Source organism: Peromyscus californicus, unplaced genomic scaffold (genome assembly GCF_007827085.1).
Source record: "Peromyscus californicus insignis strain IS unplaced genomic scaffold, ASM782708v3 Scaffold_18__1_contigs__length_77618521, whole genome shotgun sequence".
Lineage (NCBI taxonomy): Eukaryota > Metazoa > Chordata > Mammalia > Rodentia > Cricetidae > Peromyscus > Peromyscus californicus.
The window spans coordinates 50361823-50650180 of NW_026294480.1; the positions used below are offsets into that span (position 1 = coordinate 50361823).

General features: G+C 42.0%; 1 long non-coding RNA gene across 1 annotated transcript; it reads left to right on the plus strand.

The window, feature by feature from the left end:
- The first annotated feature begins 8040 nt into the window (after nt 1-8040).
- Nucleotides 8041-215195, plus strand: LOC128113258 (uncharacterized). The gene is made up of 3 exons (XR_008219399.1): nt 8041-8123; nt 8650-8736; nt 213634-215195. It is a non-coding gene; the product is annotated as an uncharacterized LOC128113258 (long non-coding RNA).
- Nucleotides 215196-288358: the final 73163 nt, after the last annotated feature.

Consider the following 288358-nt stretch of genomic DNA (forward strand, 5'->3'; position numbering starts at 1 on the left):
GGAAAACTCCCATAAAAATGGTGCCTCTATCCTTGAATGATGTTATAATTTTAGAGATAGGACAATAGGAAAACTAAGAGTGATACAATAGTGTGTTTTATTTAATTATTGCATCAATTTCTTAGGCAATTCTGTATTTTTTCATTTCACATTTATTTTAGTATTTTTAAACATAGTTGGTGATAATTGGTAGATATGGTAGATAATTGGTAGAAATTATTCTCAAGATGACACCTAGCAAAATGGTTTAAGGTATAGGAAAAAATATATTTTATGCATATAAAAATTTTAAGATAGAATGAATTTTATGTCATTTCCTACTTTTCTAGAAAGTTCGTTTTTTTTCTTGTTCTTTTGTAGACTTCTAATTAAGAGTGAAATCAAAAAACAAACACAAATGAAGAACAATAAGATTCAAAAGCTCAGATGACGTCCTTTACTCTCTGGTGTTAGACCTGCCATGTGGTAGGCCCCATGGGGAGAAGTTCATGAACGTAGTCAACATGAGCTGATGGATCACGGTAGTTTCCATGTGCCATGCTGACAGGCCTGGAGACTGACAGCAGTGATGATTGGACAAGGTGAATATACTAGATGCTGTGACAACTGTGCTCTTAAAAATGACTTAAACATTTTGTTACGTATATTTCCCATCATGAGAAATCCAGCCATATTTATTGAGTGCCTATTTTCTGTCAAATACATGATTATCCCAGTCTATCAATCACCCCCTGATATAAATATAAATGCTCTTTCCTTAAGTGTGTAGGAAAGGCTGGTAGAGACCAAGTTGCCTCAAATCATAGCAAACAAGGACTGAGACTTCAGCTGGAAAGCCCAGAGCCTGCTCATCAGGCTGCCCTTGCTACTGTGCTAATGGCATGGGGCAGGGCAGATCAGGGAAATAAATACTCCAACCATTTTTGCCAAGCCCTCTCTTTCCCCTGCCTCCCTCCCTCTTTCCCTTCCCTCCCTCCCTCTGTCCTTTCTCCTCTTTCTTTCTCTCTTTCTACTTACTTATTTTAATTTTTTATTAAAATATTTTTATCTAATGTATTTTGATCACACTTCCCCAGCTCCTTCTAGCACCTCCCCACCTTCCTACCAGCCAACTTCATAGTCTCTCTCTCGAAACATCAAGAAAGATAACAGCAACAAAATGGAAACCAAACCAAACCAACAAATTCAAAAGAAAATATGACACAAAAATACCAAAGCACAAAAAACCAGATCCATAAAAAGACCACGACATCCTTTTATGTTGGCCAACTACTGAGCACGGGGCCTGCCTGGGAGTGTGGTTGACATATGTGGTGACACTCATCCTAACAGGTCTGCCCTAAAAGGGATGTTTGTCTGTTGGTTTTTAAATCAGATCTCTACCCTCAAGGCTCGAGGTGGAAAGATTCTTTTGAAAGCTGATGACTCCGAGGAAATCGCCTCTTGCAGACACAGCAGGACTGATACAAATATGAACTCACACAGACAGTGGCGGCACGCACAAGACTTGCACATATCCTTCTCCTTTCTAAACTTTCATTCTGGACTGGGGTCCCTTAGCTCTTCTTACAATCTCTCCTGGTTTCCTTGAAGACGCCTTAAAAAGCAGTCGTTACAAATAATAGCACATGTATCGATTGCCAAAGCAGTTACTGGCACCCTCCAAAGGGAAGATGAATGTTGCCTGTGTCCCATTGGTCAGAGATAAAGTTTCCCACAGCCAGCCTGCCGGTTTGTCAAGAGCTTTGCCTGGACCTGTGGGGGCTCTTCTTGTAGACCTTGCTGATGAATGGCTAGGACAATTTCCACCACTCCTTATTACCACTCATTTACCATGTAGTAGTAATTCTCATAAATTGTACCCGCTCAGTAGATGTCAAGCCCAGTTTGATTTGATTATGCTTTGAGGAAAGTCGTATGTGATTAACTAGGTGTTAGTGGAATTGTTCTCTGCAAGTTGGGTGATGGAAAGAGAATTTTAATCATCACACTACCCAGATACTTTTATAAATGAAATGCACACGTAAGCATTAACATTCTTCTCTAATTAAAATTACATCGTTGTGAGTAAACAGAGCATGAGTAGGCTGCAGAATAATGCCCATCATTTGTGGGGAAGGTAAATAGTATTACTCACAACTCAAAGATAAATATTTTTAGGGGAGGGATGGAATTAGGGTGAAGAGCAGGGAGTGTCTCGGAGGGCCAGCTGAGGGCAGTTGCTCTGGGAGAGCTATTGTCTGTTGAGATTCTAGTGAATGGTCTTCTTGAGTAATTAGGAGGAAGGCTATTTGTAGCACTCAGGACCCAGTTAGGGGGAGGTTGACAGAAAGTATTCAGATTGCTTACTTATTGTTTCTCAGAGTGGCCCTGGGCTACCTGAATTATCTGTTAGAAATGAAGGTTCTGGTGCTCCACTCCACTCTCAGTCCACTGAGTCTGGAATGCCTCAGGTGATTCTCCTTCATTATAAAGTCTGAAAACTACCAGTTTGGGCTTCCATTCAAGAGGAAGGGAAGATTAAATTCCAGGATTTATGGGGTGGGTATAATGTCACGTAGGCTCTGCCATAGGATCCAGGAAACAGGAATGAAGAAAGATCAGTCAAATGAAGAGGTCCAGTTGGAAATACAGAATGGTAGTAGACTTGAGGTAGATGGAAGCATCTTTGTTAGGCAAGAGGTAAGAAAGGCTGTGGGTGGTCATCCTCCCCATCATGAAGGCCCAGAAGCACCATGTGTGCTGAGAGCTGCTGGGGCCTAAGTTCTGTTCCGTGATATCCATAGGCCTTCCTTCACCTGGCCGTGGGAAGAAGATTAAACTCACAATTTCAGTTTTCCTTCACACCTTTCTAAATCACAACATGTTCTGTTGTCAACCCAACAACCAAGTTTCAAGGCACATGAGCAGTGTCCAGAGTGCTGTCAACAAACTTGCTTTGATGGAATTGGTCTAGATGTAACCTCTCAAGTAGACTTCTTAGTTCATGGTGATAAGAGTATTTCAAGTAATGGGGTGAGTGTGAACAAATGGCACATATTGAGAGAAAAATCAGGCAGCTAGGACTCAAAAGTTCATGCACATGTGTGTTGGAATGCCATGTGGGACTTCAGAGGGCAGTCTACTGAGCATTTTGTGAGCTTTGAATTTATCCACAGAGTAGTAGGGTGCCATGGATGTGTCTTAAACTGCAAGATCAATAGGATCTGATTTGTCTGGGGCCTGAGAAGTTCTATGGCTGGCGTGGTTATTGGGTCACATTAACAAGAGAAACGGAATTGAGCCAAGTTATTTGCTCAATTGTTTTTTGAGACAAGAAGTACACAGTTGGTGGAATTTGATGTTGGGTAAGCCCCTGTGTCACATGCCAGACCTGGTCTCCATCATTCTTCCTTGTCCGCACTGCTGACTTTTCTGATGTTAGGAAAACAGACATGATTCTTCCAGCTCCAAGTAGGAGATCAGAAATAAAGTTCTGGGAGTGCACTCATCTTATGGAATTTTTCTCCTATGTTCTTCGAAAATCCAAACTCAGCGATCACAGAAGAGGTGCAAACATTAATGTTTAAGAATTTGCCAGGGAATTTGCTCCTTCCTTTTTCTTCAAAAAGAAACCCAGGACAAAGGAGCCAGAAACCAGTACAACTGATCAGCGACAGGAGCCAGTGGGAGTCAAGGCCAAGGGGAAGAGAGAGTGTGACTTTTCTACGTATAACCTTTTATTTAGTTTTCAGTTTTACATATTGATAATGGTTTATACCACTAAAATACAAAAACAAAAACACCAAACAAAAAAACAAAAAACAAACAACCCAACAAAGTTTAAATTGGCAAGGCTAGAAACAAAACGAAGACGGAACCCAAACAAAACAGAAAACAAAAGAACTATGACATATTAAAAGAAAACCTACACATTATTTTGAAAGGTTACAACGTAGTATAGACTCAAGTGCTAATGTTCAAAAAGAAAAATTCAACTGTAAAGAACTCGTGACTCTAATTTAGTTGGTCGTTGGTAGTGTGTATTCTAGGACTAAACAGATGAGATACAGCCACAGGGGTGGTTCACACCTAGATTCCCACTATGGGAGAAGAGGGATGCCAATATGCACTGGGTGGTGACCATTCTTTTTTATTTAAAATTTTAAATGATTCGTGTTAGCGTGTGAAGTAGTGGATTTCATTAAGGCAATTTCATACATATATATCATTATACCTTTTCTAATTCATCCCCTCCTTCATTGCCCTCCCCACAGCCCCCCACCTCCTAATTGGTTCCTTTCTTCTCCCCTGCCCCATACACCATGACTTCTGCTTTCATGTCACACATATTCACTCTCACCCCTCAGACCAGGCAGTTCTTAGTTATCACTATGGGGTTATAGAACACAACAGTGCTTTTCTATGTCTAATTCCCCCCTCCACTTATTAGTTGATGTTATTCAGTAGAGATGACTTTTCCATTTTCCTTCCCACTTTTATTTTTTAAAATATCAGATTGTATCCCCCCCACCACCATTTTAAAAACAATCCTTTCTTTCACTTGTCACTTGGGTGCTCAAATTATTTCAGTTTTACAGTGCAAATCCTTCCAGTGGGTTCGATGCCCCCCCCCCTTGGTATTTCACTACCATCCTAAGAAATGAAGTTTTGAGTTAGCAATAGCACAGAACAAAAAGTAAATGAAAACATTCAAAGTAAAGTGACATGTCAGTTAAATGTAACAGGTGATCTTTGATTGGATCCCAAAGATGCATGCGAATGTATATATGGAAACACACACACACACACACACACACACACACACACACACACACACACACAAACAGAGAAACACGTACAAATACACAGATAACACTCATTCTTCATGAAATGATAGAAACAATAACTGGAACACTGGGAAAAGGACCCTGTTAAAGAACAGTATTTTTATGAATGTTAAATTTCTTGAGTATGACCATTGTGTCCTGGGAAGGAGGATGATGCTTTTTTGTTGTTGTTGTTCTTTTTGGAGTCCTTAGAATGTAGGAGTAAGATGCCATAAAGACAGGCAAATAATTCTCAGATGACTAAATAAAAGTCATGCTTGTGTGTGTGCATAGACAAACTCTACACCAGACAACATAAAAAGCAAGCGTATACAGTTAAGTGGATTTGGGTACTATTGTGCTGTTCCTTCAACTTTTCTCTAAGTTAGACACTTTTCAAAATAAGGTGGAAACATTCTGAGCCAAATGAGAAAGGCAGAGCTGGAGAATATCTGCAAACTTTACCACCTGCAGAATGTCCGAGAGGGTTCCAGGGCATGTGCTAATATGATGTGGCTAGAGGCAAATGCCAGAAATCAGGTCATCTGGGGCACAGCTCAGTCACACTGCTTTGGGTTGTAACGACACAGCCACGTGTTGTGGAATATGATTAGGAAAAGATGTGTTACATTTGTTTATGCTGCATTTGTTTAATTATGCAAAGATGTGTTGCTGTTTCACCTTGCCTGCCTAAGGCATCTGATTGGTCTGATAAAAAGCCCAACGGTCAACAGATAGGCAGCAGAGGGATAGGTGTGACTGGCGGGCAGAGAGAATAAGGAGGAGAAGGAATCTAGGCTTGAAAACAAGAGGGAAGGAATGAGGGAGAAAGAAAGGGAGACACCAGGGCCTAGCCAGCCAGGCAGCCGCTACTCAGCCAGACACAAAGTAGGACATACAGAATGAAATAAAGGTAAAAAGCCCTGAGGCAAAACGTAGATGAAGAGAAACAGGTTAAATTAAGTAATAAGAGCTAGTGGGACCAGCATAAGATAAGGCTGAACATTCAGAACTAATGTGTCAGGATTTGGGAGCTGGTTGATAGACAAAATAAAGCCTGCTATAACCATGTGTTTGAAATACAACATCATTCCATTTCACATACATGTTTCACAAACAAAAAAATCAAGGTCATGTCCCAGCTCCATCCCAAACCATCACTCAACCAAGAGGCATGCTTATTGGCTCATTGGGCAAGATGGGTTTCTGTCCAGAGCTCTCCTAGAGTCATTCAATTCTTCCCCGTTAGTCTTGCTGTGGAATCACAGTGCCATGATTGTGGAGGAGGATACCTGAGATATCCAGGGATCAGCAATGCGGCTTCTTTTCTGTCAAGTCTGACTTTGTGGTTTTTATCTGGTGCTAACTTGCCACACGGCTTCACATAGAAACAGGTTTGCCAGCTGACGGCCCCCTTTCCCAGCTACAGATGCGGATTCGGATTCCTGAAGCTCTTATTTGATGAGCGTCAGAAGGCTCCAGTTATCATTTTGGTCCCCAGGAGTAAGGCAACAACTGCTTTAAACTGATAAGGATGTGATTCTGCTGCCCTATAGACAGTCATTTTAAACTCTGTGATATGTGGCCATTGCCTTGAAATTCAAGCAATGGAAATGACATCATTATCAGCCGAGTCTTTATGATGAAAAATGACCCACATTAGGAAACAATCTGAACCCAAGGAAACTTCGGTGATCAATCATCACAATTATAATGTGCTGGTCTTTTATGTAAATCCAACCCACAGTGAAGCCTGGCTGAATGGGGGAGTTGGCAGCGAGAAATCTAGTGGAAAGAGAACATTAGTACAATGTAATTAAGCAAAAGCGAAAGCTTCAGATAATATATGCTTCCCAGGGGATCGCTGCATGCCTTGGGGACCCTGACAGATCTAAGCTGAAAGGGTTGCATCATCATCATTAACGACACTCGTTAAATGCCTGGAGATACATAGGAATGGGCTGGGCTTTGTGCCACAATGAATTCATTGCAACAGGGCAGGACCCTCCCTCGGGTACTTGAGCCCTCAATAGGCTTGCCTGGCTGATGGGTGGTGGGCAAGGGCGTCTGATCACTTTGGGGAAGCCGTCCCAATCACAGAAGACACTAGTACAGCTTTGGAGAGTTTGCTTCCTCTTAGTCTTAAATCTCTTCTGGTTCTGTGTCCTTAGTAAGGGTGTGTTGCCAGGCACAAGGTGGTCCGGGTAGAAGATTGAAAAAAACCCATCTACGTACAAGATTGTTTTCAGAGAGAAAATGATGTGGACACTTGGCAATGAGTCTGGTTCTTATCCTGGAAGACACATGTCAATGTATCTGGCCAGTGTCACTCTCTACATTAGTGGTTCTCAACCTTCCTAATGTTGTGACCCTGACCTTTTAATACAGTTCCTCATGTTGTGATGAGCCCCAACCATAAAGTTATTTTTGTTGCTACTTCATAACTGTAATTTTGCTACTGTTATGAATTTTGATGTAAATATCTGTGCTTTCTAATGGTCTTAGGCAACCCCTTTGACTCCCAAAGAGGTCGAGACCCACAGGTTGAGAACCATTGCTCTGTATGCAGTCTACAGTTTGTTCTATGCATTCTTCTCTCAGACCTGGAGATAGGGAGAGTGTGTATGGCTGAGTACAAGCAGATGCATGGGAGCTGAGGAAGAACAAAAAGGTTACTGGTGTGGCTGTATTGATCCCCAAAAACTGCAGAGAGCAGCCTTATTAGGGTATCTCCGGATGGCCTATACTCTTGGCCACATGAAAAGGACACAGAAGGGAGAGATCTTAGGTTGGCCCAGTTATCCTTTGCCAGAGATTCCAGAGGCTAGAGATCTAGGCACAATAATATTGCTTTGGGCTACTGAGTACTGGTTTCCATTTGATAATACTAGGTCCTCTTCAGCACTACACACAACCCCAGGAAAATACCTTCTCAACTCTGCCTATAAAATATCTCATACGTGTACTGGTTTTTGTTTTTTGTTTTTTATTTTTGAGACAGGATTTCTCTGTGTAGTTTTGGTGCCTGTCCTGGAGCTCGCTCTGTAGACCAGGCTGGCCTTGAACTCACGGAGATCTGCCTGGCTCTGCCTCCCTAGTGTTGGGATTAAAGGTGTACACCACCGTCGCCTGGCCTATATGTATACTTTTTAATCTTAAAATTGAGTCATGTTATGAGTGCCTCCCCCATCCTTCTACCTCTTTTTCAATGCACTATTTCTCTTCTGATTGCAGATAAATCGTTTTACTTGGGGATTCCTGGGAGGCATGCTAACCTTCTATTGAAGACACATGACTGTAGTAAAATATTTTAAGGTGTGTTACTTTTGTTTATGTTGTATTTGTTTAACTCTGTGAAGCTGTGTTACTGTGCCTGTCTAAAACACCTGATGGTCTAATAAAGAACTGGCCCAATAGCAAGGCAGGAGAAAGGATAGGTGGGGCTGGCAGGCAGAGAGAATATATAGGAGAACTCTGGGAAGAGGGATCTAAGAGCTAGGAGCCAGAGAAGGAGGAGGATTCCAGGGGCCAGCCATTCAGTTACACAGCATGCCACAGAGTAAGAATAAGATTTACAGAAGTTAGAGAACAGAAAAATCCCAGAGGCAAAAGGTAGTTGGAGTAAGTTAAGGAAAGCTGGCAAGAAACTAAGCCAAGCTAAGGCCGGGCATTGATAATTAACAATAAGCCTCCGTGTATGATTTATTTGGGAGCTGGGTGGCGCCCCCTCCCAAAAGAGTAAAAAACAAAACAAAACAAAACAAAAAAACAATGCATGGCCCTGAAAGGCAGCATGTGAAGCCTATATGGATTGTGACTGGGGATTTTATTCACATAACAGGACAGCTGAAATGGGTTTCAGAAGAGTAAAGGGAAGAGAAGCCTGGAGACAAGAAAAGGATGGCGGCCACAGAGTCCACATGTGCAGGTAGGAGAGACACAGGCTCCGAAAGGAGACTTTATATCTCAACTTAATGTGCTCAGCCTTCATACCAAGCATACCAGCCGACCATGGAAACAACCTGTTGGGCTGTGAGCCTGTGGACTGGGGAGGTTAAGGGCCTTGCTTCTTATCCCCTGGTTGGTGGGAAGAGGTGGGATTCAGCCTTGTTACTCTGACTTCGAACCCCTGTGCTTCACCAAGCTCCTCCAGAGAAGAGGAACACTGTGGGAGGTGGTTTGTCAAACTTCCAGGGAGGGAGGTTCCTCCTGTAGTCTCCTCAGCCCTGCCTCAAGTTCAAGGTACTGTAGCCATCTCTAGTGTGTTCGAGAGATGCCATAGCGGTGGCAGGAGGCCATTGACTCTAGAGCACTTCAGGGATTTTACCCTTGGCCTCAGCAGAGTACTCAGTGGGTCACCTTTAGACTTAGAGTGCCAGTGGCTTCCTAGTCCATCCAGCTAAGCGTTTTAAACACTGCTGGAAAATGCTGGGCTGATTCTTCACAGAGGCTAATGGGATCTTATCTTGGGATCTACAGACATCATTGGGTGTGCTCGGGTTAACTTCAAGTGTAGTCCAGTGGCTGATTCCAGGGAGCTCCGCCTTTTTAGTCTATTCAGTGACTATGCTGTGTTGATAAGGGGTTATAAGAAGGCTTTGTTTTCCTTGAAGGGAGCACCCTGCTTTATTTGGGGGCTGAACCGAAGACAGACAACCATTTTGAACATGTTCTCAAATGCAGTCTCTACTGTGACTCCATATAGCTGATAGCCCATCTGGTTGCTGTCTGTATGCTGCAAAGTCAAGGAGCTGGGCTCTCTTGGAGGCTTTGGCTGGTGGCTGTGGCTCCTTCTGAATGTCCCCTTCTGGCTCCACTGCTTCAGGCCTAGGGGAGGGAAATGAGAGACATTTTGAAATAATCCTTTCAGCACTATGCTTACATCATGCCTTCTCTGGTGAATGATCCATACCTGGTTACAAGGGTTCGTTGATCACTGTTCTTCACTTACTAGTTGGAGAGGAGGATGAAATCAACGTCACTGGTTTTGTTTTTTCTGTCTTCATGGGCATTGATAATTTGAGAAGCTCAGGACTTTCCACTAAGCAAAAAGAGGGGCATTGGGGCCCTCCTAAAAACTTGTGTTGGGCAGCGTGGTGGTGACACATGCCTTTCATCCCAGTACTTAGGAGGCAGAGGCAGGCAGATTTCTGTGAGGTTGAGGCCAGCCTGTTCTACAAAGTGAGTTCCAGGACAGCCAGGGTTGTTACACAGAGAAACCCTATCTTGAAAAAAAAAAAAAAAAAAAACAACAAAAAACCAACAATAACAACAAAGACAAATATAATTCGGTATGGATGGGAACAAAGAGTTTGGGAAAAGAATCAATCTGCCTCCAGTTGTAAATTCCTCCTTGTTTTATAACTTTCTGAGATATCATTTTGTGTCTGAGATCTAAGGGGATGTATTAATAATGTTACCATGGTCTTGACATTCATGAGATCACAAGGTAAATTGCCCTTTTGTGCCAAGTTTCCTTCTAAAAGCTGGAAGAGTGAAAATCTCCCAGAAGTTCTTGAACTTGTTTCCTTTCCGCTGGGTTCTTCTGTGCATGGTACATAGTCAACTAGATTTTAAAACTAGATACTTCTTATGTCTCACTTAACTTTCAGCCTTCTTCAGGCCCCACAAACTGGTCATATTTCTAACAAGAGACACACTGGGTGGGTGAGTATTGGATGGTGGGTGATAAGGGTTGAGGGGGCCAATAGTCAGCTGGTGGATAAAGGTGAACAGTATGTAACAACCATGGGAGTAGAAGGTCCAAGATCAAGAAACAAGATTCATCTAAAAACTTCCTGGACATTGGCTTTTTGTCAGTACAACAGAGATAATAATACTCACCTTGAGAGGTTTAGAGAAGGTTTGAGTAATATAAAGTGTGCGGCTGAAGTGCCCTGGGAACTGTAAAGCCTTTTACACATGTAAATTGTGGTGCCTGGCCTAATGTTGGATCAAATAGTTCTTGAAACAAGACAGTCTAAGTCTGGTGCTTTGTGAAACAGATATTGCCTATTGATTTTTTTTTCTAATGGGATTTAATCTGTGCACTGTTGTGTCTACGTGTTCAAGATATGGGCTTGTCGAAAAGACCTGTGCTCTGAAGTTGAATAGGCCCCCCCCCTCCCCGACAATGTAGAAACTGCTCAAAGCTGGAGCTTTCATCTTTGTAACCCAGGAAACAACTGTGTGTCCTGGGAAGGAAGTAACTCTCTACCTGATGGGTTGCCGTGTGTCTCCTCTGCCCTCCAATATTTTTCACCTCTCCCAGGGCTCTGAATCACCTTCAGGTGTAGACAAGGTCTGCAGAGGACTGGGACTGTAGTCCTGACAGTGCTGAGTCTTCAGGCCTCTCAGAAAGAGAAGTGGTTTGGCCTATAGGGAACTTTTATAATTTCTACCACTTCTGTTTACTGTGTGTGTGTGTGTGTGTGTGTCTGTCTGTCTAAGCATTGGATTGTGTAACTGCCTTAATACAGCAGAGTTTTCAGTAGGAATTGTTAGCACCCCTAGTTTAGAGATAAGAGAATTGAACACATGGAGTTTGAGGTCAATTGTCCTGGGTTGGGAAGGACTACAGTGGAAGTCAGGGATCCCTGTGTGGGTTTGACTGGCTCCAAAGGCTTCTCTCAGATACTGCTCTATGTCTGGCTGGGCTAAAGATATCAAGCAACCTAAGGTGATGAGTCAGGTTAAACTTGACCCTGTATGGGTCCTCCTTTTGCTGGAGAGAAAAGAGGCACAGAACACATAGCATCCATCTTGAGGCACTGATAGGCTGAATCCAATATCATCCTCCTAAATTGTCTGTAGATAGTCCATGTGTGCTTCTGGTGCCTCTGCTCTACTCTGCCTTTTAAGGTGAGACTGGGCATTTCAAATATTTCTTGTAAAGCCACAGCCTCTGTGTGTGTGTTAGAGCAGGGGTTGGGTAAGCCGCAGATCATTAGATCTTGGAACTTCTCGAGTCTTACTTCTTACTGTGCATTCAGAACTTACAGATATTGCCTTCAAAATGGAAAAGAGAAAGGAAGAAAGAAAGAGAAAGAAAGGAAGGAGGAAAGAGAAGGAAGGGAGGGAGGAAGGAAGGAAGGAAGGAAGGAAGGAAGGAAGGAAGAGAGGAAGGAACGTTAGCTTAAGTAAGCAGAGAAGGAGGAAAGGAACAGGGTCAGCTAAATGGTATTCAGGGTGGAGTCAAGCAGCATGAAACCGAGGCCTTGGGTGTCTCCTCCATCCACCCCATGGCATCTCATAAATCTTTACATTTCATTTCACTAAATGTGTCAGAAATGCAACTGTGCTTGCAAATAATTGCTGCCATTGAAGGAATCCACCCTGGCATATCCATTTGAGCTAAAAAATAACCCATGTAACCTAAGAGCAAATCAGGGAGTGGACACTCGGTGCCAAGCATAATCTCAAGCAACATTTAACTAGGTTCAATATTTATTTCCCTGCCTTGAGTCACTTTGAAATGATCTGGACTCAGTTCAGACAGGACCAGCCCTAATTTTATGGTTCTCTTGGAATGCTTCCAGCAGCACGAGGGCTCAGATGTCAGGGAGTTCCAGAAAAGTGAGATCCTCACAGATTTCACAATATAAGGCACCCTCCTCCTAACCTTTGCAACACGAAGGCCTTTTTATTGACAACAGGACTTTTTGCAAGAGGACTGAGAACCCTTAAAGGATATCTCTCCTGCACACTCCAACTCCCAACTCATTCCTAGGGGTGCAGTGGATAAAATTAACCTGGTTAAGAGTGTGCATAAGTAAAATCTCAGAAAAATATCTGAGGAATAGGAATAGAAGGCCTTTGACTAGCATTCAAAGAGATGACCCTCACCCATTATGGAAGACAGGCTTGGAAGCTTGAAGATACATCAAAATTGCAAGTTTGATGGATATGGGGACATATCAAATAAAAAGCAGCTGATTCTCAAGCTTTTGTATCTCAAATAATCAATAGAAAAGCCAACCAATTTTAGTGTAAACCAGAGATAAATCTTAGGATGGCAGGGCTGACTTATAGCTCCCTGTTAAAGGGGGGTATTAAGCTGACATTGAGTGACCTCATACTCAACCATGACATTTATTATAACAGTATGACTTGGTTAAGTGAGGTGATTGATGCCCTCCTTTAAAATGAAGCCTTTCAGACTTTTGAGTTTGGAAAAAAAAAAAACCTCCAGGCCCTTACTTTATAAAATAATATATTTTCATTTTCCCATCAGATGAGTGAGTCTTTATCCAGGTTAACAGCAGGAACTTGAGCATCTAGACAGCCTATACTCACATCCTAAGAGCATCTTTTATTGACTATCAAGCAAATTTGTAGGCTTTTCTAAGATACAGAATTGGGATACTTGAGGGAGTTAATGCATTTAAAGCAGGTAGTAAAATATCCAGATATTTTACACAAGAAATACTGGGCATACTGTTAAAATAATAATAATTATCATTAAAGTTATTTTGATTCTTGACTTCATAATTTCATAAAACAACATGTTATTAACAGTTGTAAAAACAACAACACCTATTATAGATGTTTTTTGTTGCTACCCACCAGCTTCCAGACTGACCATATGCTTAATACTTTATTCTCTCTTTGGATTCTCACACCCACCTTCAAAGTATGTGAGTTTTAGAAAGGAGGAAACTGAGGCTGAGGGAAAGGAAGGAAATCATTAAGGTCCAATCTTATACTTTGTCATGCTGGCCTCCCTATTCCATGTCACACAGATGGTTGTTTTTTTTTGGGGGGGGATGTTTTTTGTTTGTTTGTTTGTTTTGGTTTGTTACATCCTTGGAAAAACAGAAAACTGATAATCTTGGAGGGGGGTTACTTCATCCCTTTGGACCTTGGGGTTTTCATGTGTCAAGTGAGAAAGTGGAGTAGCTTACATGAGATATTTTTGGTTTCCAGGATTCTGACAAAATCAGTTGTTGAGAGATACAAGCTTGGAAAATGTATAAACAGGGTTTATCTGTTTGGCATGGAGCTTGTGTACATGGGTAGCTTGCCGTGCTATGTCACTTCTTCCAATCAGGCTTAATGATGCTGCATTTCCCATGATGCCTCAGCTCTCTGTTTCTAAGCTGTCCTACAGAGGAAGCCATCCACTCCCCTAGACACACCTGCTATCTACATGATTGGTTTCACATAAGTAATGAAATCTTAAATTCTGGTAAATCTTCATGTCCTGCTTCCAAACTTGGTTCTTCAGAGATGCTTAACAATGGCTCCTTCTTTCCAATTCCTAAAATAATTTTTTCCATTCTAGGAATAGTGTTATGATTAAAAAGATAATTTATATTTGGTCCTCACACTTCAGGGTAGATAGGAAAAAAGCTTGACTCCTTTTGTTGTAGAGTTAATATATGTAAAGTATTTCAATTCTGGCCACAAGTTAAACAGTTTCCAGATATAATATGTTTGGGGGCTTGGCCTCTAGGGGTGATGGGCAAGGCTAGGGTACAGTGCCTGTAAGATGGAAGGGTCTGGAGGTGCCAGAAGGGACTCTGAACTTCCCAGTTTTGGTGGCACCAAGCCCAGGGACTTTCTGATGACCTGCTTCTATGGTCCGGTATCCCAACAGACCCAGTGTCCTGGACTTGTGCCCATTCCTTCTCTTGAACCCACATTCTGTTGGGCCTGGCCACCTCCTGACTCATTGTCTTGTGAATGTGACGGGCATGTGGAAATGCCCATGCTGGTTTGGTTTTTTCAAAGCAACTAGGATATTGACATATTTTTGGCCTTCTACTTTTTGGGAGGAGGGAGGATAGGGATGTTCAGGCTACAGAAAAGCCTGAGAGGAAAAGAAAAATCCATCTGCCTTCAATTCTTAGGACTAGCTCCTTTATGCTGTGAGTAGACATTATCTGTCAGAACTACCCAGGTCCATCCTGATCATTTCAGTACACCATAGATATTTGGAGGGAAGATCCGAATTAGTTAAACAACAAATTTACTTTTAGGTATACTCATGAGTTATATGGCAGGTTTTTTTTTTATTCAATTAGTCTACATTTGTAGAAACAGATCAAGTTGGCACCCATCAGGTCATGAAGGCTGCCACCCATACCTACTGGGAATTGAAGGAATAGTAACAGAAACTCTCAAATGGATGAGGCCTTTCCAGGCAGTGAGGGAGTACATAGAAGCTGGGAGTGTGTTTCATGATGTTTCAACAGCACTTATCCAAACTGAGAAAATTTGAAGCTGTGATCTGGTAGCCTTGGCTTTGATGGTTTGTACCTAACAGTAAAAGTCGGGACGGTCCCTCATGGCTGGCTTTTTCCAAGGGAGGATCATTAAACAAGATTTGCTGTCCTTTAAATATTATTTACCAAATATGACCTGGCTTTTCAGGGAAAATGTACAAAGGAAATAAGAATGTCTATTTTTTTTCCTAAGAGCTCCTTAAGCTTGCTGTTGAAACTGTGTCAGGGATTTTAGCAAAGCTCTTTTGCAGGGGTTTGAGATATGCTCATAAAAATTAACTGCAGGTTTCTTATGCAAGTTAAAAACAGAATTCATGTGGTTCTTTTAAAACCTTATAGGTCTTTAAAAGAAGGCAGAATGAAAATACAGCCTCCTCCATGCTTTCCCTGTGGCTACACAGCCCGTTTGTTTAAGGACCCATTAAGGCTTAGCGGCTCATCATACCCTGCCCCAGTCCCAGGAGCACAAAGTACTTCCGGTTTTATTCTGTCAAGGGAACATGGCAACTGTTCCCTTTTTTCCTTCTTTCTTTCTTTCTTTCTTTCTTTCTTTCTTTCTTTCTTTCTTTCTTTCTTTCTTTCTTTCTTTCTTTCTTTCTTTCTTTCTTTCTTTCTATATATCCCTGTTGAAATTGAATCAGAGTTCAAGAAAGGTATAAGACAGCTTCATGGTGCAGAACCTCAATTCCAGCACAGACCTCTATGGAGCAGATGTGTGCTTAAGACCAACTCCCATGGTTCTCTGGGGCCACAGCATGGAGCACCAGCCAATCCTGTCAGGCTTCAGTGGCCAGACCTGCTATACTGTCCTCTTTATTTCTCTTGGTTCCAGTCACAGAAGAAGATGGATCTCTAAGGTCATTGGTGATATGTCTGGGCACTGCCTGCTCCCTGGGAAGCTGAGACTATCCCCACAAGGCTGTGGGCTGCTTCACTCATCCCTAAGATGGGGGAAGCCATTGTGGGTCCCTGCTGAGGGCCGCCTTTGTCAGTTCTGTTAGAGCCCTTGAGCCTTTCTTTTGTCTTTGAGTGTGGTTGCAATGCTCTGGTTGGTAGGCGGGGGGAAATGATATCATGGAAGACATAAAGATCTACATTTACTCATTTGTTCAAGCATAAAGTAAACATGTGCACACGGCACTGCTCTGGGGTCCTAATAATGAACCAAAGAGGGAAGCTTCACCCTCACAGAAGTGGAGTCTGCAAGCACAAGAGAGCTCTCCTTTATCTTTCATGTGTGAATGTCAGTCCTCTGAGGGCGTTGTGGGGCAGAAGAGAGGCATCCATCCCAGGGTGGAGAGCAGTTCGTGAAGAGTTTTCTGAAGAGAGACTCATGGGCAAGAGTGAGGAACAAATACTCCAGGGCCCTAAAATAATGGTGACCGTGAATAATTGGTTTGTGAGATAAATGTTTTGGTGACTGTAATTTAATGCCAGAGGATGTAGAGGACATAGCCTTTCAGGACTCAGATACCCTTAGAGCCTTCTGTCCTTGCTGTTTCTGTGAGGAATGTGCTATTTTGTCCCCTAACACTCAGTGTGCTCTCTACAGCTTTTGTCTCACTTTATGATCAAAGTCTAAAAGATCAGACTACAGCTTTGTCAAGCTCAGATCCTCACCCCACCTCTTGTTATTTCTATATATAGGAGTGACCTGGCCACTGCTGTGTGGCTGGGTCACAGATGTCTAACACCATGAAGGTTCTCACTGGAGATGCCTCTCAGGAAAGTGACCCCTTTTTGACCTGTTCCTGGCACGTTGGTTTCGCTATGGTCACCGTTACAGTCTCTGTGGACTAAGAATTAGCCAGTGTATGATAGCAGAGAGGCCTTTCTCAAAGTCAGAGCAGAAACCCAAGTGATGTTGCCTTTGAACCCAAGCAAAGATTCTATAGTCGGAGACTCTGATAGCCTCCTGATATGGTTTAACTGAAAACATGGTCGTTGGCAGGTACCACAAGCTTATCAGTTTCCTCAGTGGGACTCTTGGATTACTTCTAGTCCCAGGACTTTATTTTTGATTTCAACATGTGTGAGCATCTTGTTTCCTGGCTCTCAGAATGTTAGTTAAAACAAGCAAAGAAGACAGTAGAGTTGGCGTCTAGAAGTGGCCGTAAGAGACAGTAGGTTGTAGCATTAGCGAAAGAAGCAGAGAATTAACATGTGGGACAGGAATAGAGACAGAGATCTGAAAAAGTAGAAGGGCTCTGGCCAGGTGGGCTGGAGTGGAGCGTCTGTGATATTCTTGTGTTTCTTCTCTGCTGTCAGTAGTTTATTCTGCTCCTTAGCATGCTGTCCAATTAAATGTGTTAAGACGTTTCCTAATTTTGAACTGACATGAAAATTATGGTAATTTGTGATAAGAAGTTCCTTAAGTCACTTGATAAGTTATTACAAAATTGTGGCTGAAGACAAAGGCCTTAGGTTCTCCCTTATAGGGAGTCCTAGCCTATAATGTATATGCACACGTATGTAAACAGGTGTTGAGTGTGAGTAAAGTCTAAAAACCTAGAAAGGAGATGGAAGAGGGTGATATTAAGTGATGAAGGATAAGGGTTGGGTAGGCAGGAGGATATATGGAGATGAAGGAGGAAAAGGGGTTGTCCAGGGATAGGAGGGAGTTGGGGAGGTAGGGGGAAGGGAACCACAAAAACACACTCTCCAAAAAGGCCATAGCAGTATCTCACACATTATATGCTGCTTTAAAAATAAAAAAAATATATACAAGAGTGTGGTTGTCATTGATGAGAAAACTGGCAGGGCCTTGTATCCTCTCACAGAAGAGTTACATGGCCCAGCAAGGGAGCACACAGTAGGGCATCTACAATCTGTGGCTTTGCTGCTTCTGGCTTTTCCTCAGACCCTGACAAGAATTCATGTCTCCATTCTTCTTTCTGTAAATAAGACTGGGGGCATGACAGGAATGCCTGAGTGCTACACTTGTGTAATAAGAGATTCTAAAATAAATCAAAGCTGAGAGTGTGGCCCATCTTAGCATTCGGTAGGCTGAAGAGTGAGGAGTGCAGGTTCAAAGCTAGCCTCAGCTACATGGTGAGTATGAGATCCAGTCTTAAAGACCACAATACCAAACAGCCACAAAAAAAGAGCAATAACAATAAAAATAAGCTCTCAGGAGCTCTAAAATCCATATGGTATATGTTTATAAGAGGCTTGGGAAAGCATGCTCAGGCCACCAAATCAATCCCACATACTATCTTGGAGGCGATTTCAGAATCAAGGTGTTTTCAGGCTTCATTATAGGGCTAGGAGACTGAGACGTGGCAAGGAAAGTCAAGTCAACCTGGGTTACCTTGAAGATCCTTATCAGAGCAATGCTGGAGGCAGCTGAAGCCCTTTGGATCCTGAGATGGTATTGTTTTTTCCCCCCCCATTAGATTGTGACATTACCATTAAATTCACATGCCATTTAAAGTAGTTGACCCACCCCGTAATTTTTATGCATCTTCTGAATTTTATTTATTGCGTGTTGGAATCCTTCTCCTGACACTGCATTCGGAATTATTTTATGGCTAAGGAAAGCTTTGAAGGTTTATAATGCAGTAGCCTCTAATAGCTGGTCCATCAGAAGCCTTTCATTTGGCACCGGTTTCCAATGATGTAACTGAGCTATTTAAAGCTCGGCGAAGGAGCCCAGGAAACTGCTGAAGTGCCTGCCATCCTAGAGCTGCTCGGCAGATGGAATTTTGAATCCTTAGAGAACAATAGTTGCCACAGTTAAATCACTTGCCTGAGTTTTGTTTCTTATGGCTGTGACAAAAATCCTTTGACAAAAGCAGCTTAGAGGGGAAACGGTTTGTTTTCAGACACAATCTGAGGTTACGGTCCATCGCGGGGGAGGTCATGGCAATGGGAGGTTGAAGCAGCTTGCCACATCTACAGTCAAGAGCAGAGAGGGGGATGAGTGCATGCATGCCCACTCCTCTGCTTGCTTTTTTTTCACTCTTACACTATCCAGAGCCACAAGCCCAGGGAACTGTGCTACCCACAGTAGGCAGGTCCTACTTATTAATTAACAAACATAATAATTTCCTCATAGTCTTGTCTCCAGGCCAATGAGATCTGGACCATCTCTCACTGAGACTGTCTTCCCAGGTGATTCTAGATTGTGTCAAGATGACAATTAAAACACTACCTTTTTGGCTAGGATACTACCTCTAGGCATTCTGAGTGTGTGTGTGTGTGTGTGTGTGTGTGTGTGTGTGTGTGTGTGTGTGTGTGCGCGCGTGCGCGCGCGCACACATGTCAGGCTTCCCATGGCCTTGCTTATCACTAAGGGATTTAGAGAATCTTAGCAAACCTGAGCAAGATCATCTCCCCTGAGCATTTTTTTACTCGTCTCTCTTCTCATGCATCACAGTTCAGAGGCATTATTCTTAGGAAGTCTTCGGAGAGATTTGAAGGAAGATACATGTTTATTCATTCTATGTCCATCTGAAAGTATTGAATACCTATGAAGTTCTCTTTCTCACGTTAGGTAAAATAGGCAGTAGATACAGATAGAATAAGTGGTCCCCTCTTATGGAATTCAACTGCGTAATGAGGAGAAAACAGAATGAAATATGGAATGGTATAAAAATGATATTCAGCCAAGATATTGTGAGCAAGCCCAAAGAATGGAGCATGAAAGATGGGGGAGATCACAGCATTTGCTGTCGACAGATCTGTTTTCATGCCCAGCTATTACTAACTATGTCATCACAGTTAAACAGACTTGGGTAATTGTGGAGATTAAGTAAGGTCCTATATGATTGTTTTAGAATAAAACTTGGCATACAAGGAGTTCTTGATAAAAACATTACTTTGTTGCTGTTATGACAGGCTTTATAAATGCTATAAGAATTCAGAAAGGGGGAGCACAGTGGGTTTGGAATGAGAACCCCATCCACTGTGAAGAGGTGATTCTTCCAAAGGATGTGATGTGAGAAGGGAAATGCAAACCAATCAGCTGGTTTCCCAGATAGAACTTTATGGGTGGATGAGGGGACACTCTTACATTGCCAGTCTCTGGAAGTTTCTGTTTTTTCCTCAGTGTTTCACATTCATGAGTGGTGGCAGTAGGTAGGCAGAAACAGCAGCAGTGACATCTTGTAGCATTTCAGTCTTTGAACAGGCCTCAAAGAGCAGGACCCTTATTGTAACCCTCTGAGTGTTAGCTTCTTGTTCAGGGAGACACAAAGACATCAGGATCGTGAGCTCTTGGTGGTGTCCAGCATTGTGGCTCCTAGCCTGGCATCTGGGGTCCTTGACTTTGTTACTCATGACTCTGAAGATGTTACAGATCCCTGGAACTCATTGGGTGACTAGGGCCTGCAGTTTCTCTTCTCTGGACCCTTATAGTCATTTTCACTTCTTAGTTATGGATTGCTCCTCTCTCTTGTCTCTCTCACTCTCCTACTGTTCTTTCTGTGGTTTTTCCCAAATTGGCTATCACAGGGATGATCCAGTGTGTCCCCACCCCTAATAGGAATACTTAAGACAACTTCTGGGGCCATGTGGGAGGCTGAGATGCCTGGAAACTGGGCATATGCTGCTCACCTCCCTGGGTCCACTACCCATTTGTGGTGGTTTAAGTGAGAAATATCCCCAATAGGCTCATATATTTGAATACTCGGGCTTCTGTTGATGACTCTATTTGGGGAGGTTATGGAATCTTTAGGAATTGGAGCCTTGCTAGAGGAAGTATGTCACTAAGGATGGGCTTTGAGGGTTCACAGCCTGCTGTCACTTCCTATTCTCCCTTTCTGCCTCTTGTATGTTTTAAAAAATAACCACCTCTCTGCTCCTGGCACCATGCCATGCCTTCCTTGCCATGAGGCCTCTGTCCCTCTGAAACCATAAGCTAAAATAAACCCTTTTTAAGCTGCTTTCATCTATGGTGTCTTTATCACCGGGAAGTGACATATACCCTTCTTCGTGCATCCAGCTGCCTCTCTCTTGTCGCAGCTCTGCCTGCCAATTGCTCATCTCTCTCTGCCACTGCTGTTCTGCCCCTCCACCTTTCTGGTTTCTTTGCCATCATCATGGCTCTCTGGTAGTGCTCCCTTCATGTTACCAGCTCCTCCTGCGCTGCTGAAAGTAGCCAAGAAAAGACCACTCAGGAGAGCATTAGGCCCAATAAAAAGTCACTTGGTGAATTGGCTGGGAGACCTCAGGGAAGCAGGATGGGATGGGGTCCCCCTCCCCCTTGTGTAGCCTGCTTATATGTCCTGAGAAGGGGGTGTGAGGACCAACCAACCACTGCTGTTGGTTTGGTTCAATTACAGACGACCGTTTGGCCAATTGTAGTCATGCTTCTGGGCACTGATCACAGCAATCCTTTTGCTAGGTCATCAGAAGAAGGGCTCTCCAATTGGCCAAAGAAGAAATAACTACAGCATTGTCTAGTTGTCGAGTTCATCCAAGCTTGAGATTTCAAAGTCTAGTACAGTTTTAAACAGCCCCGAATGGGCTGCACAGTTGGCATCAGGCAGTTGGCTGTGGTCTTTGAGTACCTGCCTCTAGTATCTATAGGATGTTTCAGATGGATGTCTGCACAGCTGCCTCTAATGTCTATAGGATGCTTAAGATGTCTGAATAGCTGTCTCTAGTATCTACAGAATGCTTGAGATGGCTGCATCACTGCCTCTAGCATCTACAGAACACTGAAGATTTTCAGTGCTGGGTTAAGGGTAGTCAGGGTGCCTATCAGAATGACCATCCTTTTGACCTAGGCAGAGAGGTGAATCCAACAGCTCCTAAACCAGGAAGTCAAGTCTCCATCTTTCAACATGTCTGCTCATTTGTAGGACAGTGATCTTCAGAAGGAGTGCTTGCAATACAAACTTAGTATTATATTTTATTAGTAACCAGTTATTAATGAACTCAGTGTTACTATCGATCTTAATAGATTCTAATAGTGTTTAACACCTGCACTGTCCCCCGGGAAAGTTTGGTTCCCCTTATATATTTCAAGTGGGGATAGAGAAGGGGCCCCCAGGGCAGTTTTAGATAAACAAGTAAAAAGGAATTGGAAGTAGAAAGGGGAAAACATTTTTAGAATAGTGTTAGGGAAGAGGTCTTTGGGGGTTTATGAGGCATGGTGGTGGGGCACTGGATTTGGCTAGCGGCAAATCCATCACTCATTTCTTCTCTCAGCTGGCCCTCCCCGGCGCTGCTCTGCTTTCTTTTATCCACTAAGCAGCAGGATAGCTGTGAAATGGGTTTCAAAGCCTTCACGTAATCACTTCTTCCTCATGCGAGCAAATGAGGGTCAAGAGAGGACCTCCTGTCCACAGCAGGTGACCTTGTCACTAATACTCAGTGTCTCTGTGCTACTGTCACTACTGTTGCTATCAAGGGAGAAGTACCAGGAATATCCACAGAGAAGCAGCCAGACAGCAGAAGAGAGATTTTATTGTCATGTAGCATCTGGAACTTTACTGGAGATTTATCCTCTCCATACAGAGGTCCTGATAAAGTCCTGCTCATTTACCCCCACGCCAGTGGTAGGATATTTTTGACAAAAGAAATCACTCCCTTTCCATATCTTTCAAGGTCTTCAGTGAGCATCACCGACTGCTAGTGTGTTTTCAGTTTAGCACCTATAGCAATTGTCTTTTTCTGCTACTTCTTACTAATTACAGATGATGGTAAGTTTCCTCCACCCACAGAAAAACCAGAACGCATTAGCTGTCTCCATTACCATTCATAGGCCTGCGGAGCTGAATGGGAAAACGGCGGCTAGAGCCAAATTGCTATTTTGAAAGAATGATTATGTATCCCTCAGGGATTTTTAAAGTGTGTTTCTTGATAGCCTTACTGAGAAGAGAAGGGATAGTACATTTCCCATCTAAATAGGTATGAAAAGCTCCTTGCAAATGTATCTCTGAGGTTCGGAGCTAGGAGGAGTTGCTACCTGGGCTTTGAAACTAGCTAGCGTTTGACTGAAGATTGTAGGAGTAGTTCCATTCCTAACATCCAGTCTCAGCAGCCCTTTGCATTTGTTTTTATAAAGGACTGAAGGCGGTCTTTGATATTTCTATTGCGGATTTGTAAGTCATAGAGAAGTAGACTACAAATTCACCCATGATAAACTTATCACATAATAGTTACCAGAGAGAACGAGTATAACTACTTGGTTATATTTGTTATAAAACAAGTATAACAAGAACAACTATTTGGTGTAACAGCGTTGTTTTATTGCCTCCGCTTTTCTTTGATTCATGCTATGCAAACAGAAAACTGAATGACACTTACCTTCTGACCTCTTTAGGGTGAGGTAGAGCTGTGCAGAAACTCTGTAGGGATTGTCCTGATTCTAAATTGGTTTGCAAATTGTTTGGTTTATCTGTTCTATTTTAAAAACCAATTGTTTCTTTCACAGCATTACCTTCAGGCGAGAGAAGGAAAGAACATTTTATACCAAATAAGATGTGTAATAGTAACAATGATTCAACCTACCATTTAGAATGAGGACATGGTGTTCTTGGCTCTTCTCATGGGTAGAAGGTAATGAGATGAATGGCCCCCCACTTCACATTTATTTGAGAAGTGCAAAGGATTCTTCATTATTACTAAGTGTTAGTATCTTCATCCAAGATATTTTTTTAGGGCTCTAACCAGCCAGAAACAGTAAGCAGAGCTGTGACTGGGAGAGAGGTGGCTCCTTTGCACACAGGTAGGAGTGTGTTAGCATGTTAGTCTTGTGGAGGGGTGGAGGCAGATGAGTGCTGGGACTCTGCTTGTAGCAAAAATAATAGAGAAACTTTCAAGCAGAGGCTGTAAAAGGAAGGATGGTGTGGATCTACTTCACCGCTATTTCCCAAAATAGGAAAGAAGGTTCCCTTTCTGATACGTGACATCAAACTTACTTCATTTTTGCTTGAAAGGAACCTGTTTGCAAAATGGTGGATGGTAAAAGAAATCCTAATTTAGGACCACTAGAGGTAAAAGAAAAAAAAAAAACACAAAACCACAGAAAATCTATAATTCAGCTCTTAAAACAAAAACAAAAACAAAAACAAAAACAAAACAAAAACAAAAAACAAACAAGCCAAAAACAAGTTAAGCTTTGATTCTGTCTTTTCCCCCTTTTCCTTCTTGCTCTTCTAATCTTTGGTCCCTGAGAAACAGGCAATTGCTAGTGCTTCAGACTTCTCTGTAGACAGTACACTTCTAGGTTCATGCCTTATTCACTGCTAGTTAATCCATTTTCAAAAGCAAATCTTGTGTCAAGAAGATTCTTGAAGGAAAGTCTTTTTAAAGACAGGTCCCCTAATTTTTAGATCCTGTTATTGATTATCTACAGGTTTCCCCCCCCCCTTTTCTTACCCTGGTATTAATTATCTACAGTCTCTCAAAGCATTTCCTTGTTACCTCTTCTGTTTATATATTCATTGCTTTCCCCTCTTTCTAACAAGGTTTTCATTGGTGTTTATTTACTACTCTGCATTGTGTGAGTCTTGAAGTATTTCTGCCATTATTTCTCCAGGTTCTGACAGTCATTTTTATATTCAACCCCAAAGAGCAATACCTAAGATTAGGTCCTACATTCTAGGTTAATATATATATAGAAATACATCCTACCCAGGCAGTGGGACCGGGACCTGTCCTTAGTGCATGAGCTGGCTGTTTGGAACCTGGGACCGGGACACTTAGCTCAGTCTGGGAGGAGGGGACTGGACCTGCCTGGACTGAATCTACCAGGTTGAGCTGCATCCCTGGAGGAGATGGGAATGGGGGGTGGGCTGGGGGGAAGATGGGGGGGAGGGGGGAGGACAGGGGAATCTATGGCTGATATGTAAAATTAAATTAAATTATAAAATAAAAAAAGAAATACATCCTAGGTTAATGTATATATAGCAAATAAAAACCTCTTGTCATAATTACAGAAGATAACTGTGTATCATAATTGGAGAAATATAATCAGTCCCCTACAAAATGCAGGGATTGAATGTCCGACATCTATGAATTGGGGCAATGTTTTGGGAGAAAAAACCAATATCTACTAATGCTGGAAAATACGTTTTGACTCTGTTATTTATCTTAGTGACATAAATCTGCAAAGACACAGTGAACTTCTAATTTTAATGTAAACTCAACAATTTTATTGTTGGAAATTTACCTTGATGCACAACTGTAATTCCTATGCAGATGCACATACTTTACTGTACTTGGTAAAGGATTGTATGATTAGAACTTTAAAAAGCAACTTACATATCCTATAAAATAATACTGGTAAGTAAAGTATGAAATATCCATATATTGTAGTGTTATATGCAAGTTAAAAATAAATAGATCTACTTAGGCTAATACATAAACATGTAGATGACTTGAAATAGAAAGTGTCAGAGTGAAAGTGGAAATGCAATGTACCCATATTTGTGGGATGCAGCAAAAGCAGTGCTAAGGGGGAAATTCATAGCACTGGATATGTTCATTAGAAAAGAATGGTCTGAACCCACTCCCTGAGCCCCTACTTTAGGAAAGAAGAGAAGAGCAAACTAACCTAAAAACCAACAGAAGAAAGGAATAATAGAGATCAAGAAAATGGAAAGTAGCAAATCATTAGGAGAAAAACATTAAGAACATAATCTGATTTATTGACAAGACCATAAGCACCCATGAGCTTTTAGTCTATGAAGAAAACAGAGAAAATGAAAAAAAATTTAGTATCAGAACTGGAAGAAGGCACATTATAGATTCCATGGTCAGTCAGAGGATAATATGAAAATACTGGGAATTATTCTTTGCCTGTGTGTCTTTAAAAACTCAGATGAAATGGATTGACCTTATAAAGAACATATGCTAAAATTCTCACAAGAGGAAATGTTTACAAGTGGGCACACATCTTGTAAAGATAATTGAATTAATAATTTACAACTTTTCAACATTTACATCATCAGGCCTAAATGAGTTCACTGCTGAATTCTGCCAAACATTTAAGGAAGAAATTAAACACATTTCCTACAAACTCTTTCAGAGATTTCAAAACCTAGAAACAAAAAAGATATAGCCTGATTTAGGAATTATCCTAATACCAATGTGAAGGAAATTACAAGAGAACAAAGTACAAGCTAATATTTCTCATGAATATATATCTGAAACATCAACAATTTGAGAAGTACATATATTTGCCATATGATTCCAACAATAGATTGTAAAAAGAATTCTAAATTACCATCAAGAAGGATTATCCCAGCTTATGTGAGCCTGGTTCAACATTTGAAAACCAATTAATGCAGCCTATCACATTAACATGCTAAAGTAGAAGACTTCGTGGTCAAACTAAAGACAAAGTATCTGACAAGATCTAACACCTATGCATAATAATTTCAGTAAGCTAGGAACAGAGGAGAAATTTCCTTACTTCATAAAGAGTACCCATAAAACCACTTATGGGGGATGGCATATTTTTTAGTGAGAAGCTTGATGCTTTCTCACTAAGCTCATGACCAAACAAAATCCCTCTTCCATCACTGCTTTACAACATGCTGAAAACCCTGGCTCAACCCAGTAAGACGAAAAAAAGAAAGTGGAAGTTATGTAGATTGGGAAGGAAGAAATAAAACATCTTTTTTTTCCCTCTAATGATGTGATTGACAAGGACCCCTAAGACTATTAAGTGTTTATAGCAGGGATACAGGGTACTGGACAAACATACAAAAGTCAATCACTGTTCTATGTATAGCAGTGAATAAGTGGAATTTTGTAATTAAAACTACAGCATCAGTTAGATTAGTACCATCTAAAATAAAATACTTGATATAAATATGACAAAATATGTATAACATCTATATAATTAAAAACTACAGAACTCTGGTTAAAGAAATAGATGAAGTATTGCCTATGTTCATCAGTAGGAAGATTCAAAGTTTTCAAAATGTTTATTCTTCCTGATTAGAGCTACAGACTCCATATAATCCTTGTCAAGCTATTTTGTGTCTAACATTTATATAGAACTAACTCTAATATTTATATAGAGAGGCAAAATATCCAGAATAGGATGTGCATTAGTTAAAGAGGACAGGGTTGGAGAGAAGTCACTTCCTGACTTCAATCTCTAAATCTACAGTAACTAAGAATAGAAAGATAGAGATCAGAACAGAAGAGAGATTTCAGAAGTAGAGTGACATAACATCCAATTAGTCTTTGACAAAGGAGAAGAAAACAATATGTAGAAAATATAGTCCTTTCCTCTTTCCGTGTGTGTGTGTGTGTGTGTGTGTGTGTGTGTATTACACATGTTCTATGTTTGTGGGTACATGTGTGTCTGAGTACAGTTTAAGACCCAGGGTTGATGTTGGGATCATCCTCATTTGTTCTTCCATCTTATTCATTGAGGCAGGGTCTCTCACTCAAACCCAGAGCTTAACTCATATGTCAGGGTTTCCTGGCCAGCTTGCTTTGGGGATCCCTTGTCTCTGCCTTCCAATCTTGGAATTAGTTAGAGGAGGCCATCACATGCCCATCCAATAGTAACACAGGTCCTGAGGAAACTTACTCTGACCTGCACACTTGCATGGCGAGTGCCTTAACCACTTAGTCCCCAGAGCCTAAGCAAATGAAAGATCCTCCTCCCCCAACAAATGGTACAGAAATGACTGGATAGTAACATAGAAAAAAATGAATTTAGACACAGACCTTTTACCTTTCACAAAAGTCAACTTAAAATGAGTGACAGACTTAAATGAAAACCATGTAAACCAAAGAGTACATAGAAGAAAACCGAAACAGCCTTGGGTATGGCAGTAACTTTTTAGGGCAACATTGAAGGCACACAATGATAAAAAAAATCAATAAACTGAAGTTAATTAAAAAATACTTCATGAAAGATACTGTTCAATGACTGAGAAGAAAAGCCAGAGAGAGAGAGAAAACATTTGCAAAAGACAGAATCTGATAAAAGAACTACTAACCAAACACTGAAGAACTCTTAAAATCCATATATAAGAAAGAAAGTGATTATTAAAAAGGTGTACCAGAGACCATTAGAAACCCTATCAAAGAAGATATACAGATGAAAAAATAAGTATAAGAAAAATGTTCCACAAATGTCAAGAAAATATAAAATGACAGTGAGATTCCACCACACCCTATTGGATGACAAAATACAGAACACTGACAGCATCTTGCTGAACAGAGCACGGGCCAACAGGCATTCTCATTCCTTGTGGATAGGACTGAAAAATGATGTAGTCCTTTTGGAATATATTCCAATAATTCATTCCCAAACTAAACACACTCTTCTCATATGGCCCACTAATTGCGGCCCTGGTATTTGCCCAATGGGATTGAAAACTTAAATCTGTGCAGAAATATGCATACAAATGTTTATAGAAATTTTATTCACGGTTACTAAATTTGAAAGCAACCAAAATATCCTTCAGCAGATTAATGGATACATAAATTGTGTTGATTCCAGACAATTGCATGTTACATAGTGTTAAATGAGCTGTCAAGTCATGAAAAGACATGAAGACCTGTAAATGTTTATTGCTGGGAGAAAGCATGGTGAAGAGGCGATACATTGTCTTATTCCAACTGAAAGCTGAGACTATAAGAAGGCTAAAGGTTGCAGGGACTAAAGTGGGTAGATGGATGAATATTTGGAGCACAGAATGTTTTTCAGGTGGTTAAAAGAATTCTGTATTGTACAATAGTGGTGGCTGCATGCTATTTATTTGCTTAAACCTTCAGAATGTATAATATCAAGAATGAACCCTAAAGCAAACTGGGTAACCTGATGTTAATGTATGTTAATTGTTCTTTGTTGCACAATTGTGCTCTGGCAGGGGATGCTGATAATGGCAGAGCTATATATGTATGGTGATACACATATGTGGAAACCTCTGTGTCCTTGGCTCTGTAGCCTTGTTTCCTTGTGAATCAAAAGCTTCCCTAAGAAGTAAACTCTATTTTAAAACCATCTGTGCAAAGAAAGTAATTCTGTGTATCTTAAAAGGGAATAGCATTACATCATAATCTGAAGTACAAAGTAACTATGTAAGTGCATAATGATAGAACCAATGGTTGAATGAACAATTGATTTAAAAATAAATATTTCCCCCTTCAGAAGAATTCAATGACTCTATGTAGATGTTGGATTCTCTAAGACTCTGAGCTCAATTTCTTTCACCTTGAGTGTTGAACTTAGTTCCCTGCTTCTAAAGAGCGGAGTGGAAAAATACTAACTCCAAAGTGCAGAAACCTGATAAACATCCCCTTAGCTGACAAAAATTTACATCACCAGTGAACAGCCATGTTGATAACATGCATTTTCTGATGTGATGAGAATACTAGTCTCATGTATTCCTTGAAACTCATAACTCCAGTGAAATATGAACTAGATATTAGACAAATCTAATCTGAGGGACGGCATACCAAATGTGTGACCAATATTCTTCAAAATCGTGTAGATAATAAAAAGAGTAGTATCAAAAACCAGCAGGTACAACTAATGAGATATGACAGCTACATTCACTGAATTTTGGAACAACAGAGAGGACATTACTGAATAGAATTAATGACTTGATATATGTGGTTCTGTGAACAGTAATGTACCAGTATTAATTTCAGAATGTTGACAAATGTGCCATGACTATGTAAAATGGTAGCAGTCTGGAGGAAGGATTTGTGTTTCCTGTAAGTTGTTTCATAAATTCAAAGTTATTAATGTTTTATCCTAGTAAGACAAAAGGAAGAATAGGCCATATATATGCATATATATAGAAATTTTTGGACTGTTAGATGAGAAGTTGCTGATGCTTTTTTCCTCTGAGAAGTATGATTGGATGGTGGAATGGAAAAATGATGGAAGGGTATTGTACCTGGAGTTTTCTCCAGTCCTGCCTGGGCCCACAGACGCTCAGATCCAAATAAACACACAGAGGCTTATATTAATTAAAACTGAATGGCCTAATGGTTCAGGCTTCTTGCTAGCTAGATCTTACATCTTAAATTAACCCATTTCTATAAATCTATAACTTGCCATGTGGCTCGTGACTTATTGGTATCGTTTCCCAGTTTTGCCTTCACATCTTGCTTCCTCTGTGTCTGGCTGGCGACTCCTGACTCAGCCTTCCTGTTCCCAGAATTCTCCTCTCTCTTTGTCCTGCCTATACTTCCTGCCTTGCTACTGACCAATCAGCACATTTTTTTTTTAATTAATCAGAGCAGCACATTCACAGCATACCGAGCGATATCCACAGCAGGGTATTGACATTGGGAGTTTTTCATTTTGTACCTTTCTCACTCATTTGATTTTTTTAAAGCATGTTCATCAATTAAAACACTTGCTTTATTTGTGTATGTTTGTGTATGTTTGACTTTTATGAGTCTCCTGTGGTTGTCAAACCACTCTCTCATCTTACAATAATCTCAACCCATTTTCCCAAAGGACAAAATACCTTATTTAGTCATTGTGCCTTGAAGTGACTGAGGATATGTAACCACACAACATCAGGTGAATTCAATATTATCCCCTGCCAAACAAGACACCTTTAACTCTATATCTTGCTCTACTGCTGTGTCACCTCTGATACATATGGCATATTCTTAGTTTTTTAGGGTATCCACAAATCTTACATCTACTAAAATTTAGTCATGTTCTTTGCTAGAGATGTGTCCTAATCAAAACACTTACGCTCTGTTCCTAGTCTCCTTTTTGGAAAAAAAAAAAACCATTTTGTATTGAGGTTGGCTCACTCAGATTAGTGTAGTCATGAAAGAAATGGTTTTGTTCACATCAGCATCCTTGGATATAACATTGGTTTGGAGGAGGGTGACTCCTCTGTGAGAACCACTTCCAATTAGTTGCGTACATGAAGAAGAAAATGGTGTTGATCAGAGGATGTTAAACTACAGGCTACCTAGAAAAACCTAAAACTAAAATGAAAACTGAAGTCACGTGATACAATTTTTGTCAGAAATAGAGGTAGCTATTCTGTCTACCTCTGTCTCTTAATGTTCAAATATTTTATGCTAGAGTCAAAGATTTTTGAGTATGTTTACATTATAAACAGTACACATACCTTATCCAATGCCTCTGCTTAGAGCAAGGATGGGACCATGCTGGATCAGCAGGAGTTGTCATGGAATGAAGGGACCAGAGCCATGTTCTCAGTAGCTAGCTTTTTATAGGTTAATGGACATGAAGTCAGAAAATTACGTTGATGTATGGCTAAAGTCACTGAACTGTCTATTTGGTTCTGAAGCATTGGTCTCAATTCTCAGAGGTTATTCTTTTAACAACTTTATTATTATAATCATCATCAGCAGCATCTCGTGTGTGTGTGTGTGTGTGTGTGTGTGCGCGCGCGTGCGTGCATGTGCCATGGAACACATGTGGTAGTCAGAGGACAACTTGCAGGAGTCAGTTCTCTTTCTACCATGGCCTTCCGGGATCACGTGTTTTTTACCCTGTACCATCTGCCTCATCCAAAGGCTGTTTTCTTTTATTTTTATTAGTAACTTTTAAACTTTTAATTAAAATATAATTATGCTGTTTCTCCCCTTCCTTTTCCTGCCTCCAACCCGTCCCATGTCCCATCTCCCTGGCCCCTTCCATGTCTCCTCCCCTTTAATCCCGCTTAAAGTCATGGCTTCCTTTTCTTTGATTATTATTGTTGGACACACACACACAATAACATGCAAATACATAAACATATAAATAAACCAGCTGATTTTGTTTAATGTTGCTTGTATATGATTTGGGAGCGGACCACTTGGTGTTGTATAACTAATTAGGAGGCTCATCCCTGGGGAAGACTATTCTTCTCTCTCAGCAGTCTTTTGGATTCCTAGAAATGACGCAGAAGCTGTACCCGTGGGATTGCAGCAATATGGCTGCCTAACAAGACCTGAACAATGAAACAGTAATAGACATGCTGACATGGAAGGGCAGATCTCAACCAGAGCTCCACCTTTCCATTTTGCTTCTGTTTTAGGGTGCAGGTTGATTTTCTTTGACAATCGGTTTCCTTGAAGGGTTTAAAGAGTGTCTCTTGTATTAGAGTTTTTGTTTTTCCAGTCCATTCTGAGAATTTCCATTCCACCCATAAATGATTAATGAAATTATAAATGTGGTTGGATTGGGTCTCTGATTTCATTATTATGCTATTTCTTTGTTTTTTTCTACTTTTTCCTCTCTTTTTCCCCCCTCTTTTGGGCATCCAAATGATAAATGTCAATTGTGTTTCACATAGACTCTGCATTTAATTTTAGGGATTGTAACATATTCTTAACTTTTCAGTCTACAGCTTAGAATTAATGTTGTGCTGCTTCATGTAAATTCTACAAAGTGAATACTGTATGTTTGAATTTGTCTTTCCATCCTTTATAATTCAGTTATCACATGTATTAACAGACATTATAAGTCCTATGAGATGACATTAAACCATTTTGTGAACCTGTAAATTTTTAAAAGGGAGGAAGAGGCTTTTATATTTACTTCAATATTTCATATTTCAAATTTATTTTTATTCATGTGTTCATGTATATGTCTGTGTGAGTATATGGCACCCATGTGTGAGTAGCAAAGGAGCCCAGAGGAGGGCGTTAGATCTCCTGCAACTGGCATTATACGTGGTTGAGAGTTACTCACCATGGGAGTTGGTCCTCTGCTACCCACTGTGGAAGAAGAGTAAATGTTCTCAACTGCTGAGCCATCACTCCAGCTCCCATATTTGCTATTTTTGATGTTTTCAAACTTCCTGCAAACTCATTCCATTCGGTGCTCTTTTTTTTTTTTAGCTACAGAATTCCTTTAGCTCTTATTACAATTCAGATTGGTGGAAATTGTCTTATTTTACATCACAACGTCTTTATCTTCCTCCTCCTTGAAAGGAAGTTTCACGGGATCCTGAATACAATGTTTGTATTTTCAGTTTGTTTTGTGTCTCAGTTCTTCAAAAGATATTCTCCTCTCTCTGGCTTCTAAAAGTTTGAATGTGAAATCAATATGTATGAATCATTGTTCTCTCATGTATAAGTTGCTGGATTCCTTTTCTAATTTGTCTGTCTCTTTCTCTCTCTTAGCAGTTTAACTATGTGACGACTTTGCATAGTTTCCCTGTTGCAATTCATTAATCCTTTGTGAAAGTTTAAGTCCTTGGCCAAATGGAAAGCTTTTAGCCACTCTACCTTTAAACATTGCTCATGTTCACTCTCCCTTCCCTATCTGAGGCTTCAACACAGAGGTCGTTTGATTCGTGAAAATCTTTCCTGTTTTCCCTGGCCCTAACCTTCTCTCCCCACCCAACATCTTTCAGATTGAGACATTCCTGTTTAGCGACCTTTCTCTATTTCTGATCCTATAGAGGGAATTTTTAATTTTAGGTAATGTATTAGTCAGCTAAAAAATTCTATTCATTGCTTTTTTTTTAATGTAGTTTCTATTTATCAGTAGAAAATTGTTGTCTCAATTAATGTTAAGAAAATTCGCCGAGTCTGTTTTCTTTAAGGGTGTGACCCTAGTAGACACACCACATTCCAGAGGTGGCCACACAGCCGAGAGTATATGGGCAGCGCAAGCTGGACTTGATGGCCTTAAAAGAAATGATACAAGGTTGAATAGGGAAGGGGGATGGTTCTGGGAGGAGTTGGGGGACAGAGTAAATATAATCCAAATATATTGTATGCAAATTCTCAAATAATAATAAGAAAATTCTCCCTCATTTCATTAAGGAGAGTGTTTTCATACAAAAAATTTCAAATTAAGTTCTAGACATCAGAACGTTATAGCCTGTTTTTTTTTTATTTTTATGTATAGGTGTATAGTGTATGCAACATACATCTTCAGAGGCCTGTGTCTGTGCATACGTGAGGCAAGAGGAGGACTTCAGTTGTCCTGATCTCTCACTCTCTGCCTTTTCCCCTGGAGATGGAATCTCTCATTGAACCTGGGTTTAGACTGGCAGCTAGCATGCAAGCCCCAGTGGTCCTCCTAGCTCCCATCCCTCCTTGCACATAGCGCTGGGGTTGTAGACATACAGGACCACACCTGGCTTTTTTTTCCTAAGTAGACTATAGGGATTTGAACTCAGGTCTTCATGCCTCTTCAGCCAGAGCTCTTACTTGCTCAATCCTCTCCTCAGCCTGCCCCCGGTCATTTCATGGATTGGTTATAGATACTCAAATTGCAGTCTACTCTTTTGCAGAGTGTGGATGCTTTCTTTCAGCAGGAAATTCCATCAATGGTGCAAGCTGCAAACCTGTTCTCGAGGGGGGTTTAATTCTCAATTTAATTTAATCGTGTTGCCCTTTGTTTGTGTCTTGACTGACTGTCTTTGCATCTACCAAGCACATTTGTGACTTGAGAGTCGTCTGGATTCCTGGGTTAAGTACTTGTACAAAGTTTTAGGCTCTTTTCTCTGGCTTCCTCCTTGTGATGGATCTTTCTGATGATCACTTTCTTGTAACTCTGGCTTTCTCAAATTCTGTTCTTTGGTCATCAAAGCCTTGGCTTTTCTAGTCATTACCTACATGTCACTGACGTTGACCTGCCCACAGGCAGAGGCATAGAAAAATGTTAAGTGGCCCTGAAGCAATCCCATCACATTTTAGCAGCTTCCCAGGATTTTACTGCTTCAGTTCATTCTCCAGTACCTTCAGCTATTGGATTTTTATTTGTAAAAAATAATCACTGTACTAAGCAGTTGGGTTTTGTCTCTATAAAGCATTGCCCATACTTTGTAGTTGGCCTGTTGAAGGCTAGAGTATGGAATGATCGTTTTTGGTTGTTTTGTAAGTGGAAAAGCAGTTTAAAATAAGAGCAGATGCCAACTCGGCTACAAACTCTTCAATCTATAATAATGACCTGCCTGCAGGTTGTGTGAGTGTGATAGTAACACCAAGCTTGTGGGAGTCACCAACCAATATCTGATTGGATTTAAGGCCCACTTCAAGGATGAAACCCATCTCAAACACTGCTTAGGTGACCAAGAACCTGAGACCAGATAGGCCAGGGACCTAGGGGAAAACCAAACACTACTGTTCTGCTAAAGGAACATAGCAATAAATGACTCCTATTGACATTCTGCTATAGTCATAGATCAGTGCCTTGCTCAGCCATCATCAGAGAAGCTTCCTCCTGTAACAGATGGGAACAAATATAGAGACCCACAACTAGACAATGTGCAGAGAGTGAGAGACCTTGGAACACTCAGCCCTAAATGGGATGTCACCATCCAATTCTTTTTGTCAGGGCCCAGGGAGCCCTGTGGAAGAGGAGGCAGAGAGGGTGGAGACGACCAAGGCCTTTGAAACACAGCAGGACCAAGGCACACTTAAACTAAGGCTGGAAGCACACACAGGGCCTGCACAGAACTACATCAGATAGGGTCCCAGCACTGAGAGGGGAAAGTGGTCACATGCCCCCATCCCTAACATGGAAGCTATCTCCAATTTACAACCTCTTGCAAAGGGAAAATTAGTTTTCTCCAATGGACTTTCATTGGGGTTACAAACCACTCTTAAGGGCAGGCCCCAGGCTCAGCATAAGGTGGTCAACACAAAAGAAGCTCAGCAGTATCTTTGGGTGTTCTTTTTCTCATAACGTTTTGTCAGAGCAATTTTTTTCTCTTTCAAGTCCCTTTGCATATACATTACGGCTTCCGGTTTTGTGATTTTATGGGATTCCTGTGTGCACGAATATGTACATCTCTGTGTCTGAGTGTATTTCTTGGGCTTGGTCTATGGCTTTTTTTCCTTCTGTTTGTTTTGTCCTGTTCCAGTTTGTTTTTGTTTTACCTTGTTTTATTTTATTATTCTCTAGATGCCTTTTTGTTTCCTCAGGATAGAACAGAAAGGATGTGGATTCTGATACGACAGATTGTGGGGAGGATCTCAGAGGAGTTGGGGGAAGGGAGAACATAATCAGAATATATGAAAAAAAATCCATTTTCAATAAACTAAAAATAGATGCAAGAATAAAATTGGAAAAGTGTGAACTGACGTTCTTTGTGAGAGTTTAGTAATTTAGGGCTTAGAGTGTATTTGGACAAAAGGAGTAAGTTAAGCTCTGTGGGGTTTCTTTGTAAAAATCACCACAAGGCCATATAAACAGGTGTATAAGCATAAAGTATTGCTGGGCAGTGGTGGCATACACCTTTAATCCTAGCATTTGGGAGGCAGAGCTGGGTGGATCTCTGTGAGTTCGAGTCCAGCCTGGTCTACAGAGTGAGTTCCAGGAAAGGCACCAAAACAACACAGAGAAACCCTGCCTTGAAAAACCAACCAACCAACCAACCAACCAACCAACCAACCAAACAAACAAACAAACAAACAAACAAAAAAGTATCACAAGTTCCATTAGCAATGTTTTGTAAGCTGGAGCTCAGGGCAGAGCATGGATTTTTCTGAGGGTTCTTGAAGAAGGTGCTAATCTGAGACGTGTTCCCTTAGGTTTTCAATGGGTCTTCCAGGAATTCTCAACTTCCAAAGTTCATTTTGGATAAAGACTCCTATTCTGAGCTGTGAAGCTTAGAGAAAGCAACATGAAAGACATGAATCTGGTGATGGTACTGGAAATAGTAATCAATGGAGGTGTGCCGTATGTCAGAAGAAGTATTTATGAAACAGATACAAGAAGCACCGGCATATACGAAGAGATACTGCAAAAGAAAAATAATTATACCCAAGGTTCTACATTCCCACTTACTCAGATATTGAAGAAGAGATGTACTTAAGAGAACTAGGACCTGGATTTCTTTTCTGGGACAAGGAAGCTTCCAACTCCACTTTTTGTCTGTCTTTAGGGATGATTGCCTCATGATAGGCCAGGAATCTGCGAGGCTAAAAATGGAAACTCTAGACATGCTGGTCAGTTCTAGATCCTGGTCCACAACTTAAGCACAGTTTGTTAATCAAATACCAAATATAGTTACTGGTGATGTGTGAAACTAAATTTTTGCAGCTTGAATGTTCTTGTAGCCAATGAGCTAGGAGAAGGAAAATTGTTCTGAGTGCATTCTTTAACTGGACCAGGCGGTGTACCGTGTTTGGCATCTCTGAGGGTAGGGATATGGCAACCTGTGCAAAGGTTGGAAAGTCTTTGGAAGGCTCCAAGAGGGCTGTGTTGTGCTCTTTCAGGCTCTCCAGTCAAGCCAACTTGGAGGGTCTGTAGTTTTATTGGGAACCAGGGAGGGGCAAAGGAGCTTTTGTGAGTGCTCAGAATGGAGTCTCTCCTTGACAGGCCTCCATATTTTTATGCAGTCTGATGTTTTACTTGGCCTGGAGTCACTTTGGCTCGAGTTTCTGCCTTTTCTTTAGGTTGTTGTCTGGGGAACAAAGTCAGTCTTTCAGCTCCCTTTATAGAAGTTCCACCAGCCCCTGGCTGTCCCGAGCCCCAGAATTCTCTTTGTAGGAGGTGATGGTCAGAACGGCACAGAATGTGTTGTACTTTCTATTTGTGTGAGGTTGTATGTCTGACGCAGTTGGGGAGGTTCAGCTTACTTTAAAAGGAATTAGGAGAAATCCCTTAGGAAGATAGTTCCTAAATGACCTGCCTCCCATCTTTTAAATAAATTTTTTTTTGGCTAATAGGAAAAGAAATGGGTTTCATTGTGACATCTTCATGTATTTATTTAATTATACTTTGTTCTTATTCCCCCCCCTCCCCTGACACATATATTAAATCCAGGTTCTGCATTTGAGAGAAAACAATATACTTGTCTAAGTCTGAGTTGTTTTGGTTAACATAATGATCTCTTGTTTCATTGATTTTCCTAGGAATATCCTAATTCTGTTGTTAACAGCAGATTAAGCTTCCACTGTGTGGGTATCTCATTTCCTCCATCCATTCATCTGTTGATGGGCATCTATCTTGCTTCCATTTCTTGACTATTGTGAATGGTGCAGCAACATCCACATGTACAGCAGTGTCCCGAGGGATGCTAACTTAAGATCCTCTAGGGTATATACACAGGAACGTTGTAGCGGGATTGCATGATTGTCGTGTTTTTAGTGAGGGCACTCTACACTGATTTCCATAGTTGCTGCACTAGCTTGCATTTCCATCAGCAGTGAGTGAGGGCTGCTTTTTCCTTACATCCCCACCAGTATTTGTTTTCTTGGCAATGGTCATTCTGACTGGGATGAGATGGAATCACAAAGCAGTTCTGATTTCCATTCCTGATGGCTCAGGATGTTAAGTGGGGTTTCATGTGCTTATTGGATGTTGTATTCTTTTGAGATGGTCTATTAAATTCATTATTATCCCATTTATTGATGGGAGGCTTTTTAACTCTTGCAGTTCTGTGTATATTCCAAATGATAACTCTTATGTTTGATATGTAGTTCACGAAGATTTTTTTCCCTCATTCTTTGGGCTTTAATTCTATTTCCTTAGGTGTACAGAGTCTTAATTTCAAATACTCCTGTTTGTCAATTCCAGGGGTTATTTCCCACACCACTGGAGTCCTTGCAGAAAGCTTTCGCTTGTGCTTATATCTTATTTTTCCATCACATGTTCAGCATTTCAAGTCTTACATTAAGCATGTTCTTTTGTTACCATGTCTCCACAGTATACTTTGAAATAAGGTATTGTGAGTCCTACAGAATTGTTTCTGTTTAGGGTTGGTTTGGCTATTTGGGGTCTTTCATATGCAATTTAGGGGGATTTTTTCTAGTTTTTTTTTGTTGGAATCTTGATGGGTGTTGCATTGAATCTACAGATTGCTATTAATAGTGTGATCAGTTTTGTATTAGCTCTGTCTAACCAAGAGCAGGGACATCTTTCTATATTTTAGTGTCTTCAATTTCTTTCTGTGGGGTTTTAAAGTTTTCATTGCAGAGGTCTTTCGCTTTGGTTAGGTTTATTCCTAGGTATTCCCAGGAAGCTATTATAAATAAGATTGTTTTTCTGCTTTATTTTCCTGTCAAGTTCATTGTTGGCATTTAGAAAACCCACTAGCATTTGTGTATTGCTTATATATATCTTGCTACTTTGCTGAAAGTAGAGTCATCTGCAAATAAGGGTATTTTGACTTCTGCCTTTTTCATTTGTATCCATCTCTGGAGTAAAACCGGATTAATCATGATGTACAGTCTTTACATGTCCTTGAATTCAGTTTTCAAGCATCTTATTGAGAAATTTTGGATCTGTGTCCAACAGGGAAATTGGTTTGTGTTTTTATTCCTCTTTTGATGTAGATGCTATGTCCTTATCTGTGTTGGTGTCAGAGTGAATTGGACAGTATTCTTCCTCTTTCTATTTTATTGAGTAGTTTGAAGAACATTGCTGTTAGATGGTTGAGGATTTGGTAGAATTCAGAATGAATCTAATTTTTAATTGTGAGACTCTATTACTGTTTTAGTCTCCTCACTTGTTATGGACATGTTTACATTGTCCATATCCTGTTAGTTTAATTTTGGTAGGTCCTATGTATGTAGGACTTTGTTCATTTCTTCTAGAGATTCCAGATTTTTCAAAGTATTCCCTAATGACCTTCTGGATTTCAGTGGACTCTGTTGTAATATCTTCTTTTCATTGATAATTTATTAATTTGGCTCTTCTTTGATTTGGTCAGACTGGCCAGAAGGATATGAGAACTAGGTTTACTTTTCCAAAGAACAACTTTTTGATTCTGTACACTGTTGTCCTAGTCTCCATATCCTTACTTTCTGTCCTGACATGTATTATTTCTTGCCATCTGCTACTTTGGGATTTGGTTTGTTCTTGTTTTTGTAAGGTGTATCATTAAGTTATTGATTTGAGACCTTAAGGTGTACTATTAAGTTGTTTGAGACCTCCCTGATTTTTAATGTAAATTCTTGTAATTATGAACTTTTGTCTCAGAACTACCTTATCTGTATCTCAGATTTTCTAGTATTTGATTTTAAGAATTAGAATTTTTTCCTAGTTTCTTCAATGATCCACTGTACATTCATTAGTCACTAAGTATTTGTGTCATTTTTTTTGTGGCTTTTTTTTGCTATTGAATTGTAGTTTTATGATCTGATAAGATATAAGAAGTGTTTTAGATTCTTTTGTATTTTAATATTTTTTTGACATAGAATGTGATTAGTTTAAGGACAATTCTCTGGGCTGCTAAGAAGAATGTGTGTTTTCTATTTACTGGATTGGACAATTCTGTACACATCTGTCATGTCCACTTGACATATAATGTAGTTTATGCACTGTTAGCTGACTTTTAGTTTGGATGGCCTATCTGAAAATGAGAATGGTTTATTGATGTCACCCACTGTTATTATCTTCCTTTTATGCACATTAGTGTTTTTTTTTATGAAATGAGGGACACTGTTGTTCAGTTATTATATGTAATTTTCATGTCTTCTTGGTGAAATTTTCCTTTTGTTAGTATGTAATGGCTCTTTATCTCTTCTAATTTTGAAGGTTGGAATCTCCTTTCTTAGAAATTGGAATACCTATGTTAGTTGATAATATTTTCAGCTTGTGCTTGATTGATAAATTGATTTCTATCCTTTAACTACCAATTTGTGGGTGTCTTTGACAGGGAGGCTTGCACTTGGAGAGAATACATAGTTGGATCTAGTTTTTAGCCAAGTTAGATAATCTGTTTCTCTTCATTGGTGACTTGAGACCATTTATATTTATTACTGCAAGAGACTTGCTACTTGCTGTAATGCTGGTTGGATTACTACTTGATCTTGACTTTTTCCCTCCTTTTTTTGTGGTAGGGCTTTGCTGGTTTACAGTGTTAAATACAATGTTTTCTTTCCAGTACTCCTTCCAATGTGAGCCATTCCTCTCCTGAAATTTATTCTTTCCTGGGTTCTTGTGACTGAGACGGTCTTTTTTTCCTCTCGTGTGTCAAGTATTGCTTTGAGTATTTTCTGCACTCTGTCTTGGTGGTTATGAACTGCCTTAGTGTGTGGTTTTCTTGAGTTGTCCTTATTTGTCCATTAACACTATAAGGTGGTTTTGCTGGACCTAACAATTGTGCTAGCAGTTATTTACCTTCAGGGATTGAAATGAATATGAATATCCTACGCTTTGAATGAATATCAGCACTGAGGGTTGATGATGACTGATCCAGTGTTATTCTGATGCTTCTGACTTTGTGGATGCGTTGGGATTTTTATCCCATGAGTTGGGATTTTTACCCCATAGCCTTTACTATTGTTCCTTTGCTTTGCAATTTTTACGTAATATGTTGTAGAGAGGATCTGCTTTGGTCCTGTCTATTTGGAGTTCTAAATGCCCAAGTGTTCTAAATGTCAGTCTTTCTCTCACTTGGAAAATTGTCTGCTGTTATTTCATTGAATAGACTAGATGTCAGTGGTTCTCAACATGTGGGTTGCGACCCCTCTGGGGGTCAAACGATCCTTTCACAGGAGTTGCATATCAGATATTTACATTCCGACTTATAACAGTAACAAAATTACAGTTAGGAAATAGGACTGAAAATAGTTTTATGGTTGGGGGTCACCACAATGTGAGGAGCTGTATTAAAGGGTTGCAGCATTAGGAAAGGTGAGACCCTGCTCTATGTGCTTAGTTTTGGACTCTGTTTCTTCTATTCCATGGATTGTTAGGTTGGGCCTTTTGCTCATATTCTTAGAGTTCTTGTATGCTATGGTCATGCTTGTTCATTTCCTTTTTTTATTTTATTGACATTTGAATGTTGTATGTCCTTGCTCTTAATCTCCCCTCGGTATTCTTTTTTTCTGCTCAGTCTAGTCTATTGTCGATGCTTTTCCATTGTATATTTTATATTTGATTTGTTGTTTTTATTTCCAACATTTTTGCTTGCTTTTCTACTAAAATCTAAAAAATTCAGCATCCTTCATAAACTCTTGCATCATGTTGACCTTTCATCCATATTGCCGATCTTCTAATCCATTTTGCTCACTGTTTCCTCCAGCTGCTGACTTTCCTCTCCAGGTCCTGGATAGATTTCATGACTTCATTCATCTGCTCATTTGTATCCTTTTGAGGTCACCGATTGTTTTTGCTAGTACATTTTTGAGATAGTCACCTAAGTTTTCACCATTTCTATTTTTTAATTTAGTAGTTGAGGAGTTGAGATCTTTTGAAGGAGTCATGTTGCCTTGCTTTTCCCCATTTTTTGTTTCTCTGTCCATTGATTTCCACACCTGTTGGTTTGAATATTTTTCTTCTGGTGTTATTCAAAAATCTTCTTAGTGAGCAGTTCACACCTGTGAGCTCAAACTCCCATACTTTGGGATGAGGCTTCTGTTTCCTCCTCGCCTCCCAGGGATATGCAGAGCTAGAGTTGTGTTCAATTTAAATTTCTTCTTTTTGGCCTGTTACATTTTTTGTTTCTTGGTGCTTTTTGTAGTCACATCACATTTTTTTTTGGGGGGGGGGGGTTGTGGATTTTCAAATCTTTTTCTTTTTTTTTCCCTGTCTTTGAAGAGTGTCCGTTTTCTCTTCTCACATTTTTCTTTTCTGGGTCACACAGAGGCTGCCTCTAGCTCACCATCTCTCCCAGAGGTCCCTTGTTTTATAATTTCTGGTCCTTCAGACTTTAATCCATTATGTCGTCATAGTTTGGGAATAACTGGATGTTGTATCTCTACAGTGGATGCTCATTGGGATGCATGGGCTACTTTGACCAAGACTGAGACCTTATTGGCCACAGCAAACAACATCCAATATTCAAAAGCTCTCTTTCCTTGACCCTCATGCTCTTGAGTTTCACCCTGTTTTTGTCTGGGTGATGATGCATCTGAAACTGATGCTGGGATGAAGGGCAGGTCTTTTTTAGAAATCTTCCATTTGTCCCCTCTAACCTTGAAACTGTAACTTAACCCAAGACCTTCATTTCTCAGTGTTTCTTTTCACTGCTGTGTTTACTGTGCCTCAGCACTCCTCTCCTCAGCCCCCTCTCACTTCAGAGCTCAGCCCTAGTTTTCTTCTGTGCAGACAGACGGCTTCAATAGAAGGTCTTTTCTCTTAATACCAACAAGTTTTGATGAGCAAAATTATTCATAGCTACTTTGGAAGGTTATTCTCCTAAATGGCAAAAAAGTAAAAATTGCAATTTGTTCTAGATTATTTGTGCTATATGAAAAGTATACCTGCATGGAGAGTGGAGCACAAACATCAGGGAAGCGGTGTCATGGGATACAGAAGTCTTCTCATAGGAAATAGGGAAAATATTTGAGAGATCTTGAAATTTGCCAAGCTTTGAATCCTTCTAGAATGCTATCTAAAATAGATTTAGAAGTATTAAACACTTATGATGATTTCATTGTAATTAAAACAACCCAGCTGCTCCAAATGGCCATTGATAAGTATTATGTTGAACCACATGAGGTCACTTAGAGTTGATGAATGTTGAACTACATAACATTTTTCCATGCTTCAACCAAGTAAGTTAGAAAATTGACATGATTACTTCTATGTAGGTATAAAGCCATATTTTAAAGATTAATATACTATATAGAGAGGACAGTATATAAAAAATAACCATACAACATCAAATTTCAATTTAATTTTGTGAAAATAAATGTTGGTGTATGTATATACATACATGATCAAAAGCAACTTCATGGAAACATTCACATTAACATTATTTCCCCAAATGGCTGGATTACTAACCTTTATTTTCAGTTTGTCTTTATACTTTCCTGACTTTTCCAAAACTGTTTGGTTTTAATGTGTTCTGTGTTTTCTGCTGAAGTCACCGAATGAAAGCCTCCTCCATGTTGCTGCATAGTCTACAAAATCATTTTAATAGAGTCACGGTGACCTATTCAGCAGAATTACGTGAGTTCCTTAAATATAGCTACACAGTGGGAGGCTTAAGACTGAATCTCCTTTCTTTCCCTTCTTTCTTCTCTGTTTTCTCCCCCCCATCTCTCTCTCTGAAAATGAATAATACAAGATTATCTGATGGCTTTTAATATTTCCATAAAATGCATCCTCAGTAGCAAAGCTGTGCTGGCCAAGGAGGGGACCAGGGAGAGGACCAGGGAGAGAATGGATAGGGAGCTGAAGGTTGTGCTCGGGCCTCTTATCCCTAGACCTTGTTCCCATGGAAGGGCGTGTGTGTGTGTGTGTGTGTGTGTGTGTGTGTGTGTGTGTGTGTGTGTGTGCGTGCGCGCACACACACACGCACATGCATGTGTGCTGCAGTGTGCAGGTGTCTGTAGAGGCTAGAAATGGGCACTGGATCCCTGGAGCTGGAACCAAGGCAATTGTCAGCTTCCTGGCATGGGTAGTGGGCTCCAAACTCTGATCCTCTGTAAGAACAAATGCTCTCGACCATGAGTCATTTCTCCAGCTCCTTAAAAGTTTTATATAATTGTGTGTGTGTGTGTGTGTGTGTGTGTGTGTGTGTGTGTGTGTACTACACACAGCACATATGTGATGTGTGGATGTGAGAGGACAGCCTGGGGTGGGGGAGGGGGTGCCGGTCTTTCCTTTCCTTCTACTATGTGGATTCTGAGGATTAGACTCAGGTCCTCAGGTTTGGCAGCAAGTGCCTTTACCCCCTGAGCCACTTCACCAGCTCTAAATTATTATTTTTAATCAACAATAATAGATTTTTAATCTTGTTTTAATTTTTCCTATTATACACAATTTGGCAGCGAATATCTTCCTATATAGGTTTCAACTATATGTCCCCATTCCAAACAGGATTACTGCTTCAAATGATATGAAGGAACCCTGCACATTTCACTTGCTAGACAAGTACTTACCACTGGGATACACTTCCAGTACTTGATTTTTTTTGAGACAGGATCTTGTTTTATAGTCCAGGCTCGCCTTAACTTCATGAACTTCATGAAGCCTTAGCTTTCTGACTGCTGGTGTCCCCACATTTGGCTCTGTTTTAATTTTTAAGTGATAACTTGCTATTTATAATTATGAAATGTGCATGCTTATCACTTAAATATCAAGCCCTGAAACACATCATGGTTCTGTGTTCCACTTGGTGTTGCTTGCTCTCAGTGTGTTTTCTGAATTAGCAGTCCTCCTTGGGCGAAGTTTTCACCCTGTCCTTTCTTTGACGGTTGTGTCCCCATGCAGCCCATTCCTTATGAAAATATAGTTTTGAGTAACTACTAAACAGGGAATAGAAATATAATTTATATAATTGCCAGGCAATTTTGGTGTTCTCAAGCATGACCAAAGGACCTGAAAAGTTAATAAGTGAGGGATTGTTTAATTACTTAACTAATAATGATTTTTCCAGGAATGGAATCATTTGATTTTGGACCTGAACATTTTCTATCAAGTTGATTAGAAATAACCTGTGAAAGCAGGAGAGCTGCTCCAAAGGTCATTGTGTTCGGGTCACCATTATGGATTCCACTGTGGGATTTTATAAAAACGCTGATTGGGATATTGATCAGTTAGATATTTTAATGCAGCCTCTCTTTTAGTATGAATGGGGAACATATTGGGTGATGGAAATCAGTCAGTCAATTTGTTGTTTTCAAATACGGCTCTCCAAACTGGACCCCTTGTCTGTGTAGTGCTTATATTTTATTTCAGTTAAAAGTTTCTAGAAAATATTTTCCTAAAGCTTGGTAGTGTATTAAATCTGAGTTTTTTAAATGTTCTGATGCATAAAGATTGTTCTTATTTGGGCATTTTCCTCTCCTTCTTTCTTACCTTACTTTTCCTCCCTCCTTTCTTCCCTCCCTCTCTCCATCTTTCTCTTTTCCTCTTCCTTCTCCCATTTCCTTCTCTTTCTTTCTCCCTCCATGCCTCTCTCTTTCTCTCTCACCCCCCCCCCCGACTCTCCCTTCTTCTCCTCTTTCTTCTTCCTCTCCCTCCCTCCTCCTCCCTCCCTTCATCCCCTCACAGGGAATAGGGGATTGATAATTCAGTGGGAACTGGAAAGATGTATCTGCCCAAGAGGAAAGAGAAAGGTCCTCATCCTTTGAACAGGGACCCTTGGCCTTAACACAATCACCCGAGGACCCCGTTAAATGGGTTACCAGGTCCATCCTCAGAGGTTCTGATATAATGACTTTAGACACCTTAAGAATTTGCATTTCTCATGGGTTCCTATGTGCTGGTGGTGCTGGTGGTTTAAAACATGAGCATGGAGCAACACTTCATTTCTTCAGCTGGTCCTACACTTTGCTTCTCTGTAACCCTGTCGTCAGCCTACACACTGAACCCTGAAGGTGGAAGGAATCTTATAAAGGTTTTCCACATTCATCCCACACCTGAGTCTTCAAAGGGCACTGTGTCTCTGCTCTTCCCCCTGCCCCATGCCCCTAGGAATGCTTTAAATCTACTTACCACCCTGAAGCTGACATGATCCCTTAGCAGTAGCAACAGTCCACTCTTGTCTTTCTTTCCCTGCAAAATACAATTCTTAGTCACCTTTTACCACTCACTTCAGAAATGGTCTCCTCAGGGGAGCCTACCCTGGACCCCTTGCTGGGCTAAGTTCTCTTCTGGCTTATGTATACTTTTAACTGAGTTTATTTTCCATTTATCAAAGTTGTGTGCAGGGGTTTCTTCCATTAAAATATAGGTTCCTTCAGGCAGGAATTGTAATGCATGCATCTTCCTACCACAACCACCTGAGAAAGGAATGTGATATCTGCTGATTAGAGGGTGGACTGCACTAAGCCATGATCTAGATACACAGTGGGACATGTGCACAAGGCCATTCATTTTGCATAATTATTAAGCACCTATGGGTTGAATCATATGCCCTTTACCTGTCCAATTTATATTTTGAAGTTTTAACTTTCAGTACTTCAGAATGTGACTATAGTTGGAAATAGGGCCATTAAAAGGGTAGGTAGTTAAAAGGACCATTAGTGTGAGCGTGCTTCTAATGTCATGGGTGTCTTATACCATCACAAGAAGTCAAGGATATCTGCAAGCTAAGGAGAGAGATCTCAGAAGAAACCAACCCTGCTGATGCTTCTATCTCAGACTTCCAGCTTCCAAAACTGTGAAGGTAAATTTCTGTTATTTAAGCCTCCCAGTCTGTGGCATTTTGTCATGGTAACTCACATGTATCACTTACACATTAAGTATTATTCTAAGTCCTGTGGGCATTTATTTACTTGGATGTCCTGGTCAAGCCCTATCCTTAAGGAGCTTGCAGTCTTCTGAGTGTCTATGTGATGTGAATGGTGATTCAGGTCTGCACAAGCAAGGGACTCTGTCTGGATAGCTGTTGGTAAGCCAGTCAATACCAGGGTAGATGCTACTTAACATGCACAGTGACATAAAGAGACGAGATGATTCAAAACCAGTCGAATCAAGAATGGGCATGTCCTTGGGAATGCTAAAATGGGGAAGGAGCATTTGGGACAAGGTCTGTGGAGATATTGTTGGGAAGGATTCTGAGAAGGTGCAACTTTAGATAGGCAGGGCTCAGACTAAGAGGAGCAGATCCTTCCTAGCCAGTCTCTATCCCCAGAGAAAGCTTAGAAGAAGCTGATGTCTTACTTACTTTTTGCTGTGATAAGACACTATGACCAAGGCAACTTATAGAAGAAAGAGTTTACTGGGGGATTACAGTTTCAGAGGGTTAGTCCATGACTGTCTTTGGGGGAGCATGGAAGCAGATAGGCAGGCATGGTGCTGGAGCAGTAGCTGAGAGCTCACATCTTGAGACATGAGCACAAGGCAGAGATAGCTAACTGGGTTGGGTGTGGGCTTTTGAAACCTCAAAGCCTGTCTCAAATGACACACCTCCTCCAGCAAGGCCACACCTCCTAATCCTTCCCAAACAGTTCTACCAACTGAGGACCAAACATTTGAACAAAAGGGCCTGGAGGGGCCATTCTTGTTCAAACCACCATAACTAACATTTCAAAGGAGACACATGCAGGGGAAAGGGGAGTGTTAACAAAGAGATGGAGGAGGTGATATCTGTGCTCTCAGCAGGGGAAGCTGTGGCAGTCTCATTTGTTGGAATATAATGAAGGCAATGGACAGTAATTATATTATGTCTCTGTGTCCAATGTAGCAAGCACTGTGCTTTAATGCTTTAGAAACAATTGCCTCATTTAATCTTTCAGGCAGGTCTTGGTTTGTAGCTCAGTGTAGAGTGCTCTTAGCACAGGTTTAGTCTCCAGTACCCTAAAAACTGTATTTAAAGTAAAACTACAAGTAGATTGTGTGTGTGTGTGTGTGTGTGTGTGTGTGTGTGTGTGTGTGTGTGTGTGTGTGTTTAGAAAGAGAGTGGGAGGGTAAGAAGGAGAGAGAAAGGGAGGGAGAGAGAGATTAATTGATTGATTGTCTTATGTAGCCCAAATGGGCTGTGAACTTCCTATATAGCTGAGGATGACTATGAACTTCAGATCCTCCTGCCTTTACCCTCTAGGCACTGGAATTAAAAGCATCTTTTACCATACCCAGTTTAAGTGATGCTGGAGATCAAATTCAGGCTTTTTATGCTAGGTAAGCCATCTAATTACTGATCTATATCCCTGGCCCTGAGGTGGCATTATTTCTAATGTATAGGTTGTAGCCCAATTTTTCAAAGTAGTAGTAATTTTTAGCTATGATGGCTCCCTTCTTAAAATCATAAATGGAAACAGAGGAAAGAATAGATGGCACCTACCCAATAATTAATAATGAGCAATGCAAATCTTTTAGTAACAGTAAAATCACAACTGAAAGCTTGAGCTGGTGGCCATTTGAAGTGTAATGTATATTAGCAGTCCCCAAACTGGACTGCCCATGAGAAGCCCCTGGAGAATAGGAAAAATTGCCCAGGCTATACCCTGGCTCCTGAGAACTTTTCTAGAAATCTCTGGCCCCCAGATCCTCCTCCCTCTCACCTTCTCAACACAGATCCCCTATAACCTTAGTTTGTTCCATCTCTTATTTCCACTGCAGCTCATTTTAGATTCTTTTGTGGGTTTTTCCGTATCAGACTCGTAACCATGTGGCATCTAGTATGAATTTCCCTCTGGTAGCAAATGTACAGCACACAGCTCATCTCTTCATTAGTGTTATTGGATTTAGAAGCAGGTCATAGACTCCTTTGAACAATCTCCCGGTTCCTGAGCATAGGTGGAACATCTTCTTTCTTGTTCAATTGTTCTCTCCCCTTACTTCCCTTCTCTTCTCTAGCCGTCTATCTGCTCATCCAACTGTGGCACCCACAGGGTTCCATAGCTCTGGTGTGTATTGTAAATATTTAATCCTCCCTTCTTAATTTACTAATGTCTCTGCCTTCTTGTTCCAGCTCAAATCTATCGCAGACTTCTAGTTATCCACTTGCTTTTATCCACCGAATTTCTTTCCCAGGGCCATGGAACCAAACTTACTTTATTTTTTCTTGGATTATACCTAGTAGAAGGCAGCCTCATGCAAAGTAGAAGATGCACTTCTTTCCCCTAAAGAAAAGATAATAATTCTTCTAAAAGAAAAGCTAAGGGCTTGCATAGCCCATCAGACAGAGCCTATTAGCTCTGGCTTCAGTGTGCATTATAAATTAAGATAGAAAGCACAGATGGCAGGTTAAAGCTGCATGCTTCCTCTGCCCACGGAGGCTGGGTACCACCAGATGCTCTGCAGTGGTGGGAGGGGCCGGGGCCATAGTGGGGGGGGGGGACAGGGGCAGTACATGGGTAGGATCTGAGAGCCCTTGGCTCAGGTGTGTGACACAGAGCACCTGCCTACACAACTCACCTCACTCCATTTCTACTTTCCTACAGGCAACGCAGTCAGTCCCCTTAATAGTGGTTCTCAGCTACATTATCCAGGATTACACAAAGGCTGAACAGATAAGTAGAGTCAAGGAAAATATAGATACATTTAGACAAGGCAGATATGTTATCGATGTTTTGGAAGGGAAGTTTGGGATGAATTATCTCTACCTCTGAAACTGCCACTTCAAGCAGCCCTCTCTTAGCAAATGTTGACTTGGCCCCATTCTCAGACATGGCCAGCTGAATTTCTTGTGTGTCTCAAGGTCATAGGGTAAGCATTGAGGTTATTGACTTCATATGCACCTGGGACAGTTTGAGCCTGAGTCATTTGCAGGTCAGTAAATGACTGTTGTATGTGTGGATACTGAATCCTTCACAAGAAATGGGGTTTCAGAGGGGCCTGAAGTTGTTTCATGACTTGATGGTCCTTAAATTACTGGCTAAATATATTATGAAGCAAATTTCAGATCAGAGTTGTTCAAATGCCTAATAAGCTGCCAAACAATGACCCTGTGGCTGATTTTATTAATAGCACCCAGAAAGCCATGCAAGAGAAACTGAGGGCATGTTCTGAGGAATACACTTAAGTTTTGTGGCTAAGGCCATTGTCCAAAAGGATTCTGTCTTCAAGAAGAGTGCAGACACTCTTTGCCATCAAATCACCTCAGTGCTGTCTTTCTGGTAAAGGAGAGAAGACAACTTATAATTTCCCTTAAAGTGTATTGATTTTGGCCTTGTTATTTTACTCTTTAGAAGTGTTTCAGACACTGCAAATAACTTCTGCAGAGTGAAGAATGGCAGGCCAATTAGCTGCCAACTCAAGGATGAGAAGACCGAGGGACATGTGTACTGGAAAATTCCACTTACCTGAACAGCCAGGGTCCAAGGGACGTTGACATTTAGAAAGGGATAAATATAATGTTTTCTTTCTGCCTTTTGTAACATAGCAACGGAAAGATCAAGCCCAAAGAAATCCAGCTCCAAATAGACAATAGCAACTTCCTGTTGCTTTAAAAAATAATAATAAGCCAGCTAACCAAGGGATGAAGGCCTAGAGTCACAATAAACAAAAGAGAGGAACTAGGCATTACAGACTCAGGGCTCCAAATCGTAATAGTCACTTGCCAAGGATTATTGTGTGACCGTTTGCCACAGATGATTTCCTGGGCCATCCATGAGCAGCAGACCATGAAGACACTGAGGCTTCTTCCTGAGCGACAGGTGGGATTGCAACACTTCACACTCCTGAGCCTCTGCCCCGACCCTAAGCTGAGAAGTAGTTAAATAACCTCCGACCCCAGAATTGCCAAATGGGTGAATGAGAGCTTAGGCTGCCTCGTGGGAGGAAGCATTCAGATGATGGATTTAGTTACATGGAAAGCATTTCTTAATATTCCCTGAAATTAGAAAAAAAAAAAAAAACAAAAACAAAAACGGAATGCTAATTCTTTAAGGAAATCAACTCCAAGCCAGGAATGGCAAATATCATTAGGATGATCAATTTAACTTATTGCTTGTGAATGCCAACGTAATTGAACGGATGCAGCTAGGCTACAGGATTAGACATTTTCCTCTGTATGTCTGTAGCCTGGATCCTTGCTTTATTGGAGTGACTCAGGGCACTGTATGGGCTGTGCGCATCCGAAGCCTGAGGGAACAGGGGTGTGCCCACTTGCAGGCACAGCACACTGCAGCATTAAAATGCATTCCTAGCTGCTCTAGCTGCCACATATGTCACCCTTTTCCCCCTCCAGATGTAGGATAAGCCATGATAAGACCGATCAGTCTGAGGTTTTTGTTGGAAGTAAAAAGCAAAAACAACTTAAGGCCGGGAAGCACAGCATCTTCGGAGTGGACACAAACACATTTTGAAAAAGACCCTACGGCTTAATGGAAAGGCAGGGTGGGGGACAGGAGTTGATACTGTTCCTGGTAATTACAGTCTGTGGAGAGAACTAATAAACAGCTGAGAATATGCTCTCTAGGAGGGTTAGGGATGATAGTCGCTCTTTGGGATAATGTTTTCAGGCCTTTTCTAGAGTTTGTAGCCTCAGACTCTGCTCCCGCGTGCAGGCTTGGGAAAGGGTTCTGCAGCACAGGCTCCCGATGGCAGACACACATGGTACATTAAGACAGTGCTTGAAGCTAACTTAAATGGCACAAATTCACATGAATTTTCCTAAACCATTTTTATTTTTTAACAGCTTTATCGAGATCGACATACAATGACTGCACATGTTTAAAAGTGCACAGTTTTGATAGATTTTGACATATTCATACACCAATGAAATTGTCACCATAACCAAGATAGTGAATATAGCCATAGTCTAAAATTTGAGAATTTTTTTTTTACAGTCCATCTCTTCTCTTTGCTGTATTCTCCATCTCAGATACAGCTGTCAATATAAATTAGGGTTTTTTTTCCCTAAAATTTTATATGCAATGGAATCATGTGCATCTCCTTTTATTTGCCTAGTTCATTTTCCTCGGCATAATTAATTTGAAAGTCATTCATTTTTCTGGGATATTAATAGTCTTTTCCTTTCCATTGCAGTGATATTAAATTATACAAATATAGAAAAATTTGTTTTTTATTTTAAGTAATGCTTTCTGATATGAATATACCAAAATCTATTTATTCATCTGCTTATAGACTTGAGTTGTTTCTAGTTTGGTTCAGGAACAGAAATGAAGAGCCTGAAGATGTTCATATACAAGGCATTGTGCAGCCAGTTTTTTTTTTTTTTTTTTTTTTTTTTTTAGTTCATGGTTAAATACCTGAGTGGGAGAGCCTTGTACATAATATATGCATATTTAGTCTTTATTTTTTGATGTTTTACTTTTATATTTTATGCTATAAGCATTCTGCCTGTGTATATGTGTGTCACATGCATGCCCAGTGTTTGCCATTGTCAGAGGACACTGTCAGATCCCCTGGAACTGGAGTACAGCTGGTTGTGAGCAACCATGTGAGTGCTGGGAACTGAACCAGGGTTCTGTGCAGGAACAACTAGTGTTCTTAACCCCTGAGCCATCTGTCTAGAGGCTAGAGTCTAGCCTCTGTATTTTTAAGATTTTATTTCTATTGCTTTTTAGTTATGTGTCTATGTGTGGGTGTGTGCATGCTAGTGTAGGTGTCCCTGGAGTCCAGAGGAGGGTGTCAAATCCCCCGGAGCTATTGGTGAAATTATTATGGCCACTCCACGTAGTTAAAAGGGAGGTTTATTTTGTGGGGTAACTTACAAGTGAAGGGATAGTTTACAGGGTCTGGGAAAGGTGTAGCGCAGTCCAGCGGTGTTCTCTGGAGAACTCTGCTTGGTCTACCTCGAGCGTCCAGGGTCCAGGAACCAAGAGAGCCCTCGCATCCGGATCTCGGGTCTTCAGCATCCTCTCTCAGCCCCGCCTTGTAGGTGTGACAGTTACTGAAGCCTCAATGGGGGTTGGAACTTCCAGGTCAAAGCTGGAATGGCTACCCACTACAAGGTCATGCTAATTGATGGTTTTCTTCTGTACTTTCTCAGTGTCTGCCTAATCACTCTATCAGTCACCAAGAAAAGAACATTGAAAATCTCAAGTAGACTAGTGGATTTGCGTGTTTGCCCTCTAGGTGTTTGTAGATGTGCTGCTAAGTGGATACAGATTAGGATGACTCTATAGAGATTTGAGCTCTTTGTCACTATGCATTCTGTCCTTTATCTAACATTCCTCATCCTTGACTCTGCTTTTCCTGACACCAAAACATCTCCAGCTTTTTTCCGATTAAAATTTTCAGGCCACATCCATTTCCAATCTTTTGTTTGAACATATTAATTTATATTTAACATTGGTTAATCACAGACAACATACAGTTAGGCCTTGCTTCGATCTTTATCTAATCTAATAATCTATGTTTAAGTGTGTTTACATATTTTACATTTACTATAGCTATCAAATGGTTGATTTTAAATCTATCTTATTTAGTGTTTTCTATCTGTATAATTTATTTATATTTACTTTTTTCTGTCCTTGTGAAACATGGTCTCACAATGAAGCTCAGGCTGGTCTTCAACCTTTGACCCTCCTACGTGAGCTTTCCATATGCTGGAATTACAGGTACCACCAGATGGTATTTTTCTTTCTCTCTCATTCTCCTTTTTGGTTGACTGTGTTTATTCATTTTTGCCCCTTGTCACATCTTGACTACTGGTTTGTTTTGTCACACTCAATAATCCCTCTTTGTTTAGAATTACGAGGCACATTTTCACTTAGTTTCAATAATGTAACATTTTATCAGAATGTCAAGGTCTTAATAAAGGTATTTTCCCAGTTCCTCCCACCTTTCTCAGCATCATTATTATTATTGATCATACCTTTATACGTATTTTACACATACAAACTAGGGCCTCTGTTTTTCTTTCTGTAGCAATTACAAAGGAGAAGAGAACCATTCTGTTTGCATCACGTGTCCTGTCTGCTTTCCTTCTTGGTGTGGCTCCAGAATTCTCAGGGCTGTTCTGAGTCTGTCCACCTGTAAAGCTCCCTTTAACATTTCCTCGGTGAAGAGTCTGCTGGCTTTTGTTTGGGCTCCAGAGCCTTTATTTCCTCCTTCCTCTTTTCTCTTGTTGTGGGGCTTTAGAACCTTGAGTGACTGTTTGCTCTGTCTTTCGGTTTGTGTGGTTTGCGATGGAAAGCCGACTGTAATTTTCATCTTGGTTTCTCTATTCTTAACATAACTTTTGTTTTCTCTAGCTCATCTTCTCTTTGTCCATTGCTTCTCAGAAGTTTAATATTCTGCTGGGCATATCCTAAGCTTCTTGGATTTGTGATTGGAAGTCTGTCACCAATTTTATTGGATTCATAATGTTCTAGATCTCTCAGATGCCTGACCCCCTTTGCTATTTTTGTTAGAGTGATGTCTGTTGACTTTTAAAGAGATTTTAATTTTTGAGAATAAAATAACATCATTTCCTCCTTTCCTTACCTCTCTCCAAACCCTGCTATTTACCTTCCTTGCTTTTTTTCATTGATTATTGTTACATACATATATCTTGTATCATTGTTCTTCTTGACTATACAATCTGATTAGCGTGTCAGAGGACATTCCTGAACATTCCTTTAGCATTCCTTTAGCTGTTCTATATCTCACACATGATCTCCCTTCTAGTTGTAAAAGGCTGTTGTTGAAATGTGGAATTCTGTGTTGAAAATCACCTTGAAGATGCTGTTTGACCCTCTTCTTGCCACTCTGCTTCTGGTGAGATGTTTGACCTGTTTCCTCCTTTCCTTGAGCAAATCCTGATGGGTTTGGGGTTTGGGGTTCCATTCCCTTGTTCCTGCAGCTGAGTCTCTTGTGTCATTGGGTTTGTAGTTCTCATCAAATTCTTGAAGCATATCAAAGATTTGCTATTGTTTCTTCTATTGTTTCTGTCTCTACTGAAGATTTTGATGATGTAAACCACAGAGACTTGAACTTGCTCGTGTTCCATGGTGGTATTCTGTTTCTCGATTTTATTATTTTAAATTATTTTCCCCCTCTGTGGATTTGTATTTTGACTCATTTTTGTTACTGTTCCTCCCAATTCCCTAATGTTTTCTTCTACAGTGTCTAATATAATAACAGTTATACCCAGCATGCTTTTTACTTCTGAAGGAACATTGTCTTTTAAAACTATTGTTTATGTTTCTATTTAACACAATCTGTTTTCCCATGTTTTGAGACACAGAGAAAGGATTTTTCCCAGGTGATTAATGTTACCAGACAGTTCACTTTAAGATGAGAGATTAATCTTGTTGGATGACCTATATGAGCTTTCAAAATGTAAATTTTTTTTTTCTGGATGACTGAAGAATACTAGGTCAGATTGTTCAGGTGCAGGAGAATTTGATACATTACATAAAGGTCATGTAGAGAGGGTCTGAGAATGCAATGCAGGAGCCAAGGGCTGTCTCTGGTCAACTAATAGCAAAAACTGAGGACCCCAGTCTTATAGTCATGAGTTATGAAAGTCTATCAATAAACAAGAAACTTGGTCTTATGATCTCAGATCATGAACTGTGCTTCAGTGTCTCTAGAGCACTGGTTCTCAACCTTTAGGTCATAACCCTTTGGGGAGTCAAATGACTCTTTCATAGGGGTTATATATCAGTTATTCTGCATATCAGATATTTACATTACACTTCATAAGAAAAAGCAAAATTACAGTTATGAAGTAGCATCAAAAATAATTTTATGACTGAGGGTCACCACAACATGAGGAACTTTATTAAAGGGTCTCAGGTTTAGGAAGGTTGAGAACCACTGCTCTAGAGTATCTCCATGAACATTCTATAGTCTTTATCAATGTCCTTCATTCACAGGTTTCCATAGCCATGTGCCCTAGGGGCTGCAGAGGACAGCAGTAAGAAGTACCACATAGTCATAAAAGCCTCCTGATGGCTGGCACATGTGGGCTGCTCTTGGGGCTTTATTGTATGTCACCATGGAGATCAGCTCTTTCTCTGTACCAGGGAAAACCTGTAGGTCTTTGCTGACCCAAGCTGCTGCCTTCATGGCTCACCCACAGAGCTGTCATCTAAAGTTGAGTCTGTGTGTGCTTGGAGCAGGGAAGTTTTGCCTGTTTGCTCTTAAAGTGCTTTGAAGGAAATAAAAGTCTGTATTAGCAAGCCTTAAATGTTTCCCTTGAGTAACACTGCACTTGTCACTTAAAAACGAGGGCTTATAAAAGGAAAAGCTTTTGTGGAACTGGCCAAATTGTAGTCCTCTAGACTTGGAATGAACTCAGAGTCTGAGGCCAAAGTATTCCAGTATAGGATATAGTGAAAAGTTTGCTCAGTTTAATCATGTGCTTTTTGAACTTTGATGTGCATAAGTCATGGGGGAAATTTACCAAGAGGCAAGTTTGAATTCAGTAATCTAGGGTATGGCCCTAAGTTTCTGCATTTACCAGAGGAGCCCAAGGGATGCCTGTCCCATTGGTTAGGTGACCACACTCTGAGTAGTAATGTCCTAAATGAATATTTTTAAGAGTATACGAACAAAGAATATATGTAGGGGTATATGGGAAAAGGAAATACAATTGCAGCAATGAGCTGCTCAACCCCTGAAGGTCTGATGTGCGTAATGTACCATACTCCCTGGTGTGAGACAAGCAGGGAATGAGAGTAAAGCCTGGTCTTGTAGAATTCACAAATTATAAGGAGCTAAAAATACATAAAGCTTCAGACTATGTGTTGCATAGTGTTGTTCTAGGGGTTAAAGATTCCTAGGCTCAAGTTTTAGTTTAGCTGGTGAAAAATTAACCAAAATAATTTAACCACTAGATTCTTTGATTTCCTCGTCTGAAATGCAACAAACAACAAGAAAAACAAGAACAATGCATATGTAAAATCAGAGATCATTTCCTGGCACATGTGATTAAAAAGTTGCTCTCAATATAAACTGAAAGTAAAAAACGTCATAAAGGAATCCTATGTAGTATCATCAAGTCCAATTCCAGTTGATTGCCACTGACCATTTCTTTTGAATCATAGGTTTATGAATGAAGAGGGGTTCTGTTTATTGTTTTCCCACCAAAGACAGACTGACATAAAGGGCTGTTCCTGCTATATGAATGAAGGGAGTTAAACAAGGAAGCTGAGAAAAAAAGCTTTGGAAAATTTGTCACCGATATTTCTTAACATCCTTGCTTTTCCTTCAATCTGTCCCTAGATCCAGGAGGGACAGGCTTGAAGTTTGAGTCTGCCATTGGCAGTTGGAAGTAGTCTTCAATCTCTTAATGTACCTCTGCAGCCAGGGCTTTCACATTAGAGCAGTGGCAATGATGTGTAGAGGTGCAGGTGGGAGAATGCAGAGCAAAACCGTGGGAGGCTGTGTAACGGTTTCCCAGAAGATATCCAGGTCTTAATCCTTGGCAACCATGAATGCTGCCTTACGGCAAAAGACACTTTGCCCTGGTGATTAAGGCTCTCAAGATAGTGAGATTATCCTGGATTATACGCATAGACACAAAGCAATCACAGGTGTTCTTGTAAAAGGCAAGAAGAGGGGAATTTAACATAAGCAGTGGTAATATGACCACTGGAGAAAGAGCTCATCTGCCTGCCCCCGGAGATGGAAAAGGTCTGAGCAACACAAAGTTGAAAACATCAGGGAATGAAATTCCCTCTAGAATTTGGGAGGAAGGTGACGTTCTCCTGAGCCTTTGTTGTTGACCCAGGAATACTGATTTCACATTTCTGCTCTCTAGAGCAGCAAGAGTGAATGCTGTCAAACCACTGATTTTGTGATAGTTTGCTACAGCGAGCAGAGAGGAAAATCACAAGAATCAGCTGTGGAGTCCATCAAACTGCCATTGCTCCTTCCTTCCCCACTAGAGAGCCACCCCCAGCATGATACATTGCTAAGACCAGGTCACTGTACCAATGTTTCCCAAGAAGAAGCCCGAGCTATGAAGTGTTCTTCCCCAGACTATACAGCTGGGATATAAAGGGAGAGGTCTGTGTGGTTCTCCAGAAGAATAGGAAGAAACTTGGGGGCTGTGCTGCTCTGCGAAACCATGGGACTGACGAGGTGACCAGATGTTCCAAATGAAAGCACTTCTGGTTTTCACACTGTTCTCGAATTATTTGTCCATGGATTGAAAGGCTTGAGGTTTTATAAATGCTGCAATAAGTATCAGTATGCAAGGACCAGATTAATGCAACTGAAATTTCTTTAGAAATGAACTCCATACAGGAGAGACAAGGAATGGACAATGATTTGTGAAGTGATTGCAGCATATTATGCTTGGAAATTCTTTCAGATTTCAGTCTGACGTGTGAATTACATGCTGTCTTATCAGTCCCTCCAGGTTGATACTGATAAGATCTCAGACATTAGGAAGGAGAAAGGATATGTGAAAGTTAATTTTTAATATCCTTAACATAAACTGGCCGCTAGTTTAGCACCACAATATTAAAGTGTGGGACTTTAAATTACTAAACAAGTTTGGTAATTAACCCATTAATTATAAAATGATTTCCCTTTCTTCCTCCTTGCACATCTGCTTTGCAATGTCTCTCCCTTAGCCACAGAAGCCTGTCTAAGAGGCTGTTACTTAACTGGACCAAACAGGCAAGTTAGTGGTCAAGACCCATCCTGTGTCTTCTTACACCACCTCCTCTTTACCCTCCACATGCTGCTACTGGATTTTCTTAAAGAGAGAATTTAAGTTCCTTCTGCAAAGAATTGTGGTTATTCATTCATTTGCTTTTTTTTTTTTTTGAGACCCTATCATGTTCCCCTGTTAACTTTAAGTAACACTCAATTAAACACAGCAGTTTAGCCAAGAGTTAATTGAGTTCAAAGTCTCCATAAAAATGTGGCATATGATAGTCATTTTACTTAGCCAAGCATGTAGTCTGGGAACCCTATGAAAACTCTGGCCTTTGATTTGAGGGCTCAGAATTCTTACTTAGATGAGGCATTTGTGGCAGTATTTGGGAAACTACAAAATCCTTTGTAATTGTTGGTTAATCATCATAAAAATTGCATCAGCTACAAGCCATCAGGGATCACTTGGAGAATGAAGAAGTGTGTGAGCAAGGCTTTTCATGGACAGTGAAGCCTCCTTCCTCAATTTGATTCTTATTCTGTGAAAGCGTTTGGTCCTGGTCCCTGGAGTCTGTGTAGATGACACTCTGGAGGCTCAGTGTAGAACCAAGCTCCCCACCTCCCTAAAGTGTCCTCCTTACCTGCAGGCAGCCAGGTCCTGACTTCCACATTCAGTGTCCCATCTGCTATGTGTCCCCTTTTCATTTTTACATGTTTCCTTCTTGTGCTTTCTCCTTCCCGTTCCTTTTTTCCTACTTCTCTGACCTCCTCACCCTTAGTTCTCATTTTTGAATATCACAGCTGTATCTCTCTTAACTTGCTGTGGAATATGAGGAGAAAACAAGCTGTTCTGAGCATTCTCAGAATGTGTTATGAAGTTCATGAACAAAGGCCAGGGCAAGAACCTTGAACCTAATTGTTGGAGGGTTTTGTGCTGAAGGAGGGTATGGCAATTTTATCTCGAAATTAGGGTTCCTGTTCTGGAGGGACTTTGAACAGAATGTGATATGATTAGTTTGCATTTGTGGTAGATTGGGATGACAGTACCACTGAGGACAAATTAATTCTTAGGTGGGAAGTGGGTCTGTTGGGTGGAATTGTCAGTTTGGTGAGAGTAGGTATGACAGTTAATCCTTCTGGTCAGCTTGGCTTGATTTGGAATTACCTAGGAGACACACCTTGATAAGCCAGTGTGTCTTCGGAGGCTTTTCCATAGGGGTTAAACTGAGGAAGGAGGATGCTCCTTGAATGTAGCCGGTCCCATCCAATAGGCTAGAGTTCCATCTTAAATAAAAAGGGAGAAAGGAGAAAGGAAGTTGAGCACCAGTCTGTCTCTTCTGTTCTCTGAGTGCAGCTGCAATGTAGCTGATTGTCTCATGCTCCTGCGCCATGCCTTCCCTCCACGATGGCGCATGTTCCCTCAAACCACGCCCCCAAATAGATCTCCCCTTCTTTCCATGTGTTGTCTTGATCACATTATCTAATGGCAGCCGCGTGGAAAGTGACTAATGCAGCATCAGGCTGGGGGCTAGGTGGATTCGTGAGGCAGGCGCTGCAGTGCCCCAAGCACACAGTAAGAAAGTCCTGAGCTGGAACAGTTCAAAGGAGAGCAAGGGAGAGCAATGGCTGGACTCTGAAGTCTTCTTCGTTTTAAATACCCACAGAAGTTCTGTTTTCCTGACTTGTCTGCCATATCGAAAAAGTGGAAGAACCTTGCAAGTTGAGATCACGTGGTCCAGAGCAAGCACCCTACTGACCTTATGCTGTTCGCCCAATATCACACAGCCCTTTAGTTAGGAACACAAGAGAAGGGGTCATAGATATAAATACATAGATTTCCATATATAGATACAACTACATAAATACTAATAGTTCTGCTCTAAGTAATTTAAAGATAAACCTCCATTAAGTTGATGCTGGCATTTGATATGTAACATCCAGTTACCAAAAACTTGATCTTGTTGTCCTAAAATACCAGCACACAGCTGAAGTTTTACTAGGGGTAGAGTGGTGTTTCATCACTCGAGGGAACAAAAGATTACTAAACTTTAAACTTCATGTATAGTCATGTTCAGATGGGTTACTGAAAGACGGATTAATTTTCCCCCCCAGTAACTCATGGGCTGATGGGAAGATATTCAAATAGACTTGCATTTGAGTGCCAAAAATTTCAATGCAAAATTCCTTTGGGATTTTTCCCCCTTCTTCTTCAGATAAGTAAAGCCAAGTTCTTGATGCTGGAGGAAAAAAAAAATCTAAACATTATGACCTTACTTTTCATCAATATGCATATTGTCTTTTGCTTTTAAAAAATCCTTCTGGCCAATGTAGGTATTAAAAGCCCCTTGTCAACTGTCCAACTGCGTTGACATCTTTTCTCCTCGATGAGTGTTTCCTAGTCAGTTGCTGCCTGGTGTCAATTTTCTAGGCTAGACAGCACAGTTGCAAACAGAGTCTGCTGGCTCCTGTTCAGTCCTTAATATCAGGGTGGGGGAAGGGATCGCTCACCTTTTCCCAGGTCAATTGGATTGCTGCCTTTTATGTCCTGGGCATCTAAGTTACTCAGTAACTTCTGGGCATGTCAACTGTATTCTCAGAGCACGTAGGCAATTTGGGTGTTCAAGAAACATGTTTGATACTGAATCAGACCTTGATAAGCCAGATTTCAGTTTTTCCAAACTCTAGGGATGGGTAAGCTTGGCTTTCTGCTCACTTCACTGAATAGCTCAAAATTGTTTTTCAAATGTCCCTGAGATTGGCCAAAACCAAATCTACTTTGCCAAACATTTTACTTAATTTAATAACAAAAAAATCCCATCTGTATTTTAATGAAAATTTAATCCATATGCTTGATTCACTTTTTGCATTTAATCCATCAAAATATTTTGTAAGACTTATCTGGAATCCAAGAGGCTTTCTATGTCATTTTTATAAAAATGTATTGGCATAGGAATCTCTTCTCCCAACATTTTTCTCCTCCTAACAGGGAAATTCTATTTTCCCACCCCCATCTGACTTATAACTTGGGAGTTCTTTCTGTGATTCCCTTTTACATCAGCTACACTCTGGTGGAATCTCTAATCAACATGGCTCATAAAGATAGTCTCCATTTTGTTTTTCTGTGGTATATAAAAAAGGAAAGGAGTAAAAAATTAGGATGAGAAGGCATTTAAGCTTTTTTCTAGGGAGAAGCCTAGTGACCTTGACTTTAGCCAGAACTTTAGTCTTCCGGGTCCATGGAATGGTTGAGTGGAGAGCCATATTTATATATTTAGACAGATGCATTTCTTGTTGAAGGGAATAGAGAGGTGGTTAAAAGTTTCCCATAAATCTGATTCACAAAGGTAGAGCCATTAGGAATAAATAAAGAAATAAAGGATGACCAACCACTTGAAAACAGCTGGCTAATTTCAACTTACGTAACATTTCAGATGGATTTTAAAATACAAGGGCTCTTCCCTGGCTCATTGGAAAAGCAACCGCAAGTGCTGTGCATTGATCCTTTACTTTTCAGACTAGCGTTGCTTTTCTGGGTAGCTGGCAATCCAGCAGTGGCTGAAGAGAGGAGGGCAGGAGGACGGGAGAAAGGCCAGAAATGGAGGCTGGTGGCCTTGGCTGTGCTCGTCAGTGAGGTCATTGCTCTTCGTGCTGCCCTGCTGGGCCTGTCCTGCTGCCAGGACCTAAAGAGCTTCAGATACAATTGATCTCATTATAGATCAGGACAGACTTGGCTGGAATGGATGGCCCTCTCTCTCCCAGTTATTAGGACATAGCATACTTTTCTTCCCACCCCCAGTCCTATCTCAGTCTGCCGGCTGAAGGTTCTTTTGTCTTTGGATTAATCTAGGGTTAATCTAAGTTTATTTGCTTGCTGCAAGTCTGAGCTGGCAAGGTGGACATCATCTTCAAATCACTCTGAAAAGCCTGCTTCCCACCATCAATGTCTGCGCTAATTTGTTTAACCTCTGTCTACATTGGACCCAGACCAACTCTGAGAAACTGGGCACAAGGCTTTAGGAGGATTAAATCGAAGATTAATTCTGCATCTGAGCTAAGATGCAATTCTTATTTTCATGCTGACTTGCTAGGAGGCTTCTCAGTGCTTTGTTTCTCTGAGGCAGAGGAGAATGGAAAAGTCTGGAAACATAAAAGGAACTTCAGAAGGCTGTTGAGGTAATGTAGCTACAATAATGGCTGCACTGGAACTGTTTCTCAAGGAGAACTTTTCTCTCAGATACTCGTGGAGGGAGACCACCAATTCCTTGGTAATGCATTCGATAGCTCCATAATGTAAGGTGATTCCCTCACAAGGGTGATTATGACATTTAGGGAGTGGTGTTGGACAGATAGGGAGAGGCCTTTGCTTCCTTCCCAAACTTAAAGTAAAAAGCAGAGACTGAAGATAGTCTCTGCTTAGATTCTTACTGAGGCCCAGAAATAAACTCCGGTTTGACTCTAAATTCTTGTCATCCCCTGTTTTCACCTTAATGTCTCCATCAGCATGAGGAAGATGATCCACGGGTTCCTGACATCTCATATTATTCTAGCTTGTGACTTAATTCCTTCAAAAAAAATAAGTGGTAAGGAAAATGCTATGTAGGCACACTGGTTATTTCACATCTAAATCTTCCTCATCCAACCAGCAATCTATTCAAGCCAGGATGAAGATATTCTGTTCTTTTGCTCATACCAAAGTCTCTATTCTCGTAGCTAGTAACATGGTCTCCTAAACTTACTAGTACTAAAGACGAACCCTGGGAACTGGAAAAGCACAGATGGATCCTGAAGATCTGTGCCTCCTCAGATGGGGCAGTTGCTACACTAGGCAGGCACCCCCTTCCATTTCCCTCATAATGGACCTTCATCATCAAGGGGACTGAGCACTCTGCTCTTTCTCACTTTACCTACTTCTTTTATCTACTTTTTGTTATTTCTCTATAGATAATAAACTTCAAATAGACTCTACCTTCCAAGGGAAATATATATAATAACCAGAAAAGACATGTTTATTAAGAAAATTCCCAATGTTTCAAAATTATTGATCTTAATGTTCTAGTGATATTACCATTACTTGGCAGCACTTCTCAGGGAAAGGCAGGGCTCCCACTTGGGCCTGAGAAATGCTGAGCAAGTCACTTACAAGGCAATTTTAAAGTTATGGAAAGAAAGTATAGGTACTATATAATTTGAAGGAGGAGCCTTGGTAAGACAGCATTCTGTTAAGAATTTTGAAGGCTGGCACCTGGAAATTGCTTAAGGAATAGAGCATTCATGTCAAATAAATAAATCATCATTGGAGTTTAAAAAGAAAATATTTTAAATTTAGTAAAACAAAGAATAGCTTTATATCAACATCACATTGCTTAAGGTTATGCCAGATTATGCATCCAGGTGACTTATCTTTAATTTTTTCTTTATTAAAAACTGTACTACACAATTATATAGCAGCAAGATGACTCTTTGTATTTAGATTGAAAAATTATGGAATAATTTCTCACTGAAGATTACTTCACGTTTTCCATCATATGTGTGTCAATAAATCCATTGCACGAAAGTAGGGCAATTGAATGCTGAATGACTCAATTTGGGAGGTGCCAGTAAATGGAGTCGGAGTTTCCTCTTTGATATTATCAGTTATCATAAAGCATTTCCCCATATTCTGCAGTAAAATTTAGATAATTTTTTTTGAAAAAAATATTCTCACAGATTTTTGTCTTTGTTGGATAAAGAAAAACATCATATGCTAGAGAAAGATTGAGCCATTTGAATCAGAAATTCTGAGACTTCATGTAGAGCATTAAAAACTGAAAATCTAGCACAACAATTAGGATGTTTGGCCATCCCATCACCAGAGTAGGTCAGTTCGGGCTGTCTCTCGACCATTGCCGGCAGTCTGTTGTGTGGGTATCTTTGTGGATTTCTGTGGGCCTCTCTAGCACTTTGCTTCTTCCTATTCTCATGTGGTCTTCATTTACCATGGTCTCCTATTCCTTGTTCTCCCTCTCTGTTGTTGATTCAGCTGGGATCTCCCGCTCCCCCAAGCTCTCTTTCCCTCAACCCTCGCCTTTCATTACCCCCACTCATGACCAGGCTGTTCATGTAGATCTCATTCCATTTCTCTGTCATTGGGCGATCCCTGTGTCTTTCTTGAGATCTGGATGCAGAGATCCATGACTAGGCCCTGCATGGAGCTCGGGGAGTCCAATTAGCGAGAATGAGGAGGGTCTATATGAGCGAGAATTGTTGAGACCAAGGTTGGATAAAGCACAGGGACAAATAGGCAAATGAATGGAAACACATGAACTATGAACCAATGGCTGAGGGGTCCCCACTGGATCAGGCCCTCCGAATGGGTGAGACAGTTGATTGGCTTGATCTGTTTGGGAGGCATCCAGGCAGTGGGACCAGATCTTGTGCTCATTGCATGAGTTGGCTGTTTGAAACCTGGGGCCTATGCAGGATTGTTTGGCTCGGCCTGGGAGGAGGGGACTAAACCTACCTGGACTGAGTCTACCAGGTTGACCTCAGTCTGTGGGGAAGGCTTTGCCCTGGAGGAGATGGGAATGGGGGGGGGGGGGTTGGGGGGAAGGTGAGGGGGACGGGAGAGGGGAGAACAAGGGAATCCGTGGCTGATATGTAGAACTGAATTGTATTGCAAAATAAATTAAAATAAATTAAAAAAAAAAGAAAGTAGACTAATCAAGCCAGTAATAACAAAAAAAAAAACAAAAAAAAAAACAAAAAAAAACCCTGAAAATCTAATCATAGAGTAATGGGTTCAACCTACTAAGGTGTTGCATACTTCAATGTGGATACCCTAACTCAAAATCAGTGTCATGCAGAAATACTTTCATCTTTCAGCTAAAAAGTTGCTATGATCCCTCTGCCTTTAATAGAGTAGAACATTTCAGGCAGAAAAACAGAAAAATGGAACAGTGAGATTTGTGGCCCTCTCATACTTCAGGAACAGGTTGGGTGTGTGAACAGTCTTCACAAATTCCATCAACACCGCAACCAAAATCTGAGGCCCATTGCTGAGCACAATCTGCTCTTCATAGAGAAGCCAGTGTGTGCACTTTGTCTAGGTGAGACATCTCTACTCACAGACCAGATCCAGCCCTTGCTGCCCATCAGTTGGTGTGTAGAGACTGTTAGCCAAGTTCCTTTTGTCAACAACTCCCTTCAAATGATTGACAATGAGAAAAAAAAAATAAGCAAATGGAGATTTTCTTCTTCAGCATGGATTTTTAAGTGGTAAAGTTTTCAAATATTCATTTGAACTCTTAAAAACTATTCATAACCTATTCAAGAGTAACTATATCACAGCAGGAAAAGTTCCCTGTATGGTAACTAAGACACACACACACACACACACACACACACACACACACACACACACACACACAGTCTTCATTCCCTGTATTTCTGCCATCCATTTCCACAATGAGATCTTTAATGTGTAGCTTTATATCTAGATCCTAGAGCTGTGTATGTAGGTTGAAACTTTAGTTCAGTCATTTAATGAACTCCTGATGGTTCTTGAGTTCTGAAAGTAAGAATATAGTTCAGTGATGTTACTTTGAGGCTTGTATTTGATATTCATGAATAACCTGGCTCTCAAGCTAGCACACAGATTTAACCAGTGAGTATTGCAGGTTCTGGTCACTCCCTCTGTTACACCTCTAGCTATCCCCAGGAAAACACTCAAACACCACCCTCCTAGGTAGCTTCCCTAACTCCCCGAAGTCAGAATTTTCTCTTTTCTCAAGTCATTTCCTATATTGTCTTATGAAAATAGCCTGCATTCACTGGGGAAAAAATAGTTAAGCAATTCACAGTATTTAGAGTGACTAGTTCACAGTAAACATTTTGACACATATCCTTATGGCTATTTATGCCCCACACATATAGGATTAATTGTATATTTCAATGCCCGTCTACATTACTGTAAGTTTTATATATATATATATATTTTTTAAGTTCTTTCATTTTTGCATCCATTTTTTTTCTGTGTAGTTAAAATTTCCTCAATTTAACAAGGCTCTTTTCCTTTTTATTTCAAAATCTTCTTGGAGAAGACCGCTCAATAATAGTTATTAAGTGAATGGATAAGTGTCGCACCATTGCAAACAGAAAATTGAATTTATACCTCATCAAACTCCACTTTCCCCATGCTAGCCTCCCAAACCATGTTTCAATTGAATTTCAATCTTTTCTGTCTTGTGACATAGGAAGCAGCTTGATGAGCTGAACTGTGTTTCCAAGGCCAAAGCCCGGCACAGCAGACACTCCATAAACACGTCTCCAAGTGGGTAGAATGGAAGAGCTGGAACTTGAACTGGGAGCAGCCAGCTGAAGAGCAGCAAGAAGAAACCCAACCCATGTTTGGTGTCACCTTCACAATTTAGGCTCCTCATTTGGAGAGTGTAATGGCACTGGCATGCATAACACAGACATGAACCTTCTAAGAAAATCCCCCCTGTGCTTCTTAGAAGCGTAGAGAGAGACAAACAACACATGGGGGAGATAAAATTAGAGTCGGGAAGCATGCGCGCACAGGTGCTTGTTTGCAGTACTTCGGTATGCGCATGGCAGCTCTGTGTTTGTCAACTCCCCTGGGAGTGAACCAGGCATGATTTTGAAAACACTTGAGTGACATCAAAACCACACAGTTCCATGAAGCTTTCATTGCAGGGATCAAGTTTTTTCTTCTTTCAACATAGTCACGTTAGAAAGATCGTGCTGCTTTTCTTAACTATGTTGTTCTTAGTTATCGTATTTGAGACTATTATCCAAAACATTTCCAGCTGATGGACTCCAAAACACTGGCTGTGTCTTGCTTTCTAATCTCTTGTTTGAAGCATTGCTGTAAGTAGGTCGTTCTTCTAACTGAATTATTTTTAATTCTTTTCTCATTATTTTCATAATCTTTTGACAGTATGGAAACGTTACACACCCTCCAAGAACCATGACAATTCTAATTAAACTACAAACACCTAACTTTAATACCTAACTTTACTGGATGCCTGCCAGGTGCCAAGCCTTGTGCTAACACTATCTGTAAATTTTCAATTTAACTCCTATAAAACCCTAGCAGTGTAGATAAATAAGTCAGAGCTAAATGGCTTGTCTGTCTTAGTTAGGGTTGCTATTGCTGTGATGAGGCACCATGACCAAAAGCAACTAGGAGGGGGTTGGTGTTTATTTCACTCACAGTGCCATATAACAGTTCATTATCAAAATAGTGAGAGCGTGGTGGTGGTGGTGGTGCATGCCTTTAATCCCAGCACTCGGGATTGGATCTCTCTGAGTTCGAGGCTAGCCTGGTCTACAGAGCAAGAACCAGGACAGGCACCTACACAGAGAAACCCTGTCTCAAAGAAAAACAAAACAAAACAAAACAAAAAGCAGTGAGAGCAGAAACCCGGAGGTGGGAGCTGATGCAGAGGCCTTGGAGGAATACTACTTACTAGCTTGCTTCCCATGTCTTGCTAAACTCGCTTTCTTATAGAACCCAGGACTATGGGCCCAGGAGTGGCCCCACCAATGGGCTGGGCCCTCCCACATTAATAAGAAAATGCCCTTACAGGCTTGCCTCCAGCCCGATTTCATGAGGAATTTTCTCAAATGCTCCCATGACTCTAGCTTGTGTTTAGTCAACATAAAACTAGCCTGCATGTTGTCTAAAATGATTTGCCACCTTTCAGCTCTTTTAGGATGTTCAAAAAGTGCTGTCTTCCACTCTAAAAGGCATCAAAAAGCATCTTGGTCATCTTTGGAAACCAGCATTGTTATGGGACTATTAAAACTATTCGGGAATCTTGTACAGTTACTTTGTTGTGTTAGTATTGGAACTTTTGTTGAAAATCAGGCTCATTCTATGCTGCCATCTGGGCCCGAGCTGCTGCTCCTGGCCAGGTCTGGGTCTGTGGTCCTGCTTGAACTGGGGTCTGTGTTGATGTCTGTTGCTGGTGCTTCCACAGGGGCCCATGCGAACCATGTGTTGAGTCATGTGTTGAAGTATGAGGAATGTGCAGAGCTGACTCCACCCCTCATCATGGGTGTGGGAGAGCTGGCTCCCCCTTCACCTGAGGGAGGGGGCTAGTCCCAGAGGTGCTGTGGGATGGTCTGTATGCCAAGTGTGTTGCTGATTGGTCAATAAATAAATCACTGATTGGCCCGTGGCCAGGCAGGAAGTATAGGCGGGACAAGGAGGAGAATAGAGCTGGGAAGTGGAAGGCTGAGAGAGAGAGACACTGCGAGCCGCCATGATGAGAAACAGCATGTAAAGATGCCGGTAAGCCACGAGCCATGTGGCAAGGTATAGATTAATAGAAATGGATTAATTTAAGCTGTAAGAACAGTTAGCAAGAAGCCTGCCACGGCCATACAGTTTGCAACCAATATAAGTCTCTGTGTTTACTTGATCGGGTTTGAGCGGCTTGGGACTGGCAGGTGAGAGAGATTTGTCCTGACTGTGGGCCAGGCAGGAAAACTCCAGCTACACAGAGGCCTGGACTGACCAGCTTGGCTAGTACCCAGCACACATTTAGGGCTTTGAGTTGGCACTCCCCAACATCTACCCCATCTGTGACCTGCTGGGGCATGTGAAGGGACCAGTCCTGTGGAACCATAGCCACAGGATCTCCATAACTCAGGGAAACAGCAAGATATCTGAGAGGAGATTCAGTGAGGGTCCAGTGTTGATGGTGTACCAGAAGCCAAAGGCTTTGAACCTGACCAACAAGATGATACACAATGAACATTTGCAAGTAAAACTATTTGAACAAAAGCATCTACTGCATGATACACAGCAGCTCCCAATGCCACCAAGACAAATGAAGAGGTGATGGAAAGGTAGAGAAGTGAAATGAGTTTTTGTTGTTTTGTTTTTATTTTTTTTAATACTTGCTTGTTTTTGATTAATATGCTTATTTGTATTTTTTATTTTCATCTTTTTTTAGTTTTTAAGTTTTCCTTTGGGGGGCACTGGAAGGGTAAAGGGTGAATATGGAGGGACTGGCAAATGAGTAGGATTGAGTGCATGATGTGAAATTCCCAAAGAATCAATTAAAAAAAATTATGTTTAAAAGAAAATCAGGCTCATGAATTTGTAGTCTTTTTTTCAAAGATTTATTTATTTTTATGTGTATGCATGTTGTGGTTGCATGTTAAGTATGCTGAGGCCATGCAGTGTCCACAGAGATCAGAAGAGGGGGTTGGACTCCCTGGAGCTTTATGAGCTGTCATGTGAATTCTGGGAACTGAACTCAAGTCCTCTGTGAGAGCAGCCAGTGCTCTTACCTACTAATCTGTCTCTCCGGCTTGACTTTATAGTCTTTTCCTTTCATTTCTTTTTTCAAACTTTTCTATGAGGCCTGGTGAGTTTTGTTTTGAAACAGAGTCTTCCAGGGGAGCCTTGAACTTACAATCAGCAGCACCCTCCACATCTCTAGTGATGGGATTATAGGCATGTGCCGCCATGCCTGCCTTAGCGTGTTACACCATGCATGTTCCTCTGATAGTATTCGAGTGACATCTTCAACTGTTGACTTTTAATGATTATTATGGCAGAGTGTTATGTCTTCCCTTCCTCCCCACCCCCTTGTGTGCTACTCAGGATTAAACTTGGCCTCATACATGTTAAGTAAGGGCTCTACCACTTACACATATCCCCCACCTTTTTGGTTACTTTGTATTTTGAGATAGGGTCTCATTAAGCTGCCCAGGCAGGCCTTGAAGTTGTAATCCCTTGCCTCAGCCTCCTAAAATTGTAGGCCTGTGCCACTAGGGCCAGGCTGCTGCTTTCTTTTGAATGTCAATTTATTATTATTGAATAAATCTTGGAGAAAATGTCTCTTGCTTCAGTAAGACAATTCTTGATACATGGGGAAGGAAAAGACCAGAATATTACTGACCACTTAGGCCTTCACTCTATGGGATCAAGACTTGAGAACAATCACATTGACAACTATGTTCTAGAATATATACTTGGTACCCCTGCTATGTCTTCCTTCAAGCCCACACACAACCCTCAACTATTAGCCTCCAGCCTCTGGAGGACCTGCCAGCTCAAACATCCCATAGCTGCATTTTTAAATGGAAACATGCTAATCTGTATTGTTTAATTTTTGTGCTTTATTTAATAGAGAATCTTCACTGTTATTTCACCTAAGAGTTCTCACTCAATTATTCTGAACCTGAGAATAAATACTCAAACAACAACAACAACAACAATAACAATAACAACACAACAACAAAAACCAAAACCTACCAAACTGGATAGTACTCTATGATATTTCAAGCAGAAGGGAAATCTCAGACTTATTAAACCTGAATAGAATAATTATTATTTTTACCTAGAGGCCAAATATATTTTCATTAACAAGTGTTAATGAACAAAAGTGATTGAATTAGTCAATTATTACTCAATGATTTCAATTTTCTTGACACATTGAAGACATGGTACTTCAAGACAATAAAACTGGTGTGTGGGAGATAAACCATGGTCTTCCGTTTATTAGCGACACTATAAAATATCACCCAGTGAAGAAACAAAGCAAGTTCTGCAACCTTAAAAATTGTCCGCTGTACATGTCTCTGTGTTCATGTGGGAATAGAAATGCATGTATGTCATGGAGTGTGATGTGGAGGTCAGAAGACAACCTCGGGTGTTAGTCAGTCTTCATCTCCCACATTGTTTGGAGGGTCTCTCTTCTTTGTTGCTGTGTATGCCGGGCTAGCTGGTTGACAAGCTTCTGAAAATTCCCACCTCTGCTTCTATCTCCTGGTAGGGGCACACTGGGCTTACGGACATCTACCCTGTATCAGGCTTTTTATTTGGATTTGTGAGCGGGTGGGGGCAGGGTGGGGGAGGGGTCTGAACTTAGCTTGGTCAGGCTTGTGAGTTAAGTGTCTCCCCAGCTACCTGCCATCCACTCACACGCACACGTGCACACACATACACAGAGTTTATTTTTTGAAATAGTGTCTCATACCTAGACTGGCCTTGAACTTGCTATGTAGCTGACGCTGGTCTTGAAGTACTGATCCTCCTGGCTTTACCTCTGAAGTGCTTGTACCATAGATGAGCAGTACCATGCTTGGCTTTAAATTCTGCTTTTAAATCAGTATCTATGATGTTTCAAAATGTAATAGTTTTTTTTTCCTTCAAACAAAATATTAGTTTGAATGCAGTTGGTTTAACAGACGGAAGGGGATTGGTTCTCATTAAAACTGGGGTGTGTGGGTTTCTGGGACCCTGCTGTCTGTACCTGGGCCATGCAGATACTTCTCAGCTTCACGTGTGGCATCTCATGAGTGAAATGTAGTTTTCAAACTGTCAACCAACTTCACCAGCCTAGACCTTTCCTCTTCACCTGATCCCTGTATCAGCTGTTTGCTTGAACAAAATCATTTTATTATTTAGATGGACAATGATAACAGAAAGAAGAAACAATATTCTTTTAGTTTACTACAATTTCCTTGACAGCGATCTAGAAACCCAGCAGTGTGGAGTCATGGGGGTTGGTCCCTTCTTGTGCTATGCCTTTGCCTGGCTTCTGGTGGCTTCCTAGCATTCTCTCATGTTCCCTGTCTTATAGAAGGTTCACTTTAATATTTGTTCAGCTTCACATGACCACCCACCTTATATGTCCATCTTCTATGTCTGTCTTTGGATCTCCCCTTCTGTAAGGACAGCAGTCATATTGGCTTACTCTAATGACTTCATTTGAATTTGATTAGACCTTTAAGTGTCCAGCCTTGAAATAAGGTCATGTTCTGATTGACTTGGAATTTGGCTTCATGATACAAATTTGGAGGGAGAACACTGATCAGTCTATTACAGATAGATACCTTTTATGATGAAGGAAACAATAAATCATGGTTTTCTTTACTAGCCAGTCATAAGGACTTTGAGAAATTTAATGAAGAGAGATAAGGTCAAATTAGGTAATAGGAGGTAAGACCAACAGAAGCATTCATAAAAAAGTGCTTAAGTTTTATACTTAACTGTGGTCAGGTGTGGTGGCTCGCGTCTATAATCCTAGCACTTGGGACCTTGAGGGAGGAGAATCACAGTCTAAGACTGTTTCCAAACACCGAAGACTGGGGATGTGGTTCAGTGGTAGAGGGCTTGTGTAAGGCAAGCCTTTGCATTTAATCTACCGCATCATGAAAGCAAGCAACCAAAAACCAAATGCATAAAACAATAACATGGGCACGTGGGCCCAACTGTTGATCCTGTTTCTGACCCCATACTTCACTAGTCAAGTGACCTCAAATGAGTTAGGCCTTCTTTGTCCTGTAAGAGCACACACCTTGTGAGACTGTTGAGAAAATTCAATGAGTTAATCAGTGCTATACTTGGGATCAGGCTCAAGGCAAGTACTTCATTAATTAGGCTTAGAATCACTTATTCTAGCTCATTTTCAAGATGATCCCTTATCAGCAGAGTGCCACCATAGGCTGCCACTCAAGGGTGAGCGCTCACCTAGGCACCCTACCTTGGTCTTCACACAGCGCTGTGGCTGACTGGCAACATGGATGGCTTGTCATAGTCACATTCTTAAAACACGTGGTGACCTAGGAGAGACATGTGCTGCCTCCCCTTTGTAGCAGTGTGTTGGGGGCACTCATCCTTGTGTGGAGGGACCCTGTAGTGCCTTTCCTATCTGAGGTGACTGTTTCTGCCTCCTTGACAAGGCCAAACAAATATCTGAGTTCAACAGAGAGCAGAGCAGCCAAGGCCAACTTGCTTCATGAGAGTCTGTTCTCAGAGGGAGAAAGTGGCTTTTACAGCTCTGGAGAGGAGAGCTTCAGCTTCAGTTGATGGGGTAAGTCCTGCTTTAGAACAACCTAAGGGTGACATGGTATCACATGACTGAAGTTTTTATCCATGTCCACTCTAAATAATGAACTGATCATTTGGGCATTTACAAGGTAACAGTTACGGCTCAAGCAATTTTCTCAGAAATCTTGGGGAGATTTAAAACATCTTTATCATCTATGTGGCAACTATTGGTAGGTACACTTTAGTGTATGTACCATTTTTAATATTCCTTACAGCAGGAACATTTTTTCTGCTTAGTTTCTTTCCAACTATAATTTTAATGATCACATAAAAATCTCTCAAATGATGCGTGGTAGTTACTTAACCGTACCCTCGTTGGACTTCTAGATAGGTTTTTAAAAAGTATTAAGTTATAAGTCTGTGATGAACAGCTTGCTAAATAGTTTTTCCCTTCCATATTTTAGATTACTTATTTAGAAGAGTACCCACAGTGAAATTACTGGATCAAAAAGTCACTACATTTTCCTGATACTTAATTTACACTGCCAAACTGCTTTCCTAAGGAGCCATGCCAATCACAGTCATGGCAAATGAAGCCGATGCACATTACTCTGCCCTCCCACCCCGGGTATTACATAGTTTTTGTTTTGATCATTTTTTCCCAATAAAATGGTATCTTTATTTTAATATATGTTTTATTACTGATATTAACCTTATTTCTAGATGTTAAAAATGTTTTCTTAGGGAGGTGGCAACAAAATATATTTTCTTACCATTATTTTTCTTGGTTTGCTGAGAAAATTTAGTAACTCTTTTAAAAGTTTTTTTTTACTTCACGTAAAAATTTATCTTTTGTTCATTGTATTATGTCATATGTTTGTATATCATATATATAATATACTCTATGCAAGTATATTACATATAAGCATACTACAGCCATGCTTTTAGTCAGTGGCTTCTTTTATCTAGGTCTTTTTCTGTGTGCATCTCTGGGTGGTGTGTGCATGCATGTGTGTATGTATGTCCTTTGTGTGTCTGGTCACATGTATCTGGATGCACATGTATCTGTGATGTGGAGACTGATGTCAGCCTCCTCTAGCTTATTCTTTTGAAGAAGAGTTCCTCAGTCCAACACAGGGATTGCTAATATGCCCTTGTCTAGCCAGTTTGCTCCTGTCTTCTCTTATCTCCACTTTCTAATCACTACAACAGGTGGGCCACCACAGTCACATATGGTCTGTGTGTGCAGGGGATTCTCATAGCCATGCCGGAAATGTTCCCCACTCCTGTGGCTTCTTTTAATAAATTAATTTTTTATTCATTTGTTGGCATTTGGGATTTAGTAATAAATCTGTTGGCTTTTTCTCTTTTAAGGTATTTTCTAATACTGTAAGTTTACAAAATATCCTGTACAGATGTTTAATAGTCATCCAGGTCCATTTTTACATGATTTTATTTTTTAGGCAGTTTCAGACAAATTTTAATTTAGCTGGAACTTATTCTTGTGTGTGTTACACAAAACCACTTTCAAATGATTCTTCTTAGTTTAGAATTTTCTTGTGGAAAAAAGTAACTTGGGATGAAGAACTAATCAAGTACCTAGTTGAGAGTACATGGGCTGATGTAGCTGGGAGAAGCAGAGCTGGGGAGGAAGGGTGTTTGGGAGGAGGCTGAGAAACTACAGGATCCAACTTGGTTAAAGACAGGAGTATAAGTGGTTACTTTCAGCCAGATTGATTCTCAGGGTGGTAATATACGTAAAATGTTTATTGAAGGTGGTCCTTAGAAGACCTAAGCATCACCAGAATTATCAGTCTTTGCTGACTTATTTCCTTGTGAATTATCAGTGTATTCTAAAATAAACACGAGATTTAAGAAACTGTTAATTCTTCCATTAATTTAATAAATATCTTCTAGACAACTACATGTGCTAAGGTCCACACAATGTTAAGGATCCAACAGAGCACAGTCAGGACTCATAACCTGTGAGTGGAAGTTCTCCTACTCAACAGTCGAGGCCTTGGCCCTGAATTCTCCAGCCTTGTGTTGTTGCTTGATTCTGTTGAGAGAGAGAGAGCGCGAGAGAAGTCCAGTAGTGGTAGTGGCTCCTTAGTTCAGCAGACTTGGCTGGAGTTGCCTTTGCTCAAGCAGAGGACTAGCAGCAAAGTAATGCACCTGTAACTAGTGGGTACTGCTGCTAATTGAAGAAGTATCCTGGCTTTTGACCTTATCTGGAGTCCCCGAGGATGAACCAAACCCTTTGCATATGATGGAGTTGAAGTTGCTGAACTGAGGTCTGTAGGCAGCTAGCATTGAGGAGACCTTCAAGATTTTGGGGATAGTGTCCGTAATCTTAGAGGGCAGAGGAATATGAAATGAAATGAACCACAGAGAATAGGCTGAGCTAGTCAGTGAATGAGTTTCAGTCTAGTCTACAAGATGACCTCAAGGAGGCCCTGAGTCCTGTGGTGTGCAGCTAATGCTTAGGGAAGTGTAGGAGATTTGAGGTAGATCAGGATCCTAAGAGTTCTACACAGTGTGCTGGTGTAATACGCTACCTCCTGCTGAGAAGGGAGACTTGGGCAGATCCAAGCATGGCAGGCCTCAAGATCAGCACTGATGGATGGGAAGATTATGATGTCACAGAGTGGGCTGGATTCCAGCATGTGGGCATCTCCTGGATACCCACAGGGTTCCATATCACATCTCAGTTGGCTCTTGGGTACCAGGTACCAGTTGGCAGAGGGCCACCCCAGGGTCCCCTCCTGCTGACTTGCAGGGTTTCTTGACCTGAATCTTCCAAGCCAGATGTCCAGTGGGAACTTCTTTGCAGCTACTCATTGCGGCCTCAGGGCCACTGTGACTCTCAAGCCCAACAGGACAGCACTCTGGGGAGAAGCCAGATGGAAGCAGTGGAAGAAAGTGAGGTGGCCCTTTAACTGTCAACACCCTTCTCTTCCTCAAATCAATGCCAGGAGTCAAGATTGTGGACAGCATAGGAGGAAGTTTGATTTTCATATTTTCAAAAGGGAAAATTTAAAATTGTACACTCAGTACTACTCATAGGAAGCCCCTGTACTCTCCCTCATCCTCAGTACCCAGGAATAATACCCAAGAATCAGGAGGTGGCCACTGCACAGCCTCTGGGAGGGTCTTGACCTAGTCTAGTCAATACGTTCCTGAGGCATGGGAACTGGGTTTTCCCTGGCATCTGTATGTCTTTGTCTTATCATTTGCACTCAGAGCAGATGGCATCTTAATTCATGATGGGGCTCTCTCTTCTTTACCCCAACACACTGGCTAAAGGTGAATAAGAAAGCACAGGGTCCTGCGTTTGGAAATACAGAATTCAGAGTGGAAACTGGATTTTTTTCTCTGCTTTTCACCTTAGGGGTGAATCACCTAACTTCGGGGTTGTTATTGCCTCTCTATTGGAAGTGCTCCCTCTCTTTAGATACCTCCAAGTAGGAGGCTCTGAATGCGGATCCTTCTTAAAACTTCTAATTCAAACAGGGCGTTTTTCCCTCCTTGCAGAATCATGTTCTACTTGATTTAGCTTCACAGGATTTAACTGACTGAATGTCTTTCCTTCCTCTCTTTTCTCCGTACTAAAATATGAACTCTCAAGAGTTTTGATGAGAGCCTCTTTCATTTTCCCTTTCCTTATAGCTCCAGCATGGTACAGACTAACGCGTTTTGGCCACTGGGACATGAAGTGCTGAGTTCTCAGAGAGTACCTGTTCCTGGTGCTAAGATTCCAGCAGTCTAGTCTAGGAAATCCCAATATCCATTAGTGCACAGGCGACTGCCAGCATAAGTTAAATAAGTAACAACAGAATAAATGTTTTGTGCGTTGGGCATGATATTTTAGAATGGTTGCTGAAGTCCATTCTGGAACTGGGTATGGTCAGTATTTTCAGTAAAGAACCAACCAGTAGGTATTCTTAGTGGTAGCAGCCATAGTGTACATAGGCAGACAAGTGTGGCTGAGTTCCCTTAGGCCTATTTATAAAAACAGCAGGAGGACTTCATCTGTGGATGTGGTTTGTCAATACTTTGCCCATCATATCCTGACCACAGGTCTCCAAAGTACTGCAGTAAAAGCTCATTAAAATGACATTTATTTATTTGCTTGTTATGAGACCTAAATTATACCCCTCATTAGAATTATGAACAAAACAAGGAAATCCACTATCATTTATGTAATTTACTGTTCACTGTGCTAGAGGTACAAATTGATTCAATTGAATAAAAGAAGAAATGCGAAGAATTCAACTGGAAAATTATCAAAAGCAACAGAAATTCCGCATGATCATTATGTATAAAATTAGCACAAAAGTCATCTTTCTAAATGTGAATAATAATCTTTTAGGAGATATATCAGAAAAGTACCATTTGGAACATAGCTAATAATAATATTTAGTCATAAATAAGAATATTTATGATCAATAGAATAAATATTAGAGACTCTAGAGATATAAAAGTAAGCTTAAGTAGAAAAAGCATATTGTTTGTACATAGGGAGGCTTATTATGAGAAAGATAAGAAATAATCCATGAATTCTATTCGGACACTCAAGAATAGGAGACATTTACATTTAATCATTTTAGATATAAATATATTTATTTAGTTTCAAATTAAACAGTATTCTAGATAAAGAACTATAGGCAATTAAGAATGCCAAATGCATGTTCTTATGGAGGCTCAAAGTTGATGGAAGGTGTCTTTTCTCCATGGCTCTCCACCAAATCTTTTCTCCAGCTTAATTCTCTGTTTTTGAGTAACCTCCATACCAATCTGTGCATTATCGCTACTTATTTACATTTCTACCAACAGTGATTAAGGACTCCCTTTCTCCCGGGATTCTTGCTAGTAATTTCTGTTGTTTTCTTGCCAGTATCACTGGAATGAAATGGATGTCATTGTAGTCTTGCTTACATTTCCCTACCGACTAAAGATGTTGATCATTTTTATGTATTTATTACCAACTTGTACTTCTTTGAGCTAACTGTTCAATTCATTTGCCAATGATTCAATTCGATTGGTTTTATTTATATATAATATTTTGAGTTCTTTATATATTCTGGATATGAATCCTCTACTAGATGAATAGTTGACCCCCCCCAAAAAAAACCCTCCCATTTTGTAGATTTTTCTCTTCACTCTGATAATTATTTTGTTTGCTATACAGGAACTTTACAATTTTATGTATCTATCAATTCTTGTGAGTATTTTCATTATAACTGGAGTCCTTTTCAGAAAGTCCTTGTTTACATCTATGTCTTGATACCTTTCCTCCTGTTTTTGCTTTTCTCTGGTAGTTTTAGATTTTCAAGCTTTGCATTAAAGTCTTTGATCCATTTTACGTTGGTTTTTTTCGGGCTGGTGAAATAGCTCAGCAGGTAAAGACACTTGCTTTCTTGCTTGACAACTTGAATTCAGTCCTCAGGATTAGGAGGTGTGGCCTTGTTGGAGTAGGTTGTGTCCTTGTTGGAGGAAGTGTGTCACTGGGGGTGGGCTTTGGGGTTTCAAATGTCCAAGCCAGGTCCAGTGTCTCTCTCTTCCTGATGCCTGTGGATCTGGATGTAGAACTCCCAGCTACCTCTCCAGCATCATGTCTGCCTGTATGCCACTGTATTTCCCACCATGATGATAATAGACTAAACCTCTGAACTGTAAGCATGCCCCAATTAAATGTTTTCTTTTATAAGATTTGTCATGGTCATGGTATCTCTTTGCAGCAATAGAATACTAATACTAAGACAACACCTTTGTCAAAAATCAGGTGGCTATAGTAGTGTGGGATTACTTCTAGATTCGCTGTTCCATTCATAGCTAATGTCATGCTAAAATTAAAAATTGAAATCAGACATCATGATGCCTCTAGCATTGCTCTTTGTGTTCAGCCTTAGCTATTTGTGATCTTTGGCACCTTCATGTGAATATTAAGACTGTTTTTTACTAGTTATGTGAACAATGCCATTGGAATCTTGATGAAAGATGCATTGAATCTGCAGGTCACTTTTGGTAATACAGGCATTTTCACTATGTTGTAGTATGGAGAGGTTTATATTTAAAAAGTAGGATCTAGTGGAAGGAACTTAGAGCTTGAGAGCACTGCCAATGGGAAGAGATTCTCATAGGAGTATGTCCTCATACTCATAGGAAGTATCACAGAATGCTTGTTAGGCAGTGAGGCATCACTTGGTCCCTTCTGAATATGGCCATTTCCCTTTCTGCTTCTCTGCTATGTTGTGATGCAGTAGGAAGGATGCTCAGGTGATGGACAGATGGTGTCATCTGACCCTAGACATCTGCCCTCCAAACCTGTAAGCTGAAGGAACGTCTTTCCTTCTAAAGTACTTGGTATCAGATACTCTGTTATTAAACAGAAAATGAAATAATACCAAGGGAGACAAGAAGTTGTTTATGGAAGATTATAAGCAAGGAAATGAAACCTAGATAACATTATTGACCTAAATTTTATGTGCATGTGTATGTGCCTGTGTTTGTGTATATGAGACAACATTCATTTATTTGTTCTTAATTATAGTTATTTAGGGGGTTAAGACAGTCTTGTGTAACACAGGCTGCCCTCCAGCTCCCTCTGTAGCTGAGGGTGACCTTGGTTTTCCTGTTTCACTTCCTCTGCCTTCTGAGTACTGAGATTACAGGTGTGCACCCCCATGCCTGGTTTTAAAATGCTCTTTTTAGATGCAGCTAGTGGTGCTGGCTGTAATCCAGCTGTTCTGAAGACAGCGGTAGGAACATTAAAAGTTCAAGGCTCGCCTTGGCACGTTATGGAGAGTGTGTCAAAATAAAAAGTGAAAAGAAGCCTGGGGATCTAGGTCAGTGGTGGAGTGCTTGCTTAGCATGGGAAAGGTCTTGTGTTCAATTGCAGGAAACAAGTTAAAAAAAAATAAAACAAAGCAAAAACAAAACAAACAAACAAACCCCACACCCCTCTATCACAGAAATTGGAGATGGACTTACCCTTTTGTATCCATGGAGCATCTCTAAGAGCTGACAAAATACATTGCAAAAAGTAGAAATAATTCTAACAAATGCATTCCTATGGCAGCAGAAATTAGATGCATAAAACAAAATTTAACAAAATAGCACATGAAAAGAAATTTAAAGCCTCTTTAAAAGAAATGTTAAGCTGAAGAGGGCATTGGAACTGCTACCTAGAAAATAACAGTGGCAATAAAAACAAAACATCAGATATTTCTAAGGAAAAATTCAGATAATGAATAAAATATAAAACTGGCTGTTTAAAATGATCTTATTTACAAAGTTAAAAAGGTAAAAGTAAAACCAAACCAAGAAAGCCAAACTCAAAAGTATAAACAAATATTAATAAATAACAAGTATTGAATCCAACAGCTGCCTTCTGTGGGTAAACACTGAGAGAGAACTTAGCTGACCTGACTAAGAACAAAGGGAAGAAATTAAAACGTAAAACAAGGAATTACAATATAATAAATAGCTGCATTTACAGAAATAAAAGATTTACAAGGCATTTGGTGTTCACATTTATAGAAATACATTGAAAAAAGCTAGATGTAATGCTAAATTTGATAGAAAGATATGCTACCTTCCTATTTACCATACAAAAATTAATGGAAGAAAAATCTAAGATGTATACCCTCTCAAAATACAATAGGCTCAACTAGTTGACCTGGAATTACCAGAGCCATAAGGATAGAGAAGAGTGATACAGAGTAACTCCTTTTGACCACGCAGAAACAACCAAGCTTATAACAGTTTATATTACAAATAATATATAGAGCACTGATTTCAAAATCTAACAGAAACTGAACAAAACCCTCTGGCTGTCTTTTTCACTTTTGGATGCTGACGTCTTAACCCAAGGAAATAACAATCAGAATCCAGTAACAAATTGAAAAAGTAATGCAGAATGGCAGAGTTTATCCTAGAAATGTGAAATTATTTATTATTACAAAATTGTGTTATGAAAATTTGCTTCATTCATAGGTAAAATAAAAGTATTATCACCTCTAGGAGGCTTTTAATAACATTTGATTTTCATCCTAGAGTTTTGAAGTCTCGCAATGGATATTAGGCAAATTGCTACGCACAAAGTCAGTATGATTCTTAACAGGAAATGGAAACTTTTCTATTAAAATAAACAGGGAGCCGACTTCCTCTGCCATGCTCTTTTATTAGCAAATTCTGAGTCTAGCCGGTGTAATTGGATTAAGACGACAGGAGAGGAAATATGCAAGATTTATATGAAAAAATATAAATGTCAGTAAAAGATTTGGAGACCAGTACACTTTCTCAAATAAAAGGCATTCTGTAATTGACTTTGGATAGGGACAATCAAAATCAGAAATGTTGGTTTCCTGTAGTCAATACATTTTTATATTATCTCAATAATAACATGAAAAGGACATACCCACTGTGGAACCACTCAAGGTGTTTCCAGAATTCAAATGAATGGTGGTCAAGTACTTTATCAAGAAACAAAGAGCTAGGAAAAATTTCAATAGAGAAAACAGCCTCTCAGCCTATTAACACTTGAGATAAAGCTGTAATAATTAAAACAACCTGGTGTTCTTCTTAAATGGGCAAGTTCAGTAAAACAAATAGAAACTCTGGAAATAGATCTAAATCAACATGGGAATGGATCTAGGGATATATGTGATTCAGATAACACTTCAGATCTGTAGAGAAAGGTAGGTTATTTAGTAAATAGTGCTGGAATAATTAGACATCAGGGAGCAAATGGGTAATTTTGCATGGTATACCAAAATATATTCTTGGTTGATCAAGGACTTAAGTGTAGAAAGTAAGATCATAAAAAATATCTTAGAAAACCTTGGAATCTTTTGTTTATTTTGTTTTTTGTTTTGTTTTTGAGACAGGATTTCTCAGTGTGGTCCTGGCTTGGATATATATATTTTTTTAATTATCACAAGATGGAAAGTTGTAAACCTAACAACGAACTTAAAAGCCACAAAAGAAAAGTATGGTGAGGGCTGGGGAGGTGGCTCAGCAGTTACAAACACTGGCTGCTTTTCCAGAGGACCTGAGTTTGATTCCCAGCACCCACACTGCTGCCTCACAACTGTCTGGAGCTCCAGTTCCAGGGGATCAGATACATTCTTCCAGCAAAACATTCATACACATAAAAAAATAAAATGAAAGTGAAAAAAGAAAAGTATGATAAATTAGAAAATGATTCAGTTCAACTTGTAATCAGAATCAAAAGGCAAATGACAAAATAGGGCCAGGGAGATGGATTGATGGGTCAGGTACTTGCTGGGTAAGCTTGAGAATTGGAGATCAGAACCCCAGGACTCATGGAAAGGCAGCTAGTGTTATCTCAGCGCCCAGGAGACAGAGACGGGGGATCCCTGGAGAAGGCTGGCCACCTAGATTAGCGGAGCAAGCTCTGGGTTCAAGGAGAGACCTTGCCTCAATGTATAAAGTGGGGTGTAGCAGGAATCTTAAAAGTTCTTATTAATAAAATCAAACCCGGAGCCAAGTATTGGGGTGAAATGGAAGATCAGAGAGACAGAACAAGCCACAGCTAACCTCACCTGGCCAACTTCTCAGCTGGTCTTGTTTCCTCAGACTGGAAGCCTCTGTGTCCTCATATCCGAATGGCTCTCAGCTGAACTGTGCTGCTCAATACCTAAAAGCTTAACCAGTCAAATGCTTAACCAGCCAAATGCTTAACCAGCTAAATGTTTAACCAGCCAAATGCTTCTAGTTTCTGGTCCTCACACCTTATATACCTTTCTGCTTTCTACCACCACTCCCTGGGATTAAAGGCTTGCTTTCTGGGATTAAAGGCCTGTGTCACCATGCCTGGCTGTTTCCAATGTGGCCTTGAACTCACAGAGATCCAGAGGGATTTCTACCTCTGGAGCGCTAGGATTAAAGGTGTGAGTGCCACCATTTTCTAGCCTTTGTATCTAGTGGCTGTTCTGTCTCTGACCCCAGATAAATTTATTAGAGTGCACAATATTTTGGGGAACACAATATTACCACAGTGGGGAGTGATTAACGAAGACACCCAACATCTATCTGCAGCCTCCACGTGCACGAGCACAGTTGTACAATTGCACACACATGTGCAGCCACACATGCGTACCACACAAACACACACGCAAAAGTACAAATGACAAACATATTGAAGAAGTATTTGTAATTCATTACTTAAGTAAAAATAATTTGCTTAAATAGAAAAAGCTACACATATGTATTTTAGAATGTAATAGAAAAATCAGTCAAGTTTTAAACACGGGCTACAGAAATGAAAATAAAAATTATCTTGGGAACTATGACAGATTCTCGCTCTTACAATTAGAGAAACATAGATTCAAATAAATAAAACCTTATATTCCATCCAATATATTGCCAAAAACAAAAAAGAATCGCTTATGGTAGCACCAATCTGTAGCATTCACATGAGAGGAAATTTGCTGTACTCATCAAAATTACAGTTCATCTTTTGGAAAAATAGTCTCTGGGTAGATACAGAGTTGCATGAGTACATGGCTGTTCATGGTGGGGCAAGGACCATGAGTCTGAATTAACAGGACACAGATAGAGAAGATAACAGTATATATCAGCCAGTTATGAGGAGTTCTTCATAGACTGACAGATGATGGTCTTCAGAATATACTGAATGATGAAAACACCAAGATGTATAGGAGCGTGTGTTCCATGCTGACAATTTTTTAAGGGAAACACACTCCATATGAGAATATATTTACATATTTACATATGCATAAAGTGTATGTAGATGAATATACAATGTTTGATAATGTAGGGATGAGTAGGAAATGGGTGCTAGAGGCAGGGGGATACTTTTGGTTTACACGTTTTTTTGAAATCATTCTTATTGATTACATATAAGTTCACTGATGAATTTTACCTCTTGCATTTCCCCATGAAATTATCACCAGAGTCAAGATGAGAAAATGCTGCTTACCGCCAAAAACATTCTCTGGCTCCTTTGCAGGATATTTCTCCCTTCTTCAGGGTTCCAATCACAGATCCATTTTTCTTATTAAAGGATTGGTAGAATTTTGATTGAAATCACAACCGAGTCTATAAATTAATCTGGGCAGAACTGATATTTTAACAATGTTATATCTTCCAAATTTGGAACATGATAGATATTTTCATTTATAAGTCTATAACAATTTAGTTAATAATACTCTAATTTTCATTAAAATTTTGTTATTTTGATCTCTATTGCAGGCTGTTTCATTGCTATTACAGAGAGGCCTTTTAAAAATAACTTTTTATACTTATTTTTTGTTAGCATGTAGAAATATAACTTATTGCTGTGAAAACTGTTACCTCACAAGTAAGGTGACTTATGATGCCTCTCATGGTCTCTATGGATTGAATCCAGGAGTAACTACCAAGGTGGTTCTGCTGTTAGGTTTCTGTCAAGGACTTAAGTGGGGCTCCCATCATCTGATGGTTCTCAAGATGCAGGAGAGTCTGCTTCCACAATGGCACATCTGTCCTGGCCTGCCAGTTGGTGCTCTGTGTATGACACATAGCTGGGTTCCCACAGAGCAAGAAAAAGTATTGCCTTTGACTTTACTGTAGAGACCCACAGAGAACTTACTCGGAGTCAGAGAATCTGAGCTTGCTTTACCCAGCAGGGCTGCATAGGGGAATGATTGGACCACAGGGTGGTTATGGGTGTGTGGAAGGGTCGACACTTGGCTGTGTGGTGTGCTTGATCTAGCAAGGGGGAGGTCTTTTGTCCCGCCCCTTGGCATTGTTATAAAAAGCCCCTTTGAAGAGGCAGAAGGGGCAGATGGATTTTGGTCCAGGTCCTCCCAAAGCTATCCTGTGTTTCTGTCTTTCTCATCTTTGCTATCTTTCTATCTAAAAATTTCTTATCCCTTTCTCCTCCTCATAGGAACCCTTTTAAAAGGTGGGAGCTGGCCTCCTACAGCTTGAATTCAAAAGTCATTGTTATTATCTCTACTATATCAAGGAGTCAGCATTTTTTAAAGGAGGGCAGTAAACACACAATAGCATGAAAGCTGCAGGTGACGGTCATTTGGAACCATTTGGAGGATGGCTACTGTATTAATGTGCTCTAGCTTTAGTTTATACAGCTTTGCTTTTCATGCTTTCTAAAAATGTACTAGTTTTATTTTATTTTTTTAAAGTAGACTTTGGGATACCCCCAATCTTCTTTAAATGCCTCCTGCACCCCACATCTTCCTTTCTTAGGTCTCAATCTGGGGCTCCAGTTACATATATGTTAAAATGCTTGTCTGACATGTTTTTGTAGTCCTGTTCTTTTTGTGTCAGTCAGTCTCACCTGTGTTTAATTTAGGATAAAATGTCTTCTTGTTTACTGATCTTTCATTCTACAATGTCTAATCTGTTGTTAAGTCTATTAAATATCTTTTGACTTCAGATATGTAATTTTGGTTTTCAGGATGTCTACACGCCTTTAGAATATATTTTAACTTCATTATGCCTTCTTTCGTGTAGATTATTGAGCATAGATATTAGTCTTTGAAATTCCACATCTGAGCCACTTCTGTGCCTCTGTGGACATTTTGATTGACTGGATTTTCTCATGATTAGGGGCAAGGCGGTACCCCTTGGTGTGTGTAGCTTTTTTTTTTTAATTAGCTGTTAGATGTTGGGTATGTTGTATGTTGAATGTTTGGATCTTGGCGTTTTTCCTTACCACTCTGATGTTTCTTTGGGCAGGCAGGTATGCACTTCACTTGTCCACACAGGTTTGATCTTTGTTGGGGCAGCTGGACAGCAGGCTTATCATAGGGCTATTTGACTTATACCATAAATGTTGGGCTTTTCTGGCATCTCTGTTGCATGCCTACTGAAATGAGGTCCTCCTCTGAGTAACCACATGAGTGAGTCTTGGGGTTTGAGTTTGGCAGGCCTGAGAAGGGAGAGCCCCTAAAGCTGTTCCTTGCCTGGATTTGTGGAGTTCACCTAAACATCTGTAATGTGGGTTTCATCTGGAGATTCCTGTGTAGATTGCCGAATTCTTCCACTCTCTGGAACACTGCCTTGCAATTTACTGCTGCTTCAGCCTTTCTGGGCCCCTATGTCTCCTCAATTTGGGGAGACTGCCAAGCTCTTCATGGGTGCCCCTTCCTGCCCTAAGGTTAGGAAATTGCTTCCAGAGATCAGAGCAGTAGCTCATTGTCCAGTGCTAGGAAACAGGCGTTTTATACACTTTGCCTGGTTTTTGGTGAGTTACAGGAGTAGGTGTGCAGATGTCTGTCAATCACTGCTCCTTCATGGGAGGAAGCAGAGATTGCTTTACTTATGGTTTTAAATGAAGTCAATGAGAACCATTAAATGGAAAAGAAAACAACTTGAAATAAAAATAGCAGTGGCCCTGAGTTTACTGGGAGTGTATGGAAGTAGGGCATATTTAAAAACTACTGGTTGGGGTTTAAAATTAGAACACTCTTTCAGAAGGTTGTTTTGGCAAAAAAAAAAAAAATTAAATGCTTAAATACTTTCAGTTTAAACTATTCTACTGAAAACTCAGACATTTATATAGAGGAAATAATCAGACATATGTAAAATGTTCATTAAAGAATTAATTATAATATGAAAACATTAACCTGAAATAGATTTAACCTAAATATCCAACAATATAGAATTAATGAAATGAATTTGTTTATATATCCACATAATGACTTATTACATAACTACAAAAATAACCTTGTGTAGATATAATTTAATGGCATGGGAAAATATTTTAACAGCCCTATTACATTGAAAAACTCAGATTATTAAAAAAAGTTCATCTTAATCAGTTTAATGTGGAGAATATGATGGAAGTTTGATGTAGAGAATATAAAAAGTCTCTTTTTTGTGCTTTCCTGAATTTTCCAAAACTTCTAGAGTAATTACAAAATTGTTTTTTAATCTAAAATATTATTTATTCAAAAATTCATCGGCAGGTTTACCCACAGTTCTATTATCATTAGAAATGAGATAATTGGTGCTAAGGGAGCCGATGGAATGCAGCAGATAAACGTCTGGGGTGATAATTTGGATTTCAGTTCTGTTTCACATTCTTTTAGGGGAATTGCCTTCCTAAGTTGTTTAAACTCTCTGGAACTTCTACTGTCTTACATACAAGACAGCTATGAAAAGTTGCTACATGTGGTTCCTATAAGGATTAAATTCACACAAGCCCCTGGCATGGTAAAATTCTAGGAATATGAGTTAATGCTTGTGTTAGTGCTGCTACTACTAAGGAAGAAAGGAGTGAAAAGTTAGCTGATTTCTCGTCTACACATGGGAAGTCAGCACTTTTTTAAAAAACAAAGAAAAACTATGGAACAATGCAATAAATTAGGAAATAAAGCACTGCTTTCAAGAGTATTAGGAAATGCCAGCTGGGTGGTGGTGGTGCACACCTTTAATCCCAGCACTCGGGAGGCAGAGGCGGGCAGATCTCTGTGAGTTCGAGGCCAGCCTGGGCTACAGAGTGAGTTCCAGGAAAGGCTCCAAAGCTACACAGAGAAACCCTGTCTCGAAAAAGAAATGGCACTTATCTTGGAAGACACTCGAGAGAGACAGAAATCCCACCCCTTCAGCTCACAGAGTTCTCTTGACTACATTGTGAATAAAAAGATGTAGTGGACATGGAGGTCAAAATTAGCAAGATGCTAGATGACTGCTATGTATTGGATATTTGTATTCCTTCCAAGCTCATATGTTGAAATTCTCATCCTACTTATTGTTAGGAGCTGATGGCTCTAATTAGCTAATGGGAGTGGCATCTTCATGAGCAGGATTCCTGTTCTTGTAAAGAATGCTCTGAGTCCCTTTCCCACTCTCATGTGAGACATTTTTCTGAAAGAAAAATCATGGCTATTCAGGACACAGACCCTCATCAGACACTCTAGCAGGTTGATACAGTAAAGTTCCTGATGCTTATAAACATTTCAGATGCAGTAGACATGGACTATATATAGTATTTCATATATAGTATTTCATTAGAGCAGTCTTACTGGACTAATGATCTTATGGTACTGTTTTTTTTACCTGCCGCATATTTCAAAAACGTAAGGAAGTTTTAATGTGTATACCCAATAGGTACCTTGAAAGTATACAAAAACCCAAGCAGTACTCTCTAATTTTCGTAGCTGTCCCTATAGGTCAAGTTACCACAGGTCAAGTTTTGCTTTTCTTTGCTTCTAAATTTGTCCTTAAACTGTTACATTGTATACTCTCCCATGATTGATACTTACAAACTACAAATCAAGGTAACCATCCATGGAAAGGTCATCCCAGGCCAAGAGAGCCACGTGTGTCAGCAAAGGGGGATACAGAGAGCTTCAGGGAGGGGTTAGAAAACTTTGACACTGCTAAAACTTCGTGGAACAGAGGAAGAGGGAGAAGCAGCAGAAGTGAGGAGCACACCTTGAAATTTCTCACGTGGCCATTGGATAGACATGTACCTTTTAGGTGATTAAAAATGGACTAATTTAAGCAGAGGGATGGTTATATTTTAGGAAGACAGGGGAGAGAGGAGAGAGAAATGAGGCATGAATTAGCAGGTTCAGGAACGTACTGTCCAAGGCGGCACACGCACTTTTGATACTAACACGCTTAGGTTGAACAAAATATACCTGAACACATCATCTTCAGTATTTAACCTTCTAACAGCAAAGAAATTTTGTATAAATAAAGACCTTGGTTGTGGGGGGGACACACCTCAGTACAAGAACATTTTAAGCTTTGAAGTTTAGAAACACATGTTTTTGATTCAGTGGATCCCCTGGAACCTGTCTCATCCTTTTGTGGCTTATTGAGAGGTCTTTTGTGATACCCCACAAAAGGTAGACAACTTGTGCTAGAATCACTAGGCTGGGAACCATATTATTATGTGGACAAAGAGGGCAAAAGATAGATATGAAATTATGTAAGAGATTGGATTAATTGATGCGGGATTCAAAGAGGAGAAATGAAGGCTAACACCCGGGCTCCTGGTTTGATCATCCCTACCCTACAAAGAGAGGACCCTAGGAGAAAACAGTATTCGGAGAGGTAGAAATGGGTGGGTTCTGCCTCAGACATAAATTACAATTTATATTTTTCTAATATCCAACTGAAGATGTCTAGCTGAAAACATCTGTTGCTTTGGGGCGATGAAACAAGGCATCCAGAGGGAAAATTCACACTAAGGGGTGTGTTCCTGGCAATAAAAGTGGGGTTTGATGAGCCAAAAAGATTGTTATAACCTGGAACCTGGTAAAGTTTTTTGCTTTGCTTTAAAAAAAAAAAAAAAAAAAAACCAAACAAAAAAAAACTCCCACACTTTTCTTAAAACAAGGTCTCGCCGGGCGGTGGTGGCGCACGCCTTTAATCCCAGCACTCGGGAGGCAGAGCCAGGCGGATCTCTGTGAGTTCGAGGCCAGCCTGGGCTACCACGTGAGTACCAGGAAAGGCGCAAAGCTACACAGAGAAACCCTGTCTCGAAAAACCAAAAAAAAAAACAAAACAAGGTCTCACTATGTGTCCCAGGCTGTCCTCAAATATGGACCTCCTGCCTCAGCCTCTGGAGTGCTAAGAGAAGATTACTGGTGTGTACTACTTTGTCCTGTTTAGCCAGTGACATTGAACCTTGTCTGGGAATGCTTTTAGCTCTGGAATCCAGACTGAAAGGCATGATTTTCTGTTTCTTAAATTCTAACTTTCTGTCCTAGACAACTTGAACAATCACCAAACTGAACTCCCTTGCCTAAGTGGAAGAACAGCTTAAAAGGGAGAGGGGTCCAAGCTAGGCAGGGAACAAATGATACACGGGGGTGGGCGGCGTGAGTATGGTGGGTGTGGTTCCCAGAAGGTGGGGCTCCCTGAGTGCCAGGGCTTGGGGAGGCATGGAATGTTGATAGCAAGAGTCTCAAGTTGTTTTTGGCAGCCTCGTGTGTCAGAAGGTCCCATAACAAGCCTGAGTTAAGGAGACAGGGAATTATCTAGAAGGCAATCCTCTCTGGTACAAGATAGAATATTTAGCAGGCTTTGGCGGCTGAGTGTGTGGGGAGTAGGGAGGTGTGGTTCCAGCGAGGACTCGGGGAGAATCTAGCACATAGGTCAAATATCATTCAGCTCGAGAGGGGAAGCTCTCTTGGAGAAATATTTACTGTCACCAAGCTGTCCTTGCGGAAGGCGAAACGGCTTGAGTGGCAGAGTTCTGGGGCCCATGGAATGCACACTGCCAGCATGCATGGTATGTGACCAACAGGCGTGTTGGGACTGTGGTATGCTATGAAGCCACACTGTGCCCTTGCTAGTTCGTAGTATGCCATGGGTTGTGAGCAGGTGGACAAGAGACACTGGCCCGCATCCCTTGCTCGAAGCTTGCTACATACTATATTCTTTGGGACACTTTTTGAATGTGCAGAAACTTTTTGTCTTTTTTTTTTTTTTTCATCACAGAATTTGTCAATTGTCAGGGGATGTTGGTTACAGACTGAGCACTGTCACTCAACTGAAGAACTTTACTATCAGACCAGACAGCTGCTGTTGTGACAGAATCCCCCACCTCCTTACTGGCATGGATATTATGTTGGCATGAACTAATAGGATGAGAGTCCAAGGTCTAGGTCTCTTAAGGTTTATACAGACTTGGTCTATACAATACTACTTATGTGAAAGGAGTCATGAAGCTATGGAGAAGAAAGTAGAAATGCCCTTGTCATAGTGGCTGTAGGACTTTAAAAACTATGTGCCTGGAAAATGTACTTCTGCCAGACATGGTGGTACATACTTGTAATCCAAGCATTTGGGAGGCAGAGGCACATGAATTTATGTGAATTCAAGGCCAGCCAGGGCTACATAGTGAAATTGTCTCAAAATCAATCAATCAATCAATCAATCAATCAATCAATCAATCAATCAATCAATCAGCCAGTCAGTCAGTCAATCAGCTAATCAATCAATCACACCAATCAATCAAGGGCTGGCAAGATGACTTAGCAGATAAAGTTATGTTCCACCCAGCCTGATGACCTGAGTTCAATCCCTGGAACCCACATGGTGAAAGGAGAGAGCCAAATCCTCTAAATAAACAAACAAACAAAAAATGACTAAATGTAATAATTTAAAAAAAATCTCCATGCCTCACATAGTGAAACTGTAAAAACTTTTTTAAAATCTGGGTGACCCACATGGTAGAAGAAGAGAACCAAATCCACAAAATATACAGATAAATGAATAAGTAAGTACAATGTTTTAAAAATCACATTGAATACTCAGCAACTGGTAACTAGCATGATATCATGATGTTCTAGAACTAGCGTAAGTGGTTAGCTATGTCCAGATACCGAGACTGAACCCACTCACTGGAGGACAGCAAGGCTCCTCTCAGCATGTTCTCCTCCTGGTCCTATCCAGCTGGGGCCTGCACTCTCTGTTCTGCCCACAGAATTCTGGTGCTTTCCTAGCAACACAGGAATGGAGACAAGAGTTGTACTTGGGGTGAGGGGCTGTAAAGAGGGAGGGGCCAGTGCTGGCGTGGAGCCTGGTGGCTGCTGGCTTGGCTCTTCCTGCAAGGCGCTGGCTGAGTCATGAGAAGTGGTGGCGGGGCACAGCACCCTGGGGCTTGCTGTGCATGGCATCTGGGGGGATTAGCCGATGATAATCAGAACAAGATACAAAGGGATTGCCGCTGATATTGATAAGTAACTTGGAAGGCCCTCAGAGGAGGGAAGACATGAAAGGAGACTGCAGAATCAAAGTGAGTGTGGGCGGGGAGTGTCTGGAGGAGGCAGAAGCCCAGGTCTTGCAACTTAGGGAGGGCAAGGGTTTCTTCTGCTGTTGTTGCTCTGGGTCTTAGGGGGAAACTGCCGAAAGGAATTGGAGTTTGGCATTTGGTCAGATGAAAGCGTTTTCTATATGAAGCAAGGGATCTCTCAAACATTGCTGATGGAAATGTAAAATTATACCAATCTGGAAAGAACCTGGTAGTTAGTTCCTCACAAAACTACATCGTAGTTGTCACATGACCCGGAAAACTGAACCCATTGATCTTAATCCCAAAGAAGTGAAAACTTAGATTCATATAAAAGCATTTACAGTTGTATTCATAGCTTTATTAGTGATGGTCCCAAATTCCTTGGAACAACAGGTGAACAGTTAAACTATAGTATATCCAGATCTTGTAATACTAAGCAGTATAAGTAGATAGGTGCCATGCCTAACAACGTAAATAAGAATTTTTCTGAGAGGAAAAAAGCTAATCTCAAAAGATTTTGTAGACCAAGATTGACACTCCATGACCACACATATTCTTTTTTTAAGATTTTATTATTATTATTTTTATTAAGATTTTATTATTTTATGTGTATATGTGAGTGCCTTCATATTTGCCCATGTACCATGTGTGTGCAGGTGCCCATGGGAGGTCAGAAGAAGGTGTCTCCCCTGGAGATGGAGTTACAGGTAGTTGTGAGCTGCTTAATTTGAGTGCCAGGAACCAAACCCAGGTCCTCTGGAAGAGCAGCTAGTGTCCATAACTGCTGAGTCAGCATGCCAGCCCCAATACTTAGAGAAATTTTTGTTTGAGACGGTCTCACTCTATAGTCTTGGCTGGCCTGGAGCTCACTACGTAGACCACTATCTCTCAGGCACTGGGATTAGAGGTGTGTGCCAGCATACCTGACTCACATATACTTGAGATAAATTATGGAGATGGAGAACACATCAATGCCTGTCTCAGTGAGGCTGATGGTGGAGAATGAAGTGCCTGTAGGTGGAAATGGGTGGTACAAGAACCTTTGTGCTTGACGTGTGAATAGGCATGGTGATGATCTCACAGGATCTTCATGAAACTGCATAGGATGAAACATGGATATGTGCCTGCACACTTGGATGACCAGGGAAGGCTAAGTAAGGTCTTCAGTCCTTCATAGAGAAAGGGACACTCAGGCCATGGGTGCGAGACAGAGGCAGCATGGTCTAGCATGGCCTAGGAGCAGAGCAAAATGGGGAAGCACGAGAGAAGGGTGGGGTGGCCCCACTGAGGCCAAAGCCTCCAATGCTGCTCTGCCTTGTCACTCTCCTGGCTTAGGAGAGGTACTTGGCAGGGTGTGTTAACTGAGTGTCCAAGTGGATGGAATCCTACATTTCAGAAATTAAAAGATTAACCACCATTGGTGGAAAAGTCACATGGCTGAGCTTTCCATTCACGCTGCCCTAGGGAATGGGACTTCCCTTTTTTTCTAGTCCCTCTGGCTTCCATTTCCATGAGCACCATGCCTCTCTGTAAGTATTCTGTCAACCTGGGATCACTGGTTAGGGACTATCCAGTTGGACACTCTTCCTCCAGATCACCTCTCCCACCTTGTGTTTAAGCCCACCTCTCCATTTTTCCAGCCTCCTGATAATTAAAAGCACCAGGTCACATGATGTCAAGGTTGAATTAAGGTATGCATGGCAGATGATATCAGGCTTGAGGTTTGCCTTTGTGATGTCATACTCACAGATGCCTTCTGCATCTCAGCATGGAGATACCTTGTGGTAGAGTTTCCAGAGGCCAGGAGGGGAATGATATGTAGACATATTTGGCAGAGGTTTTTTTCAGAGCTCCTCCAATCACATCCCCTCTGACAAAATTAGTGCTTGCCCTGGACAGAACACAGGCATTCTAGGGGTTGGAAAGCCAGAGCCAAGCAGCATGGAGCAGAGCCCAGTGTCCCTTTAGCCTGAACAGAGGAGAGAGATGGAGAAGAGGTTACCCACAACCTTGCTCGTATTTGCCAACAGCCCTGGGGAGCTAATCTAGGCCTTGGCTCTCTTGGCTTGGGACCTCTAGATACTGTTTACTGGCAATGTGTACTATAATGAGAGACAAGGCTAGACCCACATTAAGCAAGGGAAGGGCCATCATTCAATACCCCAATTTGTTCTCCCAAGCTTATATTTGCCAGAAATCATTCTTTCTTCATAACAGTTATCATATATTTGTAGATGTAACCAACTGTCTTATTAAATAAGAAACATAGAACCAATGCAAAGAAGAAAGCCAAGAGGTCAGAGCTAAGAGCAAAAACCTTATCTTTCCTCCTGCGGTGGTCCTACCTCTCCGAAAGAGAGCTACTTCCTGTGTTAAAGTTTTTATATAGACTTTCTGTTCTGCCTTCTCATTGGTTGTAAACCCAACCACATGACCCTCTCGTCACTGCCTGTCTGTACAGACCTCCAGGTCTTCTATGGTTGGTATTGAGATTAAAGGCATGTGTATCCAATGCTGGCTGTATCCCTGAACACACAGAGACTTACCCAGCTCTGCTTACCAAGTGCCGGGATTACAAGCGTGCGCCACCACCGCCCGGCTTTCCTATGGCTTGCTAATAGCTCTGACCCCTGGGCAACTTTATTTATTAACATACAAATAACATTTTAATGCAAATAAAATATCACCATACATATTCATTGTCTGTCTAGCCTCTCCTATTTGGGGACCAACAGAGATCTCTTTGCTCTTTGAAAGGAAGGGTCAGGACCCACAACCCATCTAGAGAAGCAGTAGCACTCACACAGGCCAGATGTGGAGATGTAGTCAGCAGACAGGCTGTGGTCGGCATGTGGAATGGATCCAGAGTACCAGAATTCAGGGAACTTTGCCTTCTCTGTACCACTGGAAGAAAGAGTTCTCATATTTCTTACTGACTCAAGATGGATTTGATATGGTTGCTTGGCCCCAAAGCCCATCTGCTCAAGTGCAGAAGATCCAGGGATACACAGCCATCCATCAAATCTGACAACAGTGCCTCCTACAGCAGCTGCATTGTTTACCAAATGAGTCACTTGCAGAATGAGTCCAAGAGCAAACTTGAGCTGGGTTTGACAGTTACATCCCACTTCATTCTGCTCAATCTTCCTTTGCAGGCTTGCCGAGTTTCTAAACAGCAGCTAAACTCTGCTGAAGTGAATTTAAAAAAAAAACAAAAAACCCCACAAATTCAAGCTTTTATCCTTGGACAAAAATCATCGCATTTGATTTCATAGATTAAGGGTGTTCACAACCATGTGTCTGTCTTCTCTCTTTGAGTGGAAAGTGGTGAGGGGCCTGTGAGTGGGTAAGCGTAGTAACTGCCACAGTTGCACCCTGGGAAAGGGTGGAGTCTTTAATTATGGAAGTGGTCACTGAGGATGAGATTTTGTTGATTATCTGACCAGATGAAGGAGCAAAAAGCAAAGATTAATTTAGGGAGCTATCCAGGTTTGGGGTAAGAAAGTCCCTCCTTCTAGTTCAGCCTTGGAAGCAAAGGCCTAGAGAGAGAATTCTAGAGACACTAGAAGATTCTATTCTCAGTTGCTTTTGGATGATGAAAATGTGTTTCAAGTATGGATATACTTAGTGCCATATGCCTAACTAGTGGACCTGCGTTATCAGAAGTTCACTCAGAATAACTTAGTTTGTGGGGCTCCTTGCTGTGAGGAAACATCTGAGGGCACAACTTAAGAGAGGATGGAAGGACTTAAGTCACAGTTGTAGAGAGCCCATGGTCTGCTGGTTCTTTTGCTTCTTGCCCATGGTGAGGCTGAACATCATGATTATAGGTCACAGCAGAGCAAAGTTTCTTACCTCATGATGGCCAGCAGCTTGGGAGGGACAAGATACACTATGCAAAGAAATACCCGCTAGTGACCTACTTCTTTTAACCAGTCCCCATCTCCTAATGGAATATTCGGTATGGATGACTCTGTGGATGAAGTTACAACCTTAGTGATCAGTGACACAATCATCTTGTCATGTAGTAGTTTTCCCTGCATTGAAAGGTTTGCTCCAGGAAGGGGATGGAGAGGTTCCTGAAACTCAGGAGGTAAACTTCACATGTCTTAGAAAGGTGGCAAAGCAAAAATTCGGCAGGTTCAAGATGGCCCCTCCCTAGCTGTACAGGAGCAGCGAAAGACTATTGGAGGAGGAGACTGACCAGGTAAACTGCTTGGAAGTCCCTTGGACCTATCCAGCTGCCTACAGCTGATGTGGAGAGCTCCAGGGAAGTAGAATTGAGAGTCAGCACTCATGCTGGGGTGGGCTCTTCAATGATGGAGCTGTTCTGAGGTCCACCCCCTGCTCCTGTAATTAATCCCTTGTTCACACTCCTATTAAATAAATATTCAGTGGTTCACCAAGTTAGATTTTAGTACAGTTGTTAACTTTGATTTGCCATGGGCTCCCTTTCTAGGGAGAGTAGATGTGTGTATGTCACATTGCCCCAGGAAAATTCTCTCATACAACATGTAAGAGTGCCACAAAGTCTTCAACACATGAGCCTCTGTGTGTATGTGTGTGTGTGTGTGTGTGTGTGTGTGTGTGTGTGTGTGTGTGTGTACTTCACATTGAAACCATAATGTGGGATATTGATACTTACAGACTAAGAAGTAATTAAGGGAGAGGGGATACTATTCAAGAGACTATTTATTGAATACCTGTTGCTTGCCAATCATTCACCTAGATTCCTGAGCTACAAATTGTGACTAGACCCCAGTCTTTTCCTTAGTGGAAGCCAGTCTGACTGGAGACAACTCATACAAGCCTATAAAATATGGTAAGTGCTGATGGAAGTAGCACTTGACACTGTGAAGTGTATCTCATTCGGGGATTGCAAAGCTATCCCCGTGGAAACAAAACTTGTCACTCGAGGCGCCTGGGCTAGTTACCTGAACAACTCCTGATGCAGGAGACAAGCAGGAGGAGATGCCCCTGGAGGATGTGAGGGACCAGGGAGAAGCCCATAAGACAAGAAAAAGGTAAAAAAAGCAAATGCCTTGGTATTTGGCTGCACATAGATGCAAGGTTCTAGTGTTTTTTGTTTTTTTGTTTTTGTTTTTTTTTTTTTTTTTTTTTTTTTTTTTTTAAGTGAAACAGAAAATTAGAAATTTGGAGGGAAAAAAGCCAGGCCATATTATCAGTTGCACATCAATTGGTTATCCAATACCAGATGGTCAGAGTAGAAAACATACAAGTAACATTATAGACTGAGCAGGTTATATTTAGGGATACATGTAGGGAGGGAAATGATGTAATTATAATCTCAAACATAAAGAACAATAATTTTTAAAAGTCACCTTTCACATATAAAGAGGACTTATGAGTGAGAAAATATGGATGCCTTATGAATGTACAGGGGATATTTATTCAGCATGACTATTACGGTTTGAATGTGAAATGTTCCCTAACAGGCTTATGTGTTTAAATACTTAATCCTTAGCTGGTGCCACTGTCTCGAGAAGTTGTGGGATCTTGGGGATTTGGACCCTAGCTGTCAAGCCTGAGTTCCTAGAAAGCATACACCTTGAAGGTTATGCGTGCTTCTGGTTCCATTAGGCTTTCTGCTTCTTTATCAGTCTGCCATGTGAGGAACTGTGCCAACCACACCCTCTGAAGCCAGGACCCCAAGTCGAGTGTGTCCTGCATTTTGCTGCAACAGGAGCAGCTAATGCGATCACTATTACGCAAGTGCAAACCGAGCTGGTAGGCAGCAGGAACAGATGCTCAGAGAGCTGCCTGGTTTGAGCTTTGCTTCAGGGAATGGGGACTGGAGGAAGACATACCCAGTCAGAAAGCGGAGGCATAGTTCCACCCCGAGTGACCTCCACTGATTACTCACCAGGCTTATGGCTGGAAGGCCAATTTCACAGTCATTCTGGGAATAATAGTGAAAGTTGAGAGCAAGAAATTAAAACTCCCGTAACTTCCTAGGAAAACTGGTTCACTTGGCTTCTTGTCATGGTCCCAGGAGTGGTTAGTGGGGACAGGAGTACAACTCTGACTATGTTCAGGGGGTGTTCTGTAAATAGTAGTAAATTTGATGCTTTTTTATTCTAACACAATGATGTGTGTGTGTGTGTGTGTGTGTGTGTGTGTGTGTGTGTGTGTGTGTGTGTGTGTGTAGTTCTTCAGCAATTTAATGCTCCCAATCTGAACAAAATTAGATGCCTAGTGTATGATACCCTGCCTGGCTTTCCAAGCCCCACAGAAGTTGGCATTTGTGATGGTGGTGGCTTCTAGCCTTTCAAGTGGCCAGCTGGTTGTAGTGACTTCAACTCTCCCCTTGTGGAATGAATATTATCCTCCCAAATTCATATACTGAAGTCCTAACTCCTAAGTACCTTACAATTTGACCCTGGAGATAGAATGCCTGAGGAGCTAATCAAGTCCAAATGAAGTCCTTAGAATAGACTCTAATCCAACATGATTGGTGTCCTTATCAAAAGGGAAAAATTTAGAGAGAACCATATAGGGAGAATATCACGTGAACAGGAGGACGGCCATTTACAAGCTAAGGAGAGAGGTCTGTTGACACCTGGATTTGGCCTTCCGTAACCAGAACTGAGACCGTTAGATTCTGTCTTCTTTAAGTCATTGTGACAGTGGTTGTTCAAAGCCACTCAGTTTGTAGTGAATGAATCCAGTTCTCATGTTTAGTCATTTCTTTCCACATCTCTCTTACCTTGATGGTTTTGGATATAGAAAGCAAGGGGGTGAGACTGAGGAAGGAGAAGGAACCCTTGGACATTAAAGCATGCCTATATTTTGGCATCATGGCATGAGCAAGAGATCCAATGGAGATTAGGCATGACCGCTTCTTTCATGGTGCCCATATCAGGTAGGAAGAACAAACCTGAACAGTTGGAAGAGAGTATGTGTTCTGTGGCAAGGGTGTATATACACTGTTCTTTGGGAGTCTCTGCAATGAACCCTGGTTCTTGGGTTCCAGAAACATTTCCCTGATTGCAAGTGACATTTGAGCTGAAAGTTGACTCTGAGCGAGCTGATGAAAGGACCAAGACTAATGAAAGACAGTGAGGGCAATGTTCCCAGGCAGAGGCAACAGCCAGGCCCCATGTTTCACAAGTGGAGAGGGAAGAAAGCTTGTCATTAATCTTGGAGTTAATGATACGACCCTAGAATCCTAAATCAAAGCACGTAGAGCTATCTGATGGGGAAAAATCTCAGCCATGCTCCCAGTTTGAGCAGTGGAAAGGTTTGGAGATGACCTTGTTGGTCATTGCAGGAGAAGCATCTGGCTGGCTTCTGTAGCTCCTCCGGCAGTCTCCCCAAGCCTCCTGACCCATTTGCCCGGTGTTCTCTCAGCACACGTTCACAGCTTGATATGGGAGCTTCTCAAAGTATTTTTTTAACAGAGCCAGACTTTGTGAGGGGGCCAACTTACAAAGCAAATCTCACTGAGCTGATGGAAGAATTGTTTCAGCTTGTCCCCTGATGGGAAAGGCCACTCCCTCTTCTTCCAGTCCCTTCCAAGAACCTGAAAACTGAAAGGGCCTTTTATGTTTCTGATAAATGGTTTGGCAAACATTTTGTATTTGGAATCGAAGCCTACCTTACTTGCTTTCCACTAATCCCCTCTCCCCCATGGAAACATGTTGTGTCTCCTGGCAACAGGGCCTGAGGAATGAATGGTGTCTCGGAAAGGTGAATGTTCTAGAGGTCACTTCTGGGTCCTTGTCCTGGCCTTGCCCTTAACTAATCTTGTTACTAGTTGAAAAAACCGTCTTTCATCCTTGAGCCTCAGTTTGTGAGAGTGCAGATCATCGTTGGGAGTGGGATGGGCTGAGTGGATAAGCAAGGAAAGACTGGACCACTCCATCCCTCTATCAACATTAGGATCCCATTTCCCTTTCTATCTCCAAAGGGCTTTACTTCATTCCCTCTTCACACTGACCATGGCCTTGATACTCTCGGAGGTCAGGTGAAGTGGCCTTCGGCAGTCTGGGGCAAGCATACGGCTGCCATGCTCCCGTGAATATGTGTAGGGAAGAGTGGTAAACACGAATCAGCAGAAACCAATTTCCCCCCATACTCTCTACCTTCCACCATGTCAACTTCCCCCTTCCACCTATCTCCCACCCGCTTCCACACATAAATCCATCCAAAAAGTTCTGCCTAGAGGGGAACTCGAGACTTATTTCTTTAATGGTCAGAATTGTGCTGGGTCAAGACTTTCAACTGTGTATTTAATTAGTCATCTGTACGCATGCAACTTAAAGGCGTTCAGCTGTGCCTTTTTATAGGATTAATAAAGCCGGTTGTAAATCACCTCTGCAGCCCATAAAAGTATTTATAGCAGCTTTTCTCTCCCTCTGCCATTACAGAAGCTCTGTTTGAACTAGCTGAGGTTTGCACAGGGGATAGTTCTACCCAGTTCTAGAAGGAAAGCGTTAAAAGTCCTTTCCTGGCAAACCACAACTTCATCATTAGGCAATGTCGAATGTGCTGGAATGTTAAGCTCCAGCAAGGACATTCCAGGGTGTGATTGCCAACAGCAAGCCTTCTGTGTTAATGAAAAATCAAAACACAAAAAAGCCAGTCAACTACAAGTACAAAAACCTGAAGCAGAGCTTGAGAAATGGGACCAGAGTTGGAAGTCTTAGGCTTCTTGACTTCCATAAACCTTAACGGGATTTGGCAAGCTCTTCTCCAAGCTCATGCATTCGCACATGCTGAACACCTTTGCAACCGCCACAGCCAAGTCCATGCTATCACTCAGTCCGTAAAGAAACAAGCCACCTTTGTCTGGTAGGCATTCAGAGCCTCTGCACGTAAAATGAACATCACCATAACCCGTTTCTCGTGTCAGCAGAAGGCTTATTTCTCACACCTCCTTTTTGTGCCTAGAGAGAAAAGATCTCCGTTCTTAAGAGACGACTAGACTCATGTCATTTTCCCCCATTTTTTCCCTCTGCAAGGCCTACCTGACTCGAACCCTCCTGCTGAATGCCCCAGGCAGTGATTAGAAGAAACTGACTATGGAGAAACTTCACTCGTCATTTGGGGCCTAACCCCAGCAGAAGCAGCCATTAGTTTTAGGTTTGAAGATATGTGTTCTGAAATCTTAGTTTGCCTATTTTCTTAAAAGAAGATGAAGTCTCGGATGATTGGGGGGAAAGAAACAGGATATGCTAGCCACCATAGATAATCTTCACCAGGTAGTTCAGGCACTGCAGGCAGAGACAGGCTGCCCTTGGCTAAGGATTGGGACTTTCTCACACAGGTGGAGGTTTCCATGTGTCCCTGGCTATCTGAGGCCAGCCACTGGGTCACTGCAGTGGCTCTTAGCATTTACCAACCTCAGGGACAGCTGGGATGTCACTTGGAGTCCTGGGGGATCATCTGTATTTATTGAGGTGTAGAATACTGGAACAGATGTGCTAATGGAGATGAGGCCCAGGGGCCCTTCTTTGTGCTATTGGCCTCAGGGTGGATGTGATGGGGATCTGGTTCATTGATTTTTGAGACTTCAATTTTAGAGGCTGGCTTGAGGGTCTTCAGATTCAATAGGCTTTGGCTCTCCTATGGCTTTTGCTTTTCTTTTCCTGCTCCCCTCCCTCCCTCCCTCCCTCCCTCCCTCCCTCCCTCCCTCCCTCCCTCCTTCCTTCTTCTTGGTTTAAAAAAGATCTTTTTGGGAAAATACCGGAGATGACTTTTCCAACATCTGACTTCAAAATATCTTTCCCAGGACCAATTCTTTTTGAGATGGGATGCATTATTATTAGTTTTAAGATGGGATATCCTCTATGAAGGAAATGTAGAAAAGAAATGCAGCTGTTCCTCTGGGTATAGAGTTGGGCTGTTTTAAACTTCTTTTCAGTTAATAGAGCATTTGATGCTTCCAGAAAAGACATTAGTGATGGAACCATTTTCTCTCAGAGTTAGCCAAGAATAGAAAACCTTTTGAAGTTGAAACCAAAAACTTAGTTTTATAATAATCTATCATTGAGTTTCCTTTGGTAATTAATAACTTTTAACAAGTCTAATGAGCTATAATTTATCTAATGAAAGTCACCCATTTTAACAATCCAGTGGTTTTTGTAGATAGACCGAGTTAAGGAATATGACAACCATCCGATTTTAAAACATTCATCACTCCAGTGAGATCTCCTAAATCCACTTGCAGTTAAGCTTAGATCCTACCTCTAGCCCCAGGGAGCCAACTGATTCATTTTCTGGTTTATAGCGTTACCTTCTTGGAGATAGTTCATGTAAATGACTCCAATATATACTTTTTGTATATGTGCTGCTTCTACTTTAAATAATGTCCTTGTAGTTCACTGTTTTATTGTGTCTAAGGGGTCTACTCCTGAAGTGTAGAGAATGCCCTATTCCTGTGTATGCTTCTCTTCCCATCTCTCCCTGAACACATGGGGTGTGTGCTCTTTCAGGCTAATGATGTTGCTATATACATTTCTGTATAAATCTTGGTGTGGATATGTCCTGTCCCTGTCTGAGTTGAACATGGAGAACTGGAGTTGCAGGGACATATGAAAAGTTTGTATTTAATATTAAAAAAAAATCAAATTTTTCAAAAAGTACCATACCATATTTCCATTTTCATTAGTAGCGGGTGATGATTCCTATTTCTCGACATTGTGAACCACATTTCCTGTATCCCGCTTTTAGATGGTATCCTGTTTACTTGTCATGGTGTAATATCTATCAGTGTTTCTCATTTGCATCCCCTAGACCAGGGGATTCTCAACCTTCCTAATGATATAATCCTTTAATACAGTTCCTCAGGTTGTGGTGACACCGATCATCCAATTATTTTCATTGCTACTTCATAACTGTAATTTTGCTACTGTAATGAATTGCAATGTAAATACTTTGGAGATAGAGGTTTACCAAGGGGATCTTGACCCAAAGGTTGAGAAATGCTGCCCTAGGGGATAATGATGTGGACCATCTTTTGGTTGTGCTTAGCCCATCTTTGTTAAAGTGTTTTGCATCTTTTAAATGGAGTTGTGCTATTGAGTTGTGAGAACTTTTTATATACTCAGGATCCAAGACCTTTAATTGCTATACATGTGTATCTTTAAGGCATTTTCTCTCAGTCTGTGACTTGTCTTTTAACACTCTAGTGATACCTTATGAAACATTAAAAATTTGTTTTGATGAAGTCCAAATCAGCATATTTTTCTTTGTATAGATCATGCTTTTAATGTTGTTTTCTTTCTTCCTTTCTCTCTCTCTCCCTCCCTCCCTCTCTCCTTCATCCTTTCCATTGTTTCTCTTGTTTACATGTGGTATGTGCTTGTGTGTGTGTGTGCTTGTGTGTGTGTGTGCTTGTGTGTGTGTGTGTGTGTGTGTGTGTGTGTGTAGGCCAGAGGTTGGCTTTGGATGTTTTCCACTCTACCGTATTTGGAGACAGTCCCTGGACTCACTGAGCCATGGAATCACCCATCTCTGCCTGTTAGTGCAGGGTCTATAGGTACTGACTACAGTAGGTGATTTTCACGGAGATGTTTAGGGATGCGGACTGAACTAAATTCTTCATGTTTGTGTGGCAAGTACTCTACCCTCTGGGCCACCACCTGTCCCTTGTCCTGCTTTCATCTCAAAGGCTCACATGTATCTTTTACATTTAGGTCTCTTATTTATTCAAAGTCACTTTTGTGTGTATGATGTTATGTCTCAATTCTTTGCATGTGTGATTTTCTTAGCATAGTAGTTAAAAGGACAATTTTCCGTCTTACATCCTCCTTGACGTAATTATCTAAACTCAAATCATTATACTTTCATGGATTTGCTTCTCTCAATCTGCCTTTATGCCTATGACAGTGGGACCTAATAAGTTTAATTAATACGGAATTTGGGTTATCCGAAGAGAATCGGTACAAATGTGAATAATGTGTTGACTTGCTTTAAAGACAAAAAACCTCCCTGCAAAGAGAAATGGGAAGCATGGGTAATGTAGAAATTATTTGCATGAAAGGAGCATGCAGAACCCAGAACCAGGACTCCTCAGAAGGCCCTCGTGACTTTCGTGCCGAGGAGTTTCACCACACCAAATGCAAACTTTAGTGGAGACCTTAGATCAAATGACAGATGTCCCAGGAGCACACAGAGGAGACAGGAGAACTGGGACAGGCAGGCAGTTCTGGAAAATCTCTTTGCTGCCCAAACTCATCAAAGCATACCAAATTGGAATTCACTTAGGAAGAACCTGTGCTTGAATTTTAGTGGAGAAGTCTCTAGAAGGTTTTAACTGACAGGACAAAACCACTCCCAGCCTCCCCCAGGGGGGAAAAAAAAAGACAGAAGCTAAGCCATCTTAACACAGGAGTTTTGAACATCTGTCTTTCCTTTCTTCCCATGCTTCCATTCTTTCTCAAAATCATGTCATGTGAGGAAGCTCCCACCCTCCACTCTCACATAACCAGTCTCTGTGGTCATTTTTAAGTGGATACAGCATTAACAACACAGTGACTTGAAAAAGACAGCACGGTAAGTATGGCTTAGGATTTACAGTTTTGAAGACTGCGCAAAGGAAAAGGAGGGTGTGTGGACATTACCTAAGCCCACTGGTGTGAGCTATCCCCTAAGTCCTCTCACTAACCCATGGAGTGGACACTGTGAGTAGTGAGATTGCTTGAAGGAAACTCTGCTTTCAAAGCATCCTACCAACCATCATGATGTGGAGATTATTCAAGCACCAGAAGCTATCCTTATAGGATAAATGCTCCCCTCGAGTCCCATTCAGAAGAGCCTCCTGGACATTTTCCAGAGCTGTCTGGGATCCCTGAGACTTCATAGAGGAACAGGATGGGGTAATTAATATTTGGATCCTTATCAGTAGGTGGAATTAGAAGTTCTCCATCACTGAACACTGTGGTGCAAGCCCTTTCTTCAACTTCCGAGTCAAGCGAAAATACAACCTCTAAAATCAGAAACATCTTATGACAAGCCTGTGAACACACTGCACCTATGCATGGTCAATAACTTTGGCTTTTTTTTTTTATCATGTCAACTGCTCTTCATGTTCAGCTGCTTAAAAGAGGAGGCTTCCAGTAGAGTTAGGTATCAGACAGGTAATGTTTGCATAATGATGAAGGACACCCAAGCAAAATGTCCTATCTAAACTTGTAAAAATGGAGCCACCCTTCAGAACGTTAACCTTGTGTGAATTTTTGGTGGTGGCTCATGCCTTTAATTCCAGCACTCAGGAGGCAGAGGCAGATAGATCTCTGAGTTTGAGACCAGCCTGGTTTACAGAATGAGTTCAAGGACAGCAAAGGCTACACAAAGAAGCCCTGTCTTGACAAAAACAAAAACAAAACCCCCACAAACAAAACAAAAAAAAAACTTTTATGAATTTTATATTAAGTAATCCTTCCCAACAACCAAGCTTATACTAATTGCCACTCTAAGAACAGAGCAGTAAATTGGTGGATGTTAGCAGAGTGATGCTAGCCTGGTCCTGGTCCATATGCTGCTGAAAGAGAACCCTGCCCTCTCGCACCCATTATCAAGACAAGCACTGAAGATAGGCAGAAACCTCATAGTCAGGGCTGGCATGGAACACCAATGAAGACTCTGTCCGACTCTGCTTCCTGCTATAGGGCCTTCCTCTTTCTGCCTTCCTGCAGCCTATAGCCCAGAGCCCTGCAGCTGCTCCTGGAAGACATCAAGACACACCTGCATCATTGAACCCCTTTCTCACAATGCATCTACTTCCCATTTTGTTTCTAATTCACATGAACAACCATGGACTAACTGGGTTAAAGCTTAGAGATCAGATGGCCACTGTTGTTTGAAAAGACACTTAAAAGCTGAAATCACAACCATTTGTAGGGTAGAATCTGCTCTACCAATTTTCCATATCATCTGTGTTAGCAGAAATCCAGAGAAGTCAGGCTGGCCCTGGCCATGTGCAGGGGGAGCAGTGGTGATGTCTTTTTAGCCTTGTCTGTACAGTTAACTTTTGTTACGGTCACGAGACTATTGCTTGGTTGTGAAAACTTTATCCCAGACTGCCCTCGGATGCTCTGATGAATTTGCTTTTGATCTCTGTGACAGTTGTTAGGCCTGGACCCGGTGACAACCACCACCACAGGCAGCCCTGTGCACCATGTCCCAGACACTTCGTTCTGCCCATGCTGTGTTCTTGGCTTGGCTAACTTTCCATAGAACTGTGATGGATCCCATTGTCTTGGTAGCTGGCTGTGGCTCAGGAGAGACATGTAGGGACAAGAGCCCTCTGGGAGGATGGGCTTTAGGGAGGAGGATCTGGGCTGCTGTCAGCTGCCAGGCCTGATAGGGCCTTTGTTCTAGGAACTTGGATCCCATAAAGAGGCTCCAAGACATAGCTGTTCATGTACAAAGTGTCCACTCTGGGGAAACATTGGGTCTGGTGGAGTGGATGGGTAGGACATACTAAGAAGAAAGATACCTAAGAGACCTGATTTTGGCCTGTGGGCCAAGCTCATTACTAGCAACTGTAGGTAAAACATGTAGTAACTGAAAAGGGTTCACATCATTGTGTTACTTAATACATTTCCTCTAATCATAAAAACATCCATGTACACTACGGAGTTTAGAACATAGAAAACAACACTCTTCAGTAGAAAAACAAATACTGTCTGAATAGTTATGGCTACTAATACTATGTTAGCAATTGAGTAATTTCTTAGATGTATTTATTATATGTATACTATCTGTATGTGCATATGTAATTTTAGCTAAATGAATTGTATTATATCTTGCCTTTTCCACTCTGCATTATATATTCTTAAGTTAAATTATTTTAATAGATGAATATCATTTCATCTTTTTTTGCATCCTATAATTTCCTCAATCAGACCCCTATTGTTGGACATTTAGGTTGCATTTATTTTTTTCCTAATTATATATTTTGCATGTAAGTCTTTGCTCACCTTTATAATTATATCCTTAGAATACATCCCTGGACTGGGCTATTCACATTGCATTTTAAATACACGCTTCCCTATTTCCCTCTATTACAGAGATCATTCTGAATTATATTTCTGACAGTAGTGTGTGCAATGAGCCGTTCTGCATGAACCCTAACACAGCATAGACTTCCTATGTAGTAATCTCTGCTGAGATGAGACTCACAAAGTTCTACCTCTTTTAATTTTAACAGTTTTGTCTAATAATGTGATTTAGTTGTTTTCTATTTTGATTAAACATATTGCTGAATATCATCTGTAGACCGGGTCTTGTTTTTAACTACTCCATCAGAATGTTTTCTAAACTGAGATCTCTTCTCTGTCCTTATCTGGTACCAACATTCTAGTATGTCAGCCCCTGTACTTTTGATTTATAACTTTTACTGTCCTATAATCAGTATATTAAGCTTTTTCCTGTGGGGGAATGTCTATGCTTGATGTTATTAAGATTATTTCTATTACAGGATATGATGTCTATCTTTCTCCCCTGATATTTAGAAGTAGTATTTTGACTATCAATAAATCCCTTCATCCATCTGTATTTTGGTGATAACATGAGGTAGAGTAGGGAATGTAACTTCTTCCCCCTCCTGCAGAAGCTGACCTATTTCCCCAGTATAATTTATTAAATGATAAATCATCCTTCATTGACTCACAATGCGACATTGTTGATACATAGCATCTTTACACAGGAACCCTGTTTCTAGGTAGTCTCTGATTCCATTGGTATGTCTGCACATTTCTGAAGCAATACCACATGGCTTTAGTGGTGATAAATCGGTGCTGCCCTCACAGTTATTTATATACTTTATCTCTTTCCTTCCGGTTTTGGTTCATTGGTTTTTGCTTCTTTTGTAATGAATATCTTTCTCCTTCATTTTTTTGGCCTTCTTTACATCTTCAGCAAATTGTTAGTATACTGTTTCCTACTTTATTAAAATGTGTTTAATGTTAGAATTATAATGCTGGGGGTTGGAGAGATGGCTCAGCAGTTAAAAGCACTTGCTGCTCTTGCAGAGGACCTGGGTTCAGTGCCCAGCACCCACCCAAATTGAGCCGCTTACACTGCATCTAACTCCAGTTCCAGGGAATCCAACACTCTCTTCTGGACTCTGTGATTACCTACACACAAGTAGTGTACATATATGCACTCAGGTACAAATACATACCCATAGAATAAATAAAGTAATTCTTTTTTTAAGAAATGTACTTTTAAGTATAATGTTGCTTCCACAATATTCTCATGATTAATTCTTAAGACTTTTATTTTAAATTTTTTGTTTGTTAGGTTTTTTGAAATAGGGTCTCTGCAAGTAGGATCCACAAGGGGTGTGTTTGTGTGTGTGTCCTTATCAATTATAGTTATCAAATTCTTCTCTTTATTTTCCTATTTCCCTTACAATGTGTCACACACAGATTTATTTGAGTTTTCCCATATTATTGTCCTTTGTATACTCCTCTATACGTTTTCTCCATTTGCTTTGTGCATTTTGGTGTGATTCTGTTAATGAGATGTTCCTATGCCTAAGAACAATATCATCAATGTAAAACAAGTTGATGAACCATATAGGATGAGATAAAGGACATCCAATTGATGACATTTCTACTAATATGAATAATCTGATCTAACCATGAGGAGATGGCAAATGAATCTAAATTGAAGAATATTCTATAAAAATAACTGACTGCAATCATAAGGCTGAAGGCGTTCAAGTCATGGAGATCAAGAAGAAACTGGGAATTGGGGCAGGCTGATGGAAATGCAAATATGTCAGACCATTCTAACACAGGACCCTTTATTGTTTCTGTTTGCCTTTAAAAAGCACCACTGGGACCATTGGCCAAACTTGACAAGCAGTCTGCATTAGATGTTAGTGTGAATCAACGTGAAGTTTGTTGAATCTCCATGTTTATCACATGAGCAACTTTCTCTTTATAAATTTAGGAAAGGCCTTTGTACTCTTGAATCCATTCCTATTGTATGCTGATCAAAACACTGTTTTCTGGACATGACAAGGCTATTGCATGCATGAACTCACCATGGCTGTGATTGCATGAACAAAACATGCATAAGATCAAGTCAACTAAAATCCCAGCATGTGCTGGGGAGGGCTCAGGAAGCTCCACCCTGCTGAGAAGCTGTTAGCCATTGATGCCTGCCAGGGAAGTGATAGTAAGTTTTCTTCAAGGTTACAGATGCTGAATGGATACTCATGCCCCAGCAGATGGTCCTGTATCCAATGGACACTCATGCCCCAGTAGATGGTCCTGTATCCAATAGATACTCAGGCTCCAGTACATGGTCCTATATCCATGCATATATAGGCAGCACTAATTGGACTCTGGCTTGGGAGGGAAGAAAGGAGTAGGGAGAAACACATTAAGTTGGGAGGGAAAAGTGGTGGTGGGGGATAGGGCAGGAATTAAAGAAGAAGGAATAGAGATGGATTTGATCAAAAAACACTATATGTATATATGAAATTCTCAATAAAAGTTTGAAATTATTTAAATTTGAATATATTGATAGGACAGAAATATATTCTGAGTCATTTGCACTTCTTTCTTATAGCCAAGACCTTCCATGGAGCTTGGCTTTATTGTCATGTGTCATGTTGTTACCAGTAAGTGTTCCTACAAAGAGACAATGGTTGACTCTGAATATGGATGTATTTGTCTTTGTCTAAAGAGGCTCTTCTAACCATCTGAGTAATGGGGTATATGTGTGTGTGTGTGTACGTGTCCTGGGGATTGAACCCAGGGGCTTACCCATTCTAAGGAGGTGTTCTACCACAGAGCTGGACCCCCACCTCCTAGCAACCTCAGTAGAATAGTGAAGAATCAAGAAGTTGGGAACTGAGGACAACTCACACTCTAAGCCTCCTCTTGAGAAACTGAAAGGGAAAGATTGAGTATCTTGAGAATTACTGGCAGATCTCTTATGGCATTGGGGTGGAATAAATTCTGATGAATGCTATGGCCCCATTGTCTCAACTCTTTCTGCAGCGAGACTAAATCGCCATTAGATGATGCCATTTGGTGATTTACAGGCCTCCCTGATTCCAGAAATCATTTATTGGGGAAGCGATAAGGGAAGACATTTCCTGGAGACTTGAATTTTTGTCCCTTCTCCAAGCTAACTTGTGACATAGGGAAAAAACAGTTCAATACACAGGACTGGATTTGCTCCTCTGTAGATGAAGATGTGGGCCCTTCCGAGTATGAACATATAACTTTGAACATTTTAAGATTGAAGAGGAAGGGAGGATCCATTTGGGCTGAGCCTACAGAAAGCTGGGCAGTGTGCTGGGTCTTGAATACAGGACAGGATGTCTATCCTTAGAGAAGGGAAGTGAGTACCAGGGGAAGCAGGGACCTTGGGTAGAGCTTGTGAGATAGGCTCCACTCATGTGGCTTCTGGCCTAGGAAGATTCTGAAACACAACATTTGCTTTTAAGGATGTTCTGTGGATAAAACTCCTGAGAGTTCTCAGTACCGTTAGGAATGATGTATTTTTCAGTAGATCAAACTGTCCTTCCTACAGAAGAATTACTAATGCTTTGAATGGATACTTTGTCATTGGAATCTCTCTTTATAACTGACCAGTAGGTAGATTTAGGAGAGCAAAGGCAACTAGAAAAAAAAAGCCATAAAAATTAATTTGGCATTGCCTTGTGAAATTTAATATGCCATGGTTGGAGACTGTGGGTGCCTCATTTTTCCCTCTAAGTAAATTTCTGGGTAGAGTCCATGTAGAGTAACAGAAGGCAAAAGATATGTTGCCTCCAAACTCTAGATTGACCCACATGACCTCAGTAGACATACTTCTCATTTCAGTGGCCCACCACCACCATCAGCCACACCGAGGATCTCTCTCTAGAGAAGAAATCATTTGCAGTGGTAGCTGGGAACGTTGGATGGGTACCGGCCTGGCTGAGATGGTTAGTATATATGTTGGGACAGTGGCCCTGCTGTGGGACACTCTGGCGATGGTAACAAAGAAGCAGAGGAGCCTCTTGGCTCTCAGCCTTGGGAGTGGTCAAGCAGGGAGAGATCTGTCCCATGGGGTATATGTCAGGCCTGGTCGGGCCCCGTGGCTAGGAAACTCTTCATTTATCTGAAGGAAATAAAAGTGCAACAGCCTGGCTGTTTGTGAAAAGCAGACAATTGCAGCCCCAGGAAGGAAGAGCCTGTTCCCAATAGCTAAGTGGAGCGTGGAGCCCTGGCAGGGAAAAGCCAGAGAAGCAGGCCTGGGCTGAGGGCCACGGTGGTGGCTGGACCATGGGAGCATCATTGTTCCACTCTCTCCTCCTCTGCTTGGTTGGGAACACCAAGAGGAAGAGAGTGGGGTAGGAGGGCTTGGCCTTTTTCCCTACAGAGGTCGGTCCACTGGCCTCAAAAGATGATTGCATTTAATGAATTGCAGCTTGTAAAAGGCTTTGAAGCTAGAAGGCAAAGCCCGAGCATGGAGGATTCTTTTTCTTCTGTCGTTTTATTCTAGGATTTGAAAAACAAAATGCTTCTTGAGCAGAGAGTGGGCAGTCAAGGCTGCCAACCTCCACTTGTACGAACTTGTTTTTTTGTTTTTTTAATGTGAACCACAAAATGTGGATGAACCAAAGCATAAGAAGACAATGACTTTGACATTTAGGCAGGAGATGGGGATATACTTCAGGGGCTTTCACCAAGCACTAACAATTAGCTCCATTAGCTTGTGCATCACCCATCAATGTAAAGGAGCATATAAACAATTAGGGCAAATCACTGTGGTGCCCCTGGGAGCATCTCTCCATGCTTGAACCTTCTCACCACATAGACGTAAAAAGATCATATGGTGCATTTTTGTCAGTGACAATTAACCTCAATTACTACCCAATAGTCTCCCAAACAGTTACATGGAACTAGGTCTGTGAGGGACCTGGCCCTGGCTCTGGGCTCCCCACAAAAGTTACCTAGTAGACAGACATTGGTTTTGAGCATTTTCAGGCATGATACAAATCCTACTTAACATTATTTGCTGCCAACAATAAAAGGAGTAGCAGGTGTGCCCTCCAGCTCACCCTTTATTGCCTGGGCACTGTGACAGCATCTTCCTGGCTCTATGTATAATGAACCAGCGAAAAGCAGGAGAGGGAGGCAAACGATCCTCCAGGCTGTTTGCAGTGACCTGGAAGCATAAAGTAGAGTCCAGCTTTTCAATTCACACAGTTCCTTTCTCAGAAGCAGTTCTGGCTGATAGCACTTTAACCCATCTCTGTAGTTTACTTAGGATGTTTCCAAGGCATTTTGTGTTTGCAGCATCCCTTATTAGCATAAAATCAATGTTGCCACAGACATCAGAATAATTACATGCCTGTTCTATGGAGGCATTAAAAGTCTCTCCCCTTCATCTCTGCCCTCCCCTTCCCTTTCCTCCTTCCTCAGTCTCTTCCCTCCTCTTGTTCTTCTCCATCTGGCTCCCCTCTCCTTTCCTCCGCCTGCCCCTCCCCCAACTTTGGCAGTTTAAGTTTGCTGTTCCATACATTTCTAAGATTCATACTGTTTAATTGTCCTTCCCTTCCTGGTTCCTCCTTAGCAGGACCGAATTCATACCTTCTTCTGTTTGTGCTTACCCACACCCCTATTGTCCATAGTGTTGGCCGTGTGTCCCCAGCATCTGTGGATGCTGGGCTGATGTGGGCGAGTTTAGTGCTCATTGTCCTTGGTTAAAGCTGCCTTCACGTTGTGCTCTGATCCACCTTGAAATTTTGCTAGTGTGTCTCATCACTTCTCAAATTTGTCTCCATTGATTTTTCTCTTGGTTGTTAATATTCCAAAGTGTCCTAATTGTATAATCCATGCCTAGGACTCTGACATGGTCTATGCGACACCCTTGATTTTCCTCCCCTGGTTGTCTGTCTTTGCTGCCTTTATTCACTACAGCACTTTCTAAGAGGTCATTGTAATGGAGAAGAAAGGCTAGTTTGACTTTCAACCTTAGCACACCGTGATCCTAGGAAATTATACAACTTCTTAACCTATACCTCCTTGACCATGAAATGAGTACATGAAAGCCAAGCTCTCAGAGCCATTACAATCACTCACTTGAAGAACATAGCTAAAATCCCTAACTCAGTGTCTGGTATATTGTAGGTGTCTGCAAATGCTCATTTTTCTTTGCCATTTAAGGCAATTACATTCATTTAAAAAATTCTTAGGAAAAAATTTGCCATAAGTCTTTCAATACAGGTGGAGAAGCAGAGGCAGGTAGATTTCTGTCAGTTCAGCCCCAACCTGGTCTACAGAGTGAGTTACAGGACAGCCAGGGCTACATAGAGAAATCTTGTCTCCAAAACACCCCTCCTCCCCCGCAAAAAAAAAAAAAAAACAAAAAAAAACAAAAAAACAAAAAAACAAAAACAAAAAACAACCTTATGCAAGACAGGTAGAAACACCCTTTGTCCATTGTCCATAGTAGGCCACACTAATTATCCTCTGTGAGGAACATGGCTCCTTACAGCATCTCCATAAGATGTATGGAAGCATGGGGGCCTTAGCTAAGGGGGCTCAGGGAATCTAGAGAACTTTGCCCCATTGTTGAGTGGAATTGTAGCCCATTGTGAATGGCCTCACAATCCCCAGTGAGTGGGAGAGAGAATAATATTGGCTGTCTGTGGCCCAGGTTGTGGGTGCTATTGGGAGAAGGAGAATGGGACCGGAAAGTCATGTTAGACCCTTACCCAGTGCAAAGACCCTGCTCAGCTATGCCTATTTGATTGCACCGTATCAGTTCACTCTAATCAGTGAAGGGTTAAGTAATCTATAAGAAAACTGTGAACAGTGAGTCCAGAGGAAGGAGAAAAAGAGAGAAACACACACACACACACACACACACACACACACGTACACACGTACACACGTACGTGTGCATGAGAGTTGGAAGTAAGACCCTCATGGAGGGAATAAAAACAGTAGTCAGGTAGAGCTGTGTTGATGAAGCAATGGCTATATACATTGTGGGATCAAAAGGACGGGGCCAGACACAGAAATGCAGAGTAGTCTTGATTACACCCACAAGCTCTACAAGCATGATGCTACAGGGAAGAGAGCCATTAGGACCAACTCCTGCCTGCTTGAAAGAGGCCTTTCCTTCCAAAGAGACAGCCACGATCCCTAATGAGGGATGTCACGGATCATGGATGTCCTGGGCCACCACAAAGAGCTCTATTTGAACTGAGAAAGTGTTCCCCATCACCCTACCTTCTATTTCTTTTCCAGGGCATGCCAGCCATTGTTCACAGATTCTCTTTTCAGCATCTCTCAAGACGCAGAAAAGGGAACAGAAACCATAAAATAGCAGTCTGTACTTGAAAGCCTTCCCTGAATAGCCTTTTCAGAGTAGGATTGTGGGCGACTGCAGTGAAGTGCTGGACAGCAGTTCTCAGAGTGGGGACCTTTGACCCACTGAAGTGGGAATTCTGGGGTGGGCTCAGCAGTTTGTTTGACAAGCCCTGCAGGAGATGCTGGAACATGCTGAAGTTTAAGAACAACTGACTGAGGGCATCCAGTTGAAGCCTCACGTTTCCCAGATTCTAACCTCAGCGCTGCTGTTTTCTGTGACGTCATAGAGCTAGTGTATGCATTAAAGAGAAATGCTGCGTGGAGGCTGCTGATAGAGGAGTCTAGACTGGCGTTCTGTGGATGATACCTTGGGAGTTATCACCCATTGCCAGTCTGTTGACCGGGAGGCTTCCTGGGGGAATTTTTCCTTTTCATGTTTTCTGCCTCTCTGCTTTCTTGGATGGTCTGAGTTCTGAAGGACATTGTTTGCCTTGTCTCCTACTACTAAGAAGTGTGGAAAATGCTGCCTTATGGGTACCCTGCTGGCAAGTGTAAGCACTCCACTCAGAGCTGTGGAAACACAGGCCAGCGAGACCATTGCTTTGTTTCATGGGAGGTGGGTGGAGGGAGCAGGCTTTCCCCAGCTTTTCCCCTGTGGTGACACTGTCCCAGATTTTCCCCTTTGGTGACACTGCTCTTCCTGAACCCTGAAAAGGAATGAAGAGAAAAAAATTAACATTTCTTTGGTCGAGTTGACATTAAAATGGGAAAAAGCACATCACCGGAATTAGAATGTCCCATGCATTAGTCACTTTTTCTTCCCAAATTAAAATGTCCCTGCAAGCAGGAAAAAGAGCGAGCGCTCAATGACTTCATAACTCATTATTTCTAAGGAATATAGCTAATTCCCAGTACAGAGGAAGCTGGAATTGATTTTCCATTCCTATAAGCCACTGGATGGCAGTCAGCCTCACATACCCTTATGAAGGAGAATGTATACTTTCTGAGGAGTTGGCTGGTACTGACTAGGAAAGGTGGCTGCTGTTGTTGGTAATTTTGTGGGTTACTGCTAGAGACCTGTTTTCCATTGCGGGTCATCTTGGGCTTCTAGAAACTGAACTGAGTTAGGCTTTTTCCTTACAATGTTTTCCCAAGCCTGCCCAAAGCCATTTTGATACTCATGGTATGCTATCTAGGCCATCAGAAAAGAATGTGTCAGACACCAACTATTGGTTTGGGAAGAATGAAGAGACTAGAATCTTTACTGACACTAAGGATGGCTACAAAGAGGCTCAGATCTGATGTTTTCAGGAATGGCCTTGGGTCTCCCTGTTGCACAAGCCTCTCTGAGCTTGAGGTTAATCAGAGCTCCAGCTATGGACCCTCAAAGGCTTCTCCAATGCTAGGACTGTGCTCAGTCCATCAGTGAGCAGAACAACTCAGTGCTCATCCCCGGTGTTAGATCAGGGAGACATGTCTGAGCATGGTTCAAGTATCTCATGCTGTGAAAAGGGAGGACAACATGGCTCCCGTGAGAATGATAATCTAGCCATTACGTAACCCCCAAAGTTAACAGACTGAGAGTATAGATCATCACAGAAGTTAGCAGTGGTGTCTTCACCCTGGACTTTGGGGAAATGTTGATTTGCAAACAAGGTCTCTGTGGTGAATTTAGAGTTTCCAGCTGTGTAAATATAAGAGAGAGGATAAAGGCATTGATAAAACCCACCTCAGAAAATGTGCACTAAATCTAACATTTTATAACTCATAAATATGCTCACATTTATTCTTTGCAGCAGTAATTACATATAAATTAAGTTCCAGAACAATAAAATAGAAGCAACCAAATTATTTTAGGGTTGACTATATGATCAAGTCTCTAGTTCTTTGGCTGCATTAACAATCTACGTACTGTTTAAATAGTGGCTTGACATTGAGTGTTCTAATTTGAGCCACCATTGAGAAGCACTCATCTCTAAAGGACAGCTTAAGTTTTTGGGGCTTGACCAGGAGAATATTCCCCTCTAGTTCCCATGATTAGGTTGAATAAGAGCCCCACCTCCAAATCTTAGATCCCAATCTTTGAAAGGTGTGACTGCCACTGTATATGGCCAACATCTTCACACATGTGAAAAGTAGGGATTTTAAGGTGGGGGGGTGATACTGGATCACAGGGGTTGCCCTAAATGTCATCATACCTGGGAAGTACAAGAAAGATGAAAAAGGAGACTTGCCAGACACAGAGGAACTGTAGGAAGCCATATAAGAAAGAAGAGGCTGGCCTCGAAGATTATGTTGATATAACCATAGAGCAAGGAATGCAGAAGCCATCAGAATTCAGAAGAGATAAGACATACTGTTTCCTCAAACCTGCCCTGGTTTCTACTCTGTAATGCTGGTTAGGCACATCTTGCCTTTGGAGCTACAAGGAAGTATTCTATTTTGATCTGCCACCTTTGTGGTAATTTGTTGCAGTACCCACAGGAAACTCATACAGTACACACTCCCTAAGGGAAGTTAAGAACAGAGGTATAGTGACAACTCCATTCCAGTAGCTGTCTCTGAGTATCACTGAGTTCAGCTCCTGACTCTTCCATAAGATACTTAACACTTCTATAGACAAACCAACTCATATCAGCTCTCTAGCAATGCCCAGGAAGCATAGGTCTCAGATTCTAATTCTGTTCAAGAAATGGAAAATGTAAACTACCAACACACACACACACACACACACACACACACACACACACACACACACACACACACAGGCTGGGGAAAATAGCCCAGTTGGTAAAGTACTTGCTTTACTACCATGAGCACCTGAGTTTGCTCCCTAGGACTTACAAAAAAATAACAGGTTTAGTGGTATATACTTGTTAACAAAAAGCTAGGTAGACGGAGATGGAAGGAACCTATAACCTCATTGACAGGCCATCTAGCTTCCTTAGTGAACTCTAGACCAATGAGAGGCCTTGTCTCCCAGAGGGTGGATGGTATTTATGATGATGTCTCCCAAGGCTGTTCCTCTGAACTCCACATGCATGTGGAAACTTTACCATCCATAAGCCTTGCCTAAATCTAATGTCATTATAGATTGTCCCTGAACATAATGGCTCTGGGATAATTGGTTTATTCTTCCACCCTCTGAAATAGCTAAGCCATTTTGAGACACATGTCACTATCTGGGGTTTGTACTTCTAAAATGTCAGTTGCATACCCAGATCCTCAGATGGTAGTATCACACTAACTTATGTTATCTGATGGCTGACAGTGTCAAGACTGGGAGCACAAAGATGACTGAATTTTGTTAATTCAGGAGATGCACAGTCCGTTCATCATGAGTCTGCCGAGTGTTACCAATGCAGGTAGCATTCAGAGAGTTTCCCATTGCTAAAATCACAACAACATGTAGTGTGTGCTCACCTTCACACCTGTGCTTTGTTCTGTGTGCCTGTTGAAGAATCTGAGTATCTCCAGATCTTGACAATTGTCCATGAGGTCCCTGGGACAGTGCCTATTAAGCCAAACTCTGCAGGTAAATTGTGTGACTTTAAGTCTCATTTCTAATGCCAATAAGCCATGTAACCTTGAGCATAATCTCTTTAAATTTCAGTATCTTCACATGAAAGTAAGAATTATAGTAGTTCTTATCTCGCAGGATTTTGTAAGGATTAAGAAATGCATGTAAAACATATAGTGTGATATCTCCCACTAAGATAGGAAACAAGACAGATAGCCTCTTTATTCCATTTCAATACCATACTGGAACTCTTAACTAATACAGGGAGCTATGGAGAGTAAATAAAATATATATGGATTGAGAAGGAAGATGCATAGCTATCTCCATAAGTGATATGGTTATAGAAAAATCTAAGGAGCTAGTGGTAGCAAGATATTTATTGCATTATGTGAGAGCTTTGGAAGAGGGGAAAAATAGAAACAGATAGATGCTAGCTAGCTAGAAGATAGATGATAGATAGATAGAAACAGAGACAAAGACAAAGAAGATTTTGAGAAGCCAAATTGTAGACCTTATGTAAGCAAATTTATCAGTAAATGAGAAAATAAATGATGAAAATATATTTTTTCTTTTTACTAGGTTTTTAATTGAAATAGAATTATATTACTCCCCCTTCCTCCCTCCAGCCTCTCCCAGTTACCTTCCCTCAAGCCCCTCCCATGTTCCCCCAAATATAAAATTTTGACAAGTATTATTACTTTTTTTTTTTTAATTTATTTTAATTTATTTTGCAATACAATTCAGTTCTACATATCGGTCACGGATTCCCTTGTTCTCCCCCCTCCTGTCCCCCTCACCTTCCCCCCAACGCCCCCCCCCCCCCATTCCCATCTCCTCCAGGGCAAAGCCTTGGTACATATACACAATGGAATACTACTCAGCAGAAAAAAACAATGGCATCATGAGGTTTGCAGACAAATGGATGGATCTAGAAAAAATCATCCTGAGTGAGGTAACCAAGACTCAGAAAGACAAACATGGTATGTACTCACTCATAGCAGGATACTAGACATGAAACAAGGATGAATTGTCTGCTACTCACATCACCAGGGAGGCTACCCGGAAAACAGGACCCCAAGAAAGACACAGGGATCGCCCAATGACAGAGAAATGGAATGAGATCTACATGAACAGCCTGGACATGAGTGGGGGTAATGAAAGGCGAGGGTCGAGGGAAAGAGAGCTTGGGGGAGCGTATTATTACTTTTTTATACCCCATATTTTGACCATAATCATCCCCATGGTCCCCTCCTCAGCCCTGTCTGGTCCCTTCTCCTTCCCCATACTGCTTCTTTACTTTGTCCTCATTTACAAGGGAAAGGTATTATTAAATTTATATAACTGTATATATAGAGAGATTAACTGCCCTATACTTTACTTAAGAGCCTTAGACTTTTGTAATGATCAGGATAGGTGAGCCTGTGAAGACACAGTGGGGAACACACAGGCAATGAAGACCTCAATTATAATAAACAAGGTGGACATGTATTAGTCTATTATGTACAAATGGGATCTGGGCAGTTCTTAGAGATATGGGCTCTTCGGGTTACTGCTATGCTATCTTTAGAATGAATCAATTATCTCGGTTCAAGGCAGTATTCAGAGCTCAATTTATCAGTTCCCAGTAACATAAGGGAAGAAGGTATGCAAAAGGATCTGACAAAGGGTATCCTTGTTTTCCTAAAGTAAAGTTATTAATTCAGTATTGTAGTTGGAAATTTTCCTGTGTCCTACCTGGTCCCGCAGCTGCTGGGACCCAAGTCCAGAGGCTTATATTACTTACAAACTGTATGGCCTAATGGCTAAGGCTTCTTGCTAACTAGCTCTTACAACTTAACTCAGCCCATTTCTGTCAATCTGTGCATTGCCATGTGGCTTTTTGACTTACCCATACTTTCACATCTTGCTTCTCTTGGCAGTGGCTGGCAGTGTCTCCCCCACTTCTGCCTGTCCTCTTCCTGTCTGTCCAGTTCGAATGCACCACCTAATCTTATTCTGTCTCACCATTGGCCAAACAGCTTTATTTATGAACCAATCAGAGCAACACATATTCACAACATACAGAAAGACATCTCACAGCACTGTATGACTGCTTCATCTATTTCCCATTGGTCAGAAATTAGTAACTTATTCAGCTGCAAGTGAAGCTAAGAAACATGACCATAGGTCCAGCTAAAATTGAGGGGTCTATTACTGTGTGAGAAGAGAAAAATTTCACTGTTATTTCCTATATTCCAGATGCCAAAAGTCAACATGTCATAATGCATAACTGGTCTAACATTCCTTAGTATTAGAGTAAGACTACTGTTAGACTCAATGTAAAAAGACGTGGTTGTTTTCAATTTCAAGCTGGTAGTAAAAGCCAGCCCACTTCTTTGACTCTGGATGGCATGTCTTAAGGAACCTAATATTGATGATGTTTCTGCTACAAAGTGGAATAAAAATTGGGTATTACTGGATCAGAACTCCAACTCTTCCTTTGAGTAGTTATGTTAGTTACATCTTTCAAGCTCCAGTTTTATCTCTCTGCCAATGGATATGATACCTACATCCAAGGATGCTGTGGACATTAGAGGCCACAAAGTGCTCTCCCTAGCAGTTTCAGAGTTCTAGGACTTTCTTTAAGGTACTTGATTCAGTTTGAATTGATTTCTTGACAGCACAAGAGAGAGACAGGGATCTAGCTTCTTCTGATTTTCTCAGACCATTTGTTGAACAGACTGTTTTGTTTTTTGTTTGTTTGTTTCCTTCTCTAGTCTAAATTATACATAGAACTTAAGACAACACCAAAACCCCCACCTAACCCAACCTACGCACAGGCTAATGAAATGAGCGGACGGTTTTCAAAAGATGAAATGCATATAAACGTAGGAAAGATGTTTGACATCATTACATATCAGGGAAATGCAAATTAAAACCACAGTAGGATTTCAGCTCACCCCAGTTTCTATGGCTATTGTTAAGGAAGCAAACAACAAATGTTGGTGAAGATGTGGGAAAAGGGGATGGAAATCAGTTGAGCCACTATGAAAATCAGTGTGTAGATTCCTTAAAACACACACATACACACACACACACACACACACACACACACACACACACACACACACACACACACACACACACACGGGGAGGGGAAGGAGGGAGGGAGGGAGGGAGAGAGAGAGAGAGAGAGAGAGAGAGAGAGAGAGAGAGAGAGAGAGAGAACACTACTCTGTGGTTCAGCTATAACTTCTGAGTATATACCTAAAGAATTCTAAGGCAGCATTCTACAAATATATCAGCACATCTATGTTTATTGCTGCACTGACCCTAAGAGCCAAGTTATGGAATCAGCCTGGTGTCTACTGACAGGTTAATGGGTAAAGAAATACGCTGTATATACATGCATAATAGAGTTTTAGTCAGCCATAAAAATGAAATTAAATTATTTGTTGGGAAATGGATGCAACTGGAGACCACCATGTAAGGTGAAATAAACCAGGGACAGAAGGACAGGTAAGCATCATGTGTCTTTTTCTCATCTGATAGTCACAGAATTCTTTTTTGATACATTTAAGCATTTGCATATGAAATGAAAACTAAAGGGAGGAGACTAGTCGAGGGTGAGAGGTAAGGAGACTAAAGGGAGGCTACGGGGTTAATTATCAAAGTACATGGTATATTTTAAATAAATTATCCAAATGAAACCTAACACTTCGTATAATGAAAATATACCAATAAAAATTAGATATCAGTACATAGGTGAAATGCCTGGCTTATAGATATAGTTGATGAATAAGTAAGATCACTTTTCTTTTAATATGTATCACTGGAAGCAGGCCTCTTATTTTCTGTAGCACATAGTGTCTCCTTAGGCCTTTTTCCTTCCTAATCTGGATTCTTTTTCCAATGAGTTGACATATACCAGTAGCATAAGGGTGCTCCTGACACAGTACCAGCTATAGCAGTGGTTGGACTTGTGGAAATCTAGGAAATCCACCAGAGCCTGAACTAGTACTTAGCCAGAAATATACGGAGCACACCATCTATGCCTAAGACTTCAACTGTTGTAAATGTCTGTAATTTTAGAGCTGTCTATCCTTACATTTGTTGGAGGAGCTGGGACAAATATGATCTCTTAAGTAGTTTCGTGAGCCAAACTAAGGTAGTCTAGATTGACAAAGGACCACATCTGAGTATCCAGGTACCATTAAACCTGGATAGCTTACTTCTCCCATGCTCATCCTTTCTGACAGTGCTCTGTTCATCTCCTAGTCATGAGATTCACTAGGAGTGACTTAATGTGGGTGCAGCCATTGTTAGTGTTGGCATAACACAGTTTCACAAATGGCATGTCTTAAATTATAAAAAAAAAATGGATTCTCAGACCTGCAGGTTCAAAGTTAGGCATTAAGGTGTTGGTGGCCAGGTATGCTCCCTAGGGGATTCTGTGGGACTTCTCTGGGACTGCAAACCTTCTTACGGTGGCTAGAAGTCCTGGGTCTTCCTTGGCTTGTGGATGCATTTCCTTCATCTTTGCCTCTGTTCTCCCTGTGAGACTCTGTGTCTCTTCTATTAGAATGATGTCAGTCACATGCAGTCAGGCCCTACTTGTATGATGTGATTTCAAGATGCTTATAGCCATGACGACATTCACCAGTAGTAGAAATTAGGATGTTTAACATACCTTTGTCAAGGATACAATTAAATCTTTGACATTTATATTATAAAATTGTGTGAAATCAAGAAATAAATAATAACAAATCAAAATAAATTAAGAAATAAGTCATTTAAAAAGTCACCTTACATGCGTTTCAGTCCGTTGTAATTGCAGTCTGAGATCCTGGAGTAGCAGATGAGACTGGGTAGAGTAGTGTGCAGCTGGTATTGCAAACACTCAGGACCCTGGGTGAGCTTAGGTAGTGTCTTGAAAGTGGACAGCAGTGCCCTGTCAATCTCCCCAGAGGAAAAAAATCCCCATATCTGGCCGGGCTGTGGTGGTACGCGCTTTTAATCCCAGCACTTGGGAGGCAGCAGCAGGTGGATCTCTGAGTTCGAGGCCAGCCTGGTCTACAGAGTGAGTTCCACGACAGCCAGGGTTGCACAGAGAAACCCTGTCTCAAAAAACCAGAAGAACAAAAAACAAAACAAAAGATTCCCCCCCCCCCCCCCCCCCCCCCCCCCCGGTTATGAGCAAAGCTGGGGTGTTCAGGGAAGGATGAGCCAATTAAACAGCTGCAGAGTGTGTGGATGCTTGGGAGTGCCTGCCTGCCTGTGAGTAACGACCAGTGTGCACGTGAGGGATCACATGACTGTGGGTTTGTGTTCATGTGAGTGAATGAACGTGTCCATGTGCTGAAAAACTGCTGTGTGTTTCTGCGAGAGTCAAGTGAGGGGAATGTCAAGGTGTTAACAGCAGTTAGGAGATGGGTGGGGAGAATGGACCATCACAGGAACAGCCATCTAACTGTACAAGGCTTGGGTGTGACTTTCTGGTGAGAGGGAACACAGAAGATTGTACAAAATTAGAAACCCCAAAGCCTGTGCCAAGTCTATATTGGGTTGCCGTATGCTTCTCTTCCTCCAGTGTTTAGGATGGATGGCTACAGGCCAGGGCCAATTGTAGCTTTTGTCCCTGACTTCATTTTAATGAGAAACAAACACTAGTATTTTTTTTTTATGTTGTCATATGTAGAAGACTCTATCTCCCCCCACCCTCGTTCCTGGTTCTGCTCTAATATAAGAACAACCAAACAGATTGAGAGCAATCTTGCCAGGAAAGTTGTGCTGTGGGGATGAAAACGCACAGAGGGGAGTTTTAGTCTGAAGATGTAAGGCATTTCCCAAAAGTAGACATCAAAATCATAGTGCAAGGACACGTTTTGTGGTGATCATTTTCTTTGCTCTTAGCAATGAATCTCAAGGTGCAGAGAGAGAAACTAAAAAAACTGTTTGGGGATTTTCTATCAGTGGATGATCCTTATCTTCACCAATTCCTCTTAATTCTCATAGACTTTTTTTTTTTTTTTTTAAAGACAGGGTTTCTCTGTGTAGCTTTGGAGCTTGTTCTGGAACTCACTCTGTAGCACAGGCTGGCCTCGAACTCACAGAGATCCACCTGCCTCTGCCTCCCGAGTGCTGGGATTAAAGGCGTGCACCAGCACTGCCCGGCTTCATAGACTTTTAACACGCCGTGCAAGGCACTGGACTGTAACTGAGTTATCCAAAAGGGCAAAATAGACTGGAAAGTAAAACTAGCTTGGAAGCTATTTTTCTTGGGACAAAAAAGTAACACAAGAATTCCCAAGAATATCATACCCCAAGTGGACATGAATAGCCTATAGTTTTGTTTCCCTGTGGAAGACACCAACTGAGAACTTGTTCCTGGCAGGTGGTAGTTGGAAGCCTGCCGGAAGCACCTTGGACCTAAAAGAGCACTGCTGGATTCTGTGGTCTGTAGGTATTCATAGCTACATGGCTTCTGTTATGTGACTGGGTCTGTGCTTCTGCCTTTTCATCCTCAGCAGAATCTTGCAACTCCCTTGAAGTGTGGCAGTAGTGTGCTGTGCTGCCTCTTAAGCTGGTCATGGAAGGCAATGTGGCTGTGAGTTTGGCTCCCTTTCTTTATCTGTGGTACTACCTATTCTTTCTCCCTCCTTCCCCTCTCCTCTTCCCTTTCTTCCCACTCACTAATTAGCTCCCTCTCTCAGTCTCTTCTCCCCCACCCCCATCCACTGCTCTCTTCTCTGTCTCTTTTTCTTTCTTCCTCTTTCCCCTGGCCCATTACTGATTATACTTGGAACCCAGGCACACATTCTGAGGAAGAGCAAGCCATGGGGAGATGCCATTGTTGGTGTTCGAGCTGACAAGGCTCACAGACCTGCAAATGGCAATCAGCAGCAGGGGCTTGGATATGATTTAAAGCCTTTGGGTGATTCAAGCCCTCAGTCTACAAGGTTTCCACCTGAGCCTTCAGAGGCAATGCCCTGTCTGAAATGATTCGTTTTGCGCATGTTTGTATACATGTATGTGTAGACAGATGTGCACACGTGTGTGAGTTCCTGTTCACAAGTGGTGGGCCTGTGTGGGAGGTGGATGTTGTCTTCAAGAACACTGGCCAACACCTTTGAGACAGGGTTTCTCACTGGTCTGGAGCTCACTCATTAAAGTAAACTGGTTGTCTGGTGAGTCCCAGGACTCCTCCTGTCTCTGCCATCCCAGAGCTGGGGTTACCAGCATGCCAGCACACATGGCACTTTTACTTAGGTTCTGGGGATCAAACCCACATCCTTGTGCTTGCAATACCAGTGCTGTACCAACTGAACTGGCTGAGCTTCCCCCAAGCCCCTACCCGGTCTGAATTCTCTCTCCTCAGGAACTTACTATCATTCTTTAAGTTATTAACTTCAGGGGGCTATTTATCAACTTTTTATTTAAGAAAGGGTCTCATGTAGCCCAGATTTGCCTCAAACTTTCTGTGTACCTGAGAGTGGCCTTGAACTCATAATTCTCTTTCCGTTTCCCAAGTGCTGGCATTATAGTTGTGAACCACCATGGTTGGCTTGGGAGGTCATTTGCTCTGCAGCAGTAGCTTACTTTTTGGCAGGATTCTAGGATGCCATCAGGTCCCCTTTCTAGGAAGGTAGGAAATTCTGAGTCATGGAGAGTTCTGTAGTCTAGTATTCTTGTCCTTTCCAGGAAGGCATAGTTTGCTTGTTTTAATTTTTCCCAGCCATGTATGTACCAGCACTTTTTAAGCCTTTGTGTATATGCAAATCATCTGATGATGTGGTTAAAATGTAAGGTCTGCTGTAATTGTTCTGGGGCAGAGTCAGAGATCTATTTTTTTCCCATGTTTTTTCTTTCTCTTTTTTGATGGGTATGTGTGCTGGTGCATGTGTGTACAGGTGTGCATGCTCACGTGTGTGGAGACCAGAGAGTATCTTCAGGATTACAGGCATATTCCACCATGCCTTTTCCTCTCATCCTCCTGCCCCTCCCTTCTTCTCCTTCTCTTTCTTTTTTTGAAACAGGGTTTCTCTGTGTAGCTTTGGAGCCTGTTCTGGAACTCACTCTGTAGACCAGGCTGGCCTCGAACTCACAGAGATCAACCTGCCTCTGCCTCCCAAGTGCTGAGATGCCCAGTCACGTTTTCTTTCTGTGGGTTCTAGGAATTGAATTAGGTCATCATGCTCGCAAGGCAAGCCTTTTACTGACTGAACTGTCTTCCCAGCCCAGATGTTGCCTTCCTAACAAACTCCCAGGTAACACTGAAGCTGCTGGTCTGTGAACCACACTTGGAATATTGAGTCATTGTATGTGCAAATTGGGAAGAAAGCCAGAGGTAATATGTGCTGTCATCGAGTAAAACCAATTTGATAGGTTTCCCAGATGTTTCATATACATCAACCCAGAGATCCTCCACATACCCTGCAAGGAGCTAACAAGTGCTAAGAGAGCCAGTGGGCCAGTAAAGTTCAGAGTAGCATCTCCTCAAAACAAACAAATAAGCAAACAAACAAACAACCATTATCAGTGTGTGTGTGTGTGTGTGTGTGTGTGTGTGTGTGTGTGTGTGTGTGTGTGTGTATGTACATGTGTGTATCATAGCATAAGTACTGAGAGGTTGGAGGATGAGTTGTTGAGTCAGGAATCATTCCTCTCCTTCCATTATGTGGGTTCCAGGGATGAAACTTGGGTTGCCTGGCTTGCTTGGCAACTGTCTCTATCCACTGAGCCATCTCACCAAGCCCCAGAATCTCAGTCCCATATAGAAGAGTCGTCTTCTTCCTTCTAGAGATGCTCTCCAGTCCTGTGTTTCATGAGATCATCTGGAGTTGACCTTTGCCCACCTTCTTGGCCCTTCCACTGTGTCATGGGGCTGCTTTTGTTCACACTTAGGTTCCTGATTCTGACTGAATTTGGAGAACATTCTCAGGGGGATTGGCTGTGTCCTCACAGACTCATCCTCTGTGTAGAATCAACGGCCTAGGGACAAGTCAAATTTTCTGTCTTCCTCCCCTTCCATACACACGTGTAGTGATGCTATGGCAAATATTCAGCACCATCAGTTTGTGCATCTGGGCTAGGATCACTGTGGCTCTGAAATAACCCCCATCGGGCATAATGGATGTCTCCATGCCTGCTTTATTCTCCTTGCTCCAAAGCCCTGTTTGTGGAATTGCCTTTTCCTTCATTATTTACATCACATCCCATGTTCCTGAAAGATTTACTGAGTTCATCAGAGGAGGCATGTCTCTGTCCCCTCTGCCACTCAACACTTGTCTCTGCCTGTCATATCTCTCTACTTGACAGGCCCCTACACCACCACTCTCCTAAATGTTCTTCCTCTTCATTTACTCACATACTTCTTGTAACCCAACCACCAATTGACTTAGAAAGGTCTAGAGCCCTTACGATAATATGGGTCAGAATTTCCAACTCTATTCTACTCCCTCGAGTCTGATGTGGTATTAAAACTAACGAAAGATACAATCCCAAGCTCATGTCCTGAACATTGAATTAAAGCCTGGGCAGAAGCATGTATGTATGTATGCGTGTGTGTGTGTGTGTGTGTGTGTGTGTGTGTGTGTGTGTGTGTGTGTGTGTGAGAGAGAGAGAGAGAGAGAGAGAGAGAGAGAGAGAGAGAGAGAGAGAGAGAGAATATGTATTGTGAGTGATTCTGCTGAACTGTGGTTGGGAACACTGGTCTGCTGCCTCTCAGGTTTTCATGTAGTTACCTGATTCCAGATGTGTGTGTGGACATGGTGAAGTAATAACTCTTGCAGTGGTGGTTGGGCTGCAAATGAAAGCCAGCATAGTGCTCTTGGCGGTTGGGGTACAGATTCACTTGCAAGCCAGGCAATGTGACTAACTATTTAGTGGCCTCAGCAATAAGATGCTGTGAGCATTTTTGTTTGTTTATTTGAAGAGTAGGCATTAGGGACTTGAGTTAATGATAGTACCTAACATTGTGTGGTAAGTAGAATAATTAAGGAAGCATTAACCTAATTATTATCACCATCAACAAATACCCACAGAGTGTCTGTCTTGTTTAGGATGCAGGAGTTTGCCATTAGAGACTCCAAAAATAAACACCTTTCACCTGGCACAGGACAGCTGAGAAGGAACATGGACTACAGATGTGCTGACATAGCTATTTTCCAAGGAAGACTTTCCAGTCTTGTTTCAGGCATATTTTTCTCTGAACTCATTCACCACAGGTGTTAAGGGGCTGTGATATACCAGACACTGTGTTGATCTAAGGAGAGGGGATCATGAGAAGGACAGAGACCCCATTGCAAGAGAGCAAACATCTACCAAATAACAGGATGTGGGCTAACTGAAGACTATACTGATCCCTATGTTAGTACAGAGAAGAGTGCTCTTTCCCCATGAGTCCAGGAAAACTTGTCCCATCACCTAGAAAAGAACTCCATGGCAGGGACTGCACTAGTCACATTATTCTATCTTGTTGAGTATAATTCAATTCCTCACCATCAGGGCACCAGCAGGTATATACTTTTATCCTGGTACTACATGTTACATGAATTCCCCTTTCTGATAAGTGATGCTTCCTGAAAAGGTGATAACCACTCCCAACTTTGCAGACCAAAGCATCCTTTTTCAGGGATCATTCTGATTTTCATGGGAGGCCCACAGTTCTTGGGTATGAGTATTAAGAGTGAATGACTCCTCAGAAGAAGCCAAAAAGAGGGAGGGTCAACACCAAGTTGACCCAGTTAAAAGTCTGGCCATGGTTTTAGGGCTTGAAAAGCACAAGGGGTAGGTGTATCCCATTAGGTTTTTCTGTGGAGACAAATGTCTGCTTAACCCAGAGAGCTCACCAATGACAGCCCAAAGAAATTATTCTACCCAAGTCTACCTTGGTGAATAATGAGTTTAGCTGGACTTAGTTATAGGAGCATGGGTGAGGGGTTATCTCTCAGACCATGGGCACCTTCCAGGCAGCTACACCACCAAGAAAAGCCATCCAGCAATCTACTGCTTGTAGATATCCTGAGAGAGGAGCTGGGCCTCCTGTCACTACTTTGCTGTCTCCTGAGCCAAGAGCCTCTTGTATGTTCTCCTAAGCCTGTCCTTACATTTGTAAGAGGATCTTTAGGGGCTACATCTTGTGAGAGCCCTCCTGCAGATAATCACAGCTGTTACTATATAATGCCTGGAAGACAGAGTTCTACAAGGCTTACTCTGCCTTTAAAATCCACTGAACTTGATGTGGCAGAACACAGGGACAGTTCCAGATATTCAGGAGGCTGAGACAGGATGACCATGAGTTTAAAGCCAGCCTGGCCAATGTAGAAAGGACCTTCCTGAGGAAGACAAACAAATAAACAGCAACAACAATAAAATGACCATTATAATCTGGAGAAGAAAAAGAGTTGTAAAACTTTGGGTTCAGTAGGGACTGTTTGGGGAAAACTGATTGACCAAAATGTATGAGAGCTTTCCCAAAAGAGAACCCTTAAAGAGGAGGAATAATATGAGCTCTTTGGGCTGCATGTGAGAAGAAAACTGAAAATTAGTGCCCAATGTTGTAGAACCAGCAAGCAACAGAGACTGTACGCAGACCCAGACTTCACTTACTATAGATCTATTCTTGCAAGATGCGTTTGAGAAGAGGATTTTTATTAGGGAAGCGGGGATAAAGACAGGCCATTCTGGAGACAGGTGTGACTAAGGCTGGAAGGATGGTTGGGGATACAAGCCTTTGGAAGGCAGTACCATGTGATTTGTATAGATTGTTTTAGGGAAGTTACAACAGGTGAATGAGCCTGGAAAGGCCATATAGAGGGAACCTCATGTGCTTGACAAAGGCAGAACTTCCAGGCCTCCCTTAACCTAACCTTCCTGCCTTTGGATAAACACAAGAATCTACTTTCTTTGCTTATTTCTTGAAATATCAAATATTTAAGTATTTTGTCTAAAAAAAAAGTCACAGCAATGGAAATTTCTAGAATATAAGTTTTTCAAAGCCCATTCTTTGTTTGTTTGTTCTTGAGATAGGGTTTCTCTGTATAGCTTTGGAGCCTGCCCTAGAACTTGCTTTGCAGACAAGGCTGGCCTAAAACTCTCAGAGATCCCCCTGCCTCTGCCTCCCGAGTGCTGGGATTAAAGGCCTGCACCACCACCGCCCGGCCAGAACCCATTCTTGAGTCTGTTGGATATTTTCTGTCTTCATGAGCCTTAGCCAGGGAGGTGAGGGAGAGGCCAACACTCCTCTGTGGGAAAAACGAGGAAGCAGATGGGACAGATACAAGAGCCACTTCAGAGGAGGAACAGATAATAGTCTTTCACAGTAGCCGTGAAACTACTCGATGTCCAAGCTGCCTCGACTAATAGAAGACTGTGCTATAAATGGGGACACTGCCCTATTCCAACCCTATATACAAAGTTACAGTCTAAGTACAAGGAAACCAAAGAGGGTGGATTTTAGGCCTGATGGATCCTCTTGCTATTTCCATCAGTAGCTGCTTCATGTCAGAATGAGGGAATGTACGATTTTCATCATTATTCCCTCAAAGAGATGAGGCTCTCTCCCAGATGCACATTGATTGTTATGACAACTGCTATTGATTGCTGGGCTCACGCTGCTGGCCGAGCACAGAATGGTGTACTTTGGGTGTGCTTCGCCAATCCTTACAACAACTCTAGGAGTTAGTGCTTTTATAGCTTCCTGGGCAGGTGGGGAGACAGAGGGATACAAAGAGGTGACCTGTCTGAGGTCCCAGAGCTGGTAAGTTATAAAGTTAGAATTTGTCTGTCTAGTATCAGTCACCCAGAATGGAAAAAGAACTATTAAAAAGAGCCAAGGGCTCATAGACCTGAGCTGAGCGGTACATTCTCTAGTAGAGGCAGGACTTCTAGGCATCATCAGCATCCTCATCTAGACCCCACAGTTCTACTGCCTCCCAGTACTTCACTTAAATTTTGAATCCATCAGTGGATGAACTCACAGACTCAGATGCCCTCATGATCCAGTCACTTCTCTAAAGTCCCACCCCAGAACATTGTACTGGGGGACAAGCTTTCAATCCATAAGCCCACTGACTGGCAGGGACACTTCATGTCAAAACTGTAACATTGTGTGTGTGTGGGGGAAGGCCATGTTCTTTGCTTTCATAATTCAGATATAAGAACTGATCATTTTTAAACATTAATTTTCAAAGTTTAACAAGTTAGGTTGCAAGTGTGAATGAAACCAGTTATAAATAGTATTTAAATACAAACTAAGGTCTTTACTATCTGTTGATATGGGCTTTAGTCTTGATAGCTACAAGAAATAGGTTTACCTTACCTCCCATAGAAGCCTTTATTTATGCTAGATTATTAGGGGGGGTCTATATAATGTAGTATGCCTTAAACTTAATAAATGCAATCATTTAAAACTTAATAAAAATTCTTTTGAAAACTGCTCATAGAGTATTTCTAATAGGCCTATGACCTAAATTACCACAATTAAATTTGTCCAAAACTCTTACGACGCACTTGGCTACTGTCAAGCCATAGTCTTGGTGGGATTGGTGCCTAAATGTAGACACATCAGTCATGTCCTCATTGTAATCTGATACTGATCAACCTCAGACTTATGTTATATGGTCCTAGAAAGGAAAAGAATGAAAAAAATCTCTGAGACAGTTGCAATTTGTTACCACATAATTGGCAGAGACTGAACATACGAAAGTATAACAATGAACCCATGTTTCTTTGAAGAAGCAACTTCAAGAATGGAACTCAATAAAAAGAATTGAACATTCTAGGAATGTGGGATGGGCACAGGAAAGTAAGCATCCCTGGGTTAACCATAATGCCATCACTGAAATTTTCCCAAGTCGGTAAAAAAACAGAATAAAGTTCAGCACCACCCAAAATGAAATCAGATGAAGCCCATCATGCTTCATATACACAGTGATGCTTTCTTTAGAAAGGGCCCCTGGAGAGGACAGTTCTGCCACAGGCCCAGTCCCACAGGCTGTGTGACTCTTAACTCTGATTAAATAATGGAGCAGAATTTTCTCACAAGGCCTGCTGATCTTCAGTCTTCTGTGACCCACAGTAACCTCTAGACCAAAGCCTGTGTCTCCACCTACCAGGAGCCGGAGAATGACATCCCCAGAGCTGGGACACCTGTCCCACTGGACTCTTCCATGTCTTTCATTTACATTCAGAGGGTTCCCTTGTTTTGTTTCATTGGTTGTCTCTCTTTCACTGTCCTGTTTGGAAAAAGGAGTGGAGGAAGAAATATTTGCATAGCTTTATAGAACCAAGGTTGGTGCTTATCCCTCTCTTCCACATGATCTGGAGGGGATCATCTTGAGTTTCCCAAGACATCTCCTCCCAGTTCTTTGGGGTCAGATAGGGTTGACAATGGACCATTCTTTCTTTTCTGCATTGTCTTAGAAATATCTGTGAAATGGCTTAAGAAAAAGGCCAGTTACTCTCTTTCCACAGGCAGGGCAATTTTCCCCTCTGCGGGCACTGACTGTGTCCAGGTACTTGCTGCACTGAGAGCGGGAGGGAGGGAGATTAGTGTGTGTCCCTGCTTTGTGAATGGTCGAGATTGCCACTGTGTCTCATTGCTCATCCTCTTCACTGGACCTGCAGGGAGCTCCCTCTCATTGCTATGTCCTTTGCGAACTGAATGCTGGTCAGAGAGAATAAAGCCTGTAAGGAAGAGGACAAGAAAGGGGGGGGGGGAGAGAGAGAGAGGGAGAGAGAGAGGGAGAGGGAGAGAGAGAGGGAGAGGGAGAGGGAGAGAGAGAGAGGGAAGAAGGGAAGGAGGGAAAGAAGGAAGTAAGAAGGGGGAAAAGAGAAAAGAAAAGAAAAAGGGGATTTTTAAAAAGTTTACTCATTTGCCAAATGTTATGTACAGAACCACAGATATGGAAATAGCGACTCTGTGAGTGTCTTGGCTAAATGCTCGCTGGCCTGTCTACTTCATGCCTGGGTGGGAGACACTGGGTCCAGTCATCACTGTATAATCAGGGCTCTGTGCACGCAAGACACGAAGGCCGGGTAAGTGTGCTTCCCAAACTAAGAATAGATAGATGAATGAGGAGGAGTGAAGATTTAAGAATGGAAACTGTTGTGAGGACTACACGTGAAGTATAGTTCCTGTGCACATGCGCAGTGGTGACATTAGAGAAAAACTTCTCTGCTGTCGCCATTGAGGTCCAGGATCGAGAATGAACGGTGAGAGCGCAAGTGAGAATTCAAGGACTTGGAGAAGCCGGACTTTCCAGGTTGAGAAGCAAGGGACTAGCCATTGGTAATACGTTGACTTTTGAAAGCGCCAGCGAGTCGTGGTGTGAGGAGGGCTAAAAATAAACCAGCTACAAAGCATCAGACTCCCTCTGCATCATCTTTTCATGACTCAGCTGCCCTCTTTGCAGAAGTTAGGAATGCACACATATCACAATAGCCCTTTGAAGTCATTGAGTTGGCAAGAGCCAGTCCCCTGGGGTTAAATATTTGTTTGCTCATTTAATAAATATTTTCCGTCTGATATATGCCACTTTACTAACATTGTGGAACAGAAAGAAAATACAACCCACAGCCCTTACCCTTAACTTACTTTAGAATCTAATTAGTTAGGGAGAAATGTTATGAGCATTTGAACAACTAAGATAAATGGCAATAAAAATGATAATATAAAAACTGTCATGGCTGGGCATGGTGGTACATGCTTATAATTACACAAGTGAGAGGCAGAGTCAAGAAGATCACATGTTCAAGACCAGCCTGGGCTACATAGTGTGTTTGAGAGCAGTTTTGGGATATGTGGTGAGACCCTGTGTCAACAAAACAACAAAATGTCAGAAGACAATATGAGATTGACTCCTGAAGAAGGGGGTCCATGAAGGCCCTTTCTGTTTTGAGAACCAGCACCTTCCCCATCCCAAGGATTATAGAAGTCATAGTACTGTAACATGAACCTACCTGACTGGCCAAATGGACCAAGAATGACATATCACCAAACTGGGTCAATCGAGTTCTTTCCTAGAAATGTAAAGTTGAACACCTTTGCTATAGATGACTTCCTTTGTAAAGGACAGGAAACACTGGTAATGGTCATTTTCTACAACGACCAAGTAAAGAATGTCAGTTGTAGTGAGGAACAAAATGACTCAAATCAGTAGGAGGAAATCTAGACACAGAGAGCAGAGAAGGCACCCAGGCTTCCCAGTAGACTCTATCCCTTATTGCAGCCTCTCTGGTTCAGTTTTCTCTCTCGAGGTCAAGAGACATTTATATCTGTAATGGTTCATTTGGCATCTCACAGGCTGTTATCGCTTAAAATCTTGGGGATTCTGAGTCCAAGTTTGGGGTGCTTTCCTAAGGCTCCCATGATATATATATATATATATATATATATATATATATATATTACTAGTACCTGCTATCAAAGAACTTTAGTCCTTCCAAATGTCCTCACTCTCCTCTTTCAGGCTCTAAAGCACACAAGTGCCTCAAATATTTTATCTTACATAAACCTTCTGTAAAATAGACACTTTCATCTTCATTTCACGGATATGAAACTTTCAAAGGAATGGGGTATTTTACCCAACTCCATATATCTAATTAATAGCAGCACTGTATTAAGAACTGTTGAGGCCATGTGACTTCTGAATTCTTTCTTTGAGCCACTATGCTACCCTCTGTCTCCTTTCTGGTCTAGCACAGGAAGCATCGCACAGGACCATCTGCCTACTGGGGCTGGTGATAATGTTCCTTTAATCCTAGCCCTGCGGAGGGGAGACAAAAGGATTGTTAGTCATTTTGTTTTGCCTAATTGGTGGATTCCAGGTTCAATGAGAGACCCTGTCTCAGAAAATAAGGTTAAACATTTTCCCTTCCATCCAGTGGACTATTATCATAAGGTTCAAGTCTCTTAGTAGTGTGGAAGGAGCTCTCCCCAGTCTTATTTCTCTTTCTAGAAACACTGGAACTCTGGCTTTTTTCTATGCTGTTAGATTACAGATATGTGTTCATGCTGGCCAATGGAATGAAAGCCAATAGGTTACATGCCACTGACTTCTCTAGGCATATTTCTTGGCTCTTTCTTTTCATTCTACATCGATAAGGAGGCTCTGTGTTGTGAATGATAAGGGCACAAACTATAGTTAGACCCCCAAATCCCTGAGTCATCATATGGAGGAGAGCTATGCATAAGTCACCAGCTCTCAAAGACTAAGTGGGAAATGGACATTGATTGTATTCAGCCATTGTAGTTTCAGCTTGCTTGTTGGAGAAGCTGCCAATTTCCCCTCATTGATCCACTAGCTCTGTTTCAAAACTTGGGTAAGCAGTGGTGAGGGCCAACAAACAGGTACTTGGTGTACATACAAAGAACTTTTTTTTATAGCAGTTTGGTCCGTGTTTGTAGAGATGCAGTTTGTTTTATTAATGATAGTGCTTTTGAGAGATACTCAGCCCAATGCCTCTGTGGCTAAGAGACTATTCCCAGTAGGATCTTTGCTATCATCAATGATGAAGATCATTTCTGTGGTTTCAGGGATTGTTCCTTGAGCTGTAGGGTTGTCTCCCTCATGTAAGGATGGAGACTTCAATCTGTGCACTAGGGAGGTACATTCCAAGAAGGGATGCTTAGAGGCCAAGGTCCAGTTTATACAGTAACTACATTTATCATTAATAGCAACTTAAAAGAAGTCTCTCTCTCTCTCTCTCTCTCTCTCTCTCTCTCTATATATATATATATATATATATATATATATATACACACACACACACACACACACACACACACACACACACACACACACACACACACAAATATTTCTTCATTTCTACCTGTTCAAAGTTCTCTAGTTTAGGAGAATAAAGGAAATACTTCCAAGGTGATTTGATTAAGAATGAACCCTTATTTTTTTTTAATGGGTCCACTGATAGGACAACAGAACAAGACATATAGTTTTACTCCATGCTTTCTTCACCCTATAAAATCCAGCCCGGAAGCTGATAAATTCCTTTGGAGAAATCACCAAGACTATACAGGAAAAATTTCTAAATTTAATGTGGAGCTTGTCATAGTTCAAAGGCCAAGGCTTATTTTAAATCCAATCTATGAACTTGGGAAAACAAGTTTGCCACAGTTCTGGATGACCACAGCAATCTCCATAGGTTTTAAGAAGTCTTTCTTGTATGAGTTAATTTGGTGAATTTCCACCACAGAAAGCTCACTCTCTGACCACCAGGACAGGACAGACACAAGGGCTCTAAAAGCCGTGCTTTTGTTGTATGTCTGCAGTTTAAATTAAAGGACCAAGGTTATTCACCATGTCTTCAACGAGCATCGCCAGGGCACTGCCCCATTAAAGCTGAAGGGCCTGAGTGTGGCTGTTGTCTTATTATCCACTCAGCTGGTATTTCCTGCATGCACTACCGGGACAAAATGGTGTTGACCGGGTGTTGAAGAATGCATTTCTAATGTCTGCCACAGCTGGTACAAGAGTCAACTCCATTTTAATGCCTTCCAAGATAGAACTGAGAGCCTAGCCCATAGAAGGTGATCAAAACGATGCTGAATGAGAATTTGAAGTCTGAAGTCTGCTCTGAGAATAGTAATAGCAACATCATTTGTTTAACTTTGGTCTGTGTTGCCATGAGAAGAAGTTACTTTTGTACTTTTCCAAGTAAAAGGAACTGTCTTCATAATTTCTCCAGTCAGCCAGCATTCACTGGGTACCTGTGAATGTCCTATACCCCAGGGAAGAGACACTCATGCTCTGGCCTCCCTCTTGTAGCAGCAGCATACCCTCCCCACTCTGTTGACTTGACTAGATGGATAATTACTCAGCTAAGCACCAATGCCTCTGAAAACGCCTCCTTCCTTTCACCCTCAATTATTCCAAGAGAGGAGAGAGGGAGGCAGCTGGTTGGTATGAATGTCAAGGCCATAACAACCCTGATTTACTTGAGTACATGAAATGAAACAAAGTGTTAACCAACATCTCCTTTGAAATGGCATTAGGTCGGGCTAGCTTAGAGGAGGGCATCCTTAGAGGGAGAAGAGCCATTAATCACTGTCTTCAACAATCCAAGTTGAATATCTTATTGTTTAATTATTTTTAATCTTTTGGAAATACAGAACCGCCCCCGGGTATTTTCTTTTCTCTGTCCCTCCTACAGAGCAGCCTGCTCTGGGAGCTGAAGTCCTCCTGTGTATTCCTTGAACTGAATCCAAATTCATTACAGATATACTGTAAAGTAGACATAGATGATGTGTCTGATGGGGAGGGAGGGGAAGGGGGGTGGAGAAGAAAAGCTACCATAATAGTAAGTAGCCAGGGCCAGTTTGAAAAGTTAAAAGGTGATCTTTGACCTTCTCATGACTCATAAAGCACTTTGTGACTTCTACCCCATTAGCCAAGAATTTTCAAGCTCAACAAAAGGGCTTTTTTAGCTGAAACACCATTTTAACTCAGCCTTCCAAGGACCGCTTATTTGGTTTATGTGTTGACCAAGTAAAGTCTTCATTTCTGACTACCTAATAGTTGACCAGCTCGCTTCATTCTGTGTCTGTTTGCTAAGGTATGCACTTTGCCCAGGCATAGAATCAAGGAGATGCTGGAAAGACCAGATGAATTACTTAAACACATGTTTAAGTAAAGACTTGTTTGATAAGATAGCCTGTGTGTGTGTGTGTGTGTGTGTGTGTGTGTGTGTGTGTGTGAGAGAGAGAGAGGGGGGGGCTTAGAGACAGGGGGTTGTGTGTGTGTGAGAAGGGGGAGAAGGACACAGAGGCACAGATAAAGAGAGAGATGGAGGGGGAGAGAAATAGGAAATATGTGGCAGGGAGACACAGACACAGAGAGGGGGTGAAGAGAGAAAAACTGAGATTTCTGATCACAAGACATCCAGAACTGCAAATTCCAACAAAACCAACTATAACAATCCCTAGAGTGAAATATTTGGGGGTTAAATTTCCTGGAACTGTTTCCCAAGACTCCTTTCCTTCTACAAATGTTTATTTTTATTTCCTGTGAATATACAGTGTGCCACAGTGATATCCACCCCTTCACTTCACCCTCCGACTCCTCTTACATCCCCTCACCACATCGCCTAACCTCATGCCCAACATTTATATTTTTATTAATTATTTAATTTTAGCCCACTAAATCCAGCTAGTGCTATCCATATGCCAGCGGGTGTAGGACCCTCTACTGAGTCATGGGGAACCTACTTTGCATAGGGCTTTTTTGTTTTGTTTCGTTTTTGCAAGACAAGGTTTCTCTGTGTAGCTTTGAAGCCTGTTCTAGGACTTGCTCTGTAGACCAGGCTGACCTTGAACTCACAAAGATCCACTTGCTTCTCCCTCCCAAGTGCTGGGATTAAAGGCATGTGCCACCACCACCCAGCACATAGGGCTTTTCTAATATGTTTTCAGCTCCAGCCTCTGACTCTGTCCTGAGACTAATAGAGAGTTTTGGTCATTTCACCCACCACTATTGGCATGTCACTTGCCTTCTGGGAAAGGACCCTGTAAAGGCCACAATGGCATGTATAGGAATCTCAGAAGCTCTGTGACCAAGTTACCTGGGTAATGAGCATATGAAGGACCACAGGCACTTGGGATTTCCTTTCTCTGTTGTATACCTTTTTCTATGTCTTTTGAATTCTTTACATGATGGGCTCCTTTGATTCTTTGAAAGAACCATAAAGCCAATTAAAAACTTGTACCCAGCCTGCTCTTCTCATAGGTGTTGGCAGGTGCTAGGTGAAAGATTAAAGGTCGCTAGACCTGCTTCACTGTTCCCTTCAGTGAGAGATGAGCTCTCAGTCCCTTCCACTTCACTCTGGACATGCTCTCTGTCTGCCTGACTAATGGAAGTCATTGAAAATAATGCTATGCCAGTTGCTGTGGCTCTTAGTGATGTGATAGTTAGGATGTGTTGGTTAGATTCTAGGTGTGGGAATTTGAATATGGTGACACACAGGAAACTCTTAGAGCTGTGAGAATTGGTAACAGTGAACGAGACTCTACTGGGCTCTACACTTGGGAAACACAGAAATCTGTATACGGCTCCTGGTCAAAGAACTTCCATATCTACTGAAATTGGTGGTGGACCCAGATGTGGGTAATCCCAGAAATCAGAGGTTAAGACTGGACAACAATAACTTGGAGGTCAGCACGGGCTACCTAGTGAGGGCCTGTTTAAAAAAACCTAACAGGCACGTGTATATATGAAATAGCAAGATTAAACTAACAGTGGTCCAAAGAGCTGCGCCAGAGGTTCTCAACATCATATGTAAGCTCAGAAGAGTGATAGGAATTGACTGCTGCAAGATCTGGTTCAGAGGCTGTGACTCAGTAGACTTGTGATGGGCTTCCAGGCCTATCAAAACCCCCAGGTTACTCTCAAGAGCAGGGCCGAGAGCAGGCTGTAAGGACACTGTATTTGGGGTGACTACGATGCTACACGGACTTACTCAGACAGTCCCCACTCTTGGGCAAGGCTTTAAAAGAAGATTAGGGGTTTGTACCCCCAAACTCAGGCTTCTAGTAGCCTTGTATGTTGCAGTTAATATAATGTAACGAGTGCTAAAGGACTTCACTAACCCAAAATATCTCTCAGGCCTCCTACAAGTATTCCATCTTTGACTAGGCTTTGAAGGTCTCCACAAAATTGGAGCTATTATTTGAAAAGGGTAATGCAGCCAGGAATGTACTAGAACAGATTTTCTAAGGTTTTTGGTCTCCAGATTAAGTTCTTTTATTAACGATATAAGGTAGTCCCTTTACCTTAGAGGTGCTCGAAACTACTTTTTATCTGATTAAATAAATACTTGCCTTGGGGACAGAAAGCATATGGACACTTAAAAGACTCCAGTGCATTGCAGTGAAACTCTCTTACCAAAGCATCAATTGTTTCCTGGGTAGAGAGTGGTCACATAATCGTGGGAAAACAAATCTTGTCTGTGTTCGGAGTGTCCTTAGCACTGGAGGTGGGGGAGGGGCGGGGCGGGGCGGGGCCGGGCACACAGCAGGATCAGGCATGGTGCATTCAAGAAGTCTGCAGTGTAATTAATCAAAATTAACAACAAACCGGGAGAAAATGATAATGTGTTTGTAATTGAGTGTGAAGTGGTGTGGCAGCTATTTGGAGTAGTGTCGGAGAGCTGGGGTGGGGGTGAGGAGGTGGGGGGTGAGGAGGTGGGGGGTGGGGAGGGGGGTGTGAAAGGGGATGGTACCCATGGGAGATTTCTCAGGGAGAGTATCCATGGATTCTGTGACAAAACTATCAGTACGGTCGGGGTTTGGGTTAGTCCCATAAAAATTTACATTGAACTTCAGTTCCTCACTGCAGCAATGTTGGGGAATGGGACCTTGAGAAGGGATTATTATCTTTCTTGGGAGACTGGGTTCAGTCTCCTGAGAGCAGGTTGTAAAGCGCGTCAGCTGCTCCATCATCCGCAGACCCCTGCACGGGTCTGTTCTTCACTGTCACCCACGCTTTCACCGTGTGGCACCACCCTCCATGTTACAATGCAGGAGAGATTCGTGCTAGGGGAGGGTCGGGAACGTCTCAGGTCTTTAGAACTAGGAGCTAAATAAATGTTTCATGATCAGTTCTTTAGTTACAGCTGTTCTGTTCTAGCAGCACAGATCAACTAAGACAGCTATCTTTCGGGGAAGGTGAATGAACATAATCATTGTTTGGGTTAGAAAAGAAGATGAATGTATGTACTCCTCTTAGGGATTGTGAAACCCACATTCTTGGGATCATCACGGCCAGAAGGGATTCTTTTATTTATTTTGACTGACGTATCTATATCTTTTTGTCTTAACCTGTTTCTATAAAAAGGTTTGAAGCTCATAGCACCATTAATCCCATAAAGCTAATAAACTTTCTAACACGTGAGTCTTGTGATACCAATCCCTCGTTAATTATATAAAAAACTAGAGTGTCACTGCCTGGCATATGAAAAACTCCACAGCCCTGCACACTGTGCCCTTTCAGGCTCTTGTATTAACCATAACTATTTACACCCAGACTCTGGCCACATATCTTTTTATCCTGAATCTTGTTGGTCCACAGTACCTACCCTTTCCACCTAGATCAGACTTCTATCTGTTCAACAATTAGCTCAAGCTTCAACCTCCTAATTCTATGTTTGCATTTGGCATCCAAGAAAGAATTCATTTGTTATACCATTCCTTATGTCCTAGCTGCCCTCACAAAACCTTGATATCCTAGATCTTGTCCCCACCCACCAGATTGGATTTACCTTTCTTTGTTCTCTGTGCCCCACCACTCATGGCTTTCTCTCTTCCAGCTAACTAATAGGAGACACCATTAAGAAATCAGGAAGCAGGAGGAAGCTGAAAGTATTTCCTAGCTTCCTGTCTATCTGATTGCTTTGGAGTTAGGATGGCTTATCTGGTTCTGTCTACCAAAATCCATAGTTCTTCTCTTTGAGGCAACCCTGTACTTACAACTGCTCCCTTTCCCTTTCTTTTTGTACTTCTTGAGGCCACTAGTATTGTGGTAGTTCTCATATATAATTAGCCATGAGGTATCATACTGCCCTTTTTTATTTCCTGAAACACTGGACACACCTTTAGAAATAGCCTGTAATTTGTTTTCCAAATTTCCAGATTGGAGTGGGTCACCCCTGGTGTGAGAGTAAATAATAAACTTTATGTGGCATTTAAAAAATCAGACATTTGGTATCTTTCTTACAAGATGTCACTTGAACTGCTTCTTTGAACTGTTAGACCAAGGCTGGTAACAATTCCAGAGACCATTCCCAAGTCCCCCTGTCACTGTGTCTCAGATGTAAAGTTTGAATGCCATGTCTATTAACTGAGTCCACAGGGACAAGTCAATTTGGACCAAGAGAGCTCTCACGTTAGGACTGTAATAGCTTGATATCCTCACCCTCATTTGCAGAGGATGAAACATTTCAATAGAAATTGGAGGCAAATGTAGAAAACCAATCCTGATTGTCCAATTCAATCAATGATGAGTGTTTGGATTGTCTATGGCAAGTAAAATTACAAAGTAGATGCCCAATAAATGCTTGTAAAATGGAATTCAATTGGATGATTGCTCAAGCTACAAGCTCTGGAGCATTGACCTGAAACCAGAATTGAATTCCTGTTTGCATCAGCCAGAGCTTCTAACTTAGAGCTGACGTCATGATCTATGCAGTGGTTCTCAATCTGTGGGTCTCAACCTTTTTGGCAAACCTCTATCTCCAAAAAAAATATTTATATTACAATTCCTAACAGTAGCAAAATTAGTTATGAAGTAGCAATGAAAATAATTTTATGGTTGGGGGTCACCACAACATGAGGAACTGTATTAAAGGCTCACAGCATTAGAAAGGTTGAAAACCACTGAATCCATAGATTTTAAGGAGTGTTTGCAAGTCCACCACTCCCAAGTCCCCATTTCAAACACTTTTGGGTATTTGCCAAATGATAATAGCGACCACACAGAATCTTCCGGTAGGTGGAAAACGGCACAACTGAGCCTGGACTGTTGTACATTTAAAGGTTACTATCTGCAGAGAATCCCTCCAGCCTCCCTCTCTGGCAAATGCCCAGGTTTGCATAGACTGCTCTTTCTGAGCCCCTAGGCAGGGTCTGGGTGGGGGACAGCTGCCACAGATTTTCAGGGCAGTTCTTGTGGATGAAAGCAAAGCCCTGACTTGTGTGCCAGAGGCTGTGATCAGAACTCCTGGCCTGAAAGAGGGGCTCTGTTGAAAGAACAGTAGGCCTCCCTGTGCGGGACTGGCCAGTGGGATTTTTTTCAGTTTGCACCTGGTGTCGGGCAGTGGGAGTTTCTGAAAATCCACAGAGAGGAATGTTTCCGAGTTCAATGACAGAAGGGGAAAATGTTGACTGGCAGATCTTTGGAGCCCTGGAAAGCACAGATTCAGTCTGTGGAATGGAGATCGGGTCTTTACTGAGGAGAGCCTTTCACGGTGGGTGTGGAGGTCTGGACTTTGCTCTGCATGAACGGCTGTCACCTTGCCAGTTAGCTTTTGAAAAGGGACCTAAAGCCATCGGAAGGCTGTGTGTTCCAAATCAAGGGTCCTTCCATTCTTTCCCTCCAGAGTCAGGCCCCTTCTTCCAGCCCACTCCATATTCCAAGTTTGTATTCACTGAACTCTCCCTTTCCTAAGTTGAAGCTCTTTGGCACTTTCTAAACCCACTTCTAGAGCTTTATTATAAAACATGCATTTTCTATCATCTCAAAAAATGTATCTCTTCATAGCATAAAGTAAAAAAAAGTCAGCTAATTACAAATTACACATATCAAATGGCACTAAAGAGAATGAGGTAGAAACCTAAAGTCACCCTCAGTTTTACTCCAAAATGACCCCCATCAGAGATCAGAGGACATTCTTTTAGATCTTTATTTTCCGTGTATGTATCAAATTTCAAGGCAAGCATCTCAGCTCCATAATAAGCAAATACTGAAACAATGTTCGCTGGTGAATTGCTTGTGTTTGTCAATATTCATCATGTTTCTCACTGTGACAGAACATTTGAGAAAGCAGCTTAAGGAAGGTTTATCTTGGCTCACAGATGAGGACACAGTCCATCATGGCGGGGATGTCCTGGTGGCGAGAGCATAACACATCCACAGTCATGAAGCAGGGAGGGCTGAAAGCTGTGCTTAGGTAGCCCCCTCCTTTATATTCCATCCCAGGTCTCAGCCCAGGAATTGTTGCTGCTCACAGTTAAGGTTGGTTTTCCCACCTTAGTTAGTCCCATCTAAAAATCCCCTTACAGATATGCCCAGAGGTTTACCTGTTAGGGGAGTCTAGAGTCTGTCAAGTTGACAACCCCAGAGCCATCACATTGCCCAAAGAAGTAAACTTCTTTTCTGATGATTGAAATGGCCTCATTGGTGGCACACTGCCAGGCTGTGTTTTTTGTTGTTTGTTTCTTTGTTTTAGTGAGATGGCCTTGAACTAGTGGTCTTCCTGCATTTGCCTCCTGAGTGCTAGCAGATGCCACCCCAGGCAACCAACCCATCAGGAGACCTGTGGATGACTTGTTCTCAATATTAAATAGCTCTACGGGAGCTCTGGAGGACGGAATCAGTGTGGGTTAGACAGAGTGATTGAAATTATGATTTTTATTCTAGAATGGAGTTCCATACGAATGATAAAAAGATGGTACTGTGATCCCAGATGATGTGGAAAAGCTTCATTTAGATTCATTTAAATGATCTGTAATGTTTTACCAACAGGCTTAGTCTGGTCCTGGACCTCCCAAGGTCTCCTTGAGTGAAGATTCTGCCCCGTTACTTAGAGTTCCCATTTTTAACAACAAAATCATTTATTCCCCCAGGAGACTTGTCCCAGCCCCAGCCTTGTGCTTCTGGGATTCTACTTATCTGTGCTTGAGCTCATCAGGGTACTGGGGCAGGTTGCAGTTTATGATAACCTGTGAAGTGGATGGACACAAGGACTCTGAAAAGACACACTGGACATTCCAGTGACTTAACAAGGACTTGAAGGTTTTGGACATAGAGATAATGATCAGGAAATAAATTGAACTTTTAGATATCTCCAAAACAGTTTGTACCAGGTACTTTTTATGTGTTTCATATTATTTTATATGTTTCCATATTGACTTCATGAGTTCAGTATATTAATTATTTCCAGTCTACAGATATGTAAACAGAGGCTCTAAAAGGTCAAATTATTTATCTGAAGTCATTGAAAAGTTGATTTAAGGCACTGGTTCTCAACCTGTGGGTTGTAACCCCTTTGGGGGTAGAATGCCCCCTTCACAGGGGTTGCATATCAGATATCCACATTACAATTCATAACAGTAGCAAGATTACAGTTATGAAGTAGCAACGAAAATAATTTTATGGTTGGGGGTCATCACAACACAAGGAACTGTATTAAAGGGTCGCAGCACCAGGAAGGTTGAGAATCACTGACTTAAGGGGCCTAGATCTAAAACAAGGCTGTTCCACTTGGTATCCTCAAGCATTGACTATCACTGCTTCTCCTTGGTACAGTTGGGGCATTTCTTACCAATCCAATCCTCTGGTGGCTGGCAAAGGATCTTATCCCTGGTTGCACACTGGGCATGCTGAGATCCCAGTTGGGTAGAGGTTGAGGTCAGTACTGATGGTTTCCTTGTATTCTTTCCATAAATCCTTCCTTTCTGCTTTGAGTGACCTTGCAACATTTTGCCAAACAAGTTCATTTCAGCAAAGAGCTCTCTGCTCTTCTCCCTTGCACCCAGAGGAGATTTCATACGAGGTTGGCCCAGATTTCGGCATAGTGTAAGCCTTGTAGAAAAAGTATGATCAGTCTGTGCAGCTACATCATCCTACCCAGTTAATTTGTAGAGTCCTTAAGGGCAGAAACGCGTCCTCTGCAGCTCCTCTCTTTCCAATACCCTGAATTGTGCTGCATGTGCAGATACGGGGGAAATTCGGGCTGAGTTAGCTGCCAAACAGCTCTGGGATTTGGATCCTATGAGGGAAGTGTGTGAAGAAGAAAAATAAGAGCAAAGGGAGAAAATAAGTCAGACCCTGTCTGTCCTGTTATAATCACGGTTTAACACACCTGTGTATTAAAAGCCATTTATGGAGACTTTTCCATGTGACATTCTGGTTCAGTTTGGTGCAGATACCAGACCATGAGTCCCTACTCTCATGTTTCTTATGAGACAGTGAGGAAGACATAGAGACATCCTATAAATAAATGCCAAAGGAAAGAGAAGAAATTCATGTGGCAGGGAGGGGCTGGAAGAAGGATATTTTAGGGACTTTGGGGGAAAGTTCTCCTGAGGCAGGAGACCTTTGACACTGAAACTGATGTCTCAGACGTGGGAATTCTAGGGCTTGCTCCCTGAAGGAGCCTTAGAAGCAGGCATTCTGTTGGTCTGTGTGAGATATTTATACCTCCATGTTTATTGCAGCACTATTCATGATAGGCAAAATATGGAAGCAGCCTCAATGGCCATCAACAGATAAATGGATAAAGAAAATGTAGACGTATTGGATTTTTATTCAGCTGCAAAAAAACGAGGTTATGTTCTTGGAAGAAAAATTGATAGAACCAAAAAGCATCCTATTAAGCAAAATAAGTCAAACTCAGAAAGGACAAGTATCATTCTTTGTCTTGTCTGTAGTCAAATCTAGTTTTACATACATACAAATACATACATGTGTGATGAAAATAGAAAAAAATGTATGTGACATCAAAGGAAAGAAGACCAAAGGAAAGCAGGACAGGTTTGAATAATGGGCATGAATATGAACTTAATGTAATGATCAATATGTATTAAATGTCATATGAAGCTCATTATTTTATGCTAATAAAAGATATATCTTGAAAGAAAAAGAAAAACAAACTGGATTGGCTTATGTGGTAGAGGAGCAGAGAGAAGGTCAGTGGGGTCCAAGGTACTGAGCAGAGAGGCCAGTGAGGAGGCCAGCAGCAAAGACTGCAGCTGATTCTGAAGGTTTGAGAAGTCACAGTGTGAAGGATGATTTCCATTGGGAGCATGCAACTTTGGAACCTGCATGTAACCTAATTCAGGCCCCATTCAGTAGATGATGCAAATACAACTGTTGTCTATGGACTTCTCTGACCACAGCACACGTTTGGAGAGGGACCTGAAGGAAGCTCCAATAGTGAGCTCTTGGGTTGGGACACTTAGGATTTGGAGTTCTATACTTTTAATATTTTTCTTGATGCAGTGTCTAAATGTCAAAGTGGCAGGTCATCATGATTGGCTGTTGGTTTCTATTTCCCACTATACTGCAAGAGGAGTAAAGCATATCTCAGATGGTATGTTTTGTGTTGATTTTTATTCAGCTACTTATTGGCCATTGCACTTCCGTTTTCAAGGTATCATGTAGACTCCGAGTCAGCATTCTGGGTGTCGTTTCTTTGGACCCTCTGATCAAGGTCTCCTAAGTTCTCCTAGGCTGTAATCTTATCTGAAGACTTGACGAGGGAAGAGTCTGGTTTCAGTGTTAACTTGAGTTCTTGGCAAAAATCATCTCCTTTCCTCTACTACTTGTGGCTCTCAGTTGTAGGCCACCCTCAATCCCCAGAGGTTTTCCTCATTACCTTGCAACATAGGCCATTGGGCTAGCAATATGAAGGCTTTAACACAATATATCTCAGTAGTGATTATGATACTTTACTATATTCTGACACCCAAACCATATAAAGACCCAACAAAGTAAGAGAATTATAGACTTAATTTCCCTTATGAACATAGATGCAAAGTTACTCAACAAACACTTGCAAACCAAATCTAAGAACATATCAAAGAGATCATCCACCATGATCAAGTAGGCTTCATCCCAGAGATGCAGGGATGTTTCAACATATGAAAATCAGTTAATGTAATCCACCATATAAACAAACTGAAATAAAAAAAATTATCATCTTAGACGCAGAAAAAGTTTTTGACAAAATCCAACACTCCTACATGATAAAAGTCCTGGAGAGATTAGAGATACAAGGAGCATACCTGAATATAATAAAGACAATTTACAGCAAGCCCATAGCCAATATCAAATTAAATGGAGAGAAACTCAAAGCAATTCCACTAAAATCAGGAACAAGACAAGGTTGTCCACTCTCTCCATATCTATTCAATATAGTACTTGAAATCTTAGCTAGGGCAATAAGACAATTGAAGGAGATTAAGGGGATACTTATTGGAAAGGAAGAAGTCAAAGTATCATTATTTGCAGATGATATGATGGTATACATAAGTGACAATAAAAAAATTCCACCAGGATTTTTTTATCAACTCTTCTTTTTAAATTTTTGTTTAACAACACCTACAGCTGATAAACACTTTCAGAGAATTGGTTAAATAAAAGATTAACTCAACAACAACAACAACAACAACAAATCAGTAGTCTTCCTATACACAAATGATAAACATAATGAATAAGAAATCAAGGAAGCAACGCCTTTCACAATAACTACAAATAACATAAAATACTTTGGGGTAACTCTAACCAAGCAAGTGAAAGACTTGTATGATAAAAACTTCAAATCTTTGAAGAAAGAAATTGAAGGAAATATCAGAAAATGGAAAGCTCTCTTATGCTCACAGATCAGTATGATTAACATAGTAAAAAATGGCCATCCTACCAAAAGCAATCTACACATTCAATGCCACATCCATCAGAATTCTAACACATTTCTTCATGAATCTTTTTCTTTTCTTTATTCTGGTGTGATCAGACACCTGATGGCCTGGAAATTGAACCTGGGTCCTCTGGAACATCAGCCAGTGCTCTTAACTGCTGAGCCATCTCTCTTTCCCTCTTCACAAATCTTAAAACAACTATTCAACTTCATATGGTAAAACAAACTATGAGATCCCATTGTATACCTGTCAGAATGTCTAAGATCAGTAACACAGCTCATGCTGGCAAGAATGTGGAGCAAGGGGAACATTCCTCCATTGCTGGTGGGAGTGCAAACCTGTATAGCCTCTATAGAAATCAGTATGGTGATTCCTCAAAAAATTGGGAATTGTTCTATCTCAAGACTCAGTTTTGCCACTCTTGGGCATATACCCAAAGGTACTCCATCCTACCACAAGAACTTTTGCTCATCCATGTTCATTTTGGCTTTATTCACAATAGCCAGAAACTGGATAGATGTCCCTCAGCAGAAAGACAGATAAAGAAAATGTGGTACATTTACACAATGGAGTAATCTTCAGCTGTTAAAATAAAAAATGACATCATGAAATTTTCAGGCAAATGAATAGAATTAGAAAAATCCATCCTGAGTGAGGTAACCCAGACCCAGAAAGAGAAATACTGTATGCATCCACTTATAAGTAGATATTAGTCATTAAGTAAATGATAGCCAAGCTGCAATCTGTAGACCAAAGAGAGGTTAAATAAAGAGGAGGTGCCTAGTGAGGATGCAGGGATTTTCTTGAGAGGGAAAAATGGAATACATTTTTTACATACAGACTAGGGGCAGGCAGGGACTGCAGGGGGAACCAAGTGGTGAGGTAATGGGGCAGAAGGAATAAGTGTGGGGAGAGACAGCAGGAATTAGGGGGGGATACTGGGGGTTGATGTGGAAACCTAGTGCAGTAGAAACTTCCTGGAATCTATGAAGATAATCCTAATAAAGACTCCTAGTAATGGGGAATACAGAGTCTTAATTGGCCATCTCTTATAGCAAGGCAAGGCTTTCAATGGTGGCACTAGGTTGCATTCAATTGAGTTGTTGGCCAAGGGGGTCCCATGGACATCCCCAAACAATCCAGGCTGTTGCTAAGACAAAAGGTTGCTCTCATCAAACTGACAGTGGGGCCCCATTGCTGAGGACAATAACCACACAATTCTTTGAACATAGAGAAGTCAAGCTGGTACCTGCATGGAGACCTCACCCCTCTGTTCTAGTCTCTTTCGTTTGGGAAGGTACTCCACAGGCTACTGAAAGTGAAACATGGACACCAACCCATCCATAAAACCTTTGACCTGCTAGCTGTCCTGCCTGCAAAATATGCTAGGGCAATGGTGGCACAAAACTCGTGCCACCAAAAACAGCCAACCAAAGTCTGATTTGACCTAAGGCCCACTACATGGGTAGGAACCCACACCTAACACTGCTTGGGTAACCAAGAACCAGACTAAATGGCCCAGAGACCTAGATTAAAACCAAACACTGCTGATCAAAAAAAAAATCAATAAAATGATTCCTAATGATATTCTGCTAAACTTATAGATAAGTGCCTTATCCAGTCATTATTAGAGAGGCTTCCTCCAGCACCAGATGGGAACAGATGCAGAGACCCACAGCCAGACATTATAAGGAAAGAGAGAGTCTAAATTGGAGGTCTCTATCAAATCCCTCCCCTCAGATCAGGGAATCCTGTGGAAGAGGAGGCAGAAAGATTATAGGAAAGGATGAAGGACATCAGGAGAATAAGGCCCTCTGAATCAGCTAAGTAAGGAATGAGCTCACAGAGACTGCAGCAGCAAGCACGGTGTCTACATGGGTCTGCACCAGGTCCCCTGAGTATATATTATAGTCATCAGCTTAGAATTTTTATGGGACTCACAACTGTGAAAAAGAGTGGGTCTCTGACTCTTGTGCCTGCCCTTGGGACTCTTTTCTTCCTGTTGGGATGCCATGTCGAACTTTGAAATGAAAGTTTTTGCTGCTTCTTCTTCTTATATTTTATTTTGTCATGTTTGGTTGTTACCTCTTAGAAGCCTGATCTTTTTAAACAAGATACAGAAAGGGAGTGGATCCAGAGGGGAGGGGAGGAACTAGGAGGAGTGGAGGGGAGGGGAAATTATAATCAGGATATAATGTATGAAAAAAGAATCTATTTCCAACAGAAATTTAAAAAGTGGTTTTTCAATATACAAAGAACTTTAAAGTTATTGATTTTTATAGCAGTCCAAGGCTATCTTGTATTTCTTGAGGTAAGATTATTCTATCCCATGCTAGATATTCCAAAAAAATCTATTGAAATTTTCAACTGTCTGTCTAGGAGATAAGCCTTCTTAGGACTATTTGCTAAGTGGCTATCCTCTATCCACACTCACAAGATGCTCTGACATCTTTAGAAAGAATGTAAACATTATAAAAAGTTGTGTGAGTGGGGATGTGGTGGGCGATATGAATTACAGCCAAATAACCTGGGTATTTATCCAGTCTGCAGAGTCTGGCAGGCTCAGTGTCCACACCCTTTCAACAAATATTTGTCTTGAATTGTCACTCTTGTTCAGCTAGTATTTTAGTAGTTCCCAGTTGCTTCTGGGAAGTTCAGCCTGCCAACACATTAGTTCTAAAGTATGGTGGTGGCAGCAAGACAGACGTGGTAAAGAATGACTGCTGGATCCCCATCACACTAGCCTATGCCCCTCCCCATGCCACCTTTTCCTTTCCAATGACCTCCCCTTGATATGTGCAGTTGGTGTTTCTAAGTCTTATGTAAGGTGACACTTAAACTGGGCCCCAGGACAGGACCCCTTTATCCCTCCCTTCTACTCAGGTAGCTGGCCCCAAGTCTCTTCTATCTAGAATCTTTAGGGCTGCTTCTATTTTAGGTTGGTTTCAATTCAGATTGGGGAATACCTTTTCCTTCCCCCTTGAGATTCCAATGGGTTAGGTAGGTGGAGGGGAACATTTTAAATCCTAAGGGAGGAACCTGCAGTGCTTCTCTGACTCAGACAACCAGTAACTTCAGTCTCTGCTTTAGGAGGTGACTGACTGCATCTGCCTCTCCAGATTTCCTTGGTCAAAGACACAGAATTTAGAACCTCAAAGTGTTGATCAAGACAAATGCCACAACTTTGATTCACTAAGCATGAAGAAACTAGAAATTCAGACACACTTTGAAATGCTAACGTAGTTAAAGGTGAAAGGGAGAGCATTTGGCAGAACACATCTGAGGAGCAGTTGGCAGCCACATAGCGTGCTTGGCAAATAGCCAGATATCATTTGCCAAACCTGAACATGGCCAGCTTTTCTCATCTCCACATTAAAGGAACATTAAGGTCTTTATCTACTGGCCTGAACTTATTGAAGAAAAAGGAATTTCAGAGTTGAGACTAATGTTCCTCTCAAGGAATGACCTCCTACCGCCACATCGTTTCTGAGATCTCAGTGTGCACCATATCCAATAATGTACCACTATGAAGTTTGCAAATAGGTAAAAGATGTTTTAAAGAGGACTGGGGCCAATTAGCCTTATTATGTCAAGCATACGGATAAGAAATTGGCTGCAGTGGGTAGAAATGGATTGTTAGGAAAGATAGTATTATGTAATAGGAAGGCCATAGCTGCCTCATGGTGCAAAATAGCATCCCATGATACCCCTGGTATGTCCTCCAATCCCAAGTGGTCACCCCCAAATACACTGACACATAAACAGCAATAAATGGACTGACTATGTTTGTGTTTGTGTGTGTGTGTGTGTGTAGCAATAATAATTATACAAGAAGAGGTCATAATCCAAGAGGGAGAGAGGTGGAGTTGAAGGGGGAAGTCTGAAGGACAGAAATAATGTAAATGCAATATACTCATGTATAAATTTATCCAACATTTATAAAATAATGTCCCAATGCATCCAAAGTAGAAAGTACAAAACATAAAATCTTCAAGATCTCAAAGAAAAAGAGATATATAAATGACTGTGATAATTTATATACTTTTTATTACTACTATTATTGTCCCCATTGATTAAACACTTGGAAAGTGCTTAGAAGTACCCTAGGTATGGGGTTGGAGAGATGGCTCAGTGATTATGATATGTACTACACTGTCTGAGTTCCGTTCCTAACACCCATGACAGATGGCTCACAATGGACTGTGACTATAACTCCAAGGGAATGAATTCAATGCCTTTGGCCTCAAAGGGAACCTATGGAGCACATACCAACATAAAGATACACACATATACACAATTAAAAATAAAATAAAATATCCTAAGTATTATGCTAGACTCTTTGTAGATGCTATTTATAAACCTCCCAGCTCCCAGCATGAATATTATTTGGGCAATGACATTTAAATATACTGAGTCTTGGGCTCCTATGCAAAGGCATATACAGACAGCTCAAATATCTGACTATTAGAGGTCCCTGAGGGTTTCCAACCATCCAAACACAGTGTTTGCCTAATCTTAAGCACATCATAGTGTTGTAAAATATTATTTTAAGGTGTGTTACTTTTGTTTATGTTGCATATGTTTAAGTCTGTGAAGCTGTGTTATTTTGCCTGTGTAAAACACCTGATAGTCTAATAAAGAGCTGAATGGCCAATAGCGAGGCAGGAGAAAGGATAGGCAGGACTGGCAGGCAAAGAGAGAATAAATAGAAGGAGAAATCTGGGAGGAAAGAGAAGAAGGAGCAAGAGAACAAGGAGAAGAGGACGCCAGGGGCCAGCCAGCCAGCTACACAGTCAGCCACAGAGTAAGAATGAAAGCAAGGTATATAGAAACAGAGAAAGATAAAAGTCCAGAGGCAAAAGATAGATAGGATAATTAAGATAAGAAAAGCTGGTTAGAAATAAGCCAAGCTAAGGCTGGGCATTCATAAGAAAGAATAAGCCTCCATGTGTGATTTATTTGCGAGTTGGGTGGTGGGCCCCCAAAGAGTAAAAGACCCCAACAAGCAAAAACAACTGAGAACATTTTGGCATTCCAATGTGGATCCATAGAAAGCTGAACAACATCGAAGAGTCCCATTGTAACTATGAAGCATGAGTGACCTAGTCCATTCTCAGAGATGCTAAGAAGATGAAAAACGTATTGCTTCTAGTTAATCGACTAAGTGGGGATCATGAATGCTGCCAACTAGCTACTCTGACCATACGAGGCATAAGATAGTACATGAGAACTTATTACACACCAGATACGATCCCAATACTTCCCAAATATTAGAATTTATTTTATCTTTATAGTAATCCCCAATTGGTTTTTCAGTCAAGTGATTGCTAGTTTAAAATAGTTTTGGAATCGCCTAACTTCTATAACAAATGCTTAGTACATCTCATTGCTCTCACATAGCAAACTATTTCTCGTTGCTATCATAGCCCATGCTATGATTGGCAGACATTGAGAGGAAAGAAAGCTCATGGAACATCACGTGGGAAGTTTTAGGAGGCAACCCAGCAATGGCATAACCACCTCTGCTCACTTTCACTGGGCAGAACTTGACATAGATGCTGAGGGGGAATGGAAAATGGGGTTCTCAGTTGTTCCCAAGAGGGAAAAAGAATAGTCAAACGAATGGAAACACATGAACTATGAACCAATGGCTGAGGGGCCCCCAACTGGATCAGGCCCTCTGAATAGGTGAGACAGTTGATTGGCTTGATCTGTTTGGGAGGCATCCAGGCAGTGGGACTGGGTCCTGTGCTCATTGCATGAGTTGGCTGTTTGAAACCTGGGGCCTATGCAGGATCGCTTGGCTCGGCCTGGGAGGAGGGGACTGGACCTACCTGGACTGAGTCTACCAGGTTGATCTTAGTCTATGGGGAAGGCTTTGCCTGGAGGAGGTGGGAATGGGGGGTGGGCTGGGGGGAAGGTGGGGGGGGGCGGGAGGGGGGAGAACAAGGGAATCCGTGGCTGATATGTAGAACTGAATTGTATTGCAAAATAAAAATTAAAAAAAATTTAAAAAAAAGAAAAAACAAACAAACAAAAAGAAACAGGGTGGTAGATACCTAGTAGTGTTTGTGACATATACAGGTTCCTGATTTTGTCGATGAGGCATAAATCACAAGATGGCTCAGTACCCAGCATCACAGAACCTGGCCTTTCTTACCCCAAGAGCAAAGTAGGATGGTAGTTCAAACAGAGTCGGGAGTTGAGGAGATGGTCCAGTCAGTCAAGAGCTTGCTGCACAAGTGCAGTGGCTTGAGTTCGTTCCCTATCATCTCTGTAAACACTGGGCATAGTACTGCACATCTGTCAGCACCAGGGAGGCAGAGCCGGGAGATCCTTGGAGCTGGATAGTCTAGTTAAGTCAGTCAGTGAGCTCCATATTGGACGGAGACCCTGTCTCCAAAACTATAGTGGAAATAGAGGAAGACAGTTGACATTGACCTCAGGCCTGCACAGGGCACACACATCAACAGAAGCATGCATGTATATGCACACATGTACACAAACACACACACACACACACACACACACACACACACACACACACACACACACAAATGATCTTATTCCTCAGCTCAGGCCCATGTTTATTGTCACTTATCTCCGTGGCTCTTCAGTTACAACTCAGCCATCACAAATCAAGTTTGACAGTTTCATCCCAGATCTGGCCTAGAGCATCATTTATGTTTTTCAAATTGGTTAAGTGTGCCATTTCCCAGTGTCACAAAATGTTAGGTTTTCCAATGAAATAAGGTTCTCAATGCTGAAGCAACATTACACTTTACTTTTCCACGCTCCCCTTATTCTTTCCCAATCTCAGACTCAGACCCACCCTCTCATTTATTAACCACTACCACAACTGCCAGCACACCCACTCAAGAAACAAAAGAAGAAAAAGTGCAATAAAGTGTTGACAGTGCTTGATAAGGTCACTCAGAGTCTAGTGAGCCGATATCTGCCTGCACCTGGAATTAACCAGATAGTTGGCTCTCTTCCTATACCGCCTGGTTATGAATATCAAGTCATGAGCTATGACCGGGTTCAGCTCAGCTTCCACCCTGCCCTCTTCAAGAGCAGGATGCTAATTACTCTCCTTCTCTGCCCCTCCGTGTCTCGTGTGTCTGAAGACATCTGAAACCGTCTCCCTGAAGCACTGCAGTGTCACCTTTCCCTGAAGTCTCAGTGACAACCTCAAACTGGCCTGGTCAGACCCTTGGAAGGCTCCTGAATCCTGCCTGTCAGATGTGCACACATCAACACACCACCTGGTCTGGCAGGAAACCAATTTTCTTCTCTAGTTCTTCCTCCCTTGGGAAACGTGCCTGCCTTTGGCATCTGTCCCTGCTTACCCTGCTTAGCACAGGAGACAAAGAAATCATTTTGTTTCTCAAGCCATCTCTCCCACTTCTTCCTCTTCTTCTTCCTCCTCTTCTTCTTCTTCTTCTTCTTCTTCTTCTTCTTCTTCTTCTTCTTCTTCTTCTTCTTCTTCTTCTTCTTCTTCTTCTTCTTCTTCTTCTTCTTCAATTACTTAAGTTCTCTGTCAATAGGCACCCCGGCTTCTTTATTTTTCTCCTCTCTATGTCTTTAAAACTCTCCTCGTTTACTTGTTTGCTGGTCTTGCTCCAGTTCCTTTTATTCTTCCCTTATTTAGTTCTATGTGGAGTTCTATTTCTACTGCCTTTTACTCTCTTTGATTAGAGGAAAGAAGTCGCTTCAGTAATCCAGTATACTTCCATTTGCATTGACTACTGATCTTATGCCTTTTCATTGCTGTGCTGGAAGCTTCTACTATGAATCTGTAGGCAATCTTTTTGTTTGACTTCCCTCCTGATAGCACATACTGTGGTGTAGCGCACAGGAATGGGGAGAATGGGCAATGTTAAAATATAGTTTAACAACCCTGAGTGGTGCAGGTAGACACACTGTTGTGGTTCTTAAAAGAACACAGGACTTCCACTTTTGGTCCCCGAGGGCTACTCACTGCTGCTACTTCAAACTTAGCTTTCTTATCAGGATGGGCAGAAACAGATTTGAAGGCCCTGTCATCTACTGAAGCATGGGTGGGCTCCGTGGATTCTCTTCCTTCTACAGAACTGTCCTATGATCTTGAGAGGGCAGAGCCGCAGGGCAAAGGGTGTTTAAAGAGAGACATTTGGGGACTGGAAGTAAAGGAAACCAGTAAAAATATAGAACCCAAAACATAAGCTCTTAAGAAACGTCCCATAGATAAGCCATTCATTTAAATCATTTTCACGGAAGCCTGAGTGGGGAAAATATTCATGAACTTGGGTTTGTTTCCTGTGAATTGGTGTTCGGGGAACCACTCCCTGCCTTCTCCCTGGTCAGCGCTCTTGCGAAGCTCTCAGCCAGTTCTTCATGAAAAGCCTTCCAGGGAGCAATACTTCAATTTGCCTGATGTGTTTCCAGAACAAAAATCTTTACTGGAGACATGGAAAGGCAGGCTATAAAGGTCTGTGGCATGCACTTTCACATGCTGTGGATTTCCTTACCCACACTCCTCTGTTTTCCTCGGGTCACCTTGTCATAAATCAGTATTGTACTTCCGTAAGTTGTCAGGATAGAACGCATGAGCTCAAATTCCAACTCCACCCCAGTTAGCTGTATGATTTCCACAAGATCCGTAACCTCTCTGAACCTGGAGGGCTTCCACAAGGAGAGTGCAGGAAGCATGTGATCCAGATACTGGCATTTGGTTCCCATAGTCATTGGCTCTTTCAAAAGCTCAAGGGGGCTGTTTTCAAAATAAGGAGGTAGTCATGGTGTTAGATACTTTTTGACCCTGCAGCAGCACACCCTGACAGGATGATTTAAGGGGTGGGATGATGTGTTTTGTTGTGATTTTAGAGTTTGGGGACATTGCTGCAGGGAAGCCACGGCAGAGGAGCACTCCCTCAGCAGCAGCTGGAGGCCACACCACCCTAATCAGAAAGTAAAAGAGTGGCCAGAAGGACATGGGTTTGGATATCCCCCTCGGAGGCCCACTCCCAGGGACCTGATTTCCCCAGCAAGGCGCTACCTCCCAAGGTACCACAGACTCCTGAGACCACCCCCCCACACCCCCCACCCCCACCCCCACCCCCGCGCAGCTGGGAAACAACTGTTCACAACACAAGAGCTTATGGGGAACACTTTGCATTCAAACCACGCCAGTCACCCTCTTTCCTCCCTGCATTATTATTCTGTGGCAAATTCTGTTTTCTCAGGGTCCTCTGGCCTTTGCAGTGGTTTGCCATAGGAAAGGAAGGCTTGGCATACCCTAAATCTCAGATACTATTGTTCAGCTCTGAGTAAAAAAAAAAAAAAAAAAAAAAGAAGTCTTTTGATTCTACAATATGACATAAACCTTGTAAAAAAAATTTTTTTTTTTTGAAAAAGAGAAGGGCCTTCAATGTTGCACGTTTCCCTTTAGTTATCAAGAGTCAAGGCTGACAGGCCACCAGCATGCAGGATGAAAATACTGTGTGGACCTCCATAGATATGACTAGTGTTTGACAAAGGTCAACACCTTGTCATTATAAAAATGCTCAGCAAGCTGGTAGAGAAGAACTGCACTTCAACAATTGAGAACCACACATCACACATCCACGGTTCTCTTTCACTGCCTCTACTCTACATGGCTCTGGAAGTATTAGCCAGAACAACCGAGTAAAATAAGTAAATATAAAGGCATAAAAATTGGAATGGATGTCATCAAATCATCTCTATTTGTGGATGACATGGTTCTATTTGTAGAAAACCTTGACGGTTCCAGAAAAACTGCTAGACTCACTAAATGTTGTTTGTTTTGTGGAATTTCAGGCTACAAAAGAAACATACAAAAAAAATCAGTCGTGTTTCTATATAAACAACTATTCAAAAAAATTAAGAAAGTAATTCCATGTGCTACAACATCAGAATACTCAATACTTAGGAGTAAATATAACCAAAAAAGTTCAAAACTTACAAATGGAAAGTTATGTCATTGGTGAAAGAAATTAAAGAAGATACAAAGAGATGGAAAGCTCATCCTGTTTCCAGATTGGAAAAGAGAGTGATATTAAAATGTCCATAATACGTGTTGTCTGTAGAGTCAATGCTGTCCCTTTACCTAAAACCTAGGTTACTTTTCACAGAAATAGAAAAACCTAACTTAAAATTCATGTTGAACCACAAAGGGCCCACAGAGCTACAACCACACCTCAGTGGTTTTTGTTTTTTTTTCCTCTAGAAGATATAAAAAGTTGGCAATGCATATGGAAAATGACCAGTATCATTCATAATCAGAGAACTGTGAATCAAAATCACAAATCCCATACTTTCAAGGATGGCTGTTATCAAAAAATCAAAACTTCTGGTGAGGTTGTAGAGGAAAAGAGTGTGTAGATACTGTTGATTGACCGGTAAGTCAGTGGAGTCATAATTGGTAACATGATGAAGGTTCCTCAAAAATTAAAGTAACTACCGTGTAAACCAACACTCCTACATATGTGTGTATGTATACATATATGCATATATATGAAATGAAACCAGTATAACAAAAATTGTCTGCATTTGCCTATTAATCTTAGCACTATTTACAATAGCCAAGATAGGAAATTGGACCAGGAATATGGCTTAGCAGCTACAGAAGCTTGCCACCAACCCTAATGACCTGAGTTCTATCTCTGGAATCGACATAGTAGAAGGAATGAACTGATTTTTGGATTGTCCTTTGACTTCCATATATGTTCAGTAGCATATAACCATGTGTGTACACACATAATAAATGCAAAAAAATTAAAAGACAGGAAATCAGAAGTGACCATAAACAAACACATTCCTGAAGAAAATATGGTGCATATAATAAACAATGGGATACTATTCAGCCTTTAAAAGGACATGCTGTTGTTAATGACAACATAGAAGAACCCAGAGGTCATTGTGCTAAGTGAAAAGGCCAGGCATGGTACTGAATGATCTTACTTGAATGTGGAATCTAGTAGTTGGACTCACAGAAGCATAGAACACAATTGCAGTCATCAGGGGCTTGGGGAGAAAGAGGGATTAAATGGCTGAAATGTTGGTGAAAGAGAACAAAGTCTCAGATAGACAGGATACCAAGTCCTGGAAACCTACTGCACAGAGTGACAATTGCAGTTCATATGAGAAAAAAAAATGCTAAGAGAATGGCTATTCAGTGTTCTTAATGCATGCATACCACACATACTTAGTATGTGGGTGATGCATATGCTAACTGGCTTACTAGATTGTGGTGTATAGCCATATAAAAATACCATGTATACTGTAAAAAAAATACAACATTTATTTGTAACCATACATTAGGTAAACTGGAAAGGATGATTTGGAAGATGTAAGCCAGGTAGATCTGTCCTCCAACCCTTAGTTAAAAAACCCTAGCAAAAATAGGACATAGGGGACGAAAAAATGTTACCCAATCAAGTGGAAAGGCACCAAAATCCTTCATGTTCGAGAAAAAAGAACCCAGGAAGGGGAAACGGAGGCCAGGGGTCAGAAGAAGGAACAGAACTTTATCATCTGCACCAACATCCTGAGTGGAAGAAGCTTTGAGAGACATCTAAGAGGTGAGATGAAAGGCCCATTTATGATGCTGGGTTCTCATGACAGCTTAGTAGGAGAGGAGCCAACAGGTGCCAGGTGCAAACAAGATAAGCTGCTTCACACTGGAGCCAGCTATACTGTCCAGAGAGGCCAGGGTGGTCCCAGAAGAGTAGAAACAGAGTTATGCTGAAGGGCAAGGTCCACTTCTCTTTGCCATGTTTGAAAATGAAGGGGTCTGAAACAAACTTACAAAAACATAAAATTATTGCAATAGAAAACAAAGGCTATAGGGCTAGAGAGACAGCTCAGTGATTAAGAGAAATTGCTGCTCTTGTGGAGGATCTGGGTTCAGTTCCCAGCACCCACAGCAGGTGTCTCATATGCCCCTCTAACTCCAGCTCCAGAGTAACCAACACTCTCTTCTGGCCTCTGTGGGTTCCTGAGTACACACACACACACACACACACACACACACACACACACACACACGCGCGCACGCACGCGCACGCACACACACACACACACACACACACACACACACACACACACACTCATACACACCTTTAAAAAAACAAAGAAAAGAGTCTATGTTTTCATTCACCATATGAATATGATGTATACATTTTGATCATTATGCATATGTGAATGAGAACTGGCCTCCTACCAAGCTTACGTTCAGTTTGCTCATTTGCAAGGTGTTGAGACTTAAATCTAAAATGTTTCCCATGGTCTCATGTACCAGTGAGTGGTATGGTTTGGGGAGGTTAGATAACATTCAGGAGACAGAGCTTTGCTAGAGGAAGTGAGTCACTAGGGGCGGGCTTTGAGGTCTTGATAGGCTGACCACACTTCCTATCCACTCACTTCTTCCTGACTACAGATGTAAGGTGATTTGCTGCCCCTAACTTCTGCCCCATGCCTTCCCTTCCAAGATGGATGTATCCCTTCTTAAACTGTGAGACAAAAATAAATTCTTCCTCCCATAAAATGCTTCCACTCAGGTATTTAGTTACAGTGAGAAAAGAAACTAACATATAAGCGAATGGCTATTTTCCATGAGATGTCAAACTACCTCACAGAGAAATCTGCTTCTTAAAAGTTGAAAAGTAAAGTTCTGCTGGTTAAAAATGGTAACTTACTATAATAGCATATCATCTTTGCATCATAAAATAGCCTCATCTCACCTCTTAGATTTTTCTCAAACATTCTACTCAGAATTTTTTTTTTTTACATACATTCTTACAGGTCACTGAAGGCTAGTCACACAACACACACACACACACACACACACACACACACACACACACACACACACACACACCTGTAGACACACCATGCTGGGCTAGCCATCAGCTCTAGGACAGTCCTGTACAAGGTTTATGAAGCCTAATCAAGTAGATCTCACTACTTACTGCCTGAAACATTCCTTGTCTGGGGCTGAAGTCATCTGACTAAAAATACATTTGCCAATCAACACCTCTCTGTTGTTTATAGCTACATGGATGCCGAGGGCAGAGTAACATCTCCAAATAGACTTCAAAGAGCCCACGGTTCTTCAAGACACTAATTCACACCGGTCTTGTATAAAGCAGAGTAGATGTGTAGCACAGGTACTGAGAAAGTCAACAAGCCAAAGGTGTCAGCGTGTGAAATGAAATTGTTCTTTTGCTGACAGTGCTTACGTCAACTGTTCTTCATTATACTCACAGGATACTTTCAGGTCACGGACACAGATGTTAGCAGTAATTTGGAGATCAGAGTTACAGCAGCCATTAAGCTGTATATGTAATTTGGTAGCATTAGGCAATAGAAGAAACTTGCCATTCTCAAATGGGTTTGTAGCATATCTTTGCCATCCAGTGAGCTTCTCGACAGGATGGTGCTTACACACATACACCTTAGAGTCCATTGGCAGTCTTCACAGTAAGGCTCCTAACTCCACATGTTTTACTGATGGAATATTTTTTTCATTTTGCAATGCGAGTCTTCTGGCCTTATGAGGAGTCTGTGTTTTGCGCTGTCTGTGAGCTTAGCCCATGTCTTCAACTTGGGTGTAAGAAGTATTACCTTCTCCACAAATACTTCTGAGAATTTTTAGATGGCTTACATGCCTAATGACGCTTACTGTATCATGCAACAGAGACCCAACTGCTGAGGCTGAACAAACTGGAGGAGCGGAGCGGTGTGAAGTCCTGAGGAAGTCGACAGTCTGTACAATGCTGTCAGTGTTCTAGGCCCTTTCAGCCTACCTCCAGGCCTAGCATGTGGCCTCCACTTCAGGCTTGCTATCTTATCACAAATCACAGCTCCCTCCCTTTCCAGGTTCAGGCTTTTGTTCTCAGTAGAAAGAAGGGACAAAGGACTAAGGGGCAATACCTGAGGCAGGAAATAAAACTTCCCAGAAATCCCAGGCTCATTTTTCTCCCAGTGTTGTGGATTGAACCCTTGACTTTACATAAGCTAGGCCCAGCAGACTTTTAGTTGCATCTCCTTCTTCTGCAATGAATAGCAACGCCTTTCTTGAAGCTGGAGAACAAGATACAAGCCTGCCGGAAACAAAATACACCTATGGTTGGTACTGAAAACTGGGAGCCTGGTCCTGAGCCTGAGCGGCTGCAGTGTCTGCCCTTTGGGATCCCAGACAAAGCACACCAGCTGTGGCTTTGTCTCTTCCTGGGGGCTGTGCCCTACTGGACATCTTCCTCCTGACCTTACAGCCCAACACTGCCTTGATTAAACAACTGTTCAATGGAAATGTGTCAAGGACTGTTTCAGATGCTGGGAGGAGGGAAAGAGCCGAGGGCTTCCTCATCCTACATGGAAGCTGCATGGTACTGAGGAAAACTAGATTTCCAACCCACTTATTTTCTTAGCTGGGAACCTGTGTTCAAGGAACGACCCTGATGGTTCCTCAGGGGTAGAAGCTCCAGGTTTCTTCTCTCTCCAGCAGAATTTAAAAAGCTTCACACACACACACACACACACACACACACACACACACACACACACACACACACACTATATATATTCCCCAAATATATCTGTATATATTTATTATATATTATAATATATATATGTTTTAATGAATATTTATTCATCGCAATATAAATCATTAACTTATTCCCATCCCTTATATTGTAAGGCAGTTTCAGTCTAGGACAGTGGCTGTGAATTCACACAGGTCTTCCTCAAGACCACTTTTGCCTTTGTCCTGGATGGGAAAGTGCTAAAAACATTGCAGTTTTCACTCTTTCTACTACTAAGGGTTCAGAAAATGCAGGGCTGCAGTGTTGGAGTTTTCCATCCACATAGTTCTAATGGAGAATGGTGGAGTTTTCCGTCCACACAGGACTAATGGAGATTGCTCAAGGAACAATTCCTGCTCGTTGCCAGTCAGTGACCTAATTTCCCTGCATTTTCAATTGCAAGGTTGTGTGCATTTATAAAACGCAAATTCAGTATTTACTTGAAGTTGGTCGGTTGTGGCTTTAAACCTCCATTTTTACTAGTGAAAGTCTGGTGAGATCTTAGTTCTGGAAAGGTCTTTCTTTGCTTTTCTGACTCAGGACCCTTGTTTAGAAAAGAATGCCACAGTACAATGGAGATGCATTCAAAGCCACTTGAGGTCTTTCAGGAGGCTTGGAGATCCCCGTGCCCAGGCAATAGGGATGCTTCGGTTAGTTTTCTAGGTTTCTACAAGTGCAGACTAGACTCCTTATCCTCTCCAGCTGCCCGCCTGTGTGTTGAATTCTGTCTCAACTAAGTAGACAACATGGGATGTTCTGTTTCCCACCTAGAAGCCTTTCCTTGGGTGCTCCTCCCCCGCTGTCCGCCAACCCGCATTCCTCCAACCCTGTCAGGCCATTCGTCCTTCTTGAACTCACCACATGTACCCTGCCCACCTGTCCTTGTCTAGTTCTGTCTGACTCTGCCTTGGCATTTGAGTACTGTCACCTTCCAGCCCCTCCTGATGCCTCTTCTAGTTCTTGCTAGAAATAAAAACTCACAAAAGGGACATGGGGTTCTTCCTCATCCTTAGGAACTCTCCTTTATACGTTATATTACTTCTGGTCCAGCAGAGACCACCTGTCAACGGGACTCCTAAAGATGAAATGGGTGAGTTGTTTGTTTTTTGTTTTTTATTTTTCTTTTTCTCTTCACGATGCTCAGTTTTCTAGGCAATTTACATTTGGGACTGCAGAGTAGTGGGTGTGTGACTGCTTCCAACATTCACTGGGTGGTGATGCAATCACGGAGCGGCCATCTGTGGTTCCTCCATCTGGTGAAGCTGCTCTGTGCCGAATCAGGAGTCCTACACCAAATCCTGTCTCACCTTTCCAAGCAGCCTTCTACCGAGTTGTCAGGAAATCTACCAACGCTGGATCTTCAGAGCAGAGGGTTTAGAGATGGGCTTTATTTATTATGGTGCTAGAAAAGATCTGCAGAGCTCCGAGTCTCAATATCTTCATCAATAAAATGGGATGAATGTGTTTCCCCTATAAATTTGATCTGAGGACTGAGAAAACATATGAAAATCCTTTGTATATGGTATGGGCTTGGTGCATGATAAATGTCCTCATTCCCTCCGCGACACTATCATATTGGGATCATCACTGTTCATCTGCAGTCTTATTTCCCTCCATTACCGTAAGCATTTCCAAGACAACATCTCCTCTTTCTGGGATTTATGTGGGCAAGAGAGAATGCTAAAAAGAACATTTAGCATAACAAAATCACGATCTTGGTGATGAACCTGCCACTCAACTGGGTGACTTTAGATTAGTTCATTTTTTAGTAAAGCAAAAGGGTTAGTTGGGAGGATTGCTAAAATCTATGCATCTATCACAAACCTCCCAAAGGGTGTGATGAGTGAATGGATTCTCTGCATTAGAACCAAGACTTCTTCGTTGAATGAATGTTTTGTATCTTAAAGGCACTGTGTTCACACTGGGTACTTCTTCCCAGTAGGCTCATTCAAGTACAGCAGACTCCAGCCTTAATCACAGGGTAGCTTCGCAGACTCACAGACGGGTGATATCAATTAAAACTGATCTCAACCCAGACCAAATGCTTTGAAGCATCCAAGCAGTTTCCATGAAAAGCTGCTATTTGCCCTCACCCCATCTATCCAATTACCCAGTGAATAAGGTAAGGTAAGGCCTGCTGGGGAGAATGAAAGGGAGTAGGATGGAAATTTGGATTCAGGCTCAACAACTTCTCTTCTGTTTTCCTCACAGAGCTGACAAGGGACAACAATGGGCACAACCAGGGAGAAAGTGTTTGAGGACCTTCCCTACCTAATAACAAGGCAGCAAGAGTCTGTGCTGATTGATGCTGGGAATTGCTTTGAGATTGCCAAGTAAAAAGTGGGATGTGGGTTCCATGGCAAAATTGCCAGTTCTGTTCTTATCAATATCCCTAGATAAAAGGAAAGCCCTCCCCAATAAAACTATTGATTTAAAACTGTATCAATATGACAATTTTACAGTGCCACTATTCAGATGGAGCCTATAAGCCAGTGTTAAAGAGCTTCAAGGAAGCTATTGGTTTGTTCCTGATACCATCACAAGAATATGTACCATTTGTCTAAGAAATCATCCTTTACAAATGCTGAGATGCAGGGCCAGTCCAGCGCAACCTCACCTGTGCCTCCCAGGAACAGGAGCCTTAAACTAAATGCAGGTGTTAATAATTAATGGAAATTGGGCAAAGGTCTAACCCGGGGGAGGGGAGACTTGGAAACAAGGTGTCAAAATTAAAAATCATTGTACTGCTTGAAAGATAGGCTAAGTCCCTTGTGGTTCTGATTCTCGCTTCAGTACAGCCTTCACCTGGTGTCTGGAAGGCAGGCAGGTAATGGGTCCAGTCCTACAAGAATGCCTGGCTATTTCAGTTCTCACAAGTTCTTTGAGGAGTTGCAGAAGGACTCAGAAACAGATGTTATGATCACTGCCAACTCAGATGCATGCAGGCATAGCCAGTGTACCCCACTTCGTCAGCTTGGAATGCAAAATAATGTCACATGGCTTTGAATATTCAAATTATAATCATTCCAGTCCTTTGTTCTCCCTGAGACGTTGGTACTTTCCTTCCCGAGTGTGGCTCATGAAAAGTTTGAGAGTCTTAGTCCAGACCGGCCAGCACAATTACTCATGACAAAGATGACTGTTCTTGCTGCCTCTCTCAGAATCAGACATTCTGTCAATGCCGTACAAGCAGAAAGGCTGCTGCCGCTGGTGCTCGGGACAGAGCTACCTGGAAGGCCAGACGCTTCTCCTCAGAGTGGCCTGTTCTGCTCAGCATGGAAGCTCTGTGCCTTAGTGGCTGGGTCACAGCAAGGCAAGGTTTCCTTCTCACGATTGAGTCATTTTCTACCAGGCAAGGGCAGGGATGAGGATGCGTGAGTGAAGAAGAAGGAGCACCAGACTCAGGCCAGCTCCCCTCAGATGACCGAGACTGTTGTTGAACTTGAACTACTCAGTACCTGATGATTTTCTTCCTTGGCCCCCACTCCAGGGACATTTTCTATTAAAGAAATTGAGCAAAAAGCATTTCAGTATTTCAGAGATGTCCTATTAACTTGTGTGTCTGATGTTAGGAATCCAAATTTCATTGTCCAACTCCTCTGAATCCTACTACACACATGTGCATGCAAGATGACATTGTCCTTTGATATTGCCCATAGCAGCCAAGCACCAAGACCCTGTCAAGCCTGTTACATCTCTTCCTCAGTGGCAGTGGCAGGCAAAACACTTGCTTTACAGTTGCTAAGTCTCTTACAGAGGCCTCTCATACCAGGGTTGTCCTCAATCAAAGTAACCTGATATCTAGAATCATAAATAGCACACCCAAGTGGCCTTTTATAAACAATAATGGTAACAGATAATACTTTAAGATTGACATCAGTAGGATCCTGGTGATAAAGACAAGCTGACAGTTCATGAGAACTACACACATGATGATGTACCCTGTTATCATCCCTTTTTTTTTTTTTTTTTTTTTTTTTTTGGTTTTTCGAGACAGGGTTTCTCTGTGTAGCTTTGCGCCTTTCCTGGAACTCACTTGGTAGTCCAGGCTGGCCTCGAACTCACAGAGATCCGCCTGGCTCTGCCTCCCAAGTGCTGGGATTAAAGGCGTGTGCCACCACCGCCCGGCTATCATCCCTTTTTATACTCAATGAAAAGGAAAGGGTGGACGGGGTTGCCTGTAGTGTGTAGGTTCTACGCTCAGTCCTGTTATACTTTGTCTCTTAGAAGGCTAACATTCAGAAGAGTTAAGGAACATGCCCAGATCATATATCCAGCACACAGCAGAGGTGAGATGACAGTGGGGTCCAGAACCTATGACCTTAGCCACTTCACTCCAGTGCCTCTCCGGTTTGTGATGTGACAAGGTATAGGGACAACTGATGCTCTCTCTCTTTCTTGGGCACTGTGCTCCATGCCAGGTGCAGGTTGGTGACTGACACTTAGGAAGCTCTGGGTGTGCAGAGAGGGTGTGCTATCTGCAACATGCAAATGAGAAACTTCAGGATGGAGTTCTCTAGCAGGCTTGCCACTGAAGGTTGGCAGGAAACTAAAATGGTTCAGGCTATTTTGAGACCAAGCTCCAACTTTCATCCAGTTTTTCCCCTGGAGTAAATTGAAGTTCATAAATCTAAGATCTGTTCCTTGCTTCATATTTCAGGTGGCGCTTCTAGCCAGAGTTTATGCTCAAATTCATGTCCCTGCATCAGTCCTCAAATCTTCTGAAAAGCTCAATGCAACCCCATAGTCTCATGTGAGACTGGGTAGCTTGAGTCTCTAGCTTTAAAAGAGAGAGAGAGAGAGAGAGAGAGAGAGAGAGAGAGAGAGAGAGAGAGAGAGAGAAGAAAGGCACGAGTTGACACAGAAAAAGAACATGAGACTATGGGTAAAATTAGAACCACCCATTGAATGTTTCACAGCCCATAGGTTGAGAGGGTATATCTTGTTTACTTTTAAAATATAAATTATAGAGTTTTCCCACCTTGAGATAGAAATCTGACCTGCCAGACTACACTTGTTTTCTTCTCTTCCCTCCTTTTTTAACAGGTAGGAATGGCTCGGTGCAATGTGTTTTCATTCCAGGTGAGAAAGCAGAAGTCAGGCTGCAAAGTCTAAGTCATACATTAAGATGCCTCTGAAACCAGACTAGGCACTAACATAAATAGTAACAAGGACAGGAAAATATCACACATCCTTCCCCACCAACCAAGTGCTGCTTCTTGAGACTTGGCCCTGGATCCTGGTGTCCTCATGGTCACTATGCAGCCCGGGAAGTGATGCAAGGTGACATACACAGAAAAGCTTTTCCTGGAAATGGGTTCGGAGGACAGCTTATTATAAACAATAAGCCCTTGTGTGTGGTATTGAAAATAAACCCAGACAGTGCATGAGGTTACAGTTATGTGTTGAAAGGCAAAAGTCCAACATCTGTCACGTCTCCACACTCCCTGGTGGAAGCACTTGCCTCTGCCTGGAATCCCCTCCCAGAAAGTCCCGTTGAGTGATTGGCACATCTTTATTCAGAATCCAGTCTTAGGACTAGAACCCCCATGGCATTTAAACTGCAAATGAAAACCATGATATTTGGGAATGTGTCAGTCTAAACAAGATGTGAACAAGGACAACACCAACAGATATGCTAATGTGGGAAGGGGAAACATCATGGGGCCCCATCCCTAGACAAAACCTGTGACTAAGAAATTCTGAGAGCTAGAGAATTAGTCTTCCCCCAGGAGGAATCTGCAATTGGTTGTTCAACACTAAATGGTCAATACTGAAATCATGTACATGATCAACACCGAACAGATTTAGTAGGTTGTGTTTAAATATACATCTGTGTGTGTGTGTGTGTGTGTGTGTGTGTGTGTGTGTAAAACAATTAAGAAAAAGAGGCCATGAATCTGAGAGGTATCAAGAGGAAGGGTGTGAAAGGAATTGGAAAGAGGAAATGGAAGAGGGAAAATGATGAAATTCTATTTTAGGAGGTGATGTTATATGAAAGGGTCACATAGTCTTTTATCTATCAGACTATCTTTCTTTACCTGAATGCTACAGTCTAAGGTGTTCTTTATGCTCAGCTTTGGTATATTGGCCTCTACTTCACACATGACGTCATTCAATCACAACACACTGATTGGCTCCCAGAGCATAAAAGTTCTTAAGTCTTCCCGTGGGGAAGGCCACTGGTTTTTCCATCATGGCTTCAGTTCAGCATTAAGGTTCTTGTTGAGGAAATACGTGGGGACAAGAAAGCTGTAGAATGAGCCAGGCCGTGTGCTCCTTCCCTCACGGTATTCTCCTCAGATATTTCCTCCTCCACCAGCTTGGGCAGCACTGGAGCTAATAGTATCATTTTAAGAAGGTATTTTCCCATGATCCCAAAGTACTTATGGAGACTCAGGTACAAGTGTCTTGGCAGGTACTCAGGGGAGATCATTATGTTAGTTGTGATACACCTTGCAAATAAAAATCATCTTCAATTTGGTCGTCGCATACATTTCTGCTTGGCAGATAAGGATTGTTCTGGCATTGTGGACTTAGAATGTGGCATCATCTTTTGTATCTGAGTTTCTTATGTATGAAGTTACCTTGATGGTAAGGATACAAACCAGGGAAACAGTGGCTGTAATTCCAAGTCTCAAGTCTATGGACTATGCAAGTCTAGGAAAGCCCACATCTGTTATGCCATTTTAGGGATAGAAAGGACTGGGGTGTGAAAGTCAACCTTCTTCTACTGGCCCCTGTACACTTAGCAGAGGACTCTTCAGAGCACAACAGGTTCCTGGAATGGGAATACTTCAGGCACATGAGTCCCCATGACAACACACTGCTGTAAAGGAGAGTTAGATCCTTTACCCTACATAGTTTTCCAATCTATAAATGGTGGGCTTTTGGCAGGTTATAGTTTTGTAAAGAATGGAAAATTCGCAATTGTTCTGAGAATAGCCTGGGACCTCACACATTGCAACCTGTATCCTTTGCCATTGGGAGTAAGACTCCGGAGCCAGACATGCTGTGTTTGGATCTTGACTATGCTTCTTGTTAGTTATGTGGCCTTAAGCATGTTATTTGGCTTCTCAGTGTTCAGTGTAATCAGCTACAAAATGGGGATGAAGGAGATAATGCCATATATAGGGCTGTTGTCTTTAATATGTGAATATATGGGAATGGTGCTCACTTCATTAGCAATCAATACATTTTAGTTATTATTACCGTCTGACAGTTAGCTGTATTTGTACCTCCCATCATAATGAATTAGTTATTTAAATAGGATTTTATCATTCTTCTATGGATATGTGTGGCTTCTATTTGAATAACTAATTAATTAATCAGTTAATGTTTGGAGCTCTTGCCACGTACTCCCAGCTAGCCTGGTACTCACAACTCAAGGGATCCAAGGTTGACCTTAAGCTTGTCGCAATTTCTCTGCCTCAGTGTCCCAAGTACTAGTGTACTTAGTTTCAACAGAAAACAAAACCAAACAAAACAAAGAATCACCATCACATAGGAGGTTGTCATTCCCTGAAAGGAATGAACAGAATAAAGAGGTGTGAGCAAATATAGATGGCAGGCAAAGCTCCTTTCTCCTTTAGGCTCAACGGGCAGTCTGGGGCCCATGACACTTCTAGAAGCCCACGAGATAAAATTAGCTTCCAGGCTGAAGAAAATGTTTTAATATACAGTATTAGTACATTTATTTTAGGTCCTATGTTAATGCAAATCATAAATTTTAACAGTTTTTTTTTTTTTTTTTGCAAAAGTAGTGAGGGAAAAGTAACCCATGGAACTCGTGACATGGCCCAGATTGTAAGTGTGGCTGTTGTATGTGCTCATGAGTGTTTCTCTGTTCCCAGCTGAGTGTGGAGCTCTTTGACAGTGGGATTGGATCTTAATTTATGTTTCTGCACACAGTGCTTAACACATCACCGACACCAAATAAATATTTGGTGACTAAAGGAAATGATTAGTATTTGGGTCACATGCAACAGAGCCTGCAAAGAAAGCTTTTGCTGAGTAAGCCAGCTTTTGCTATTGAGAAGTGAATTGAGAGTGGTATTCCATGCAAATGGATGAAAACGTTATTGAGCATATCACGTGTGTGAGTTCACAAGCACACGGACTAGTCAGTTTGGGAGAGGGATGGGGGAGATTGGCTTGGATTTGACTCTAAAACAGACTCTGAATGAAATAATGAAAATTCAGCCCTCACTGGGGTCCAGTCATGGACAAAGGAGCCCTTTGTCATGGACACTGGAAGGGTGATGCTACCTGGAGCAGAACGGCCAGAATAGGAGAATGCCACTGCAGAGAATCAAAAGCAGAAGCATGGAGCTATTCCCCTGCCCCCTCAGAGTGTCTCTGGGTCCTCTATAGGCAGGGACCAGGACGCAGTTTGGAAAGGGGAGACTGGTACCCAGGAGGAAGACACCACCTCAGGGAAGCCAAGCTAGTGTAGTGGTTAAGAACCAAATCAAATTGAGGAAAAGCCCAGGTGCTTCCATTCTCCTCCCTAGAACTCATTTGCAGAAACTCTCAGGCTTCCTAAGCAAGGATTTTACCCACAGAGCCATCTCCCTAACCTATTCCTTATTATTTTGAAGAAAATTTTGGGTATCATGTAATAATAGTTTTATAGTAATCTTTATAATATTGAAACATTTATGATTTTTTTTTGGTTTTTCGAGACAGGGTTTCTCTGTGTAGCTTTGCGCCTTTCCTGGAACTCACTCTGTAGACCAGGCTGGCCTCGAACTCACAGAGATCCGCCTGGCTCTGCCTCCTGAGTGCTGGGATTAAAGGCATGCGCCACCACTGCCCGGCTACATTTGTGATTTTTTTAAGGCAATAAAATTGCCCGTCAATATCTATGTGGGATTGGCTTCAGGACACTTTCCTCCAGACATTAAGACATTTTATAAAATGTTCAAATCCTTATGTAAATGACATAGTATTTCATATAACTCATATACTCATGGAAATTATCTGATTGCTTTTAATACCTGATATAGATGCTACAGTTATAATTCTGCACAGTTTAAGCAAAATGATAAGATAAAAGTTTGATTATGTTTAGTACAGATGTAATTCTTTATTTTATATCTTCAACCCAAGGTCGACAATACATAATATTATCAGGCATTCAGAATCTAGAAATAGGGAGAGTTGTCTTTATTCTTATGAATATATACATGCATGAAAACACATTTATGAATAAAACCATATAAAATAATCCTTAAAGAATGACCATTACTACATGTGAGAAGAAGCTTACATGTAGATCAACAGCAAGTGCTTCTATTAGTGTGTATGTGTGTGCACATACCTGGACACCACAGCACACATTGGGAGGTCAGAGGACAACTTGGGGAAATCAGTTCTCTTCTTCCAACATGTGGGTCACAGGAATCAAAGTCACGTTGCCAAGTGCCCTTACCTACTAAGTCACCTTGCTGGCCCAGCAGTTTTTGAAGTTTTGTTTTGGGAGGACAGCCTTGGGTACTTGCTACCTTATTAAAAGTAACTAACTAGCTAATGCAAGAAGAAATATGAGATCAGACATGAACCAGGAACTGGTTCATTATATATATAAATTCATTACATTCTGCACACCAGAAGCCACACCAGTCCCCTTTTCTGCCTCACTGAGAGAACTACCTTTCTTTAGAAGGAATCCTAGGTTTTCAGGAAAGCTATTAGAAGGTAGGGGAAGAAAACTGAAGCCAGCTTGTTTGATATTCTGATTACATGGGTGACAGTCCCTGGGTCAGTGAGCATGTCCTTGTTCTGTGCTGTGCTGTTCTGTTCTGTTCTGTTCTTACAAAGGGTCTCTTTGCCTGGTCCTTTCAAAGTTCTGGGACCTAGGACCAACGTTTGGTAAGAAAAGAAGGCAGCATAAGAATGCTCCCATGCAGGAGGGATTTCACTGTGGCTCCTGTCCTTCTGGGTTTCAGCAAGATATCTAAGCAGTTTTTGTTTCTGGCCTGAGAGGTTTCTGAGCAATGGAAAAGACATTAGAGGATGAGAGGCAGAAACATACACGGGGGGGGGGGGGGGGGGGGGGGGGGGGGGGGGGGGGATGGGAGAGGAGGAGAGAGGAGGGGAGAGGAGAAAATGCTTTTATAAAAGACAGAACTCCAGACTTGGGAGTATGTTTGCTTGCTATCTCCATAGTCTGGATCTTTCTCGACCCCAGCTGTATTTCAGTGGACCCACTGAAAAGATTGTTCTACTCTCAGTATATGACCCAACATGGATTTTAGATTTTAATACAACTAATATAAGTTGAACTTCTTGATTTTATTACCTTTCTGATTATGAAAAGGTGTGGAGCAAAGTGTTGTTAATGTATTAGACACCCCTGGTTAACCCCAAACTCTGACCTATCAGTGGATTGTAGAGTTTTCTCACATCTGTGGAAACAACAAAATTGGACTGGAAGCTGTCTAGGGTCCATTTTAAATGCGGCACTATGATTTTAAGTGATGAGAATAGACCCTAAATAATAGCACAGAAGTGGGTTTCACAGATTAAAATGAGCAGAAGGTCCTATCTCTGTTGTCCCAGATTGACAGTCAATTTGCTTAGGAAATCACAGTTACTCACATCTTGAATTCTTTTATGTTTCTTTATGACCAGCACACCTTGAAAGGTTGCATATGAAGGCTGCAAAGTCATCTCCACAAAACCCCATGTTAAATGGGGCAAAACTTATCTTGAGTAAGGTGGAGTTCTCTGAATGGAAGCAGTCCAAAGGACAGCCTTAGGTTCAGACAGATTTGTTGTTCTTCAGTGCAAGATGCTGATAGATAATGGTTCTTGGGTTTGGAGCATCATGGGATGCTCAGAGCTAGCCCTGAGACACATGTGTATACATACACTTGCATATGCACCTGCATGCACACTCACAGATGCACATGTGCATGTATGTGTGTATCATTAAAGAAATATATTTTTATGTTTCACACTACATGCTTTGATCATAGTCATTTTCCCTCCATCTTTTCCCAGAGTCACCCTTACTTTCTTACCCACCCAAATTTGTGTCCTTAAAAACCATCCTCCAAGAGAAATTTGTGCTGACAAAATGTTCTTGGATTTGTCATTTTTTTCTAGAGAGTAGTCAGTTTCCCAGGGGCTACACGTTTAAAGAAAACTGTCTCTCTCTCCAAGCCACTAACACTTACTCATAGCTACAGGTCTAGGGGTGGGATTATGTGCCCATCTCTTCTCTCCATGCTGGGATTTGGTCTGGTTTGGGCTTGGGTGGTTTTAGTGCATGTTGGCCCAACCTCTGTGGGTTCATATGTGCAGCGGCTCTTCTGTGCTGAGAAGACAATGTTTCCCTGTCGTCATCCTCTGGTTCTGGCTCTTGTGTTCTTTCTGCCCCCCCTTCTGCAATGACCCCAACCCATGAGATGAGAATTCTATAGTCATTTACTATCTGAACCTTGACCAATTGGGGTGTCACTGCATTAATGACTCTCTATTGAAAAGAAAAGCTTCTCAGATGACATTTGAGAGACACACTGAGGTACGGGTATAACAATAAGTTATTAGGAGTTGGTTCAAAACTATATCCATTTTAAAGCATAATAGCAGTAGATTTTCCCCTAGGATCTATGACCTGTCTATCCATAGGTTATTGGCCTGATAGTTGTTTCAGGTATGGATTTCATCCAGTAGAGTAGGGCTTAAAATCCCATTGAAAGTGCTTAGTTACTCCAATGATATTCATTCCATTACTGGACCAGCAGGCGTGTCTTGCTAGACCAGCCATTAAGGAATCATCTTTTGTTAGCTGGTGCACTTAGGACTCAGAATCCATGGCTTTTCTACCTAGAAGGGCAAATGATAAGGCATTAGATGTTCCTGCCAAGCTTCTTGGTACCCAGAGGAGAGGGATGCTAAGATGAATATTGATTCTACCCTTTAGCATATAGAATGGTCATGTGACAGAGATGAAAGGTCTGTACTGGAATGAATCAGTATTAACATACCAAAGAGAGTAGATAGAAACCTACATTCAACCCCAAATATCTACAGTTATTCAATTTTGCTAAGCATCAAATTAATGAGGGCAAATGCATTATATAATAATATTAGGATACTTGCTTACACATTTGAAATCTTGTGCACTTCAATATACCAGTTGGTTTAAACTGAGGAACCCACTAGAGTAGCTTTTGGGATGCCAGAAAGGATCATCCTTAGAAATTCTCAGATCAAAGAGCTATAAACCAGACATGGAGCCAGGGAGATTCCAGGGGCGTAAGAGACAATAGACCTTTTGTGCAGTGGCTAATGCTTATGTGTTTTAAAATCAGATTTCCTGGGTTTAGATCCTGGCTCTACCAACTGTGGGACCTTGGCAAAAATACAGTTTCTTTTTTCCTTTGTGACTCACTTTCCTCACTTGCTTTAGACAATAATAATATCCAGACTCATATGGTTACTATGATAATTATGTGAGAAGGCATGTAAAGACTTTTAGACTACAATACATGCTGAGTTGATGCTGTGTATTGGTCTTCCTGCTGTTGGTTTTAGTAATGTCTGCATTGTTACTACCATCGACTATCTTATGTTTGAGTTCAGGCTGTAGTATCTCATGAGACTTTGTTTTTAAAAAACATCATGAGTTCAATGATAACATTGAGTTACTTCTTTGCTACTTAGGGAACTATTTATTGAACATTTGGATCCACATTCTCTTTCCTGTGGAAAGGAGGAGGGGATATAAAATCCCTGTCTGGTGGTAACTTACAGCATTTTTACACAAGCAGTTTCACAGCAAACAGAGAGCCTTCTGAGGCTCCCAGCCTGAGTTCATCTATGGTCCAAATAAGCACTTCCAGTGGCAAGGCTGTTATTGCGATCCTGAAGGATTGAGCCCACTATAACTTCTTGTTCTTACTCATTTACTCATCAGCGAGTGCAAATTCTCAGTCAGCTACATTTCCTAGAGAATATGTCATGATGTTTTGGGTGCTTCCAAAATAGAAGGATATGACTGGAAAAATGAAAGAGACTAGATCAACCATCACTCACTGAGTTCCTCTGCCCTCCTCTCTTAGGTCAAACTCTACTTCATCTGTAATTTATAAATGAAAAGATTTCCAAAATGAATTTAAAACATAGGGGTGAATTTGCCTGTGACAGTCAGGCTGGTCCTGTGGATAGTGGCATTTGAGACCTCTTTTCTTCAAACTGATGCTGTTAATCAGTCATAAGTGACATTTAGAAGAAATCCTTTGATAAGGAGGCTCTGTTTCAGGCAGGTATTTAGAATAGTTACTTAGGTTATGAGAAAAACATGGTTTTGGCTTTGACCCATAGATGTTGGTATAGGAAGAACAGAAACTGAAGAAGGGGTCTGGATTTGGCCCTGATAGCAGCTACACACAGTGCCAGCATGTACTCACTCATGTACTCACTCACTCCTGATAAGATTACCAGGGATTCATGAGGTTAAGTGACTTTTCTAAGATCACCTACTATTCTCTCTTCTCTCCCAGAGAGAATAAGCCCCCCTACCCCACTTGGTCAATGGCTGTAGAAAATACACCAAATGTTCCCATTGCGAACCTTAAGGTTGGTAGGCAGAGAAGAATGTCAAGTAAACAAAATGTCTATCCACTCAAAATGGGCAAGTCAAAACCTAACTGTAGAGCAGCAAGGAGCCTTGAAGACGGCTGACCCAACTTGCATGAAAGGATGAGTTGAGAACAGAATGGGGGTTCTGAGAACCGATCCTGCCCTCTAGTTCTACTGAGTTCTCTGGAGAGCAACTTGACCTCCCTCCCTGTCCCCCTCAATCTCCAGTTACCCCGTGTGGAGGAAATGCCATTACTCTTGAGTCTCTTTGGTAATGCTGTGAACATGTTTCCTGTGTGGAAAGAACATCCTTTGGTGTGGTGTGGGATCAATTTGGCCAACTGTCACTGTGAGATCCTGTTTGCACAACAGTGAGATGGGAATGATCATCCTAGCATCTATGTCAGAAGGCTAGTGCAAGAATTAAAGGAGATTGAGTTGCACAACAATTTTTTAGTATGAGCATTATATTCTGCATATTCTCTACTTACTTTCTGGAGGGAGATGTGAGAGAAAAATTGGTACCTATTCCGCTGTTGCGTTTTCCTCCTCCTGTTTGTTTCTGCTAACTTGAAGTAGGGACTCCGCCTCTCGGTTATAATTTTATTCTCTTGAGTTATAGGATAACATGACCACTAACACAATCTATTTCAACTCAACAGCTTTTCGAGCCAATATAACACTATGGTCAGATAAGGCAGCTTCGCTGAAGCCCTGGGTACATTAACTCAGAGTCATATACATAAAAGAAATGGAACCCTGTCATTCTAGATTAAATACTGCAGCAATGCACTCACAAAGAGTTAATGTTCATGCGCCTGAACTCAAAGACAGCATGGCAGGTGGCTTGGAAAACACTTTGTAGAGCAGGAATAAAATTGAGACGTTCCAATTCCTGTCCACACCTCTCAGCACCAGGGCTAACAGCAGCCTGATGATGTTTGAAGAGTCCCCACATTCCATGAGGCACACGGCACCCATGGTGGCTTGGTATGAATGACATCTGACCCTGGATGTTTTCAATCCAGAGAGTCAACCAATCTGCCAATCTTGAGGTGAGTTATATAAGAAAACTGCATTTTGAAAATCAAGTGCAAGGAAGAAGCAGGGTTAGATTAGTCAAAAGCCTGCTAACCACAAAGGAAATACACATAGGCCAACCCAACAAAGCCACACTCCACAGGGAAGTCACAATCATGAGCTGTTTCCAAGAAAGACAACCACGTTCCCTATAGAGGGAACCTGGTATTTGTATTCATTGGGCTTCTTAGCTGGAAACAACAAACTCTGGATCAATTTTGCTGAAAAAAAAATAATTCCTTGAAGACAGATTTAACAGCTTCATAAATGCCTGGAAGATGGAGAGCCAGGAACCCAAGAAGACCAGGATCGGAGCCAAACCCACACCAGGGGAATTTTCTGGGGAAGACGGTATATTAGTTTGTATGAGTTGCTGTAACGAAGTGCCATAGGCGGGTGGCTTAAACAACAGAGATTTATTGTCTCAGAGTTCTGGACGCTCAAAAGCTAGGTTCTCAGAGAGTCAGTTCCTTCTGGGAGTTCTGAAGGGGGTTCTTTCTCTTCCTGGCCTCTCTCCCTTGGCTTGTGGATAATTGTCCCTGTGCAGGCCTGATATTCTCTTATGTCTCTTTACTCTGTCTTTCCTCTACATGAGTCTCTGGATCCAAATCCCTTCCTTTCATAGGGACAGCAGCCTATGATTTTCTCCTCAATGACCCTATCCCGAAATGTGAGCATATTCTAAGGGGCTTTGAGTTAGGTGTTCGGTGTATGAATTTGGGGGCATGGAAGAAACACCTAACAGGCAGCTCTGTCTCCTGCCACCTGGGGTCCTGGGACATGTGACTATCTGAGTGGTCACATGTGCAAATCACCCTGGCAGGAGAGAGAAGGAAAACCACAATCTGGCTTGCTCTATTACAGTAGGAGGCAGGTTTGGAGATCTCCTGGGATTCACGCTGGGACAGTGCCCCATGTGAAGGACTGGTCTCTATAGCCACGAAGTTAAGAACTATAACAAGGAGCCATGTCAATACTTTCAATGTTTAAAACATTTTCGAATTATATTTTCATGCATTCAAACAACATGGAACGACATATCAGTACTTTAAAATTAACTAGTATCTTCAAGTAGGCATCCTTCTCTATGGAAAGAGGCCTTGGTGACATTTAAAAGAAACTCTAGCACACAGGTACATGACAGAGGAACTCCAGGGGTTAATGGCAAAGTTAACTGGAGCCCAAGCCTATCTTTCATTCACACTGAGGAAGAAGGGGTAACATAGAGCCTTTCTACTCACAATGATTGATTCCCACTTTTACAGTCCCTGAAGAACGGAGGCAAACACCCAGTTCCAAATGTTCTTCTTCGTCTTCTCTGCTTTATCACCGTGATTGACTATGAGACAGAAGAGTCTGGGTGCCAGCACCAATGGGAGAACGACCGATCCGCAGCAGTGTGTGGGGAGAGCCCCCTGGGCACTACTCTTAGAAGGGCAGTGCCCCCTGGGCACTAATCTTAGAAGGGCAGTGCCCCCTGGGCACTACTCTTAGAAGGGCAGTGCTGGGGAAAGGGGCGGTCCTTGCATCCTCTCCTGGGGAGATGTAAGAGAGTGGGCTGGAACAAGTACCTCACCCAACCCTCAGCCCTGGCTCTCCCCTCACCCTGCATTCTGCTGAGCTCTGTCCAGTTAGAGTTCCTCACAGCACCAAGTGCTCTGCTAGGACCCGGGAATTCAATAACAACAGCAACAACAACCACAACAACAACAACAACAACAACAACAACACCAACAACAACACCTGTCTCAACTGTCTTCAGTGAGAACCTGCTGCTGTAAATAGCTTGGTTTTTTGAATTATTATTATTATTATTTTTTACTTAGCATACAAAGTAGTGGATTTCACGGTGACAAGTTCATAAATATACTTTGTTCTCAATTGTTCCCACCTATCATCCTCCCCCACCCTATTCCCTCATTCTTGCTGGTCTCATCCGCACTCCCAAATAATTCCCCTTCCGCTTTCATGCCACACATACCCCATTACTCGCTCTCGTTCCTCTTACCCCTCCCGTTACATCTCTTCTTCCCCTCCCATAGCCCCTTTCTGCTGTGTGTGTTCCATCTTCATGTTATGTATCTCTATCAACCTAGACCTTGTATATGAGAGAGCATGCACCATCTGTCTTTCTGAGCCATCCTTACTTTGCCTAGCACAGAGATCCAGCTTCGCCCCTTCTCCTCAAATGTCACATTTTCATTATTTACAGATGCACTGCGTTTTCTTTATCCGCTCATCCATCGATGGGCCTCTAGGCTTCTTCCATATCTTGGCTGCTGTGAATGGTACAGGCATAAACACAGACTGTGCATGCATCTCTGTGATGTGGCTGACATACAGTCCTTCGGGTATATACCCTAGAGCATGATACAGCAGGGTCATGTGCTAGTTCTACATTTAGATTTTTTAACATATCTCCATATTGATTCCTTGATGGCCACACCATTTTACATTCCCAGCAGCAAGGTTTATCTTCTCTTTCTGTGCTGTTCTTGCCAGAATCCCACAAAGAGCTTTGAAACAATGGTTGTGGAGCACCTGTCAGTGTGTGGAATTGGGTCTGCCTCTTTGTGCACTTTCCTCCCACTACAACACAATGCCCTCTTTTATAGTCACTGCTATGTCTTCGGCACCCTAATACCCAGAGTCTAGAGCCTCTTAGACATGCACTAAATATTTATACCAAGCTTAGAAATATCAGATTGGTTGAGGAGCATCAAGGAAACATGTTCAGGGAAGGAGATGCCTCCCTTGCTATGATTTCTTTCCATTGTGTGGATTCATTGTGCTCCTGGCCATGGCTTTGGTGTACCTTGCTCTATTCATGGCCCTTAACAGTAAGCTTGGCCATGGGACTTGTTTGGTCTATGGGATAATAGCAAACTTGAGGCAAGCAGAAACTCCGAACACACGTACAGGTTTCTGATTTCTCTCTTGGAACTCTGCCACCACTGGCAGCACAAGCCCAGACTAGCCTGCTGGGAGGCAGGAGATCATATGGAACTGAGCTGAGTCACCTCAGTTGAAGGCCATCCTAGGCCAGCTACCCAAGCTGGGTGGTCAGCCAATTGGTGACACATGAGTGAGCCCAGTCCAGATCAACAAAACATCTCAGCTGACCCATATAAGAAAGACACGTTGAATGGCTACTTTAAGACACTAAGTGGTGGGCAAATTTGTTACACTATATTGTTGCGGCTAGAGACAGCTGGTACCCCCTCTGTCTCACTCCACAGTGACCTGGGTTCAGTTTTTGCTAATCCTCTGCATAAAAGAAAACTGAGAATCGAAAACAAAATAATAGGAAAAAAAAAACCCAGAATTTTACTTGGCTCTCCTGAGTCTTTGGACTTCAAACTCAGTACTCCTTCTTTTTAGACCATAGCTGCCACTTTATTTAGAAATTTGGCAATGAGATCATGGAAGCCCATGAGTTACTTATGCAAAGATAGGAGAAGGGAGAAAGACACGGAAAGAGGGAAGGAAGGACGGATAAGTAGGAGGAAGGCAGGGAGAGAGAAAGAAAAGGAGGAGGCCAGGGTTGGCTTCATGAATTTAGCTCTACAGTGGTACTCAGGGAATTCTAAGTGATGTCTATATATACCATGGGCTAACTTAAGAAATGGGTTAAAGAGAACTTTTTTTAAGGGTGGGGAAGGAAAAGAGATGTAGACAAGAAAGGACAGGGTAAGGAATGTGTGTTTCTATGAAACAGATGGAATGGTCCACCCTACTTTTGGCTGGGCAGGCAGGCAGAGAAGTACTTTCTAGGGAGGTGGCATTAATTCTGAAATCTGAATAACAAGAAAAAGCCCTGCTAGGAAGAAGAATATTCCAAGGCAAGAAGACAGCTGTGGCAAAGAGCCTAAAGGAGAATCAAGCTTGTCAAGTTCTGGGACCCACAAGAGGACTCCGGGGTATGCTAGAGTGGTGAGGAGAAAGACAGGTTTTATTTTCAGTGACATCTGACATATTTTCAGAAGATGGACTATGGGGAGAATGGATTGTAGGCAAATGTGAGGAGATGTGAGGAGAGTGGGTATAAGGACGAGCTGATGGCCAGTAGAGGAACTCAAGGTTCTTACCAGTGTCTGCAAAAGACAATGGCTGCTGAGAGCAAGGAAGACCTTAAAGAATACCATACATATTTCTTTTGAAAATTGAGTGAACTAAATCTACCACTAGGTGCAATGTGGGGTAGGCATGAGGAATAATTCCAGTTTAGGGTTTGATGGACAGTAGTGTCATTTAGTGAAATAAGAAGTTATACAAAGAGAAATTATTTTTATTTTCAGAGTGACTTTAATAGAAAAAGGAAAATGAAGAAAAATGTGAAAAGCAATGGAAGGTTAAAACCGCCAGGCCATCCAGGGAAGAGGCAGAGTAATGCTTTCAGAGTACCATTCAGAGCAACAGCACCTTTAGAACTAGGGTCATCTAATATTTCTCTGTTGGTAATCTGTAGTAGACTATCCAATGGCTCTCTGTCAGTGATCTATAGTAGACTATCCAATGCCTCTCTGTCAGTGATCTATAGTAGACCATCCAATGCCTCTCTGTCAGTGATCTATAGTAGACTATCCAATGCCTCTCTGTCAGTGATCTATAGTAGACTATCCAATGCCTCTCTGTCAGTGATCTATAGTAGACCATCCAGTGCCTCTCTGTCAGTGATCTATAGTAGACTATCCAATGCCTCTCTGTCAGTGATCTATAGTAGACCATCCAGTGCCTCTCTGTCAGTGATCTATAGTAGACCATCCAATGCCTCTCTGTCAGTGATCTATAGTAGACCATCCAATGCCTCTCTGTTAGTGATCTGTAATAGGCCATCCAATGCCTCTCTGTCAGTGATCTGTAGCAGACCATCCAATGCCTCTCTGTTGGTGATCTGTAGTAGACCATCCAATGCCTCTCTGTCAGTGATCTGTAGTAGACCATCCAATGCCTCTCTGTTGGTGATCAGTAGCCCAAGCTTCCCCTTCCTCATAAGCTGACTGTGCCACTATGCTTATTCCTCTATCCTTTCTACAACCATTTTCTCACTGCTTGGGGGCTTTCTACTGTCAACCTCCTTACCTTTCCTCCTCTCCCTCTCTCTGTCAGCAGCAGAGATCTCACAGTTTACCTTCCCTTCATTCTCTATGAAACTCAGAACCCATTCTCCCTTTACTAGGCTAATCATAACAATGTTCTCCATTCAATTTTTGGACTCCATGTGTGATGTTACAATGGGTTTATTCTACCATTAGCTCCTCACTCTGATGTTTTTTTCATCACCTCTTGAGGATAAACTCTCCATCTTCTTGGATATGGCAGCCCCCTTGCTTGTCCTGTGGCAGGAAATCATGAACTGGTCAGATGAAGCCAACACAGCCTTTCCTGGCCACACACCCTGCTCAGAGACTCTGTTCTACCTTGAGTTTCTGCACCTGTTTCAAATCTTTCTCCTATCCAATCCTGGGATCTTTGCTCACATTAAGAGATGATACCACCTTCTACTTCTCAGCCATGATGGAAACCATGATATGCAAATGACTTCCACTGGTGGCCTGTACAAGACTTGCATGCTTTTCCACATCTGCCTTTATCCTTTCCCCTCCCAGCTGTAGTGAAGGAGTGGATTCTTCTCCGTCCTAAGATTTCTCCATCCATCTGGGCTTTGAATCCCGTCCGCCTCTATTTTTAACTTGTATAATTCCAGCTTCCTTTGTAACTTCACATTTATTTACCAAACAACCTAACTCAATTAAAACTCTTCCGTAGAGCACCCTCAGAGCAAATTTCTAATCTTTGTTTTAGAACATTTCAACTCTTCTTCACTCCTCTGTCTCCTGCCAGGCCTCACTGCTCCCCACTTGCTGTTCCTTGCTAACTCTAGGACACTTCCTGTTCTGACCAGTGGCACCAGCAGGCACTAAGATGCAGCTCTCACACTTCCTTGAGTGACTGGCCCTCTCAAAGGCCGGCCATGCAGTTAGCCATTCCACACTCACCGTCAACAAAGAGTCTTGATTTCAATGGCAGGTTGGACTAGGTTTCCTTCTAGCCTGCTGGCCGGCCCTTCCTTTGCTCTTTGCTCTGTAGATTTCTTCTTTTCCTCTGCCAGCTATTAAATTTCCTCTTCTTGTGTGACATACTCTTCAGATGATCTCACCCATACCATGCACATGGGTGACTTCCAAACCTTGAACTACAGCCAAGAACTTTGTAGTGAGCCATGCACTTCTCAGCTCACTTAGCACCCCCAGGTAAAATCTAACAGGCCCCACAAAGAGCAGGTGCAAACCTGACCTTGTAATCTTTCCCTCAACACTCTTTTCTTCCTCAAGGGAATTACCTCGCCATTCATTCAGTTATACCTATAAAAACGATGGGAGTCATGCATAGTAAGTGCTGTAATTCTTGCCTATCTATCATCCATTCACAATTATAGTGGTAATAGGGTCTGAGATTTGCTTCTCTACTTCATGTGTATTTATTCTATGTAGAATTGACTCTATTCTTGAGCTCCAGGCATAAACATGTTACTCAAGACTAGCTAATGAGGCTCCATTCCAGGGCATTTCCTGAAAATATTGAGACATTCCCTTCTGCTAGAGGGGTGTCCTATAAAGGATGCAAACCTAGAGTGGCCAGTAGCTAGCCTGTCACCACAAGAAGGAGCTGCAAAGAAAGAGTGAAGCCAACACACACGAATAGGAAAGAGAGCTTCTCTTAAAGATATGATCTGAATTCCTGGGTCCATCTGGGTTGAGCATCTGATCTACCCAAGGACTTCTGGGTACTTGAGACAATACATTTCCACTGAATCCTAAGCCAGCTTGAATTGAACTGTAATTACTTGAACAAAACCAGAAAACAGTCCAAACAGCTATATTATTGTTAGTACTTCTTTCTTATCTCCCCTCTCCTTCTCCATCACATCAGTCCCCACATCTTTCTGGTTCCATTTCCTAACAAGTTAAATATATCTCTAAGTCACTCCTCTTTAATCTACTCAACCTATCAATCAAGGCCAAGACATTCAATTTCAACTGAACACCTACAGTGGCCTTCTCACAGGTTCCTTGTTGCCACACTGTCCCCTCACTGTGCTCTTTACACGGAAGTCAGCATGTCCGTAGTAAAAACATCAATCAGATCATGTGTTCTTACTGCTTACAGCCCTGCATTGCTCCTTCTCACCCACATAATCAAGCCCGAAAGTATTCACATGGCCTGAGGCCCTGGATGAGCTGGCCTGAGTCTTCATTTCTGGCTTCTCACATTCCATTATTTGGCAATGTTTTCTCTATCCCAGCCATGTGAGGAACCACTCCCAGACTAGCTCCAGCACCTTGGCAAGTTCTATTTCTGATCACCAAAGCAACCTTTGCCCTCCTCTCTCAACAGCATTCCTCTAGAGAAGGCTGGCTTTTTGCCAGACCAGACCTGCCTCCCCAAGCTTCTCCTGGTGTCCGGACAACTTCATCCTCTGTCTTCTTAGCATCAGCATGGATCATCATTTCATTTGGTACTTCATGTTAGCAAGTAACTTAGGGTCCACCTTCTCTGCTAGATCTCAAGCTCCATGAGGCCAGGACAGGCCTGTTTTATTTACCACACTCACTTGTTATGTATCTGATACGAATTTTGACTAATTTTCCTTTGTATTTGGGTCTGGATAAATGTGAAGAAAAATGGAGATGTTTTCCAAGATTTCGAGCAGGTTTACAAATTCCACTTGAGACTAAAGGCTTTCCATTTAAACGCTGACCATCTGTTATACCAATAAGGCAGTAGCAATTGTAGGTGAAGATAATGCAGAAAGTTGGACAGTTTTTTTTTAAAAAAAGTCTGGTTTATGTAAAGAATAAAATCTAAAAAAATAAATGCACACAGTAAACTTCAATCTCTCCTGATTTTTTTTTCAAGAAAAAGTTTCATGAAAAATGCAAGATTAATGAGCTCTATAGGTCAGGATAATTAAGAGCTATGCAGGGCCCTACATTTGAGTTCAGTTTGGACAAACCAACTGTAAAGGACATGGTGGGGACAGGCAGGAGAAATTTGAGTATAGACTGGGTTTTAGATAAGATCAAAATTTATTGGCCTGGCAAGATAGAGATCATTAAGTAAAAATATCAGGTTACAAGCAGCATGTACAACATGATCTCATTTTGACAAAAATGTAGATGTATATTTATATATGCATCAAAAAAGCTTTAAGGATGCACCTGCATAGGTGTTAAGAAGTAATCTATAAGGAGTAAGAACGTGAGGCTATCATTTAAAAAAAATTCTTATCTGAATTTATAACTTTCCACAAAGCACGTATTACTTACAGAAATTAATTTTTCAAATGTTAAAGTAGACTTACATAGACTCAGATTTACCCTGAAAGCCTTCCAGGACATTTTCCCCTACAACCTCCACCTCAGGAATGAATAGCATGTCCCAACTTCCGGGTGGGTCTCAGCGTGAAGGATTAAATATTTCAGCAATGCTTGAACCGAAAGGGAATCAATCAGTTACTGAGCGTGCGCACTTTTCTACTGGCAATATCAGGAAAGGAGCTCCCGATCACGTGCAGAGAAGCCACCCTTGCAGTGGAGGGGCTCACATAATTACAGGCAACACTGAAAGAGGCATTTCCCACTCTAATGGAAAAGTCCACAGCTCATCAACTCTTAAGGGTAGGAAGTACACAGAAAACTGTGTTACAGCTGAGTTCCAGCTGCCTGAGAAGGGGAGGGAGATGTGTTTTTGATGACAACTGAGAAAGCCAGGGAAGGTCATTATCAGGCACAAGTGAAGATCGAGAGGCTGCGTTCATGCTCTGGCAGCCTCTTCCCAAAGGAATCAGTGAAGCTCTTATTCAAGGTAGCCCCCACATTCCTTATCTATAGAATGAGGTCTAGATGAAATCTAAAATTTAATTGATTCACAGTCATGTTTCATTAATTAACTATATATTGTATATGGCTAAAACATACATTTATAGACACTTAAGATACAGTAATAGAGATACAAAGAAAATTTTGCTAGCCTCGTTCCTGGACTCCCACACTGCTGAGAAAGTCTCCTGTAGAGGGCACTAGTCAGTTGTTAACTTCTGCATCATTTTGAATCAAGGGAAGGAAAGGACCTTGGAGATTATCTAGCTACCTCCTCCTTCTCAGGAGGTGGAAATGGAGGCCCAGGGAGATCAGGGGTCTTGCTCAGAGTCACAAAGCAAGTGCCTCACAGAGCTAAGTTAAGTAAACCTGACTTACGGTTTTTAAGAAGAAAAGAAAGGAAAACCAAAATACAGAGGTCACAAATCCATTTCCGTCTAGTTATCCATTTGTGAATCACTCTCCTGAAGACTGTAACAACACCACCATAAGCAGTCCATCCCAGAAAGCCCACGGTTTGAGACACTTTTCTAAAAGACGTCTAATTACAAGGCCCCGCCCTTCTTCAGTGGTTTGCAGCAAACCTCGGCTGGCTCATTACCATTTTTCTGGTAACCTTTGTTATCTAAACATTATCAAATGCATTTACATAGCTCTAAAACTGCTTTAGTGGAAAGGATAGGATGTGTTTCTCTTTCTCCCAGTCCCATCAAAAGCAGTCCATTATCAGCCAGTGGGTGGGTCTAGTTCATTGATTTTGTTAGGATTAGGCAAACAGGACTGGCTGTGTGGTTTCCGGAATGGTTGCCTGATGATGTGTTAACCTACAGACAGGATCGAGAAACACCTTTGCAAGACGCGTGAGTTCATTTCTGTTCCTGTGATAAAACCCCATGCCCAACAATGACTTGTGGAAGAAAGAGTTTATTTTGGCTTCTGGATCAAAGGGAGCTTCCGAAATGGCAGCAGGTGGCAGGAGTGGGGATCTGAAAGATCCCATCTTCAACAGCAAGCAAGAAGCAGAGAGAGAGAGCTGGAGGTGAGCCCAGGCTATGAAGTCTTTAACCCAACACCAGTGACATATTTCCTCCAGGAGGGCTCCACCTCGTAAAGGTTCTACAATTTCTTTAAAGAGCACCACTAAACGGGGACTAAATTGTCAAATACATGAGATTCTGGAGGACATTTCTCATTCAAAACACCACATAAGATTATCTATTTCTTGTTTTGAGGAGTAGTCAGTAGCAACATGCTGTCGGTGGGGGGGGAATCACCAACTTTGGAACCCAGGAGACAGATTAAATTTAACTTTTGCCTCCATATATCAATAGGTTGAGTCTACTCAGCAAAATTTAGACTTTGAGTATCAGATTTCTCATCATAGCATCTGCCTCATAGGGTGAGGGTTGAGAAAATGCGTACAGTAGGAGTACCTCTCCACGTGAAGAAGATGCTCTGTTTTGAGATTTAGGAAAGAGAAATCAGAATCCAACTGTGTAATAGATTCAAGGTCAGGCTACGAAGACAGAGCATTGTCTTTTTTTTTTTTTTTTTTTTCTGTTATCTTTTTTTTTTTTAATTTATTTTAATTTATTTTGCAATACAATTCAGTTCTACATATCGGTCACGGATTCCCTTGTTCTCCCCCCTCCCGTCCCCCTCACCTTCCCCCCAACGCCCCCCCCCCCCATTCCCATCTCCTCCAGGGCAAAGCCTTCCCCACAGACTGAGGTCAACCTGGTAGACTCAGTCCAGGTAGGTCTAGTCCCCTCCTCCCAGGCCGAGCCAAACAATCCTGCATAGGCCCCAGGTTTCAAACAGCCAACTCATGCAATGAGCACAAGATCTGGTCCCACTGCCTGGATGCCTCCCAAACAGATCAAGCCAATCAACTGTCTCACCCATTCGGGGGGCCTGATCCAGTGTGGACCCCTCAGCCATTGGTTCATAGTTCATGTGTTTCCATTCATTTGGCTATTTGTCCCTGTGCTTTATCCAACCTTGGTCTCAACAATTCTCGCTCATATAAACCCTCCTCATTCTCGTTAATTGGACTCCCAGAGATCCACCCAGGGCCTAGTCATGGATCTCTGCATCCGGATCCCTCAGTAGTTGGATGAGGTTTCTAGCACAACAATTAGGGTGTTTGGCCATCCCATCACCAGAGTAGGTCAGTTCGGGCTGTCTCTCGACCATTGCCGGAAGTCTGTTGTGTGGGTATCTTTGTGGATTTCTGTGGGCCTCTCTAGCACTTTGCTTCTTCCTGTTCTCATGTGGTCTTCAAGCTTGGGGGAGCGGGAGATCCCAGCTGGATCAACAACAGAGAGGGAGAACAAGGAATAGGAGACCATGGTAAATGAAGACCACATGAGAACAGAGCATTGTCTTTTAAGGCAGCCTGAAAATGTGAATGGATATTCTAGTGGATGGTTCTCAGGTCTCAACCCTGTCTATGATGGTGCCACAGTGTTCTTCTGATTCCTTTTCCATTACAGCAGTATCATTCCTAAACTCCAGCCCACATCACCCCACGTTTCAGAGGTAAAACAACAACACACTCAAGGAACAGGAGAGGAAGAATTTATGGGACTGAGGCACTTCTCCCTCCATAATAATTCTAGGGTACAGAGAAAAGACTCCAACATCCTTTTCCAGAAAATCCAGTGTCTTCTTCCAGGAGAATGAGGGTTGCACATTCCAAAGGCATGATAGTCCAAGTGCAGGTATCCCACTGCTGTGACACGCTCTCTAGGTTTTGAACAGTTTATTTATACTCATGTAGCATGTGTGCTGTAGGGGTATTAGACATGCATTGTTTCATTCCAACTCCAGCAGTTCTGCAAAGGAAGACGCTAACAACTTCAATATGCTGTTGGAGAAACGAGTTTGGAGGAAGTATATGCTTGCACACATCATGCAACAAGTTCATAGTATGGTAAAGCCTGGCTGGACTCCTGGAACAGGGGTTCCCTAACCATATAACAGTAATGTACCAAAAGGCAGAGGTAAAAAAATAAGATCAAAGATTCAAGGAAACCACTGAGATCTAAAATGTTAATATCTTCATAGGTGTATGACTTTACTCTTCTGGCATCTTCCTTAGTACAACTTTACTGTCCAGAAAACCCTTGCTCAGAAATGTAACAGTTGTTTCATGGTCATTCCAGAAACTTCCACAAAGATCCATTGATTCCTCAACAGAAGGCATCATAGGAAAATTTTCTATCAGTTTGAACATTTTCCAGCCCCCACATCTCAAAATCTTTACCTCACTGTGTCCAACAGTCCTGCATAAATTCTACCCTTAAAATCTTCACCCAACAAGTGCACCCCTCCACTCCTGCACTAGAAGATTCACTTTAAAGCACCAGTCTTCAAAACTTCAAAAATATCCCCAACTTTCCCCTCTCCCTTCTTAGGCTCTATTCAGACTCGGCCAAATCAGTGTACCCCATTACCTGTAAGGCACTGATTCTGCCTCCTGGGGGACATTTGGCAACATTTGGAGATGTCTCTGGTCTTGGCTGGGGTAGGGGTGGAAGTCAGGAGTTCTGCTGAACACCCACAGTGTGTAGACCCTCCCCCACCCAGAACTACCAGTATAGATGGGCTATTTTTGATGATATTGAGGGAGCCAGCAGTTGATCCACTAACATCCGAAGTCTGAGTGGGTGGAGTCAAACCTTTGCATAACCTCCAGATCCTTCTCGTTGATTGATTTTCCTTTCTTGTTCTTTATCTCAAGTATCCATGTAGGCTATTGAGCTCCAAATCCACAATGCCTATTGTAAGAAATTTTACTCTGCCTAGGTTTTTTTTCATCTTCTATGAAAAATTACTTCTACAATGTATGCTGCAGATGGACTGTTTGAAGGACAGGCTTGGGATACAGGTTTTTGTAAGAGTTCTTGGCCATACTTATAATGCCATAATGCCATAAGTCCTGGAGTTGTAAGAGTGACTTTAGTAGACAGAGGCAGTTTTCTTTGTAGAGAAATAGCATGAATTCATACTGTCCATAAAGAAATAGGGATGATGAGAAGTTGCCAATTGAAATTGGCACTCACATTTTCTTCCGAATATTTCAGCTAGCAATAAAGTTTCCTTGCAGTTATTGGATCACATTGTGACTCGAAATTACAAACAATCCACGTTTTCCTGTTTGTAATAAGTGAAAGGCAAAGTGGGGGAAAGAATAAGCAGTCTTGGGATTACTTAACTGGAAATATTGCACAATGATTTTTAGAAGACAAGTCACAGGCTTTGAATCTGAAGGATATAACAGACACCAGGCTTCACTGTGGCACAGACAGATGGCTCACATTGTTGGAGCAAGGCCCAGGGTGATGTCAGTCTGTGCAGGGACCTTATTGATAACCCCGGTAGTGGACTTACATTATCCAGCAAGTTCTCTGTCACCAGAACTGTCACCAACCCTTCCTGAAGCTCTCAGGCATGATCCTAAAACATTGTCTACCTCAGAACTTACCCCAGAGGGCTTTGGTGGGTTTTTCTTTATAAAAAGGTTCCTGGGATAGCACATGTCTCTGCTTTCATGGGGGATATGGGTAGACTCTCAGAGTAGCAATAAAGATTATTTTAAAGTAAAAACTTGTCAGTTGAGTAAAATGCAGAACTGGTAGCTGGATTTTACTTCACTGATAAGGACTGCATGACTACAGCTGTCACTGGCCTCCATTCCCAGGAGTATCTTGGAATTCAGCTAGAAGCCAGGGAGGCAACTGCATGAAAACCCAATAGAACCTTCCATACCATCCCACCGATGATCTCTCTCTCCTGTCCCTTTGCATATAAAGCTGACCTAAGGTGCTGAGTCGGGCCAAGCAGCCTGGAGTATTTCTGTATGTCTTCATAAGTAACCCGTCTCTCTTCCTGATCATCTGCCTGTTGTCAGATAATTATTGGACCTCCCGAGCACCAGACTCAACTTGGAAGAAAAGAAATTTTTCTCTCTGGGATTTGGTGACAAGTCTGGGTCATCTGGGAGCCTCTGTTCTTCTACAGCTGAGATCACAAGATCTCTGACCACGCCAACAAAAATAAATATCTTACCAGTCAGATTTCCGGACATTTGCTCCATGTCCAGTCAAGTGGGTGTGGTAGGAACCCCTTCTCTCTTTCTTCTAAGATTCAGGCTATTGGGGACACTATAGGATATTGTCCTTTGTGTACTTGGTCTGGATACCCTTACTATAGATCCCTTCCCTCCTAAAGACAGCCATAGTGCCTTTCCTGTTTCATTTTGTCCCCGAGAGCTTGGCTGGATTCCAGTGAGAGAGTGCATTCTTTCACATGCTGGGATATACAGACTGAGGGTCCTTCTCTGAGAAGTGGTCAACTGTCAGGCAGGGAGCTGAAGAATTTGCAGCCAGTGGAACATAAATGTGGGTATCCTGGGCTTCCCTTTCACAGCTGGTGTCTACCAAGAAGTGTTCACATAAGTCTAGATGATAGGTTCCAGCCAGAACAGTCCTTATGATTTCCTGCTTCCTGCCTTGCTGTTGGAATGTCTCATCTCAGCATTGTCTGCCCAGTGTCATGGGCATATCAGGTTTTTCTTCTTTCTTTTATTTTTGAGATTATAATATAATTACATAATTTCCTCCTTCTCTTTCCTCACCCCACACCCTCCCATATACTCCTCCTCCTTCTCTTTCAAAGCCATGCCCTCTTCTTTCATTAATTATTGTTATATGCACACACAGAGACATATATATTCCTAAATATAACCTGCTAGGTCTGTAGAGTATTACTTGTATATATGTCTTCAGGACAGATCACATCAGTTTTTTGGGGAGTCTAAGATTAGTTTTCACAAATATCATTCTTACTTCCTGTTGCAATGATAGTCTCTGCTTTCCATCTTGTTTTATTTCTTGTGTAGGGTTTCAATTGCTGTGTTAAAATCATGGCCAAAAGTTATTTGGGGAGGAAAGAGTTTATTTCAGCTTACATCACAGTCTATCATCAAAGGGAGACAGGGTAGGAACTCAAGGCAGGAACCTGGAAGCAGGAATGGAAGTGGAGGCCATGGAGGAGGGCTGCTTACTAGTTCGCTCCTCATAGCTTGCTCAGTCCATTTTGTTATACACTTTAGGACCATCTGCCCAAGGGTGGCACCATCCATAATGAGGTGGGGCTCTCCCATATCAATCTATCACTAATTAAGAAAATGCCTCATAGATTTGCCTAAAACCCAATCTTACTGAGGAGTTGTCTCAATATCTTCTTAGATAACTCTGACTTGTGTCAAGTAAACACAAAAACAGCCAGCACACTGCTCTTTGCTCTCTTTAGGAGTAGCCTTAGGTTGTGAGGGTTGAGTCTTCTTCCCCTTTTGGGGGATGCCTCTTGTGGCCATGAGGAAGGCATAAAAGCTTGTTTTTCAGTCGCATTTTAGAACTGATGTCCCTTTAGAGACCTTAAATTGTCCATGAGCAAACAACAGATCCCTTAATATAGAAAAGCTTTTATGTTCGAGAGGATTTTGAGGGAACTCTCATCCAAAGTAAATGCCATAGTAACAATATGGTAGGATCAAATTGGAAGAAAAACATTTTTTTTTTAAAAAAAAAAATACTGAGGCTAGCCTAAAACAAAATCCCTTTACAAAATAAAAGGGAGGAAATCAGATTTAGAACAAAGAGTAAAACTGATAGTCACCATCAGCTTCTCTCTGCACCATCTTCCTGCTAATGGCCTGGGTGGAAGCTGGTGTTCAGGATCTGATGGGACTTGTAGAAGTCTCCCCTGAAGATGAATTGGGCGAAGGTAGAACAGTGTGCTTAGAGGGCTGGAACACATGTGTAGTGGGTAGCTGTTTTAGCTTTGACCTGGAAGTACTACCCCTGTTGAGGCTTTGGTAACTGTCACGCCTAGAAGGCGGAGCCGAGCCGAGAGAGGAGCCCTGGAGACCCGAGATCAGGATGTGCCGACTCCCTTGCTTCCTCCTCCCTGACTGAGCGCCAAATATAGGTTAGAATATTAAGATGATTCCATGTAATTAAAAGGGAGGTTTATTTTATGGGGTAACTTACAAGTGAAGGGATAGGTTACAGGGTCTGGAAAAGGTAAAGCGCAGTACGGCGGTGTTCTCTGCAGAACTCTACTCAGTCTATCTGTAGCGTCCAGGATCCAGGAACCAAGAGAGCCAGCACATCCAGATCTTGGGTCTCCAGGGCTCCTCTCTCGTCTCTGCCTTCTAGGTGTAACAGTTACCGAAGCCTCAGTGGGGGTAGTACTTCCAGGTCAAAGCTGGAACAGCTACCCACTACACACATGCCAAGGCCCCTGTTGAATGACTGATGGAAACATCCTAAAGGCACACGGCTCTGAAATCCAGAAGACCCAGAACCTGGACATCTTTCCAGTTCCAGTGCAGTTGGAAATCTAACAACAAAAAAAGCAAATAATGTCGTTAGAAGCAGGTTAGTCTTTAATCAATGTTAACAAGGAGGGTGCCATTATGTTCCCCGAAAAACTAAAAATAACTGTATTTCTTACCCATGAGATATGGACATGTTAGCAGTGATCTGACATACCCATGATTCTCACCAAGCTCTGCTCATCTCAAGATGTGTGCAGGCATTTTAAAAAAGAGCTGGGGGAAGGAAAACATGGAATAAGAGTAGATATTGCCTAGGTAAACATAATATATAATGTACAATAATTATGATATATACAATACATAATATATGTGTGATATATTATAAAAAAGTTCTTGTAGAAGTATATGAAGTGCTTAGAAATTTGTCACTGTCCGTCGTCAATCCTGATAGAACATTGCCAGTCCTGATTCTAGTTATTATCTTAAAATACCATGCCAGAGACACAGCCAAATTTCCTTAGCAATTGCATTATTTCTACAACAAACTCTCCTCAGACCTGTAACCATGGCCATCTTGAACCTTTTCTCACTCATTCTATTTTTGTTTTATTCCGATGCTCTCTAACAGGTCTTGCAGTCATACGAGCCAGAAGGTTTCATCTTTAACAAAAGGGACATGGCAGAGACGCCTAGAAAAGACGCTAATGGGTACGCTGGGTAGAGGCTTTGATGACAGTGTACCAACAACTTCAAGTTCAGCTGTCTGAATGAGGGTTTCTAGAGTTCTGGAGAAGCTGAGGCATTTAAAACTATTAACACAAGACTAAGTAGAATGAGGATCAGTTTATAGAGAACTGTGGGAAGAATGATTATGAGTTTTCTACTTATATTTGCTTGTTTGGAACATTGCTATTCTTTGGAACTCCATTTTCTGGGTACAAGGAACTTTTCTCTTAAGCTCTCTGTAATTCATAATAATTTAGTAGATTGTATTTTATGAATAAAAAATAAGTACTTATATATATTTTTAACCTTCTCAAATAGTCCTATTTTCAAGGCAATATGCTTTTTGCATACGTTCAGTAGGGATCTTCTCATAACACAATAAAATTAAGGAGACTGGTTACATTAATAAGATTTTGACTGGAGTGTCACATTTGAGAATGGTGTGCGTAGAGACAAATATGACTGCATACATAGGAACTGAGCACTTGGGGAGCTGATGCTTATAAAGCCTCTTGACAAAAATAGCTCAGCACCCCACTAGAGTTCTGAGCCTTACAGATAAATAGTGAAAACAATTTCGGGACTGACCCAGGAAACAGAATATTTGAGGGCTCTGAAGAGGAAGGAGTTGACCAGAAAAGTCTGATGACAAGTTCTTGGCTTGGCTACTCAGTGTGTAAGACTTTGTACAATCTAATTCTGAGAACTTCTTTTATAAAGTTCTAGAAACCTTCTTCTCCTCCTCCTCCTCGTCCTCCTCGTCCTCCTCGTCCTCCTCGTCCTCCTCATCCTCCTCCTCCTCCTCCTCCTCCTCCTCTTCTTCCTCTTCTTCCTCCTCTCTTCTTTGAGATAATGTTTCATTATGAAGCCTGGGTTGGCCTTGAACTGCCAATGCTTTGAGTACTGAGACTACAGTGCCAGTATACCCAGTTATAAAGCAAACTTTAAAATGCCTGTACAGTCAATTACCACTCCTGGTGTACTTATAAAAAGCATCAGGCCAAATTAAAGAAAACTAGACTTATTTTGTAAACAAAAACCATCTTAATTTGATTTTTTTTTGAGGAAAATGAGGGTGATTCTAGAGAGAAATTTTATGTTTTAATGGAAATCTATAATTAACCAAATTCTAGTATTGTTTCTGTTCATTTTAATTTTCTTCTTCCTTATAAGTTGGATCCTATCATCTTGCACATTTTGTCAGAAATTAATGCTCTCATACTCCCAGGTCCCTCTCTCCAGCCACCCTAGTCAGAATGAAATCTTTTCAGCCCCAGCTCTGCAAGCTGAAGCTAGATGATGTGATAGAAGTTCAGAGGATTTGCCACCTCAGCAGCGTGAGACACTCAGAACATCGAGGACACCTACATCTCCACATTGTCATCCTGCAAACAATCACAACTGTAACATTTTTCCCCTGCCATCCTCACTCCGAACATTTTCATAGCAAATTCTAGTGTCGTCTTCACTGACTTCCCTCTGTACTCATCCAATGGATCCAGTTTGTGCACACTTTGTTTTTATTTCCCATATAAAACAGATGCTATATCTCAGAATGTCATCAGTCTCTCTCCATAGCAACAACCCTAGACACACCCACTGCCTCCTCTTCCTCCTGTTCCTCCTTTTTGGTCAAACTTCTAAAATGATTTCAGATAGGCAAAGTAAGAGAATCTGCTTGGACTTGAGAAAAATAGAGGTTTAAAATAAAAATAAGTGAGCTAAAGGTGAGGCATAAAATTTTTTATTAAATAGTTTGCCTGTTGATTGTGTGTGTGTGTGTGTGTGTGTGTGTGTGTGTGTGTGTGTGTGTGTGTACGCACACATGAGTGAGTGCAGGTGCACATGTCTGTGTATGCATGTAGAAGCCAGAGGTTGGCACTGAAGGTCCTTCATTAACACTCTCCATCTTTTGAGACAGGGTCTCTCACAAAAGCCAGAACTCACTGACTAGCTAGATTGGCTGGCCAGTGAACTCCAGGAATGTACCTGCCTCCACTCCCCCAGTGCTAAGGTTATGGGTGTTCATGAGCACATCTAGCTTTTCTGTGCGTGTCACAGATCCAGACTCATGTCTTCATTCCTTGTGTGGCACGCACTTCGCTGACTGAGCCACTTCCCAGCCTGTCATGATATATTTTTATCTGACTGGAGCCCCTAGAAAATACAGCTATCGCTAGCCCACCTCTTAAGAAGTTTCTGGTCCCGTTGACTGCCATGGGAAAAAGTGATTTGTCTAGTAGCTGAGAAGGCCCAACAGAACCCTCTGTCCTTCCACAACCATCTACCTACCCCAGTTTGGTAGGGTAGACGGTGAGGTACTTGTCACAGTGCCCTGTACCTTAAGCAAACTCTGCCCCCTTCTTCTTCTCCTTCTCTTTCTTTTATTGATTCTTTGTGGATCTCACATCATGCATTCTGATCTCCCTGTCTCCTTGAATTTGCCCTCTACCCTTGCAACCTCTCTCCCAAATCAAAACTAAATTAAGAGAAAAAACAAAACCAAACAAAACCAAGAAACAAGTAAAAATTAAATCACAAACAAAAATAAAAACAACAGAAGAGGAGGAGGAGGAAGAGGAGGAGGAGGAGGAGGAGGAGGAGGAAGAATCTTGTCATGGAATCTGTAGTGTGGTCCATTGAGTCCCACAGTTTACCCTTTAGTCCACTCATCTTTACTTCAAAGTGTTCATTGCCTCCAGTCATTGGTCTGGTTCAAGGCCTCTGGTTTCTGCTGCACCACCAACAATGGGCCCTCACTGGCACTCCTCTCAGATATCCTGTTGTCCTGCATCACGGGTATCCTACAGTTTTGGATCTGTAGGTTCATCCCCTTCACATGCTCCAACAGTTCATAAATGCGATGGATGTTGGGGTGGATCAACTCATAGCCCTGGTTGTGGGCCTGGGTGGTAGCAGGGTTGGTCAGCTCCTGCCTCTCTTCTTAATCTATTCATTGTGAATCAATTTCTGTGCCTCCAACCACTAGCCTCAATTTGGAAAGTTCTTTCCTGTTAATAGTTCCCCCAACCCCGTTCTCTGTCCAAGCAGTATTCTATGATATAACTGCAAACTATCTGTTCCTCTATACACACATACACACACCTATTTTCCTGTATACATATGTGCATACACTTGTGTATTCCTACATGCATATGTACCCATGTCATATGTTCCTAATGCATATTCCTATACACATACGTGTGTCCCATGCCTGTTCGTTCCAATACACATGTGCTTGTGCCCCATTTACACATACATTCACAGACCCATATATCCTTGAACACATATCTTGTGTTCTGATGTGTTGTGTATGTATATGAGCACGTGTTCACTTATGGACATTTGACTGACCACCTTGAGGAATTTCCTTGGAGACTCAAAGCTTATGAGAGTGGAAACGTCTCCCAGAAGATCAGAAACTCTTCAACCCTAGCTTATGCACTGCTATGTATCCCTGAATACCTACCTGTGTTCCTATGTGCCTATGTGTGTCTATATGTGGACACCTGCCTGACTATCTTGAGGAATTTCTCGGAGACTCAAAGTTTATTCCAGTGAGAACACTTCCCAGAAAATCAGAAAGTCTTCAAACCAAGCTCACCCCTGCTTGGTTGCATCACCATGCTGGGTGCTTAAAATAAATCATCTATTAAAAGGGAAGTGATTACAAAACTCACCTTTCAACTCTGAGTTTTGGGAAATGGATGAGAGGACTTCTTCAATGGCAACTTAACGGAGCTCTCCCTGGTGACATCATCTTGGAATGTTGTTAAATGTCTTTGGGTGTACACTTCAGGGAGAAGACAGTTGCTCAAATCAGTGACAGTCTAACAGTTAGGAGCTTTGGTGTCTGGCACACCCCGATCAATTCCTAACTCCATCACTTACTCATTGTGACCTTGAACAACCCTCAGGCAGCCTCAGTTTCCTGGTTCACAGAATAAGGAAAATAACATTTAACCAAGGAAGGTTTTCAGGGAGGGTAAATGAGATAAGCAGATGTGTGATCTGAGTTTTCTTCCTGGCCTCCTGAAGCTACTTTTGAAATCATTTGGGCTGCTGAACTGATATTCTATAGTGACTAAGGACATGGTTCCCCCCCCCCAACATAACAAACATCCTTCTTTATTTACTTAACATTTATTTACCTATTTATCTGCTTTCCCTATTCAAAAAGGTAGCACTGTTTTATGTGGACAAACAAATCTATTTTTCTTATGTGAATGAAAATGTAAAGAAAACCAGAACGTAATGTCTATCTTGAGGCAATTTATAAGTTAAAACAAACAAACAAAACTATCCTGTCTAATTCCATCAGGGTTTTCTAGACCTCACTCTAGTTTGGGTCCCACAGGCACGGGCTCTTGTGGAAGCTGAAACCTGTTCTCTGTCTTCACTTGTATGTATAGATTTCATCACAGCTGTTCTACACATCATGACCTGAGCCACCCTGCGTCTGGGCTGACCACACCAGGCAGTGAACAGGCCAAGATCTTTCTGGTCAGGCCTTGGCAACAGGAAGGGAGGAAGATGCCAACATTATTGCCAAATGGATGGCTCATATTTTCCATCTTTGTCTATGTGGATGGCAGTCATGTGTTTCTCATGGTGCCCGGTTGTGCAATTGATGAAGACGGCCCAGAGCCAGAACAAGGGCCTACTCTAGGCTTACGTCTTTCTGGGGGGCCCTAGTCTGGGTTGCACTAGTATGTATATAGCTAGGAGGTGCTGAATCATAAGACTGAGGTGTATGAAAGAGGGAACAATACTGAAGATGACCCTGGAAATGACAGGATGGAGTGATTGGGAATGAGGAACTTGGGTTGCTGCTGATTAGAGGCAGAGTGTAGTCTTCAGGCTGGATGCAAAATGAGGTTGAGGAGACAAGGAAGGCAATAAGTTGGACATAGGTGAAGATGGTAATAAACTCGTTCCTAAAGCTTTTGAAGGGGCCTGTGGTGCTGATAGAGACTTGCAGTGTATCTTAGAATCTCTCTGGGCAGTTCCACCACGGCATGGTCTATCTGTATTCCCCAACATTCAGTTCTTCAGCTCGCAGGTGGCCACAGTCAACAAAAAGAGGACCTTAGTTCCACTGGAATGATGCTGAATGTTCCTTAGGTCAGAGTCACTTAGTGTAGTGATGCTGTCCTCTGAGCTCAACTCTGAGGCCAATCGAAATTTCTTTCCAGAGCTTAGAGAGAGGTCTCGGCCCTGGAACATATAACCAGAGTCCTGGTAGAAGAAAATCAGTGCTCAGCCATAAAGAAAGCTCCCCACCACCACCCTGGCACCAAAGGGAAAAATCCAAATGACAGAAGGGAACCCTTATTCACTTCTGGGGGGAAATGTGAACTAGTCAAATCTCTACAGAAAGCAGTATAGACATTGCTCAAAAACATAGAAATAGATCTACCATACAACCAATTATGCTCTATCACTCTTAGTTATTCACCCCAAGGACACCAAGTCAACATGTTAGTCTTGGGCAATGTTCTATTGCTGTGAAGACACACCATGACCACGGCAACTCTTATGAAGGAAAACTTTTGATTGAGGTTGGCTTACAGCTTTTCAGAGGTTTAGTCCTTTATCATCATGGCATGAAGCATGGCAGCATACAGGCAAACATGGTGCTAGAGAGGTAGCAGAGAATTCTACATCCGGATCCACAGGCAGCAGGAAGGAGAGAGACACTGGGTCTGGCTTGAATTTTAGAAACTCCAAGGCCCACCCCCAGTGACACATTTCCTCCAACAAGGCAATACCTACTCCAACAAGGCCAGACCTCCTAATTCTTGTGAGTAGCCCCATTCTCTAATGACCAAGCATTCAAATCTATGAGTCTATGGGGGGGGGGGGGCATTCTTACTGAAACCACCACGATGCCATAGAGAAACTTGTGCATCAATATATACTGCAGCACTATTCACAATAGCTATGCTGTGGAGTTGACCTATGTGTCCAAGAACACGGAAGTATAGGAAAATACCGTGTGTGTGTGTATGAAAATGGATATAACTGGAGATAATTATACTAAGTGAATTAAAGCTGTTTCAGGAAGATAAATATTGTAAGTTTTCTTATCTTTTGCGGTGCCTGGGTTTTCTGCAGTCACATAAAACCATGTATGCATAGACTGAAGGAGAGTGGAAGTAAAATTGTCTGGGAAACAAAAGAAATTAATGGGAGGAGGAAGTTATAAAAGGGAGGGCTGTGAGGTGGAGGCCATTATATGCTCAGCACATGTTATATACCTGTGATTGTTAGCTTTGTCGACTTAGAACTACCTTAACCACCTGGAAAGAGTGCATCAGTGGGCGATGTTCCGTGTTGGGTTGGCCTGGAGGCATGTCTGGCTGGGGGTGATTGTCTTAATTACATTAATTGATGTGGGAAGACTCAGCCGCATGTGGGTAGCTGAGGATGGGTACCATTCCATAGGCAAGAGGGTCCTGAACTGTCTAGGAGTAGATAAATCTGAGCTGAGCAAAAGCCAGCAGGCAAACGAATGTGCATGCATTATTTTTCTCTGTTTTGTCTGTGGGTATGATTAGCTGCTCTTAGATATGGTCACTGTGATTTTCCCCGCTGTGGTAGACCGTAACTTGGAATTGTTAGCCTAATACAAACCCCTTTGCCCCTAAGTAGGTTTTTGTTGTGGAGTTTTATCAGAGCCATAGAGATGGATCCAGGCCAGTGCCTGTAAACATTTTTTAATTATTACTTTTTAATCGGTGCTTTAGGCACTTCAGTCTGTGTAGGTGGGAAAAAGACATAGATGTGGGTGACTTTTAGGGGACACTTTTCTGAGTGGGCACTACAACCTAAGGACTGCATCTTTTACATGATCATACCTGTTTATAAGCACCTGTATCAGAATGCGCTAGAAGGTTATTAAAAAAAAAAAAAAAAAAGCAAAACTGGACATCCAGGAACACTCACTGCCAGAGAACATCAACAATTGTAAAGATGCTTTGAAGTCGTATGAGCTCGGACTTAGAGATTCTATGGGCCTGTGGTTTGTTTTCTTAACCTAGTCAATGGCTTTAAAATGAAACCCTGGGGATTGGCATCATCTGGAGTTGGGAAGAAGGGGTGGGCCCTCTGTCAGTGGGGTCCGTGTCTCTTAGGACTTTCCTGCATTTTGCAGAACTCTTTCTAGAGCTGCTTTTGCAAGTCTCCTGACCCCTCTTGGCATCAAGAACCCCCTGGTCCAGGAAGCAGATGTGCTCCTTCTAAGACTCTGAAGGGATGAGGTCAGGAAGCATCTATGGCCATTTTAGTAGTAATGTTCACTAAGGGAATTCAATGAGAGTGTGGGATTGTGGGGATCAGGTCATGGATATCCTGGACAAAAGGCCATGTCTTTCCTGAGATCTGCCTTCTGTCATACTGAGGTGGCTCTCATTTCATGCCAGAATGACAGGCAGACTTCCTGAATGGCCATATTCTCTGTCATGATACTCTAGGACACAATAACATATATATTCTAATGTATTCTAATTTACATGAATTAATCATCTAAATTTTCCAAGAAGGCTTAGTCCCAGCTATAACAAAAATTTGGCCTGTAATACATCTAAAAAAAAAACAAAAAACAAACAATGAAACACGAGTCTAAATCAAGCACATTGAAAACTCTTGGCTTCTCTAAGCTTCACACATAAATAAATAATTTCCCATGGACAAGTCTTGTACATATCAAAGCAAGATATAAATATATAAGCCTTGTAATAGGTACTGGAGTGCTTCTATGAAGGTCCCTGCAAGGTAGGGTGAGGAGAAATGTGCACATATCGGTGGCCAATAGGAAAGCAAAGTCTCTGGATCATCCCCATCCCCAAAGACTTATTAGATCAAATATTGCTTTTTCACCACCGTTACACTTTCCAAATGCAAAACTAAAACACAAAATACTCTGCCATTTAAAAAGATCAAATGAGCTCTTTATGGCACTTTATAATTCTATTTTATAAAATACAGTTTGAGCTGTACTTTCTGGAATTTTAAATATTTTTGTAAAAAAATTTTTTTAAAAAATTTATGAGTCAGTTTCTAAGACTGAGCTCCCCCCCAGGAGAAGGCTGACTTCCAGCAACCCCTTATTTCATCCCCAACAGAAGCTTGAATAATGACTGAGTGACAAAGTGTCTCACTTAGTTATTATTCAACTATGTTAAATTGCTAAAGTTGGTAATTGGAGCATATCTTATTACAAAGGCAAAAGTTCACCCTTTTTCCCCAGGCACAGAAGGCTTGCACATTTGAAAACTTCTGGTCTGTTAAGAAATTCAGTGTCAGGCCACAGTACACGCAACAAGTTAAACAGAGGAAGACATATTAACCAAACTCCATCAAAATTACCAAGCGTTACTTTGAAGATATTTACCAACCTCAAGGCTTTATCGTGAGGGCGGGGAGGAAGGACGTGGAAGGAAATCTTGGAAATATGTCAATATTTCCAAACTCCATCAAGCATATGCAACTAAAAAGCCATCATTTAGAATATTCAATAAGTGATGGTTGCTTAAATAATACTGTTTACCCTTTTTGGTTGATGCTTACACAATATCCATCATTAAATCTCTGGAAAACCCACCTGAGTGTATTAGAAGCCATTGGCATCCCCACTGCTAGGCTGTTTACAGGAAGTGTCTTTTGAATAAGGACCAAGAGAACTGATTTCCTCTAAAGTGATGCTGCAGTAAAGGAGCGATTTCCCTGAGACAACAGGAATCTGGGTACTTATGTTGACGCGGTCTCCCCGAGTTTCTGCTTCAGAGGCCAGAAAGCGAATATTGTGAGGACTATAGAAACCACCACCACTTGTAGTGGTATTCCCCCCAAATCCTATTAGTAGCCTTGTCTAGAGAACAAGTGCAGTCATGAGATTCCCAGATGCCTCTGCTGGAGATGGCTAGTATGAGATCTTAGGGAGGACTAGACACTGGCATTCTTAACATGTATGTCAGTGATTGTCATAGCAATGTGAATTTGGGAAACACTGTTTAATGACCCTATGTGGTTCGTTCATTCTTTTAATTACTTAGCAATTGCCTGGGTGGTTTTTGAAGCATGAACCTTCATAGCAAGCTCACCTGAGGTGCTGTCCCAAACCTACAAGAGCAGAATCTGCAGAAGTAGGTCTGGAAATCCATATTAGAAAGAAGCTCATCTGGAGATCATTCACAGCAAAGCCTGGCACTGTGTGTGTCTCTTTAAGTTGCCCGTGTCCAGCCAATAGGTAGCCCATATGTAAATTCTTACTGGGAGAGTCTCCATCAGTAGTAGCATGGAGGTGATGTGGAGATTGAGGACTAAGAGGTGGCTGTCCCTGCTTTAAAGGAGCAGTACACAGGTTTGTAGAAGTAAGAGAGGAAGTTGCCCTGCAGATGGAATGGCTGGGTTTGGGGAATATAGCAAAGATGTTTTATTTGTTATATTCTTTGTCATCCTTCACAGACTGGATGTGGCAGTCATGTACCTGGTTGGAGACAGTCATACAAAGGCTCTGTGACTACAAGGTCAAGGGATGGGCCACTCGTGGGAATTCTCATTCAGAATTTCCTGCTAGAACAATAGCCCTGAGCACATACATACATTTTTTTCTTTCTTTATTATTTCCATATCTTTGTTTGTGGGGTAAGGATAGGATTTGCCAAGCCATTGTTTTGTTTTGACATATAAGATGGCCTGTTCTGAATTCACCTTCTCACTTAGAAACCCGTGGGGCATGCATTGTTCTTACAGGTTTTCACTGTTGTACAATCATGTTTGAAATAACTTGTCTACACTGTGTCTAGGGAATGATAAATTTAGTATAATCACATTTTGGCAGAAGACACCAAATCTGACTTTCTCCTTGCTCAGATGAATGAGAGTTGAGATTAAAGGCCCCTCTAGTGTTGAATGGAAGAGTAAAAACACTGATGGGTGTACTCAAGACCTTGTGGTATTCAACTCTAACGTTGGATTTAAAAGAAAAAGAAAAAGAAAATCTGGACAGGTAAAGTAAAATGTCTGTCATCTGGGAAATGGAAATAAGTCCTTACAGGCTAGCCCCTTCCCTGAGTTGCTACTAACTTCTAAATATCAAAGTCAGTTAAGCCATGGAGTTTCATCCAACCATTGACTGTTGGTTTTAAAATAGATTATTTTTGATGCCTATCCTTCTCTAGCTTCAGCTAGCATTGAAATACTTTTGACAGTATGAGTCAATCTAAAATTAAGCTCTGAAAAAGAAAACACAGGAATGTGGGTAGAAGGTGCTTGCCACTGCAACTGCCTCCATTACCGAAACAATTATTTGGATCAAGATAGTTTGTTTGCTGAGGTCTGGGAAGAAGGAAGTGTAATCCAAAGAGCAAAGGTCCCAGTGACAAATGAGAAGCCCTTGGACACTGTGGTGCATTGTTCTGCCTGTCTAGAAGGCAGAATTTTGCCGGGACAAGGACGGAACCTTTCCAAGTAGATGATGAAATACACTTTATTGACATTATCAATAAGGATGTATTTATGGGAAACAAGCACAGAGCATAGCTCACACTTACAGGACTTTGAAGGTAACGAACGTGGAGTAGTGTGTCTCATCCTGAAATCTACACTGCTTTGTGGCTACTTGGCGTTGGATCAGGATGTAGCAAACCAGGTTACTTTCAGGTTTAATCTTCTGTCATGAAATCTCAACTTCCTCATGCCGAAAATAGACATGAAAGTGTTTGCAAGATGACAGAGACAATCATTTTGATTCCAGATATAGGATCTCACACATTTAGTCCACAACTACTGGGCAACAAATGTGATTTCTTTCATTTGACTTGAGATCTCAAATGATCTATGATATGGTCAGCAAAGCAGGAAGTGTAATGCAGATCTCTGTAATTTTGGGGCTTGCAGAAATACAAATATTGTATTCTTGGTTTTCGGTTTCTTCTTCTGTTAAGGGACTATATATTTGCCTTCTTGTTAGACCCTCAAAAGGAAAAACAAACAAACAAACAAAACCCAAACCCAGCAACTCTCTTTGGGACTACATATGAAAACAAGCTTTTCCATTCTAAACCACCACCCCCTTTTCACTTCCCAGAATCTTAGAAGAAAAATGGAGAGCTTGGTAGATGCAATGCAAGTTGAGAAAGTCATTCCGGCCATGCCTTAAATACATGTGTATTATTATTATAAGACGATGAATCATGGCTTGTTCCTGTAGAAGTTTTTAACTAGGGGGGAGGATTGTTAATAGAGGGTGGTTAAAGTTGCCAAGTTGACAAATCCAGAGAACAAAGAACTTTTCTTCTAGGGTTAGCCAGGAGTCATAGCAGGTTTAAAGCCACCAGGAACCTTCAAAACTATCAGTTCATAGATGGGAAGCTGGGGCAAAAAGGTTAAGTATCGACAGTAACAATAAACATTTACTGAACACGCTTCATACTGGATATGTGTCCAGTGATTTACATGTGGCACTTAATCCTTAAAGCAACCCCAGAGCTAGGTGCATTATTGATGCCATATTAAAGATAAGGAAATTGAAGTTGAGGGACAGCAAGTCATTTGCTCAAGGGTAAACAGCTTGTTCATTTTCTTGAGCTGCCTTGGTGAGGAGAACGATTGACGGAGTCGTTTATCTAACCAAGTAGCGTTTCCTGAGCACATATTAAGTGTCAAATGTGTACTTGGTGCTGGCGACACAAAGACATCTGGGAGAGAGATTCATGCCAGCTGCCGCAAGAGAGTAACTACAAAGTGGGATCTGTGGGTCTCAGTGCAGAGTTCAGGCCTGTGAGCCAGGCATCTTTGTTAATCAGAGGGTTCACAGTGGTCTTTCAGAGGCTGGACCCATGGCCCTGAGACCTGAGGGTTTGCACTCTAACTAGAAGAGGCAGGGGAGTGTAAAGATGTTTCAGATTGGGACCCTCAAGGGCGAATCCCCTGGGCCAGAGCGTGAAGAGTTGGGTGCGGAGGGAGGCAGCGAAAGGAAAAAGAGGTAATTCTATCTTTTGTACAGAATGGTGGTGCTTCTTTTCTGTATCATGGGGATAAAAACTTCTGGAATTACCTTACACAAGGTTGCTAGCAACCCTCTAGCGATCTGATATTACAGCTTCTCCTTGGTTCCTCCCTTGGCAAATGTCTGGAACAGCTTGGGTCTCCTGGTCCTACAGTTCCCTTGGTGGGTCGCCTAAGAATGTCAGGGCTCTTTCTCTGGTTCATTTCTTGGTCTCCTCCTTAAAACAAAACTACAACAAGCTCTTTCAAAGTACAGACTGTCTTTTCTCAACATCATTCTTGCTCATTTCCCCAAATGTCCAAACCTCATGCTCTACACTGTCTGGATTTGGTGAAGCCACTCAAGTCCCTAGAACCTAATTTTTTTTTTTTTAAAGATGGTAGCCAATCAGTCAGTTTTGTCTGCTGCTCACTGACCGTATTTGAGAACCATGTCTGTTTATTTGTGTTGATTTCTGGAGTAGTGTTTCCATCTTCGCAGTATATTTTTACTGACAGTTTTAGAACATCTCTGCTACTGTGTTCTCCCTTGGGCTAGTAGGATGTCCCCAGCTGCCACCATGCTCACAAATAAAGGGCATCCCTCATTCATGGCCCTGCTTCTGAGATTCCCATGAGAATTCTTTTCCTCAGCTAAAAGCATCCAATTATCCAATCAATTAAAATAAATAACCAATCTGAAAACATGGAACTCTTAAGTTATTTCCAATGTAGTGGAAATGAGTTCAGGCCTTCTTCCCCACATCTATCTACCTTTCCAACACATTGCAACATTTTAAAGGAATAAACACGCCCACTAGCATCATTTAGTTTAATGGGAGATGTTACTTGAGGAAAAAAAATTATCTAAATTTGATGGGTGCGTGATTCAAGATGGTTGACACCTATGAGTGGGCTTCCCAGTTCCATAATGGGGAGTGGGGGGAGTCTGGCTTGGATTGAGCAGTTGCTTATCAGGGTTTGTACTACTGGTTTCTCGGCAGTGTATGCATTAGTGCTGGCCTGCATGTGGTAGAGAATGAAGGCAATTCCCTTCTTTACAGAGACATGCAGTTCTGCTTGATTTATTACATGTGGTAGCTAGCATTCGACTAACTAGTGAGAGCAATCAACCTGCACCATGACATGATGTCGGCTTTGCACTAACTCAGAAAGACTGGAATTCTGCTTGTACACTGGGACTCGTTGCTCAGCCCTAAAGAAAGCTACACAGTGGTTTGAGGGAAAAGACCTTTGTGTGCCTCTCTCTGTAGTGACTTTGAAGCGGTTTGTCAAGTGATATTTCAGGCTCCGCAGCCTCATACATACCTGGTGTTAGCCCAGGGATAACAGCTTTGCTACATTTTCTCAAAGCTGGTTCAAGGACTTTGAAGAAGTACAAAGTGTATGATATTTGGGGATTGCCTGCATCGTTACGGATGTAAAATGATTCATACCTCCCGAGAAACAGTTACTTCTGGCCAGAAAGAGGTAAAATGGGTCACTGTGTCAAAAAGAGACTAGGAACAGAGAGACACTCCAGGGAGACCTACCCAGATGCCGGCAGCGTGGACACCATCATAGTCAGAAGGTGTCACCTGAGCTCGGCTTGACAGGTGTTTGGGATGCCCATTGGGGAGTGGGCATTGTCACGGGCACTTAGGACACAGTGATCCTTTCTTCCTACTTCTTAAAGGGGTATGTGTGCCTTTACATGGGAGACTGGCTGCTTGTCCTGTAGAGAAGAGCAAGAGCCACAATTGTGTAAAGTAGAACTGAGAGAAATGCCATCAGATGGTGACTCTTGCAGAAACAGTTCTGTGAGGTATCTGATTAAAATTATAATGATGGCATTTTATCAATCTCCCTTTTTAAAAAAAAAAAATGGAAACTGTGTGGTCGAACTAGACTTGCCACTAGACCAGCAGCATTTAGAGAGACCAGAGATGAGTGAAGGGAGAGCTCTTAAGGGCCTAGTCCCCACACCACTGCCTCATTCTCTGAACATACAGCTTATAATACAGATAATTCTCACAGGGGAATCAAATCCTGTGACTCACCAGTAACTTTTCTGAATTTGTTAAATATTCTTCCTCTGGTTCGAGAGCACAGTGCACATGCAGTGTTGTGATGGAGGAAACAAAGTGGCATTTTAGGGTGCGGCAGCCATTGAGGTTGGTGATGCCCAATCCAGCCCAGCAAACTGGTCCCAGACAATTGGTTGGTCCTTGTCCTCCTGATCTGTACAAGTCTAGGCTTCCTTCCTTGCTTCATTCTCTCTCCAGATGAGGGAAAAGGAGATGGGGAGTAGAGAGGAAGCAGAAATGGGATTTCCACTCACTCAAGTGGGTGAGGGACCTCATTCCATGAAGGAGAAAGAGGAAGGATCAATACTGGGTGTGGGGGGGGGGGGCTTCACCCTGTCCAGCCACCACACTCTAACTGCTCTTGCTCAATGTGCTCCTGTCCCTTGTCGTTCCTCTCCAACTCCTCCACCGCCAGCTACCACGGGCCACAGCAAATTAGTAGTATACAGTGTCTTCACAACTGAAGGACCGTCACAGCTCTGCCTGGCATGGAACGGCTGACTTCCATCCTTCCATAGGACAGTTGGAGGCTCCAGGCAGCAAACAAAGACCTCTCTAGCCAAGGTGGAAATAAAGACACCTATTTTATTATTCAGCCCATGCATATAGTGAGCCACAGAGTGCAAAGGCAGGCTGAAATTCTGCATGTTTTAGAGATCAGCATGCTGGAAATAAAAAGCAAACAGTTCCAATCTCCTTATGAGACAATTGGTTCTAGCTTAAGGTAGGATCCCAAATTCCTTCTTGGGAGGCATGGTAGCATTTGGAGGGGTTATGGAGACAAGACCTTAGAGATTTCTGTGTTGTAAAACCAGAGGTTGGACTTATCTACACAGCCCAGGAGGTAGCATTTAAATTCCAAGAGACTAGAACAAGGATTCTGGCCCCTTCTGCTCTCATGAGACTGTACTAAGAATAGTAATACCTGGAGCCTCTGATGCAAAACATCAGTCTCCACGATGCCCTTCTCACAGTGAAAAACTACCCTGATCCTTTTCTGACCTCCACTCCTGGGGGACCTGCTACCTCACAGGGCTGTTTTCCTCCAGTGCCACCACACTGGGTCTTTTCGTGCAAACGCAGCAGCGGGTTGGAAGTGGGGTTTTCTTAAGTGACACCTTTTAGCAGCACCTGCAGTAGTTCAGTAAAGCGGTCAAAGGAAAGCAGTCTCTTCATTAAAGGGACTCATAGATGTGACAACCAATGGCGGTCCACTAAAGCCACCTATGTGAAGAGGTAGGAAGGATTTATTTCTTCTTCCGGCATCTCTGGTTCATGACCTAAATCAGCTCTAGGGGCTGCATAAGGGAGGGGGAAGAGGAGAGGCTTGCTGTCTCTCCCCAGTTGACTTGAACTCCCAGCACCTAGCCAGTGCACCTCCAACTTTAGTTTGGTGCTTGTGATGCCCAGTTCAAGTTCACAGTTCTGAGAGTCTTCTCTCGTCCAACAAATTGGAGTGTAGCTAAGGAATACTCATTTTTACCAAGTGGCCCAAGTGATCCTAAAGTCAGTGTCATCTAGAGTGACTAACCTACTCTGTCTGACAGCTGAGCCTATTTGTCTAGCCAGGGACTCCTGGAAGATAGAGTTTCCTATGTCCATAATGACCCAGGCCCTTACTAATTGTGCACCTTAGAAATGTTCCAGGAGTGTATTTTGGGCTCTGCAAATATGGCCCTAGGAATATCATATGAATTAAGAGCTGCAGGGTGTCAGAAAACTAAGTTAAACCTACTCAGCACGTGTTTTTTTCTGTAAAGCTTCCCAGGCCCTTTTGTTAACTCACAGATCCTCCAAGCTGTCACTTTCTCTCTCTATCAAAGATCAGGCTGTGTCCCCTGCCTCTGCAGATCTCTGGATAGAGTTACTAAGCAAGCCTGCTTACAGCCTTGCAGTCAGTCCCCCTCCCCTTGGCAACTGGAAGCCCAGACCCCCTGACACCAAAGCCCAGGACAACCTTGAATTATAACCTTACTTTTATCCAGTGAGGGTTTTTTTCTTTTGTTTTATGACTTGGCATATAGGCTAGACTCTGGGATATGGACTTATCTACACAGCCCAGGAGATAGCTCTCTCCCAAAACCTGTAACAGCAAGATTCCCTTTGTCCTTCAGAACTGGATGGTCCTTCTCTTCCTGGAGGGTCCCTGTCATGCTACCCATGACAGCTGTCTCTCCTAATGAAGCTCTTCTAAGGAAGACATGAAGGCCTGCTCCCTTTCTTCAGGGACCTACCATCAGGCAGTGATGGTACGACTCCTATTGAGATTCTTTTCAGCTTCCTATGAACCACTGATGGCATCTTATACTTTAACATGTTAATATGATGCTTGAGGAAAGTATAGAATGCAAGTTTACATGGCCACATTCCTCTGCTGAATTTGTCCTGCCATAGGAAAGTCTGATCTGTGGGTCATCAGAGACACACTAGATAATTTCTCTTATGGGCGTTAATGGCAGCTGAAATACTTGATTTGACTATGTAAAATAGCATCAGATAGGTAAGTATATGTGGTTTGGCTCATATACACGCCAATCAAAACATATCATACTCCAAGAGATATACTGTCCCAGGTACTCTAGTAAGTGGCACATATACTATGTAACTGAGTTTGTTTGTTTGTTATTTAATGTTTTGTTTTATATCCCAATCCAAGTTTCCCTTCCTTTCCTTCTTTCCAGTTTCTCTCCCCCTCCCCCCACCCCATTCACCCCTCCTCCACTGTTTCTCTTCAGATACAAGCTGCAGCCTATGGATATCAGCCAGCCATGGTATATCAAGTTGCAGTGAGACTAGGCACCTCCTCTTCTGTTAAGGCTGGATGAGGCAATCCGGTAGGAGGAAAGGGTCCCCAAAATAGGCAACAGAGTCAGAGACAGTCCGTGCTTTCACTGTTAGGAGTCTCACACAAAGACCAAGTTATACAACTGTCACATATATGCAGAGGGCCTATCTAGGTCAGTCCCATGCAGGCTCCCTGGTTGTCTGTTCAGTCTCTGTGAGCCCCAATAAGCTCAGGTTAGTTGGTTATGTAGGTTTTCTTGTGGTGTCCTTGACCCCTCTGACTCCTGCAATCCTTCCTCCCCATCTTCCACAGAATTCCTGAGATCCACCTAATGGCTGGCTTTGGGTCTCTGCATCTTTAACTAAGTCTTCTTAAAGTGGCCATTATTCCTCCTATCTGTTGATAAAGAAGCTGGACAAACTTAAATAACTTGTCTAAGATCATACAATTAATATGTGACCAACCAAGATTCCACTGTAGGATTCAAACCCAGGCCAGTCTTTTGGAGAGCTACATTCTTTTCTCTATAGTCTATCATCTCCTGAGTCACACAGTCATAAATCACAGGAGCATCCCAGCTTTTGTGGATTTAGGTTCTACTGTTGGATATGATAAAGGTAAGCTAGAGAAACTTCTAAATCACCCATAAATTAGTTATGTAAGGTTTCGTATCATATCTATATAAACATAAAATGTATATATACATGTAAAAGGTAGCTTTATGCTATTTTTAACTAAATATGAGAAACAGAACTTGTAGAGTCAAACTCATGTAAATTAGATGACTATATGAGACTTCCTTACATTTACATACATTGAAATGTGGGCCAGATTAACAGAATAGCATGATAGAACTGTACAACTTTAAGAGCCAGATGGAAGCTTCTGTCATCTGCTAATTTGTTCTACATTTGAATGACTTGAGGCCCAAAGAGACAGTGGCAGTCTCTACTTTTGTTTCTACCATGGTCTCTAATGGAGTGTCTGTTATAACAAGGGAGAAAGTGGAAAGAACCTAATTAATTACCCTTAGTTTCGCCCATTGTGGCCCAACAAACCTCATCTAGGAAATGCCGTGAATGCAAGATAGTCAAGGTCTGGGCTTCTTGTTTTGCCAGAAGAGAGCTGTTGACTGTGGCTTCGGTTCTACCATAGAGCTGTCTTCTTGAGAGGAGTAAATCCTAGACAGTAGTAGTTCTACTCTGTACAAGCTCTGGGAATTGTTCAAAGTGGTAGAAATCGAAAAAGAGTCCAAGGGTGTTGATAAAGCGGTAGAAACCTGTAGTCATAGAGCACATTGTACATCCTGGATATATAGACCTGTAGCCCTTTGAGACAGAGTATACAATGTGGTCAGCTGTTGACTTGGGATGAGAAAGTACTAACTCAAATCAGGCAAGACTGGGGAGTGCCTCTGGCTTTTGGTGAACTAGGCAGAGATCTACTTGTAAAGATGAAGGGCAACGAACGCTACTTTTCTCATTGTGACAAAAATACCCAAACAAAGGAAACTCAAGAAAGGAAAAGTTAATTTGTGCTCACAGTTTGAGGGGACATTTCTGCTGTGTGTGGGCAAGGCAAGGCAGCAGCAGCTCCGTGGTGACAGGAGTGTGTGGCTGGGACGCCTCTCCTCCTCACAGCTTGGTGGAACAGGATGTAGAGAAGGGACAGGAAACGGGGCCAGGACATAAAACCTCAAGATCCCCTGCACCCACCCAGTGACCCACTTCCTCCAACAAAAGGTTCACCTAAAGGTTCCACAACCTTCCAAAACAGAACAAACACTGGAGAGCAAGTGTTCAGACACATCAGCTTACGTTAAACCACAATAAGAGTAAACAAAACTGACCTTCCGTCTGTGAGCCTACACCCAGACCTCCTTGGGTGCCTCTTCAGATCTCATATCCCTCTTAACCTGTCTTCATTCTCCTAACTGCATGCCATGAATGTGAGCAACCCCTTCTAAGATGGCAGGTGATAATGAGATTGAGGTTCTTCCAAGGGAAGCTATGGAAGGAAGAATTATCTGCCAGATTGCAAAGACATTTCTAGACCACACACATGCCTTTGTGACGTGTTTTCAGATAACAACCCAGCTCATGCAGCCTACTTTTGTGTGGTGGAGGGGGAACCCAGTGGGAAATTTGAGGAAGTACTTCACAGTCTGGCCTGAATAAATCCTTCACGCCTAAATTTAAAGATGTAAGCTGTCCTTGTGAAATACAAATCCCTATCTACTCTCAGTTCTCAACTCTTTGTCTTTATACATAAAAGCATTTCATTCTACAGAAATTTTGAACCCAAAAATATGGGTCAGGCCACTTTAAGTTTTACATTCCCTCTTTATGTTTTTATTCCAGGCAATTCACACAATCCCAGTTACTCCTCCTCTGCAGAACCCCTAACTGGGCTACTGCAAGTATGTTTCCAGGTCCTTTTGAGAGACGAAGCTGTTTTGAAAGTATGTGGTGGTTTGTCAAGATACCAGGACACCAAGACAGCCATTCAATGAAGGGATCTTCAAGGTCAGTCTTGCTCAATTTATACAGCTGGGATGATGACTTGCATCTCATGGCATGAACGGCCTGTGGTGGTATTGCAGGAAGAACGGTTCTCAGAACTCCTGTTTCTGGAACTATCTGCAGGACCTGTTAGCATGCCAGGCCCAGGTTCAGATGCTGGAGTGTGTTTGGACTGAAGCTTACTTCCCTCTGTGAGGTCCCTCTGTGAGCGAGGGCCCATTTGAATGGCAGATAATCTGAAGCTTATTGCCTGAAGATTCCTGCAAAATCCCATGTATGCAGAACAGCACTCCTTCTGGGCATTGAAAGATGGGAGAGGTAGCAAGTTGGTGTCATCAATGGAGAGATTCTTGCTTCTCTTGCATTGTCTGGGAACCTTCTATGCAGACCTGCTTCCCAGCCAAGGGACACTTAGATTTTTATCTTGACTGGAAGTCCGGGGGCAGCTTGGCCATGAAGGTTGGTACAACTTCAGAAGAATCCCTCAACAGATTGCCATTCCTTGTCCATCAAAAGCCTCCTCAGAGAACACAGGGCATTCTCAGCTACCCAAGATTTAAATAATCAACATCAACCAGGTCTGCAGAAAGATTGTGCTGGGAGGCAGCATGGTCTATTTACAAATTTTACAGTTGATACACACAGCAGTGCTATCAGATTACCCTGTGTGCTTCTGCTGTCTCCTTTAGAAAAGGAAAATTAATCGGCCTTTCTCTTGGGTTTATTATAATAATGGGTGGAAACACTGCCCACCGAATTCTTAAGTCGGGAATGTCAGAAAACAGAGCTGTGGCTGGCATGCAGAGCGTCCTTATGCTATTAGAAAAAGCTGTCCACCTGTGAGTACACAAGGTTAGAATTTGCCTCTTTTTCTGGGGTGGGTCAGGTTGGTTCCTAGGCTGATGTCTTTTGGAAGCAGAGTACCCTGCTCAGCAAGCTCCCTTTGGGCTAGGCATTATCGAGAAAGCTGAGCCTGAGGTTCAGTAGATACACGTTAGCTCCAGCAATGAGCCTGGGAAAGACACTGATGATAAGACCCCCACCCCGAATCCTGCACCTCTTCCACACACTCACTGGGATTCTACCTATCTACAGGCCCAGACAGAATAGCACCCTCCAACCAGGGGGTGGGAGTGACTCAGTACCGTGGTGCAATGCTCAGCAAATGCTCCTCTTGATAAACAGTGAGAACAGAGAACAAAAGCAGAAAGTCAAGTGGAGTTTTCTTTTCTGAGCTTCTTACCAGCTGATCCCACTTCCTGTTCCTCTAAGGGCTTCCCTGACAGGCAGCTCGCTTCATATTTGGTCATTGCCCTCTCACCTTCCTGGGTGAGTCAGTGCAGCTGACCTTGTACCCTTCAAGCTCCAGGGCTCCAGGGTGTACTCTGCCCATTTCCTGATCTTCCCAGGTAGCGCCCCTCCCCCCACCGCACACACACACTGAATAGAGAAAGAGTCCTGCCCACAGCCCACAGCCTACAGCCCTCTGCCTCTGAGACAGACGTGCATGCACCGGGGACGTGAGTCACGGCATTCACCCATCCTCTCCATCCGAAGCTATTATTGGAATGGCTGTGCACACAGTGCACGCCTGCTTCCCGTATTTCACAGGCCAAGGGCTCCGGGAGCCGCTAACCACACACTGCTCAGCCCGAGATGCCTCTTGGATGATCACGAGGTGGTTGCTCGGAAGGGTGAATGCTTCCAAGAAAGCAGGTTTGTTGAGTCCAGCTATCTCCACCTCCTTCAGCGAGCAGCAACCATGTGTCTGGAACATGTGCCTAGCAGCGTGCCTGCCTTTGTGGGTGGTACAAAAGAGATGGTTCTGGATTGAGTTTAGAGGAGGAGGCAGAAACATGAAAAGCAAGAAAGGGCATTGCAAACACATGTGCTAAGCAAGCTCTCCAGGCAGAAGGAGCTGGGGAGGTCCACGTAGGAGGAGAAAAGGGAGAGAGAGCCGGAAGACAGGTAGCTGTGGGGGAGATGATGGACAAGAGGCCATTATCTCATTGAAGATGCAGAGGGGGTAAGAGTTGGATTTGTTCCCACAAACCTGAGCATTGAGCTAAGTCTGAATTTTGAAGTTGGATTTGTTTCCACAAATCTAAGCATTGAGCTAAGTCTGAACTTTGAAGTTGCCTCCTCTCTACGCTAGGCGATTAGCAGTTTACTAGGGTTTTGTTTGTTTGTTTAGGAATGTTTCTCATTGCCAGGCAAGGTTATTTGCTCCTTCTCTCCTTCATGGGGAAAGGAACTGAGGCCAGAGGTAAAGGCCTGAGCCCTCAGTCCCTCCCCCAGAGCTGAGGGCTGACATACACATCCACCAGGTCTACCTTCTTCCACGCTTTCTGGCCAGAGGCAGGGAGAGATTGTTTTTCTTTAGGTGGAGATGTGAAGGGGTGGGGACAGCCTGGTTTCTTCATTCTTTTCTGTGAAAACCCAATGCTGATCTCACCTCGTAGATGTTGATCTTGGTTTATGTCCAGCTAGCTGGACTCTCAGGAAAGTTCCGGTGCCCACTGCAGGTTGGATAAGGCTGTGGTCTTCCTAAGTTCAGAAAGCCCACTTCCATGCTGATCTGGTGCAGGGCTGAGTTTCTGATGGAGGCAGCGATTAACATCCGTGTTTTCCCTACTGGAGAGGAGCATGCGAACATGAGCAGAAATATACATACAAAGACCTTTGCCTAGAGCCTCTTCAGATCCTAGGAAAGAAGACTAAAAATGGAAAAGCAATTCCAAGGCCTGTGTGGGGGTCAGTCCCAGAAGGGGTTCTCAGAAGCCTGTATCAGCAGAACCTTAGCACAATCTGTACGGAAAGAATGGGGTGGTGGGGTGAGGGAGGCGGGGCAAGACATCTCTCCTCAAGTCTCAAGCACACATGGCATCTCAGAACACATGGAAGCCACTTGGTCTCTCCCTTCCCTCTGACAGTGGAAGGAAGTGGCAAGAACTTGGTAGTCCACTGTGGTGAGTCACCAAAGCTCTTGCGTACTCTTCCAGTCTCCTTCAGTTTGTTACAACTGACCCAACTTGTGACTCCCGTCACCCAGAAAAGTGCGGTGGATGTAGGGCACTTCTATGAATTAAGGCTAGCTGACTTGACTCTCTTCCTAGATGCAAATCTTAGAGTGGCTGGTCCCAACAGTTGAACAGAGGACTGCTGGGAAACAGGGAGACAGTAGTATGCAAATCCCTTCAGCAGGTTGGAAAGAATTGCCATGTGACACACTTCCCCTTTGGGCTATTTGTCCCAAAGGCCTGAAAACAGAGAATCGCACACACATTTGAACCCATGCTAACAGCATCGATATTAACAGTAACCTCCCAAGTGTTCGTGGGCGGGGAAGGGAAGTTAGAAATGTACCACATGCATCCAGTGGGATATTATTGAGTCCATAAAAGGTAGAGAGCCTGACAGGTGCGACATGGGTGAGCCCCAAGGATGCCGTTCTGTTCCACTTATATAACATGTCACGAATAGTCAGAGTTTAGAGACAGAGTGTTGGAATAATGCTTGCCAGACACCGGAGGAGGGAGACTAGGTCATTGTTTCATGGGTACAGAATTTCAGTTTTGCAAGATGAAAAAGTTTGTGTCATATGTGTTTCATCACATTTTTTTAATTTGAAAATGAAAAGAAAAGCCTGTGTTTTGTCTGATATTGACTACAACTATGGGAACAGACGTGAAAATCTTAAGTTCTCCATTCAAATGATAGGCCTGTGTGGCCGGGGAGATGGGCGGTGATGCAGAGATTGGAAGCCCCTCTTTATCCTTGCTTCCATGGACAGAGGATGCTTGCTCAGTCGTGACAAACCGAGAGAGACTTGAAGACTCCCCCAAGGGCTTCTGTGACTCACCACAGTGGGCTACCAGGTTCCTGCCACCTCTTCCCATAGCTCTCCAGGAACACACAGCTCAGTGTCTCTTCTGGTCTCTACCACCCAGTGACCCTGGCTGTACAAGGAAAGGTGTCTGCCTTTACGATCATCACGTGGCACGCACTAGCGTCTCTGATTTTCGATTCCCCAGGTCCAGGGACTGTCTTTCTTAGATGAAACTGAAGCATAGACGGAAATGCTTTTGAAATCTAATTGAAAACCTACTGCTTTCACAAGCCCCTGAGAAACAACCTCTGTCAGTCATTCCATTGATTGTTTTTAAACAAAATGATCGTCGTATTGCATCCAGAGGAAGAGATTTACTGGGGTGAACCCCAAAAAGAATGGGGACATCCTAGAGAGACAGAGGCAGAGAGAGGCAGACAGAGAACAGAAGTGAGAGCCAGTGTTTGTTTTTTAAGGTGTTTGTTTAGCATTTTGTGGTTGGCAACGCTGGGCCGGAGCTGTATAATCGAGCAGGGAAGGGATACCTCACACCACCAGAAATACAAACCTCAAAACCGCCACGCAACTTTTGGCAAATACCGTAACTGGTGCGTGTGTTCCACTGGCCGTCGCATGAAGGGTGGGCCACCGTGGAATGGAACCTCACTTTGTTTGCTTGCTTTGAGTCCTTTTCTGTATCTGTGGGCCCAGCTTTGCCCACACTCTCCCCCGCTTCAGATTTTTCTCAGGGGCATGTTCTGAAAAATCTCTTCCACCAATCCATCCATAACCTGAAACTATAGAATACTATTGCTGTGTTAGTTCGAAGTTCGTATCAGGCTAGAAGTTTTTGCCCTAATGCATCGAGTGTAAAAAAAAAGTTGTAAAGGACATGATTTAGAGTACTGAAACCGAGAAGGATCTGGAATGTTTCAATGAATTGTGAGATGACAAAACTTTTGGTTTCGTCCTGTTTAGAAAATGACCATCCATGGCCTATTGTTTAATTTGTTTTTTCCAAGAATTGTGGCATTCCTGAGGCCCATCTTTGGGAAAACAAAACCAAAACCAAATCAGATCTACTCTACTTCATATGCTGAATATTCATTGCTTTCCCCAGGCCCTCAACAAAAGTGTGAAGAAAACCAGTAAAAGAATTGCATGTAAGTTGGATCAGCAATATTGTAACTGAATTTCGGAATAAATCAAGATGGACTTTTCACCATAAAATCACCAGTAAATTGTGCCGTGTCAGAGCAGAACCTGGGTCTATTCTTGCAGTGTGGAACCTTAAGTGACGATATCTCACTAGTTTCCAAACTCATGTTCCAGTTAGTTTAAGCTTCTTAGTTAGTCTCCCTCTGATTCACATCTAGCATGAAACAATCCTAGTGGTCAACAGCAGGAGCTTCAGTGTGCCCGAATCTTCCAAAGGTCAAGGGCAGGGGCCAGACAGATGCTCACGATGGGTACCGCCCTGCGGGATGACCACCAGTGCTGTGGCTTTATTGCTGACAGTGGGCAGCTGACCCTGGAGATGGATAGCTACTTCTGTTCACATGTTACTAAATGGTTAGACGTGCTAAAAGGGGTACTAGTTTTACACTTGTGGCCTTCTGGGCAATCCCTGGAATTGGAAGAGGATTTTGATCATAGCAAACCATAAGTCAAATTGGTTTGAAAGGCATTTTAATTCTGAGGCGACCCCCCCTCCCTGTGTCCACTCTTCTGCTCTCTCTCAATTCTGAAATGAGTGGGGAAGACAGGTGCAGCCATTTTCTCCAAATTGTTATCATTGCTGGGAGCGGAGCAGGACACTAGGAAACAGGAGCTGCGGTTTCCAGAGCTCATTCTGCCTGGAAGTAGCCTGGAGAGTTTGCGGGCACCTAGACAATAGTGCCTAGCTTACTTGCTCTAAGTAGACGTGGTAAAAGGAGTGATGGCAGGCTGTCCTTTTATGCATTTCCTTGGTTCCTGTAAAGCCTGGAAAATTCTCCATGTTTTTATTTCTGACCTTTCAGCTAAGTGGATCTGCAGAGCTTCCCTGCATGAAAATCTTCAAGCCTCATTCCTCCAGCTGGCCAAAATACTAGCCAGTAGCTATAAAGGAAAAAAAATCCAGTGGGATGGGGGTGGGGGTGGGGAAGTGGGAGTTGCAGGTGGGGGGGGTAGAGGACCGTAGGAAGCAAGTTAGCAAGTGAGTTAGGAAGTACTGCGTACCTTTAGAAAGGTGAATGGATGCCAAGAGGCAAGAGAGACTTGGTGGATCCCTTTGGGTAAGTTCTTATTTAGCACACGTTCTTTCCAGTACTGGGAAAGACCTTCTAAGGTAGGAAAAAAATAGATGTGGGACTTTTCCCTTCTGCTGGTTTTCCTGGCCTCTGTTGGCCCCAACCCTGACCATTAGGAGACCACATGATCACAGAAGATTGGGCTATACCAAGCATAACAGACCCTGTAGCTTGGCCTTTGAACTTACAGAGGAAGGACTGAGGTTCTGTTTGGAAGATGGCCATGGCTTAATGAACTTCAGCAGCTCTCCAGAATGGTTGCCTCTGTAAAGAACTGATAGATGGGTTTGTCTCTGTTTAGTAGGGGTTCATGCCTCCCCTCCCAAGTCCCAGCACGGGTCACTATCCAGGGTCTGTGGTAGAAGCCTTCAAGCCGCTGTCCCAGCACATGCACTAGGCCTTGCCCCCTGGGGTTGCTTCGTGGGTGAGCGCCCTGCCAGCAGGCAGCTCAGGGTGTGTGAGGAAGCAGAAATGAGTAGCTCTACAGTTCTGGCTTCTACCTTGCAGGGAGAAAGTGTCTTGCTCAAAACAATATGAACAGCAGCCTGAAATGAAAAGGAACAAATGGCATCCAGTCAGAGCCCAGGCTCCTTCCAGGCCCCCACCCACACAGCAAGATTCCGTGCCTCTCAGTGTTCGCCTGCTCACTGCCTCTGGTACTTCCTTCAAAACCCTGGCTGAGGAAGTTCTGACTCTTGTCATGTAGGCAAACAGCTTAGTCTCCCGTTTGAAACTGAGGGAAGCCAGCCCGAAATGCTGTCAAATCTGACAAGCTGGAGAAAGGGAGAGGCTGTCCTTGGCTGTTGCTCAGGCCCCGGAGGGATGTCTTCACATCTGGCACAAGACTTGCCCAGAAGGGAGGCTCTGGGCAACCCACAGGCTTCCCATGGCTACCTCTTCATTATCAGTTTCTCCCTTGCTTCTGCCTAAGCTATCAGAGTCTGCAGGCAGCCCAGGCAGCTGGGCTGTGCTCACAGCAGCTACGCTGTGATTAAAAGGGCAACTGGGCCCCTCCACCTTTTCTTCTGGTGCCTGTGTGGGCATCAGCCTGAGCAAGAGCCGCCTGGCAGGTGACTGCAGATCCTGGATAATCCTTCTGCCCTGGCCTACTTTCCGAAGTGCCCCCTTCTGCTTTTTACACTCACATTTATTTTTCTAACAACTAGAAGGAAATTAATGTGTGCTAAATGAACAGGCTAGAAGACTGATAAGTCCAATGTCAAATCCATTTTCTTATTGCTTTACTTTCTCCTATTATCTGTGATGGGTGGAGTTTGACTTTTGTATCATAAAAAATAATGATGGTGTGCCCCAGAATTTCTTAAGAAGTACTTGCAAAGCAAGCTGTAGAGTTCAGCTTCAAAACTCCCACAGACAATATATATTCTTGGGCAGTTAAAATGTGAAGGAACAGCCTTGAGTATAGCAAATGTTTATGAAACGACCTGCTCTTCTCCAACCCCTGTGGTCGAACCCTGGAGATACAAAGGTGATAAGGCATACTCTGCCACCTCTAAGTTTTAGTTTCTCTCAAACTTTTACTTCATGGTAAAAACATAAGACTAATTCGCATTTCGTACCCTAACAGTGGAAGAGTGATAGTGTCCATGTAGCTGTGTGCATGTATACGTGTCCAGGAGTGTAAACCTTCAGCTACCTAGTGATGAGTCCTGAGGTCTTACAATGCTCAGCGTTAAGTACATTTCATGTAAATCTCACCCGGAGCCCAACTGTGATGTGTGGAACAAGGCTAAGCACCGTTGAGTGTTTGAGATGTGCAGTCAATGGGAAGAGGACGCAAAGGGAGCAAGGTCTTGGCGTCCGCGTTCTGGAAAGGTTGAAGGGACTTGGCTGTGGAGTTAATGGAAGACCTCAGTAAGCATTGATGAGACAGATATGAAAATGACTGGCTGGATAATGTGTAAAAGCAATAGGTCTGTCTTGTGTATGAAGACATTTTAAAAAATACTAAATTGTAATGATATTTCATGGACATTGGCAGTGACACATGAACATGATTAGGCATGAATCTAAAACACAGTGCAAGGAACCCCATTACCTGAGATTGGGATGTATAGAAGACTCATTGGCCACACTGATGGAGAGGGGCTATGTGGTATGGCATCAAGGGCAGGCACATGAGGATCTTCTCATTCAGCCACTGACTGATGCAACTGAATGAGGGACCCAAATAACACTGTGAGCTGTAGAAGAGCCAAGCTGTACCCTGCCTGGATGCACAGTCAGTATTTATGGCAAGTAGGAGTTATTACTTTGAGCCTCTGAGCTTTGGCATATGTAGTTCATTTCACAGGAATAGATAATAAGTCGTATCTTACAGTTCAGGAACTAGGCCCGGAAACAAAAATCACTTATCAAAATTCTTTAGACACACTGCCACCTTAGACAGGAAAACAAAATTCTGATGAACAAGCGAAACCCTAAGATCAGAGGATGGTGGGACAGCCATTGCTGGAGTGTTATTGTTGAAGAGGAATCACTGATGGGCCCTAAACACTTAGGGACCTGGGAACCTTACAACAACCCGGAATCTAAGCACTGTAATTACTTCGCTTCCCCCTTCAACAGCTTTCTTCTTTTAAGCCCTCAAAGTTGTTTCTCTAGCTCCGTGTGCCAGCTGGTCTGATGTGCTCATCACTTTTATCACTGGGGCTCGAAGCCTAGAAAGTGCGTTTCCCCAACGTTCTCACCAGCAGAGGTCTCGCCAAAGGCTGACAGCCAGATGTGCTTGCCTGTGAATTAGGAGGGTGCAGAGCAGGAGATGCTGGAGCTCTGCTCATCTGCTGAAGAGGACAGAAGTGTGGGTTTCAGCAGTTATCAGATTCTGCCCTGACTCCCAGACATCTCTCTCTGTTAATCATCAACCCCGGTTCAAGAAGCAGATGTGATCATTAACAGCAGCTTCCTGAAGTCTCTGCATCTTCATGTACCTGAGAGCAAACCGCAAATGTGAACGCTTGTGGCTTCCCCCACCTTCCTTCCTTGACTTCTCCTGGCTCTTCTACAAGTTTTGGATGCACCCAGTCCCTTGTATTCAATTCCTTCTCTAACTGAATCATGAGGCATGGCTTCTGGGTTTCACTCCTCATATACATGAAGTCTGAATGAAATGGTGGCAAATAGTGAAGTAGCATTTTGTTACATATATGCACGGGTATCATTCATTTTTACAAATAGCTGGGAATCTCCTCCTTAAAATTTGGAACAAAAGTACATGTAATACAGCATAGCAGCCAATGAGTGGTGGAGTCATAGAGTGGAAAAAAAAAACAGTATAGAGGAAAGGAAAAAGTTCAGTACAATTGAGATCCTGGGGTCAAGGGAATTTAGTACTAAACAAAGAAAAATGTTACAGGTAGGCTCACTAGACTCAGGATGCCTGAGTTAAATGTGAGCTGTAGACAAATAATACTGCAAGTAGAGGAATATTTCAGAAAAGATGTTCATGTCCTAATCCCTGAAGCCTACAAATAAGTATATTACTGTACTTGGCAAATGGGACTGTTATATGATTACAGGCCTGGATCTTGAGAGAGGGAGAGTATTCTGAGGTATACAGGAAACCCTCTATGGTCAACTAGCTTCTTGAGAGTGGAGAACTTTTGCCAACTTCAGTCAGAAGGAGAGGTAGCTGAGGAAGAAAGATGTGGCTGCCTTTGAAGATGGAGGAAGAGTCTGTGAGGCAAGGGTATGAGTGGCCTCAAAAGCTGTCAAAGAAAAGAAAATGAGTTATCCCCTGCACCCTCCAAAACTGTAGTTCCCCAACTCTGTGCTCACAGCCCGCTGATGTCTGTGTCAGAATTCTAAACAACAAACTTGTCAATTAACTTCGTTATAAGTCACTTAAATGTGTAATGACTTGTCCTAGGAGCAATAGATAGCCAATACAGACAGCTGATAATTTTAGTATAAATTTGGCCATAAGATATTTGGAATATATACTTAATGACCATTGCTGTGTCCTGCTTTTTGCCTTGCAACTTGTTTTATTGAAAAGTGGGATTCCAGAGTTCTCCTGGATCCCTGTATCCATCCCTCCATCATCAGTGTGGGCACTTCCTATGTTCTAGGCACCGAAATCAACATAATGTCGGTTTAATTTCATCGACATCTCTCAGATCCTGCATGTGGCTGTGACCGTGTCCATTGTATAAACGTGGTAGTGGGGTCCATGAAAAGTTAGACTGTTGGTTCAGGGACTCCTAGGCAGTGGAGCAGCTGTAGAGGTGTGCTGAGTCTGTCGGATTCCAGACCCCCCTTGGTTATTATAACTTGATCTTGTTCCATTCTCATTGCTGGAGCCCCCAAGGCCTTTGCTCTTGCTTCCACACCCACACGCTCTATCTCCCAGACCAGTCATCTCATGTCTGCCCCTCATCTGTCTGATGGCACCGAAACTGCTTTCTCAAAGGTCAGCAGGGGCCTCTGAGCGCCTGTCATTTCTTAGTCACCACTTTCTTTCCCTTCCCTTCAGCTTGGGGGAACTTGGTTGTCTTCCGTGCGACTGCTATATATGGGGCTTTTATGTTGGAATTCTGATTCTCCCTCTTCTGTCTGTATGGGTATTCTTGCTGTCTCCTTAGCTATTTCTCTCTCTCTCTCTCTCTCTCTCTCTCTCTCTCTCTCTCTCTCTCTCTCTCTCTCTCTGTGTGTGTGTCTCTGTCTCTGTCTCTCTCTGTGTCTCTCTCTCTGTCTCTGTGTCTGTGTCTCTCTGTCTCTGTCTCTCTCTCTCTGTGTCTCTCTCTCGTTGTGTGTTTGTGTGTGTGTGTGTGTGTGTGTGTGTGTGTGTGTGTGTGTGTGTGTGTGTGTTGCTGAAGCCTTGTGCATACTAGCATTGCTCTGCTACTGGGCTACATCTCCTACTCTTCTCATTCCTTACAGTTGTAGAGGATGGCCGAGTTCTGTTCTTCCTTGGTGCAATTCCTTCATTTCAGAACTCCTTTCATAATCTCATTCATGGCTACAGCTTCAGCTCTATCTCTACTCAGGATGCCCAGATCAGATATGAACGACATCCTCCTCTGGTCTCATCAGTCACCATCTTGGTGGCATGCCTGGGAATTGTCTCAGATGTCTGAGCCCCACCGTGAAACAGGGCCATTTACTCTGAATGGGACCCAAGAGTGGTAGTTTTCTGTGGCTGCACTTATAAATTAGCATCAGTTTGGTGGCCTGAAAGGAAATGAAGATATTCTCCGTATAGTATGTAGGTCAGAATTATTAAACGGTGCTCATTGGACTGAAATTTAGATTCCACTCTTCCTGGCAGCCATAGTGGAGAATCCTGCCTCTTCCTTGTCTGGGAAGCTGCCATGTTCCTCCTGATCCTTCCTGGCAGGTCCCATTACCTTTTATCCTCATCCTCCTCTGGTCACATTGTCCTTCCCCCTCTCCTGTACACCTTCTTTCCAAATCCCCCCTGTCTCTTTCTACTAAGGCACACTTTTGATTGCATTTGGGACCTCCCTGGATAATCCAGGATGATTTCTCCAACTCATGATTCTAAACATCAGAAAAATTTCCTTTGTCACCCAGATTCTCACGTTCTTGGGATTAATCCTCAGATATCCATTCTTATGGCCATTTAGCAGCCTAACCTGCTAGGTAACTACTCTGCAGATGAGCTGGAGGACCTCACAGAATGGAGTGAACTTCTTCAAGTCTCTTGACTCCAATCCACCTTGCTGAACATCTTTTTTTTTTTTTTTTTTTTTTTTTTTTTTTTAAACAAACCCACTGTTATAATGGGTTCCTGGTGAAAGTCCACAAAAGTCCCCCTCTCTTTTCAGAACACATCACAACGAGCCCAGTGCACACAGATATGAGGACTCCTGGCCTATCAAGTGGGGCCACCTGCTCTTCTGCACATCCGCTTTACTTCTGGCGTGTTGATTTTCTTAGAACATGCCTGGTCCTGTGATTGGCTTCTTCGCTCATTGCTGTTTCTATCACATGTGAGACTTGCCTCACCCTCCTGTGCTTACCCACCTCTTACCCGTGAGGGGGCTGCATTGTTTTCCTAGTGTCCCAGTACCTCAGGGGACTGTAACAGTAGAAATGGGGTTCAGAGGCCTGATGGCTAGAGTCAGGGTGTCAGCAAGTTGGTTTCCTTTGAGGCCTGTGAGGGAAGGGTATGATCTGTCCAAAGCCTTGCTCTTTGGCTTTTAGGAGGCTGTGTTCTTCACATCACATTTCTTTGGGGTGTATCTGTCAATGAATTTTCCCTCTTTAAGGATACAACTTAAGTTGAAGTCAGGGCCAACCCTGGTAGACTCGTTTTAACTTGATCATCTTTGAAGAGAGGGTATCTCTGTAGAAGGTCTCATTCTGAGTTACTGAGGGTTAGGGATTCGATATGTGAAGTCGGGAGAGAGACAGTTCAACCCAAAGCACTAGCTCGTCATGGCTATACTTTGACTCTCAAGTGTCTAGGCCCTTCTGCACTGTAGGCTGGGGGCTCCTCCCTCTTCTGAACAATGCAACTATATTTGTTCGTTCATTTGGGAAAATGACAAACTGTGATGGCATCTTTTTGAACAACAACATGTGTATGTCCACATTTGTGTAGACACATAGCCCTGTATTCTTCCCAAATAAAGCCTGAGCTTTGGAGATAGCTGTGTGGTTTATTGATCTTATGACACTCATGCTGCCTATGACATATGTCCTCAGTAAATATTTATTGATTTAATCTCAGAAAGTTTGAGACTTTAGTGTGGAGAAGTAAGCAGAGACTATGAAAAATCATAGAAAATAATCTGCTATTGTATAGCATTGGATGAAAAACAGTGTCAATGCTTTGCTTTGGGGAGGAGCTTACTTAATGAGGCAGGTTTTCTCATGTAACTCAGACTGGCCTCAAACAATGATCCTTCTGTCTCAGCCTTCTGAGTCCTGGGGTTACAGCTGTACTTCTATGACAGGTTCCTGCAATGTCTGTTGGAGGAAATCTGAGAGAATGTTTTCAAGTGGCTGTCATGAAATGCCATGAGCCAGCAGAAGAAAAAGAAGGGAAAAGAGGAAGAAAAGCAGGACCCTAGCTATCCACACTAGTTCATCTGCAAATGGAGTGAGGCAAGGCTAACCGCATTGCAACATTCCCACCTTGGCCACCTCCAGCCCAATGTGTCCGTGATAGCGTGGTGCTGGAGAGGGCTTATCAAGCTGACCCAGCCATCCTGAGTCAGAGACTGCCAGCATCTTGCTGGGTGGCCTTGCATCACCCTCTCCTTGTTTCCATTAGTCTGCTGCTGCCAGGCTCAGATGCCCTGGTCACTTCCACATCAGCAGTGCATGGGTTAATGATTAAATATGAAGGGCCGTTTGTGTGTTGAAAGAAGCATTGCCTTCATAGCCCTGGAGGAGTGTCTCTACATACATTATCAGTTCTGGAACACCCGAGTATCATCCCTCCAAAGAGGAATGCATCCAAGCCTTCCAGATAATCAAACGGAGCTGAATCAGCATCTATCAATAAATAGGGTATGAACGAGTCCAAAATTTTCAGCCCCTGTGTTTTGTCTGCTTCATGTAGATCACTGTTTAGTCCCTACCATTTCCCAGCCCAGGTCCAACGTGACCATGTAGCTTTACTACATGTGTTTGACACTCCTGGCCTCCAGTTCTGGGTTCTTTGGTTTTCGCTTCATTTCTTATTATCATGCCTGGGTCATACCAGCTGGCTCTTTCCTGGTGCTGATGCTGGGGAGAGACAGGAGCCTACTCTACATTCACCCCACCTATTCCCTAGGTGGGGCTTTCCAGGGCTCTTTTAGTTCAGTGACCCTGCTGTTTTCACACCCTCCCTTGTGGCTCCTAGGCCCCAGGAATGGCTCCCTCCTCTGCTGCCATTCCTGAATGCCTACCAGGTATTATGTTAATCTGCTGCTTTCACATGGCAGCTGCTGCACTCTGAGAAGGAAGAGGAATCCTCGGGCCTCAGATGCTTGTCTGTGTGGGCTGCCTTTCCCTCTCCCAACTCTGAATGTGGGGTCAGGCTTACAGCCTGTAAACTTCTGGAGCAGCTGGGGGTTATTTTTGAAGTAGGGGCATTAAAGAAGCAATGAGTGCAGTTGTCCAGGACTTTCCTGCATATGGGACTGTACAGGAGGTCAGAGGTGAAGGAGGAGCTAGGCTTTTGGAGTCTGCTTCCTGGGAAGTGAGCTAGGTTGGCATGAGCCTGGCCGATCCACTTTTGCAAAAATCTCTCCTTTGCAGCCTCCAAGCTAATTCCCGAAAGGCTATGGGTATGGATTACCTAGGTGTCTATCACAAAGTTGTTCAGCGAATTCTTACTATTTGACTTTCAAGAATGAATTCTAAGGGATGGAGAGACAGTTTGGTCATTAAGAGTGCTTACTGCTCTTCCAGAGTACCTGAGTCCAGTTCCTAGTACCCACATTGGGTGGGTAGCTCATAACCACGGATAACTCCAGCTCCAGAGGGGTCTGTAGCCACTGGTTCTCACAAGCACCTGCACCCAAGTGTACACAGACACATGTGTAAAAGCAAATACACACACATAATTAAAAATTATAAAAATAAATCTTAAAAAAGAATGTATTTGAGCCAATGATCTTCCTCCAAGTTATGTAGGTTGTAGACATTTCCTGTTCTTCTAAATGAGCGATCTAATCTTAATATGCAGGTATCATAATCTTTTGTTCATGGGTGGATACGATACCTCTTTTGTATATTTTTATATCTCTGCGTGATCGTCTGTGTCAACAATATATGATGATAATTGCAATTTGCATTATAACAGTTATATTTTATGGTTGTGTGCAAGAAGCAGAAAAATCTACAATTAGAGAAACTTAAACAAAAGCTTTTAAGAAAAAAAAATCTATCTTGTGAACAAGAATAGGAAAACCTGTTTTAAAGTATTTTTAATGTTTGTATTTCTTCTTTGAGAATTTCATACAATATATTTTGATCATATCCTTTCTCTCCCCCAACTCCTTCCAGATCCCCCCACCTCTCTACCTACCAACTTGATATTCTTTCTCTCTCTTAAAATAAAAACCAAATAAAATAATCACACACACACAGGCTCACCACTCCTGAGCACGGGGCCGGCCTTTGAATGTGGTTGATACATCCAGTGTCATTCTCTTGAAGAAAATGGAGTTTCCCTCTCCCAGCAGCTATCAATTTCCAGTAGCTTCTAGGCTACTGGTGGGACTTAGTAGCAACTTCCCCTCCTTTGTGCTAGGATTTTGTCTGGCTTGGACTTCTGCAGGCCTTGTGCATGCTGCCACAGTCTCTGAGTTTCTATGTGCTTCAGCCCCATTGTGTCTGGGAAATGCTGCTTTCAAAGCGTACTTGCTGCTTATTGGCAAGAACCTATTCTTATCATTCTTAGCTGTAAAGGAGGCTGGGTAGCAGTAGCATGACCTTTTTAGGGCTGTGATGTGAGTCTATTTAAAGTCATAGTTCTAGAAAGGAAGGCGAAAGTGGACAGTAGAGAACAACCAGGAATCACCATCACAGAATTTTTTATAGGAATAGATTTGGGAAACACCTGGTAGACCGCAGAATAACTGTTTCAAATATGCAAACTAAAAGCCATTCTAAAAGTACAAATCACCATCTAGATATATAAGCAAAAATAAATCTGCATATGTCGATAGGTACCTAATATTATATGTTAGGTCAACTATGCAAAGTAAGGAATGTATTGGGAAATTTTAAAGCAGTTCCTGTAAATAGCATGATTTGTTTTGGAATGCTTCATTGTTTCATTCAAGATTGCTGTAATGTTCAGAGCTGTTAATTTGGTCAGTGACCTTGAGCTGATCAACCAGAAGCTCAGATGTTGAAATGACTCAAGTCTCTAGAGTATCAGTTGCCAGAACAATTTCATCTTAGTACTAGGAAACAGTGCCCCATGGGCTACCAAGTCTGCATATCCTTTCACAGAGAAGTAGGCTACATAGCTGGCCGCTGAAGTCATGGCAAACTGTAGGCTTGGTGTGTATATTGGGGCACAGAGGCATAGACAGGAACAGGCTGGAGATCTAGCCACAGATGTTAGAGACAAAGCACCAAATGAAGTAAGAGCATAAGGAAGAATTTGGGGGACCCTAAGAGACCATCTGCCTCTTGAAGGATTTCTGTCTCTACACAACAAAGAAATCAAAGTCTGCTTTTGGATTTTTAGGCTAACTTTTTAAATGAGATATGACATTTTATACATTTTATTCCTTTTCATTATGTACAAAATAAATAATTCTGAAGAAAGTATCATTTGTTTAGCCTAGAGGTACTAAAGTATCACCATGTATAGCCTCTGGCTTGATTAGCAATACATGAATGAGAAAGAAGTCTATTAATGGTGGTAAAGATAGGTTAACTTCAAAAAAGAGTTATTATTTCACACGTTAATACATTGAAAGCATTTTAAATTGGGGGATGGAGAGATGGCTCAATGGTTAAGAGTTTTTGCTGCTTTTCTGGAGGCCCTGGATTCAGTTCCCAGCATCCACATGATGGCTCACAAACTGCTTGTAACCACTACAATCCAGGGAATTCAACTCCTTTTACTGGCTTCCCTGGGTACCAGACATTTACATGGTGCACAGAAATTCCTGCAAACAAAGTACCTAAACACACAAAACAAAATAAAATCTAAGTTAAGAGATTTTGATTATATTATTTAAAGCATGCAATGAAATATCAAGCAAGAAAACTCTTTTGCCAAAATCCCTTTATCCATAATGCCTTTTGGGTCCTCTTGTAAAAGTGAGTTTTCTGTGTTGTACTTGTAAATACCCTAAAATTATTTTTCACTAACAATTCCAAGACAGAGGAATTATTAGGAAGGCCATATGATTTCATAAAAAACAAAAAAGTAGGAAGATGTTGCATAAACACAAATACCTTCTCTGAGATGCAGAATTTGTTTTCACATTCCAGATATTAAATAAGTGCCTAGTAATTGAAGACCCACTCAGTTTCCTCGTCCAGTTTTGTATTTATCTTTTCACACATTTAGCACTACTGAAGAACAAAATCTCTTATAGCATTCAGTGTAGAAGTCGTCTCTGTAGCTCCAATGGGAGATGTGTGGAAGAATGCAAATAGTAGCCTATGCTTGTCTAGCTCAAAAGACGGCAGTAGACACCAAGCAAGCATGGTATTGGGTACCACGTACCTAGGGCAGGTCAGAGAGAGGGACAAAGAGTTTTGAAAACATGACAGTTTGTTTTCCCAGGATTGCATTTTGATACAAAGTTTTAAGTGGCCCAACAACCAAATAAAATAGTTGTTGAAACTGAGTTATTAAAAAAAATGGCAATCCAGTAATACCTTATCAAAAGCATAACTGAGTTCTTTTAATCATGTAAGTACGGTTTTCCAACACTAAATATAATTATTTAGTTTTAGGTAAAACAAAATTCTTTTATCAAATTATTCTTACAGGTTTGAATTAATGTATCTTTTGATGCCCCCCCCCACGTCTAATTTTTTTGTTGTTTACGATTTAATAAGTGTTTCTCTTGATGATCTCACATATGTAAGACTGCTTGATAATATTTGAAGTGTTGAGGTCATGGTGGCTTTCTTCACTGGCCTGTAGTCTTCAGTGATGATCCAAAGTTATGTGTACTCTCAAATCGGCATGACCACTTTATGTATTCATGTGTTTGGGATTGTTGGCAAGCAGGGCATACTTTGCCAAGCAACCTTGTCTCTTTGTGTCACAATGCCCAGCCCTCCCCATTTACTTCAGTACCTGTGCCGTTAGTAATTACACTCAGAGTTGTATACAGCACGGATCGATTCTATTTTGTACCATGTATTGGCAGGCAAAGATGGTTCTCAGCTAAGGATGAGTTACATGGTTGTTGAAATGTTGGCCTAATGAACCTTTTATATTTAGGTGGTTTTCTTGCATAAGCATCCTCTTCCATGCCTTCTCTTTCTCTTTCCTGTTGAATAATTTCTCACATTTCTGTTCTTCCCTGGAAATAGACTTTGGGAGAAGGACTTCTCAATTAACTACCTTGACTTACTGTTTTTGCCCAATCATGTTGAAAAGTGCTTTTGCTCTGGATGATCCTTCTCTGTCCAGCAGATAGGCAGGTACTGACTGGGATGGAGTCTTCCCTTCATTGTTAGGTGTCTTTTAATGCACCTTAATAGTTCTTTTCATTTGTATGGTACTGTTTATGGTAGAACTTGTTGTTAGGGCCCATCTTTGTGGTTTTTTTTTGTTTTGTTTTGTTTTTGTTTTTCGAGACAGGGTTTCTCTGTGTAGCTTTGCGCCTTTCCTGGAACTCACTTGGTAGCCCAGGCTGGCCTCGAACTCACAGAGATCCGCCTGGCTCTGCCTCCCGAGTGCTGGGATTAAAGGCGTGCGCCACCACCGCCCGGCCCATCTTTGTGTTTTTGATACCATCTTTCAAAGTTCATGAGCCTCTCTGGCATTCCGTTTTTCTCATAGTTATCTAAAATGTTAGTAATAACCATAGTGCTCATGATACAATTCAATATGCCTATAGCGTATTACCACAGCCACGGAGTCCCTGGGTGTAGCCTCTGGTGTCTGAATAAGTGATCAACTTTTGGATCTCTCTCCCTCTCTCTCTCTCTCTCTCTCTCTCTCTCTCTCCACACAGACACATACACGCGCGCGCGCGCACACACACACACACACACACACACACACACACACTTTAAAATCTAGGTTCTACACATAAGAGAAAGCATGCAGTATTTGTCTTCCTGACTCTGGAATATTTCACTTAATTTAATGATTTCTAGTTCCACCCATTTTTTTTCTGCAAATTCATGATTTCATTTTTATTTTTGGCATCATAAAATTCCATTATGGCTAAGCATGGTGGTACACACCATTAACCCTAGCACTTAGGATACAGAGGCAGGCATATCTCTGGGAGTTCAAGGCCAACCTGATCTATATAGTATGTTTTAGGCCAGCCAGGGCCATATAATGAGACCCTGTTTCAAAATGTTTTTCTTTACCTTGGCATCTGTTGATAGCATCTAATATGATTCCATTTCCTGGATGTGGTGAATGGTATAACTATAAACAAAATGTGCAAGTATCTTTGTGATATCTCCCAGGCTTAGCCCAGGAGAGGGAATGATTTCCATATGGCTGCATAAGCTTACATTCTCATTCAAGTGAGTAAGTGTTCCTCTTTCTCCATGTCCTCATCAGCATTTGCTGTCATTTGTTTTCTTGACCATGACCTTCTAACTGGGGAGAGATGGAATCACAAAGCAATTTTCATTTATAGTTCCCTAATGGTTAAGATGCTGTATTTATCGGCCATTTGTATTTCTTCTTTTGAGAGTTGTCTATTTAGTTTGTTGGTCCATTTGTTGATTTGATGACTCGGGGGTTTGATATTTAACTTTTGCAGCTCTTAATATAGTCTAGATACTAATTCCCTATCTGGCGTGCAGCTGACAAAGACTTTTCCCATTTAATTGTTAAACTTTTGCATTTCATTAAAATTTATAGGCATATTGCAGGTGTATGCATGTGCTTAGGATTTGTAACAATTTAAAATGACAAAACATTTTTCAACACTGAAAATATTGTGAAGTTTTTCCTTTAAAGGAGGACTATGCAACAAGTTTGCAGAATATAGAATCTATTTTTTAGTTTCCTTATTCACATTTTACTATCATTTTTCACCTGAATTTTCAGTTCCCATTGTCCCCCTTCCCAGTTTCTAGAGCCCCCCCTAGTTGAATCCAACCAACCTGAACCTCATTTAATTCAGTCAGTCTTCCTGCTGAGGATGCAGACTCTTACCTGAACATTACTGAAATATCAGAAGGTGTGCTGGCTGGTTTTAACAGTCAGCTTGACACAACATAGAATCACATGGAAAGAGAGTCCTGATGAGAAATTCTCTGGATCACCTTGGCATAGGGTCATGTCAGTGGGAATCATAGGAATACCCCGCCATTGTGGGCGGCGCCATTCCCTAGACAGGGAGCCATGAACAAGTTTAAGAGAGGAGGAAGCCAGCTGATAACAACACACAGGGATGTCTTTTCTCTCTTTCTGCTCTTGACTATGGAGTGATATAGCTTCCTGCCTTGACTTCTCTGAAACGATGGACTTCAATTGGCAATTATAAGACAAATAAATACTTTCTTTCCCAAGTTGTGTTTCTGTCAGGATGTCTTATCATAGCAACAGAAATCAGACTAGGACAGTAGGTTATGTTTTAGCTTACATTTAACATCAGAAAGCAAGAATCACGATGGAGACAGCCCATTTTACAAAGCTACTCACCAATAGATTGAGTTGGAATTATCATTGTAGAAACTGAGTTATAAAGGATTCCTTTTGAAACTTAACCACATTTAATGTGACCCAATGAGTCTAAAACTCTCAAATTCAATTGAATAACCATTTGGATTGTGTGTGTGTGTGTGTGTGTGTGTGTGTGTGTGTGTGTGTGTGTGTGTGTATCTACTTGCTTACTTGCTACCAACGTCTTAGTCCCTTCACATTCTTTGGATACATATATCCCTGTTATGCTGTCCCCAGGGACATTTTCCCTGCATGTATATACTTTCACACACAGTTTTCCAGGAAGGAAGGCATGTACAACATGTATAAAATGTTTAATAAGAACAAGAAGCAAAACAAAACTCAAGGAAAAACTGCGAACAATCTTTCTCTGTAGAATGGAGTAAAATCTTTTTTTAAAGACTGGTTTGGGCCGGGCGGTGGTGGCGCACGCCTTTAATCCCAGCACTCGGGAGGCAGAGCCAGGTGGATCTCTGTGAGTTCGAGGCCAGCCTGGGCTACCAAGTGAGTTCCAGGACAGGCGCAAAGCTACACAGAGAAACCCTGTCTCGAAAAACAAAAAAAAAAAAAAAAAAAAAAAAAAAGACTGGTTTGGGCTTATGAATTGATGTTTCTCCTGAACACACAGAAAGCTCGAGATCAACTTTCCGTTCTCTCTCATTGGGTTTACATCCTTATGTAACTTGGCCTTCAGCTCACCACTAGAATGAAATGCCTGAGCTGACCCTTCCTCTGAAGAGGGACCTGTATCTTTCAGGTCATGGGCTGCAGAGTCAACATGAAAAGACACCAATACCCTCAGACCTCATCTGTTGTGCAACTGTTACAGCTTGACCCTGGGAAGATGGTTCGTGTCAGGCCACTGGGGAGGGATGCTTAGCTGACAGAAGGCCAGCAGAATAAGTGATGCATGGCCCATGATGTAGTACTGCTTGAGTTCTGTGGTGAGGAAAACAGAATGTTCATCTGTGTACCTTCAAAGACATTCTCAAGACATCATCAAATAAATCTGCATGCGAGAAATTTGTGTTCCCAGAGGTCATGTGAGGAGGGATCGACTGAGTGGCCTGCTGGGGTGTTCAGACAACCAAGGACAGGATGGATTCTTCAGAGAGTACATAGCTTTGTCAGGACTCAGGGCAGGGGCTACCCCTTCCCTCACAATATGCCTCAGCTGTGTAACTTTACTTCCTTTCTTTGGTCTTAGGTTAGCTTTTAAGTAAAAATATGGAGCCAAGCATAATAGCTCATGTCTATAATCCTAACATTTGGGAGGCTGAGGCAGGAGGATTACTATGAGGTCAAGGACAGCCCGGGCCACATAGTGAGTTTCCTGCCAGCCTCAGCTACAGAATTAGAACCTGATTGCTGTTGTGGTCCACACCCATCACAGCTAGGTAGGACTTTTGGTTGCCTCCCTCTTTTGGAAGCTTGTATGGTGCCGTCTGGTACCATGAAAGCTAGTCCTAAAACCATATACAAGATACAATTAACATTAAACAGACTGAGCAGGTTGTATTTAAAAAAAATAAAAAAGGAGCTCAAGCCTTTGAGGCCTAGACTCAGAAGCAGCTTAGTTATTTTCTGGCTAAAGGAGGTTACAAGGCCCACCCAGATGTGTAGGAGTGAGAATTCCATTACAGCCCTTTCTGGGAAGAGTTGAGAAGGCCCATGGCAAAGGCCATGTGTATGAGGAAGCAAAGAATTTGTATCTGTTTTAGTAATTCACCACAATAGCTAAGTATTGTTTGTGTCATTTATTTCTTTGTATTTGGTTTCATGGGACAATAACTTTAGGGTGATTTATAGCAAACCCAAGCACATTGATACAGGAATATATGCATAAAATTTTACATGTTGAACTAGAAGGAACATGAATTAGGGGAGGGTCAAATCAGGATTCATATAATCAAGGTAGCATCAGTGGGTAACAGTGACATCTTCATGGAGCTTTGAAAACTTTAAGGTGCCAAGCTTAAGCCCAGAGCCTGTTAAATAAAATAGTGATACATACACAGAAAAGCAATGGGTCTTCTGAAACATTACCAGTATAGCATGTATTAGGGCTCAGTCAAGAGGTAAAGAGTCAAGGGTGAAACCAGGTGGATCCCTCTATTGAGTCTTTTACTACTGCTATGTAAGCAGTTCATCTGAGGCTCTTATGAAGGTGCAGAAAAAATGGACCTCTTTAGACATCCCAGTTGAGATACTGAAGACTGAATTGAGTCTGTGCAGACTTTCTTCTCCAAATGGGGCTGATTATGCTTTTTATATGCAATGTAAATCATGAATAAGTCATTTTTGATCATTGCTATCACCTTCTTCTGACATTTCATCCAAATGGGAATAAGTAACTCCCCCATCGAGAGGTTTTACTTCTGAGATATATTTCTTGATCCCACCTACATTTATGACCAATAGCATGACCTACTCATGGAGTCGATGGATATTCTGGTCCTATGTAAGGTTCCCCAAAATAGTTTCCCAATCCAATACAATGGGGTTGTCCAGTGCATGAAGGAAAGTTTCCAGTGAGCTCTTTGTCTTCTCAGGTCTCTTGGTATTTATGGCACTGTGAGTACTTAGAGTATAGCATCTCCCTTGGAAGTGTGGGTGACATGTCCCTTTGCTAAACTAAACCCGAGGCCTATGGCAGCCCCCTGTTACTGTGGTAGCACAGAGGCCACACAGGTAGAAGACACTTGATTGAGTCATTCATCCATTTTTCCTCTGCTCTTAGCTGGATTCTAGGGTCTGGGAATGTGAACAGAAGAAACCAGGTTCTGACTGTTCTGGAAACCACCTAGGATTTCCATCATACGGATCATTGCACCCATCTGCGCACAGCAAGGAAAATAGTTAACAAGCCATTAAGTGCACAAAGCTATGTTAAGATAATGACATGGGGTATTTTTTTAACCAGTAGGGTATTGTGCTAAAGGGACTGAGAAGGAAACACAGTGACCACTACTTCAGTGGAGCACCATGGGAGATCTCACTGGTAAAGGAAGCTTACCTGAACCGAGACCTAAATCAACTGAAGGAGCTAACCCTTCCAGGCCAAAGGAAAGCCAATGCAAAGACCCTGAGGCAAGGATATGCTGAAGATCCATGAGAAACTAGAAAGACAGGGTGCATGGTCACCATGGGGACAGAGGGGAAGGATGGAGTGGACAGGAGCATTTGGGGTAAGGTAGAATTGGGAGATTTAAGCAAGAGAATAAAATCATCAGTTTTACACAGATAAGAATAATTTGTGGGGCAAAGGTCTTCTTGGACCACATTGAACGTTCTTTTATTTGATCAAGGGGACTGTGTGTTTTTCTACATTCTGATGGGAAGATACTAGAGATAAGCAAGCCCCAATTCCAGCTGAAATGGAGGATGACAAGGATTTCAAGGATACAATGTGATGATTATTTTTATGACTACAGAGAATTATTGATGCTATTTTTGTTTTAGGAATGTCTTAGGAAGAGGTATTGAGATAAGGAAGACATTTTTAGAATATCCAAAGAGAAGGGTTTGGTGAGGAAGAGAAAATTCTTAGTGCAAGTGCACACATGTAACTCTGAGTTCCAGATCTTTGGATCTGAAGGTGGCTCTTTGGATGTAACTTCTATTGGTAACTGACTCCTTGGTTCAAAGCCACGGGCTTTTCTCTAATCGAATTCCATCGCTAATATGTTCAGCTTACTCAGAGGTGACAGAAACATCTTGAACGAAACATTCCTTGAAATCCACTGGAACAGAAAAATGTCTAAGTGACAACAGAGGCTACACTGTCGCGGGGTGATTCCAGCCTTGTGCTGCTTTACGAGGATATATCTGTACTTCTATTTGACGAGACACTTTGAAACAGTCCCTGTGCTCTCAGCCTGCTCTATTTATTAAAAAATTGAGGGGTGATTTATTAGATATTGACTTTTAGACTTGTGAAGCATGTGTGATGCGTTTGTACTATTCCTGTGCAGCTAAGTAAGCTGTTCTCTTGCAAAATGGGTTATCTATGAAAACATGAATATTCATTGGGGAATAATTATGGGGGAACATCAAACCTTTAACTATCACATACTTATGAGAATTTCCAGGAACCAAACCACAGACAGCACCAGGCATTGTCCAGATGTGGAGAAACAAGAACAGCTGCTGACTGGAACGCAGAATGGTGGTCACTCCAGATGGTAGTCTGGCAGCTTCTTTAAACCCATGTTTTCCTAGAGGAAAAGAGGTTGTACTTCTTGGTAACCTACAGCCACACAAAACCCTATGCAGGTGTGCTTATAGCAACCTTACTTGTAATTGCCAAAACCTGGAGGAACCAAGATGCCCTTCAATAATAGGTGAATGGATAGACAGTGGATACAGACAATGGAGTGTTTTCAGGACTACATAGATGTGTTTCATCAGTCCTCGATAAGAACCATGGAGGTAGTGAAGGAGAAGTGGATGAGATCTACATGAGTGGACTGGGTGCGTGTGGGGGTTTGTGGAGGGCAAGGAGTCAGGGATGAGAACATAGGGAAATGAGAGGGTCGAGCTGGAACAGGGACAGAGTGAGAGGGCAGAGAGGAAGATACCATGATAGATGATGACATCATGGGAATAGGAAGAGGCAGGGTGCTGGGGAGGCTCTCAGGAACCCACAAGGATGACCCCACCTTGGTGTGCTGGCAGTGGTCCAGAGGGTGCCTGGACCAATCTACTCTGATGACTGGTCTAGCAAATAACCTAGCTGTCATCATAGAGCCTTTGTCCAGTGACTGATGAAGGCAGATGCAGAAATCCATGGCCAGGCACCAGGCTGAGCTCCAGGAATCCAATCTAGAGAGAAGAGGAATTCTGCAGGCAGGGATGTCGAGATCATGATGGGAGGACGTGCAGAGATGCCCAGCCACACTAGTGGAAGCCCATGAACTGTGAACTGGTGGCTGTGGAGCCCCCATGGGACTGGACTAGGCCCTCTGGATACGGAAGATGGTTGTTTGGCTCAAACTGTTTGGGAGGCACCCAGGCAGGGGTATCAGGATCCATCCCTGGTGCATGGGCAGGCTTTTGGAAATCTGGTGCCTGTGGTGTGACGCCTTGCGCAGCCTTGGTGCAGTGGGAAGGGGATCTTGAACCTGCCTAGGTTCAGTGTGCCGGGCTCTGCTGACTCCCCATGGGAGACCTTGATTTGGGGGATGTGAGGTGGCTTGGGAGAGAGGGCTGGGGGATGGGAGGAAGGAGTAGGTGGGATCAGTGGGTGGTATGTAGAGTGAGTAGAAAATTTCTTAATAAAGAATAATGAAAAAAAGAAACAAAACAAAAAAGAACCATGGAGATATCTTAATGCATATTTCTAAGTAAAACAAGCCAATGTGAAAATTCTACATGCTGTGTGAGTCTTGCTCTATTACATTCTGGACATAATAAAACTATGGAGATGACTAAAAAGATCAATGGTTGTCGGAGGTTAGGGAATAAAGGATGCATAAGTGGAATTCACTGGAAATTAGGAAGAATTCTCCAAATGAGGGTCTGGAGAGAAGGGTCAGTGTTAAAAGCAGTTGCTATGCAACAGTGGGGAACAGAGTTTGGATTCCAGCATCCACATGGGAAGCTGGGTACATAGTTTCATGCATGCCTATATCCCCAGTACTGTGTGGGGCAGAGAGAAGAGGGACCCTAGGGCTTGGTGGCCATCGGCCTTCCAGGTTCATGGAGAGACCCTGCCTCAAAGGAATTTACCAGAGAATGATAGAGGACATTCAATGTCTTCCTCTGGCCTTCATGTGTGCATACAGGAATGTGTACCTACATACACATATACCTCCGCACAGCACAAAAAAAATAAGTTCCAAAATGATACATAACCAGAGTCCTGTGAATAAAAGGAGTTTGGCCACGTGTCTGACTAGGTGACAGGGATGCAGTACACTGGGGGGGTAGAGCACGCCAAGCAGAAGAGGCAAAGACATGAGGAATATCTGCATTTCAACTTAGATGTGAATAGAGTAGAAGGAACTGATGAGAGCTCAGGATAGGAAAAAGTTAACCAAATATTAACATCTTAGCATTGAAACTTCTAGTCCCTTTGGAATCTGTTATCTGTGTGGTTCGTCTGTATCCCACAAGCATCAGTGTTTGGAAGCTCGGTCCCCATAATGGTGATGCTAAGTGGTGGGTCCTTTAAGAGGTAGCACTTGTCCCATGTAACTAAGTCAGTGGGGATGCTGCTCTCAAAAGGAGTTCACAGTTGGGCTCCTGAAGTGAGTCAGTTCCTGTGGGACTGGGCGGTTATAAACGAGCCTGACCCCAAACCTTCTGGCCTCCCGGTATCACCCTAGACTCTTCTCTGTTTTGTCTACAGTGGTGACCGAGGCTGCAGAGGCACAAGCTGTTACTCTATTTCAGGCCCAAACCGAGATAACTGGACAGAGGTGGGGGATGCTGAGCCAGATGGAGGACACTGGTATAAGGTAGGATATAGCATATTTGTCAATCGGGTCCAACCACAGGGAGTTAGCCAGCTCTGGGTGTACTTTATAATTCATCCTCATTCCACCAGTAATGGAGAGGGACTCGGCGAAACATGGTTCCTTCAGACTCAAGCAGCTAGCGGATGACAGACTGATTGTGAATATTGATCACTGAAATGATACCCATGCCACAGGCTCTAATGAAGTCAGAAGTTTTAAACATTTAAGTTATCCCTAGAGCTTCTGGACAACCTGTGTGAGGTAATCAAACAAAGGGTAAATCTCTCTCCATATCCCCATAACATATGATACTTAGATTTGGCCATATTTAACTTGGAATGCTAAAATGTAAGCCCTCTGAAGGTGGATCTCTAATCTTTTTCAACCCCCCATATTGTTTGGAAAGATGGATGAGCAGTTCATATCATACTCAGGACTAACAATATAATTTGCAGAGCTCAATACAAAATAAACATATAGCATCTATGTTCAAAAAACAAGAGGAGAGTGCTATTTCAGGTACTATATGTGGAACTTTTTCCTTAAAAGATACCTTATTACTTGCAAAACATAAACAGTATTAATAGTGAGGAGTAAGTAACAACATATTTACACATTGGGAAAACAACGTTGGTCCTATAATTTTATGTAATTAACACAAACAAGTTAATATCTTTTGATTGATTGCCTAAATTTCTTGCAAATTCATTAAGCCACTAAATTTATACTTTTAGCAACTTCATTCTTATATACAAAATAATATTAGTTATGACACATTCAAGATTGAAAATAATTTTAAATTTTGAGAGAAACCTACTAATACAGCTGTTATTATATTTAAGAGTATTTTATGGTCTATGATTGCATTAGGATAATTTCAAGATATAATTTTTCATCGCATCTAAAACTAAAGACTTTTGGAACAGTTTTTCTAGAAGATTTAACTTTTCATTCAAATCAGTTTCACGTAAATCTGAGTTTAGTCAATATGTGTATTTATACAATGACCTTTTAATGCTTCTTTGATATTTCATGTAAGACTGTACAGGTCGTACAGGAAATCAAAGTGACATTGTAACTTTTATATAAGTCAAAATCCACATTTATGCATCCTACTATCATACCTTGAGTTATAAGGACAATTTAAAGTTAGAATTATGTTCCTCATTAATAATTGGTTCACTTAAATCTCCTTGTGAAAACATTGGAAGATGCTTGTTACTGTTTGATATCACAGGATTTCTGTCATATTTCTAAGCTGGTATGTATCAGAAACATTACAGCAAGCTGCAAAGCTAACAGTTCTGCTGGTGTGATGGTGCAGACCAGTTATGCAAGCAATCAGGAAGCATAGGCAGGAGACCTGTGAACTTGAGGCCAGGCCTGGCGCGTAAGTCCCTGTCTCAGAGAACCAAGGGCTTGGAATATAGCCTAGAGATGAGCACTTACCTACCACGTATTGGGTCATAAGTTTGGCCCGTGGTGCTAGAAAACAAAACCACTACAGATACTAGAAGCTGATGCTTCATCTTGGTGTTGCCATGATTACTTCGTCTTATGATGGCTGACTGTCAAAGCATACTTCATGAGTGCTGCTGTTCCTGCTTCAGAGATCAAGTGGGAGAGCCCCTTTGTGCAGACACTGCCAAACCAGACTCTGGGGACAGAAGGCAAGCTGGCCTCCTACTGCTGGCCTTGGCCTTGCCCACAGATAGAGCACTTCCTTTTCCAGGTGGCCACTGCTCCTGTTGCCAAACATGCGTCTGAGCCCGGAGTGTCCCCAGCCAAACCCTCGGGGCAGTGATTCCCTGTACCCCTCGCCATGAAGAAGCTGCTCACATGTGCTAGGTGACAGGGCAGCCACTAGAGAAGCAGCTTGCTGTGACCAGAACTGCTGCTTCTGGGTCACAGTGCTGTGGGTTTTCACATGGGCCAGTAAATCTTCTCTGCTCACATGACTTCTCTAAGAGTCAGGATACTACAGGGATGACGACAGACCATTGGGCCACATGTGGGGCTCCTGAGTGCAAAGCCTTACGCAAATGTAGTGATGACCTAAACAGGTCTCAGACGTAGAAAACTGGCCCTGGCTTATCTTAATTCAAGAGATACGTTTGTCTCCTTTGAAAATACAGGCTATGTCAGTGACAGCCAAACGTTTTGATCACAACCACGGTTAGAAGTTCATGAGCATGTTGTACCTCGAGTCTCAAAATACACAGACACACACACACACACACACACACACACACACCCCTGTACATTCCTAAAATGAATTTCCTGCAATACCACCTATAATTAATTAGTATATAATCAGAGAAGCCCTCTGATATTTTCTATTCAGTTTTTTTTGAGCTACACACAATCCACGCAATCAGTGTCACAACCTGCTAATCGGTTGTGACTGTGCAGTTCAGTGCAAGTTGGTAGCTCAATGGTGGTAATAGTCTGCAGTTTCACACTTTCAAACTCTGAAATCTAGTCTATTATCTAACTGGACAATCTTCTTCAAAGGTAGCTGATGAAAAGGATGGTTGTTAAACAGGAATGAAGTGTTTTCTGAGTTGCCACTGGGTGTAATGCTCCACTCTGCCTGACTGAACATTTTTATCACTAACTTGAATTTTTTTTTTTTTTAAAAAAAAAGCATGTTCTGTTCCCATTCATCACATCAGTGAGCTCAGCTTCAGAGCCAAGTCTCATCCACTGGCTGGGGTTGCTCAAAATCAGGTGAGCTGAGATATGTGAATTGGTTTGATGAGATCATGGGCTATGGTAGAAGTCAGCATCCAGAGCTACAGAAATGCCCTAGATGGGGTCTACTCTTGGTGATACGGACAAGTCAGGTGCTGTCTCAGCAACTGTGAAGGCCACAGCCCATGTGTAAATTGTAAATTCAGTCAAAAGGGAGCATCAAATAGACTACTACTTTTGCTTACTGCTGACACACATAGAGTACAATGCTGACTGGGACAATAAATGACTGACGTTTGATTAGGCAAACAGGTTAAAAGACTCGGAAAGACTAATCAATAAAGAGTCCCCTTTATTTATTAGTTCTTCCATTTCTTTTTCAGCTCTACCTTACAGCCATTTTACTCATTTTGATGGTTAATATTTACATGACAAGTAAGCCACTGGTGCCTGGACATTTAGTACACATTTTTTCTGTGTGAACTTTTCTTTTCAAATGAGACTAATGTTACACCATGTATACTGAGTAGAGAATTGACCCTCTCTGACATGGGTGGACATAGCCAGCTAGCTGGAAACCTAAATAGAGCAAAAGATTGTAGCAAGCTTTTTTGTCAGCTGCCAGCTCACAAATAATGACACAGAAACTTATTATTAATTATGAAAGCTTGGTCTTTATCTTAGGCTTGTCTCAACAAGCTCTTATAACTTAACCCATTTATATTAATCTATGTTCTGTCACATGGTGTTACCTCTCTTCCATCTTGCACCTCCTGTTTCCTCTCCATCTGGCTGGTGACTCTACCTTTCTTTTTCCCAGAGTTCTCTCTCTACCAAGAAATCCCACCTATACCTCCTACCTAGGCTATTGACCATTCAGCTCTTTATTACACCAATCACAGCAATACATCTTCACACAGTGTACAAATATTCAACAACAAAAGGCTTGGCCCTATCCCAAGTAAGGGAGAATCCTCTTACCTGATTCCTTCAAGCAGAGGCTCCCACTTCTTCTATAGCCTTTGTATTGGAATTATACCAATTAACCTAGCAGACTTAAGATTTGTCAACCTCCATACTCACATGAGCCAATTTCCTGTAATCTCTCCCTGCCTCAAAGAATGTGTAAATACACATCCTATTGGCTCTGTTTGTCTGTGGGATTTGACTGAGATACAGTTATAAAGGAGTTTCAACTATACTTATTTTAATTGTCCTTTCATTTAAAAAGCTATGTAACTATTGGAGCCATGGGAAAAATAATGATAGGCAAAAAAAGAAGGGCAGGAAGAGAGGCAGGATGATTGCATGAAGGAAGCCAAAGGAAAAGGGGAAGAAAATGACAAAATTGATAATCCTACCAACTGTAATTAACTCCTTTGAGAACCTTGGTGTGGCACCTTCTCAAGCTTTGTCTGTGTGAATATGTTTGTATATGTATTTACAATTGTGTAATGGAACTCTAGTTTATATTTGAAAATAGTTGTTTTTTAACTTATTTTCAACCTATGTCAGTGTCAGTAACTCTACATAGCCTACATCTTTTATGACTAAATAATATTCTGTAATTTATTATCCAATTTTGTTGAAACTTAAATTGTCTTCAGTGTTTCAAATGTATAAGTGATTTGATACATAGCTATTATTTACATCAGAGAAATTCCCGGTGGAGCTTCGTGGACAGGAGAAATGCACATTTTTATACATGTTGCCCCTTTTGGAAAAGGCATGAATTGCCTTCTAGAAGGAATGTCTTAATTTACCCTTCTGTTATGGTTGATGATTTGACTGAGAAATGTTCCCTATAGTCTTGGGCACGCAAACACTTGATTCCTTGTTAATGGTGTTATTTAGGGAGGTTTAGTTCGTACGACCTTGCTGGAGGAAAGATAGCACTGGGGGTAGGGTTGGGCTTAGAGAGTAAAAGGCCTCTACTGCTTCTAGTTCACTCTCCCCACTACATGCTTCCAGTAAAAGATGTGAGCTCTCAGCCTGCATGCCACTTGCTGCCATGCTTCTCCACCACGATCCATTCTTATCCCTCTGGACCCGTAAGCCCAAAGAAACTTCCTTCTACAGGTTGCCTTGGTTGTGAAGTTCTATCACAACAATAGAAAAGTAACTAATGCTTCCTAAGTATGTAACATCTATAGGAAATAAGAATTAAGAAAAGCTAGGACAGGACAAAAATCTCATCCAGATCTCAACAACTTCATCTTCAAACTACTTGCATGGTGATTAACAGGACTACAGATCATCCTTGATTTACCATGACTTGACTTCCAATTTTTTTCAAATTCATGATGGTGTGAACATGATGTACATTCAGCAGAAACCAAGTCTGAGTTGTGACTTTTTCCTTGCCCATATTCCTCATGTGATTCAGGACAGCAGCAAGAGTCACAGCTCCCAGTCAGTCTCACCTCACTATCACAAGAGAGACAACACAACCTCTACCACTTACTCTGCTGCTGACTATGATGTTCAGTCAATTAGGCATGGCCAATGCATTTTTGAGTTACCATGTTTTCCAGTGTATAATGAGTTTATGAGATGTCCCTCTACCATAAGTTGCTTTGGTTACTTTTCTCATCAATGTCACAAAACATCTGGAGAGTTAAGGAAGGAAGGGAGAGTTTATTTGGGCTCCTAGTTTGATAATATAATCCATCACGGGGGGGGGGGGGGGAGGCGTGGCAACAGGAGGCCTGCTGGTTACAGTACATCCACAGTTGGAAGCAGAGAGAGATGAGCGCTGATGTTCTAGCTACCTTCTCCTTTTTATTCACTCTGGAACCTTAGCCCATGAAAAAGTGTTGCTCCAATTCAGGGTTTGCCTCAGTTAAGCCTCTCTGGAATACCCTCATAGACATTCCCAGAAGTGTGTTCCTGGGTGATTCTGAGTCCTGTTAAATTAATGATCAAGATAAACTTACACACAAGCCAAAGAACATCAGTTAACAAGTAACTTTTCCTTTTAAAAATATGAAATTAATTTTTGTATATGCAGGTTGCAGAACACCCCCACTATTTTCATATTACTGCATAACAAATTATCTCAAAACATAGAGACTGAAGAACTTCTTTATTTTGCTCATGAATCTGCAGGACTTGGTGATGAAATACTATCTTTGCTCACTCAGTACACAGAGCAGCAGAAAGAGTAGGAGATGAATCACCTTCAGGCTCACACGCCCTGTGTTAGAGGCTGATGTTGGCCATTAAACATCGTCAGCTGGGGCTGTCAGATAACACAGCACCATGTGATTCCTCTGCATGCTTACCTGGTGATCACACAGTGTCCTGGGCAATTCTGTCACCTTTATGATTCAGCCTTACAAGTTCTGTGGGGGCCCTTTCTGCTGTGATCACAGTCCTGCCTGATTCAAAGAAAGGAATACTAAACTCCTTGTATTGCTAGTTTTTATGCCAACTTGACACAACTTACAGACATTTGGGAATAGGGGACCTCAATTGAGAAAATGTCCCTACAGGACTGACTTGTGGGCAAGTCTATATGGCATTTTCTCAATTAATGATTGATGTGGGAGAGCCCTGCCCATTGTGGATGATGCTACACTTAACCAGGTAGCCCCAGGATAGTATAAGAAAGCAGGCTGAGTAAGCCATGGGGAGCAAGCCAGTAAGCAGCACTCCTCCATGTCTTCTGCATCAGCTCCTGTCTCTAAGTTCTTGTCTCGAGTCCCTGCCCCGATGTCCCTGGATGATGCACAAGCTGTAAAATGAAATAAACCCTTTCCTCCCCAAGTTGCTTTTGGTCATGGTGTTTTGTCACAGCAGTAAAAACTCTAAAAATGAAAATTCTGTATGAGTCTATTTCCTGTTTCTAATAACAAGATCACCACAGACTGTGTGCATTACAGAAAAGGGGTCTAGCCAGGCAGTGGTAGTGCACACCTTTGATCCCAACACTCAGGAGGCAGAGGCAGGTGGAACTCTGTGAGTTTGAGGCCAGCCTGGTTTACAGAGTGAGATCCAGGGCAGGCACCAAAGCTCCAAAGAGAAACCTGTCTCAAAAACAAACAAACAAACAAACAAACAAACAAACAAAGGAAAAGAAAAAAAGGAAAGAAAGAAGAGAAAGGGAGTCTATTCTGACTTACAGTTCTTAGCCAAGGTTGAGGTTTACATCTGATGATGAGTGTCTCATTGGCAGAATCCTAAGCTAACATGAGAAGTTATATGGCAAGAGATAGGAAACACATATGTATGTCTTATCTATGTCTATCTTCCCACAAGTTCACCAGATTTGAACACGGGGACTCCACCTTAATGATCCTGTCTAATGCTAATAATCTCCCAGAGTCCCACTTCTAAACATCATAGTTTAAGTTTTGACTCTCTTAATACCACATGATGAGGATTAAATTTCAGTAGATGGAACTTTAGGGGACTCACCTAAGCTATACTCCAACGATAGCCACCTCCCCTTTCTAGGGGAGACATGTCGTCATGCTATCTTAAGAGGAGCAGGTGCGATAGATTATTTTAGCTCCAAGAACAGGGTGAGTCCACTACATTTCCTGTATATCAAATCCAGTCAATTACTTCTGTGGAGTATGCGATTGAATACAAGAAGTGTTTTTCCCCTAAAGTTACTTCTTAGAAAAAGGACGATTAGTCTTATATGTGAGTCTTTCATGTTGTGAAGCAATTTCTTAGCATTTGTGTAACGCGTTAGCCAAATCAGATTATTCACTCGCTGCTCCTTTAAGGATGCTTGGAGATGCCGTCTGATCACATCAGTGAAAACAGAAGGGAAGAACTTAAAAAGCTTTAGCCATTATCCTTGGGGTAAAACTGCATAGTGATGAATTCTCTAGGCCACTGCAAGTATGCACTTGAAAGATCATTTTAAGAAGGCAAAAAGTAGCCAGACATGGTGCTCTCAGCTGTAATCCCAGCTCTTCAGCTTCGGAGACAGGAAGACTGACTAAAGTTCGAGGGCAGCCTGGACTACAGAGTGAGTTTCAGGCCAGCCTGAGGTAGATAGAGAAACCTTGCCTTTTTTAAAAGGTGGGGGAGGGAAGCAAGTAGTAGATAAAGCATAAAATAGTGGGTGGGGGGCAGGCCACACTCCTGTAATGACACAGGAACAGGTACCTACACTGTTCAGACAGAATTGAACAAGGGACATCCTCCAAAGCCTGTATGGATTCAAATTGACTCCAGGGATGGCAGTATTTACGATGTGAAAGGTCGATCAAACAGAACATGAAAAAAATTATTTCATGAAATTTAAGGCAAAAATGATTCTAAATTAACAGGTTATTTTATACTGCATACAAATAAGTAGAGAGATACTACAAATTAATGTATATACCTCAAAGATATTATTTTTAAAAGACTACCAAAAGAACTTCTGGAATATTCTGGTATTTGCTTTAATGGGCTATTTTGTTTTTATTCCTGATTGTGTTTGATAACTAAATAAAATATTCCAAGTGGTTTTAAATATCACAAACTCTACATTTCAACTGATATTGTCATCTTTGTTTCCTTGATGTCTGAAGTATACAGGTTCCCTTGTACATTTATGTCCAAATGAATGGACTTGCTATATCTTCAGTCTGCTCTGCCATTTTGAAATTGATCTGTGGGGACAGAGGAAAACTGGAATAAGAGATGGCAAATAATTACTTCAGAGGGTTGCTGCAATACACTGTCTGTCACACACACACACACTGCAGGGAGAGGAAGGATGCAGAAGAGAGTCACATGAACCTTTTGAATGTTAACTGCTGTGGGGGAAAAGGATACAAAACATAAATATTATGAAAACCTTTGGGGTTCAGGCCAAACTCTCTTCCAGGTCACTATTGCCTGGTGGGAATATTCTGAGGAACTCAGTCACACAGGTCAGTCCAAGGAACACATTTACACAGCTCTTGAATCTGGCTGTTTTGAGTGACAGCCTCTCAGAGCAGTGGACTGATGCCTCACCTGCCCCAACCACCATGCTGTTGTTTGAATTACTTAAATTACAGAAGTCTCATGTCCTCATTTTTAGAGCTGCCTTGAGCTGCTGCAGGCGCCAGTTAGTTCCATTCTCTGACACAGAGGAGACAGACCCCAGATAGTCTGCTGATGACAAGCATCAGCTGTGCACACACCGCCTACCTGATAATAGTGACCCAATGCTAAGTATAGAAAGCCACCAACTCAGAAACCTTCTTCATATTCCAGGATTTTTTTTTTTTTTTTTTTTGGTTTTTCGAGACAGGGTTTCTCTGTGTAGCTTTGCGCCTTTCCTGGATCTCGCTCTGTAGACCAGGCTGGCCTTGAACTCACAGAGATCCACCTGCCTCTGCCTCCCAAGTGCTGGGATTAAAGGCGTGCGCCACCACCGCCCGGCTCTATTCCAGGATTTTTTATTTTTAATCAAGGCATGACATATTTTTTGTTTGTTTGGGTCATTAAAATTACCTTTTTTTGAGAGTCTCATACATGTATGTATACAGCATGTTTTGATTGTATACATCCCCCTAATTTCCTGCCTCCAACTCCCCCTTGACCCCCTCCCCAGTGTGTCACACTCCCAACTTCATGTCTTCTCTGGAAAAAAAAAATTAGAAACCCACTCATTCCCCTGTGACCTCAGCAGCTTCCTGAGACACAGAATCTACCAGTTCAAATTAGACCAAGAGCTCTGATTGGACTAGAAGTTGCCTCCTGAGGCACAAAGCAAGCATAGATTGGTCCAAGAGCAGCTCCCTCAGACACAGACACCTCTTGTACCTATTGGAGGAAGAGATGGGTAGACACCAGTGTAAAAATACATACAACAACATAAAGAGCAATGTGGCACCACCAGCATCCAGCAGTTCTACAACAGCAAGACCTGAACATCACAACATAGAAACAGCAGCAGCAGCAAAAGAAGAAGAAGGAGAAGGAGAAGGAGAAGGAGAAGGAGAAGAAGAAGAAAGCAACCTTAAAAATAACTTTATAAAGATGATAGAGGCCTTTCAAGAGGAAATGAAAAAATTTACTTAAAGAAATTAAGGAAAAGACAAAAAAAATGGAAAAAATCAATAAATCCCTTAAAGACAGCCAAGAAAACCAAGAAAAAGCAATTAAACAGGTGAAGGAAACAGTTCAAGACCTGAAAATTGAAATAGAAACAATGAAGAAGACACAAACCAAGGGAATGCTGGAAATAGAAAATCTGAGTAAAAGAACAGGAACTACAGATGCAAGCATAACCAACAGAATACAAGAGATGGAAGAGAGAATCTCTGGCATGGAAGATACAATAGAGGAAATAGATTCGTCAGTCAAAGAAAATACTAAAGCCAAAAATCTCATAAGACAAAACATCTGGGAAATCTGGGACACCATGAAAAGGCCAAACCTAAGAATAATATGGATAGAAGAAGGAGAAGAATATCAACTCAAAGGCACAGAAAATATATTCAACAAAATCATAGAAGAGAACTTTCTCAACTTAAGGATGATATAAGGATGAAGATATAAGAAGTTTACAGAACACCAAATAGACTCCCCCAAAAAGTCCCCTCGCCACAAAATAATCAAACCATTAAACATACAGAATAAAGAATATTAAGAGCAGCAAGGGGAAAAGGCCAAGTGACTTATAAAGGCAGACTCATCAGAATAACATCTGACTTCTCAGTGGAGACTCTGAAAGGCAAAAGGTTCTGGACAGATGTAATGCAGACACTAAGAGACCATGGATGCCAGCCTATGCTACTATACCCAGGAAAACTTTCAGTCACCATAGACAGAGTTCACAAGATATTCCAAGATAAAATCATATTTAAACAATGCCTATCCACAAATCCAGTCCTACAGTAAGCACTAGAAGGAAAACTCCAACCTAAGGAAGTCAGATGCACCCACGAAAACACAGACAATAGATAACCCCACAGTAGCAAATGCCAAAGAAGGAAAACACACACACACACACATACTACCACCAAAAGATAACAGGAATTAACAATCACTGGTCACTAATATTCCTTAATCTCAGTGGACTCAATTCGCCTATAAAAAGACACAGGCTAACAGAATGGATACAAAAACAGGATCCTTTCTTCTGATGCATACAATAAACACACCTCAACTTCAAAGACAGACAATCTCAGAGTAAAGGCTGGGGAAAGACTTTCCAATCAAAGGGGTTTAAGAAGCAAGCTGGTGTAGCTATCCTAATATCTAACAAAATAAGACTTCAAACTAAAATCAGTGAAAAGAGATCAGGAAGGATACATACTCATCATAGGAAACATTCACTAAGATGAAGTCTCAGTTTTGAACATTTATGCCCCAAATACAAGGGCACCCACATATGTAAAAGACAAAATACTAAAGCTTAAATTGCATATTAAACCCCACACACTAGTAGTGGGAGATTTCAACACCCCACTCTCACCAGTGGACAGGTCTGCCAGACAGAAACTTAACAGAGAAATAAGAGATCTAACAGATGCTATGACTCAAATGGACTTAATAGATATCTACAGAACATTCCACCCTAACACAAAAGAATATACCTTTTTCTTAGCACCCCATGGAACCTTCTGGACAACTGACCACATACTCAGTCACAAAGTAAATCTCAACAGATACAAAAAATTAGAATAACCTCCTGTATTTTATCGGACCACCATGGCTTAAAGTTAGAGTTCAACAACAACAAAAATTATAAAAAGCCTATAATCTCACGGAAACTGAATAATGCTCAATTGAATCACCAATGGCTCAAGGAAGAAATAAAGAAAGAAATTAAAGATTTCCTAGAATTCAGTGAAAATGAATGTACAACATACCCAAACTTATGGGACACTATGAAAACAGTTCTAAGAGGAAAATTCATAGCACTAAATGCCAACATAAAGAAGTTGGAGAAATCTCACACTAGCGACTTAACAGCACAACTGAAAGCTCTAGAACAAGAAGAATCAAACTCACCCAGGAGGAATAGACACCAGGAAATAATCAAATTGAAATCAATAAAATAGAAACAAAGAGAACAATACAAAGAATCAATGAAATAAAGACTTGGTTCTTTGAGAAAATCAACAAGATAGACAAGCCCCTATCCAGACTAACTAAAAGGCAGAGAGAGAACATCCAAATTAACAAAATCAGAAATGAAAAGGGGGACATAACAACAGACAACAAGGAAATACAGAGAATCATCAGGTACTTCAAAAACCTGTACTCCACAAAATTGGAAAATCTAAAAGAAATGGACAATTTTCTGAATAGGTACCATATACCAAAATTAAATCAAGAATAGATTAATGATTTAAATAGGCCTATAACCCCTAAGGAAATAGAAGCAGTCATTAAAATCTCCCAACTGAAAAAACCTCAGGACCAGATGGTTTCAGTACAGAATTCTACTAGAATTTCAAAGAAGAGCTAATACCAATACTCTTCAAATTGTTCCACACAATAGAAACAGAAAGAACATTGCCAAACTCTTTTTATGAGGCTACAGTTACCCTGATAACCAAACCACAAAGATGCAACAAAGAAAGAGAATTACAGGCAAATCTCCCTCATGAATATTAATGAAAAATATTCAATAAAATACTGGCAAACCAAATCCAAGAACACATCAAAAAAGTTATTCACCATGATCAAGTAGGCTTCATACCAGAGATGGTTCAACATATGAAAATCTGTCAATGTAACCCACCATATAAACAAACAGAAAGAAACGACATGATCATCTCATTAAATGCTGAAAAAGCCTTTGACAAAATCCAACACCCCTTTATGATAAAGGTCTTGGAGAGATCAGGAATACAAGGAACATACCTAAACATAATAAAGACAATTTACAGCAAGCAAACAGACAACATTAAATTAAATGTAGAGAAACTCAAAGCAATTCTACTAAAATCAGGAACAAGACAAGGCTGTCCATTCTCCTCTTATCTATTCGATACAGTACTCAAATTTCTAGCTAGAGCAATAAGACAACAAAAGGAGATCAAGGGGATACAAATTGGAAAGGAAAAAGTCAAACTTTTGCTATTTGCAGATGATATGATAGTATACATAAGTGACCCAAAAAATTCTACCAGGGAACTCCAATAGCTGATAAACACCTTCAGTAATGTGGCAGGATACAAGATTAACTAAAAAAATCAGTAGCCCTCCTACATACAAATGATAAATGGACTGATAAAGAAATCAGAAAAACATCCTTTACAATAGCCTCAAATGATATAAAATACCGTGGGGTAACTCTAAGCAAGAGAAAGACCTGTATGATAAGAACTTTAAGTCTCTGAAGAAAGAAATTGAAGAAGGTATCAGAAAATCGAAAGATCTCCCATACTCATGGATAGGTAGGATTAACATAGTAAAAATGGCTATCTTATCAAAAGCAATCTACAGATTCAATGCAATCCCCAACAAAATCCCAACACAATTCTTCACAGACATGGAAAAAACAATACTCAACTTCATACAGAAAAACAGAAAAAAAAAACCAAGATAGCTAAAACAATCCTGTACAATAAAGCAAGTTCTGGAGGCATCACCATCCCTGACCTCAAGCTCTACTATAGAGCCATAGTAATAAAAACAGCTTGGTATTTGCATAAAAACCTACATGTAGACCAATGGGATCGAATTGAAGACCCTGACATTAATCCTCACACTTAAGAACATCTGATTTTTGACAAAGAAGCAAAAACTATAAAATAGAGAAAAGAAAGCATCTTCAACATATGGCGCTGGCATAACTGGATGTCAACATATAAAAGATTGCAAAAAGATCTATACCTGTCACCATATCTATCAAGTCCAAATGGATCAAAGACCTTAACATAAATCTAGTTACACTGAACCTGATAGAAGAGAAAATAGGAAGTAGCCTTGAATTCGTTGGCACAGGAGACCACTTCCTAAATACAACACCAGTAGCACAGACACTGAGAGCAACAATTAATAAATGGGACCTCCTGAAACTGAGAAGCATTTGTAGGGCAAAGGACATAGTAAATAAGACAAAACAACAGCCTACAGAATGGGGAAAGATCTTTACCAACCCCACATCTGACAGAGGGATAATTCCAAAATATATAAAGAACTCAAGAAACTAGACATCAAAATACCAAGCAATCCAATTAAAAAATGGGCTACAAAGCTAAACAGAATTCTCAACAGAAGAATCTCAAATGGCTGAAAGACATTTAGGGAACTGGTCCACATCCTTAGTCATCAGGGAAATGCAAATCAAAACAACTCTGAGATACCATCTTACACCTGTCAGAATGGCTAAGATCAAAAACACTGATAACAGCTTATGTTGGAGAGAATGTGGAGCAAGGGGAGCATTCCTCCACTGTTGGTGGGAGTGCAAACTTGTACAGCCACTTTTGGAAATCAGTATGGTGGTTTCTCAGAAAATTGGGACTCAGTCTACCTCAAGACCCAATGATACCACTTTTGGGCATATACCCAAGGAATGCTCAATCATACCACAAGGACACTTGCTCAACTATGTTCAGAGCAGCATTATTTGTAATAGCCAGAACCTGGAAACAACCTAGATGCCCCTCAACTGAAGAACAGATTAAGAAAATGTGGTACATATACACAATGGAGTACTACTCAGCAGTAAAAAACAATGACATCATGAAATTTGCAGGCAAATGGATGGAACTAGAAAATATCCCAAGTGAGGTAACCAAGACTCAGAAAAACAAACATGGTGTGTACTCACTCATAAGTGGATACTAGTTGTAAAGCAAAGGATAACCAGACTGCAACCTATAGCTCCAGAGAAGCTAGGTAACAAGGAAAACCTTAAGAGGGATGAACGGATTGCTCTGGGAAGGGGAAATAGATGAGATCTTCATGAGTAAACTGGGGGTGAGGGAGGGAAATAGAGGGTAGGGGATAAGGGATAGGGGATGAGAATATAAGGGAATGGGTGGTCGAGCTGGAACAGGGACAGAGTAGGAAAGCAATGAAAGAGATAACTTGATTAAAGTAGATATCATGGGGATAGGGAGAAACCTGGTGGTAGACAAGTTCCCAGGAATCCATAAGGATGACCTTGAGACTACTAGCAGTAGTGGAGAGGGTGCCTGAACTGACTTAACCCAGTAATCAGATCAGTGAATACCCTAACTGTCATCATAGAGCCTTCATCCAGTAACTGATGGAAGCAGATGCAGAAATCCACAGTCAACACCAGGCTGAGCTCCAGGAGTCCAGTCAAAGAGAGGGAAGAGGGATTCTGTGAGCAAGGGCATCAAGATCATGATGGGGAAACCTACAGAGACAACCAAACTGAACTAGTGGGAACTCATGAACTTTAGACCAACAGCTGTGGAGCCTCCACAGGACTGGACTAGGCCCTCTGCATAAGTGAGACAGTTGTGTAGCTTGATCTGCTTAAGGGGCCCCCTGGCAGTGGGATCAGGATCCATCCCTGGTTCATGAGCTGGTTTTTTGGAGCCTACTACCTATGGTGGGACACCTTGCACAGCCTTGATGCAGGGGGGAGGGGCTTGAACCTTCCTCAACTGAATGTACCAGGCTCTGCTCCCTCCTCATGGGAGGCTTTTCCTTTCCAGAGGAGGGAATGAGGGGTTGGGTTGGGGGGAAATGGTGGGGATGGGTAGAAGGAGGGAAGAGAGGGGGATCTGTGATTGGTATGTAAAATGAATAAGAAATTTCTTAATAAAAAACAAAAATAAATTATATCTCACTAAGTCCACTTAGGGCTGTCCATGTGTATTTTGGTGTGGGGCCATCCACTGTAACACAGACAACCTACCAGTGACCACAACACCAAAGAAAAAGGACTCTCTCTCTTCCATCAGCTATCAACTGCCAATAGCTTCTCAGCTATGAATGAGGCCTTGGGAGCCCCTCCTCCGTTCCTGCTGGAACTGACCTTGTGCAGAACCATGTCTGCTCTGAGTTCATGGGTGTGTAAGTTGTGCCTTGTCCAGAAGACAGCATTTCACAGCACTTCTCCTACCCCCAGCTTTTACACTCTCTTCAGTCCCTCTCCTGTGACAGTCCTCAAGCCTTGGTGGGGAGGGATTGCCACAGATAACCCACTTAGGGTGGTGTACTCACGGTCCCTTATTGTCAGCAATTTAACGAGTTTCAAGGCTCCAGATTGACCACTGCCTACTGCATAAACAAGCTTCTCTGACATAGGTTGAAAGCAGTACAAACTAAATGTTTAGGAGGCAACTGATAGGATGACTGTTTAGCAAAATACCAATAGTGGATCCCCTACGATTGCCACAACCATAGATCTCTATTCAATATTCAATTCATATCTTGTCTTTCCACACACTCTTTTCCCTGTAAATTCAAACTTTTAATTTAAGTATTTGATTTGATTGATTTGTGTATGTGCATATGAGAGAGACAGAGAGAGAGAGAGAGAGAGAGAGAGAGAGAGAGAGAGAGAGCGCCTGAGTGCCACAACATGCTTTAGAGGTCAGAGGACATATGGGGCAGTCAGTTTTCTCATTCCAGTGTGGATTCTGTGGATCAAATGCAGGTCATCAGACTTGCATGGCAAACACTTTCACCACTGAGCATCTGGCTGGCTAACATTCAAGCTTTCTAACAATTCTTTATTACCTGGGTATTGGGTAGAGTTAGGAGAGTGTGAAATTGAGACAGGGAAGAATGCTTCTCTGAACAGCAAAAATAACAGTGAGTTTCTATTGAGGTTTGAAGGCAGAGGGTTGCTTGGAAGGGAGAGTATGTCAGTATGTACGGTAAGCATTGCTTTATAGAATGTACAGTGACAACATTTCCTTTAATTAGGAAAAAATTGCCTGCTAAAAGGAAAATGAATCCCATATCCCATATAAGGGTATTGTAAGTAAGAGGCCCCTCATGGGGTGACTGAAGCTTTAGTAACAGTATAACTGCTGGTGTGGCTCCTTCAGTATTGACTAGCAACTTATTCTAGACACATATGCACATATGTGTGTGTGTATATATATATACATGTATTGTGGAGATATATATATATATATATCTCCACAATACATGTATACAAAACCCACATGATATATGTAACATATGCATGCTGACTTTCTTTTTAAGAGACAAAACACAGCAAAATGTATATAAGGGGAAACTGAACAATACTTTTGTGACATTTTAACACTACTTCACAGAGTAACTACTTGGTACACATCACTCCATACACGTGTAATGTGGGGATTTAACAAGGCAACTCCATGTAGTTAAAAGGTTTATTTTGGGGTGACTTACAGCCAGTAAAGGGGTTGGTTACAGGATCTGGGAGAGGTGAGGTGTAGTCCAGTGGGGTTCTCTGGAGAACTCTGGCTTGGTCTGCCATCCAGCATCCAGGATCACGAGGAACCAAGAGGGCTGACACGTCTGGATCTCGGGTCTTAAGGGCTCCTGTCCTGGCTATGCCCCAGGGACAGGTCCTAGGTAGGCATGGCAGTTACTGGCTGCCTCATTGGGGTGGTGTTTCAAGGTCAAAGCTGGAACAGCTACCCACTACACATGTGCATATTTTTGTTGAAATTCTTAATAATTTTCAGAAAAAGTACTTCTCGCCTGGCTTTTCTCACTGAGCAGTTTACTGCGAACGTAGTCAAAGATCTAGAGCCTGTACCTAGACACAGAAGGATTGAGAGTTCAAGGTCAGCCAAGCACAGTGGCACAAGCCTGCAGTTCTAGCTACTCAAGAGGCTGAAGCAAGAGCATTGCTTAAGTCCAGGACTTCTGGGATGTAACATGATATGCCAATTGGGTGTCTGAACAAGGTTTGGTATCAATATGGTAACCTCCCAGGAGTGAGAACCACCAGGTTACCTAAGGAGGGGTGAACTGGCTCAGATGGGAAATGAAGCAGGTCAAGAATTCAAGGTCATCCTTGGCTACATGGCAAGTTAGAGGCCAGGATAGATTGCATGAAATAGATAAAACAAATAGTATCTTTATACATTATTTGAGATTCTTTAGGTCAATTTTGATTTTTACAAGCTTTTTAGCAATGTTTTAATGCTGTCATATTTTTTTAAACATGTTAGTATTTAATAAATTCTGTCAGAGTTATCTTCAATTGTCAACTTGACACACCTGGGACAAAGGAAACTCAGTTGAGAACTGGCCTGTGGGGCTTTTAAAAATTGTTAATAATATAGTAGGGCCCAGCCCACTAAGGGCAGTACTACTCCTAGGCAGATGGGCCTGGGTAGAAAAGTAGCTGAATGTGAACTTGGGTGCAAGCCAGTAAGCCATGTTCCTTCGTGGCCTCTGCTTCAGTTCCTGCTTCCAGAGTCCTGCCTTGAGTTCCTATGCTGGAGTCCCTCAGTGATAGGCTAGAATGTGTAAGCTAAAATAGACCCTTTCTTCCCCAAATTGTTTTTGGTCAGTGTTTCATCACAGCAGTAGAGAGGCAAACTGGGACAGATTTCTTTGTACCTTGAATCTCTAAGATAACACATCTGAATAAAAGGTATACTTATATCAAATTTTGCTAGAAATCACCTTTCTGCCAATGTTTCAGCAATTCTCTTACTTACTCCTTTTATTTCTCCCTCTCCCTCTGCAGTGGTGGGGACTCTGTTAGTTGCCTTTATGTAATTATGACAAAATATCTTGAAGAAACATGCTAAGGAAGGGAGGATTTTGCTCAGTATTTCAGAGGTGTCAGTCCGGCATGGTGGGGAGCTCATGACAGGGCAGCTCACCCCATCACAGCCTGGAAACAGAAACAGCACTGAGCAAAGGAGCCAGGGTAGGATGTAGGCACAAAGGACATACTCCAGGTAACCTATGGCCTCCAACCATCCTTTCTACCCTCCACAGTTCCACTACCTCCCAATAGTTTTCCATTTTTTGTAAGTTCGTACGCTTTGGTAATTCCATACATGAATGAAATGTATTTAGATCTCTATCTGAGTTTTGAGTCCATCAGTGAGTGAAGCCATGTATTATGACAGGCCCTTGATGAGCGGTTTGTCTTTAAAAATGCCCTCAAAGATATATCAAATACTTCAGTAATCTCTTTGATTTTTCCTCCATTAGTGCAAAGGGACAATTAATGTCAACAACAGGATAGAACCTAGAGCCCTGTGCATATTAGGTCAGTGTTCTACAACTGAGTTTTATTCCCAGAAAATCACGTTATTTTAAGGTACCTTTTCCCCTATCCCTCATCCTCTGGCTGGTCTAAACAATCATTTTTCAATACTGTGGCCATAAGATCTGTGTGGTTACTGAGCATTTGAAATGTGACTCGTCTGAATGGAGATATACTGTAACTGTCAAAGGCATATCATATTTCAGACTCAGGATGAGGAAAAATGTAAGCTATCTTGATACCATCCATATCAATTGTGTTTTATCATTTAAATATATTGAGTTGAAGTTTTTGATTACTAAAATTAATTTCCCCGTTTATTTTCCTTCTTAAAAATATGAACATTACAGAAAGTGCATATGACTCATTTGTGCCTAATTGCGTTCTGGTTGAACAGCAGTGTTATGGGCATTTAATGGTTTTGCCAGATGACATTGACTCTCTGTCCTGAATAGGTTTCTTGCTTGGTTTTGGTTAAATTTTGAATAGGCAATACATATATACAGCACACAATTCAGAAATTCCTATAATAGTTTTCATTGGCTGATACAACAGATGACCGCAACTGAGTGGTTCAAAGAAATACAGATTTATTCTCTTGGCTCTAGAGGTGAGAAATCCAAAACTGGTTACACAGGCTGTTTCTTACAGAGGGTCTAGGAGGGAACTCATTTTCCTTGTTGCTTTCCACATTTGAGAGATGGCTGCCTTCCTTGATTTGTCGCCCCCTTCCATCTCTATGGCCACGAGCGACAGGTCAAATTACTCTGAGTCCTCTTTGAACTTTCTACTTAAAAAAAATAATAAAAACAGAAACAGCTTTGCTGATTCCAATAACACACAGTTCACCTATTTCAATATACAGATAAATGTCTTTTAATGTACTTTCTAGATGTTTCTTTGACTTATAGTGGGGCTATAGCCCAATAATCCATCACAAGTTGAAAATATCAGGAGTCGAGAATGCATTAGAGCACATGTCTGGGGCTGAGGAGATGGCTCAGTGGTTAGGGCACTGGATGTCCTTCCAGAGGTCCTGTATTAGAATCCCAGCACCCACATGGTAGCTAACAACCATCTGTAACTCCAGTTCCCTCAGCTCCAGTGTCCTTCTCTGGCCTCCATGATCAGTCTGTTCACTTGGTGCACATGTATACATGTAGGCAAAACACCCATACCTGAAAGAAGAATAAATAAATCTTTAAAATTTTTTAATTAAAATTTTAACAATCACTAGTCTACTGAACATCATTCCTGAGCCGAAGCCATGGTGGCGTCTGTGGCTGTTTCCCCTCGTGTTTTCAGGTCTGACTGGTGACTTTGGCCTCCTGATGTCACTTATATCCTAAACGTTAAAGCTCTGCTCCTACAGAATGCGTATCTCTTTCACATGACCATGAAATCAAAAAATGGTAAGTTAGAAAACTTTCAGTTGGGAAGTCTGATTCACAGGATTCTTAATTCACCATCACAGCCCATTTTAGGACATTTTTATTACCCCTAGAAAAGCCCTGTACTCCTGGTCATTTATCCCCCTCTTCAAGTTCTGTATCATTCCCACCTTGGGCAACCATGAATCATCTTTCTATTTCTATGCATTGGCCTATTGTAAATGTTATATAGGAATGGAACCATGGGGTGTGTTATTCCTCGTGATTTGCTTCTTTCCCTTAGCATGCTGTTTTAGGTCCATGTTGTAGCATGTTTCAGGATTCTACTTCCTTCAGTTGCCTAATAATGTTTCACAGTATTTCTCTTCTAGTTTGAGACTCTTGTGACTGGGCCACCCCTCGTTCAAGAAAATCTCCCTGGCTTGAGGTCAGTTGATCAACAACCTTAATTCTACCTGGAATCCATGTGTCTACCATGCTTACAAGTTCTAGGGATTGGGATGAAGATGTCTTTGCAAGGAGGTGGTGTACATGTTGTTGCTTTTTTCTGCTCATGATAGTGCCCAGCTCCAGGGTCTGCAATTCATCAGAACAAATACTCCTATCCCTGGCAACAACACTGCTACCAGTATCTATCTATGAGATAGTCTGTGCATGGGGAAAAACACACACATGCACACGCACAGATGCACACTCATACTTTTTTTAAATGTCCATAACTGCATTAACTGGTTTATTTCACTTTCTTTACAGTTTGCCTAAATTCTCCAATCTGTTTTGGAGATGTGTTAATTTCTTATGAATGCTGTAACAGATAACCACATTGGATGTTTCAAATCACAGCTAGACATTCATTTATAGGTCTGGAGGACAGAGGTACAAAATAAAGGTGTCAAGGGCTGGCCTTCTTCCTTGAGCTCAAGGCAAGTACCTCTTCCAGCTTCTAGTGGCTCCAAGCATGCCTTGGCTTTCAATAGATCAGTTCGGTCTCAATTCCTGCTTTCGCATGGCCTCTCACTATGAGTCCACAATGCCTTCTCTCTGTCTCTTACAGTGACATTTGTCACTGGGTTTAGAACCCACTCTGATATTCAGAGTTCTGTTATGGTTTGTGTGTATGATGCCTTCTAATTTAAGCCCATCTCATGTCAAGGCCTTAAGGCCACATTCCCAGGTCCTGCTATTAGGACAGAGGCCTGTCTTTCAAGAGGCCTCCATCTAACCACCGTAGAGTCATAACCATCCAATGCGGTTATCTGTTACAGAATTCATATGAAATTAACACATCTCCAAAACAGATTGGAGAATTTAGGCAAACTGTAAAGAAAGTGAAATAAACCAGTTAATGCAGTTATGGACATTTTAAAAAAAAGTATGAGTGTGCATCTGTGCGTGTGCATGTGTGTGTTTTTCTCCATGCACAGACTATCTCATAGATAGACGCTGGTAGCAACAGTTGTGCAGTGTTTTATAGTAAGAATATATTATACTTAAATAGCTCACAATTAGGCCATACAAAAACAGGCATTGAGGACTAGAGTGATATATTTGATGTATTTGTATGTTTTCTTTGGTATTGCTTGTCAAAATAGTCTTCAGTGGCCTACAAGGTTTTATGAAATTGTAAGCTTTAAGAAAAAGGAAAGGGCACAGTTAGTGCCACATGTGGATGGGTATACACAAGGATGCCCAAGGGAGGCCTTTGGCGTGCCAACTGTTGCAGAGCATGAAATCACTCCAGAGTGGCAGTGCTATGTCTAAGTATATCTCACCTCATCAGGATTCTGCTTAGATCTGAGAGGTAGCTCCAGGTCACACTCTGACCAGACTGTAGGCTGGGTCCCTCTTTCTCATCATTCTTTGACCTTGTCAGTGGACCCGGACATGAGCTTGCTTAGATATGAGGTAAGACGTACAGATTGCTGGGGAATTTTTGAACTTAGACTCACAGACAGCTAGGTACGTCTGCGTTTAAGGGTAACCTCTTCTCTCCAGGAAGGACAAATGTCCCCAAACCTGTTTCTGGCTGAGGCTGGTTCTTGTCCAGAATGACAGGTGTCCTGCCTAATCTCCACCCCACCTGTGGCTGTGAGGAGCACTACCCCATGAAAGGCAGCATTTGACTACATCCCACTCCACACGGGGCTTCCCAGCCTGTTTTATGCCCACTTAATGTACACCTGCCCCCATCGTCAGACTGAGACTTCTACATTGAGGTGAATAGTTGCTCGGTTGAGTTCCTCTTCCTTTTCCCTGCAAGACACACACCCCTTTAAGAGAAATCACGTCAGGTGAGGAGGACTATTGTATTTCTCAGGTGAGGCTTTTTAGATAAAAACTTGAGGTGAAACAGTCTGCTTACAGTGGCTTCTGGCCCAGAGGCAGTTTGAACAGGTTCTGTTACACAAAGGCATAATTCAGGCAGGGCTCCTGAACAAGGGCATATTGTCTCATTGTCACTGTGTCAGGAGACCTGTTAATGGTTTACATGTACCACGTCCTCCAATTTAAAGCTATGTGTTCCATTTGGCAGGTGAAAACAGGGATCTCTCCTGGCCACCTGTGCAGACTGGCCAATCTGAAGGAGCCCTTAAAATTTGGGTGCACAGATCACCTCTCCCGTCCCCCAACTGTTCATTCTTCACTCTCTGTGCATGGAGCTGCAATCAGATTCTCATGGGAGTCTAGCCTTCAGGGTCCCACTCAGGGATCAGAGCTAAGTGGGTAACTAGGGCCTGAGCGGTGAGGGCTCAGCACCTCAGATCCAGTGATAGAGTAAGCCCCTCTCCCATATCCCGGAAGTACTTGCTTATATCACGACTTAGGTTTGACTTTCTTGCTTTTTGAAAGCTGAGATGGATTGTTCTGTGTTCTTTACAGATTGCCCAAATGAGGTACTCAAGTGCTATCATAATGTTGGATTCTGACTTCTACTTTCAGGAGACATTCATACATCTGTCCCGGGGCCAGACCCTTCATGGGCATTTTTCCAACTAATCCTCACACGAACCTGATGAAGTAGCTTCTGTGATAGACATAGTCAGTACAGAAGAAGCAGCTTAAAAAACAAAGAGATTGCCGGGCGGTGGTGGTAGCGCACGCCTTTAATCCCAGCACTGGGGAGGCAGAGCCATGCGGATCTTTGTGAGTTTGAGGCCAGCCTGGTCTGTAGAGTGGGTTCCAGGAAAGGCACAAAGCTACACAGAGAAACCTTTCTCGAAAAACAAAAACAAAAAACAACAACAAAACACAAAGAGATTGAAAAGAACATCCAAGGTCACCTCCTAATAGGGACCCTCCAGGGTCAGTGCTGGAGGAAAGGTGAGGAAGCATGAGAGTGGGGTGGCATCAACACACTTGTCCTTGGTGTCCTCACTGTCCTTAGCCTTCTCATTACTCTAAGGTCCTAGGAGGGGAGGTGGTTTTTAAAAAAAGGAGGCGGGGTAATGAGTTGAGGGTAAAGGAGATTGTGGACACAGTGTATCTGTGAAGCTGTCCTGCAGGACAACAGACCCTCTTCACAGGGAGCTGGGCTCCTGGTGAGTTCCACAAAAGAGAGGAATGACCAAGAACCTTATCTTTGCAAACAGGCCATTATTTTAGGTATGGCTTTTTCTTTGTCATAATTCTCTTTGAGTTTCTGTTAAAATACGATAAGAATCAGTCCCAAGATCCTCTTTTGATGGAGCAGCACAGGCCTGTTCTACTGGAGGTCAGTAGTGTCAAAAGCTCCTTTCCTGTCTTCCATGGGAAGAGAGATCTTCCTTTAAAAGGCTGGCCCATTATTCACGGAGGTAGCTTTTTGGAAGACTCCTAAGCCTTTCCCATAATTAGTCACCTCCTTAAAATGTATCTACTCTTTGTGGCAATAGCTCACACCATTAGTAGCCAGTGGAGTGTTTTTCTAATGCGCCTCTTGGTTCAGAACTAGGGCATTCATATGTCCAGAAGAGCCTGCATCATGTGAGCTAAGAAGAAATGGCCAAGTCCTCCTTTCTAAACACCTTAAGACTCCTAATGCGCCCAGAATTTTGAAAATAAATGCAATGCTTGGGTTAAGCCTGTTTCTTCCCAAACCTTTTATCAGTTAAGAGTGAGTTTGTGTGCCAGAGAAATTCAACTTTATAATAGTGAAATGGTAAATTCAAAGGTCGTTTACTTTTTCATGGCAAGAAGCCTAGTTATAACTAGTTCAGAATGGTGTGCCCACTTAACCCACCCCTCTTGCAGCTTCTTTCAGAATTAATGACATATTAAGCTAACTTCCCAAACACATTCCTCTTGCCCAGGAGATGCTCTCTCAGATGTTACTACTTCCCCACTTTGTAGTCACGCCTTTTGTGTGTGGCTTTGGAAACTGCTGCTCTCACCCATCACCATCAGCTGTATTCTGGGTAAGAAGAGGAGAAGGAACAAAAGCGACACGGGCCAGTGCCAGCCAAGTGTGTCTGTTTTTATTAGGCAGGAATTTCCTCCCCCCAAAACCTCCTGTTTCATCTCCTATTTACTTCGACCTGAGAAAATGTTTAAAGGGGTCAGTATCTTTAACTGGGCCTGTTGCTTTCTTGCACAAAATGGGGGATTCTGTTTCCAGGCAAAGGGCAGAGAGTGACTGAGAAGTGGGGAAGTAGTAACATCCGAGAGAGCATCTCCTGGGCGAGAGGAATGTGTTTGGGAAGTTAGCTTAATATGTCATTAATTCTGAAATGTAAGTTGGAGCGCAGTGGGCAGGTACTGTTTTCTTTCAACTCAAGGTAGCATTGAAACACTGGAGTCTTTGTCAAGCAAAGGAAATAATTTAGAAATAGAGGACGGCCGTGTTCCTCTCCTCACAGATTTGCTTAGGGTGTTGGCCTTCTTTTAGGATGTGGTTAAGCTTCCTCTGGTCTAGGCTTCTAGCCTCCACCATCACTGACAATCTGCCCTGGATGACTCCGCCATGTGGAGTTCCCTGGGCTCTGTAGGTTGTTCATCCTGCCCTCTGCCAGAAAGATGCCAGTAACATGACCTCCTTCCCTATAGCTGTCACAGGCCAAACCAAAGTAGCCCCCAGGAAGTACCCAGGTGCGCCCAGCTAAAACTCAGTGATTTAGTCTCTTTTGTCCCACTGAGCCCTGCTGATGGGACTCACATCTTTTTTTTTTTTTTTTTTTTAGTTTTGAAAAGGGTTGGATTTGCCTAGCAAGCGAGCTAGTAGCCGGAGTGCTTCCACACATCTGCACTGTGTCTGAACTGGGCTCCTGCTAATCTGGCCATGATGGCATCTATAAAGCAGCCTTCATATTTAAAGCTGGCACCTCATGGACAGAATTGATGGTAGCCAGAGCAATCTAACAGCAGACACTTAACAAATAAAATACAGGATGAATAGTTAAATCAAATTTCAGATAACTGTTTGGCATGAGAAGTCCCTTGCAGCCCTAAATGGGAGCAACATGCATGTTCATATGTTCAATGTGGATTATTCCTGGAGTCAGCTTTTCTTGCCAGATTTCATGGCTGTTCACACAGTCCAGCAAGTACTTCCTGCTCCTATCAGTAAGTATACTGATGACCAAAAGGTATGGTCAGACAACATCACATGTGGAGTCTTCTCTTGCCCAGGTCTTGAATCCCAAGTGATGCCAAAGATATCAGGCCCTCAGACCTAGACTCATCTTCAGATCTTGGCTGGAAGGAGGCCCTCCCTTTCCCCTGGGTAGATATCTTAACAGTGACGATGACTTACTGGTACAGCTTCTTGCTGATCCTTGTTTTCTGTGTCTGGGTGGCACAGGGAGCATGTGATCTGGGCAGTGAGATGCCAGAAAAGCAAACAAACACACACACAAATGAACAAACAAAAACATGTCATCACCTGAGTCTCAAAGGCCTGAGTATCATCAGTAAAAAGGTAGGGTCCTTTCCTTCTCCACATGCAACTGTGGAAATCCTACCTAGAGATTCTCAGACAGTGTTACCAAGCAGTATTCTGTGGGCTGGGTTGGGCTGGCTGGTATGCTGTATAGGGAAGCTGCCTGTGATCTGCATCACACAGAACTGTCCCAAGGAGTCATTTATGGGTATCAGCATGTGAAGTTTGGAGAAAATTAGCTTAAAGAGGTCTACACCAAGGTTTCCCAAAATTATTTGAATAAAATGCTTGGACATAATTAGCAACTAGTTGACTAGGGTCCACTTAGACATTCACTGCTCATGCCAATAATATAGTAGTAGACATTTGACAAATATTTATTATGTGCACATATTATGTTGGACCACATGTCTAGGATAGGAAGTATATTTTAAATTCTAAAATCAGTTATACATATTTAATCATCTGTAATTATTTTCTCAGCATCCGATTCTCTTTGTGAAAGCTCTGAGAGAATGGGGCAATGTGCCTCATGGTCACTATTCTTCAGCTGGCTCCCAATTATTCTGAGTCTATTGTAGATGTGCCGCATGGGTGAGTTCAGCAGAGAGTAGTGATGTGCAGTCTAGCCTCCGAGAACTTCCCAGCTGAGGCAATAACTCTTACGGGGCTGCAGAACAGACTCGAGGGAGGATGTGCTTGAGATCATGTGGCTTTGGACAGTGGGGATGGAAGTTATGTAAAAAGACAAGGAAACAGCACTTCACACTCAGAGCCTAGGACTGAAGCATCAGCCTGTCCCTGGGAAACAGTGCTTTGATTAGATTCTTGAGTTCTCTGTTTTGTCTACACAGGTTGGTGAGCCTGGGTCTGGGTTGTACCCTAAGACATCTCAGGTAAAAAGCCACTTGGTGTGGCTATTTCGGTGCTCACCAAAGGGCAGCAAGCTTTTCTTCATATGGGATGAGGATGCACATCTTTAGAACTGAAACATGGCCTCCCCAAACATGCTGGTGTGGTAGAGACGGCACAGATGACTCACAGTTCCGAGAAGGCACTTCACTTGTCCACATGTCCCTTGTCCATTTGTCTAGCCTGTGTTCTGACAGTAAATGTGGCCCTGAGCTCCCTCTATCTGTGTTGTTATACGAGAATCCATTTGCCACTGTACTGAAATGGGATGAATTATTCCCTTCACTTAGCTTCTGAGTCCTTGCGTCCTCAGTAGCCCATTTCTTGAGAAGGGCTAATCCTGGATTCTTAGTTATTTTTACCTGTTATTTGATTACACAATTACTACAAAAGAAAGAAGATTAAGTAAGTTTCTAGTGGTTACTAAACAGCCCAGCATTCACAATTCCTAGGTATAGACTCTAGCAACAACACAATATGACACTTAAGGATGTGGAACATATATTTGGTATAAACTAAAATATTTTCGGTTGAGCATTCTTTATTCTATTCAATTTCCCTTATTATATTAAACATGAAAATAGAACCAATTGCTTTACATGGCTCCTTCTTCTTGGTGTGTTCATGATTTCGCAGACTTTAGGACCAAATAGGCACTGTCCCTGGTAAGGGAACCCTGTACATTGGTCACTTTAGAGACAGAGCAAGGCCCTTCATTTCACTGGGCAGTTTGAATGTAGTGTTATCTGTCTGTTGAGGCAGACCCAAAATTGTTTGTGATTGCTGAGAAGGTCCTGTACTGCTGGCTCCTTTTTCTCCTGATGCCACCACAGCACACATGCCAACCCCATTGATCTTCAAAATTTCTTCCTTAGCTTGATTCTTAGGAAGATCTTGTCTCATGGGAATCTTCTGGTCTTTCTAAGGTCATATTAGCCAGGAATCCTTTAAGGTATTCTAAGATGATCAACAGCACACAGCAAACACTAACATGTAGGAAGCAGTTTCTACTCTTTTTCTTCATTAATGTCTGGTATGTTATTTCTTGCCACCTTCTTACTTTGGGTTTAATGTGCACTTCCATTTCTGGCTTCTTAAGTAGAAGTTTAATTATCAATTTAAAAAAATTCTTTTTCCTACTCCATATATTAGTGCTTTATGTGTCTCTCTTCATGTTGTATTGAGTGCATTCACAAAGTTGATGTGTTTGTCTTTATTTCAAGTGTTATGAATATTTTTATTTCCCTTGAGCTTTTCTCTTTGAGCTCTGGGTCATTTTGACATGCATTGCTTAATTTTCACATACTTGTGGAACTGTCAAGCTCTCTTTCTGGCCATGACTTCTGGTGTAATTCTGTCATGCTCAGAGAAAGCACTCTGTGTTCAGAGTCCCTAGTCTTTTAAATGTGTTAAGTTCAAGTTATGCCCCAGAAGATGGCTTGCCGTGGTCCATGTGCACTTGAAAATCATGTGTTCTGCACTTACTATGCAGAATGTTCTATTAATGTCAAAAGGGTGAAGTGGCTAGATAATACTATTCAGATCTTTTTCGTAACAAATTTTGTCATCACTTTTGCATTATTTCCCGAGAGAGGAGTGTTCTTCAACACTGCAGATCATTTCTATTTCTCCTCCAAGCTTCTGATGCTCTGGTGTTTGGTACATTCGGACGTAATTCCTGTCTGTTAGAATTAGTGACCTTTCTTCATTATGAAATGCTCTTTATTCCCCAAGTAGCAGTTTTTATTTACCCCAGGTTCAATGGGTTGCCAGTGTTCGTGGCCTGTCTCCCAGCACTTTAAATCTTTTATTTCATAGCATAAAGGTCTGAGCAAAGCCTTCAGCCTTGTTCACAGTGCCCCTCTTTCCTTCTCCCAGCAGCAACTCCTCGGATGATTTCCCAAGATAGCCACCAGTCTTTCCTATGAACGCTCCCTGAGTAGAGGAGTCTATGTGAACTTTCCTTGTGTCTATGGTCTTCATGGTTCTAGACTGCCTTGTAAGCCTTTATTTTGTATATCAGTCATCATTCTATTGCTGTAACTAAATACCTAAGATAATCCCCTTGAAAATAAGAAAAACCTATTTGGAGCTATGGCTTTTTAAATTATTTAATTTTTCATATTTATTTATTAATATACTTAAAAATAATTATATTACTTTCCCCCTTCCCTTTCCTCTCTCCAGCCACTCCCCATAGCCCTTTCAGCTTTCCATGTCACCCCACTCTCGAATAAATATCCACTTCTTCCCTGATTATTATATAAATATATATATATTTAAAACATGTATATATATATATGTATACACAAATATATAAATACAACTTTCTGAGTCCACTTTTGTTATTTGTGTGTGTGTGTATATATATATGGTTTCAGGGCTGACCACTTTGTATTGGACAGCAAATTAGAGGGCTCAGTCCTGGGAACGGCATAGTTTGAAGATCTTAGTTATGCAATTACTTTGGGGCCTGTGACAAGGCCGTACATGATGATGGAAACGTAAGGCAGAAGCAGCCCTTGCCTCATGATCAGAAGTTAAGGCAAGGGAGAGGAATAGGCTGAATTGTAATATTCCTTTCAAAGGAGTACCCCCAAAGAGAAGACTTCCCACTAGATCCCATTTCCACACCTCTCACTAGTGCTGAGAACCCAAGACTTCTACACATGGGCTTTTGATGATCACATACCCAAATATCATCCAGCACTTGGGCATCACCAATATATTTATTATTTATGATTTTAGTGGAATCATTCTTAGAGGTGATTCCTTAGTGACATCAACTCCTTTTAGTGAAGAAATCTCATCTCTTCTTGAGCCATCTCCATTATATGATTCCTCAATGAACTCAGCTCACTAATAAATTTATAAAATAAAAAAAACAACTTGTGAATCTACAATTGTCTGGTTTCTTGTTGTCCTAAGAATGAGACCGAAGAACATATTATCTTTGTATCTATATTTAACTAGTGCATGGATTAATGTTTCTATTGACTCCTCCATTCCTTTCTGAAGAGGAATTTGAAATGAAAATCTTCAGACTGTCTTCCTGAAATGTAGCCCAATATGTGATCTATATCTTTGCTCTTAATATTGGAGCCAGACACCTTCCAGAGGAGAGACAGGAGAAAAGAGAAAATGGCTAGTAATACCATCTCGGCTTAGTTCTTTCTTCTCTCTTTCAGAGCACTTACACGGGATAGCATCCATGTTTAAATCTCTGATGCTCCAAAAGCGACTGGTTTGGGCTAGGATAGCCAAACAGTATCTAGAGGGCAGAAAGAAATCGAGAACATTTTTACTACATCTAAATGAACTGAGTGAAAAGTCTGTCAAAATGTCTCTAAGGGATTCAGAAACATAGGAAGTAGTAGTGAGTACACATTTTGTCTTCCCTCCCTCCATCCCCATCCCCACTGGTCTATGTGGGGTCTAAATGTGCTTCCCCCGTGGGAAAAGATCTGGTGTCAGGTCAGGAGTGAGATGAAACATTGCCCCGTCCTGCCATTCACTTGTGTTACAGGGTAGCTGCCAGCCTTTGCCTCACAGCACACATCATTGGCTCGCCTTGACCCTGATACCATTTTATAGGCTTAATAATAATAAATCTATGTCCTGAAATAGTTTTGCAGATTACAGCAATCAATCAAAATTCAGGGAGCCCAAGACCATTAATGTCATCAACAGTGTGGCAGACCCCGGGAATCCATCTACATCAGCCATTACGATGGAAAATACACCAGGAGAGCCTCAAGTGGGGGCAGAGATGGGAGGGTAAATTGCAATTCTATTTTTATCAGCCATCAAGAGATGATTTTCTTGGGGGAGGTTTTGTCTCTTCATGGTAGGAAATGCAGCTGGGACTCGCTAATTCCTCTTGCAAATGATCGACTCTGAGGCTTTTGCTGGCTCTGGGACTGTGCATTTCAGTGCTGTCTGTTAAGAGTCTATAAGCCAATACACTAGGGAGGTTTTTCCACAACTCCCCAGTGAGTTAAGTCAAGATACCATTCTCCCCCTCCTTTGATGATGATCCCAACTGTTCACATATTGCCTTGGCAAGACAAGTTCTAAAGGGACACTTATCTGGGAAGGACTTGTAGCCTCATGGAAGCCCCACATTCCCATTAGAGTGTGGCTAATTGCTGAAACTCTGAGGAATGAGGGCCATGGAGAATGAAGGGATTATTTCTTAGGCCTGGAGTTTGAAATTTTCTATAAGGTCTAAGGCTTATTATAACTTGAATATAGCACGGTGGAGCGAAGGCAACTGAGACTTATGAGACAGGAAACAGGAGTTATTTTCTTGGCTCTTCTGCTAGCTAGTTGTATGACCTTGGGCAAGTCATGTGACCCTCATGGATATTATTTCTGTCTCTGTTGTGAACAATCAGCTCTAGTTCAGGCATTCTAAGCCACTGATTGACGTGGTCATTTGGGTTGGAGAGTGTGTGTGTGTGTGTGTGTGTGTGTGTGTGTGAGAGAGAGAGAGAGAGAGAGAGAGAGAGAGAGAGAGAGAGAGAGAGAGAAAGAGTTCATGTGTGTATGTAGGTATGTGTATGTCTCTGTATTTCTGAGTATGTGGGCATGTGTGTGAGAGTATGTCTGTATGTATATGTGTTTGTATATGTGTAGTGTATGTTTGTGTATGTGTACATGTAAAGTGTAATTTAAACATGAAAAAATTTCCATTAAAACTATATTTTCATTTTCAGAAAACTGAGAGGTACTATTAACACTGGATTCAATGTTTTTGCTGCAACAACAAAGAGAACAGACACTCTTGTCTATAGACCTTGCATCCCCAGACCCTACTGCCCACATACTGTCTTTTTTGCCCAACTCTAGAATTCATTCATATTAACAACCAATTTCTGGTGGTACAGGTTTTGGCAACCCCCGAATAAGATGATCTACAGACAGAGTTATATCAAACTTTAGTCTAAACAAAGCTTATATTTTTTTTTAAAAAAGAGAATTAACCAAAGTCTTTTAAAAATAAAATGAAAAACAGGATCCCAAACAGCTAGATGAGGTCTTTATCTCATCCTTTTATCCCTGCTTTGTGAGTACCAGTATGAATATAGGCTGCTACATGTCACCAACTTCTGGCTTCTTAATTTGCAGTAGGAAAACAAGAACTCTTTTGCTTATCTAGCCCCTTTCATTTTAAACCATTCCCACACATACTAAGATGCCTAAGGACATATGAAAGTTCCGTCTTGGAACTTTTCACTAAAGATGAAGAACTTAAGTCAATCGGACTGTGCTCTATCGGACCACACATGTCTCATGCCTCTTCTGCTGGCAGCATTTGCTGGATAAATAATGTTCTGGTCTGTGTCCTCAGCATGTTGGGGTGGCTTCCTCTGTGGCTTCATGTGTTCAGTTTTCTGCTTTTCATAACTGTTGGTTAGGTGGTGTCAGTTATAATGCTTTTGCAGCTCTTCTTCCTTCCTAGTTGGGTGCCAAGCACACTCTAGAGTCATCCGGAGTGGCCCATACTCATATACAATGAGGAGCGGACCTGCCTTTACAGTACCAACTACAGTGAGACTCCCTTACAAGTAACCCGTTAAATCTCAATCCAAGGCTCTTAGCATCTGTGCATCTAAAACCCACATGTTTATGGACACATTCTGAGCATCTGAGTCATATTTCAAATCAAAACCGTAAGTGTGGGGAGTAACTGTGGGCTTAACGACAGATATCCTTGGACTTGCTGGGTAGTTTACCATCTTCTGTGGCTAAACTATCTTTACCAGGTAAACCCCATCCCTTTCTGCCCCCCTCAAAACCTTCCCTTCCTCTGTCCTTCCCCATGGATTTATAGTAGCAAGGTGTGTGGAAATTTCCATCCAAGAAATGCACATAAAAATAAGTCATCCGTCTTCTCGCCCCCTACCCCCCTAACTGGTGTCTCAAGGGAGCTTGCAAGCCTTTATGCCTTTTCTGATTGAGGGAAAGATTGATTCCATGGCAGAGAGTAGTGACCTTGACAATGTCAAATAATTTAATATGCCATTAGGCTCCAGGCCTGACTTTGGGGTTCATTCGAAGTCATTGAGAGCTCTGCTTTCTCTGAACAATATGGCTGTTGAGAAGGATTGGGGAGGTGGTCGTTCAGGCAGTCAGCTGCTGAAGGGGTCTTTCAATTTCACTTTTAATAGGAAAATAAAAACCAGTTAACTGTATCAGCAAAAGCTTTTCAGAAAAACCAGGTCATTCTATGGTCTGTGGCTCTTTTATTATGATTGGAATCATGTCACTAGATACACACGTAATAAAATGCTGCCTCATAGGGCCTGGGAAACAGGCAAGAAAATTGGGTTTTTCAAAAGTTTCACTAGATGTTGCTTTCTTGAGACCACAAACTGTGGGAGTTTTAGGAAGAGAACAGCCGTGAAGTTGAAGCTATGGTGATCTTTCTGTGGGGGTGGGGGGGGTGGAGGTGGTGGGAGGGGTTGGGGGGTGGGAGGGGTGGCGGGGCAGAGACAAGTGTATGGTAAGAAAACACACAGCCTGTGTTCTCTCCTTGGCAAACCAGGAGCTGCTACTTGGTCCACCTCTGTCCCTCTAAATCCCACTGGCCACCAGTTCTTCACTCAGGTTTGCAATCAGCCACACTGGACTCTGCTCCTAGGCTCTCCCACTTACCGGGTGACCTTGTGCAAATTACTTAATCCTTCTGGAGCCTCTATAGGAATTAAATGAGATCATGCCTGTAAAGCGCTTCTCACAGTAACTGGCTCAGAGCCAGTGGTCAATAAACGGAGCTGTGATTAGCATCATTATTATTATTGGGCTTGGTCCTTGGTGCCTTAATTATCTCTGGGCCACACCCCATCGGTGTCTTTCCGCCTCTCAGAACAGCCTCCCTTCTGTGCCCAGGTTTCACTGTTGGGTTATTGCCAGCTTCTCCCCTCTAAAGCAGTGAGGGAATGGTGTCTTCTTCCCCTCTCGGGGTTGGAGATAACCTCCAGGCACTTTCACATTCCTCGAAGCAGAGCTGTAATCTAACAACTGCTGTTCCATGGGCTGTGGACACCCAAAGCCTGGAGGCACACAGCAGATTCTAACCTGTCTGAGATCTTTTGACCACCCAGGTAGGAAATTACAGATCTTTGAGCCCTCCCGGGAGTCCCGAGCCTCTGCTAGGAAAATTGTGGCACAATATTTCTTTGTCCCTGCCCAGAAATATACTTCCAAGGTGCACCGAGACTTTCTACAATAGCCACAAGCACCTGTCAGCATACGCTGAATACATAGCTCCATGTGACCTGCTTCCATGGTGATCTCCTGGCAGCCAGCTGTAGCTGCTCATGGCCTGATATTGGAAGAGGTTGTGTGTCCCCACAAGTCCTGTTGGATGTTGCTGAAATGTGAGATTCCCAACTTTAAAAGAAAAATCAAGATTTTTCCATGTAAGTTTGGATTTCCAGGAGATCCAGCAATACTGAGGAAAGGTAGCTTTCCACAGAACAGGAGTCCTGTGGCTGTATAGCAACTTAAAATGTTCATGCTCCAATCTTCTCACCCCACTCCTGACCCAAAGTTCACACACACACACACACACACACACACACACACACACACACACACACACACACTTATAGCAGAAGAGAAACTTGTATTCTTGGGCTCACCCTTTTCTGGGACATCATATTCTCTATATATAGAGAGGGAAATAATCTGGGAATTCTGGCTTCAGGCAGTTCTACTGATTCTTTGCCTGTTAAGAAGGTGTGACCCAAGGAATGAAAAGAAATGACTTAACTCAATAGTTTCTTCTCCACCCACTTCAGGACCTGAACTTCCAAACATTCATAATAAAACAGCATGTACCTGAAATATCACCTTTCACTGTGCTGTCACTGGTACCTCAGGGTAAGAACACATAATTGAGAAAATGCACCAGCTAGAAGTTTCCGTGAGCAATTTATCTTTGTTATGGAAAGCAGAGAGCACAGAGAATAGACTCCAGACATTCTGAATTGAGATCATCCATAAGGGATTTATTGGAGTGACTTACTGGTTGGAGTCCAGTTAGTCCAACAATGGCTATCTACCAATGCAAAGTCCAAGAATCTTGTAGTTGTTCAGTCGATGAGGATGGGCATCTCAGCTGGTCTTCAGTGTATGCAGGAATTCCAACAAAGTAGACTCTAATTCCAGTGAAGGAATGAACTTGCCAGTAAGATTCAGGTCAAGCAGGCAAAGAGCAAAAATTTTTCTTCTTCTGTGTCCTTTATATAGGCTTCCACCAGAAGGTGTGGTCCAGATTGAAGATGAATCTTCCCACCTTAAAAGATCCAAATTAAAAGTGGGTCTTCCCACTTCAAATTATTTAATTAAGAAAAAAAATCCCTCTCAGGTGCACCTGGACACTTGGGTTTTAGTTAATTCTAGATGTAGTCAAGTTGACAAGAATAACCATCCCAGCTTTCAAAATCTGGAATCCAGGTGAGGTCGCCAGTCATAGCTGTAATGTGCATCTCAGGCAGACTTACTTTTGACATATACAGAAAGTTTTCAGTGTTCAAAAGCAGTCACAAGAAGATGATAAGCAGTGACGAAAGAGTAATTTCAAGACATGAAGAGCATTGTGGGTAGATTTGCCATTTTGAAGTTGATACAAATGGCTGTCAGAGTCGTAACTGCCCAGAAAACTCCTTGAGTGAGCAGATCAAAGTCATGTCTGCTTTCCACTGTCCATCACTGTGTGTGTGTGTGTGTGTGTGTGTGTGTGTGTGTGTGTGTGTGTGTGTGTGTGTGTGTGTGTACAAGGAGCACAGTAGAGATGAGAGGACACAGGAAAGACACATTTGATCACTATGTCTTTGGACATTGGATTTTTACCAAGGCTCACAAATGAGCTGCATTGCTTGAGTGGATGCTAGGTGGAAATCTGGCCTGTCCCTGGGAGCTTTTACCTCTCCTTTACTCTCATAGACCCTGCTTTGCTAGAGGAATAGGGAAGCATGTCTACATTCTTCTCCCAATAATGAACTCTTTGAAGACAGATTCAGTATTCCCCTATGTTGGCCAATTAGGGCTTATGACTCAACATAGCTTATCAAATTCTACTTCATCTACTAAGAGTGTAACTCAACCATTTATAACACACCACACTCTATCTCCCAGACAATTGTAGCTGCCTCATGGATAATGCTCCTTGTCAAAGGTCTCCATCCTCAATCAACCTGCTGAAAATTAAACTTCCCAGTGTTGGCATTGTGCATTTCAGGTGTTTTCACTGTCTCTTTAAGAAACCTGCATCCCAGAACTCCCCATAGGTCCGTGAGACTCTTTGCCACTTTACGAATCTCTATAGATTAAAAAGAAAATTGTAAAGCTTTATGTATTTCCTTGTGCCCCTCTTCTGGCACTGGGCAACCTTCATTCACATCCACGTTGTCTACTTCTAGCTGCCATGAAGGCAGAGTTGTTTATCATTATCTCATCAGTAACAACCTTTCACACACTTTTGAGGTACTGTGGTGACAGTCTCTGGTGTTCTGTAATTTATGAGAATCTTGACTAAGTCAAGGACTTTTGCAAGGAAGAGCATCCAGTGTTTACCAGAGTCACTCAGAGATGTGGGAACCAAAAGGTATGTCATGATTCTTGTTTTCAGGAGTCTTTATGTTTTGTTCTGTCAACAATGTATAAATACACTTACATCAGGACTGAACACCACGTGCCCCTTAATCCTAACTTAGAAACCAAAGACATCAAGAAGCCTTGCCATAGGGCTTCTGGGGGTGAAGGTGCTGTTTCCGATGAACACTTGAAAGTGGACTGTGGCAGAATTCCAGGAATTGGGTTATATTTTGATCTAGATTCTTGTGCTTTAATTAAACAACATGATGGACACAGCTAGGCCACACCCACTCCCATGTAAGCACCAAGGGGGATGCGGGGGTGGGGTGTTGTCTGTTGGATTCACCCATGAGCTCAGTGCCTACAATGTTGGCACAGCAACAATACCCCCATGGCTAGCTGTTAGAGGAAGGCCTGGAAAGGAGAAAGTCAGATGTTTATTCCATGAGACTGTTGATAGTCTGCTTCAGTTCTCTTTTTCTTACAAAACCCCCCAAAACAACAACAACAACAAAAATCCAAAGCCTTTGTTTTGTCATATAATTTTATAAAAGAAAAAGGATCAAAGCAGCCCCATTTCCCCTGAAAGACATTTCCTGCTATTACCCCCTTTCGTTTCCTGTTTGGGAAGTGTTTTGTCTTCACATTAAGGTATTTTACCCCCTACCATAATTTCTTACCTAGGGCAAGCAACTTTAATGAGCAACCAAATGCTTTTTGAAATTTTAATGAATATAATCTTAGGGTTTCTCTCCCTTTTGTCTCCTGTAACAGTAGTTCCTCTAAAAATAAAAATAAAAAAAAAGAAAAGAAAGAAAGGAAAACAGAAAGGAAAAAAAACCAACAAAATAAACAAACAACGACAATGAAAACCCCAACAAGATCGAGTTCTCTGTAGCTAGACATGTACTGCCCTCACACATCTCCCCTGACTACATCTTATCAGGCTCCACTCCCTCTGAGCCTTTTGCAATGTCACAGTCCTGGTGGCTGCCAGCATTTCCCTAGCCAATCTGATGTGCATGCTCTTCTAATTCTAACAGTTTGCTAATGAAATGTGTTGGGCTCAGCACTCATCCCTAGCTAATTCTTGGCCTTTCTAGCTTTCTCTGTAATTGGCTGGGAGGCTGATTGTGAGAACCTAGCCCTGGGATATGAAGCCATGGGCAAGATGTCTCTCTTGAATAGAATGATGAGCTTTGCCAGAATAGCCAAATTTTGCTCCATTCCCAAGAGTAAGAATTGGGAATCAGTTTGGGTAAGAATCTAGGAATTGTGGGGTGGCTCAACCTAGAATTTGGAATGTATCACTATCTTTCCCTTTCTCCTCCACTCTTTCAGGCTCTTCTGTCTCCTCACCTCCATTGTCCACATTTCCAGAGACTAGAGTAATAATTCTCATCCTGATGGAAACCAGGCGTTGCTTCAGAGTCAGGAAGATCTGGCTTTGAACACATCACTTCACCTCTCGAAGCCTCCATTTCCTCACAAATAGAGGTGATAATACTTTCTCGAAAGGACGATGAAGAGGACATGAAATAGTGACTGGCCGGGCGGTGGTGGCGCACGCCTTTAATCCCAGCTCGGGAGGCAGAGCCAGGCGGATCTCTGTGAGTTCGAGGCCAGCCTGGACTACCAAGTGAGTTCCAGGAAAGGCGCAAAGCTACACAGAGAAACCCTGTCTCGAAAAACCAAAAAAAAAAAAAAAAAAAAAAAAAAAAAAAAATAGTGACTGGAAAAGGCTGGACACGTTGGCAACATTATTACGAATAGCATTACAGCCTCCTCTTCTATTCAAAGTCCCAACTGCCATTGTGTCTTTCTTTACTTCTTTCCTCAACTCTTCTTGCATCTGCCTTTTCTCCATTATTTTCTTCTGAAAAAAAACAAAAACCAAAAAACAAAAAAACACCTTCCTTCAGATTTACATATTAAAAAAAAACATAATAACAAAGCAGATAGCTGCACTTGCTCAGGCTGAGCCCATGTACCCAGTGCTTTCTTTGATCCAAGGAATTGCTCCCGTCTGCACTGTGGTTCAGCATTCCTCAGCCACAGTTGCCCTTCTGCATCGTGTGTGGAGCCTTTCACTGCCTCCATGCTAGACTGAAGGAGTTGACACCTTTGGGAGTGGAACCAGGAAAGCCTGGAGAATCACCTGAGGGTCTTATTTGAATGCATGTTCTGTCACCTCACAAGTCAGCAGAAGTGATAGCTGCAGAGGGAAGGGGACACCATGAACAGCAAATCCAAGTTGGCCTCACACTTTTCCCTGCCTTGCTACTCAGTATCTTCCTACTAACTCAGCTGTGGACTCTCTTGGTGACATTTCTGCTCCTGTCAACAGTGTCTGAATCTTAGGTCCCAAAGGAAGGACAGATATGACTCTGGGAAGAAAAAGATGGTAGCTCCCATGTCACTGAGCCAAAAATTTTGGTTAGGAAATTTATATAAAACCAAGAGCTTGTAGATCAAGGATAGACTAACATCAAACGCTTCGAGTCATCTTAAAATAGGAACATTTCTCAGTCTAGCTTTGTTCCTAAGTTATGGGCCATTCTTTATGGGGCCCTTAAAAATAGCCCATGAGGGAGCAGTGAATTCTAATTCTGTAGCTGTCACTTTCCTGCAGCAATCGATGCCAAAAGATTGCCCTTTGTGTGACCTCTAAACTGAATTCAGCAGTAACCCCTAACCCGCCCGCTCTGGAACTCTATGTTCAATTCACGGGCCCCCTATATGGCACATCTGTTTGCAGACTTTTTGAGTCATTTAAATCCTTCTGTAGGAAACAAAACTAAATCCAATCCCCAGGAAAATGCTGGAAAAATGTGATGTTGTCCTACACAGTTTCTTCATTTATAATATGAAGAGGCTAGGGTCAGCTGTCCTCTGAGCGTCTCCACCAAATGCACCTTTGTGTATTTTGAACTGAGATCAGGCATCTTGCAAAGGCTTCGATAACCAAAACTCTAAGGGCACTCAGAATTTCCCAAAAGCACACAGCTTGACTCTCTTCTCTCTCAAGTCACTCCTATCCTTAAAGATGACAGAGAGGGCTTGTAGGTATACAACGGGTTCTGGTGCATCACAGCTAGATGCTAGGGAATCCCTTGATTCTGGTCCTAATTATACCTTAGATATGTCCAAGGAGGAACAAAGTTAGGTTTTTAATAAGTGAAACGATTTTCTTGTAGCCAGCTCCCCACCTCAATAGCTAATAAATTCAATCAGGTAAAGCTAAAAATAAAAACAAGCATATGTCTTTAAAAAATAAAATAAAAACTAACTTCCTCGCCTATCTACTCAATCAACCAACCAATCAATCAAATTCCTAAAAAAAATTCATGTTATGTATCATCTCTTCTCCCTCTTGGCCCCTTGGTTTGAGACAGTTTATACAGACATATGATGACTTATTTCTTCCTTTCTGTTCACCGGAAGAGCAGCAGTGTAAGGAACATTTGCCGTGGGACAAATCTGGACTGTCTGAACGAAATAAGATTTCGGTGCCCTCTTACAACACTTCCATAGTACCCAGTTTGATTTCAGCTACGCGCATGTTTAATCTTGTTCAAAGCCAAGCTCCTGGAATGAACCTGCTGAAGACGGGAAGTGCCAGGAAGCTAAACTCCTGTTTGTTTTGGAAGCAAAGCGCCAATGCATTCCAATTTTCATGGTAGAGAGGCAAATCTGGATAATGTAAGGCTGGAGCTGCGAGTGTGGAGACGAGGGGACAGGTCTTCCTGCCAACCCAGCTCCAGTTGTTCTCCAGACTGCGTTTTTGTGGTAACAGCAGTGACATTAGGTCATCTTTAAAGACACACAATAGGGACATAAGCAGTAAGTGTTGATCTGATTCTAAAGCCTTGATTATAAGTGCAGCCTCTTCAAAGGGGGGCAGTGCTTTATATTACCTGTAATGAATACAACAGTTTTCTGAGCACTTCCTTTCAGCTGCCTTTCCCCATCTCAGAACCTAGCCCTTCACTCTCCCGCCATAGCCAGCACTAAAATGAACAATATCCTTTTTTGACTCTGAGATTTTTGGTTTTTTTGTCTTAGTAAAGAGGAAATTTTGTCTGAGAAATGGCCTCAGATATTACCCATTCTTAGTACAGGCAAATAATTCAACATGGGAGGTAGGTCATTATAACTAAGAAATGATCCATGGATAACTACTCCAAATTTTAGGGTGTATTTTAGGCTTCATGTCTGCTTTATGAGGTCAGATTCAGAGTGAGTGAAAGACAAGGCTCTGCCTAAAGAACTCCCGCTCCGAAGGAGATTTTATTTTGTTTCTGTGTGTTGAAAGCTTTTTAGCTTGCAGGTTTTCCATTGTCCCCAAATGAAAACAGTAAAATATTCTTGCATGCTCTGTTAGTTAAAAACATCTTCCTGCCTTGTGTGTGATGTATATTGACCTTAGGGTGGAATTGGTGCCCTGACTGAAATGTTGAAATGGTTACCAAGAGGTCCCAATTATTCCATATATCTAGCTTGACTTACAGAAGGACAAAATGGAAAGAAAATTCCATGTGAAATGTGGAGGGATTGTCTGGAAAAGGAATCGGAATCAGCCTCCCCAGTCACCATGTCTCAGTGTCCCTGACCTTCTACCATCGCGTCCTTTCCCAAGGGCTGGGTCCCTGGAAGGGCCTGCGGATGTGTCCTGCCTTCTCTCTCTGGTTTGTAAGCTGGCCCTCGCTCTCACAAAAGCTCTTCTCTTCCCCGTGCAGTCGTAAGCCATTCCCGTATTCCTTCCAGGTCTGGCTCATATCCAAGATCTTTCCTCACCTTTCCCGGCTCCTTCGCTGGCTCATCCAGCTGGCTCCTTCCCACCTTCTCTGTGGGTCTCAGACATGGAACTCAGTAAGGAAATAGCAGTTCTACAGACAGGGAAGAGCACTGAGTAGTCCTTTGTGATATAGACAGCCCTTTGAATAGGCTGCTGGGGGAGGGAAAAAGCACCAGATGCAAAGTTTTACTTTGCTGCTCCTTAATAGGAAAGAGAGAAATAATAGGTGAAAATTGCACCTTTCTCGGAAATGCTGATCTTGCACGAACACGCATATGCATGAACTAATAGCATGAAGGATAGTGAAATGCTTGACCTATCTAAAAGAAAAAAAAAATGCCCACATGGATCTACCTGCAGCCTTCCCTTGCTGTCCAACCTATCACCACCAACCTCAGCTTCCTTAGCTTCCGCCACCCACCAGGGAGGTGAGTGCTGCATCCATCTGGATGTCCAATCAATGATGCTCCTCTTCCTCTTTTTTATTGTCCATGCCAAAGACAAAGAATGCGAACGGTAAGGTGTGATTAGGATTAGAGGAGCCAGCCTAGCATTAAGGTTAACTGCCTCTGTGATAATCTCCAAACATCCCAAGAGAGCCAGGTACCTTCCAACAGCTGTACAGGCCATAAATAAAGCTTTTCTGACTTTTATGCCTGTGTGGCCTCAATTATAAATGTCTCATTAACATCTTTTTTGCATAACCCATGAGAGATGAGTTCCTCTTCTGAGAACTTTGTCCTTTTGTGGATTATACACCTAAGTCACATGGAACCAGATTTTGACTTAAAGTTTTGAAAGCCCTTTGAATTGAGCAATTTCTTGGAATATTGGGGTAACTGCAAAAGAAGGAGATGGGTGGAGAGTCTGGTGGTTAGGCAAGGAGCCAAGAAAGAAGGTTCCCAAAGACTGTAGGATCTACTCTCCACCCTGCTGGAAATACCATCTCTTTGCTGAATGTATCTATGCAGTGAGCTATTGTCTTTCCCAAGTCTTAAAAGCTTGCAGACTTAAAAAAAAAAAAAAAAAGAGCTTACAGTGCTTTAGAGCTGAGATGCACATGGGTTGTTTTTATACTACACAAATTAAAACAGGAATGAATACACGGGGAGAGCAAAGTTGGCTCTCGGACCAGACTCTTGCTCCCACAATCATAAAGATCCAGACAGGTAGATCTATCACTTTAATTTAAAAATGAAAATCCCTTCAGAAAACTGGCAGTCATTCAGCCCTGACCAAATGGATTCGAAAGCACTGTGAGTCCTCCTGCTGTCAGCTGGCTCTGGGAGGGTTGCTGCTGCAGGCCCACTCACGGAGTGATTTGCACCAGTCACCAGTGGACCAGCACTCGGGACTCTGAGAGTGGGAGGGAGTGGGGCCGTCACAACGAGTACTTGAGAAGTATCGCGCCATCTATGCTGCTTACGTTACCTTGTTACTTTTTATTTTTTAAAAAAACTATTATTTTCATAACTGGATCTTGAACATGTTCCCCTTTATTGCTGTTGTAACAAATCATTACAAAGCCAGTGATTTGCAGCCGCATTAAAGACCTTACAGTTCTGTAGAAGTTGAGCAGACATGAAGGCATGAGAAGGGTTATGTTCCTTTCCCGAAGCTGTCAGAAAGATCATTTTCTTTCCGTCTCTGGCTTCTAGAAGCTACTCCTGGTTTTTTGGTACGTTGTCCTCTCCCTTTGTCTTCCAGGTCAGCAAAGCTTAGCTGAGCTTTTATCCGGTCACACCCCCCTGACCTCTTCTGTCATCCTCTTCCATTTGTAAGGACTCTGATGGTGGCATGGCATCAACCCAAGTGGATGATGGAGGGGAACCTCCCATCTCTACAACAGCAGATTCGAACCCTAAGCGTCTGCAACCTCGGGTCCGCTTTGCCATGTAACACCCGACTCAGATTCCTAGGGGTAAGGATGTGGACGTAGTTGGAGAAATGATCATTGTTCCTTAACACAGATAAAATCAGGGAATGGAGGGTTTCTGATCATTTAGCTGCTTAGTAGCAGGGGAATGACTACCTCTGAGAGTCATGTCTAATCTGAAAATAAGAAATGCAAGAGGAAAAGATGAGAGAAAAACCAAATTGAGGAGGCATTTTTATACAAAGAAAACAGCCATTTACAATAAATGCTTTGTTGGTTATGATTCACTGAGAAAGGAAGGGATATGTGCGTTTACAAATGCCCTTAACTGGTTCTTTTGCTCCCCCCTCCCCATCTGACCTATAAATAGTTTGAATAATTTGTAGTTCACCAAAGTACATTGGCTGCCCTCAGGATGTTGGTCCTTCTGGTGTCATAAAGCACACCAGGGCATAGAGTCTGACCCCACAGCAGACCACACACAGCTACAGAGACCAGTATGAAGGTATCTGAATGTGCACACATGCACTGTACCAGAACACTTATCACAGTGCAAGCTAGGCAAGTGACGTTGTTCTATATAGCCGTGGAACAGAGGATTAGAATTAATAAATGAAAGGTACAGAGAGACAAGGTTAATGTCAAGTCAACCATTTCTAAGAGGCAAATAAAATAAGAAGAGCCATCCAACAGGACTCTACCTCAGGAACTATCAAACAGATGCTGTGGGACCTAGTGACCCCAACATTTTAAAGCTACTTCATGTGTATTTTCACTTGAGATCTTACCTTTTGCTTGTCTAGAAGTCATGTGCAAGGAGGGAGTAAAAAACAAAACAAAACAATTTAGTCTTTCAATAGTTCTTCTCTATCAGGTACAGTCCACAGCTCCTTCTCCTCAAACAAAATCAGAATATTTTAGAGGGAGATTTGAGATTCCCACCCCCCACCCCCACCCCCCACAAGGACATTGAGCTTCAGAATATCTGAGCAATATGAAATCATACAGCTGACCTCAGCAGACTTGGTGGGCAAAGGTCCTAATGTCCAGTTAGCAAGGGACGAGAAAAGCCACATGAAATGTGTGCTTACACCCTCTTTGGAGGCCTCCAGCTGCAATCTGGTGTGTGTTTTCTTGGAAACTCCAACAAAGTAGCTTTTCCCACAGTGCCCAAGTAGATGACTGTCTTTGGTACATTTTAAGGGCTAGGTTAAATTTTTTTAAAAAATGCCTGTCTTTAAACATCTTCAAACTACCCTGCTCTATCAGAGACTCATGGGAACTCATACCGAAAACTGGTGGCTACACTTCCACAGTGTAAGACCTCTCACCAGCGCTTGGACCATCCTGAAGCAGAAAACCTCATTTCTAGGAAGTTTCCAGTCATTACAAGACATAGTGGGCAGAGCCCTCAGAACCATGGAAAACATTAAGTTGTCCTTTCTAATTTTTTTTTTCTGCTGAAGATACTAAAAATTTGTACAAAATGTAATAGTTTCTCACATAGCTTAGGGATGTTGGCTCAACAACAACTATCTTGGGAACCATCAGGTCTGGCTTAACAGGACAGTGTCCTAACCCTGGAAGCAGAGTGTTTTTCGGCATGGTTTGCTAGAAGCTTTTCTGTAGATTAGGCAGGACATCAAAGCCTGCAACTTCCTCTTGCTTTTATCAGATTATGTTGGAAAATATTTGGTTTCCAAACGGTTCCAAGCTCTGGATTGTGCAGGAAAGCCTCTTGTGTGCAACTGAGGTTGTCAGATTAAATATTTACATTCAATTCCTTATTTTGTCCCACTCTTAAGAAATGTTTGACCACAATGTATGTCTCAGTATGCTGATATTGTTGCATAAGGGTTGTCTCTCTAACTTCAAGTTCACGTACCTCCAGGTGAATGCCTAACTCACCCTGAGAGTGGTGCTAACTACTGTTTCCCCAGGAGAAACTCACAGGCTTCGGATCTCAAAGTCCAAGAGGAACTTCCCTCTTGGGACACCAATGGCATGACATGAGCCTGTCAGCCATGAGAAGAGCTAAGTAGGGTTCAACCATGGAGTGTCATCAAGAAGGATGCCCGAAAAGGAACCTAATGGAATTCTCCCGGGAATCCAGGGTTGTGCTAAAGATGGCACATCAGCCCAAACAGGTTCTGGATGGAGCCAAGTCCCCAGACGTATGGAGGGACTCTCCAACACAACCCGAGATGGGCTGGCAGGCCAGCAGGTGAAGAGCTGTTATGTGGGTGAGAGAAACCTCTGCAGGCCCAGGGTATGATTTACTTCCTCCACAGTGCTATTGTCCCCCCTGACATGTGGTATAAGCCATATGGGGACAGTGGCCTCATTCTTTATAAGGTAGAAGGATCAGGAGGTAGAGGTGAGGGGACTTCTGAAGCCTTAGGAGTCTGCTGTGCCCTATCGACAATGAGATTATAGACTTCTCCCCTAAAAGAATGGGAGACCTAAATGGAAAGAGAGAAACACTATGGGAGTCCTGTAAAAATAACTCATTAATTCTACTTCTGGGTACATATCCCAAATACTTAAAAGTGGAGTCTCGAGGACATAGCTGCATTCCCTGGTCCTAGCAGGGTTAGTCACAATAGTCACCAGATAGAAGCAATTGGTTACCATCTACAGATAAGTGGATAAACAAGATGTACAATATGTGTTCTGTAGAATATACTCAGCTTTAAAGGGAAGGAAATTTGAATATAGGCTACGACGTGGATGCACCTTGAAAACATGCTAAGTGAAATAAGCTGGTCACAAAAAAGACAAGTCCTGTATATATTTACTTGTTCAAGGTAAAGCGTCAAATTCAAAGAAATAGAAAGTAGAATCCTAATTACCAGGGGCTAAAGGGAAAGAAGTGGGGAGTTATTTCATGGGTATAGAGTTTCAGTCTTGAAATGTAAAATGGTTCTAAAGGTTGGTTGCACAACACTGTGAGTGTGTGTGCGTGCACATATGCACATGTACGAGAGCATTGGTGTGTTGCTATGTAGCCTAAGGAGTCTGAAACTTAGTATGTAGCCCAGGCTGGCCTCAAATTATTTTTCATCCTGCTTCTACCTCTCAAGTGTTGAGATTGTAGGCATGCACTATTTATTGCCAATGAACCATACACTGAAAATGAAAGATGGTAATTTTTTTTGTTTTGTGAGCTTTTCTAAACCAAAGTTTAAAATGATGTTACAAAAATTAAATTTTAAAAAGTTGGGAAATAAAACAGCCATCAAGCAAATTAGTGAATGTTAACAAAAACCCTTGATCTTTATGAGTTGAGAACAATTTCCCTTTTGTTTCCCTGCTTTGAGAAATATTAGTCTACCAGGATTCTTTTGAGTGCTTGCCCTGAAAGATGCAGAGTGTGTTTCATCAAGTTATCCTGAAAGTTTGCAGCATATAAGAAATATAACAGTTGGACTACAAATGTAGTTATGCCCCCCCCCCCGTGTGTGTGTGTGTGTGTGTGTGTGTGTGTGTGTGTGTGTGTGTGTGTGTGTCCTCTTTCCATGATCAAGCCTGAGGAATTGCACTAAAGAACACACACAGAGCTATGCTACACACCTACACACTGCTCTGTTTCTGCTGGGCTCTATCTAGGAAGCCTGGGAAACTTGGTGTGTGAATGGACAATGATGGATGCATCAATCCATTTTTCTACATGTAGAGTTTCAGTTTCGTCCTCTCTAGGGCACCTCCCTGCCCCTCTCAGGCTGAATCAGAGCCTGCTCTATGCATCTCTATACTGCTCTGCATATCTGCTGCCTCCACATTTCTCACTCTGTTTCATAATTACTTGGGTAGTCTCTGGCCCACCAGTCCCTGAGCTCAAGAGTAGAGTTTTTGACTACTAAAATAATGCCTAGCATATTAAGCATATGAGCTTATTCAGTAAATGTCATCTAATGGTGCCTTGGTGATCACTTTTGCTCTTACAGGCTAAGGATGACACATGGACTAATTCACATTCTGTTCTGGCCCCAGTGTTGGATTCACAATCAGGTGTCTTTGGGCTCCACCTTCGGCTTCCGTGACTTGCTTCATTTCAACAGTCACTCATCCTTTCCCTAAATATATGTGTGTGGTTTCTGCTTGGTTTGTTTGGGTTATACATGTCCTTATTAGTCATGTGTGGGCGTCCACGCCTCCATTATCTTCTGAACTTCTCAAGGACAGAGTCTCCAACACACTCTTTGTATCTTCTCAAAGCATTGCACACTGACACCATATTCATAAGCTATTCCTGTCTGGGGTGTGCCAGCATGTGGAAGTGCAGGCTTACACTTCCACCTTTCTGCTCGCTCTGTCAGGACCTCAGACAGTCACTTGCCATCTTTTCCCCATGAACTAGCTCATTTCCCTGAATTCTTTAAGTGGTGGCTATTTGTTAGATTTTTACGCTTTGAGG